This window comes from Solanum lycopersicum, chromosome 2, assembly GCF_036512215.1.
Source record: "Solanum lycopersicum chromosome 2, SLM_r2.1".
NCBI classification, from domain to species: domain Eukaryota; kingdom Viridiplantae; phylum Streptophyta; class Magnoliopsida; order Solanales; family Solanaceae; genus Solanum; species Solanum lycopersicum.
Genome location: NC_090801.1, coordinates 69,042,164 through 69,271,875, shown reverse-complemented (window position 1 = coordinate 69,271,875; position 229,712 = coordinate 69,042,164). Strand labels below are relative to the sequence as shown.

The 229,712-nt window shown below is 31.9% G+C and overlaps 24 protein-coding genes, 1 long non-coding RNA gene and 1 other non-coding gene across 72 annotated transcripts; 15 read left to right on the top strand and 11 right to left on the bottom strand.

The window, feature by feature from the left end:
* The first annotated feature begins 17,381 nt into the window (after nucleotides 1-17,381).
* On the top strand, nucleotides 17,382-18,914 carry LOC101250756 (uncharacterized protein At5g65660). The gene is made up of 2 exons (XM_004231921.5): nucleotides 17,382-18,255; nucleotides 18,478-18,914. Exons 1-2 carry the CDS (start codon nucleotides 18,028-18,030, stop codon nucleotides 18,718-18,720), a joined length of 471 nt encoding a protein of 156 aa, XP_004231969.1. The 5' UTR covers nucleotides 17,382-18,027; the 3' UTR covers nucleotides 18,721-18,914.
* Nucleotides 18,915-26,465: 7,551 nt separating this feature from the next.
* On the bottom strand, nucleotides 26,466-28,491 carry LOC101251240 (transcription factor bHLH93-like). The gene is made up of 4 exons (XM_004231923.5): nucleotides 27,441-28,491; nucleotides 27,219-27,380; nucleotides 26,759-26,929; nucleotides 26,466-26,656 (listed from the first exon to the last, which is right to left on the bottom strand). Exons 1-4 carry the CDS (start codon nucleotides 28,008-28,010, stop codon nucleotides 26,570-26,572), a joined length of 990 nt encoding a protein of 329 aa, XP_004231971.1. The 5' UTR covers nucleotides 28,011-28,491; the 3' UTR covers nucleotides 26,466-26,569.
* A 5,281-nt stretch (nucleotides 28,492-33,772) lies between these two features.
* Nucleotides 33,773-39,354, top strand: LOC101251532 (probable beta-D-xylosidase 6). Its single transcript, XM_004231924.5, has 6 exons — nucleotides 33,773-35,999; nucleotides 36,633-36,799; nucleotides 36,887-36,984; nucleotides 37,066-37,413; nucleotides 37,897-38,313; nucleotides 38,500-39,354. Exons 1-6 carry the CDS (start codon nucleotides 35,241-35,243, stop codon nucleotides 39,090-39,092), a joined length of 2,382 nt encoding a protein of 793 aa, XP_004231972.1. The 5' UTR covers nucleotides 33,773-35,240; the 3' UTR covers nucleotides 39,093-39,354.
* Nucleotides 39,355-44,407: 5,053 nt separating this feature from the next.
* Nucleotides 44,408-46,361, top strand: LOC101251835 (uncharacterized). 5 transcript variants are annotated; one of them, XR_011214996.1, is made up of 3 exons: nucleotides 44,408-45,401; nucleotides 45,895-46,002; nucleotides 46,099-46,361. XR_011214996.1 is itself a non-coding variant. In XM_004231926.5 (2 exons), exon 1 carries the CDS (start codon nucleotides 44,568-44,570, stop codon nucleotides 45,378-45,380), a length of 813 nt encoding a protein of 270 aa, XP_004231974.1. In that variant the 5' UTR covers nucleotides 44,408-44,567; the 3' UTR covers nucleotides 45,381-45,401; nucleotides 45,895-46,361. The 5 variants fall into 5 exon arrangements, 1 of the variants encoding a protein (XP_004231974.1); XR_011214995.1 differs by having other exon boundaries at nucleotides 45,895-46,008; nucleotides 46,092-46,358; XR_011214997.1 differs by having other exon boundaries at nucleotides 46,092-46,206.
* A 1,469-nt stretch (nucleotides 46,362-47,830) lies between these two features.
* Nucleotides 47,831-51,485, top strand: LOC101252343 (transcription factor GTE7). Of its 2 annotated transcripts, XM_004231927.5 has the most exons (3): nucleotides 47,831-50,661; nucleotides 50,754-50,934; nucleotides 51,011-51,485. In XM_004231927.5, exons 1-3 carry the CDS (start codon nucleotides 49,165-49,167, stop codon nucleotides 51,097-51,099), a joined length of 1,767 nt encoding a protein of 588 aa, XP_004231975.3. In that variant the 5' UTR covers nucleotides 47,831-49,164; the 3' UTR covers nucleotides 51,100-51,485. The 2 variants fall into 2 exon arrangements, with proteins under 2 accessions (XP_004231975.3, XP_010316055.3); XM_010317753.4 differs by having other exon boundaries at nucleotides 50,754-51,485.
* A 192-nt stretch (nucleotides 51,486-51,677) lies between these two features.
* On the bottom strand, nucleotides 51,678-60,719 carry LOC101252832 (glycine-rich domain-containing protein 2). The gene is made up of 10 exons (XM_004231928.5): nucleotides 60,296-60,719; nucleotides 59,780-59,897; nucleotides 59,442-59,696; nucleotides 58,758-59,213; nucleotides 57,664-58,202; nucleotides 56,979-57,180; nucleotides 56,644-56,799; nucleotides 55,465-56,545; nucleotides 52,099-52,340; nucleotides 51,678-52,017 (listed from the first exon to the last, which is right to left on the bottom strand). The coding sequence occupies exons 1-8, from the start codon at nucleotides 60,451-60,453 to the stop codon at nucleotides 56,369-56,371; spliced, it is 2,061 nt and encodes a 686-aa protein (XP_004231976.1). The 5' UTR covers nucleotides 60,454-60,719; the 3' UTR covers nucleotides 51,678-52,017; nucleotides 52,099-52,340; nucleotides 55,465-56,368.
* A 635-nt stretch (nucleotides 60,720-61,354) lies between these two features.
* Nucleotides 61,355-66,014, bottom strand: LOC101253144 (uncharacterized protein At4g37920). Its single transcript, XM_004231929.5, has 6 exons — nucleotides 65,680-66,014; nucleotides 65,313-65,590; nucleotides 65,020-65,185; nucleotides 63,431-63,675; nucleotides 61,904-62,091; nucleotides 61,355-61,827 (listed from the first exon to the last, which is right to left on the bottom strand). The coding sequence occupies exons 1-6, from the start codon at nucleotides 65,867-65,869 to the stop codon at nucleotides 61,617-61,619; spliced, it is 1,278 nt and encodes a 425-aa protein (XP_004231977.1). The 5' UTR covers nucleotides 65,870-66,014; the 3' UTR covers nucleotides 61,355-61,616.
* Nucleotides 66,015-67,366: 1,352 nt separating this feature from the next.
* On the bottom strand, nucleotides 67,367-92,686 carry LOC104645681 (uncharacterized). 29 transcript variants are annotated; one of them, XM_069294027.1, is made up of 21 exons: nucleotides 91,289-92,349; nucleotides 91,003-91,162; nucleotides 90,745-90,827; nucleotides 86,292-86,341; nucleotides 86,161-86,210; nucleotides 84,813-84,895; nucleotides 84,100-84,250; nucleotides 84,016-84,032; nucleotides 83,806-83,889; nucleotides 83,079-83,178; nucleotides 82,276-82,335; nucleotides 82,090-82,156; nucleotides 81,656-81,708; nucleotides 81,084-81,303; nucleotides 80,706-80,899; nucleotides 79,515-79,669; nucleotides 79,343-79,426; nucleotides 78,791-78,824; nucleotides 71,379-72,303; nucleotides 69,876-70,119; nucleotides 67,367-68,134 (listed from the first exon to the last, which is right to left on the bottom strand). In XM_069294027.1, exons 18-19 carry the CDS (start codon nucleotides 78,793-78,795, stop codon nucleotides 71,925-71,927), a joined length of 384 nt encoding a protein of 127 aa, XP_069150128.1. In that variant the 5' UTR covers nucleotides 78,796-78,824; nucleotides 79,343-79,426; nucleotides 79,515-79,669; nucleotides 80,706-80,899; nucleotides 81,084-81,303; nucleotides 81,656-81,708; nucleotides 82,090-82,156; nucleotides 82,276-82,335; nucleotides 83,079-83,178; nucleotides 83,806-83,889; nucleotides 84,016-84,032; nucleotides 84,100-84,250; nucleotides 84,813-84,895; nucleotides 86,161-86,210; nucleotides 86,292-86,341; nucleotides 90,745-90,827; nucleotides 91,003-91,162; nucleotides 91,289-92,349; the 3' UTR covers nucleotides 67,367-68,134; nucleotides 69,876-70,119; nucleotides 71,379-71,924. The 29 variants fall into 29 exon arrangements, with proteins under 29 accessions (XP_069150128.1, XP_069150129.1, XP_069150122.1 ...); XM_069294028.1 differs by lacking the exon at nucleotides 79,343-79,426 and having other exon boundaries at nucleotides 81,138-81,303; nucleotides 83,079-83,125; XM_069294021.1 differs by adding an exon at nucleotides 68,952-69,036 and having other exon boundaries at nucleotides 78,791-79,426; nucleotides 80,706-81,708; nucleotides 83,079-83,125.
* A 4,298-nt stretch (nucleotides 92,687-96,984) lies between these two features.
* On the top strand, nucleotides 96,985-98,222 carry LOC101253848 (uncharacterized). Its single transcript, XM_004231931.5, has one exon. It carries the CDS (start codon nucleotides 97,151-97,153, stop codon nucleotides 97,841-97,843), a length of 693 nt encoding a protein of 230 aa, XP_004231979.1. The 5' UTR covers nucleotides 96,985-97,150; the 3' UTR covers nucleotides 97,844-98,222.
* A 280-nt stretch (nucleotides 98,223-98,502) lies between these two features.
* SYMRK (symbiosis receptor-like kinase) lies at nucleotides 98,503-104,640 on the top strand. The gene is made up of 14 exons (NM_001247940.1): nucleotides 98,503-98,855; nucleotides 99,349-99,865; nucleotides 99,990-100,468; nucleotides 100,570-100,720; nucleotides 100,881-100,952; nucleotides 101,055-101,123; nucleotides 101,322-101,393; nucleotides 101,555-101,733; nucleotides 102,027-102,253; nucleotides 102,611-102,737; nucleotides 102,824-102,892; nucleotides 103,134-103,323; nucleotides 103,581-103,713; nucleotides 104,026-104,640. The coding sequence occupies exons 1-14, from the start codon at nucleotides 98,765-98,767 to the stop codon at nucleotides 104,359-104,361; spliced, it is 2,712 nt and encodes a 903-aa protein (NP_001234869.1). The 5' UTR covers nucleotides 98,503-98,764; the 3' UTR covers nucleotides 104,362-104,640.
* A 6,127-nt stretch (nucleotides 104,641-110,767) lies between these two features.
* On the top strand, nucleotides 110,768-120,518 carry LOC101254150 (probable cytosolic oligopeptidase A). Of its 2 annotated transcripts, XR_739573.4 has the most exons (17): nucleotides 110,768-111,318; nucleotides 111,390-111,557; nucleotides 112,111-112,234; nucleotides 112,702-112,778; nucleotides 113,239-113,382; nucleotides 113,482-113,712; nucleotides 113,801-113,891; nucleotides 114,265-114,386; nucleotides 115,028-115,135; nucleotides 115,234-115,479; nucleotides 116,050-116,195; nucleotides 116,791-116,908; nucleotides 117,694-117,885; nucleotides 118,568-118,633; nucleotides 118,718-118,789; nucleotides 118,885-119,106; nucleotides 119,957-120,518. XR_739573.4 is itself a non-coding variant. In XM_004231932.5 (16 exons), exons 1-16 carry the CDS (start codon nucleotides 110,881-110,883, stop codon nucleotides 118,963-118,965), a joined length of 2,424 nt encoding a protein of 807 aa, XP_004231980.1. In that variant the 5' UTR covers nucleotides 110,768-110,880; the 3' UTR covers nucleotides 118,966-119,129. The 2 variants fall into 2 exon arrangements, 1 of the variants encoding a protein (XP_004231980.1); XM_004231932.5 differs by lacking the exon at nucleotides 119,957-120,518 and having other exon boundaries at nucleotides 118,885-119,129.
* Nucleotides 120,519-120,798: 280 nt separating this feature from the next.
* On the top strand, nucleotides 120,799-124,270 carry LOC101247692 (F-box/kelch-repeat protein At3g23880-like). The gene has a single exon (XM_069294015.1). It carries the CDS (start codon nucleotides 122,134-122,136, stop codon nucleotides 123,256-123,258), a length of 1,125 nt encoding a protein of 374 aa, XP_069150116.1. The 5' UTR covers nucleotides 120,799-122,133; the 3' UTR covers nucleotides 123,259-124,270.
* Nucleotides 124,271-125,545: 1,275 nt separating this feature from the next.
* On the bottom strand, nucleotides 125,546-132,655 carry LOC101254439 (serine hydroxymethyltransferase, mitochondrial). 2 transcript variants are annotated; one of them, XM_004231933.5, is made up of 17 exons: nucleotides 132,476-132,650; nucleotides 131,950-132,234; nucleotides 131,805-131,855; nucleotides 131,628-131,714; nucleotides 130,699-130,820; nucleotides 130,503-130,579; nucleotides 130,290-130,414; nucleotides 129,528-129,620; nucleotides 128,920-129,012; nucleotides 128,604-128,801; nucleotides 128,368-128,472; nucleotides 127,716-127,781; nucleotides 127,193-127,270; nucleotides 126,837-126,948; nucleotides 126,646-126,756; nucleotides 126,117-126,268; nucleotides 125,546-125,745 (listed from the first exon to the last, which is right to left on the bottom strand). In XM_004231933.5, exons 2-16 carry the CDS (start codon nucleotides 132,037-132,039, stop codon nucleotides 126,120-126,122), a joined length of 1,557 nt encoding a protein of 518 aa, XP_004231981.1. In that variant the 5' UTR covers nucleotides 132,040-132,234; nucleotides 132,476-132,650; the 3' UTR covers nucleotides 125,546-125,745; nucleotides 126,117-126,119. The 2 variants fall into 2 exon arrangements, with proteins under 2 accessions (XP_004231981.1, XP_010316057.1); XM_010317755.4 differs by having other exon boundaries at nucleotides 126,091-126,268; nucleotides 131,950-132,655.
* Nucleotides 132,656-136,905: 4,250 nt separating this feature from the next.
* On the bottom strand, nucleotides 136,906-144,582 carry LOC101247983 (MADS-box transcription factor 23). 4 transcript variants are annotated; one of them, XM_019212101.3, is made up of 9 exons: nucleotides 144,473-144,582; nucleotides 144,182-144,382; nucleotides 139,332-139,410; nucleotides 138,850-138,911; nucleotides 138,142-138,241; nucleotides 138,022-138,063; nucleotides 137,862-137,945; nucleotides 137,616-137,770; nucleotides 136,906-137,219 (listed from the first exon to the last, which is right to left on the bottom strand). In XM_019212101.3, the coding sequence occupies exons 2-9, from the start codon at nucleotides 144,361-144,363 to the stop codon at nucleotides 137,216-137,218; spliced, it is 708 nt and encodes a 235-aa protein (XP_019067646.1). In that variant the 5' UTR covers nucleotides 144,364-144,382; nucleotides 144,473-144,582; the 3' UTR covers nucleotides 136,906-137,215. The 4 variants fall into 4 exon arrangements, with proteins under 4 accessions (XP_019067646.1, XP_069150115.1, XP_025885553.1 ...); XM_069294014.1 differs by having other exon boundaries at nucleotides 137,904-137,945; XM_026029768.2 differs by having other exon boundaries at nucleotides 137,042-137,215.
* Nucleotides 144,583-150,578: 5,996 nt separating this feature from the next.
* LOC101254749 (uncharacterized) lies at nucleotides 150,579-151,065 on the bottom strand. The gene is made up of 2 exons (XM_004231934.5): nucleotides 150,891-151,065; nucleotides 150,579-150,745 (listed from the first exon to the last, which is right to left on the bottom strand). Exons 1-2 carry the CDS (start codon nucleotides 151,063-151,065, stop codon nucleotides 150,579-150,581), a joined length of 342 nt encoding a protein of 113 aa, XP_004231982.4.
* Nucleotides 151,066-151,972: 907 nt separating this feature from the next.
* LOC101255049 (protein PTST, chloroplastic) lies at nucleotides 151,973-156,155 on the bottom strand. 8 transcript variants are annotated; one of them, XR_739574.4, is made up of 10 exons: nucleotides 156,008-156,155; nucleotides 155,860-155,919; nucleotides 155,325-155,562; nucleotides 155,055-155,144; nucleotides 154,016-154,084; nucleotides 153,617-153,722; nucleotides 153,411-153,499; nucleotides 152,722-152,834; nucleotides 152,426-152,623; nucleotides 151,973-152,299 (listed from the first exon to the last, which is right to left on the bottom strand). XR_739574.4 is itself a non-coding variant. In XM_069294012.1 (9 exons), the coding sequence occupies exons 2-9, from the start codon at nucleotides 155,904-155,906 to the stop codon at nucleotides 152,521-152,523; spliced, it is 855 nt and encodes a 284-aa protein (XP_069150113.1). In that variant the 5' UTR covers nucleotides 155,907-155,919; nucleotides 156,008-156,132; the 3' UTR covers nucleotides 152,364-152,520. The 8 variants fall into 8 exon arrangements, 2 of the variants coding, with proteins under 2 accessions (XP_069150113.1, XP_069150114.1); XR_011214992.1 differs by having other exon boundaries at nucleotides 152,422-152,623; nucleotides 152,722-152,883; nucleotides 156,008-156,132; XR_011214991.1 differs by having other exon boundaries at nucleotides 152,722-152,883; nucleotides 156,008-156,132.
* A 6,091-nt stretch (nucleotides 156,156-162,246) lies between these two features.
* On the top strand, nucleotides 162,247-163,928 carry LOC101255351 (protein C2-DOMAIN ABA-RELATED 3). Its single transcript, XM_004231936.5, has 3 exons — nucleotides 162,247-162,541; nucleotides 163,282-163,377; nucleotides 163,521-163,928. The coding sequence occupies exons 1-3, from the start codon at nucleotides 162,431-162,433 to the stop codon at nucleotides 163,809-163,811; spliced, it is 498 nt and encodes a 165-aa protein (XP_004231984.1). The 5' UTR covers nucleotides 162,247-162,430; the 3' UTR covers nucleotides 163,812-163,928.
* A 2,091-nt stretch (nucleotides 163,929-166,019) lies between these two features.
* GGP2 (GDP-L-galactose phosphorylase) lies at nucleotides 166,020-171,022 on the top strand. Its single transcript, NM_001347469.1, has 5 exons — nucleotides 166,020-166,552; nucleotides 167,277-167,701; nucleotides 167,778-167,963; nucleotides 168,051-168,317; nucleotides 170,419-171,022. The coding sequence occupies exons 1-5, from the start codon at nucleotides 166,441-166,443 to the stop codon at nucleotides 170,743-170,745; spliced, it is 1,317 nt and encodes a 438-aa protein (NP_001334398.1). The 5' UTR covers nucleotides 166,020-166,440; the 3' UTR covers nucleotides 170,746-171,022.
* On the top strand, nucleotides 168,672-169,232 carry LOC104645683 (uncharacterized). Its single transcript, XR_739578.3, has 2 exons — nucleotides 168,672-168,810; nucleotides 169,021-169,232. It is a non-coding gene; the product is annotated as an uncharacterized lncRNA (long non-coding RNA).
* Nucleotides 171,023-173,007: 1,985 nt separating the features above from the next.
* On the bottom strand, nucleotides 173,008-174,320 carry LOC101256237 (calcium-binding protein CML24). The gene has a single exon (XM_004231939.5). The coding sequence runs from the start codon at nucleotides 174,318-174,320 to the stop codon at nucleotides 173,850-173,852; it is 471 nt and encodes a 156-aa protein (XP_004231987.1). The 3' UTR covers nucleotides 173,008-173,849.
* Nucleotides 174,321-183,153: 8,833 nt separating this feature from the next.
* On the top strand, nucleotides 183,154-187,917 carry FRK3 (fructokinase 3). Its single transcript, NM_001247467.2, has 7 exons — nucleotides 183,154-183,685; nucleotides 183,809-184,020; nucleotides 184,849-185,061; nucleotides 185,590-185,787; nucleotides 185,930-186,067; nucleotides 186,791-186,907; nucleotides 187,596-187,917. The coding sequence occupies exons 1-7, from the start codon at nucleotides 183,529-183,531 to the stop codon at nucleotides 187,728-187,730; spliced, it is 1,170 nt and encodes a 389-aa protein (NP_001234396.2). The 5' UTR covers nucleotides 183,154-183,528; the 3' UTR covers nucleotides 187,731-187,917.
* Nucleotides 187,918-188,233: 316 nt separating this feature from the next.
* On the top strand, nucleotides 188,234-188,740 carry LOC101256538 (polcalcin Nic t 1). Its single transcript, XM_004231940.4, has one exon. The coding sequence runs from the start codon at nucleotides 188,333-188,335 to the stop codon at nucleotides 188,585-188,587; it is 255 nt and encodes an 84-aa protein (XP_004231988.1). The 5' UTR covers nucleotides 188,234-188,332; the 3' UTR covers nucleotides 188,588-188,740.
* A 917-nt stretch (nucleotides 188,741-189,657) lies between these two features.
* Nucleotides 189,658-192,924, bottom strand: LOC101256823 (probable serine/threonine-protein kinase PBL7). Its single transcript, XM_004231941.5, has 6 exons — nucleotides 191,918-192,924; nucleotides 191,433-191,690; nucleotides 191,166-191,341; nucleotides 190,969-191,048; nucleotides 190,710-190,857; nucleotides 189,658-190,225 (listed from the first exon to the last, which is right to left on the bottom strand). Exons 1-6 carry the CDS (start codon nucleotides 192,474-192,476, stop codon nucleotides 189,893-189,895), a joined length of 1,554 nt encoding a protein of 517 aa, XP_004231989.1. The 5' UTR covers nucleotides 192,477-192,924; the 3' UTR covers nucleotides 189,658-189,892.
* Nucleotides 192,925-200,129: 7,205 nt separating this feature from the next.
* TRNAN-GUU (transfer RNA asparagine (anticodon GUU)) lies at nucleotides 200,130-200,203 on the bottom strand. The gene has a single exon. It is a non-coding gene; the product is annotated as a tRNA-Asn (tRNA).
* Nucleotides 200,204-203,234: 3,031 nt separating this feature from the next.
* On the top strand, nucleotides 203,235-213,617 carry LOC101257125 (double-stranded RNA-binding protein 4). Of its 2 annotated transcripts, none has more exons than XM_004231942.5 (5): nucleotides 203,235-203,719; nucleotides 205,033-205,295; nucleotides 209,465-209,675; nucleotides 209,788-210,199; nucleotides 213,248-213,617. In XM_004231942.5, the coding sequence occupies exons 1-5, from the start codon at nucleotides 203,458-203,460 to the stop codon at nucleotides 213,309-213,311; spliced, it is 1,212 nt and encodes a 403-aa protein (XP_004231990.1). In that variant the 5' UTR covers nucleotides 203,235-203,457; the 3' UTR covers nucleotides 213,312-213,617. The 2 variants fall into 2 exon arrangements, with proteins under 2 accessions (XP_004231990.1, XP_019068083.1); XM_019212538.3 differs by lacking the exon at nucleotides 213,248-213,617 and adding an exon at nucleotides 210,769-211,098.
* A 4,870-nt stretch (nucleotides 213,618-218,487) lies between these two features.
* LOC101248268 (transcription factor RHD6-like) lies at nucleotides 218,488-220,711 on the top strand. Its single transcript, XM_004233572.5, has 5 exons — nucleotides 218,488-219,219; nucleotides 219,592-219,708; nucleotides 219,802-219,867; nucleotides 219,964-220,029; nucleotides 220,214-220,711. Exons 1-5 carry the CDS (start codon nucleotides 218,626-218,628, stop codon nucleotides 220,322-220,324), a joined length of 954 nt encoding a protein of 317 aa, XP_004233620.2. The 5' UTR covers nucleotides 218,488-218,625; the 3' UTR covers nucleotides 220,325-220,711.
* Nucleotides 220,712-229,712: the final 9,001 nt, after the last annotated feature.

Sequence of the window (229,712 nt, the reverse complement as noted above, 5' to 3'; positions counted from 1 at the left end):
CAAAGACACAATACGTTTTCTCTCGTTCTTGCATTCATTAGTGAAGTTTGACGTACCGCTATTTTTTTAATCGTAAATTTATTTTTCCTCTCATTTTTATTTTTGCATTCATAAGTGAATTTTGACGTACAACTACTTTTCTATTTGTAAATCTATCTTATCTTGGGTAGAAGTAATTTGCAACATCGGATACTTGAGAAGATTAAATTTCTTAATGAAACACACTCAAATTGATAGTTTTAGTTTCATCGATTTTTTATTATTGCTTTTGCTAATACAAGGAACAACAATTGTTATTTAAAATAACATTTTCAACCATAGTTAAGCTTATGCCCAGTTGAAGCTAACTTAGAGCGTGCTTGGATTGTTTTTATTTTAAATAACTTATAGGTACTATATTTGTTCTTGATTACTTGTTAATCATTATATTTATTAAGAAAACAATGATTGACATAATATGTTTATCATTTTATTCTATTAATTATGAAGAAATCGAATTAAAAACTTAAAATTTTTTAAACAATTATATGTTCAAAGTAATCAATTGAGATACTTTAACAGGTAAAATAGTCAAGTAATTAAAGATGACTAAAAAAAAGTACTAAAACAATTAAGGATTGATAGAGTATAAACTAAAAGCTAAAAGTCATAAATTTATCGTCCTTCAACTTTTAATATTTTATATATTTCTCATGCTTAAAAAAAGAAACTTAAAAAAACTATAATTATTTTTAAACACCTCTAACTATAAACATGAAAAACTTTTTTTAAAATGCGTAAAATAAGTCAATGCAAGCAAATGGTGTAATTTAAGACTTACAACAAGTAATGTGTAAGCAAAAAATTAGAGTGTAAAATCAACTAGCTACTAAATATTAAAAGGTGTCCTTTGACAAAAATTATGTATTTATTATTTTCTTCAATATTTGGGTACTCTAACTATTAAATGGAGTATATAAAATATTAGTTTTTCAAACATAATTTACAAGGATAATTAGTAGAATAAATATTTATTCAAATTTATGTGGCAATATTTGACACGAAATTTAAGAAATAATAAAGACTTTAAAATGTTTATCAAATTATCCATTAAAAAAGTTAACTCACTTTTCTTTTTCTCATAAATATATTAGAATATTATATTTAAAATTAAGTGAGACCAATAACAATTAAAAATGAATTGTACTTTTAAGTACTTATGATATAAAAATATATAACTTTCTTTTTGAGATTGACTATAAAAAAAATAGTGTCACATAAAATAGGACGGAGGAAATAATAAATAATATTATTTTAACTTTGTTATATTTGGATGTGACGTATAAAACAAACAATTAAAAGAGAATATTCATTTTTAAATAAGCAATTAAAAATGATCACAAATAGTATTTTTCTAAAAAAAAAAAGTTTATCAAGTAAATAAAAGTAAAAATTAAGGATGAGGTCAGGAAGTAATTAATGTCAAATAATTTACCCTCTGTTTTTTCTTTTTTACTACTAATTTTACTGCAAAGTTTGACTACGTGCATGGGAATATAACCATCTTCTCCCGGTTAAATTATGTCCGTCCCCGACTTCCTTCGTGAATTCAGTGCTATGTTACCGGTAACCTGGGTCACCCACCCAATTGTCTTTTTCCTTTAAAATTGTAAAAAAAAAAGAGAGAGTGATTGTCGATGTGGCACGTGATTCGCTCCTTGTGGAAAGGCTAGTTATTAGTGCATTGGGGGATGTGGTTAGGGGCGGAGATGGGACACTAAATGCGCGTCAGGCCCATCCTCGTGACTACCAATGTCATAAGGGCAAAATCGTCATTATCATAACAATTTCTTATTATATTTTTATAATATTTAAATTTTACATATGAAATATTTAAGGCGATAAAACTGAAGAATAATTTTTTATATTTTATATATTTTTTTAATTTATAATTATAAATTTTATTTAAACATTCTTGACGAAACAAATACTCTTTATCTAGTCTTCGTCTCATTGTATTTGACTCAAAGAAAATCAGAAGTAGTGATGTAAGTTACGTACATATTATTACTGTTTGTGGGAAAACGACAATATTGATCGAAAAAGGGATGATACGTTTATTTAATATAAGATAAATTGCCTACTTTATGTATATCTTTTTATGCTAAAACAAAAAAATCCCAAAATCTAATCTTTGAATTGATACGTAGAAGAAACATTAGTTATGCAAAAAGATTTCTTGGGAAATTATTTTTTGGTAGAACAAACCAATTACTGTTGTTTAGAATATTCCACTCAATAATGAAAATGCAGATATTAAAGGAATTGTTATAAACTAAAATTGTATCATATTCCTTCGGTCGATCAAAATACATTCAGCTATTTTCTTTTTGCAGTTGTTATATTTCTATTGCAAGCAAATTTATGATTTTATTCTTTCGGATATTATAGACTTACTTTATGTAATATGATTAGAAAAATATTGTCAAATATTTAATTAATTATGTTAAAAATAGAATAATATATTATAAATTAAAACATGTGAAATATTAAAGCTGCATTTCTTATAGTAGTCACACAGTATGAATCCAATATAAAATTCATAAATACATAATCATATGATATGATATAATACGCTTAGAAATGCATCAATAGTTATCTTTTGAAATTATATATTGCATGTGGAACTGTAGCCTTACCAACATATATAATTTTGTGCTTTTGGGCTTAAGCTGTTTCTTTTAGACACGGTAAACATAATCCAATTTCATTTCTTTAGCCATATTGTACCATGTGGAAGTCACTTTACTAAAATTAAATAAGCAAGCAAACTTTTATTTTCATGATATTTAGAGCTCAAATTCGTAATCTCTAATAAAAACTTTAGATTAAAAAGCCTACAAAGATGCCTGACCTTATTTTATTTTTTTTCGTTAAGAAACTAATAATAACAAAATAGACAAAAGAAGATGGGAGTGTAGAATCCTAGGAAAACAAACCATTTGTATGAATTTTTATTAGTATTAACAAATTGCAGCACTCCCTTCAACATATATTTGTTAAATTATATAAACACATGGAGCTGCCTTTGACCATACTCCATTGATGGACAAGTTGAAAAAGCATTCTTGATCTAAAAATAAACAATCCCAATTAGAATCTCTTTGTTTAGTTAATTAATGAGGCTACATATTTAATATTACTAAAATTAAATAATGGTGAGTAATGTGACCTACCCCATTTTGCTGTTGACTTAACTCCTAATTAAAAATTATAGAGTGGTTTAGAATAAGATCAAGACATCGCTATATTTTAATCACTCTAAGAATATCCAAATGCACCTGTTCTGGACACAAGGAAATAAATCTGATATGGACAATTAATTGGCCGATCTTTTTAAAAATTATTTTCTAAAACGGCTTTATTTCTTTTACCCACAATTAGATCATGAAAAAGTGCAAAGACAGATAGGATCCATCACTTTTGCAATTATCAATTATTAGTATTTTTCAAATATATAACAAGACCGATATTTTCTACTCCAAAAAGATTTTTTGCTTCATTTATATTTGAGAATATTGCTATCGATATTTTCAACTTTGAAAAGATTTTTTGCCTCATTTATATCAAGAATATCATTTACTACAATATTCTATTAGAGCATGTAGAGATCGAATCTCACCGCTACCCAAATTAAAAAAAAAATCATATGATAACTCACTTGACTTTTCAATTATATATAATTTAATCAATGAAACTTTAGCTTCTATTATCTTTTGTTCACTATTAATACTACGTAATGTCAATATCTAGCATGAAGATATTGATATAGCAAATTAAATAAGTACACATGACTGGTATTTCTTGTGAATTGGTACAAAATTTGAAGTACTATAAATGTTTGGTTGAAAGTAGTAATAGAAACAGAAGAGAAGATAATTGAAAAAAAAAAGACATTATAATGAAAGTTTTTGACATGTAAAATAATTAGGTTGTGAAAGGCAGAAACAAAATTATGTGTTACTTTTTTCCAGATAATAAAAAGAGACCAATTAATTCTCAACATTCATTTCATCCACCACCTATTTATTGGAAGAGCACAAAATTATATTGGAGGCGCCGATTATCAACACTTTAATCCACATCATTTATTGTAATTTTCCTTTGGGGACCTCTAATTTTAAGTGCGCTAATTAATTTAATTAAAATTCAGAGCACTTTTAATCATTTGTTGCAAATACAAGAATACCTTTTTGGTTCGTGTCACTTCTTTTACCTTTTTTTTCTTCTTAATATTACAAAAAGAATTGAAAAAAAAAAAAGAAGAACAAAGCATTGAAGGGAGGGTCTCTTTATTTGGTGTAAATGTGACATGACATGCCCTTAATTCTGTGGAGAATTATAAAATAAGAGATCCCACTCTCACCATTAGTATGAAATGTGCTCCCAAAAGTTCATTACATCTTGAAATGAAGATATATATTAGTACTTTTTACCCGATACTCTTATATATTTGTATAGAAATTCAACTAGATAAGTAAATTCTCACCTAACAAGACTCCTGCTGAAAATTTCTAATTAAGTATTACTTCTTTATTATATTTGTATATTTGGAGTATTAATCTTAAAAATAAATTGAATTATGAGAAGTTATCTAGCAAAATTATCAAAAAAAAATTTATATTAATAAAATTACTTAACAAGATTTTTATCCTTAAAAATCACTCAACTATGTTAATCATTCAATAAATTTGTTATAGAACATGTTTATTGAGCAATTTTTGAAAATAAAAACTGATTTTCATTTGAATTTTTTGTAATGATTTTGAATAGATAAAACCTCCTGATAATCTTTGATGATATTAGTTCTTATAATTTGTTACCTAATTATGGAGTTTGTTGGTGGGGATAGTAGAAGTTAATGAATTGATGACATGTGCCCCAATAATGACAACATTTCAAGTTTTCAACAACCACCCAACTAGGAAGACTACCATTTTCATCACATTCTATGAATATTATTGGCCTTCTCTTTAATTATTTTTCTAAAATAATTATGAGGAATATGCCATTCATCCTTGCCATTGCTTATCCATGTGACTCCTCCTCACCTTCCCCTAATGTCCTAATGGTACTACGAAACTTATACTTCATTATCATAAATTAAGCAAATTATCATCACTATATACCACCCACCATAGGTACAAATCCTAAAGAAAAATGCAACAAAAATGAGCTATATATGCCAAAAGGAACAATAATGATGAAATTATTTAGGAACTAGGAACTACTTTTATTATACATAAATTAGAAATTACTTTTGATTGCAAGGTCTACGACTATACATGATTAGGACCACAACTTATCTTAATATTACTCTTAGAGTTAATTATCTCTTATTCTTCGTACCAAACAAGTCCTTGGAAATTCTTGGAATAGAAATTTTTGCCCAATTGATTACTAGTCTTACACTGGGGGGATTAATGAGAACCAAATTCTTGTATCAACGAAAGTACATATTAAACACTTAAAAGTTTCTGTTCGGTCATAGATTTTAAAGTTGAAATTTAAAATTTTTCAGAAATGAGAGTAAATTTTCTCATTAGAACTAATGAAACTTGAAAAAGAAGTTAAGATAGATTTTCAAAACCTTACGTAAAACCATGGCAAAAGAGGTATTTAGAATTAAATTTTAAAATTTACGATCAAACACTAGCTTTTAGAAGGGATTTTGCGTATGTATGGTTGATGAGAGATATTCATGATACATTTTAGTACATTCATGATACATTTAGACGAAGTCTTTTGGTCTCTGTCAAACCTTCCTGTATTTTTTCTCAAAATGACTTCCACGTGCATCTCTAGTTGTCATGAAAAAACACACTAGCTATAGTAATCATTTTGATACACTAGTTTGAAAACTTGATGAATGAATATTTTTGAGACATGTAGGTACTCAAAAGGACCACTTTCTGATCCACATATATTACCCTACAAATATAACTAATCTCTTAATGTTTTTTTTCTTGTAGTGTTAAAATCAACAAGACAAATTGAGAATGTGTATTACACATATTTCGAACTTCCTTCAATAAACCATGTGTAGTTAAATAGGGTGGAAGAAGAAACGCGTGGTGAATATGAGTAATAATTCAGACTTTCATAAACAGATAAAATTTGTATTTTCTCAAGGATCTCAATGAACTTGTTTTGTTATTAGATATCCTATAATTAAATAGATTTGCGCCAACCGCCAACTTTAAATATTTTTTATATGGTTTATAAAATTTCCAATATAAATATAAAATTTAAATCATAGTTATTGAATTCTCGAAAACTCGCTGCCGTGGTCAGCCCATGTTCAAAGAGTTGAATGGCATTGGCTGATTAAGATGAAGTTCAACAATAGGTATTAAAGCATGAAATGTGGCAGCATAGGGTGCATATATGATGCAATCTTGGCATTAATTTCTTGTCATAGTACTGACTGTAAATGTAGTGTGGGGATTGTTCTACAGTATTAATTTTTTTTCTCCAATTATGGGGGTATACTGCTGTAATATGTACCCATAAACCCAATAATTATGAAAGGTATACTAGTACTAGATGAAGAGTCACATTAATGTCTCCAAATAAAATATCAACAATTGGAGAAAAGCTGTCACTTTTTTTCTTTCTTTCGAAGATAGCCTTTCTATACATTATGCTAGGATTTTACATTTATTTGTATTGGAATCTTTACACTAAATTAATATAAATGAATGATATCTTGCACATATACATGAGCCATGGTTCATTAGTATACACTCCTATCTCAATAAATGATTTAACTATGATAAAATTAATATAGTTTAGCATAAACATTTGTTTCATATAAGTTTTTAGTTTTACAAAGATAACGTTAACACCTATTGTAGTTTTTTCTGTATTAGATAGTTCGTTCCTACTCTATCTTCTCCAAAAATATTTACACCATGAAATCTTTTGCTAAAAGAACCAATGATAGGATATATCTTAGGTGTGATACAATTAGTATCTTGGTACGATTTATATAGCCAACTTTCATCTTAGGTGTGATATTATCAATATTTTGTACGATTATTTGAGAGGAAATGATAGTTTTGCGATAGCCAAACATCACAATCTTGTAATACTGAAAAAAAGGAACTAGGAAATGGATAATTTGAATAAGTCCTTGTACTAATTAATTTCATAGAAAGAAAGTCAGCCGACTAGACGCAGCACTAAGTTAAGATTTTCCTATTGCATTTCCAAAATAAGTGGTTCAAATGACATTTTGATTTTCAATTGTCAATGATTGAATAGAAGAAAATCAGATATTCTGTTGATTCACAAGATTTGGGATAATTTTTCTTTTAACTTAGGTATAGTTGGTAATGATTAAGCAGTGCACTAATTCCAAAATGATTAATTAGCCGCAATAACTTTAGTGTCTGCTTAATGAGAAATAAAAAAACAGACAACATATCCCATAAGAGGGGTTTTCAATTTTGTAGCCAAAATACCATTAGTAGAAGCCAACTTTGCAATATAAATAAGTCAAAAAGCAGCATTATCAAGTTTTTCTTAGCACTTCCATGAATGATATTGTGCACTTTGTTTGGTTTCTTTTGTCTACCATAGCCATCAAAACCAGCTGGCAAAAGAATTAAACAGCACTAATTTTGTAATACGACTCGACGGACATTGAATAACTCTGTCTATCAAAACTTGAATAAATAGAAAGAAATTACCAAACGTTTTACCTCTGAATTCTTGGTCATATGACCTTTGTGTCAATACCTCATTCTGGTACAAACAAGAATTCAAGAAGAAGAAAAAAGTTACAAAATTAGAAAAGAAAATAAAGTATGAGAATTATTGATCAAGATATCGAAACGGCAAGTGGTCAAGTCAAATCGCTTTCTAAAATGGGCTCCCTTTCTGTGGGTTCCAAACTTGTTTAAATTTCTTAGTGCTGCCAGAATCTTATTTTCCTTATTTAAGATTGAAAGCAGAGTGTACGGTAAGAAAGAAATTGTATAGCAGATTCAACCAAAAATGTATTTAATAATTGTGTTTATGAGATAATTTGAGGTGAGAATAAATAATTAATTAACGATTAACCAGTGTTTATGTATATATTCATTTAGATGATGCAAAACTAGAAAAAAGTTTTCAAATTTAGTCTTAAAGAGATGCACCGGGAAATCAGGAATTTGTGTAATTAATGATAATTGAACTTAAAGTTTTTTCTTAGCTGCGCCATTATGTAGTAGATAATTGATGTTTAAAAATAAACCACTAGCCATTTTTAAATTACTGGCAATCATTGACAAATATGTTCATATGGAAATTCAAAAAAAAATTTAAAAAATATTTTTTCCATACAGCTTAACATAATATAGTACGACCAAGAGTATATTTTTTTTAAAAAAAAAATTGATGTCTCTGTATAAAACAATATCTTTAAAAATAAAATGGGCAGACCTCAAACTACTCTCATCAATCATTGCAAAAAATCAAATTGAAGTACAGCGATAAGATTAAAGTATTATATATTTATATACAGTTATAATATGAAATAAAACATTATCTACGCCATTAAGCACGCCTAGAAACACCCGTAACCTTATCTAGCAAACATGTCCGATCTTTATCGTCGAATCCCTAAATGTGCATCTTCGAGTGTTTCAGCCGATCCCCAATCTCCCAGTATCAATATTTCGGCTGCTCAAGCCGGTACAGGTACAGAAGTGGCTACAACTAAAGACAAAATTTGGTAGCTCAAATACAACAAACATAAGTTAATACACCTACAATATTATCAGAAGACTTGTGTTCGATCCAGCTGATTACGAAGTCGTTTGGCTAAGAGGCAATTTACCTTTTAATGTGAGATTTTTCGATCCAAAATTGAATTTCATTAGACTACAATATAAATAGCATACATCATCGATTGAGAAACAAACAAACAATAAAGTATATGTATTATAGGGAATTAAGTACAATGCAACAGTGCTATTTAAGTACGCTTGAACGTAACATTTAATATTTTTATGGCTGGAGTTTCAATGGTTTTATACCATTCTTTGCTCGTTGAACTCATTTAAACAGTTTATATCAAAACATACTTGACATTTGTTCATATATTTCTGTAGATTAACATGATAATGAATATCAATTTCAGCTCAAAATATGTGATAGATATAATGATATACATTGTATGTATACTAACATAATGTTTCTCAAACAAATGGGCAAATTAAGCCCAAGTCAATTTCCATTTTCAAAGGCCTAAAAATGTCGAGGCCCGTATTTGGTATTAGTCCAGAAACTTCACGGGCCGGAGTCCATTTTGGCCCATCTTATCAGGCTGAGAATATGACAGACTAGTCTTGGCCCAATTTGGTTAGCATTTCGGCGGAAATATCATATCACTAAACAAACATCTGCTAGTGAATTACTTGCTATATTTATTGATTTTCTAGTCCATTTAGGTTTCAAAATCTTCTATTTATTTGTTCCATATTATTTTTACAATCATTGTTTATATAATAAAATATTATTTTTATTATATAAGTAGATGATATGTAAAATTAAGTTTGTTTACTACTTAATTCAATTTAATCTATTCATTTGATACACCAAGTTAATGGTGATTAAGGCTGGGTAACGGAACGAGATGTACCGGTATAATTCCGATTCGTTCCGGTTCGGTTGCCTACGAAATGAACAGGATATTTCGAACCGGCACACAGAAAGGAATGGAATCGAGGTTGGTACCCGAGTACCGTATCAGTTTATCTCAGTTTATTTCGATTCCGGTCCGATTCAGATTAATTAATATTTATTAATTAAATTATATTATATATTTATTAATTAATTTATATTATATATTTATAAATTATAATTATTTTTTATATTAAATAATAAATACTACCCAAGTAACCCTACTACCCCTGTTAGTATTACATTTTGTATTACATTAGAGACTTAGTTGAAACAAAACCCTTCCTAGAAGATAGTTGCAAAAACTAGGCACTCGTAGTTGTAAATTGAAATTGTAATTTATAATTCAAATTTAAATAAATTAAATTGATATTTTTTTAATTTGTATAATTGTTTTATCTTTATTTTTATTTAATTTTTTAAAATTATAAATTTAATTTATTTAAATTACAAGTTATAAATATTATTTATAAATTATAACATATTAATAAATAATAAGTAATAACTTATAAAGTTCAAAAGATTTAAATTTTGAAAACTTAATTAGACTTAACTTGCAAACTTAATAAGTAAAATTTTTATAAAAATTATCTCTAAAATAACTTAAGCAAAAAATTACGTTATAAATTTAAAAACTCTTAATTTAAATTTAGAAAAATAAAAAATATTAATATTTTCGTAATACAAAAAAGTTATTTTTTGAAATAATTAGATGTGACATCCCTTTATCCCATCCCATTCCGTTCCGTTTTGGTTCCATCCTGATATATAGTGGGACAAGATGGAACCGAGGTTTTGTTCCGATAATTTCGATTTGGTTCATCTCGATACAAATCAATAAATCGGTCAACTCATCCCGTTCCGATCTAGTGATCTCGTTCCGATCCATTGTCCAGTCTTAATGGTGGTTATCATATTTTTAAGTATGTCTTTAACAACACAAGAGAAAGTTGCTTACATGGTAAACATAAACATGATAACATTCCAATAAACACTTGTATTGGCATGTCATAGTCTTTTACTCTGTAACTACTTAACCTCTCATTCAGTGGCGGATTCATAATTTTATACATATGAGTGCTTATTAGCGGTGTATATAGGTTGGTTCGGTTCGATTTTACGTACTATCGATTCAGTTTATAGTAATTTTGGAGTTTTTAAATATGTTAAACCAATAATCAAATCAGTAAGAGATTTTTTTATCGGTTTTGGTCCTTTAACGATTCCATTTTCGATTTAACTAATAAGAAATAAATATATGATTTCTCTATAAATTTGACGCGACAACACAATAATATAATGAAAAACTATATGAGTGTAAAACAAGAAATTAAAATAAATAAAATTCTTACTTTAGATTTGAAGTTTTATATAATGTTGTAAACTAAAAGTCACTTTAAAGTGTGAATATTTTTGTATGTTTTGTATATTATTTGAATTATTAGTTTTTTTTAAAAAAGGAGAAGCAATATACTTTTACAACAAAAAAAAAGAATGTTTGAAAAAAATAAGGGAAAAAGGTCTGATATACCATCAACTTTGTCATTTGGAGTTGATATACCACTCGTTATGAAAGTGGCTCATATATTTCCTTACCGTTATACAAACAGCTCACATATACCCCTTTCGTTACAAAATGAGCTCCCATACACCCTTCATTTAATGGAAGTTAAAAAAATAGTTTTAAATTTATATTTTTTATTTTAAAAAAAATTATTTAGAGGTATATATGATTCTTCCATCAGAGTCCAAGGTATATTTTAATTTTTTCTATACATAAATTACTTTTTGACTTCTTTTATTATAATTATTTGAGTTTCTTATTTTTATTTTATTTTTTTCTTTCATTCCTTAGTTCAAAGAAATTTTTTTAAACAATTTCTTTGTCTATATTGTAATGTGAGTTTTGCATTCGAAGAAAAAAATTTAGTCATCTACAATAAGTTTTACAAGAATATTAGTGAAACATAAATAAATTTGATTATCAAAAGAATAATTCTAAATTAGTTATTGAAACAAAAAAAAACTCAAAAAAAATATGTTTGACGAGGATTAAATTTACTCATATGGGATTATATTTTTTAGAAAAAAAATAATAAAAAATTAGATTAATTTTTTTTTCATGCTATTTGTTTATTAGTAGACGTATATATATGAGTCATTTTTCATAACAAGGCTATATCAGCTCTAAATGGCAAAGTTGAGAAATATATCAGATCCTTTTGCCAAAAAACATGAGAAAGAAAAACAAGAAAAAAGAAATACTTTGATGGGGAATCGATCTCATCTGCCGCCCTAAATATATATGACATAAAACAAACTTTCAACTTATGTTCGGTGGGTGCTCACAATTATTATATACTACCATATTTATTTTCCTACTTAATATATATACAACTCGAATCAGAGTTAATGGGTGCTTCAGTAATATACTACGGGGGGTCTACCACGCTCGATATGGTATATAAGCCCAACTAGATTTTTCGACCATTCAATTCTTGAAATGACTTAGTGATATCAAAGTTTTGTAAAATTGATTACATTTCCACAAGTGATTAATATCTATCTCGATTTTTTCTTATGAAGATATTTTCTACTGTCCTCTCTTGTCTAGAAAAAATTATGTAAAATTAAATGCAAACTTTCCTTTTGTTTCTTCAGCTGGAGTCAAGACACTGACTACCTTTTTGTTGGCATGCACCATCACCAAAAGAAAATTGACACGCACCATAATATCACTAATTAAATATCTTGAGGTTCAGTTTTTGGGATTTAATTATTTTCAGTAGTGCTTACTATATAGTGTGTTCAAAATTTCAATCAGATAACGAAATATAAGTGCGCATCATAAAATTTATGTTGAATTATTTGCACAATTACTATCGACAAAGCGGCCAATCGTAATGCTCAAGGTTCAAGTCATCAGAAGACAATGAGCTTTTACGATTAGCAATAAAAATAAATTTTTATTAAAATGATTCAAAATATAAAAACAATAAATCAATAAAAGATTATCAGACAAAGTATTTTGAATGAACTCTTATAAGCGTTACTTCCTAGAAATTTCCTTAACAAGTGGATGGCTTGGAGTTCTTTGAGTTGGGAATTTAATTTTGTAGTCCGTTATATTTGTTTTGTTACGTGGTCTATTTTATAAGATCATTATTAAAGAAATTTTAGAAAGTCAAAATTTTTAATTTCGTAATTTATTACAAATATTTATTTCGTTGTATGATGATATTTTTATAGGAGATAGGTACAAAATACATAGGAAATCTATAAAAATAAGGGAAAAGGCTTATTTTTTATTAAAAATTTGATAACATGATCAAATTATAATTGACCATATGTAAAAATAATTTTATAAAATCACGATTAATATATAATAGCATGAATGAACATTTTCTTGAACATTAATAAAATAGATAAACCAACTTTTAACAAATAACATAAATAAATTTTTCTAAAAATTTAATAACGTATTTGAATTTTTTCTCGAAAAATAATAGGATAGAAATAGTATTGAAACTACAGCAATGACACTTGAGCTAGGGGACAACACCATGGCCCATCTGCACATATCTCTTTGCACTTTTTTCTTTTCAAATTGGGTAAGATGGAACAGTTTACTCTTGTCTCAGCACTGATTTGAAATTAGAGTCTACTAGTTATAATTACAATATTTAGGTATATGTCCTTAATTTTTTGGACTTTTTTGTCTTCTACTATTGGATCCGTCACATCTAATTATAATAATAATAATAGTGTAACATTAAGTACGTAATTAGAGTCATCTTGAAACAATTTCCTCCCTCAGTAGCCCAAAAGTAAAGCACTTTTTCTTTATTTTAGTTTCATGTCTATACTTTATATGGTACCATTCACTTGTATTCGTATAAATATCCCAAGTCATCCTCCCATTTGATCATGTAAAAAAACTTGAAAGAAAAATTCCATCATTAAATTTGTGGATCTCGATATTTTTCTTTGTATTTAAACTTACTTTCTGAAGTAATGATATGTACTACGTATATTTTATCCTTTAACTCTATTATTATTATTGAATATTATTTAGTGAATTCTGTTACACCATCAATAGAGGGGCTTAGAAAACGGACAAAGTACTTTTTCTTCTTATTAATATCCTAGCTATAATTATAGAATGTCACTTTTTTTACTCTCCTTTTCCTCTACTGTCAATTTAAACACTAAAAAGTTTGCTGAATAAAGTTAGCAAAACCTCTACAACTCTTGTTTTAGCTGATTTTGAGAAAGTTAAAACTGAACTATCCTAAAATAGTTCCATGAGTTCATGAGTATGATAAGGACAAGTACTTGTGGGGATTATGATGGATTTGAAATATTATTAATCAAGTAAAGGCTAATAATTTTTTTAATAAAAACGTATTACTTAAAAGATCTAAAAAAATGGACATTTGACCTAACTCATATTTCAAAAAACTAAATAAATTGAATGAGGATTACTTAAATCTTATAAGGAAATCATTATTGCATCTAACAGAAAATTTGATCTACGACGGAAAAAGAAGCATAATATACACACTCCCTTCATTTTAATTGTTGTAAAAACAGTTTGGTCCAAAATAATTATATCCTTCGTCTCCTTATAACTTAATTTATGTAATAGTATTTTTATAATTTAATTTATATAATGTTATTAAGCTAAACACGAGGTTTAAATAATGAAAAGCAAACTTTAATAAATAAAGATAATAATTAATAATTTATTGCTACTTTTATCATTAGAGCAGGCAGTAGGTAGAGACGATATACTCACGTCTCTTATTTATTTCTTTTTTCGTAATTTGGACTTGACGGTTTTGTCGTGTTATGATGTTTCAAAATTACAGTTAATTAAGGGTGGAAAATAGGAATAAAAAACTACTTGGGTGTAAATTGTCATGTACAGTTGTAAAGTTAGGATAGCTGTGACTTGTAAAATACAAAATTCCGTTTTAGCTAGTCGGTAGATACACTTTTACTAGGGTAGGCAAAATCGAAAGTTAAATTAAAATTTGACCTTATTATATCTTCGGTTTAGATTTTCGAAATACATATCGAATTGGTTTTAAAATATACTAGTAAATGAGTTACGTAAATAACAACCAAAGAATCTAGTATGGTTTTTAATCAAATATCTCAATTTAAATTTTGAGTATAGAAAACCTGTATAGTAAAGAGCGTTACAATGCTAATGGATAGTACAATATGTTTTTGTCGCCATTTGAGGAATTTATGGCAGTGGTCCTTATGGAAGCATATACCAAAAGCATCAAAAGCTTTATGTAGCTGATCTGTAATTGACTATAGATATCATCGTATGAAAGCAACCTTAATTGGTTGAACACTTGATTTGGATAAGAAGAGGAATATGACTGATCAGACAAATTTCTACCCTTTAACTCAAGTAGGCACAAGACATCTTTGTCTTGATTCAGTTGATTGTTTAATTTCATGAGTTACGGCGGCGGCGGCGTGCGTCGTTGTATGGGAGGAAAATGTTACATTTTCAATGGTACCACTAGCATGAGCCAAACCCTAGCTATAGCTAAGAGAATTGGGTAGATGATCAGTTGTGGACCTGTTATGTACGCAAGTGGCTCATGAATTTTGACTTTTCTATTACATGATAATATATATATATATATAAGTTGGAACCCAAACCACAATACTTCAAACCGACTTTTGGTTCATTCATATATATAAATAATGAGTCAGATTTTTCACTAAATGATCGATTAAAAAATTTGATCAATATAATTTTTTTTTATTAAAAGCATCTTACTTTAGTGTATACGAGTTTTTTCTATTGTCTTTGACATTGAAGAATACTAAAAGAAAAGAACTTGTGGGCCAAAAAGTTGAAAATACGTACGACTTTTGTCATAGACGTTTCAAACTTGAATTCCTTAGTCTACCATATTCAAAGTTTTTTGTTTCTCTGAATTGTCTACCATATTCAAAGTTTTTTGTTTCTCTGAATTGTGGAACTTCACTGTTTCCTCTCGTGAAATACGTTGTGTCAAGCTTGAAATGTGTTAGCTAGGCCACGCTAGTTTAAATTAACACCCCATGCTAATTACTTATACGATGACTTTGATAAGTGTTCTTAATTATACTTTGGACTTAGCAGACGAGACTTAATTGGTTAATAACAGAATTAAAATGGTCCACAACTCATTGGTTCTTTTAGGTTTTTTTCATCAATGTGATGACTATGGTATCTATTTGTAATTAAGTTTCTTACTCTATTAGTTTTGCCTTTGTCCTAACATCCTAAGTATGTTAGGTAAGAAAATCATTTTAAAACTCCTGTTTGGACAAACTTTTATATATATATAATTTTAAAATATTATTAATAACAATAATTAGATATTCATTGATGTAGTCCTTTAATTTCACATGGCACATATAATCTGAGCATGAATTTTTAAAATAAAATATTGAAGTCATGTTGCAAAACCAAAATTAAATTTTTTAAATAAAACATTGAAGTCATGTTGCAAAATCAAAATTAAAATCACAAACTCAAATTTAAAATCTCACGTTTTGAAAAATTTGGGATAGTCCTAATTTAAAGTTAAAGTAGAAATTTAGTACGAATTTCATCAAAACCAACACTACTTTCAAATTATAAACCCAAAATTCAATGACAAACGCTTACCAAAATAAGGTAAAAAATTAATGAAAAAAGATAAGTTATCAAAAACTGTATCCTTATCTCATGTAACGTTTTGAGATAAGAATAGAAGAATTGAATATATATGTAGAGAGAGAGAGGGGATGGAATGCCATGTATACTTGTGAACTTTAACAACTCGAAGGGTCAACAATCAACACAGCTCTTCTACCGGTGAGTACATAGAGAAAAACAATTTTATTAGTGATCTCTATTTTTTACTTTCGTGCTAACAAAATTGTACTAGTATTTGATATCTTCATGCCAAATCTAGTTGAATCCACCACTTCCTACTTTTTCATAATCAGCAATCACTTTATATATATATGAAATACATTTTTTTTAATCATATTGATATATTAATTAGTTTATCTTTATTTAATTTACTTTAGAAGATCAATTAAATTGATTTTTGAAGTGAAACAAGTAAGAACCGTGTACCTTTTCACGGTGATAAGACCGCAAAGACAGAATATTTCATGTCTTATGGATGTTTCCAGGAAGCTGCCCATGTGAAAAGATCTTTTGGGATATTACTGAAGAACTAGAAAGCAAATTTATAATTTACCAAAACTCTAAATAATAGCAACAAATAAAGAACTGACAGAAGTAAAAAGATCAGAAATAGATGAGTTCGATTTTCAGTTTATCTAGGGTGAACGTCTTAATAAACTTTAGTGATTTATAGATTTAATATACACTTTGATATTTCAAACCTTATTCACTATGTTTTTATTTATCAAATCTTTTTAGTGAAAATCTTAAATTATTAAGCGTTTAACTTAAGTTGGCGTCAATAGAATGATTCGGAGTCTCTTAATGCGGAATCGGCAATGCATCGAAAAGGACATTACAGAATACCATTGTCTGTTGCCAGCTCAGTGGCATTTCCGTTTTCTTGTTTCCACACTGCAAACTTATAATTTTGTCCAACCAACTTCTAAAGTTCTCTTGTTGTAATTTTTATAGTGTTTCATCTTCTTGTCACTCGTTAATAGAAAATTTTATGAAATTAAACCACATGTTTTGTAATAGACTTATAGTGAATGCAATTTTTGGTCTAACCTCAAACGTGCTTGAAGCAGAGTTTTAATACCTTCATCACAAATGCTCCACTACAAAAACGAAACAAACATATAGATTGGTGTTTGACCACGACTTTAATTGCAAAATTATAGTCATTATTCGCATGATTGAAGTTTTGGCCATCATTACTTGCAAATATTGGACTTTAGTAGTTTCAATTTTTAAAAAAATATTGATAAAATAGTAATACGCTTAATTAAAAACTATTCATTCATAGAAAAAAAAAAAAGCAATCTTTTACCAATGGGGAAAAGGATTACTTCAATAGGGTCCCAACACTTCCTCCGTACATTGACCGGGACAGTGGACGTACCTTTATTCTGTACACATTTCTCAGTTTATAAATTCATGCCCCTCTGTATGCTTTGCCTCACAACTCTTCTTTCAGTTCTCTGTATTTCCATTTCTTTCTTAAATTTACCAATACTTCTTATCATTTTTTTAAGCATATTTTTCTCTAAACATAAATTGTTTGTTGCACTGTATGTTTGAAGGAGAAAATTTGAATTATTATCAGCAGAGAAAAAACAATGGAGAATCAAAATTATGCACCGGCCCATTCAGACCCGTCGCGGCCTTCACTTGGGTTCCCTCTGGGAACTGCGCTTCTATTGCTAATAATATTCAGCTTGAGTGGTATCTTCTCTTGCTGCTACCATTGGGACAAGCTTCGATCTCTCCGTCGATCCTTCGCCAACAGCACAGATCTCGAAGCCGGCGGAGACCCTTCATATTTGAAATCTAAACGAGCATACATGGTAAGATTTAAAATTAGTTGGATCGGCTATATGAATCTATTCAATTTTAATTTAATCTCAGAATTTTACCCTAAAAAAAAAGAGTCTAATTGGGCTATTGCTGAATTTTATGGTTGCTCTGTTTTACAGAACTGTTACAATTTTAATTTATTCTCAGAATTTTACCCTAAAAAAAAGTCTAATTGGGCTATTGCTGAATTTTATGGTTGCTCTGTTTTACAGAACTGTAAGCAAAACCAAATCTCAGACATGCCAGCAGTGTTAATGCCTGGAGATCAAGTACCCAAGTTTATAGCATTGCCATGTCCATGTCAGCCTCCTCGACCGGACAAGGTACTTGCAGAGGTTCAGCAGCAGCCGTCATCTCCAATGAAGCCACCTCCTCATACACCAGTACGGGCAGTGGCAGAGGCAGAGGCAGAGGATGTAACTTTCACTCAAATTCGTAGTACTTTTTACTTGTAACTATAAATTAAATTTAAATCCGCAATTTTCTAGTACATTTTTACTCTTTTTGAGACTTGGATGTGGTATATAAAAAATCTTTTATGGTGATTGTAGTAAATAGTGAAGTGTGTGCAAACAAAATCTTACATTTGTATCTAAAAAGAAAATAAGGTGCAAGGATATTTTTAAAAGTATAAGACTTTTTGACAGAATGGTATGGATTGGATTTGATCCCAAAGTGTAATAATCACAGCATGTTAAGTTTGTGTTTGATGCAAGTTGTAGCTAGGGGTGTAGGTTCAGTATTCAGTTTGAAATTATTAAAGTTTAACGTGGTAATTGATAAATTAAATTTTGATTTTATATAGTATTTAGTATTGTCGTATTGAAGTTGTAGCTAATTATATTACAATGTTAATAGAGAGTACTATTTTTCCAATTATTTCTATTTTTATACGTGGAGAAATGATATGACAGAAGAAGAAATTGATACAACTAAATGACATCTATTTGGGTTTTTCTTTTCATTCTTTTAACTTTCTTTTGTACTAATGAGTATTGGATATGTTGATACATGATCTTTCATTAAATAAATAATTTTGTATTCGAGAAATACAAATATCAAACTGTACTAATGTCTCATACCAAAATCAAACCCGAATGCCATAATTCTGAAATTTTACTCTCAAATACTATAGCAATATCTAATTACCAGACAACAAATTATCAAAAATTTTAATTCGATTTTCGATAGTTTATTTTCAACCCTAATTGTAGCCAATAACCAAGATCAAAAGTAATAGTGATGAGATAAATACAAAGTGGCAAACTGATAGACATATAGGTTCGAATTAATGTCTTTGTCCGTTTATATGAGTCGATTTATTATCTTTACTCATAATTTTGTGGACTTGTAAGCGTAATAGATGTCAATGAGCATTTAATCATGAGAAAAAATATTAGAATGATGTAATTATGATAAAAACTAAACCTCGGACATAGATGAAATTAATCTCAAGATGAAGAGATGTTAGATTATAAAATAAAGTCCACATTTTAAAATGAAAAGGAACAAAAGAAAAATAAGAGAGAGAAGATACTCCGTATGAAGCTGTAATATAATATTAGATCGGGATTTTTGATATCAATAAATTAAGTTTTTGATTTTGATAATGCATGTATAAATTCTTTGCGTCACTAAATTAATATGATATATAATAATAGAGGAGTAACTCTTAGTCGCAAGTAAGATACTTGTTACGTGAAATATGTAGAATATCAACAATAATCTACTATGAATATCGATAACAATGAAACTATACTCACCATGTTCTTTTCTAAGACTATATATATAACTTAATTCCCTTAATTTTAAACTCCTTTTAATTGATTGCTTTAAGATAATAATCAACTTACATTACTATTTCAATACTTGCAGTTATGTTGCAAATATTTCTTTATACTATTACTATAGTTTAATTACTGACTACTTTAATATAGTCAACTTACATTACTAGTTTGATACTTTAGGATAATCTTTTTGAAAAAGGACAACTTTAATAATGCCAAAAAATTTTACATTATCAATATAAATTTGTTATGATTCTACTTTTACCACTCAAAGATTTCCTCTTCTAGCAGATTCGTGCTGTCTTTATCATTCAATTTATGCGAGGTCTACTCGATGGTCGTAGTAATAAAAAAATCATTTTTACAAAATCAAATATTTTACTTTGGACAAGTGTTCAAAGCAACTAGAATTTGATTAGTAGTCACGTAGCACATACACAACACAAATGATGGTTGATTATAAAGTGAAGCGAATCACTCAAAATTATCAACTACAAAATCAGGTAAATATTTGAATATTACTATTAGAATATAATGAATTAGCAGTAAATAATATTTTATAGCTAAAATAAAAAAAAAATTTATGCCAATCTCAAGATATTAGCTACGAATTATAAGAAAAATCAATTAGTTAAGATTAACGAGAGACTACTTACAAATTCAGTAGTTAATTCCATATTTTGTAGAAGCAAATATTTATTCTATAATTCTATTCCAACCGGTCAAACTCAAACATATCTATTTTTATAAAATTTGAAGTCCAAACCATTTTTTGGTTCTCTGATATCAAATTGATTGATGTGTCAAACAGTTTAATATATATATTCGTCAAATTAAATTTTAATTTATATATACAATATAATTTTCTAACGAAAGTCGTTTGATACCTCTGCTCTCTGAGAATAGTAACAATCAATAGCCCACTAATGGAGTGTATGATGATTAAGGCAAATATAGTAAAAATCACATAAAAGAAGAGGAGAAGTAGAAAGTTAAGGGAGATAAAAGTGACAGATGGAATGTGTATTAACCACTTTATTTTTTAACTCAGACCTAATTTTGCTGTAGAATGAAAGTGGCCCTTTTCTTGCAATTATAAGTTGCACCACTTAACCATGTGCTTCCGTCATTCCTAATGATTTTGCACTTTGTTTTTCTTGTCTTTTTTTTTTTCACTATACATATAAACTTTGGTGTTTTTTTTTTCAACCTTTCACCATCACGACCGAACTTGCTTACCTTGCCGCTCATTCTCTTATTTGACCTTTTTATTAACCAATTTTTTTTTTTTTTATAGTTTTCGCGATTAAATAATATATAATAATAATATTTTTCTTAATAATTTTAAATATAAATTCATTCATATTCTTAATTATCAAGTAGATTCACAAATAATCGTTTCTCAAACTTTGAAGTTTTTTAAAAAAAGTCATATACATTTATTGTTTGTTTTTATTTTTTTCCACTTTCAAAGTATGAAGAATGAAAACAAATTGTCAATAAATTCCACTTGCTTAGTGCTTTTTTACTCTGCTCAAATATTCAATCTTTCTCCATTGAAAGATGTAGTTGGGATTGGTTGAAAAATTCAAACACCCAAGTTAAAGTGTGTGACTATCCTTTAGCTGACAGAAGTATGATATTATTTATTTTATCATGTATAAACTTAATTCAATTTTCAATACGATAAACATGTCAAACTTCTTCCAATAACTTGATATCAGAAGATTAGCCCCATAACTAATCAATGCTAGTAAATAAAGTAACTTGCAGCTATTTATACAATTAATTTTGCGCATAAAATTTAAATTAATAAAGCATTGTAGAAGAAAATATAGAGAAAATAATATTTATGCAGTATTTAATACGCATTCAAACCAGTTAGCTAACAACCCTTTAGGATTCGAAAATGTACGGATATTAATTAGAGCAAGTTGCTCTAGGACCCGGGTTCTGCGAATCGTTCTGGAAAATGACATTTTAGGGGGCAACTACTAGTGCCAACGTTAGTGACCATATCAATAAAATAATGTAGATGATGTAACCATTAATAAGAAATTTTGGTATTCTTAAAAATTAATGTATTAAATATGTCATAATAACATTTATGTGGTTGTAAAAAAAATTAAAACGTGTACTCACTGTCTATCAAAGCTCCACCTACGGGTTCCCTGTAGTTTTAGCTTATACATTGTTTTTGTATTAAAATTGTCACTCAAATCACTTCTTAGTGTAAGTAATTATTGTTATATAAAAAAATTGTAAAGATATAGTACATGGTTTAACTCAACTCCAAACACTAATGATTTGTTCTAAGGAGATTGATCAACAATTTATTTTTAATTAATATAAAACTTTTATCCATTCTAATACTCCCTTCACATCCTATCCCAATTGACACGCATAAATTCTTCTTATTTTGTGATTATGTAGTTATATACATCATCATATTTATATTTATGTCAAACGCTATTATTGCAAGTCTTATATTTTAATCATATGATCAAAAGTCTTTTTTATTTTATTAAAGACTGTGCCAAGTTGAATTAGACTATTATTATTAAAACGGAGTAATTCTTTTTCTCTCTCCTGTAATTCTATACATTAAATGAAAGTTGCTTTGTAATAGTGGAGCAAGATTCTTATTAGTGGGCTTAAAGCCAATCATGAAATTAGGCAGATAAACATGACAGCATTCATTCATTTTTTTTAATTATTTTTGTTATAGCTATACCACTGGCTCCTTTAATTTTCAGTAGACGCCCATAGAAATATATCAGTGGGGGTTTTCGAATTCTCACGCATTACCCATTTTTCTTTCGACTCTTAATAGTATTATAATTGTTCTATGACTGTCTTTGTTATGAGTTTAGTACAATAACAACTAACAAGATCTCTTTTGATCCTCGTTGTATGCTTGACTAATTCGTTTTAACACGTTTATTTGGAGACTAGTAATTTCAAGAGAGAAGTTTTGAAGCACCATTGCTAAAGAATTAATTTGATTTGATCTCAGTTTTTTATTTTTTTAATAATTCATGGATCATCCGTCATTTAGTATTGGGATTACTCAAATAGTCACTTCAAACTTTAAATAAATCTATATTTATGAAGATCTGAAATTGGTTGAAAACGAGTCTAAGAGCTTGCATAATCTTTTAACAATGGATAAACAAAGTTCGAAGAAGCATAAAACACAAAAAGAGGCACATGCAAAGACACTCAAGAAGAGGGATAAAAAGCTTACAATCGCCATATCCAGACCTCCATTGCCACCGGCACGTATTTCGATTTTATATATTTTTTGTAATTTCTTTTGGTCACATGCAATAACTTTTCTGTATTATCAGAAAAAATATTTTTATATTTTTCAGATTATTCATTTGATACAGAAAATCTTAATTTTTTGTACATTTTGTTTATTAAGTATGACTACCTCTTGCTTCTTTATTTCTATAAACACCTTCACACCCATATCATTCCTAATTATCATCGGAGAAGAATTGTCTTCTACAATATATCGGATAATATATATATTTTTTCAATTCATCAATATTTAATTCAGTAGCAATGACTGAGATTAGATTCATATATGAAATATTTTTCTCAACCACTATTCCATCACTTTTGTATCAATTGTATGTAACCTCACTCTCCCATATTCCTGAATGCCTTAGCAATATCGTAATATTCATTACGAAAATTTACAAAATTACCTTCAAGGAAATTAAGAATCTCGTTTCAGCAAAAAAAAATTGGGACGATCACTGATGAAAACATTATAATTTAATTTAGTGTTTTATGTTGGATAAAGGTGATGTTCGAAACACATAAGTTAATGCGTTTTTTATGGGACTAATAACTGTAGTGTATTAAAAGAAGGATTTAATTTAAATTTCAGTTTTTAATCCTCCAAATCACACAACAAATCGATAAAATGACATACTATATAATGTATCAGACGGTTTTATTATGCCATTTTATCTGTTTGTTGTGTGATTTGGGGGATTAAAAACTGAAATTTAAATTAAATCCTACTTTTAATATGCTACAGTTGTTAGTCCTATAAAAAAACGCATTAACTTATGTGTTTCAAACATCAGTTTTATCCAATATAAAACTCTAAATTAAGTTATAATTTTTCATCAGTGATCGTCCCAATTTTTTTTGCAGAAACGAGATTCTTAATTTCCTTGAAGGTAATTTTGTAAATTTTCGTAATGAATATTACGATATTGCTAAGGCATTCAGGAATATGGGAGAGTGAGGTTACATACAATCGATACAAAAGTGATGGAATAGTGGTTGGGAAAAATATTTCATATATGAATCTAATCTCAGCCATTGCTACTGAATTAAATATTGACGAATTAAAAAAAATATTATTATCCGATATATTGTAGAAGGCAATTCTTTGTAGAAGGCAATTCTTCTCCGATGATAATTAGGAATGATATGGGTGTGAAGGTGTTTATAGAAATAAAGAAGCAAGAGGTAGTCATACTTAATAAACAAAATGTACAAAAATTAAGATTTTATGTATCAAACGAATAATTTGAAAAATATAAAAATATTTTTATAGATAATACAGAAAAGTCATTGCACGTGATAATAAAAATTACAAAAAATAAATAAAAGTGAATACGTACCGATGGCAGTGGAGGTCTGGATATGGCGATTGCAAGCTTTCTACCCTCTTCTTGGGTGTCTTTGCATGTGCCTCTTTCTTTTATGCTTTCTTCGAACTTTGTTTATCCATTGTTAGAAGATTATGCAAGCTCTTAGACTCGTTTTCAATCAATTTTGAATCTTCAGAAATATAGATTTATTTAGAATTTGAAGTGACTATTTGAGTAATCCCAATGCTAAATGACGGATGATCCATGAATTGTTAGAAAAATAAAAGAATGAAAAGACAGAATCGAAGAAGAACACAATACCTTTCAAGAATGTTGGACGAAAATGACGGACAGAGAGCACCAATTTTAAGTTTCAAAATTGAGAAGATGAAAGGTTGAGAAAGTGATGCCTTAATTTTGGGAGTGGAGTAAATGGGTTTGTTATTTAGGGAAAATAAAGAGTAAAATTAGGGATAAAACTTAATTGATTAGGATTCTAATTTATTTGGGGAAAATAAAGAGTAAATTTAGACTTTATATTTAATTAGTTAGGATTCTAATTTAATAATGAATCCGCCAGATTGGATTTAGAGAAAAATAGGAATTTTAGTATTTTTGAAAAATATAAGAGAAATATGAAGAATATGTAAACTTAAGTTGTATATTCAGGTAATTAATCCATCTAGATATGTCAAATGGGCCGGTCAATTCCTAATTGGGCCTACAATTGAACCATGGGCTATATAAAGTAAGACCAAGCCTGTTAATAAGTAAATAATGGGCCTGTTGAAGTTCGATGCGTAACAGAATATGTGGATCCGTGTTGGTAAACTGAACCCAAGACCCAATTGGACCGGCCCAAAGAAAGGCTAGCACATTTAATTCAGGAAAATTACTATTAAAGAAACTTATACTACTTAATTTATATAATTCGTCACATTTGTATAATTCACAACTAACAATTCTTCGTTTGATTTGTATTTTGTATGTGATGATTTGTATTTGTATATAACGAAGATTTCTTTTGATAATTCAGTTTTGTTTCCATATACATGCAATTTTTTTTCTCTTTTTGTAAAACTTTTATAAAGTTTGTATGTACGTGTAGTTTTCTAAATTTGTATAATATAATTTACATAGTGTAATTTGTATAAATATAATTTGTATAATTGTTTAAAGTTCATTTATGTTTGTATCACTTTGTTCTTTCGAGTTTTATCGTATCTATATAATTTCAGTCTTTTGTATTACTCAATTATACAAAAACGCATAAATATATAAACGTAACCGTGAATTATAAAAATTATTGCCCCCTCTCACTTCTCTTCTTCCACTCCCAATTTGGCTCGCCAGATATACAAATACATATGCGTACCAGTTAGATATATATAATTATTTTGACGGATACACATATACGATTCGCCTTTCTTCTACTCTCTGCCCTTTCTCGCTCGTCTCTCCTCTCCCTATAACATCCATCTATAAATCATAATTACCAAACTATATTTATAAAACATAACTTAAGCTATTTTTTCAGTGACCATATGCGAAATCTCCTCTTTATGTCATATAATAATAGTAGTAAAAAGAAAAAATCTCAAAGATAAGTAATTAAGTATTAGAATCAAATTAAACACAGTACTATTAATCTATGGGGTGGGTTGTCCATATCTTCTATGATTCTGCAATTGATGATATATGACTTGTCATATGTATTATCGTGACCTATTTTATTTTTTTTCCAGAGGATATAATAAAGTAGACGAAATTAAACAATAAAGGGAATTAACTCAATTTGAGAAAGATCATTAACATTAATTTAATTGCTATACTCATGGAACAAGAGAAACAAACTCTCAAACACATTCTTTGAGACCAAAATGTATCATTCTCAACAATCATACACATCTTCCTCCATAACCTGCAGTTTTGAACAGAGCTTGCTTCACGTCTTCAGAACTTAAAATTGTTCGATGATCCACTGACTATCATAAAAAATAATTAAATAAATCGGTCATTTAATTTGTATTCGGATATATTTATATATATTAAACTCTAGCAAAAAAAAATAATTAATTGTAGATTACCTCAGAGCAAGAAGCTCTCATTGAGAAGTCACTGAAACAGCTGACAACACATTGTTGAACCTCAAGCCCTAATGCTTCCATTGTGTGTACTGTTGATAACAGTAAACCTGGCTTCGTTCCACAACATATCTCTATGCTCGTTTCATCCTCATTTCTCCTTTCTACGTCAAACTATAAAAACGATATCTTACTGTTTACTTTTTTCTAATCGATATACATACATAAATAACTATACACTCATTATCATATATTTTTAATTATATTAGTTAGGTGGTATTACCCCCCACCACCACCACCACCACAAATGGACAAATATATACGACGACAAAGCTCATTACAAACAGTCTTAATTCACATTTACTTATTCTAATGTACAAATTATTTTCCGAAAGAAAACAAAAAAGCATTATATTATTTGAATTTTGACGTAGATAATAATTTAATAGAAGAAAGATTGTACCTTTGGAGGATTTCTTACAAGTGCTTCATTAGTCTTTAACCCCTTGAAATTACCCAGAAATTTAATGTCCTTGATTTCGTTTTCTTCATGCAACCTGTTGATTTTATCTAATAGCTCCTTCACATAATCAATTGTATCTCCAAGTATAGATGTTCTATCCATCTGTTAAATCAAATAATTAATAATAATTGTAATAAAGAGAAAATTAATTAATTAAATCACCTTGCTTATTTTGGGTACAATAGATCTAAGCATAGAGAGTCTGTCATTAAGTCTTTTCCTTCTTCTCCTTTCTGCCATAAGATTCTTAGAAGGCTGTCCTTCTACTTTCTTCACTTTATAATTTTTACTCTTTTTTTCTCCCACAATTCTTGAAGTTGCTTCTTCCATTTTGACCACTTTGTTAATATTGTAACAACTAAATGAGTCTTCATAATGCCCATGAAAATCAGTAGAAAAATGACCAATTTGCCCTTCCTCTATAATGGCTCTTTCTTGAATATTATTATTATTATAAGTGGTAGAATCAATAACTAGTTGAGGTGGGGTAGTAGTAGTGAAAGAATGAAGAAAAGGGTATGATGATTCTTGAAAATCAGGACATGGAAAATAATTGGATTGTGAAGGAGACATTATGAGGTCTAAAAGGGAAGAATTTGAAGGTATAAATTCAGGATTTTGTTGATAAAAAGTTGGTGATTCAATGTTCCATGCATTTGCAAAAGTGTTGTTCCAATTTTCTATCCTTGGAGAAACTATTTCTTCTAAAAAATCTTCTTGAGTGAGCTCCATTTTTTTCTCTCCCTCTCTCTCTATTATTACAACAAAAATGTTGATAAGGAGATGTCCTCAGGTGACAGCTAACGTGATGTTGCCTCTAAGCTAAAAGGAATGTATATATAGACAAATCAAACCATACTCTTGCCTTTTCAATTAAAATATGTATAAGATTTTAATGCACATTTTATAGTGTTAAAAATTAATTATAAAATTTAATTTTTTAAAATTACAAAAATACCTGAAAATTGGTGGATTCATAATGTATTTCAAAGGGTTATTTTGATTTCGAATATATCAGTCAATATCATGACATATCGTATTTCGATTTGATATACATCATTCAATGTTTTAACAGCGTAAAGTTATGTCTTTAACTCATACATCGTGTAAAAATAATGTATTTAATCGATACATCGCGTAAAGTTATGCTTATACATCACGTAAAATGATGTATCTGATCGATTTATCATATGATGTGATATATTTGATCAATATATCGTGTAAAATAATGTATCCAACAGATATATCTGTAAAGTATGAATGTCATAATTTTTTCAAATAATTATTTTTTTATAAAATATGATAAAACAATTAAGTTGTTTCTTAAATTAAATTATTACTTAAAATAAATATCATGGTAAACATTTACCTATATCGACTATCAATGGTTTATATCAAATTAAAATTAACTTATATACATATGAAAAATATAAATGTGTGTGTTTTAAGGCATATATATATATATATATATATATATATATATATATATGATGTTAATTTGTGCTATATAAAGTATAAGAACAATGACTTTTACCCAATATTAAAAATTATCATTATAATTTTTGGTCTTTAAAATATTCGATATACCATAATACTTGCTTCTTATAGATCATGTTATTAAGGTTAAAATAATAGATCATGTGATTATGGTTAAAATAAGAAATTTGGTAAGAGTTTTTAGATATAAAAAAATATTTTCTTTTTGGATTAAAAAGAGAAACAAAGTTATACAAAGTTGTACGTCTAGTTATTTATTTAAGTCAATCTAATTCGAATATAAGAGGATCATAATGAAATTTTAATTTTTCTTTTCCCACAATAAATAATAACATAATTATAAATAGGATTAAGAAAAATATATTCTGCTCTGACCTCTATTTTATACAATAAAGAAATTATTTTCGTTAAACTCCTAATTTTATCCTATTTTCTTGTGTAATGTATAGGAAAGGCAATTTTTTTTTCCTTTGGTATCTATATTACGTTGTATCTCGTTTTCTGAAATGTGTTCCCTATGGTAGAGGTTTACTTCTTTCTCTTTTATTTTAGTTGTTGATTATTTTCAATTTCACGTTCTTGAATATATTAGTTGTTTTTTATTTAATATTTTTTGAAGTTAAAAAAATATGAATTAATTAATTTGATCAATGAATACAAATTAATTATTTTATTTTCTATATTGATCAGATACATATTTTCAAGATTAATAATTTCAAAAATAAAATTGAAAAGAATACTATTATTTTATAGAATTAATTTTACGAAATTACATATATTAAAAAATATTCAACTTTTACGTATTTATTTTATATTATAAATAAAAGTGAAAGAAATATTATTTTAAAGTGATATTTATAGAAATCTGTAGTGAGACAGTATACATATTTTAATCCCAATGTCTGAAATGTTTGACCCAGCAGAGTCTGTCCGAATGGAAAAAGATAGATTCGAACCTCTCGCTAGCAATAAAATATCAAATGAGCCTCTTTTTGCTTCTCTCTTCTACGCTCATTACGTATGATTAAATAAATAATATTTTTTTTGATAAGACTATACTTTTTTTTTCCCAATTATATTCTTGAAAAGTATATGTTCACGTGGTGATGCAATCAAAAACATTTTTTTCCAGGACCAGCATAACATGCATTGGCTAAATTACTTATTCATAACTTTGAGATAGATATTCATATTCAATTAAAAAGAGGTGACCTGATTAAATTATTTACTATTTTAATAGATATTTAAGAATATTTTAATAAAAATGCTCAAACGAAAGTATTTAATGGAGATATTTTATTATGTGATTAAATGCTATTGAGCATGTAAATGAAATTTGCACACAAATTCGAAGAATTTTATGTAATACACTGATTATTTATTTATATTTTTTTTATTACAACAAATAATTTGATTTTATAATCAAAAAAATTGTTAGCCCCGTTGATTAAACTATTTATTTCAATCAAATTAAATGCCAGGCTAAGAAAAACGCTCTTATATTAATTTCTTCATTAATACACAGTATTTACTTCATTATTTTTAACTGATCATTTACATTAATGGCTATTGATATTGATCTATCGAGAGCATATAGGTTTTAAATCCTTCTGTCATTCCACTGCAAATGTGCCTAACAACTGTAAAAATCGTCGTTTAGTCATAATCTGATAGATACCTTCCGTAGTAACTAAGCAAAAAAACTGGCCTTTTGTAAGAAAAAATTAATCGCACCAATCCAAAAGTGTAACTTCAAAAAACAGTAATTCTAGACTATATATTGTTTAGAAAATATGTTGAGTTCGAAATAAAAATGCACACAGCGTAACAAATTGTCACTTGATATTAAAGTATTAAACATGTCATTACAATAAAGCGTATAATTTTATTTTATTACTAGTAGCAAGAATTTGGTTGCAAATTATATATAAACATAGATATAAAAAGAATAAATGAAGATGAGGTTACTATAGCGCCGATAGCCTCTCTTTTTTAAGGTTTAGACATGGCATGTTACTTACTCTGGTTCTGTTCTTGTTTTTATATGATTTCTCTATTTTTTTTTTATATATAGAAAAGAAGTGTTTACCCAAATAACGTTTGCCGACCAAAAAAATTTCACCCTAATTAGATTAGAATGAAAATAATAGCTTGCTTATATATAAGACAAGACATCATTAGTGGTCGGTGAAATGTGAATACGTTGGGAATTTCTACAAATGTATTTAGTGAAATTAAAACGGAAAATTTTAATAGTTTAATTGATTAATTATTTTTTTTATGAGGGTTTTATTTTGATCTCACCATCGTCTCCCATGCAATAACTTGTCAATCACACACAAAATCGATGATCCAAAGCCTCCCACATAGGAAAACAAGTAATAAACCCAACAATCATCCAGCTAATTCATCAAACGTCAATTGTTTCCGAACAATTTTTCCATATGTGATATGTTCTCTCTTTTTTATTTTTCACCTTCTTCTCGTTGTTCTTTTTCTGATTGACACAGGGTATCTAGTATCTACATTTGTTTTTGGAATACGTGACAAGTTTTCATGTATAAATTATAATAATGCAATTCATAGAGTAGGTAAAAGTACTTAGATTGGAATATTATTTGTACCATCGAGGTGAACAAATCAATTAGACTTGTAAATTATTATTGATGTGACAAGGGAGAGTTGTTAGAACATAATCATACTTTACTCATGATTTTAAGATTGTAAATTCGAATCATCAATAGAATAAGATAAAACTGCTGTATAAAGGATAAAGTATATGAGAGGATTCATGTTAATAATCAAGCATGCATGTGGCATCGACGTTATATTTTGCAGTGATGACGATGATGAGAATATTTCTATTTTCATGATAATTGAGAATAATTTACAAAACACGTTTGAGTATGCTCTTTTTTATTTTATTTTTTGCTTGTCTTATACATAATATGTCCCTGACGTTTAATTTCCTCAAAAGTGTTCAACATGAGTATCATTATTTTTTCTCTATTATTGTTTGAAAACAAACCTGAAGATTCGATGTAGTACTATTACAGGAATAAAGAACAAATTAAAATTCACTGCCCAGAAATTATTTTACCCTGCTTCTCTTGAAATGGAGAAATTATTTATTGTACCATTTACCAACAGAGTTATTTTCTACTAAAATGTTAAATTGTCTGATTGCCACGATCACTTATTGTTGTACAATATTCCCTTACTTGTTGCACGAAGTCATCAATCAACCTCTTCACTTATTGGGGTATATATTTTAAGTTACATATATAGTTTAATTTGATAGTGTTTAATAAAAGATGAAATTTTTTAAAAATTTATTGTCTAAAATATTTTTTTGACATTTATATGGTTAAAAATTATTTTCACAGAGAGTAAAAGGAAAATTTTAAAGTTATATTACTACAACAAAAATAACTTTTAGCAGCAATAAATAGACACATTGATAAAGAGTATTAAAGTTTTTACCATCATTAGTTGAGTGTTATTAGATTCAGTGTCGCTAAAGGCTTTAGGGATATATACAAAACACTAATTGTAACTAAAAACACATATTTTGCGGTAATTTAGCTATTATCATTAATTAATTGCCGTTAAAAATCATTTTTGATGTATTGATTGTTTCTAAGTATAATAAGATGACATTTTTTATGAGACAACAAAAAATAAAAAATATCATATAAAATAAGACTGAGTATATCATAATAAGCAACATATATATATATATAAGTAGGAAAAAATAAATTTAGATGATGCAGTGTTATCACAACTCACATGTATGATCCAGTGCAATGTAGTAATATAGTGTAATATTTTGATACTAAACTATTTATGTGTTAGATTAGTATATACATTATTCTCACACATTCCTCTAATTCAGGAAGCCTCGCCATTGTTAAATATGACTCGAGTAATATACATTACGTTCTCTTCTCAATAATAATTGTCACTATTTTACTTCTTAAAAGTCTAAAATAATAAATTATTTTAATTTTAGAAATATATAAAAATTACTTTAAGTTATAATTTCTTTATATTAATATGATAAAAAAATTTATCTTGAAACATTAATCGAATTTCAAATAATTTAATTTTCAAATAAAAAAACTGTAATGAGTATTTTAGGATCGAAAAAGTATGAAATTGCCATAATATATCCCAATTAAACTTGATTGATTAGGCAACTTTTTGAGAAACTAAAGTGATTATTAATTAATTTACTTTTAACTCAACATTGTGATACTGATTTTGAAAGGGGCAGTGCATATTCTTGCCTCAGGAAAGTTATAAATAATCAAGATGGGACTTTCTAATAAATATTCCAAAATAAAAAGTTAAAAAAAAAATAGAAGTATATTACAAAACAGCCCCTCTAATCGAACAAATTTCCCCCCAAAATTAGGAAGATAACATATTAGTTTTTGTGCAATTTGTATAGACTATGATTAATTAATAATCACTAATGTGAGGTCAAAGATCTATTTCATTCTTCGTAGTATTTAATTGTAGGAACAGCCTACCAGTAAATAAGGGACTATTGTGGACAATTGATGTAGTAAGTAGTATCATATATTATAATAATATATACATGTATGATTATTCTTTTTGTCATATGGTGCAAAATTCTACCACTTATGAAAGGCGCACAGTTTTTTATTGAACCATTTTTGGACACTTAATAATCCCTGATGTATTCATGAATCACCTTGAGCATATTGTAGTTGAAGTTTGAATTTAGACTTCTTTTTTTAAGGAATAGAACTGAAAAATAGATATGAATATGACATAATATGGATCGATAATGTATCAATCAACGAACATGTTACGTTCAATTTTAGGTTAACAATTTAATAGATTCATTTATCGTGGAAGTAATATGAGAGCTACCGAGTTTGGAAGTTCAGTAAAATTAATAAAACTTCCCATAAAACTATATGGTTAAATTCAATCTTTATGTAGCTCTCATTGCTTAAAACTTTATTTTCTTTTTTTCAACTTTTGATATTCCTGGTCTGTTAGTTACTGATATTCTAAAACTTTGTGCCTGTTTACAATGTACTCATAATACAAAATTTACGGTTCATGTGTAACGTATCAAATAAAAATTAAAGGAAAAAGTTGGACAAATCAACAACCTTCCACAACATTAATGTGGAAGGCGAAATCATGAATCAAAAGATCTCTTTCATCACCTGTTAAATCAAGCTCTTAAAATCTTGATAATTAAACAAAAGGAAAAATTAGGTTTTCAAAACTGATTTTGAGGTGCAACATTGAGCTTCTTACTCATAATCAAAGAGTTATGGGCTGAATGGAGTAATTAGGCCCATTTAAAATAAAAGACGGCCCAGTTGAGATTTAAACCCGTCTGCGCTTAGACTCCTATCTTCGTCCAATTCAAATGGTTAGCTTGAACATGAAAAAAGTGAGAAGAATTCATTCAAATAATAATAAAAAAAAACTAGTTAGAATGAAAGATATTATATTTATTTCGCGCATTGATTTTACTATAAATACAGATTCAGAATTTATTATTTTGGCTTAGATGGAAAAGATAGTGACATTTTCACTCCGGCAAAGAATTGTCATATACTTAGATACATGACATCAATAAAATAAATGTTCATAGCATAGTCATTATTCGCTTTCATAAATAAATAATAAATAAATTTGATGAAACATATATAAAAGATTTTTAAATTTGTTTATAAAAATAATATATTTTGTGTGTCTGTGTAAATATATATATATATATATAATTGTCAGTTCAGTTTAACTATTTATTTGATTTTTTTTCAAATAAAATTATACCCAACTTAAATACTATCGATTTTGAATGATTTAAATCCAAACCGAAACTAAATAAAATCATTAAAGGCATGAGAGAAAAGCATATTGGCTAATGATTGTGAGGCCCCAATTCTTAACTAGTTTGAATTGATTTTTATTTACAAGTAAACTGCTTGCCAACAAGATGAACAAAAGCTACTAAGACATAAATCGTAGTTATTGCGTTAGTAATTTCATTAAAGCTGTGGTCTCTCCTCTCTATTCAACGGTAGCATAAACAATCAATAATAAGAATAATATTACCATAACCCTTTTTAAATATATTGATTTCATGCTTTGAAAAACATTAAACATTACATTAGTATTCAATAACAAAAATAAAATAGAAACGTTAATTATCATTTCTGTTTCAAACTTAATAAATATTAACGGACAACTATTTTTAATCAAATAAAAATAGCAAGTAACTAAATCACAGTAAAACAAAAAATTAACTTTCTACCCGTTACTTAACGGTACTTGCCAATAAATGATTAAAAAATAAAAACCGATAACGTCCACATTACAATTCTGTTATGTATTTCTAATTTCACCTATAAATATAATTCCAGCTCACCTGAAAATCAGTCAACAAATCAATCATACAGTCTTGTTCCAACAATGACCAAAAATATCCATTTCTTGATTCTATTCATCTTACTAAACATTCTTGAATTCAATGTAAATTTAACCAAATCAAATCCACAACCACAATACCCATGTCAACCCCCTCATCACAAATACAAATTCTGCAACAAAAAATTGTCAATTTCCAATAGAGTTCACTCTCTAATCTCTTTACTCACCATTGATGAGAAAATTTTACATCTCTCTGATAATACAACTTCAATTCCAAGACTTGGTTTACCAGCATATGAATGGTGGTCAGAATCTCTTCATGGTATTGGGATTAATGGACCTGGGATCAATTTCAATGGTTCTATTAAAAGTGCCACAAGTTTTCCCCAAGTTATTCTTACTGCAGCTGCTTTCAATAGAACTCTGTGGCATTCGATTGCATCGGCTATTGCAGTGGAGGCAAGGGCTATGTACAATACGGGTCAATCTGGGCTTACGTTTTGGGCGCCTAATATTAATGTTTTTAGGGACCCTAGATGGGGAAGGGGTCAAGAAACGCCAGGGGAAGATCCAATGGTGGTTTCTTCTTATGCTATTGAGTATGTTACGGGATTTCAACAACTGAATTCGAAGGCGGACAAAGAAAGTAGTAATGGCCATGTGTTTGGGAATACGAGGAGGGTTCTTAAAGAAGATGACGATGCTGGTGATAAGCTTATGTTATCTGCTTGTTGTAAGCATTTCACTGCGTATGACTTGGAGAAATGGGGTGATGCTACCAGATACAGCTTCAATGCTGTGGTAAATTTCTTCCATCTTGCTACTGAATTGCTAATTTCTCCGTTGTTGCCTTGCATTTTGCTGTACTTGAGCCGTGCTTTTTTTTTTAGAAACAACCTCTCTACCTACGTTAGGTAGTGGTGTATATTCTACTCTCTCTGCAGACCACTATGTTGTTGTAATTGGTTGGTGGCTGGCATATAGTAGCTTATTACATTACATTGAACCTTATACCCGTTGGGCCAATCAATTTGATTCTATTTTAGCTAGGAAGACAATAATCTTTACCTTTTTCTTGTTTCTTATTGTTCAATTAACATGATTAATCGTTGGACATATTAACAGCCGGAGGCAGAGTGTTATATAGCATAAGGTTATGTTACTTGTTACCATTTCTGGTTCTGGATTCTGATATCTGAATTCTATCACCTCTCTTTATTGGAGAATAATAAAGGTTGGTTTACACGACTATACGTATCACTTAACCACCTACAACTTGAGCTGTGGCTGGTCTCAATTTTTTTGTTGTTGTTAGAACTAGATTAAGCTGTTCAAGTAATGGTGAATACAAACACCAATGAATTCCATGTACACTATGGATTTGTGAAAAAGCATTAGTTCTAGTGTTAATTTCTTTATCACTTTACATATTAGGTGACCAGGCAGGATATGGAGGACACGTTTCAGGCACCTTTTCGTAGTTGTATCCAACAAGCTAAGGCCAGTTGCTTAATGTGTAGCTACAATAGTGTGAATGGAGTACCAGCATGTGCAGATAAGGTGCTCTTAGATAAAGTCCGAACTGACTGGGGGTTCGATGGGTAATATTTCTTCTTTTTTCTATCTGTAAGGCTTTTTTCTAATGATTTACATCAAACATGTGTAATTGTTGAATTATTTAATTTCAGATACATCACCTCTGATTGTGATGCTGTGGCTACTATATATGAAAACCAAAATTACACTCAAACTCCAGAAGATGCTGTTGCTCTTGCTCTTAAAGCAGGTTTTCTAGCAGTCTCATCAAATTTGTTATTCTATGTTACTCTATCCTCTTTATCCAATTCTTATTCAACAATTTTGGCAGGAACAAATATAAACTGTGGAACATACATGCTGCGATACGTGAAATCTGCATTCCAGCAGGGGAGTGTGCTTGAAGAAGACCTAGACAGAGCACTGCAATACTTGTTTTCTGTTCAATTCCGGCTTGGTCTTTTTGATGGAAACCCTGCAAAGGGACAGTTTGCAAAATTTGGTCCTCAAGATGTCTGTACTTCTAATAACTTGGAGTTGGCGCTTGATGCTGTGAGGCAGGGCATTGTGCTTCTTAAAAATGATCAGAAGTTCTTGCCATTGGACAAGAGAAGAATTTCTACATTAGCTATTGTCGGTCCTATGGCAAATGTGAGCAGTCCTGGTGGTACTTACACAGGTTAGAAAATCTAAAATCCATTAGTATGTCATGCTTTGTTCTGTCCTACATCACTGAAATATCCAATATCATATCCAAAATATAGAATGTATTTTCTTTATGCAAATTCCAAGAGAGAGATATTGTTTTCACTGCGGACATGGTAAATGCTCAAAGTGAATGCATATAATATTGAGGTTGATGCTAGATATACATCTGGAAAAGGATTTGTGGTTACTTAGGAATTAGATTATTCCATGAACTGAAATATTAATGAATTCTGATCAGGAAGCATTCTACATCACCAAGTGAGTTTCTCCTTCTCATAGTTAGTCCGGGACAGTTTCCTTTTGACTTTGTATTTCGCTTATATCAGCAATCACCGACTATAACCTACTAATAGCAGCTCACAAGAAAAAAATGTGTTTCTTTGTTAACTGCAGAGGAAACACTTTGAACTGGTGGATTGGTTAGTGTAATTTAATATTCTTTGTTATCTTACAGGCGTGCCGTGCAAATTAAAGAGCATACGTGATGGGTTTCACCGTCATATAAATAGAACACTTTATGCAGCTGGTTGCCTGGACGTAGGATGCAATTCCACTGCTGGTTTCCCGGATGCTATTTCTATTGCTAAAGAAGCTGATTATGTAATTGTTGTGGCTGGGTTGGATTTATCCCAGGAAACTGAGGATCTTGACCGGTATAGTCTTCTCTTACCAGGTCATCAGACAAACTTAGTTAGCGCTCTTGCAGCTGTAAGTAAGAAACCAATCATTTTGGTTCTTACTGGTGGTGGACCTATTGATGTATCCTTTGCTGAGAAAGACCCAAGAATTGCTAGTATCTTATGGGTTGCTTACCCTGGAGAGACTGGTGGCAAAGCACTATCCGAGATAATTTTCGGATATCAAAATCCAGGTTAGTATAAATGTCATACTGGAAGTTGATAGTACCAATTAGTTTCATATGCTAATGAGTTTTAGTCCCCAATCATAACCTAGTTTAGCAAAGGAAAGAGTATACACAGGGGAAACTTATTGCCATTTGTCTGTTTATGCAAAATAAGAACAAGCTGTGGGTTGAGCTTTTATAAATAAAATGCAGGTGGAAAATTGCCTATGACTTGGTACCTCGAGTCATACTCCAAAGTGCCAATGACTAACATGAGTATGAGAGCTGATCCTGCGAGTGGTTATCCAGGAAGAACCTATCGGTTTTACACGGGAGATCTGCTATATGGATTTGGACATGGATTAAGCTATACAAGCTTCTCTTCGCGACTCTTATCTGCACCAAATAGATTGAGTTTATCACTTGGTAAATCTAATTGGAAAAGGAGTATACTTGCCCAAGAACACAGTAGGCTTGGTTACATTCATGTCGACGAAGTTCCAAGTTGTAGTTTGTCTAAATTCTTCATTCATATCTCTGTCACAAATGATGGGGACATGGATGGAAGCCATGTTCTGCTGTTATTCTCACGTGTCCCACAGAATATTCAAGGTTCTCCACAGAAACAACTAGTGGGATTTGATCGCGTGCATGTCCCTGCACGTAAATCTGTTGAAACAAGTCTCTCGATAAATCCTTGCGAGTTTCTCAGCTTTTCAAATGACCAAGGCAACAGAATACTGGCACTTGGTGAACACACTCTCGTTTTAGATGATATTGAACATGTTGTATCCATTGAAATGTGACAAGCAAGAGCCATCGTGGTTATGAGGAAATCAATTGCCTCTGCATCGGAGGGTTTTCTTGCCTGAAATGTTCATAGAATAAGAATATTGTTGTGACCCGATTCTCAGATTTTTCTCCATTTAGCACCAGAGCATGAAGTTGAGGAATTATAGGATTTTTGTATGCTCATTTGTATAATCACAGATTCAATAAGATATTGTGAAAGATTTGTAATTGCCTCTTTTATTCTCTGTTACTATTAAAGCGTGAAATTTGTTCCTATAGAGATCTGTTTCCAGAATTGTTTGATCATTTGACATGGATTCTACAAAAAGTTGACTAGGACCATCTTTGAGCTAAAACGTTTGTTTTCACATAATTTGGAATGAGAATGAGATGCAAAGTGCAGAAAAGAAAATCTGACTCCATGATGACATTCAGTAATTTAATGATTAGTACATGTTGGGACCCTTCAACATACAGCTATGTCTTCACATGAAGCAATAGCACCAATGTTAAACTTTTGTTTTTCTTTTCATATCTATTTTGACGGTCTTCTTTTACAGCTTTCCATTTTTTTTGCTCCTTTAGGAACTCGAGGAGCATGTTTACTACTTGAGCAACCCCTCTCGGCTCTTGTTTATGACTTGTTTGAGGGAAGTGTTCTGTGGTGTAGCTTCTCTTGATTTTCCTGGTCGTTGTGCATGTATGCGGTGGGCCAAAAAAATTATGGTTTGCATGTGAAATAGAACAAACGAAAAAAGCAACTTTTTGCTAGTTTCACATGCAATTCTTCCTTTCTTGTTTACAATCAAGTTGAACCAAAAAGAACAGTTGGTAAAAGTATAGTAAGAGTTACCAGCCTTTTGAATCCGAAGCGAAAAATATTAACAAAAATTTTAAAATAATATCTGAAATTTTTTTTAATCAAAACGGTAAAATCGCTCATGAAGTAGCGATTTTGTCCGCTTGAAAAAGTAAAATCGTTGCGATAGCAGCGATTTGTTAAATTTAATTTTTTTTTAAAAAAAAATAAACAAAATCGCTCCCAAAGGAAAAATTTATTCGTGTAAACCACTATATAAACGCTACTAAAAAAACTAAATTTAGCAACGAAATTTTTTATAGCTAAACAATAAAATTCGTTACTAATTCTATTTAGCACATTAGTTAAGTTAGTTACGAGCAAATAAGAACAGACTGTGAATCCATTTGAATGGTAATCAGCACTGTTATCATTTCTTAGATTGAATCGTATTTGTTACGAGTAATATATATTCGTCACCCTTAATAGCTACAAATTCAATAGTCTCGGAGTTTGAATTTTATTGATATTTTTAAATAATATTCATCACTTTATTTGTCAAATAGCCAAGAGGCTATACACGTACTCTCATACGTTTGAATTTTAGTAATATCGTGTCAATATTAATGACAGTTTTAGTCTATGATCAAGAAGATAAATGATTCAAGTAGCTAGTGTCGTGATTTTGAATTTTAGCCTCATTTTTTCTCTTAATTGTACCTAGGTAGTCGGGTAGGGCAAAGGAGAAATAAGGAGAGAATCACGAGATGAAAAATCGAACATCATTAGTTATCAATATAAATTCAAATATATAATCAATTCAATTGTTAGATCTATTTCTTAATTTTTGTTACATTAATGAATAACGATCAACTTTGAAGATTTTCTTGATTAGGTAAAAATAAATGAAAAAAAAGGAATCATCATCTTTTCCTTGTAGACTTGTTGAACGAATCGTAAGATTCTAATTTCTAAGTCAATTTGAGTAGAAGATCAAATCTCACAAATTTAACATATCAGACTAAAATATATTATATTAATATGAGATAGTGCAATATTTTCAAACTTTCCTGCTCCATTCAAAGTTTCATATCCACTAATTTCCCAAATTTTAGGACTAAGATTACGGGGATTTTTTTTTCTTTTTATCGAACGGAAAAATTAATTTACGTTCCTCTACTCTCTCCGGTAACATTTACACGATCAACTTACTCGATATTTATATTAAATTATATTATTATATCAATTTAAAAATTATATTAAATTTAAAAAAATTATTTTTAATATAATTAATAAGTAAAAATGTTTCTATTGTGACAGATCAAAGTACAGAACAACTCAAACAATAGTATCATATGTTTAAACTTTAATGATCTCTAGATTACTGCTTTCCAGTTGTCGTCAATAGTACCATTCACTCATTAAATATGAGATTTTCATTAACAAAAAAGGACGAACATGAATGTGACAGGATGTAAGAGTTTTCACTTTTTTTCAATTCAAGTTTAGGTAAAATCTTAATTCCTATTCATACCAAAATCATATCAAATTTAAGTAATTTAATAAAATAATATATCAAGTACCTTAATTTAAATTAAAAAAAAAAGAGTATATGTTCGAATACTTGTAATCAAACTATTGGTATAATATAAATAACTTTTTTGACAGATAATGAAAAGATAGGGAAATTTAAAAAAAAAAAAAGGGAATGTAAATGCACCTTTATTGACTAGGAATATTCTAATTTGTGTTAAAAAAGAATGGATTTATATTTTCCTTTTTGTAGTAAAGATTTTACTATAATTCACTGACGGCAGAAATTGAGGAAGTGGATTCTATTACTTTAATGTATTTAAAAGATTAGCTGGCGCTCTTTTTTTCAAATCTTTAACTAATTTAAAAAAATATGGGCGAGCTAATTCTGAAGAGTTACTTCGATTGATTTTTAAAATTGAAATGGTCATATTTTATATTTATATATTTTTAAAAAATTATTTAATTTAAATTATTTTTTAATTAAAATAAAATAATATTTTTTATACGACGAAAAAGAATAACAAAATATTTTAAATTTTATTTGATTGAAAATAGACTAGATTCAAAGATTAGTTGTAAGATGTTTGGGTGGAGCCTTGTGTTTACGTGGGGCAACGCACGCCCATTTCCCATCAACTGTCCATATCTTTTTGTCTCCTTATTTGGGTTTTTACGATTTTAAATTTCATACGTCAAAATCTACCTTTAATATTTCAAAATTAATCTTCAAAAGCACTTTAAATAATAATTTGGGAAAATTAGGACATGTATGCTATCAGCTTTACAATCAAGAAAACATTTATACATATTTTTTTGAAAAAAAGATTAACTTCCTCAATGATTATGATTAAGGAAATATTGACAATCATTTAACGAGGCTAGTATATATTAGTCGAATATTTGAATTATAATTTGCTTTATTTTAATATTAATAAAGTATTTTTATCATATTTGTAGCTCAATTTTACTCAAAAAAACATTGTGTATTTATTTTAAATAATTCATTATATAAATAAGTTAATTCACTAAAATCTGACACATTATTTAATTATACACGTTATCTTCAATAAGCTGTAAAATATATGCATGTTCAATTGAAGTTAATACTTATAAAGTTATAATTGAAGAAGGTGCTTCTTTTTTTTTCTTTTTAATGATTTTCTCTTTTTTGGTTTTGTACTAATTAATTTATATTTTTAAACCAAATCTCATGAGACAAAAGCTCTTTAATTTTTCCAAAGTCCGGAAAAAGAACTTAGGTGAACGAAACATTAGCAAGAATTTCCAAAAGAAAAATCTTTAAAAGTTTTTTTATTTTTTATTTATCTTTAATAGAATTTGAAAATAAATGTTATCTAAAATATCCCATTTGCTAGCATAAACGACAAAACTTCATGTCCAATTGTCAAATAGGTGATATAATAATAGAGTACATGAAGGAAATAATTATATTAGTGGATAAACCTTAAATTTTGAATTTGAAGATTGCAAAAAGAATAGTCATCGTCATTCTTTATTATTTTTACTTTTGAATGAATATCAATCAAAGGAAACTGTCCACATCCTTCTAAAGAGAAATAAATACTCTTCTACCTTTCTATACCCAACCACCGTTAGTTTTGCAAATTTCTAAGAAATTATAAATAAAATAACAATTTTATTATATTATTTTTAATAAAACAAATATAATATTTGTAAAAATTATAATAAAAATATAATTATAATTAATAATAAAAGTAAATAAAAAACTAAGTATAAAACCCTTCGTTAATTTAGTGACCCAATATTAGCGTACAACCATTATTGAATGAGGAAGTAGTACAAATAGTTCGTCCATTCATTTTTACTATCATTTTTAACTTATTAAGAATATACAATTATATTTTTTCATGTTTATTACCTCTAGTTTTAAATACTTTTTTAAAAAATTATTTTTCAAAATTCAAATACTATGAATAATTTGATAAAATATCTCAAATAATTATTTTCTTAATATTATACTAAGTTAATAACAAATAAATAAAAAAAAATACTGAGTATCTTCAATTAATAATTGGGCAACTTTCACATATAGCAAATAAAAAATTTATATTTGTATGCTATTGCAAAGTTTACATAATTGCGCTCCATGACAAACATAAAAACTGTATAATTCGCTATACATATACGATTGTATAATTCGCTATCCTATTTCACTGCAATTGTATAATGCACAATTGTATAATTCGCTGCCTATTTCGCTGCAATATTTTTATAAAATTTGCTTTGCATACAATTGAATCGAATTAAAATGTATGTATATTGCATAATTATAAGTGTATAACAAAAAAATATATGTTTTTCTCTCGCTTTACACAAAAACAGAAACACAATATATACACTTCTGTTGTATAAAGTTAGAGAAAATTATATTTCACTGCAATTGTATAATTCGCAATTGTATAATTCGTTGGTCTTTTTCTCTGCAATATTTGTATAAAATTTGCATTTGTCTACAATTGAATTGAAGTAAAATATTTGTAAATTATATAATTAAGTATATAACACGAAAATATATGTATTTACACGTGTATATACAATTTTTCTTTCATTTTATACAAAACAGAAATAGAATTTATACACTTTTGTGTATAAAGCGAGAGAGGCGAGCAGAGGAGATTTTTGGGAGAGAGGCGCCTGACAAACTTTGACTAACGTTTGCTATGAAGCACAATTAAATCAAATCTTAACCACTCAATTTATTTTAGATTATTAGTTTGCTATTATATATACTACTATTTTCCCTTGATATGATTCTACATTAAACTCTTAAAATTTAATTTTCCCTTGATAGGATTCTACATTAAACTCGTAAAATTTAAATGGTTAACTCCGATACCATTCTCAAATTTAGTAGAGTGGGCCATCACTCCCTGGGCCCACGACGCGCGAATTAGTTTCCGTGTGGACCCTCTTAGTAATCCTTTAAAGATCAAACTCTCTAATTCCAATAGCCCCAAACTACTCATCACTCTACTTGTATCGCCGCACTACACTCATAATAATAATCTCTCTCATATAAACATAAAAATAATAAAAAGAAAATCCCCAAAATACCAAACCCTCTGTCTTCTCCCTTATTCTCGCTTGAATTTTGGCGGCGGCAGCAGCAGCAATGGAGAATCAAAAGGTTAAGCTAATGTGTAGCTATGGTGGAAAAATCCAGCTTCGTCCTCACGATCATCAACTCTCCTATGTTGGCGGTGATACCAAAATCCTCACTGTTGATCGGAACGTCAAGTTTTCCGATGTTGCTTCAAAGGTGAATTGTCTCTGTAATTGCAACGCGGAGGTTTGTATGAAGTATCAGTTGCCTGGCGAAGATCTCGATGCACTGGTTTCTCTTATCGATGATGACGATGTTGAGCAAATGATGGTTGAATATGATCGCATGCAGAAAGTTTCGAATAAACCGGCTAGGTTAAGGCTTTTCCTCTTTTACCCGATTCGCTTACCAGAATCGCCGTTGAATCCGGATTTTTTATTCGGATTCGATAAGGATTACAACCCGAACCCGAGTCCAACGGCAACAGAGGATCTTCTCCAATTGCAATTCCCCGAAAATTCAGGATTAGATATGTCAAAAAATGAGGGAAGCGGCGTGATTGCAGTTCCGAAAATAGTTTGTGGTGACAGCAGCAGCAGCAGCTTGTTGGTGAAGAATCATTACACACAAGGGTTACGTGAAAGGCACGTGAATGGTGGGACCTATGGTAATGCGGTGCAAATGGTTTACGGGGTACCACTGATGACTGGTGGGTATCACACTGGGTTTGGGCAGTTGGGAGTAGTGGCTGCAGGTGGTGGCCAATACATGGACCAGCCTGTCTACAATTTTGTGCCTGCAGTGACTTCGGTGATGGTCCCAGATCAGCACAAGATGATTGTGTCTACAACTGATACTCTCAGCCGTGAAATCAAAAGTTGATCAGAACGTATCGTAACAGAGGTCATCATATCATCTTCATCCTTTTTCTCTTTCTTTCCAACATTGGTGAATTCTAAAATGGTACATAGAGTAAATAGCCACTGGTTTCTTTTTCCATTCTCATTTACTAAGGTGTTTACTCTTTGATATGTGTAATGAGTTTTTACCCCTTTTATGCAGCATATGTTTCCCATTATCTCAGATATTCTGTATATCATCATCATCATCATTAGTTAGAGATTACAATTTTTCCCATTAAAAAAAAGCTTCAAGTTGTTTTCTTCTTTCTTTCTTTTTGATACTTTATGGTGGTCCTATCTGTGGCGACAGCTACCATCTTCCATATCATTAATGGAGGCCACTGCAAGCTCTATAACTTTTTTTCTTGTTCCTGCTTTTCCCTTTAATTAGTAAAAGTTTGTTTATTCTTGAGCTACAAGCTGTATTATTTTTCTGAGTTTTACAGGTCACTAGAAATGGCTGAATATGACACTATTCAAATTACTTATTGTAGATGATAATTTAGCCAAGTTATAATTGGTGTTGCTGCAATCATCAGGCCCTAGCTACTTGTAGGTAGGAACCAAGAATGAAACGCAAGCCACCTACTTGCTATCGTATGGTACAAGTAAATTCTATAGCTTTATCTGTTTTAGTATTCTAGATTAGGTAACTATTATGCTTTCATTAGTATAACTGATATATGATCAGTGTACAGATTAGGTGACGGGCCCAACCCTGCCTAAGAATTGGCCTTATGCACACTTGGGATCAACTGTACTGAGTACTTCAACTATCTGAAAAGGCCATATCAATTATGTCATTCATATGCGAATATAGGCCTGATTAGGCTAATAATTTAGAACAAAGTTGAAGTTTTTCTTTTTAAATAAGTTTAGATATTGAGTTCATTGTTTAAAAAAGTTGAAGGTCACTACAACTAAAAAAAAGTAATATCGTATATATTCAATGTTTCTTTGATGATGTGGCCTTGATTTTTAAAAACAAAAAAGGAAGAAAGAAAACAACACCATTTTAATATGAGATAAACACAAGGGCGAGTCACTCTTATCATTTTGATTTGGGAAACTGATAACAGGTTTGTGTCCCCCTTGTTTTGGGGCTTCGTTGATAAATGCTGACCTAAGAGTTCCTTCTTTTTTTCTCTTCTGTTTAGCTGTCCTTGCTTTTATTTGTACAAAAAATATCTCGTCATAGCCTTTTTGTTTAGTCTTACCATCATTTATTTAGGCTACAGTTGGAAATAAATTAAAAAAAAAAAGGAGAAGAAAGAAAGACTGGATAACAGGCTGTGTAAAGTAGACCCTGACCTTTTTGCAATTTTTATTTATGCTTTGTCACAAACATATATATATTCCTTGTGTAATTCACAAGCTGGTTAGTTCATAGAGGTAGAATATAGTTGCAACTTCATCTAAATGAAACAATACAATTTTAGATGATTATGCATGATCATATATAACTTGCAGACATGGTTAAGTAATGAAATAAATTTTATTTAAAAGACGCATGTGGATGTTGCACTAGGCCTGAGCAAATAATTAACTTCCAAAAGAATTTTGAGCATTGAGTCGTGCAATTTTATAAAAATCATTCATCCAGAGAACCAACATTGCTTACTCATTTACCTTACTGCTTCTTAATAGCTCTCAGAATTCCGTATTTATGCCTAATATATTAGGCTTCCACCATGCTCAAACAGAAACGGATAAATAGGCAATAAAGGTTACTGATTTGCTGTTAACATTCTATTTACTCTCACTCTTTCAAGTTCAATCATGTTTGAACCTATAATACCAAACTGACTGGGCCTCTTCAAAAGATTTCTTCATTTTGGACCTACAGCCTACCCCCAATCACTTAAACTAAAAGATAGCCACCAAATGTATGATATATATAGTGTATAATCTTTGTATATCAACTTGAAAAAGTTAAACAGCAAAACCGAACTCTTTGTATAAAGATCCAAAAAATAATGGGCTCCTTTATCTCGCACGCTCAGTTTCATGTTCTGTCCAGGTGGATTTTTCTTTCTCAAATGCATTTTTACCGCAACTTTTTCAAAAGGGATAAATTTATATTTTTATATCATAATAGACCATAAAGTAATGCCCGCAATATCTAGGCTTCAGCTCACTAAAGAAACAAAATCTCAAAAGGCTTTCGAAAAATGTTCCTTTTGCCTATTTGCACGTCCTTTTTTATTGGAATGACAGAAGCAAGTTTTGATTATTTCTGCTTCTTGCAATTGTCTTTACACAGCACTTTCTGGTGATAAAGTAAAGTTAATGCTACCTACCCCTTGAAGATTTGGTAGGACCAACCCTTTCTAATTAAGCACATTAGGTCACAAACTCCCAATTAGTTGCTATACTTTTCTTGCATAAACTACTTGTGAAAGGTTAATAGAGATATAATGCCTGTTTGTTTATTGTTTCTTTTTTTTGCCTTCCCGATTCATTTTCAATGACTTTATATGATAATAATAGTAAGGATTGATTGAGTGACCATATGGGAAATCAATTCTTTGATTTACTTTTCCAAACACAAAAAATTGAAAAAGGAAATGGACTAATATTATAAATTTTAATGACATTAAAAAAGCAAAAAATAAAATAAAAAAACATCTCTAAGGGATTACCTCCATGATATTGAAGTCGCCGGAAAGAGTTCTAGTATGATTTCAATTTAACTATACATTCACATTGCCTGGCGGTAGTTTAACTCATTATATAATATGTATAAGGAGTCTCTTTGGTTACATATTAGATATATTCAAATTAAAGGATAATAATGTAAATGAATTATGTGCTAGGTTTACTACCAGAAAGGATTATCTACCTTAGGAACATTTTAGTTATTCGACAATTATTTCACAAAACTTCTTCTATCATATTAACTAAGCAATGCGCATATACTGAAAAATAAAAATAATATCAACAATTCAATTAATATGAAATAATAGTTATATATAAATATATATGATTTCACCCGTTCTCCTAGAAGGAAAAAAAAAACAAAAAGGAAATGTGAAGTGTGATCATGAGAATTATGGGGAATGCACATGTGGATTAAATTTTTAGCACCAATAACGGTGCTGACCTGGCAATACAATTAATCAAAAAGAGAGAAAAGATAATCCCGAATTTTAGGCGGGTAGAAAATTCCGCTAAATTCTACAAAGAAGAAGATATTTTCGACGGTCCAATGGACCCCACCTAATAATACGTCATCAACTCGCCACCTCACCTCCGAGTTGTAAGGTTCAATTTTTTTTTTGTAATCTCCGAAAACTTGAAACCAAAATTTACTTTTCCCACCAAAAGGCACAAACAGTTGCCTTTATCTATCCCCACGTGTACGTAACGTAAATCTAGGCCGTCCATGACAGGTGGGCAAGGTCATCACACCGGGCAGCGTAAATGATAAATCTCAACCCTATGATTTCCAATCGAGGGCTCATAAACTGCCCGAAACAGAAACGGGGCAGATCTTATTGCCTTTAAGAGGAGATCCGTGGCCTTGAAAAATTTCATCACTCAGGTTCAAGAGGTTCATTTGAAACCCTTACCTTCTTCTCCATTTCTCATTCGGTGAAGAAATACTAATTTCTTATACTTTCTCGCTCTTTTTTTTTTTTTTAATTTTCTCCTGGCGGCAATTCAATATTCCCGGCAATAATACAGTTATGGGCTCCCGCCATTTTCTCGCCGGAGATTAATTGGCGGAGTTTTCAAGCTATTTTTAAACCCCGTAACCTTCTATGGCATCAGCTGTTATAACCGGCAGAAATGAACCGCACTGGGATAAACAGAATGCCTATAAAAGGAAATATACAACTAATCCCACTGCTCATTCTCAGCTCCACACTCGATTCAACCCTAACCCTAATCCCAATTATAACCTTCAAAATTTTTCAACCATGTCTCATCTCCAGCAAGTCAATGAGCCACTACCAAGGGCTGCTCCCTCTCCGGCAATAATGGCTACCAGTAAAGTGCCGTTCAATTGGAAACCAAATGCTGTTGATGGAACCGACTTATTTCACAGAGAGTATGTGGTTTTCAATTTGGCTTCTTATTCGAGAAGCGAGTTGAAGGACCTTAAAAAGATGCTAAGCTCTGAGCTAGATCGGGTCCAAGGACTTCTAGATAGGATCGAAACCCAAGATTTCGTCCCCAGGACATCTTTTCATGCCAGAGAAGTCATACAGCCACCGATGGCACCATGGCCTCAATCGGCATTGGCCCCCAATGCCAGTAGGCAGCATCGCGAACCTGTTTTAATTGGTAAAAAGAGCAAGAAGCACACTGGACAAAAGAGACCAAGAACAATTGACTTAGGGAAAGATCTAGTGGTGGAAGGCGATAAGTTCTTTGTTAATATGATGAAGACGTGCCGGCAGATATTGGGTAAAATAATGAAGAAAAAATACGGGCGTGTGTTTAATGCACCAGTGGATGTTAAGGGTTTGAATCTTTATGACTATCATGATTTCATCAAGCATCCCATGGATCTCGGAACTGTGAAATCAAGACTGGACAAGAATGTGTACAGAACGCCACAAGATTTTGCAGCTGATGTGAGACTTACATTCACCAATGCCATGACATATAACCCAAAAGGTCAGCATGTGCATAATTTGGCTGAGGAGTATCTTGGTATCTTTGAAGAGATGTTCAAACCAGCGTATGAGAAGTATGAAGCTGAGCACCATAAAGTTGCGACTATTATGCAGCAGGTGCATCAACAGATGAATCTGTCTCAGCCTGCACCAAATACTAAGCTTCCACCGTTGCCAGTAGCAAAGAAATCAGGATCTGCGCGGTCACATTCCACTTTGTTGAATCAACACCAATCTCATATCCACTCTTTCAGTGAACCTGTTGCACCTCTTTTTGCAACCCCTGCTTCAAAATCTCCTCCACAGCCTGTTGTTGAGATGCCTAGGTCAGCTAGGACGTCCAAGCTGAAGGTTAAGGATCCGAACAAAAGACTTATGACCGAAGGTGAAAGGGACAAGTTAGGGAATGAGTTGCAGAATCTTCCCCCAGAGAATATGGAACATGTCCTGCAACTTGTGAAGAGGAAATTCCCTAATCTTACAGAGGAAGGGAATGAGGTTGAGCTCGACCTTGAGATCATTGACAATGAAACACTCTGGGAACTGTATCGATATGTAATTTCCGATAAGGAGTCTATGAGCAAGATTGAGAGATCAGGAGTCACAGAAAATGCCGCGGCCGTACTGCTCAACAAGGTAAAGAAATCATATGTTTTTTTCATACATTTGTTAAGTAACTCTATATTGTGCCATGTGTGCTGATCACCATGTTGCTTTTGTTAAATAAGTCGCCTGAGAAAGCACCAACACCAGAACATGCAAAGCCTGAAATCAATGAAGTGGACGTTGTGGAGGAGGATGTTGATATTGGTGAGGAAATACCAGGTGAAAACTTTCCTCCTGTGCATATCGACAAGGATCCAAGCAGCTCTAGCGGCTCAAGTTCTGGCAGTGATTCTTCTTCCGGAGGTATAACTTTTTCTTTCTGTAGTTCATTTTGGTTAACAAGTGTGATGCTATATTTACTTTTGCCATGGTTATTCAGATTCAGGAAGTTCTTCTGAGAGTGATTCTGATGAGGATAGTGTACAGTCACCTTATGTTGAAGCAGCAAAAGAAGCTCCTGCAACCTAAGCCATTAAAATGGGCTCGAATAGTGCTATGGTGTTTCTGTTAGTATTTTCTCTGCTGGTTTTTGTGCATCTGTTTTAGCAGCACAGAAGATATCACAGTTTGGCTGGGTTTTAGCTTTTAAGAAGTATGAATAGTTCAAGATTAGGAAATTGAGAGGTTTTAGCTAACTACAGAGTAGTGGTAGGTAGGATGTTACAAATGGGGGACTGACAACAGACATTTTGGGTTTATTTTTTGCTTGTATACAGAACACCTGCTGATTCTCAGTGTTTAGTAAGGATAGAAGAAGTAACTTGTACAGTGCAGACTGATGACTGAGTTTGTAGAACAAAGCTGTAGTCTCTATGAACCCCAAGAAGTAATCTCATATGGATCTTCTATTTCAACTTCTTATTTCTCTATTGCTTTTACATTGTTACTATTCCCTAGCTCTGCTGAAGTGAACACCACTTCTACCTTATTTTGGGTCAATATGAAAAGACAATCAGCACAAATTTGTAACTGCCAAAATATTGATTAAAGTAATGCAACTCAACCAAATTCAGATTTACTGAATCACCAGTTTTGAAAAAATAAAATAAAGATAAGGCAAAATGCTCTTTACTTCATGCAAATCAACTGACAATATTAGATTGTATGGTGGTTCAATGGTCCATAGCCTCAAATGACAAATTAGAACTCAAAAATCATTAAGCCACACTAGTAAAACATCAGCAAAGAAGATTCAATAACTGCCTCTGCAAGGGCAAAAGATAACATATACCTGAACTTTAGTGGAACCTCCTACAACATGGAAAAGAGAAACTAGCTCTTCCAACTTGAGAGGCTGCTACGAGACTTCTTTTCTCAGAATTTTGCTCTTTTTGATGCCAAATGCCTGGTGGCAGTACTTGCTCCATATTCCATAGTTCACTTCACCTGAGTTGTTTAACTTGTGAGAAAAAGAGAAGTGCTAATGGGATACGGTAGTTTTCAAGACTCATTTCAAAGGTTAAAAACCTGGATCAAAGTTTTGTTTGGGTCACTGTTGCTGCTTAATGACATGCCCCCTTCTGTTGAGCACTCTATTGAGCATATGCCTTTTCTTATGAATGCTAATTGTACCGTTGACTTAACCTGTATTGTTTGCACGAAGAATCCATACCTTTCACTTTTAATGCAGTTCAATTTGAAAACCTCCTTGTTGGACCCAACTTGTCATGGTAACAACGGGACTTCAGTTTCCAGGTTTCCGAATTAGTCTGAGATAACCAAGGAGGAGTAACATAAGTGGTTTAATAGAAACACGTTGGATGACATACAACGACATAGCTTCAGAAGTTCGAAATTATGACCTTGAGAAAATAATACAAGTAATGGATGGAACCTTAAGGTGGTTATCTTGATTGCTTCCCTTTTTGTGGAGAGAGCGATACACTAGGTCGTTTGATGTGAGGGATAAGAATTAATAGTCCTAGGGTAAAAAAATAGTCCAGGGATCAAACTTTGGTGTTTCGTTGTTATGTTTGAGATAACTTAACCCACCATTTATACCATAGTGATGGGATAAGTTATCTCATATACATGGTTAAGTTGTCCCAGGATAGCTTCCATCTTGGGATAACTTGTTCCCAACCAAACGATTCTAAATGAGTTCTCTAATAGTGCTCCAAAGGAAGGTGGAGATGGTAAACCGTAAATCTGCTCAATCTTTCAGTCCTAAGTACAAATGTTATTCTGTTATTGAAGAATTAGGAGCCAGTTCAATGTCTGCCATCCCAACATAAGGGATCTTACAAGCAAGTTTGTAGAGACTCAATGCATCAAGTACCTATTTTGGTGAGTGTATTTTATGAGGAGTTGCAAGTTTACAGCTGTTTATTTCTGAGTGATGCAATGAGTAAGAGTCAAAATGGATAACATTACTAGCAAAGCCCTGCAGATAAAAAACCAGAAAAGCATTTCCACTAATCAATGCAGTCAACACACATCTTTAAGCTCCATGAACTGCTCCTGTTCTCAAATCCAAAAGACTATAGGCACTATGATTACAAACTCATTTAGTATTGGTCTCACAAATCACATCAAGCAAGATGTTCATCCACTGAAAAGCCCAAAATTACATAGTTTTCATGCTTGTTTGAGTAATAGGAAGAAGATTTTTCAATATCGTGCTACAAATATCTAGGATTTTCAGGAAAACAAAATGACATTCCTTTGATCAGAAATAAAGAGACGTATCAAAATCTTGATGGCTGAAGGATAGGAGGGAAAGTGGCCAACTATCAAACATGTCCCCTACCAAAAGTTTAGGAGTTATAATACTTATATACAAGAAAGTTATCAAAGGGCATGAATACTTCTCGCGACTGGAATGTAGAAAACATAGGGCATTGTGGGAAAACCCTGTATGTCCTTACTGTTTAATGCAAATAAGGTTGCACAATTATTGCAGTTAATATTGAGGGCAGATTTACAAATTAAAACCAGAAATTTCTTCTGAAATATCTATTTGTCAATAAGTGGCAACTTAATTTAGTTGACATACAACGTGACTTATGGGCGTGCTTGTCTGATTATGCCTTCTTGTTATACATACCAGGCAATACTTTTCAGTAAACAGTTTTTTCAGAAAGCTGTTTAAACTTCGTGCAACACATTCAATGAAAGTAAATGATGCTAATGGGAAAAATAATCACTGTCTATGAGAGTTAGACACAGACCGACTACAGTTGTTGGTATGCGGAGTCAATACATATACTGTTGATGAAGAGAACCATGTAAATATGACAAGAAGGTTAGACCTGCCTGAAGGTAAAAAATGGTAAAAGGATTTGTTCAAGATGTCTAGAGGTAGAATAGATCCACAACCTATCTTTTCACAAGTATCTAACGCCAGCAAAGGTCATAGTTGAATATGTCAATCATAATGTTTTCTCTTAGGAACAGAAGCAGAAAATAGCTTAGTGAAATTTTATGAGACTATAGCTTCTAAGCTGAAGAATGAATACATCAGGAAGGGCGTTTACTACTATAAGAATAAAACCAATACTAGGCATATTAGGCTTAAAAACTTGTTAAAAATACTCGTAGTCATGTTTCCATTTCTCAACCTTCTACTCCAACATCTGAGACAAAGACACAATGCTGACCCACATAATAACATAGGTAACTGGACTAACTAGGAAGAAACCAACCTGGACAAACTTCAATTTCTCAAATACTGGAATGACTGGGCCTTTGAAGTCTATGATACCGATAAACTAATCCTGTTCTAAGAGAATTTGTTGATTGGTATCAAGCATGTTATTGAGCCACTTTAACATTTTTCACTTTACCTTCAGTTCTTTCCTGTGTGCAACAAAAATCAAATAAGATTCATAAAATTTACTCATACAAGCTCCATCTTAGTTAAGAACCCCGTTCCCTCTTAGCTTTCAGAATGACAGTGCCAAAAATATATTCACAAAAATCCCACATGTAGTCTTCCTCATTTAGTGCTAGCAAGAAACATAAATCTATTGAATCACTCAATCCCAGGAAAGCATAGGCTTAAAGAACTAACTAGGAAAAAATAGATCAAAAGTGAAAAGTGTTTGCTATTCCCTCATGTAAAACACAGCATTCAGTTTTATTTAAATGAGGTGAGACAAATCAAGGAAATATATGATGCCAAAACATCATGGAAATTTTCGACATGACCAAACTACAAAATGGTAGTGACCGTTGTTGGTAACAAGATGCTTCAGCAGCATCATAAGTACCTCTTTTGCCAACCTATGCACTTTGAAGGGAGTAAGAAGATCCTTCCCAATCCATTAGATCTTCCACTTATTTTCACGAGGCACTGAACGTAAACAACCTAAGAACTCGTTATTTCCTTTTATGAAACCTGTGACATGTCAACAATAACTAGTATGCCTCAGTCTCAAACGGAGTCAAACCCGTGTTCCAAAATCCCGAAAGGATTGATGATTTCTGTACATGTTTACATACTATCTACTGTCATTGGTAAATCAGATGGAAACACTGCTTTGGCCTTAGGAGTTGAATCAACCAGTTTTTTGTTTTTTTTAAATCAATTTCTACAACAATTTAACTATAAAAGTTGTAACTCATACTACTTTTATTTAAATTCTAATTACGCCGTAATTAACTTTCTCTGATTAAAACACCTCCAGGAGAGATTGTAATGTAAAATTAGCAGTAGTCATGGGAAACTCGTCCTGGGTGGATCACAGATCATTGATGAACACCATATCACATTAGATCCGTGACAGAAAAACCCTAAAGCTTACAAGAAGGACTAAATATTTTAAGAGCAATAGAGAAATTAGCAGATCGCATGGTAAAATCCTCAAAAGGAGTAGATGCAGGAAAACATACCTTAAATTTGACGCTGTAAGGAAAATTCCATATGAATCGCTAAATCAACCTTCAAAAAACTCAGAATTTGATCTACTCTTCATATCTGAAATTAAATGACCAAAAAGAACTCGCTAATTGTTTGATAAAAACTGTACCCAGCTCAAGGTGGGAAATTTAATAGTCATTTATTTTTTTTTGACCAATCAATTAGGAATTTCATTTTCTTTAAGCAGATTCACACAAACGGAAAACAAATCAGATTACGCAAAATCGAAACTTGATTTTCCTCATCACTAGTAAAGTCGGTATTAGGTAAGGACCATTTTTAAGATAAAGTTTTCTTGTGTGTGGTGGATTTAAACTGACTGAATTTTATTTTATTTTATTTTCTCTTGCCTCTTGTTCAGAAATAAGAGAAGCGTATGTGGATATTTTATATTTATTTATAAAAAATACTTTGGAATTGGGAAAACATTACCTTAATACTCTCCATGTTGAATAATTTATCTTGCGTTAATACAATTGTCTACCTACAATAAGTATACTTTTTACTATATTAATTATTATAACTATGTATACATAAATTCGAGTAACAATCCATCACTATGATTATGATATTATCTAAATAACACATCAAGAAAGTGAATTGCAAGTTGTATTATACATGTCAGCCACGAAACATGGTTAGCTAATGCTTACTACACATGAGTTCCCACTTAAACAAAGTGTAGGGTTATCTGTGTCAATCGACCCTTTATTTCAATTTATCTTAAGTATAGTAAAAAAAAAAAAGTATTTTTTTTCGATCGCAATTATTTTAGATACTTTCTACTACTTCACAATTTACAACAACTACTCCCATGGAAATGATTTCCGTCATACCAAATGCAAGAACTGCCACAGCCTACTGAGCAACACAAGTTCAGACTACTTCTGTTGTCCTATTCATTTGGCATGCATTAGTTTCTTCAGTTGAAGTGTTTTTATCCTTCAAATTGTTGGCAATGCACAGCAAGTTACTATACCCTTCTTTTCTCAAAATATCACCTAGTATAAAAGCTGTTATTATCCCAGGCAAGAATAGCCACTCTTCTTTGACCTGATTTTTCAAAGAAACATGTGCAGTCAGGCAGATGTAAACCCATGTTTTCGAAATTGAAACAAGTAATTTACTGTAAATGAATATTATGACTTTACATTGATAACACCAGATTTTAAGTCGAGCAACGCCAGTGCCTTTCCGTATGGGTGCTCTGAAGAGAATTCAATTGCTGTCATAAAGTCATCTTGTTTTCTTCGCTTTGCACAATGCTTGTGCTCATAATCCAATTTTTGACCAGGGAAGAACTTTACCTGTGAAATGAGCAAGGAAATTACTGTATGTTATAGAGAGCAATGACCACATGAACTACTGAAAAACATCAATATTCCCGTCCATGAGAGAAATTAAATAGTGAAACAGTGGCAATCTTAGGCATTTAATGAACTTGTTTACAAAAAAAATTTGGAAGGAGTAGTGGATGAACACTCACAATCCTGGAACTACCAACCAACTCCAAAAGGTAGCCGTCATCACCACAGCAAGTTTGAAATTTGAGGGACCAGAGGGAATCCAACAACAACCACTCTTTCCCAACTAACTCAGCAAGAGTATGTGTCTCACCAGCCTTGTTGATGCTGATCAACTCCTTCTGCAATATAGAGCCATTCATTCTCCTTGATTTCTTGGATTTCCTGCAGTCAAATCATGAATTTCAGGAGAATATATGAAGTTCAATACAGATGACTGTTTCAAACTGCAAGAAGTAGAGGTGACAACAGTTTTCAACTTTTCTTAATTCACCGAGTTCAGTAGAATGGTACAACTGCTTAGAACTCTCACTAAAGTCAAAACAATTACATTATTCCACGCACTTTCAATAAGATGAACCCCTTCCACCAAATCAAAGAGTTAGGCTTGATTAAAAACATAAGAATTAACTCCCAAGTTCATTTTAAAGGAATAATAATTTTCTCAATATTTTAATGGTGATGTTAAAGGTTCCTCATATGTAAACTATATGACCAACACAAGATGTTACAATCAATTGAACATTAATCTTGAACTATAGGTAAAAGAAAACTAAAGCTGATATATGCACAACCAACGTGCATATACATGAGAAAGTCAAGAAACTAGAACAACACTAACAACAAAGTATACCAAAGACTACATACCTCATTTGTAGGCTAATGATCTCATCACCAGCATCATCAGTGACATAAGTCCAATTCTTTGCATACTGAATCCTTCCGCGAAATGTGAAAAAACAAGAAATTTTTGAGAATGCTCGGGAGCAAACCATGTGAAACACATGTGGTGCAGCACTAGGTGTTGTAACTGATACAGCTACTCGTATACAGATTGGTTCCAATGCTTCTACTTTAGTGCTTGGCACAACTTCCAACCATTTCTCCATTGTGAGTTGTGAAGCTGGGCAAGTCAAATCTTCTAAAGAGAGGGCAGTAGAACCTATAACTTCAACAGATTTTGAAATTGGCAAACCATGAGACGACTGGGACACGAGTTCCAAGAGAAGATGTCCACAAGGTTCACATTGGAAGTAAGCAACCTGCTTTTCCCCATGCTCAGACAAAATTGTAAGTTTCTTTTTTGCATTGAAGATTCTATCAGGCTGTGACTTGCTAAAGAAAACAAAGAAGTCTCCCTTGTGGCCTTTGGGTAAGTTTCTTATGCCTATGATCTCCAACATGACCTGTAAAAATAGTTGCTAAAAGTTACAAATTTTGAACATCACATAGTTCAAAGCTAAGATCAGTTTAACAGATGATAGCTATATATAATATGGATGATAAAGAACCTAATAAATAGCAATAGTTCAATCAAAGGCATTGAAGATTGAGACAGAAGAAAAGGTGTATCCTGTACTGTTTTTGGCGATCAAGCAATCTAGGTTACACAAAAATGCATTGACCCAATGCCAAGATAGCAAAATAAGATTAGAAACAATAAGCTTAAATTTCCGAAAAAGTTAGAAGTTTTAATCAAAGAATTGATGGCCAAGTAAAGTGGCATGGAATGAATTGGTTACTGTATGATCTTCAACTCTCCTTGCAAACTGATGGATGGCAATAAATCAAATTTTGTTAGGTCATTGCATACTCCAGATCCCCTCTTTATATTGTCTTTTAAGATATGGCGATAATGAATTCATTGAATGTATACACCAAATTATATAAATAGTCCCAACAAAATAAAAACAAAAGCAAAACAGGCTTTAGAAACAACTAAAAAGGGTTCAGAAATATACTTCCAAAACTTTCATCTCTGGAAGATGAATTATCTTGTGATCCGCATGGAATGTATCTGCATTCTTGGTCACGGGATTGGAGGGGTAAGGACAAATTCTTAGAGGAGATGGTGTATTTCCTCTATACATTGCACCTGCCCTCCAATATCTTAACCCATACATCTCCTCCCAAAACCTTGTAGTTCCAGAAAACCCAGTATCCAGCTTCTTCCCTTTTGTTCTGTCTGAATCTGTATCATCATGATTTAACACCTTACCCATAATATCAACAAGGTCTTTACAATAAGAAATAGGATGTAACTGATGAGTGTGCCAGATAAGGTCGATGTCATAAGTTGGAACAGAGAAGCTATCAATTGATCTTTCTTTGTTTCTTCGAATTAAGTGTAAGAAACCCTTGTATCGAGCCACAGCTCCCTCAAGATAGACCTCGCTGGTCATGTGGGGTCTAGACACCTGGAAAAGATACATGATTTAAGATTGAAAATAATGTGTAGTATATGAGAAAGTCTGAACAATCTGGTATGAACAAAAAGATCATAAGAAGACAACATATACATCAGTACTCTATATTCAAAGAAAATTATAAGAGAAATTAAAGTTTGTGAGTTCTCACAAACTGAATTTCTTAATTGTTCAGCCCGTGCTTTACTTAAATAAAAGTGTGTGAATCCTCTTACTCACCTGGTAGAAGAAGGGGCTTTGCCTTTTAACAGCAGAGACCAGATCATAGGTACTGCCCTTTTCAGATTTTAGAATTTGTGCAGGGTTATTATCTGAAACAGCTCTTGCTGAATCCAAGTCATAGGGTTCATTTGGATACAAGTGTTTCCAAATCTCCTCTGTTTCCATTTGTGATATTACTTTCACGGAAGACACAACGTTATGGTTGTCAAGAATCCTCCCATATAATTCCTCGCAATCAGTTTTGTATCTAATCTGCAAAGACAGAAGTGTCATAAAAAGCACCAAGTCAAAAAGGTAAAAATGTAAACAAATGTTTCAATAGTTCAGAAGCCTACAGGATTGAGCCTGTGACAATGCCAAATCCATTCACAATCAAGAGGAACAACCAAAGGTCCTTCAAAGAAGGGGCAGTCCGAGTGTTTTGCCAACAACGGTAGCCAACACGAATAGTACCTGAAATGGGGATTTTCATTAGCAAGTTTCTCCAAAATAATGAAATCTGAAATACATGAATCTGGGTCAAATGCCCAAGATAACAGAAACAATCTCACGTCCTTTTCAAGGATCACCGAACATAATACAATGCTACATGGACGAGAAGCAAACAAACTTCAAATCTAAAATTTCAAGATACCATTTTTCACTTGAAAATTATAAAAAAAAAATATACTCTTATTTTTTTTTTCATCCCAAATTTCACAATTTTCACGGCCAAAGGGAGTAATATTTAAAATATTGCAACATTAACTGCTAGTATTACTCCAAGACTATAAAGAGAAAAAATGTCATAAGCGCAGTAAAAATCATTAGCTAAGATGGTGATACTGATAATATCAAAATTTGGGGATTACCTATAAATTGCAATATCCAAACCAACGCCTTCATTGAGCCAACGATTCCTATCAATGGTAGCAAGAAACGCAAGTTGCTGTTTGGCTGCAGCAACAAGGTCAACATTTATCACAATCTTCTGCGCTTCATTCCACTCCAACTGCTGCTCCATCTCCATGGTTTCTTCCTCCACAAGCTACTGAGTTGACAACACAATCGATAAATTGCAGAATTATATGTTTTAGTTGAAAAGTCAAGGCAAATCGCCACTTGTTTTATATTGTTAAAGAGTTTGGACGAATTCAACGTTCCAAATTTACATAGAATTTTGCTAGAGTAATTTCAAGGAAAACGTCGAGTTTGAACCAATATTTATATATTAGCATCTCTCCGAGCTTATGTGATCCGTGACATAAAATTTATCTAATTTCACAAAACATGAATAATCTCGTTCTAAAATTAATTCGAATTTAATAATATTTTATTTTTATTTCATCTATTTTAATAAATTAAAAAATATATTTCTTTCATTTCACAAAAATAATCTAATTTGACTTATCACAAAAATGAAAAAAAAATAAATAAGTCTTTCCAATTTTGTGGTCCTAAATTAAAGTTATATGAAATGTACAAAATTATCTTTTAATTTTGTAGTCTTGAACATGTCAGGTAAAAAGCTGAAATTAAATATTATAAAAAAAGAAGAAGAAAAATATCATTTTTTTGAAACAGAATAAAAAGAAAAGAAAGTGATTTGTTTTCGGAGGAAATATTATTTTTATTATTAAATAATTGCATTGAATACTAGTAAATTAAATTCATTTTAAAACATAATTAATAATATAAACTTTGCATTGAATACTAGTAAATTTAATTCATTTTAAAACATAATTAATAATATAAACTTCGAGCATGTTCAACATTTAAAGAAAAATAGAAATCCAAGTTAGGATTTCGAATCCTACTTTTTTCAAGAATTTGATATTTGAAATCATGATTTGGTGATGCAGTTTGACTTTGAATTTTTTTTGTTGTTGCAAATTTCATAAATAAATGTTGATTAGTAATCACGCTCCAACTCCAATGGTCAAACACTTGTTAAATATAAGAAGCTTTCTATCACAAAGAGAAAATTACAACAAGTGATCTGATCACATACATAAAAGGGAAAACGCCTCTTTGCTATTTCTACAAAAACCAACTATACATAATTGCTTCACTATTGCAACCAGCCATCCATCCTACTGCATGCTGAGAGATACACAGATCACCAAAAAAAGCTAATTTTGAGAAGAGAACAGACAGTGAGCATAACAACAGATACGCCGGTGGACTGGGTTGTCATATCACAGTTTCTTCTGGTTGTGAATCTTTTTCTGTATTAGCTTCTTTTTCCAAATATTCTGCTTCAACTGTCTCCTTCAGAATGGAAAGTCTCTGAATGACCATAGGTTGATCCAACTGCTTCGCTTCTCTAATTTCAGTCTCTTCTTTATTCATGTTGTATGCATCAAGCATGATTTTGATCCACTTGTGCAACTCTTTTGGACTTCTGCTCCACACAAGAAAGCATATAAGATTTCACTTTTGAGTCTTTTAATAAATGCACGAAAGCACTAAGCTCTTACGTGTATATAGCATTAGGATCCTTGGCATCATGTTCATGACCAGGGCTGAAAGCTGTTGCCAATGCTGAGAATCGCTCTTCAGGATCTGTGATGTTCAGCAGGTACTTGAGCAACTTTATTTCTTTTGGTGCCATGCTCCTTAGACTACTCTGTGTAGCTTTGTATAGACGATGCATTATCTCCTTTACCTACACCCATATGCCAGCATCAGCTCAATAAACTATCTGGCACTTCAACTAAATACAAGATTCCATCAGAGAGAGAAATTCGAGCACAAGATAGAACGTAATCAACAGTTGGGACAGATATGATTTAAATTTAAACTACTGAAGTCACATTGGCATATATAGTTAAAAGAAAATGAGGAAAACAGAAGAACATCTAGAATAGAGCTACTGCTAACATTTCCAGGATAATATGATAAGAGGACTCTGCAAACTATTTGTGCAAACGTGGTGAACAAAAGTTAATTACAACATAATTTCATCCGACTCTTTTTGTTTCATTTCCAGGTAAAGTCAGCATATACTCTACCCTCTCTAGACCCACTTTGTGAGGTTACATTGGGTATGTTGTTGTTGAGTTCAGTGTATTCGTTTCATTACAAATAAGAAACTTCCAGTTTTACAGTTATATTTGAGTCCTCCCTACCGCCCCCTTCAAATAAAATTGTAAGAAGAAAAAGATCAGGACATGGATTTAAGAAAATTGAGAAAAATATAATGGCCTTCAATTATGAGTAGCTTCGGGGATGAAGTTCTAAACTTTCTTGACAATATAGCAACACTCTTCGCCTCCAACGTTTATACTGCTAAATTTTTTTCTTGTATATGAGCTACAAGTGCTCATAAACCTTCCCCAACGAAGTATGCTGCGTCACTGGCATAGAATTTTGACACGCACATCATATTGGTGTCAAATGTTTGGAATATAGCACATGGAAAGTGTGTCATAAATCAAAACAGAATTGAGTATTACTATTCAACATATAAGAATATAAGCTACTGTACATCCATCGTCAGGATCCAATGTTTGCTTGGATTAAAACGGGTTTAGAAACTAGTCATAGTCCAACTTAAGTTTGGGATCATCAACAATATCATGAGTCAAACATGGGTTGGATTTTGTCAGGCTTGGATGAGTCAAAGAAGACTTTGAGTCAATAAACATAACGTGACCCAACTGACCTATAACCCAACCCACCCAACTTAAGTTTGAATATGCTATGCTTTTATAACAAAAATTAACACCCCTATAGTCCACAAGGACAAATCCACCAATTCATATGTTCCAATATCAAAGACCATGATCTGAAGCTACTTATTTAACATCACAATGACAGAAAAAGCAATTCAAGAATCTCCTAGTGTTTAAACCGAATATAATCATACCATAAAATGGTTAGGATAATAAATCAGTCAAGATCCATATATGATGAAAATCAGCATTTCTCTTCAAGAAATAGATCAACGGAAAAATCTTTGTGCTCGTGTCTTTGTGAATCAAATGGACCACAAATGTCCGTACCTCATTTCTCATTGTAGAGGATTCTTTTGCTGAAGCCCAAGCACCATTTATCAGCAGCACCAAAGAAGAGTCAAGTTCTTTACTCTTGGCAAGGCTTTTAATCTTGTCACATGCTGCATCCACTGACATAGAGTTCAAGATGTCATCGAATTTGGCCTGGGCAGTATCTAATGTTCCCACAATCTCCAGTGTGTTGTCATAAGCACTGACTGCAGACAAGCATCTAGTCCCAAGTCTGGCAAATGCTGCTCAATCAAAAAACCACAGAGAATGGCAAGATGACATCAGCACTCAATTTCTAGTTGCTTTCCGGTTTTCTTTTCAAATATTCATTTCTCCATCCATTGAGATATGCATCAAAGATCATTTAAAACATCGTGTAAATCTGATTCATGATTGAACCCAATAGTTGGATTATTTGGATAAGAAAGTAGTACACAAATCACACTTCATTATTGAAAGATGAAAAGACAAAAAGAAAGGCTCATGCCTTTTATGTTGCATAAATTAGTTAAAGGGAGCGATGGAGTTGCTATCCTAAACATTCTGATTGACTTTAGTTTACAGGGTTCAGCTTTGAGATATCTAATCTTGATTATGAATAAGGAAGCATTTAATGGATACTGGTGAAATTAAGACTATCTTAGACAAGATAATCTTTTGTAGAACAGCTATCGTCAGTCAGGGACTAGTTACTATAAGCAACAAAAAGCCCTACTGAAACATCACAATTTTTCAATCACAGAGATCGATTATGGTCAAACAAATGACATGCTCTTTATCAAATAAAAAAAATGGCATGCCCATAAAGTACTTCCTAGAACAAACACGGCTTCGGCATAAGACTAAAGAAAAAAGGACTAGTGAGAGGCTGATCAGTGTTGTCAAAGACTAAAAACCAGAAACACTGGAAGTTTCTCTTGGGACGTAAACCACAAATCACAATTAAAGTGAACGCCTTAGTGAAGAAAGGCACAAATGAGGAAAACCATTAACAGCATATGTAATGGAAAGTCCAAGAAAGTGAAGTAACTACAATTGAAAGAAATATATAAAGTAGAATGGTGTCAGTTAAGTTCAAAGACTATTTTAAACTTGTATTTCAAATGCAAAGACACAAGTTTAAGCTTCTAAACTTTAGGCTGGTCAATATCTATGCAATGGCATATTCATCCATAATGTTCCCTTAACAATTGATATATTATATATCTAGCTATATTTATCTTTAAGGTTTCCTTCTTTAGAACAAAGCCCATTGGCACTGAGGCACACACTTTAATGACTTATTGCTAGCACCAAAGCACCACATAGGCGAGACAAAATGACCAGTCGACTTGCACTGAGACTCAGGGCTTAAGCAGCCTTGCAATGGTCTTTTAATAATGCAGAAGCTTATAACAATAATCCTTTGCAACCCCAGCTAGTTTAGTTTGAACTCGTATGCCATAGTTTGTTTTATTTCCCAGAAGAAAAGTTGAAACTAAAACATGCTGCAGAACAGTTTTGGTTCTCTTCCTCTCACAACAACAACAACCCATAACTAGAACCATCAAACCTAAAAGAACAATCCATGAGCAAAGCCACTTTACCATCTCGGTCCTCCAAGCTGTTATAAGTTTCTGAAAGCAAAGACAGATGCCGAAAGAATTCACCATTGAAGTCCTTGCGCCTCTTTGTAACAATTGCATTCAAATCCCTGGGGTTATCTTGTATCTCTTTGAGAAGTTCAGTATGCCTTTCCATTTCATCATCAATCTGCAATGACCTCATTCCTGATCAAGAACAATTTGGGAATATCTAAAAGTAAAGCCTTGTCAAAGTAAAACAGACTTCTCATTTTCAACCTTAAACCAAAATATGCATTAAAAGAAATTCACTATACCTTCCTAACTTTTCTAGCCAAGCTAATTAACTTTTCCTTCATTTGAGAATCATCTTCTGTGTCAGCTCGAGTTCGACACCTACTGTAAAATCTATCCCCGTACTTCTTCCACTCTTCTCGAAAAACCAAGTATTTTCTCCAATCTTTTGACTTGGGTTTTTCATTTAGGAACAAATCAATCATTTTATCACAAAACTGAGTAATTGTATAACCCTCTGCAACTTCAACATCAGCTTCTCCATCTACTGCCGCAGTAGATACACCACTAGCCAACACCTCTAAACAAGAACCATACAAAATATTTATCAATCAAGAAAATTGAAGAAAAAGAAGAGAGCAATACTAGAAAAGACAACGAAGTAGTTACTAGTTGTGGGGTTGTTGGCACTTGTTCTAGTTGGTGTTCTTGATGCTGATTTCTTGAAATTCTCAAAAAGAAGGCTCGCAGGTTTGGTAGAAGTTATGGGTAAAACTGCAGATGGTGAAAAGGGTGTGTGAAAAAGAGAGAGATTTGCGGTGGCGAAGATCGATGTCTCCAAGCAGTGGAGACGGCTCATTATTCTTCACTATGCTTGCTCAAAGAACTCAACAATGGCTGATTCTTAAATCTTGATTTTCTTCTCTCGTCTATAGATAAGACATGCTTATGCGACGTCGTATCTATCCTACATTTGCTTAAACCCTTCTAAACCCTCTAGTTTTTTCCCTTTCTTTTTTTTCTTTAAATCCTTTTGTATTTGTATTTCGAGTAATTTCCAAATTACCTATCTACATTTTTATTTTATCGAAACATGACACAATTATTTTATTTTTTTACTTTCTTATTTTAATAATATTTATTCACTATATTATTTTGAATGTCTAACCATATTTATTGACTTTATTAAATTAATAAATAATTTAAAATTTTATTCCTAATTTATTCTTATCATTAATTATAGTCATTATATATTAAAATACTCATATAATAAAATTACCCTTTAGTTTATAATTTCTTAAAAAATTTGTAAAGCATATATTATCTACAAATACTATTAGACAAAAGAAAAGTATTGTCTAATAGCCGTAGTGATCTGGGCTAGTTCTTGACTAAATAACTATATTCGTCGAAATTAGGCCAGATACCAAACAACATAAATTAATATTTCTCTTATAAAGAAAAGAGACAAAAAAATTATAATATATCACTTTACCGGTGGTCTAAGCAAAATATTAATTCAACATGAATATCAGAATATGTGATTATTCTTTCATTTTTCAAATCATTCTTTGGCAATCAAGTAGGTAAAGAAAATGAACCTTGAAGAATCTATAATGAGATTTCTAGTTAGATTATCATATTATATATAAATTTTCAATATTACTTATTCGTTGATTTTTTTTGTTTTAATTGAAAATAAATTTCTCATGAATTCGAGATCTAATAAAAAAAAAAAAAAAGCTTGGTTCTTATGAGTAGTTTAGTACATTCACAATATGTCAAAAATTCTTGGAAGCTTTCAAGTACTACACAATGTATTCACATGCAAAATATAGAAATCAGACACTACTTGTATACAATAGTAACTTCCTGTATTTCGAATTCATAATCGAACTGTACACTATTATCTCCCTTCTCTAATGACCATAATCTCATTTTAAACTTTTGAAATATTAATATTGCTTTATTTATTTAACTTAACTAGTAAAATAGCCAACATCAGAACAAATTAAATGTTTCTTAGTATACCTGAGTCCTACAATCATTTTAAACGCAAGTATATATAGAAATTAAATACTATGCTATGTTAAGCAACATAAACGATAACATAATAAATGGATTCTGCTAGGGATAGAACATAATGATTAATGATCATGAATGCATTACAATGATTTAAATACAATGATTATGAATGCAATATAGTAATTTAAATACGGAGTAAACAGAGAAGGAACAATATTATTTTTTGAACCTCAACATGCTTCACTACAAAGCACTAATAGTTATCAATAAACTAAGGATGGTAAGAGAATCGATGCTTCTTTTTCTAGAAAGAAATTAAATCCTTTTAAGCTCCTAATGAAAAGCCTTGTAATTGCTAGATTTTGCTATAGCAAATAGCATATAAGCTTGCAAACTTCCAAAAGAGTTAAAACCACAGATACATATATCAACTTTCGACATCATCAAAAATCACCTTGTTCGTCCGTTTTTATCTAATACATACATTTTTGTTAAGTTATCCTTTTTGGTCTGAACGATTATAGGAACTTCCTATTACATTTACAAAATAGAAAAGTAATGTAAACCAATCACCTTTTCAGATTAGGCGAACAGTCCAACTCTAAGCAAATCAAAAGATTATCCATCATGTACCAGACTTCTGTGCAAAGAACAGCTCTGCATAAATGGTTTCCTTCTCTCATTCGTCACACTTGAACTGTCATCAAGTTCAAGAGATTCCGTAGAGGAGGCATCCTCTGTTGTTCTGCCCGCTACAATTGCTGCAGACTCATCCTTCAACCTAACAGGCAGTCTGATTTATCATTTATAGCTGAAGCTGAATTTGTTATCCACGAATCATCCTCTGTACGTAAAACATTAGATGAAAGGGGTTGCGCAGAGCTTCTGGATTTCCAGCTAACATCAACTGTGCAATGAGCAAGAGATTTATCAATTGGCCGACTTGAACTTTCTATCTGACTGAGGAATCTGGACTCAGGGATCATGCTTTCAGAAGCACTTCCCCACAAAATCTCACAGACCCCCACCTGATGTGCCATGCCAAGTAACAGTTTCTCAGCTCAAGAGAGGACTTGTTTGATTGCCATTTTGTCTAAAACTGGAGAGAGAAATAAAAATAAGAAAACTTATGTGTATTTCAGCAAAAAGGTGGGTTGATAAGAAAAAAAATGAACCATCCAAAGCAAAAACCAAAATTAGCACAACAGCTTTGAAATACATTGCAGCTGCAAGCATCAGTTAGCCTTATGAGACAGCAGCAACACCAAGAAATGAAAATTGTTTTCCAAAATCTCATAAGACCCACCTGATGTGCCCTGCCAATTCCCGGTTATTCAGCTCGATAGAAAACAAGTTTTACAAAACTTCCATGAGAAAAAACCTCCACATCCTCATGGTTTATAAAAAGGAGCAAAGAAAATAATAAGAATAAGAAAAGTTGGAAGGTCATGTATAGTTTCATGGAAAGGGTTGTTTGGTATGGAGGGGGAAGAAAATGAAGATTGCAAAAAGGCCAAACAAAAATCAGCTCAACAGCGTTGGAATTTTTCATTGCTGCAATCATTGATTAGCCGTATGAGATGGAAAAGATACATCATGAAATAGAACTTCCTCTTAAGTCTGATAGACCTACCTGACATGCCAAGCATAGCAACAATTTTCTAGCTCAAGTGAGGACATGTTAGATTGTTTTTTGAGTTTATACCAGAGAGAGTAGTAAGAAAAAGGAAAGTGGAAGGTCGTGTATTTTCTCCGAAAAGGTGGTTAAAATGACCACAAAAAAAAAACTTTCTGATGCCAAAACACAATTATATCAAATTTTTTGAAACGCAGCATGGCTGCAAGCAACAGATCAACTATGAGACGGAGAAGAAAGACCAAGAAAAGAACCTTCTCCTAAAATCTCATAGACCCACCTGAAGTACCATACCTAGCAACAGTTGCTTATAGCTCGAGAGATCATATGTTTTATTGAACATCGACGGATGAAAACCTCCAAATCTTCATTGTGTATTAAAACGGAGCAGAGTGAGTAATAAGAATAAGAAAAGTTCAGTCAAAACAAAACTGAGCTTTGCAAAAAGGGTGGTTCTGAGAGAGGGGGAATGCATTGCTTAGTCAAAACATGAATCAGCTCAAAAAAGCTTAGGAATTTTTCATGGCTGCAAGCATCAATTATCTTATGAGATAGTGAAGAAACACCATGAAATGAAACTTTCTCCAAAATGTCACAAACTCATTTGAGATGTCATGCCACGCCTTTCAGCTCAAGAGAGAACAGGTTTAATTGCAATTTTGAGTTACACCGGAGAGAGTAATAAAAATACGAAAGTGGAAGGTCATGTGTAGTTTCACCAAAAGGGTGGCTTGGTGAGAAAACAAAACTGAGCTTTGCGAAGCCAAAACACAATTAGCTCAATAGCATTGAAATCCGTCGTGGCTGCATGCATCACTTTAATCAGCTCAAGTAAAAACAAGTTTTATTGAACTTCCACTGGAAGACAAAACCTACTAATCCTCATGACAAATTATCTTTTGATAGTGATGAAGATATTACAAAAGTAACTAAGAAATCAACAAAATCGCCTTGAAGATGAATATAGTGTTAAATTTGAAGTAGCTGATGATGTTAGCCAGGTCTTAAATCAAATGTCTCCTAGAGGCAAGGAAATATATGCAAATTTCAAAGCAAGGCATTAAAGAGGTCAACATTTGTCAGGAGATTCAGAAAAAAATTCATTACCAAGGAAATATATCTTGAATTAAAACAAGCATCCGATATAATAAATGCTAATCAAAGATTAGTTTTCTGTTTTCTTTGTTGAGAAAAATATACTGACCTGCTAAGACAGTGGTTGTTAGAGAATCAAAGTGTAGTAAAGAAGATTACTTATCACATCTTATATCCATCAATTTTAGCCTGTATATCTTACATCAGGACGTGAGATGTTTCTTGAGAGTCGAAAATACCATCACTTGCATTCAAATTGTTAACGGAACTCAGATGACTCCCCGACCCACTGGACAATAGCAGCAAAGGAGAAGGAGAAGCATGTATGCAAAGCAGGTCATCTTCATTCTTCACTGCATGCAAATGGACAAAGTCAAAAGAAAACTAAACAGGAAATATCCTTAAGTTAGCTGCAATAACAAAGAGGGACCTTTCAATATCAACAAATTTGTAGGAGTGCACAAGGGCGATTCTTAGTAAAGACTCTTTCAGACAATGCAAGACCCTCTTTGTCTTCCAGATTATATATGCAAATCAAAAGATCAATCAGGACAGAATACAACTTTAGAAGTAAAGTATGTAAATCAATATTTTTTATTTTGTTTGAATTATGGGGATGGGTTTTTTTGGGGTTGGGTCGCGGGTGTCTGCTAGAGGCTTTGGTGGAAGGAGATTGTCAGAAAAAGAATAGGGGAGGAGGATTCTGTGATGGACCACCGGCGGGGGTTATGGGTTGGAAGTTGATTTAAACGTTACATCGGGATTCATGTCGGAGAAAAGTCAAAAGAGTTAGTAAAAAAAGGTATTTGCGTAAGCACAAATGTTGTCCCTTACCTCTAGCGCTGGCTAGTTATTGATGGTATTAGAACAAAAAATTTCCCTTAGAAGTAACAATATAATCAACCCAATTAAAACATAAAATGGAACTTAAGAGACAATATGCACAAATGACCTTAAAAGCTTTAAACCCTCAAATTTCTTCTTGCTTTCAACTAGATGGAGCAAAGAACTATTAGCTCTTAGCAAATGTTGTATAGATACCTCATATTGGAATAACTAGACTGAGAAGAAGTGCTTGTCATGCTCTGTTTTCCACACTTAGACATGCATATATCCTTCAGAGGGAGGAACAGGAATGCTAAAGAGAAAAGGCTCTAAAGTTTAGTACAAGGTTCGAGAATGTAGGTGAGCAATCTCTCCCAGCCCTAGTGTATTTACTACACAATGTAGCTCTACTCCCAATAATTCCAAAACTCAATTCTTGAGTCCTAATATTTAATGTCACTTCCTAATCCTGTATTAACAACTACAATCAATACTATATTACCTTTCCCCTATAAGACTGATTTTCAAATGGATTACATATACTTTTAACTTTTTGAATGTATCAGGTATTAGAGAATGCTACCACAAGAAACGTGACAGATGTTGGTTGCTTGTCAATCAGATCTAAGTTCCCGCTTTAACCAAAACATATAACTTCATGACAGAGTTAGGTTCAACTTCAATAAATGTTGCAAAATTTAGTGGAATGGAATTTCAGGTAAATGACGATTTTATCAAGTTGCATAAATGGATTGTGAGGAAAATCTAAATAAAGAACTTAACTAACCTGGTAAATGATATTGAAGCTTGACAATGAATGTTGAAACCTGGTCACGAGCAAAGGATCTGGTGGCAGAGGAGACAGTTCTGGACTAAAAGATAGCAGGCCAGAACCATAATTTTTGTTCTGTCTAATGAAATTCACAAGATGATCATCTTTATCCAGAATGTTCTTGGTTAATAAAGTTTTTCTGAATCTCCAGGCAAATTTTAGCCTCTGCAATGCCTTGCTCTGAGTTTCTAACCAGGAGAAATTTCTCAAAATATATTTCCTCGACTCTAGGAGACATTAGATTTAAGACAAGGTTTACATCATCAGCAACTTCAAATTCAACACTATAATCATCTTCAGGGTGATTTTGATTATTCCTTTAGTTACTTTTATCGAACTTAAGATCTTCATCACAATCAAGAGATGATCCATCACGTTTCAGGCTTCTGTGCAAATTAAGAACAGCTCCAAATAAATGTTTTCCTTCTCTCATGCATCACATTTGAACTGTCATCAAGTTCAAGTGATACCCTAAATAAGCATCCTCTCTAGAACTGCCAGCTACAATTGTTTGAAAATCATATCCTCCCATCCTGAACCTGCCTCACAGTCAGATTTATAGTTGGATCTAACTGAAGCACTGAATTTGTTATCCAGGAAATCATCCTCTCTAGGTAAAATATTAGATGAAAGGGGTTGCGCAGAGCTTTTGGATTTCCAGTTCACGCCAGCTGTGCAATGAGCAGGAGAGCCAATTGATCGACTTGAACTTTTGCTCTGACAGAGGAATCTGGACTCCGGATCATGCTTTTCAGAAGCACTTCTGCACAGAATATTCTGTGAAGATTGAATCTCTCTACTGAATGCACTCTCCAGTAAGTTTCTTTGGCTGCAGGGAAGAAAGTGAAGCTTTGCAACTCTAAGCCTGAACCTCTTTTTCCTGATCACATAACTCACAGGTAAATCAAAAAAGAGCAGCAGGGAATGGAATAGCAATAGATGAGGAAGATATTTCCAAAACTAAAATCTTATCTAGGTTTTCTTAAAGTAGCTTAAGAGAAAAGTAAGTTATACAACTACACGATGGACATAACACTGAAATACATAATTAACTGTCTCTTCCACTAACCAACCTTCTACAATTTGTTTCCTTCCCCCCACCCTCCTCTTCTAGGGAGGCAGTGGGGTGCTACATCTTACAGGGAAGGGAATGTGGAGAAAACAAAGCCAAATTTACAATGAATCCCAAGTTATGTTGCATAAAAATGTCGGGTACAATTGCTCTCACCAAGAGTTACTTCCTCACGACAGTATCCTCAATAAAGAGAAGGACGGCCCCAATCCTACAAGTAACATGAAGAACCAACCAGCCACCATAAGCTTATTCTCTTCAACATTCATATTCCTTATGGCAGGATTGGGGTCCCTTCCTTCTCTAATACTTGTCTCAGTCATATTAGGGCTCAATTTTTGTTCAAATAACATAAAATTATCTTGTGAATTAGACTGCTTTGATTGACCTACAAGTTTGAAACTTCTAAGAATTGGAGGCACCTCTCTACCCTGATCTCACTTATATATCAGGCTCATTGTCGATGATAGGTTTCAAACTTGTGACATATTCCCTTCACATCCCGTTTTGAGTCATCATCACTGACCAAAGCTCTGGGGCTAGTACAACCCAAAATTGATACTTATGAGAAAAATATACATCCCGTGACAAATATTCTTCTCGTGGTGCAGGAACAAAAATATCACAAACTTCTTAATAAGGACTACCACTGTATGCAATAAATTTTCTATTAGAAACTTCAAGAAATCAGAGAGAAACAACAAAGAACCATATCCTTTTAAAATACTTGGTCAGAAATCAAAAATCAATATGCAGCTGGATATCACGATCTCTTTAAGATAACAAGACTCCAAGAAGATTGATGTAGCATCTAGATCTATGAAAAATTGACAAAATTTTTGAAAATTATTGCAAAATCCATTTAAAGGAAAGCAAAAGAAGATTCGGTAAGCAAAAATAAGGAGACTACGTTCAAACTGCAAGAATTGTCCTCCTTAGAAGCAACAAACACATTATAATAAGAAATACTACACTCCAATCAAGAAACAAATATGTATGACATTTACTAGTTAGCATTGGCCTATATGGTTTTGCAACCAAAAGAAGCTAGAAACGTGGTTTTGCATTGTTCTCCCATAACAAAGGGAGCTCATTTTGTTCTACGCGAACATCTGTGACGCAAGGCCTTGCCTGTCAGAGGCTCCTTTTTAATAGTTCGGAGTCCAACACGATTAGGAATAACAAATAGTGTTTAGCCAGTTTTAACCTATTTATTTAACCCACGTTAGAGTTTCAAAAAGTGATTGGGTGTTTTCAAATATTTTTTAACAGAAAACAATCCAAACCAAAATCACAAACAAGCCCTAGCACAAACTCAAATCTACAAAATAAATCCTAATGCTCACACTCGTTTCCCAACCCCAAAAAAATTACTCCCTTTGTTTAAAAAAGAATGGTCTACTTTGACTTGGAACGGAGTTTAAGAAAAGTAAGAAGACTTTTTAATTTTGTGGTTCTTAATTAAAATTATGTAAAATGTACCAAAAATGTCCTTTAATCTTGTGGCCTTAAACATGCCATGTGGAAAGTTGAAGTTAAAGTGTTGCTAAAAAAGGAAAGGTGTCATTCTCTTTTAAACAAACTAAAAAAGAAATTGGGTCATTCTTGTTAGAATTGAAATAGGTTTATACAATCCTATTGGAATAGGAATAGGTTTATACAATCCTATTAGAATGGGAATAGGTTTATACAATTCTATAAAATAGGAATATGATTACTAAATAGTATCCTTCTTGGTAAAGGATTGGATCTATAAATAGGGTCTCAATGTTGTTAGAATAGGAATAGGTTTATACGATCCTATTGGAATAGAAATAGATTAATACAATCCTATTAGAATAGGAATAGGAATACTAAGTAGGATAATAGTATCCCACTTGATAAAGGATTGTATTCTATGGTCTATAAATAGGGTCTTTATGTTATTATGTAGACACAACAACAATTCAATAATATTTTTCCCTATATTTCTAACATGGTTTCAGAGCCCCTACAATCTTGGTGGAAAATCAAAGAGCTTCCGCTGCCGGCGGGCGGCTATTACTCATATGCCGCTCCTCCGGCCAATGATTATGTTAGCAAAAAAAATAAAAATTGAGTCACTGTGTATCTTTCTGGTGACTATTTTTTCACATCTAATTTGTGTAACACCGCACTATCATTCCAGTGACTACTTTTTTCATATTTAATTTGTGTAGCACCATGCCATCATTTCGGTGACTACTTTTGTCATATTTAATTTGTGTAGCACCGTGCCATCATTCCGGTGACTACTTTTTCATATTTAATTTGTGTAGCACCGTGCTATCATTTCGGTGACTACTTTTCATATTTAGTTTGTGTACCACTGTGTCATCATTCAAGTACTACTTTTTCATATATAATTTGTGTAGCACCGTGCCATCTTTTGGATGACTATGTTTTTTTTTGCATATCTGATTTGCGTAGCACCGTGCATCTCCTGAACTACTTTTCATATTTAATTTGTGCAGTACCGTGAATTTTTTCGAACTATTTTCTCATATCTGAGTTGCATAACATCATGTGTCTTTTCAGTGACTCGGATTTGATTTGCATAGTTCCATTCGTCTTTCCGGTGACTCCTTAGATCTGATTTGCGTAGGGTTATGCCATCATTCCAACCCTACCCATATTATTTTTCTTTTTCAATGGGATCATTCCATCAATTCGAACTATCCTATTTAATTTCTATTTTCTAGTTCGGTTGTGACATCATTCTGACTCTGCCTATATAATTTTATTTCTTAGATTGTGGCCACTTTTAGCAATCAAATCTAATACTATGATATATGAGCATGTTCAAGCCAATTTATCGGTAACTTGTTTTAATATCAACTCATCAATTGATTCCAACATGATCTATATACTTTATACAAGGTTTTGAGCACTTTGTTACTCGGAGGGAATTTAGTAGACTTGTATAAGTGAGTCATTCTATGGTCTAAAGCAGTCTTTGCAGGTTCGGTTTGGGAAGTTCAATACTAGAATTTTATCTCTATTTTTACTGATATTATGCATCAAATCCAGTATTTAATGAGAAGACAAGCACATTAGGATTGATCGTCAATTTTTTGTGAAGTCCATTGATCAACTTGCAGATATCTCACCAAGCCCCTCAGCAGTTCTCGTGATAATTACATTTGTAACAAGTTCAGGTGCATGAATTGTATGCACTAGCTTGAGGGGGAGTGTTGGAAAAGGAATAGGTTTATACAATCCTATTGGAATAGGAATAGGTTATTACAATCCTATTAGAATAGGAATACTAAATAGTATCTTACTTGATAAAGGATTGTATTCTATGGTCTATAAATAGGGTCTCAATGTTATTATGTAGACATAACAATTCAATAATATCTTTTTCCTATATTTCTCACAAATGTAATAATGTAAAAGAACAACAATAATTCAATATATTTCTCACATGGTATCAGAGCTTCTACGATCTTGGTAGAAAATCAAAGAGTTTCCACTGCCGGTGGCCCACCCCTCTGGCTAATGATTATATTAGCAAAAGTTGGGTCACCGTGTATCTTTGTGGTGATTATTTTCTCATATCTAATTTGTGTAGCACCGTGTCATCATTCCAATGACTACTTTTTTGTATCTAATTTGTGTAGCACCGTGCCATCATTTTAGTGACTAGTTTTTCATATTTAATTTTTGTAGCACCGTGCCATCATTATGATGAGCATTTTTTCATATTTAATTTGTGTAGCACTGTGCCATCATTATAGTGGCTGCTTATTCATATATAATTTGTGTAGCACAGTACCATCCTCTCGGTGACTACCTTTTTATCGCATATCTGATTTGCGTAGCACCGTGCATCTCTTCAGACTACTTTTCATATTTAATTTGTATAGTACCGTGATTTTTACCGACTATTTTCTCATATCTGAGTTGCATAGCATCATGTGTCTTTTCAATGACTCATATTCGATTTGCATAGTTCCATTCGTCTTTCCAGTGACTCCTCAAATTTGATTTGCGTAGGTTATGCGATCATTTCAATCCAACCTATATAATTTTTCTTTTTCATTAAGGTTGTGCCATGTTACTTCTCTTTTTCAACGGGGTTGCTCCATCAATTCAAACTATCATATTTAATTTCTATTTTCTAGTTGGGTCGTGACATCATTCCGACCCTACCTATATAATTTTATTCCTAAGATTGTGACCACTTTTAGCCATCAAATTTAATACTCTGACATATGATCATATGTTCCAACCAGTTTTTCTGTGACTTGTTTAATATCGACTCATCTATTGATTCCGACAAGATCCATATACATATACTAGGTTTTGAGCACTTTGTTGCTCAGGGGAGTTCAGTAGACTTGCATGTCGATTGTGCAAATCACTCCATGGTCTAGAACAATATTTCTCAAGCTTGGTTTGGAAAGTTCAACACCAACATTATGCATCAAATATTCATCAAATTCAGTATTTCATGCGAAGATTAAGCACACTGAGATTGACTGACATTATGCATCAAATCCAATATTTAATGAGAAGACATGCACATTGAGAATGACCGTCAATTTTGTGAAGTTCGCAAATATCTCATCAAGCCCCTCATCGGTCACCATGTTAATTACATTTGTAACAAGCTAGGTACACATGAATTGCACGCACTAACTTTAGGAGGAGTGTTAGAATAGGAATATGTTTATACAATCCTATTGGAATAGGAATATGTTTAGGTTTATACAATCCTATTAGAATAGGAATAGAAATACTAAATGGTATCCTACTTGGTAAAGGATTGTATTTTAAGGTCTATAAATAGGTTCTCAACGTGATAATGTAAAAAACAACAATTCAATATTATTTTTTCCCCATATTTCTCACAATTCTTTTTTAAATAGGAGTAAATAATAAGTGCCAACTGAAAATCTCGCCTTACATTCCACAGAGGTCATTTGAAGGCTCTAGAATTCAAATCATATAAAGATCTTGGGAAGTTCAGGATAAACAAAAACAATGAATTCATCTGAGATCTACTTCGTTGCTCCATGTTAGAAGCATCTTTAAAACACATATTTATGTTATTATAAGTAAGATATGTATTAGTCCTTTGGAAACAAATTTTGAATTGATATTTGCATTACGAAGGTCAAGGAAAACAAAAACACTGCACAAAAGGCGAAACGGTCCTCTCGTACTTGTATGCATTTGTATTTTGAACCTTTGAACTTAGAACTTTGTCAATTGAACTCTCTAACTCAATGAAATTTAACATTTTAAATCCCTTCAACCGTTGACCGTGCTTATGTGGTAACTTGATTAATGAGTTAGAATAAATACAAGATTCCACGCCAAAAAGAGCGTAGACACTAGAATTTAGACTAAAAATAGTTTAAAGAACAAATAGAATAAACAGAAGACAATTATTAAAATAAATATATCATTCTTTCTCCTATCCCCCACCCATCCCCGTTTCTTTTCCTCTTCTACCATTACTTCAGTTTCCCTATCCTATACCCATACCCCCATTCGCTCTTTCTCCCTTTCTCCGCTCCTTTCCAATTTCTTTTTCTCTTTCCCCTAAATTAAAACGAAATTGTGCAAAAACATTGAACATAATAAACAAAGGAAAATTCAAAAAATTGTTGCGATACACAGTTGTCGGAAGAAACATAAGTATCTTGACCTCTTTTGTTATCAAAATTGTTCTTTATTTATCTTTCTTTTCATTTTTATAGGGTAATGGTGAAAGTAATTGTTGAATATCTTTGGGAAATTAGATAAAGTATATTGTGAAATTATGTGCAAATACTAAGATATATTAAGGTATTGTAATGGTGATTCATTGATATCAATGGAAGAAAGAATTCTAGAAGTTGCTCAAGTAACTATGGAGTAATGGAGTGAAAAAGAAGAAAAAATTAACTTTTTTAAAAAATTAAATAATAAATAATGTGTCAGGTAAAATCTGATGTGGATGAGGATATGTCATTTTCATTGGGCGTTTGAAGTTCACACAAAGCCAATGGGATTTAAAATGTTGAGATTTATTGAGTTAAAAGATTCAGTTGACAAAGAGCAAAGTTAAAAGGTCAGAATATAAACTCATACAAGTATATGGGTCCATCAGACCATTTCGCCCTGTACAAAACAAGCATCAAATATAATAAATGTTAACCAATGATTAGTTTTCCATTTTCTCAGGTCAGGAAAATGTACTGAACTAATTGGATACAGAAATATTGAAGGACCTGCAAGTTGAAATGGTTTTTAGGGGAAACAAAGTGTAGAAAAAATAACTTACCACATCTTTTATCCATCAATTTGGGCCGTTATACCTACATTGTGTAAACATCATGAGCTGAGATGTATCCAGAGAGCTAGAATAAACCATCGCTTGCATTCAATTTATTAAGGGAACTAAGATGAAACCCAAACCCACTAGACAATAGCGGCAATGGGGAAGGAGAAGCATGTGTGCAAAGCAGGTCATCCTCATGACATGCAAATGAACAACAAAATGTAAGAAACCAGATAGGTAAAAACCTAAAGTTAGTGGTACAACAAACACACCTTTCAATATCAACAATTTTAAAGGAGATACTGGAATGCACAAGGGAGATTCTTAGCAGAGACACTTTTAGAGAAAGCAAGACCTTCTTTGGGCTTCAAGATTATATATGAAAACTAAAAGATCAATATAGCTTTAGAAGTAAAGTAAGTAAATCAATATTTTTATTTGTTTGAATTGTGAGCATACTAGAAGTACTGCATTTGGTTCCTTCGAACTAGTTGGTTGTAAAACTACATCATGAACAACAACCGCAAAGAGAAAAATCTCAACAAATTTCCTTACTAGCAAACAAAAATCAACTCCTGTGTGAGATAGGCTTATACATTAATTCCCTGTTGCACCAACATCTTGTCTACAAAATCTGCCCTGTAACAATGGCAAGAACAAAGACCAAGATAGTAGTTTTATACCTATCCTAATGGATATGACCAACTAACACTCAAAACAACTTTACCTTCAAAAAATTACGATATCCATCTGGCCTCCCGTGACTTTTAGTAACAATTTCCAACAAAGAAATGTCAGAAGTGGAGCCCAGAGCCTCTCCTTTAAGGCCAAAGCTTGCAGGGAAAGCATGCATATCATCTGAAAGGCAATAGTTTGATGTCGCTGGTGTAAAGCAAGCATATGAAACTATAGTTAAAATGGTCAGACGAAAATGAAGCATAACAGAAGATGAAAGAAACAAAGAAACAGACACATATACAGTCTACATAAGCTGGGCTATAAAAACCTAAGCACCAATATAAATAACTCTACATACCTAATAAAGCATAAAAAAATATTGAAACTTTGAAAGGGTAAATTAGTACACCTTGGTGGTATCTGCATCGAGGCTGTTGAAAACCAACTCCTCAACAACCCTTGTGAAATCATACAAAGTTCTATTGAGCTTCCACATAAGACAAACCCTCCACATCCTCATGGTTTATAACATGGATCAGAGATAGTAATAAGAATAAGAAAAGAGAAAGGTCATGTGTAATTTTTAAAAAAGGGTGGTTTGGTGTGGGTGGGGGGGTGGGGGGGGGGGGTGAGGGAACTTAACTTTGCCAAGCCAAAACACGAATCAGGACAAAAGCTTTGTTATCTGTCATGGCTGCAGGAAGCATTTAGCCTTATGGGACAGAGAAGATGCACTATGAAATGGAACTTTCTACTAAATCACATACAACCACCCAACTGTCACGCCAAGCAACATTTTCAGCTCTTCAGTCTCTAGAATAATGCCAAAGATCAATAGCAATAACATACTTCATAGGTCAAAGCTGTGTTTCCAACCTTCACAGCTGAAGAATGAAAATCGACCTAAATGTTTTGGTAGGGCTCTATTTTTTCTGAAAAGCAGAATTTTTTCTTGTGAATTAGATTGGCCTAGATTAACCTAATAGTTTAAAACTCCTGAGAATATATGCCAACCCTCTACCCTGATCCCACTCAAAAATTAATATACAACTGGATGTCACAATCTCCAAAAGATAGCAAGGCTCCAAGAAGATTGATGTAGCAAATATCTAAATTTACAAAAATTATTGTAAAATTGTCAAAAGAAAAAAAAGACTGCAAAATTATTTAAAGGGAAGCAGAAATGATTGCGTAAGCAAAAAACAGGAATCTAAGTCATAAATGCCAACAAAAAGCACACCTAGGTTCCACGGACATCTTTGAAGGCTCCAAAGTCGGATCAAAAAAAATTTATCTTGGGTAGTTTAGATTCAACAAAAACAGTTAATATATCTACTTCGCTGCTCAATGTCAGAAGCACTTTCCAAACTCATAGCTATGTTATTAAGTGATTCTTGTACTGGTCCTTTTTGGTAACAAATCTTGAATTGATACCTGCATAACGAAGTTCAAGGAAAACAAAAACACCGTCAAAAAACAAGCATATAATTTAGTAAATGTTAACCAAAGATTAGTTTTCCGTTTTTCTTTGTCAGGACAATATACTGAAATAAGTGGATACAGAAATACTGAATGACCTACAGTGGTTGTTAAAGAAACAAAGTGTAGAAAAGATAACTTATAACAGCTCTTTATCCATGCATGTATACTTCCACTGTGTAAACATCAGGACCTGAGATGTATCCTGAAAGCTTGAATGCCCCTATGCTTGCATTCAATTTGTTAAGGGAACTTGGAGAAATCCCCACTGGACAACAGCGGCAATGAGAAGAAGAAGCACGTGTGCAAATCAGGTCATCCTCACCATAAGAAAATGAACAAAATGGAAGAAACCAGACCTGAATTGTCCTCAAGTTAGCTGGTGAATCAAAGACGGACCACTTTCAGTATCAAAAATATTGAAGGAGCAACAGGGATGCGCAAGGGAAATTCTTAGCGGAGACTCTTTCGGAGAATACAAGAACCTATTTGGACTTCAAGATATATAACCAAACCAAATGATTGATCAATCAAATCAAAATACAGCTTTCGAAGTAAACCAGACAGGAAGTATCCTCAGAGGAACTCCTACTCCACGAACCTAACTTTGAAATTTTCTCATGTTGACAAGAGGGATAGTAGTCGGTCAGCCATGAGCTTCTAACAAATGAAAAGATATCATTAATAATTGCAATTTTCTCTTAAACATACCATTAAATGGAGTTCCAACTCAGATATTTCCTACAATGCAATTTTCCTTTCACCTGAAAAGACAATGAAGTCTGCTTCAACTCCTCAACAATGAGAGAACATTCTGAAGGCAACAATGCATCTCCAAACATATGCCTCTACGAAAATATATAAATAAATAGAATGACAATATCAGGAATCAATCCATCAGTTATGCTTCACCCCAAAAATTAGTTGCCCTGGTATATTGATCTTCATTCCTCTATATCTGTTCCACTCTATCCATATTGAAGTTATTGTTCAAACACAGGAAAACATAGACAGCAGGAATAAGGAAAAATATCTTAAATCACTTTTGGTTTTAATTCACTGTTCTCTTTTTTCTTATGTGGGGGTGTGGGTGGAGGTGAGAGCATCAAGATAGCTCCAGATTCATAAATTAAAAATCAACTTACTCCTGCAAGCCATTCAGGACCTGATTCACTGATAGGGTACAGTTGATGATCCAGCTGTCTCAGCAAGCTGTGGGTTGCAAATACATTATTCCGAGAACGTGACACGGCATTTAAGCAAGATTCCATAAGGAAGATTAGAGTTAATGAAGGAGTAAAATATAAGCCAGTTAGTGTCAATGGACTAACCTGTCAAATAAATTCTACCAGATCCTCATCAGTTAGTTTAACGCATAAAATACACGAAAACTGTATTATCAAGACAACAATTATTAAAGCATGAATGATTTCATGAATAGTTTTCCAAATTAAGTTGGAAACTATTCAAGCTTCTAGGCCTTATAATTCAAAAGGAGAGAACATTGTCTTAATACAGATGGTATTAGAACAAAAAAAACTGTTCCCTTATAAGTTATAATTCATAATTCACTTCCTATAATCAACCCAATTAAAACATAAAATGGACCATTAAGAGAGAATGCGAACAAATGACACTTAAAAGGCTTAAACCCTCACAAATCCTTCTTGCTTTCAACAAGATAGAGCATAGAACAGATATAAACTAAGCTATTGACGAAGTGCATGTCGTTCTTAGTTTTCCACATCTAGAAAGGTATATATCCTTCAGAGGGAAGAATACAAATGTTGAAGAGAATAAGTAATAAGTGTCGTAAGAGGTTCTCGACTGTAATCTCTGGATGGAGCAAATTTTGTCCCAGAATCTAAGAACTTTAGGTTTTTATTGCAGCAAATTCTGAAAATTTGAGTAAAAACGATTCTATTACAAGATCAGAACAAAAGCAAGATGGAATTTGAAAGAGATTGTGACCTAGGAGACCTAAAATAGACATTGTAATCTCTAATGTTTTCATGATTAATAACAATGCAATCTATGATACTCTTGAAAATTGCGTGAAAGAAATGAAACTAAATAACTAAAACATGCACAAGAAAAATTCAGCTCTAATTGAGGTCGGGAATAGTTGGCTTACCTTCTTTTGACTCTCCGTCGTGTGTACTCCTTTTGACTCCCCATGCTCTTATTCAGGTCAGGAATGATCGGCAAGCAAAAATCAGGAGAGTTAATTCAAACTGGAAGAATTGTCAGTCTTAAAAGCAGCAAACACATTGTAATAAAGAAATACAACACTCTAATCAGTAAAATAAATATGTATGAAATGTCCTTGTTAACATTGGCCTGTTGTGTTTTGCAACCAAAAGAATCTAGAGACGTGGTTTTGTACTGTTCTCCCAAAGCAAGTGAGAGATAATTTTGTTCTACGGGAACATTGCAACGCAAAGGCCTTGGCTGTCAGGGGCTCTTATTAAACAGGGGCTCCTTTTTAATACATTGAAATCCTATACAATTAGTAATAAATAGTGATGTTTAGCCAGTTTTAACCTATTTATCACCCACATTAGAGTTTCAAAAATGATTAGGTGTTTTAAAATATTTTTTTCAGAAAACAACCCAAACTAATTCTCACAAAACAAGCCTTAACACAAACTCAATTATACAAAAAAAAAAATCCAAAGACTTACACTTGTTTCCCAACCCCAAAACAATTATTTAATAAATAATATATGTCATCAAAAGATCTCGCGCCTTAAATTCCACAGAGGTCTTTGAACGCTCCAAAATCGAATCATATAAAGATCTAGGGCAGTTTAGGTTCAACAAAAACAATGGATATATCTGAGATTTACTTCACTGCTCACTTTCAGAAGCACTGTCAAAACTCGTCGTTATGTTATTGAGTAATTTATGTATTGGTCCTTTGGAAACAAATCTTGAATTGATATCTGCATTACGGAGGTCAAGGAAAACAAAAACACCGTAAAAAGCAAGCATCCAATATAGTAAATGCTAACCAAAGGTTAGTTTTCAGGTTTCTTTGTCCAGGAAAGTATACTGAAACAATTGGATACACAAAAAATTGAAGGACCTGCAAATTAAATAGTGGTTGTTAGGAAAACAGAGAATAGAAAAGATAAACTTATCACATCTTATACCTTCACTGTATAAACATCAGGTAACCTTAGAGCTTGAATGAACCATCGCCTGCATTCAATTTGATTAAGGGAACTCAGAGGAATCCCAAACCCACTGGAAAATACTCGCAATGGAGAAGGATATGCACGTGTTCAAAGTAGGTCCTCCTCACTGCATGCAAATGAAGAAAATCTATAAAACCGGAAAGTGTCCTATCAGTTGAGCACTTTCACGATAAGGGTGGTTTGGTGTGGAGAATAATAAGAACAAGAGAAGTGGTAGTCCGTGTGTAATTTCATGAAAAAGGGTGGTTTGGTGTGAAGGGGGAAAGAAAATGAACATTGCATAAATCCCAAACAAGAATCAGATCAAAAGCATTGGAATTTGCCGTGGCTGCAAGCATAGTTAGCTTTATGAGGTGGAGAATACCATGAAATGGAACTTCCTCTTATGTCTGATATACCCACCTGAGTTGCCATGCCAAGCCACAGTTTTCTAGCTCAAGAGAGAACATGTTTGATTGCAGTTTGAGTTATACCAGAGAGAGTTAAAAGAACAAAAAAGTGGAAGGTCGCGTACTTTCCCCAAAAAGGTAGTTATAGTGACAAAAACAATTTTTCCGACGCCAAAACACGATTAGCTCAAAAACTTTGAAACGCAGCATGGCTGCAAACAACAGATTGATTATGAGACAGAGAAGAAATGGAATTTTCCTAAAGTCTTATAAACCCACCTGAAGTGCCATGCCAAGCAACAGTTGTTTAGCTCGAGAGATAACATGTTTGATTGAACATCAACAGATGAAACCCTCCAAATCTTCATTGTGTATAAATCGGAACAGAGTGAGTAATAAAAACAAGAAACGAGCTCCGCATGGATAATATCACGAAAAGGGTGGTTCTGAGGGGGGGGGGGGGGAATCAGGTCAAAAGCCATGCCAAGAAACAGTTTTTCAGCCCAGGAGAGAACATGTTTGATTGCCATTTCGAGTTAAACCAGATAGAAAAATAAAAACAAGAAAAATTATGTGTAATTTCAGAAAAAGGGTGGGTCGGTGAGGAAAAAACAGAACTTTGTGAGGCCAAAACACAATTAGCTCAAAAGCTTTGAAATTATTTTCTTAAATCTCATATACCCACGTGATGTGTCGTGCCAACACCAAGTTTTTCAGCTAGAGGGAACAAGTTTTACAAAACTAACACCAAAAAAAAAAAAAGATCCATATTCTTGTGGTTTTATAGAATGGAGCAAAAAGAAAAAAAAACAATAAGAGAAGTGGAAATTTTATTGCCAAAAGCCCAAACAACAATCAGCTCAAAAGCATTGGAATTTGTTGTGGCTGCAAGCATCAGTTAGCCTTCTGAGACGGAGAAGATACACCATCAGATGGAACTTCCTCTTAAGTCTGACAGACCCACCTGAGTTGCATGCCAAGCAACAGTTCTCTAACTAAAAAGAAAACACCTTTGATTGCTTTTTGAGTTATACCAGAGGGAATAATAAAAATAGCAATGTGGAAGGTCGTGTACTTTCACTAAAAAGGTGGTCATTGAAGTCACAAAAAGAAATCTTACCAACGCAAAACACGATTAATACAAAAGCTTTGAACGCAGCATGGCTGCAATAAACAGATTAAGTGTCGTGCTAGCAACAGCTAATTAGCTCGAGAGAAAACATATTTCAACATCGACAGATGAGAACTTCCACATTCTCATTGTATATAAAACGGAGCGGAGTGACTAATAAGAAAAAGAAAAGAGGGAGTGACAGGGTAATATCACGAAAAGGGTGGTTCTGAGAGGGGAAAAGCATGGCTAAGTTATAACACGATTCAGCTCAAAAGCTTAGAATTCTGTCATGGCTGCAAGCCTCAGTTAGCCTTATGAGATAGTGAAGAAACACCATGAAATGGAACTTTATCCAAAATCTCACAGACCACCACCACCTGAGGTGCCATGCCAAGCAACAATTTTTCAGCTCACGAATGAACATGTTTGACTGCCATTTTGAGTAAAACCAGAGAGAAAAATAAAAACAAGAAAACTTGCGAAAGGGAAGGTTTGATGAGGAAAAAACTGAACTTTGCGAAGCCAAAACACAAACAGCTCAACAGCTTTGAAATCCTCCATGGCTGCAAAAATCAGTTAGCCTTTTGAGACAGACGAGAATTACTTAGAAATGAAAATTGTTTTCCAAAATCTCAAAGACACACCTGATGTTCTGTGCCAAGTCCCGATTATTCAGCTCAAGAGAAAACAAGTACTACAAAAAAAACCTCCAAATCCTCATGGTTTATAAATGGAGCAAAGAAAACAATAAGAATAAGAAAAGTAGAAGGTCATGTGTAATTTCACGAAAAGGGTGGTGTGGAGGGGTAAAGAAAATGAATATTACCAATAGCCCAAACAAGTATCAGCTCAAAAGCATTGGAATTTGTCGTGGTGGCAAGCAACAGTTAGCCTTATGAGACGGAGAAGATACACCATAAAATGGCACTTTCTCTTACGTCTGATAGACACACCTGAGTTGCCGTGCCAAGCAGCTCAAAGGAGGACATATTTGATTGTTTTTTGAGTTATACCAGAGAGAGTAATAAGAACAAGAAAAGAGCTCCGCATGGGTAATATCACAAAAGGGTGGTTCTGGGGGGGGGGGGGGGGGGAGGGGGGCAATGGCTAGGTCAAAACACGTATCAGGTCAAAAGATTAGCAATATGTCATGACTACAAGCATCAGTTAGCCTTGTGAGATAGTAAAGAAACATCATGAAATGGAACTTTCTCCAAAATCTCAGAGACCCAAACTGAAGTGCCATGCCAAGAAACAGTTTTTCAGCTCAGGAGAGAACATGTTTGATTGCCATTTCGAGTAAAACCAGAGAGAAATAAAAACAAGAAAAATTATGCGTAATTTCAGAAAAGGGTGGGTTTGTGAGAAAAAAACAGAACTTTGTAAGCCAAAACACAATTAGCTCAAAAGCTTTGAAATCCATCGTGGCTGCGAGCATCAGTTAGCCTTATCACACAGAGAAGAAACACCAATAGACTCACGTATTGCCGTGCCAAGACCCAGTTTTTCAGCTAGAGACAAAACAAGTTTTACAAAACTTACACCAAAAAAAACCTCCATATTCTTGTGGTTTATAGAATGGAGCAAAAAGAATCAAAAACAATAAGAGAAGTGGACAAAAAGGGTGGTTTGGTGTGGAGGGGGGAAGAAAATGAACATTGCCAAAAGCCCAAACAACAATCAGCTCAAAAGCATTGGAATTTGTCGTGGCTGCAAGCATCAGTTAACCTTTTGAGACGGAGAAGATACACCATCAAATGGAATTTCCTCTTAAGTCTGATAGACCCACCTGAGTTGCCATGCCAATCAACAGTTCTCTAGCTAAAGAGAGAACATGTTTGATTGCTTTTTGAGATATACCGGAGGGAGTAATAAGAAAAGGAATGTGGAAGGTCGTGTACTTTCACTAAAAAGGTGGTTAAAGTGAAAAAAAAAATCTTACCGACGCCAAAACACGATCAATACAAAAGCTTAAAACGCAGCATGGCTGCAAGAAACAGATTATGTGTCGTGCTAGCAACAGCTAATTAGCTCGAGAGAAAACATGTTTCAACATCGACAGATGAAAACCTCCACATCTTCATTGTATATAAAACGGAGTAGAGTGAGTAATAAGAATAAGAAAAGAGGAGTGCAAGAGTAATATCACGAAAAAGTTGATTCCTGAGAGGGGCGAAAAGAATGGCTAAGTTAAAACACGAACCAGCTCAAAAGCTTAGAAGTCTCTCATGGTTGCAAGCCTCAGTTAGCCTTATGAGATAGTGAAGAAACTCCATGAAATGGAACTTTATCCAAAATCTCCCAGATCCCCACCTTAGGTGCCATGCCAAGCAACAATTTTCAGCTCAAGAAAGAACATGTTTGATGGCCATTATCAGTAAAACCAGAGAGAAATAAAAACAAGGGAACTTGCGAAAGGGTAGGTTGATGAGGAAAAAACTGAACTTTGTGAAGCCAAAACCCAAATAGCTCAACAGCTTTGAAATCCATCGTGACTGCAAAAATCAGTTAGCCTATTGAGAAAGAGGAGAAACACTAAGAAATGAAAATTGTTTCCCAAAATCTCATAGACGCACCTGATTTGCTGTGCCATGTCCTGGTTATTCAGCTAGAGAGAAAACAAGTTTTACAAAACTTCCACAAAAAAGAACCTCCACATCCTCACGGTTTATAAATGGATCAAAAAGAACAATAAAAATAAGAAAGTGGAAGGTCATGTGTAATTTCACGAAAAGGGTGGTGTGGAGGGGTAAAGAAAACGAATATTGCCAAAAGCCCAAACAAGTATCAGCTCAAAAGCATTGGAATTTATCGTGGCGGCAAGCAACAGTTAGCCTTATGAGATGGAGAAGATACACCATAAAATGGAACTTTCTCTTAAGTCTGATAGACACACTTGAGTTGCCGTGCCAAGCAGCTCAAAGGAGGACATATTTGATTGTTTTTTGAGTTATACAAGAGAGTAATAAGAACAAGAAAGGAGCTCCGCATTGGAAATATCACGAAAAGGGTGGTTCTGAGGGGAGGGGGGGGGGGGGCAATGGCTCAAAAGCTTAGGAATCTGTCATGGCTGCAAGCATCAGTTAGCCTTGTGAGATAGTGAAGAAACATCATGAAATGAAACTTTCTCCAAAATCTCAGAGAACCAAACTGAGGTGTCATGCCAAGAAACAGTTTTTCAGCTCGGGAGAGAACATGTTTGATTGCCATTTCGAGTAAAACCAGAGAGAAATAAAAGCAAGAAAAATTATGCGTAATTTCAGAAAAAGGGTGGGTTGGTGAGAAAAAAACAGAACTTTGTGAAGCCAAAACACAATTAGCTAAAAAGCTTTGAAATCCATCGTGACTGCGAGCATCAGTTAGCCTTATGACACAGAGAAGAAACACCAATAGACCCACGTGATGTGCCGTGCCAAGACCCAGTTTCTCAGCTAGAGAGATTACAAGTTTTACAAAACTTACACCAAAAAAAAAAAAACTCCATATTCTTGTGGTTTATAGAATGGAGCAAAAAGAATCAAAAACAATAAGAGAAGTGGACAAAAAGGGTGGTTTGGTGTGGAGGGGGGAAGAAAATGAACATTGCCAAAAGCCCAAACAACAATCAGCTCAAAAGCATTGGAATTTGTCGTGGCTGCAAGCATCAGTTAGCCTTTTGAGACGGAGAAGATACACCATCAAATGGAATTTCCTCTTAAGTCTGATAGACCCACCTGAGTTGCCATGCCAATCAACAGTTCTCTAGCTAAAGAGAGAACATGTTTGATTGCTTTTTGAGATATACCGGAGGGAGTAATAAGAAAAGGAATGTGGAAGGTCGTGTACTTTCACAAAAAAGGTGGTTAAAGTGAAAAAAAAATCTTACCGACGCCAAAACACGATCAATACAAAAGCTTTGAACGCAGCATGGCTGCAAGAAACAGATTATGTGTCGTGCTAGCAACAGCTAATTAGCTCGAGAGAAAACATGTTTCAACATCGACAGATGAAAACCTCCACATCTTCATTGTATATAAAACGGAGCAGAGTGAGTAATAAGAATAAGAAAAGAGGGAGTGCAAGAGTAATATCACGAAAAAAAGGTGGTTCTGAGAGGGGCGAAAGCATGGCTAAGTTAAAACATGAATCAGCTCAAAAGCTTAGAAATCTGTCATGGCTGCAAGCCTCAATTAGCCTTATGAGATAGTGAAGAAACTCCATAAAATGGAACTTTATCCAAAATCTCCCAGATCCCCACCTGAGGTGCCATGCCAAGCAACAATTTTCAGCTCAAGAAATAACATGTTTGATGGCCATTTTCAGTAAAACCAGAGAGAAAAATAAAAAAACTAGGGAACTTGCGAAAGGGTAGGTTGATGAGGAAAAAACTGAACTTTCTGAAGCCAAAACACAAATAGCTCAACAACTTGGAAATCCGTTGTGGCTGCAAATATCAGTTAGCCTATTGAGAAAGAGGAGAAACACTAAGAAATTAAAATTGTTTCCCAAAATCTCATAGATGCGCACCTGATTTGCTGTGCCATGTCCCAGTTACTCAGCTAGAGAGAAAACAAGTTTTACAAAACTTCCACGAAACAAAAACTCCATATCCTCATGGTTTATAAATGGAGCAAAGAGAACAATAAGAATAAGAAAGTGGAAGGTCATGTGTAATTTCACGAAAAGGGTGGTGTGGAGGGGTAAAGAAAATGAATATTGCCAAAAGCCCAAACAAGTATCAGCTCAAAAGCAGTGGTATTTATCGTGGCGGCAAGCATCAGTTAGTCTTACGACACGGAGAATATACACCATAAAATGGAACTATCTATTAAGTTTGATAGACCCACCTGAGTTGCCGTGCCAAGCAGCTCAAAGGAGGACATATTTGATTGCTTTTTGAGTTACACCAGAGAGAGTAATAAGTCAAGAATAGTGAAAGGTCGTTTATCTTCTTCAAAAGGTGGTTAAAGTAACAACCAAAAAAAAACACTTTCCAACACAGAAACACAATTAACTCAAAAAGCTTTGAAACGCAGCATAGCTGCAAGAAACAGATTGACTATGAAACAGAGAAGAAAGACAAAGAGAAGGACTTATCCTAAAATCTCATAGACCCACCTGAAGTGCAGTGCCTAGCAACAGTTGTTTAACTCAGGAGATAACATGCTTTATTGAACATCGACGGATGAAAACCTCGAAATCTTCATTGTGTATAAAACGGAGCAGAGTGAGAAGTGAGAATAAGAAAAAAGGGAGTGCATGGGTAATATCACGAAAAGGGTGGTTCTGTGTGTGGGTGGCGCATGGCTAATTCAAAACACAAATAATGCCGTGGCTGCAAGCATCAGTAATACTTATGAGATAGTGAAGAATTACCATGAAATTGAACTTTCTCCAAAATCTCACAAGTTCTTGCGGTCAATAACATGATCTTTGTCCTTGAATTGCACAATATAAAACAGTTACTAATAAAAATTGACAAACGTTCTCCTTCTTTAATTTTCAAGAATTGAAGTGAGTGTTGGCATCTTGAACCCTAGCAACATATTAAGAGTGAAATTGATTTGAAGATGAATATTACAAGTTCCCATAGTCTAATACCATGGTCTTTGTCCTGTACAATATAGAAACAGAGAAGTAACTGGAAATCCTCATTACTTACCTTTCTTCTAATATTGTGCGAGAGATTGACTTAGGGCTTTGATCGGACAGTTCCGGCGGCGTACCCCGCCGGCGGAGTATGCAGTAAGTTCTTATTCTTCCGTTGGTAGCGTGTGAATTATGTTCTTATACTTCTTATTTATAGCTTTCGAAAAAAAGAAAAAAAAGTTGGACGCGTAAAAAAAAATTAAATTAATCAACGCGTCAAAGAAAAATAGTTAATGGAGTAATTTTTTAAAAAAAAATCCAAGTTCTTTTTTTTTTTTTAATTTTAAATTAGAAGAGTCTATCTCTATTTTGCATTTATTTATTTGTTAAATGTAAAATTTGTTATATCATCTATAACGTTAAATTAATTAACTCATATAATCTCATACGAAATTATGTTTCAAAATTTTAATTCTAAGTTACTAGATTATATATTATATTTTATATTATTCAATAAATTTCTTAAAATTATATATAAAAATTTAGTTAAAAGTACCTATATTTTGAGTTCATATTCAAATTTCATGCGGACAAAGGAAATGCATTACTGATACTGGTGAAGTATTGAACAAACTATAAGGGAAAAATATCTTTCTTATCTCTATGCATTTGTACCATAATCTCATATCAAACTTTCAAAATATTAATATTGTTTTATTTGTTTGACTTAAAATAAAAGGCTCACTTCACGTGACAACAAATGAAATATATTTTTGCAAGCTTTAATACTATAATTATTTTAAATATAAGTATGTATTTGAGACAATTAGTCACTTTTAACCGCGATTGTTGATATTTTAAAACATACGAAGAGTACACTTCCTTCCAATTTATTCTACTTGGACAGAAACATATACATCATATTTCGAAAGAATACATAAAAAGTTATCGTCAATGAGGAATAATAAAAAAGAGACTATAGTTTCTAATCATCCCAAATACAACTAGATCGAATAGTTGTAGAATAAATTTTCACAAACATAATTACCAAATGCACAAAATTGTCTTGATACATAAAATAAAAATAATTTACTCACATCTTAGAATTTAAAGTTCTCAAGATTACACATAAGAAAAAATCATAGAAATAAAATGATTAGCCCTAAAAAAATGAGACTGGAAAGTGATACCTCCATAACTTTGATTGCTTCGTACAATTCCAAATCTTAAATTATCCGTGCAATTAATTATCGTTAAGATTGAAAGCTCTACTCTCATGAATTTTAAGACACGTTCTTAATTGAATATAATAAAAGATTTTAGAGTAGAAATGTTGACCTCCATAAATATATATAAGTAAGAATATGTGTAATAAAATCAAATGAATGCCAAACATTAGAAAGTAAAAAGTAAACATAGATATTCAAGGATTGTGTAAACTCGACTCTTATCATCCAAAAATATCTGCAAGTTTTTTCAAAATATTTTACTCTCAACTATTAATATAACACAAAACTTCAATTGTGATCTAACGACAAATACACTCTTTTGATCTCATCATTAAATAAAAATAAAAAAATTCTATAATTTTTACGAGTATTTTCGTCCCTTATACTGACATGTTTTGTAGTATGTGATTATGTCTACCTTATATGAAATTCAGATTACTCCAATAAAGTGTCATTTACTTAACCCATAAATAATGTACTTTTTGAAGACAAAATCAAACATATAATGACAACTTGTGAAGATTTTAATCTTTACAACTGGGAGGTTGGTTATTAACATTACCAAATAGAAGTGCTTGTTTATTTTCGAGAAAAGACATACTCCTACTTTAATTTATTTACACAACTTGCTTTAGGACTTTACCTCTATTTTAATTTAAATTTAATTTAATTACTCTTAAAGGATCACATGTCAAAAAATTGTATAACCAAATATTAGTGCACCCGGAAGAAAAAGACAAAAAAATTGATATGTCATTATTGACAAAATATATGTATATAACTCATCTGTTTGGTTCAACTATTTTTTTTAATTTTTTCGAATAAAATCATAATCAAATTAAATATTATCGATTGTAAAAAAACTTAAATCAAATCAAATCCAAAATAAAATTGGTCTTATTTTGTTGATTTGGTTTGATTTTTCAATTTGGATCGATTTTTATCTCAACACTCTTAGATGACATAATTAATAACCTACTTTACTAATTCTTAAATACTTTATTTTGAATTATGAGCCGTTTGGTAAAATGTATTAGCAAAAATAACGTATGTATAATTATATCGATTAGTAATTCCTTGTTTGGTGCATTTTTTTTCATGCAATGTATAATTAACGACTGTGTTAGTTATACACTCTATTGAGTATTGAGGAGTGTGTTACTAATATTATGAATTTCTAGGTATTAGTAATGCAAAGGATTTAATACATACATCAATATGGTTAAAGACCAATTACCCCTCAAAAAGTACTTTTACATCTTTCCACCATAATTGTGAAGGGTACTTTTATACCATGCGTACTATTTTTAATACATTAAACCAAACAATGTATAAGATATAATCTATGCATAATTAATACAAATATAATTAATTTATACATTACTAATAGGGGTAATTATACAGAATAACAAACTAATAATCTAAAATAAATGGAGTAACTATTGTTTGATTTGATTGTGCTTCATAGCAAACGTTTGTCAGTCGCTTCTCTCCATAAACTCTCGTTCGCCACTCTCCATTTTCTCGCCTTTTTCGCTTTATACAACAGAAGTGTATAAATTGTGTTTCTGTTTAGTATAAAGCGAGAGAAAATTGTGTATACACGTACAAAAACATATATCTTTTTGCTTTACACTTAATTATATGATATACAAACATTTTACTTTGATTCGATTGCATACAAATGCAAATTTTATACAAATATTGCAGCGAATTATACAATTATAGCGAAATATGTCAGCGAATTATACAATTAATGCGAAATACAATTTTATCTCGCTTTATACAACAAAAATGTATAAATTGTGTTTCTGTTTTGTGTAAAGCGAGAGAAAATTGTATATACACATGCAAAAACATATATCTTCTTTCTATACACGTATAATTATACAATATACAAATATTTTACTTCGATTCAATTGTATATGAATGTAAATTTCATACATATATTGTAGTTAAATAGGCTAATGAATTATACAATTGCAGCGAAATAGACCAGCGAATCATACAATTGTATATGTATACTATACATTTATATGTTTGCTATGGAGCACAATTATGCAAACTTTGTTATAACATACAAATATAATTTTTATATTTGCTATATGTGAAACTTGCCCTTACTAATACACCCTATTAGATATTATTTTTGTACACCCTATCAAATGACTAACATCTTCTTCATTATTTATTTTGTTCTTTTCCTGTATTTTTTTTTTCTTTTCTCTTTTGTATTCTTTTCATTCTGTTCAAGGCAAACATTCTTTTTCCACATTTTTTCTTCTTTTCTTTTCTGTTTTAATTCATTTCTTACTTTCTTCAACTAAATCTTTGATATTTGATTCATCAACACCATTTTTTACATCAAAAAGATTTATTAGATCTATCATTTAGAAAGGATTATTAGATCTATGAGATTTTAAATTTCCCTTGTCACACATATTTTTATTCGTTCCTAATTAATTACTTATATCTCATAAAAGAATTCCTTTTTCAAAATTAACAAAGAGAAGGACCTTCTCCAAAAATCTCATAGACCCACTTGAAATGCAGTGCCAAGCAACAGTTATTTAGCTCAAGAGATAATATATTTTATTGAATATCGATAGATGAAAACCTTCAAATCTTCATTGTGTATAAAATGGAGCAGAGTAAGTAACAAGAATATGAAAAAGGGAGTGCATGAAAAGGGTGTTTGTGGGGGGGGGGGGGGGGGGGGAGCATGAACAAGTCAAAACACGAATTAACTCAAAAGCTTAGTAATTTGCCATGACTGCAAGCATCAGTTATCCTTATGAGATGTGAAGAAACACCATGAAATAAAATTTTCTTTAAAATCTCACAAATCCCCACCTGGGATGCCACGTCAAGCAACAGGTTTTCAGCTCAAAAGAGGACATGTTTGATTGCCATTATGATTAATATCGGAGAGAGAAATTTATAAATAAAAAAAGTTTATGTATAGTTTTACAACAAAATGGTGGTTTGGTGAGAATAAAACTGAAATTTGCGAAGCTAAAACACAATTAACTCATAGCCTGCCTATCAATTGAGTAATGCATGCAATCCTAGATACTACAACAACCATTCCAAGTTATGAACATAATAGTTGGCAGTCCAATATTTTGTAAACAAGATTACGATATCTTTCTCCCATCGACACCAGTTCATCTCGTGAAACACTAGATCCTCAAAAATAAAATACAACTTCAGGTGATGAAGTGAAGTAATAAAATTGAGCAGAATTTTCTGCATATCAAAATGCATTACATAAATATTAAAGAAATGAATACTTTTCATTTATGATTTATAATTTTAATTTTAAGTCATAAGATTACAATTTTATATTTTTCGCATATTAAATAAATTTCTTAAATATTTAAAATATAATATATATGCCTAAAATTGGTGATGCAATTCAATTGTTTCCAATTGACGAGTAAAAGAGACTATAAATTTACAGATACTATATTATTATTCAACCATATAATACCCTTCACCAGATAAGGTTATAATAAGGATAATAAAATGATTAAAATAAGTTTATAAGAACTTACATATACTTATGCACTACCAGTTTATTGGATATATATATAAATCAGTATTTAATACGTAATAATTGTTTTATTGCCTAAACTCACTTTGATAAATAATAAAAACTGTTTAGTTGCTAACAAAAAATCATTGCCTAAGCGCATCTATTCCGCAACTACAAAGCATATACCAAAAAATTGTCTCTCAATCTTTGTTTCTCCAACAAAGAATGATTTTTAGATTTTTTCTTTTTTCATTTTCTTTATCATACATTATCTAAATATTAAAACATAATCAAAACTTTAAATTTGTGTCGGAAGATCCACCAATAAAAACACGCTCTAATAAAACTAATTTCTTACTTAAAAATAAACTTAAAAATTTTAATTAAAAATAAAAAAATATTTATTACTTTACCACGATCTTAAATAAATTATTGTTTGCAAAAGGATAGGCTTCGGTTTTATTAAATAAACAGTTGACAAAAGGTAAAATAGTGATGAAATGCATATATTAATTTTAAAAAGGTCAAGAATGTTTATTATTTATTCAGCATACATCCTTAAACCGACCAATAGTTATGCTTGGAATATACGATTATTATGCTGTACAGACAAATATTATGATATGAATATCTTAATTTGCCAGAATTAAGAAAACACAAAAGAAATTGGACATTTGTCCAGATTCCAATTTCCACAATAAGAAATTTATGTATTTAACGGATGTCATTATGCCATACTTAAAATAGTCTGTAACTGCTTTGGCTATTTGATCTTTCTAAAATCTTAATTAAAAAGATGGTATTTGCCTTTGAAAGTATAATATGCTATCCCCTCAAGTACTAGCAATTTGATCATTCTCTTAATTAAAAATAATAGATGTTCTTATGCATAAATAAATTATGTTTTCATCGAAAATTATATGACTTGATAAAATTAATGGGGCTATCGATGAGTTTACCTAAATAAATCAATTCATCTAAAGAATTTATCTTTTAAGAGTTTTTAAATTATTAATAATTGTGATTTAAATTATTAATTATTGAAAATGTGGCACCTAAATAAGAAACTCTGTTAGTATAGTATTTTTCATCTTTGTAAAACGGCAACGTTTGATTAGTCTCCTTCATGAACGCCCATTGAGATCCAAATGTATGCAGAAGAAGAAGAATGGATAGATATGTTCAACAATTCCTCAACAGGCTCTCTTTAGCCTCCATCATTGCAGCCACATTTATCCTTCTCTTGCTTTTCATCCGAACACCTGAAACCTGCGTTAATCCCAATATCACCAAACCTAAGCCCCATCACCGTTTCCCCAAATCAACCTGCGATTTCGCTCACCGGAGTTACACCTCAATTAAGAAACACAACCGTCGTGTATGGTCCACAACCGCCTGGATCCAAACAGTTCTTTCTTTCAAATCCCAATTCCAGGCTCTTCAGGACAAGAAGCTGTTTACTAAACATTCACGGGCTCTCGTGGTATCTGCTGGGGCGGGTCAGGCTGTAATGGCCCTAAAAGAAATGGGCCTTCACGACATTACTGGTGTGGAGGTTGTGGATTCGCCGCCGCTTGTCAGACGTGCGGATCCGCATAGTCTGCCCTTTTTTGATAATGCGTTTGATCTCGGGTTTAGTGCGTATTTGGATCGGGCATTGTTTCCTGATAGATACGTGGCGGAAATGGAGAGAACGGTGAGACTTGGTGGCGCGTGTGTAGTGGCTGTGGAAGAGTGCGGCGGCAGAGAGGTGGAGGAAGTGGTGAAATTGTTTCGGAAGTCTAAGGTGTTGGGGATAAGGAATGTGACTATGGGTGATGAAACGAGGACTAGAATCGTATTGAGAGTTATGAGTGACTGAAAATTTCATTTGATCTGCCAGTAAAAAACTTTTGGAAACTCGAGGATACCTGTTACCTTTCACGACAATGCCTAAATAATAACTGGAGAGTGAAAATTCATATATAGTTGCTAATTCGACTTTCTAATAGACTAGTTAATTTTTGTAGTTTGAAGAGGAAATTCTATTATTCAATTTGGTTGTCTTTTGAGTGAGTTCACGATAATGTAAATATCATTTACACTTCCATCGATTCCTTTCTTTCAAGGTGGATGGGAGTGTGTGTGGTTAATTGGCAGTAATTGATTAGTTGTATTTACAATGTATTATATCCTCTTCACCTTAGAATAAAATAAGCTGTAAATTACATGATTGAGAGCACCAAAAGGTAACTTTCTTGACTTGTATAGTATGAATAAAGAAAGAGAGTTAAATAAGTGAAGGCTCATTTCCTTGAGGTTTCGCAGTAGATAACAGACAAAAGGAGAGACGAATTAGAGAAGATGATTGACGAATGGTTGTTTTGTTCCGCCCTATCATTATTATTATAATTGCAATTTGAGTTGTATCATTAAACTAATTATTGTCCCACCATTACCATGACAAAGACGATTACTATTAGTTTAATCATGTAATCTCATAAACAATGTAAAATAAGTGACGTTTCTTTTGTACTAATTTTTAGTTTAGTTTTTACCTAGTAATGCTTCAAAAATTGAAACCATTGGAAGTCATAAGTCCCAGTTTGCTGGTATCTGCAAAACCTATCTTGTTCCCTCCTACCTATTTTCGCTTTTTAATCAGTTTTTCATTTTAAAATTACAGAAAATCATGAGTTGGAAATTGGATTTTGTAGATAACCAAAGTTTAATGAGATAGGCATAGTCAGGTTTTGAGTTGGGATGACCTGATAGGGCAATTTTCTTCCATGAGAATAGGCTGATGGAAGTAGATAATTGCTGGAACATAAGGTTGGTCAACTGTGTTATCATCTGCCTGGTGATATATATACAATCTGCCTTTGCACAAGAAGGTGAGTCTACATATATCATGTTTGAAGTTTTTTTTAGTTTGACAATGATATAAGAGTTACCAATTGGTTTGATATCAATAAGATAGTTGCTCTTTCCTCTATTGTGAATGATATTGATCATCGTCATCCTGTTGATCTCTATAACGTTTGTTGAATTCACTCAAGAACCCTAAGAATTCCCAAATAATCACCACATGAAGACTGATATCATTTGTCAAAAAGAAAAAAATTGCCTCAAACTATCATATAAATCTGTGTTTGATTACTCCACAAAGTGCTGCAAAACTCAACACCTCTAAACCTACTTCCACTGCATAAGTAGATCGTATTGACTACAAATCGAAAAAGAGCATAAGCAGATCAGGTAAAATAAACTTACCTGTCTTACAAAACACAGTAACCAGCTATTCGTAGCATATATATGTAATTGCAGATATGTCACATAATTAGGTTACTTAATCTAACTGATAAATTCCCATGTGGTTTCGAGCAGGATTTCTAAGTATTCAGTGCTGTGCTACTGCAAACTTTACGGAACCACGTACCAACTTAAGTTGGATTTCAGATGGAATTTGGTTCCCTGAAAATCAGAGTTGCATATCAAGGCCAGTGTACAAGAGTGAACACTATGAACGAGCTCGATCTTTTAGCTCAGACATTAGTCATAAGTGGTGTTACAGCTTGCCAACCAGGAAAGAGCATGACTATCTAGTAAGAGGTACATTTCTTTCTGTCAAACAAGAGAAGACTCTCCCACATAGTTCTTTTGTTGTTTTGATTGGTGTCACACCAATAGCCACAGTGAAGTCATCTGATGAACTTAAGGTTGAGGGAATTTTTAGAGCTACTAGAAGCTATACAAACTTCTGCCTATTGAAAAAGAAGGGGAATCCTTACATTTCTAAGGTTGAACTCAGACCGATAAATTCAGATTATCTCAAAAAGGAGCCTTCAGAAATACTCAAACTTGTACATAGAGTAGATGCTGGAAATAAGGCTGCGGAAATCAGGTATTCTTTCATCCTATCACACAATTATATTTTGGATTCGAAACAGAGTATATTCTTTCATAGTAACAAACATGTTATCATATCAAGTATCATGAAGTGATAATGTGAAGACTTGTCAACTCAGGTACCCATATGACCAGTACGATAGAATTTGGAGACCAGCCTCAAATCTAGAATCACAAGTTACTCAAACGCCGCCATCCATTATTAAGCATGTCTTTGCAAGAAAACATAGTTTATTACCTCCTGCATTCGTATTACGAACAGCCCTCACCCATCCAGAGAGATTGGACTTCTTGCATGAAGACCTTGACACAGGATATTATACTTACTCTCTCTTCCTGTACTTTCTAGAGCCCAATGACTCAGTTCAAGCTGGAGAAAGGGTGTTCTATATATACATTAACAACGAAAAGAGACTTAAGGTTGATATACTGGCTAGTGGTTCCAGATACCTGGATGTAGTTCTGAATTTCAGAGCAAATAGGTCTGTCAACCTGACAATGATCAAGGCCTCAAATCTATCTCAATTGGGACCCATTTGTAATGGTTATGAGATTTTAAAGGCTCTTCCTCGTGTTAAAGAAACAGCCACTGAAGAAGGTAATTTTACTCGAAAAATATGCATAGTAGCAGAATTTAAGATAGCAGTAGTAGAAAAGCATTACAGAAAAGTGCATTTATTATCTCTTTATATGTTTCAGTTGACATAATGGCGAATGTCAAGAAGGAATTATTGCAACAAAACAAAAACAATGAAATATGGAAGAGTTGGTCAGGAGACCCTTGTCTTCCCCTTCCCTGGCCGGGCCTAACTTGTGATCGAGTTAATGGTACTTCAGTCATCACTCAGATGTAAGTTATTCCCTCTATATCAAATACTCAAAGCAGTTTGTTTTTCTGAACATTATCAAATAATATGTCTTACCATTTTTTCCACCTCATTTATCCGTAGCATAGTAAGCACATTTGAGATAGATAGATTTAATCATTTTTCTCTTATTCCCTACCACAGAGATCTCTCCTCAGGTGGCCTTAGTGGACCTAGCCCTCCTAGCATCCAAAAACTGATGCACCTGAGAAAACTGTACGTCCAAGCCTTTGTCATCAACACTAATTCATTTTCTTTTAAAATAAATTTACAATCTGGTATAGTTTTACTAAGCAATCAAGTTATTTGCCAAGACAGGAATATCAGCATTAATGGCTCTAGTGGCACAAATTCACTCTTTACATCATACTTCACATACTCTACAAGGTAAATCTTCTATGTTGGTTTCCACATAAAATAATTGCAGAACGTGAAGAAGTTAAATAATATCACACAGAGGATTAACCTCTGAAAAAAATAACAAAGCTGTACAAAATGTTTAGTAGCAAGCTGTCTTCATGCTTCATATGTTATGATAAAAAAGTATGATGTGAAACTAATATCTTTGTCTATTTGTCCCTCCAGATACTTAAGCAGCAGGATTCATATTAGCAACAAGCTTTCTAGAAGCATAAAAGAATCTAATATTACAACAGAGTATGAAACCACTGCCCTGTCTTCAGAAAAAGAAAACAATTTCTATCATTTTACATTGTCCACTTTTTCTCTGAGGGTGGGGGAAAGCAATGCGATATCAAGAGCAGGGAACTGACAAAGAAGAGAAATAAACTAATTTCTTTTTTTTTTTTGCATTTCAGCAAAGGGATGGCTAATGTTAAACAAAACTCAAGTTCAACACATAAACTTGTGATTGGAGCAGCTGTAGGTACAGCCCTCCTGGTGATCCTTGCAATTGTTATCTCTGTGGTCTGCCTCTTCAAAAGACGAGTAATGGCAGGACCAAAATTTCTTATGAGAAATTACTCGATCACAAGGAGTAAGTACACTCTCAGCACACTAGAAATAATCCTGCACGCATAATGCATGATAATATATCAAGATAATTTAAGAATCTTTTCTTGTTGCTTGCAATAGCTTAAGACTGGAGTCAACAAGCATAAATCATAAAAGTTTTCATGACTAAGAAAAGCAGAAACTGTTACTATATCATCTGTCGCAAAGAAGCTTTTTTGACAGGAACTCCAGAAATTTGAAACTGAGTTTATATCTTTAACATTTGGTACTTAAACTCAACGAAGCAATATGCTCAAAAAAAAATTTCAAATGCAGATGCAGTATACTCAGTACCAAGCATGGATACTACCATGATGAAGTCAATATCCTCCAGGAACTTCAAATTGGAATATATAGAAGCTATTACTCAGAACTACAAAACTTTGATAGGTGAAGGTGGCTTTGGATCCGTTTACCGTGGTACCTTACCTGATGGTGTAGAAGTGGCTGTAAAGGTCAGGTCAGCCACTTCGACTCAGGGAATTCGAGAATTCAATAACGAGGTAACAATCTAGAGTATTTGTAGACCAATTTCCTCCCAACTTCCTTATTTGCATCAAAGCAACAAAAACATGTTACCTAAAATGTGAGAAAAGCATCAGCACATGGTGTGAGCAATGAATCTTCTATTTTATATTGCTGTTTCACATAGGGAATAAACTAACGATATGCTCCACAAGATTCCTCACAGATCCGTGATGTTCTCTTCATAATTACTTCCGACAAGCAGTGTTGCCTCTGAAATGTCTTAGCTCTTCAGGAGCCATCTATATAATAATGCATCTTATCCATGATAGTTAACCCATGCATCACAAATAACACAGCTTGCAAGTTAACCACTGCTGTAATTTGTATTACAGCTTAACCTTCTGTCAGCTATCACACATGAGAACCTGGTCCCTCTTATTGGCTACTGCTGCGAGAATGAACAGCAGATTCTGGTTTATCCATTTATGTCAAACAGCTCCCTACAGGATAGGTTATATGGTACTGCATACATAAGCAAATTCCTGTCTATCACTTTATCATAAGAACCAGCACTAATTTCTTGTTTGTTCCTTCATCTTGTTTAGGAGGAGCAGCAAAAAGGAAGATTCTAGACTGGCCGGCCAGACTTTCCATTGCGTTAGGAGCAGCGAGAGGCAAGTAACACAAGACTCTGCAATTCATGCAGCTCTTCAATGAAATAAGCCAATATCTATGGACTTAAGCATGCGTAAAAAAAAGAGAACGTATTTCCTAAGAGACAAAGATTGAAGGCAGAATTTAATTGAGTTAAACAATCAATCATTCCCTAGCACTTGCTATGAAAACACATTTGTAAACAGAAAATACCTAAGTATGCCGTTTTCATTTATGTCATTTTCTCTTAACCTTCTTCAGGTTTGCTGTACCTTCACACATTCTCGGAGCGTTGTCTGATCCATAGGGACGTCAAGTCAAGCAACATACTCTTGGATCAGAGCATGTGTGCCAAGGTTGCTGATTTTGGATTTTCAAAATATGCATCTCAAGAAGGGGATAGTGGTACTTCTTTAGAAGTAAGGGGGACAGCTGGGTACTTGGATCCAGAGTAAGTATTTTCTCTTCTAGATTGTGTCGTCATTGGGAAATTAGAACCAGAGATAAGTTTCTAAAGCATAGCCTAATAGACAGCTCTGCTACCTTAATATGGGTTACACGAAGTGATTATTATTTGAATCATCCGCAAGAGATTCTATTAGTATATTTATTGACTTTATTTTCATTATAATTCACCATAGCACAAATGATTCAAAAATCTTTGGGGAAATCCAGCTCATGTCTTTTTCATGAATTCTTTCTGCATAGGTACTACTCGACCCAACGTCTGTCAGCAAAAAGTGATGTCTTCAGCTTTGGAGTTGTCCTACTGGAAATCCTCACAGGTCGAGAGCCTCTCAATATTAACAAGCCAAGAAATGAGTGGAGCTTGGTTGAATGGGTATGGCCCAACTTGGCAAGTTATTTCTTTTAACTGAAATTATCCAGATACAAATTGCTACTATTCCTGAATCCTCAGAACCAAACAGTCTCTTCCCATAATTTATCTGCAGCAAACTACAGTGCCATAAAAAACTGAAAGAGCATCTTTACAGAAAGAACTTCTGTTGTTATTACGACTTACGCGATAATTCACAGCTACTTAGATGATAAACTGATGTTGATTGCTTAACTACTTTGCAACTATATGTAATACTCTTTTGATTTGCATGTTTACATCTGATCACATGCAAGTATTCACTTTGAAATACAGGCGAAACCTCTAATAAGAAGCTCAAGAGTTGAAGAAATTGTGGATCCCACTATCAAGGGAGGGTATCATGGTGAGGCGCTGTGGAGAGTGGTAGAGGTGGCTTTGGCATGCACAGAGACATACTCGACTTACAGACCATGCATGGCGGACATTGTAAGAGAGCTCGAGGATGCATTGATAATAGAAAATAATGCATCAGAATACTTGAAGTCCCTAGACAGCTTTGGAGGATCAAACCGTTTCTCCGTAGAAAGGTCCATTGTCCTTCCACCTATTAAATCTCAAACAGAACCATCCAGTCTCCTCTCAAAACCAGCCCCTCCACAACCAAGGTAAATGCTGTAGAGGAATGGATTTAAACTGATTGCAATAGATAACAGAATTCTTAGAAAAGTGTTTGGAATTTTTGCAAATTACTCCTCAAATTCCTTTTAAGTTAAATCTCGTTAAACTGTTCATTCAGTAGAGCAGATTTTGTTATACATACCAGAGAACAGGAAACAGTGTTGTCAAAGGTGTGCTTAAGCCCCAAAGTGAGGCATACTTTCCTTGCGATTGAGATCTTGAAGACTGATATTTCACTTTATCGTAAAAAAAATTCAATTTCTTTGTCCATAAATTTGTTTATTCCCGCTTAAAATTATTAATCTTGAACTTCCACATATATATATTTATGTTTGTTTCTCCACTTTGACCTTCATTAAAGCACACGCTTTATTTGTACTTGTTAGTGAAAAAACTTACAAGATAATAAAATTGCAAGATTACAATTGAAAATAAAATGAAGAAAGTAATCTCTTCAGGCTGAGGCGCGGATATCTCGCTCTCTTTAAGGAGATTCAAGCCCACTGCAGTAAATGTTTTCACCGGTCCAGCAGTAGTCCTCTTTGACTTGTCCCCTCCAGGATACAACAACCTTCACAAAGTATAACTCAACAACTCTGGACAAGAGTTATGAGTCCAAAGCTCCACAAAAAAGAACACCTCCCTTCAACTAATAAGAACTCTCTTTTAGACTAACTCTTTCACTCTTTGTTTTCTCTTCTGAATTGTGTGTCTCTAAAACCAAATGAAGACTATCACTATTTATACTACAAGAAGTCTTCCTAGCAATGAATAGGAAGATAATGGAGATAGTAAATAGTGAAGATAATGGTCTTAGGAGTTTCATAGGTTACAATGGGAGTTACATAGGTTACAATAGGAGTTACATAGGTTACATAGGTTACAAAAAGTAATGAAGGAATTAAGAATGAAATACATTGATGGATAACCAATGCTAATGGATAATGTAGAAGTCATCCTTTCCAATTAATAACAGATAGTATTAAATAAATAGTATTAAATAATATTAGTATTTACTGTGTACTAATCCTAGTCCTATTAGGATTAGTACTCCTTAATCCTAGTCCTATTAGGATTAGTATTCCTTCATGGTATCAAGAGCCAGAAAACCTAGATATTCTTTTCTCTAGTTTTTTTTCTTTCTCTCTTTAGGGCACCGATCGTTCCATCTCTTCTCTTGGGCGGCGGCAGCCATGACAACCGAGGTGGATCCTCTCGATTCACTTCTTTTTGGCGTTATACTCCTTCTCAGGCATCTTTATGCCCTGATTCCCGAAAAATTATCAGACATAAATTACCCTACATGGAAAATCACCATTCTTACAGCCCTTAAGGCCAATTACCTTCTCAAATACGTCAATGGAAGCACAGAACCGCCGCCGGCAGTCATCACCGCCACGGACAAATCAGAAAAAACCAATCCGGCCCATGCCGCCTGGAAAGCCGTGGATGGCCAGATCCGATCATGTTTGATTGCGGTCATCTCTCCCACGGTTCAGAAACACGTCCGATCCTACACAACTGCTTCAGCCCTGTGGACGGCCCTCGCAACACGCTATGCATCAATTTCTCACTCTCATATTTTTCAATTGCGTGATCGTCTCCACACAATTACCAAAGGCACGAAAACTATGGCGGAGTATTTAGACGGGGTCTCCCCCATCATCACAACCCTCGACACCGTGAACGAAATCATTCCCGAAAAAGATCTCGTCATGTGCGTCGTTCGGGGGCTCCCATCAGCTTACTCCTCCATTAAATAGGCGGTTTGCATCAGTCCAACGCCCGTTGACCTGGCTACTCTCTCCTCGTGGCTAAAAAGTGAAGAAATCAACGTGGATCTGGAAAGCAAACTTCTTCTCCGAGAAGCCACTGTTGTGGAGCCGGCCACCGCCCTCACCGCAAGCCAGAACTATCGCGGGGGGCGTGGTGGCGGCCGGCAGGGGAGTCGCGGCTACGGTATAAACAGCGGAGGCCGCGGGCGCGGCGGTCGGCAGGGCAATCGTCCGCCGTACGACGGTCAGCAGCACGACAGCAACAACAGCCTACACTCCTTCGGCAATGGCGGGCAGTCATCTTCCAGCGGCGGGCAGGGCACTTACGAGCGGGATCGTCCAACTTGTCAAATCTGTCAGAAAACAGGACACACCGCTGTTCGTTGCTGGTTTTGGTATGAGGAGAGCCGAAATAGTGATAACCGTGCCAATTATGCATCTCAAGCCGGCCCCTCCTCTGAATGGTTGTTGGATACTGGGGCCAACATGCATGTTACTTCTGATCTATCCAAGCTTAACGCTCCAAATCCATATCATGGCTCCAATGGTATTACTGTTGGCAACGGTGAGTCCCTTAATATTTCTCACACTGGTACGGGTACCATTAAAACCCCCACCGCTATCTTTCACCTAGGTAACCTTACCTACGTCCCTTCTATTAAAACCAATCTCCTTTCAGTTCACCAATTCACAAAAGACAATAATTGCTCACTCTTGTTCACCTCTAATGATTTTCAGATCCTAGACAATACTACCAAGAGGGTGATTTTTCAGGGCCCCTGTGAGCATGGTCTGTACGTTCTTCCTGGCACAAGTTCGTCTGCCCACCCAGTTTCAGAAAGCGTTCCTGTGGTTCCGGTGGCTCTTTCGGCTGATGGCCACAGTCTGTTGTGGCACAGTCGTCTGGGTCACCTTCTACTCAAATAATAAATTCTTTAATGTCTCAATTAGGTTTTTCTTCCATTCATGTAAACAATTGTGACTCCTGTTCAATTGCTAAATCTCATAAATTACCTTTTACTTTATCTGAGAAGCGTACAACTACACCTTTTCAACTTATTCATTCTGACCTATGGGGTCCTACTGTTGTTCCTTCATTTGCTGGTTTTCGCTATTATATTTGTTTTGTGGATGATTTTACAAAATACACTTGGTTGTATCCACTAAAACACAAATCACAGGCATACACCACCTTTGTCACTTTTGAAAAAATAGTCAAAACACAATTCAATTCTCATGTTAAACTTTTTCGAAGTGACAATGGAAAGGAATATGTAAATAACATCTTTGGTCAGTTTCTGCAATCCCTGGGAATTATACATCAAACCTCCTGTCCATACACTCCCGAACAGAATGGGGTGGCTGAGCGTAAGCATCACCATCTCATTGAAACGGTGGTTACTCTTCTACATCAATCTCATCTTCCTGTCTCCTTTTGGATAGAAGCTCTAGCCACCGCAAACTACCTCATTAACAGAATGCCCAGTCACACCCTCTCCAACAAATCACCCTATCAACTCCTTTACCAAGAACTTCCCAATTATACCAACCTCCGCGTCTTTGGGTGTCTTGCCTACCCTTGGCTACGCCCTCATATTACTCACAAATTACAATCCTGATCCCGTCCTTGTATTTTTTTGGGCTATCATCCTACCTCCAAGGGTTATCGCTGTCTTGACCCACAAACTCATAAAGTCTACATATCTCGTCATGTCAAATTTGTCGAAAATGAGTTTCCCTACGAGTCTATTTCCTCCTCCACAAATACATCATTCATTGGCGTCCTTCCCCTTTTTCCAACATACTCACAGGGTCCCTCACCACCTTCCCCCACATCTCCACCCACTACCCAACCACCCCTCATCACCCCTTCGACCGTCACCCACAATACACCCGCAATCACCACCCACACTCACAACCAACCCGAACCACCCCATACCCACAACATCTCCAGCCCGATCCGTTTTGGGTCCTTCCCGGCCACCCCCGAATCACCACCGCTTGTGCCACCCCCCAATACTCATCCCATGTTAACCCGTGGCAAAGCCGGTATCTTTAAACCCAAAACCTTTCAGGCTACCATACTACCAAATACACCCCTTCCCGATAGTGAACCAACAACCTACTCTGTTGCCTCAAAAAATGCTTATTGGCGTTATGCTATGGATGACGAGTTTAAGGCTTTGACTGATCAGAAAACGTGTGTTCTTCTACCTAAGCCCATGGGCGGCACCCAGTGGGCTGTAAATGGGTGTACAATATTAAACACACGTCTGAAAACGTTCCTCCAGGAACTCGGCTTCACGTGTTGCGTACACGACACGAGTCTGTTTACTCGACATTCAGCACACGGTACAGTCATTCTTCTTGTCTATGTAGATATCGAGATCTGTTGCAGAAAGCTAGACTGGAAAAATGCACCAGTTAACCAATACCGATGGTGGTCTCTTCGTCTACGAATGGAGCCGACACCCCCTTTGCCGATATCACCCACTTCCGCAGTCTCATTGGGGCTCTACAGTATCTGGTCATTACCCGTCCTGACATCCAGTTTGCTGTCAACTGAGTTGCTCAGCGCATGCATCAACCAAGTGAACATAATTACCATTGTCTAAAACGCATTCTCAGGTACATTTTTTGCACTCTTGGTCGTGGTTTACTCATTTGACCCGGGGACTTGGAGCTTCGGGGGTTCTCAGATTCAGATTGGGAGAATGATAAAAATGACAGAAAATCTATATCGGGGTTTCTTGTTTTTTTGGGGCCGAACCTGATCTCCTGGTGTACAAAAAAACAACCCAATGTCTCTCGGTCCTCAACTGAAGCTGAATACCGCGCCCTTGCTCTTCTCGCTGCTGAGATCATGTGGGTCACATATATTCTTCGCAAACTCCGCGCCACTCACACTGTTCCTGCTCTCTATTGTGACAACAAATCAACCATCTGTGTGGCCAAGAATTTCGTCCTACACACCAGAATGAAGCATGTTGATACTGATTGTCTCTTTGTTCGCGATGAAGTTCAGGCCGACACCATGACTGTGCAGTATGTACCCACTGAAGAACAACCGGCTGATATTCTCACCAAGCCTCTCCCGAGCCGACATCACGATTACCTCAGTTCCAAGCTTCCGTTCGCTTCCGCTCAGCTCAGTTGGAGGGGATAATAACAGATAGTATTAAATAAATAGTATTAAATAATATTAGTATTTACTGTGTACTAATCCTAGTACTCCTTAATCCTAGTCCTATTAGGATTAGTATTTCTTCACCAATGTTCATTTTTATAACTTCAAAATAAAGCAATTTAATATGTTAAATATTAATACCAAAATGCTAATAACCTAACAGTACTTAAAGTTTCAACAAAGCTTTTTTGTACTTTTCGCCTTTGATAAAACCTAATCAAAGATGGATTGCTTCATCTTTTTCTGGAACAAGAATGAATACAAATTTGATAAAGTATGCCAATGAAACAAACTATATTGGTACCACTCCGATCCGGTTTGGTGTTGTCAATACGACTATAGTAACCCCTACTGCAGTTTGCACAGTGGACTACTTTTTATTTCTAATTTAAGGGGTTTTCAGTGGCACAGTAAACATCCAGAGAACTTGACTAAATCAATAGCCTGCAAAACAAGCATGTATTGTACTTTTCGATAAAAATAAATCATAATTTTTTTTTACCATTATAGGGAGGAAAAAAATGTTTACCAGGATATCGCAAAGAGGATTGATGAGATAATGCATAAACCTTGTTCTAAAGTAAATACTATATAATACCTTGAAAACAATTACAGTTACATCTTTGACGTCAGTCTCCTAAAAAATCTGAAAAAGCATCAAATGTCACTGATGGCCTTTAAATGGGCATCAAGTTTGCAGAAGGTTCAACAATGATCTCGGTGTAACAGTTAAGTAAATGATTTTTTAAAATATTTGAGATAACATATAAAAAGGAAAAAAAATATAAATATGTTATTTTTAAAAGATAAATGGAAGACATAATTATTATTCTTTGAGATTTAACATATTTATCCTCAAAATAATTTATAATAAATACAAAATGAGATTAGTTTTACAATATGTTCTAAAGATAGAAGAAAGGATGATCACAAAAAACAATAATCAATTATGAAGTTATATTTAAAAACTCAAAATGATGGAGATATGAAAAATAAAAATTCACTTACAATTTCATATATATTGTAGTATATTCATGTTGTAACTATCATAATTTACATATTTCTCGATAAAAAAAAGATGAATATACATGAAATTTTAAAAAATACAAATAAATAAAATAGTAAGAATTTTTATAATTACAAAATGGTAATAAAAGTTTTACAACTGATCTATTTTTACTCTAGAATGCAAGATGAGAAGGAATATAAATAATATGGTGTGAGTGTGTTTGTTAGACTCTTCATTGCCCCCACTTATCTTACAAATTAAAATTGAAAAGTTATCAGATTCTTGTTTACATACATTTAATTAGTACATGCACTAAAATCTTGTTTGATGCATGAATTTAAATATACTATAACTATTACTTAATGTTCAATTAATTAAATAAATATTAATGTTAATTTATTTTTTTAAAAAGTAATAATAAAAAAAATTCAACTTTGAAATTACGAGCTCCACGGTTAATACATCACATCATATACACACGAATTAACTTTTAACTTTATTCAAAACTTGTAACAAAAAGAAGAAAAAAAAGGGTCAAGATGAAATATAGGAGGATAGGGTCACCGCTAAGCCGAATCCTGTACGGCTCCTCTACCACTCCGTCACTTATATTAAGCCTCTTCCTCATTTTAATGGCGACTCGTTTTTCGCTATCTCGTTCAGCTCGCCTTTGCTTAAGACCCACTTCTACTTTTTCACGTTTATCTACCAAAAACCTACTTCAGTGTCCGTCTTGTCCCCTCTGGTCATCCTCTTTCTCTCTCTGTCTTCACACTTTCCGCAAGTCAACTTCTCCCGGTAAATCCATCACCGTCCGATCATTTTCTCCATCGTCGGCATCCATTTCCGACCATCCTTCTAAAATGTCGATGGCTTCTGATGACAATCCTTTGTTGAAGGACTTTGATTTCCCACCATTCGATGTAATCGAAGCCAAGCACGTCCGTCCTGGAATTCGTGCCTTGCTTAACAAAATAGTATGTTTCGATTTCTCTTATATACTTAGGGTTTAATAGTGTGGCGCGTTAATTTTGTGATTTGAACGTAGGAGGAGGAATTGAGCGCTTTGGAGAAGAGTGTGGAGCCTACCTGGCCCAAGCTGGCGGAGCCATTGGAGAAGATCATTGATAGATTGACGGTTGTTTGGGGTGCGGTGAATCATCTCAAGTCCGTCAAAGATAATCCTGAACTTCGTTCCGCTCTTGAAGAAGTTCAGGTTTGTAATCTTGGGGCTTTTGGCATCACAATTATAATTTTCTACTAAAATAATATCATCTTGAACCCTTTTTTGAAGATTCTTTGCTTGAAGCCATACCAATTTATTTTTTCCGTGTCTGTGATTTCTTAATCTCCCAGAGTGTAAAGATCTCGTCTCTTTCGTTCAATCAATACAACGTGGTTCTTTTCCTTTCCCATGTTCTTGATTTTCTCCCGACAATTTGTTTTGAGTTCTTTTTTACATTGACTCATGGCCACAACAATTACGAGGGAGTAATTTAGTAGTCTCCTCTCTATAGATTCAAATTTTAATTTGTATTATAGCTTTTGCGTTGTTAAAAAGGATATTAATCAGAGTTGTTTGCTGGATAGATAATGATATCTTCTGTTTGACTACAAACCTTTTTCAATCTGATATACATCCTTTTATACACTTTCTAATTTGAGGCTTGATATGTGTCTTACTACAAGATTCCCATGCTCTTTTCTCTTTATCCTCGGATACGCTACTACTTTCATTGCATCATTGATACTATTTACTTCTCGTGCAGCCAGAAAAAGTTGCTTTTCAGCTTAAATTGGGTCAGAGTAAGCCAATCTATAATGCATTCAAAGCCATCCGAGAGTCACCTGAGTGGGACTCTTTGAGTGATGCTCGTAAACGAATAGTTGAATGTAAGTTCATGAAACTTATTTTTCCTTTTATCTTTTCGAATTCGGGAGGCACGGTGTCTTTAAGCATGAAAATCTATTTAATTCCTGTTGCGGTCTGTCCAGGACTGTAGTTTGAGATTTACTTTTCCTAATGCATCAACTTCTCTCTGCCAATTTGTTTTTGGTATTTTTTTTTGTGCAGAATCGTTATCGTTTATCCAATAAAGCTAAGAACTGTATATTATAAAATTGTATGTACAGTAATTTCTTTGCAACTTGCATGAAGTGCTTGATGGTCACATGATTCCGTTAAAAATTCAACTGTTGTTTCCCAACCCACCCTCACGATAAAAATAGAAACAGAAAGAAAGAACAAGAGAAATCAAAGAAGACCACATATTTTTAATGGTTAACTTTCATTTGAGGTCTTTCCAGCGCATTGCCTGCAAATAAATGGTCATCTCACACTCTGCTTCTTGCTCGTGCAGCGCAAATAAAGGAGGCTGTACTTAGTGGTATCGCTCTTGAGGATGATCAAAGAGAGCAATTTAACAAGATTGAACAGGTGTGCTCTGGTTTCTTGTTGAACACATAGTCTTCTCATTGTTCTATACCCCCCAAATGTTTCTTCTTAAATGCACTCTTAACAAGTGAAAAATTTAACGGACTGGTATTATAGCAATATATCTATAATACCAGTTATTTTATATGTATGTTTGAAGTTATTTTACTTGTACACCTATCTGATTTATGTTGTGGCTGTTTTTCCATTTTCTCTGAAAATATTTTGACGGATTTTTACTTTGTTTTGGGTGGTTGGTGTCTTTTTATGAGTGTTTTTTTATTCGAATTGCGAGATGATTATGTTGGAACTAAAAGTAACTGAGAATATTCCTGTTCAATATTTATGGATTTTAACCTCAGAGTAATATTTTAACTTATTGCAAACAGTCAGACAATTACTGCACGGTTGAAATTGTATTTTAAGTCACTATGTTGCATTTGACCTTATCTTCATTTTGCAGGATTTAGCAAAGCTATCTCAGAAATTTGATGAAAATGTTTTAGATTCCACCAAGAAGTTTGAAAAATTAATAATAGATAAGAAGGATATTGACGGATTACCTGCCACATCTCTTGGTTTGGCTGCACAGACAGCAGTGTCTAAGGTAACGCGGAAGCTCGCTTTGTGGATGTTTGAAAACTGAATTGATTTTGGTGACCTTGTCTCTTATGGATTCTCCTTTGTTGCCTGTGTCAAAAAACAGGGGCACGAAAATGCTACTGCAGAAGACGGGCCATGGATCATCACATTGGATGCGCCAAGTTATATGTCTGTGATTCAACATGCAAAGAATAGAACTCTTAGAGAAGAGGTGTACCGTGCTTGTATAAATCGTGCTTCTAGTGGAGACCTTGATAACACTGAGATAATTAACCAAATTCTAAAGCTTAGATTGGAAAAGGCTAAGCTCCTTGGATACAATAACTATGCTGAGGTATACATTTTTTAAAAAACTCACAATACCATCTATGTTGGTTAAATGTATTTTTTCTTTTTGAAAATTAAATGGTTTACTGATATAGGTAAGCATGGCGATGAAAATGGCCACTGTTGAAAAAGCCGAAGAGCTTTTAGAAAAGCTTCGTAGTGCTTCTTGGGATCCTGCAGTTAAAGGTAGGGCGTAAAAAAGCATCTCAATGGTATTTGAGATGTAAACTATACAGAGTCTTTGTTATGAGCTTTTATGTTTTTGATTTACTTTTTGCTTCATCAATTCCGAGTTCCCTTTTTAGTTTTTATTTACCAGATATGAGGTAAAATAGGCAAATTCTGATAGATGGATCAATCTTTAAAAAAGGTTGTCTTTTCTTTTTGTTTATTTATTTTGAAAATAAGATGATACTACTAACCACCTTAATTTTTGTGCTTTTCATATGGATTGCTTCTCTTTTTTTCTCTTCTCCCCTTGATGCAACCAAAATAACTGGTTGACCTCTCTTAGCTGACAATGTTTTGTGTTTACAAGCTTTTCCCTTGATCTATGTAGATTTGGAAGACTTGAAAGATTTCTGTAAAAGTCAAGGTTCTCCAGAAGCTGATGATCTGAACCATTGGGATATTACGTTCTGGAGTGAGAGGCTTCGTGAATCTAAGTATGAGCTAAACGAGGTGGGCCGTTATTCCTCTCCCCTTTATTTTTGTGTTCAAAGAAAAAATGGACCTTGGGTCTAACTTAAACCAAAAGTTAGCTTGAGGATCCTCCCAAGACCATAAAAGCAGACAACAACTCTTTTTCGTCAACCAATGTGAGATACTTGAAGTGTTGATTGGAAACAGTAAACAATGTGCATGCGGATGTGCCGATGTGAATTTTTCTTGTACATTCTTGGAAATGCCTTCTTCTGATGTCTGTTTGTCTTCTGATAGTTCACGAGTATTATAGAAGCTTTATGCTTCCTGATCATCCTTTCTTAAACCAAACTTAATAACAAATTGAGTTGAAAAAATGACAAGCAATGTACCCTTCCTTATAGTTTGAGACCATTATTATCTTGCTAAGTAGAATATATTTTAGCTTAACTATGGTGTCAAACACACGTGTATCATTGTTCATTTTAGGTACAATTATTTTAGTACTTGCTTTAGTAATATCAACACAAGTCTCTTCTCTTTCTCATTTGACCATTTAGTAACAAGTCCCTTCTTTGGTTTTGTTAATAGACCTCTACCTCTAGCGTTCAATAAATGCTTGTAAAACTTCCTTTTGATGCTTGTGTACAGCTCTGAGTTCACATGCTGCTTATTTGCAGGAAGAACTGCGCCCATACTTTTCGTTGCCTAGAGTTATGGATGGTCTTTTTAACCTTGTAAAGATGCTGTTTGATATCAATGTTGAGCCAGCTGATGGATTAGCTCCAGTAAGACTTTGTTCACTTGCCTTTCCTTTTATCTTTGTTCCTCCTGATCCTGTATGCAGAGGCAGATAATGTTGTGCACCGATGTGTGTGATTTCTAGGTTTGGAACAATGATGTCCGGTTTTACCGTGTGAATGATTCCTCTGGAAGTCCTATTGCCTACTTCTATTTTGATCCATACTCTCGTCCATCTGAGAAACGTGGCGGTGCTTGGATGGATGAAGTTGTTAGCCGAAGCCGTGTATTATCACGAGATGGTTCGAATGCTAGATTGCCTGTTGCACACATGGTTTGTAATCAGATGCCACCAGTTGGGGATAAACCCAGCCTAATGACATTCCGTGAGGTAAGCATGTGGTTTGACTCTAAGTGCCTTTGATAAGCTATTGTGCTGCATGGTATATCATCAGCTTTGGCTAATCTACTACTTGTTAGGCTTTGCATCAGAGTGGGTTGTAAAATAATTTTCTTTTGGGTGGATATGGGTGGTGTGGGAGGGACATGAGCAAATGTTTAAGCCGATATTTTTACTAATTTTAGGTTTAGGAATATTTCTAAGGTAATGTAAATGATTATGTCAATGTTGGGTATTACTGTATAAACACAGTATCTTCTATTCCTCCCTTTCCTTGTTATCTGTGGGGAAATATCTGATGGCTGGGCTTTCTATTTTTTTCTTTTATACAAAAACCCTGGGTCACAGCGCTTCTTCTCTCGAATCCTTTTGTTCAAGGTCTCGACAAAATTTTTATGTACTCTTTTCTTCATTAGCTTGTTTCTGAGATATATGATGCTTCCAATCATCTGCGGGGTTGTATCTATAGTTCATGAAAAGTTAACATTTACTTCTACACAAGTAAAATTACCATCACTCCGTCAGGCATGTTTTTGGTATTGAATACGTTATGCTTTTTAGGTTGAGACTGTCTTCCATGAATTTGGACATGCCCTTCAGCATATGCTAACTAAGCAGGATGAGGGTTTGGTTGCTGGCATAAGGGGTGTAGAGTGGGATGCTGTGGAATTGCCATCACAATTCATGGAGAATTGGTGCTATCACAGGTATGGTGATGTCCTTGTAATATTACTTGATCCGTTTAGTTCTGGTTGAAAAAACAAGTAACTCCACTTATGTTTCTAAAACAAAAAAGGTGGACAAAATGCACTTTGAAATAGCTATTTTCAGAGGCCCCTGCCTGTAGGCGTGCCTAGGTCATTTTCAAGCTTAAGAAAAGAAAGGAACAAATTGATGAACTCTTAAAACATTATCAGAAGGATTCTTCTTAAACCAAACCAAAAAAAAACACCACCATTTAATCAACTCTTGTTTCATATGCTTTTTATGCTGCCTGGTCGCTTCTATGATGTCTCCATGCCAACATTCTCTCTGAATAAGTTACTTTCAATGCAATTAATTTTTATTGTAGTGAGTTTTTATATGTTTGATTTTGTTTAGTTTCTCATAAATTGTATGCTCCACTTCAAAGGAGCCTGTGTTTCACTTTTCGCTTCAAGTCACGCAGACGTTGTCGGTTTTTGCGCTTTTCACTTTCAAAAATACTGCAGTAGAAGAGATATGGTTGAAGAAATCCATGTTTCGTTTCTTTTGAATCAGTTAGCTGTTGATTAGTCATTTTATTGATGAGCTGCTCTGCAGGGATACTCTGATGGGTATTGCTAAGCATCATGAAACTGGAGAGACACTCCCAGAAGACATATACAAGAAGCTTCTTGCTGCTAAAACTTTCCGTGCTGGTACCTTAAGTCTTCGGCAGGTGAGAACTTCCCCATTTTTCTCTTTTCTGGTCCTCTCTTAATAACCGTTTGACTGATTTTCCTTTCAACCAGTATTCTATTAGCCAACAATATATATTCCAAAATTTTCATGCCCTATTTCTTTATATAAAATAATTCATGTCTATGATCGAAGTCCGTAATTTTCCTTCAAACTCTTGGTGGGAGACATCAAGTCTCTTCATAACATTCAGGTTTGAGACCTTCATGGGCCACCAAAAAAAAAGTCTCTCCATAACATGCATTTAACATATACTATTTTCCTGGTTCATTTCTAATATTCTTTTAATGTAACTGAAGTTGATATACACGTGTTTCCCTTTCTTTATTGACTTTTAAATTGGAAGGGGGAGAGAAATAAGTTTTGAATGCACACTTTCTAAATCAGGTCTTCAGGAATAGCGACATTTTGCTGGATGTAGGGTTTTCAAGTCTAGTTAGTTAATCAAGTGGTGTCAATATTAAGTGCTCCACAAGTATGTAAAACGGTAGTAGGAACTAAAGGGATGTTCTCTGTTGTTTCGATTCATGCACCAGTGCCTGCATCTACCTGAATTGTCTTTGTTGGTTAGTTTCCTTAGCGTTCTTTGATTATGTTTCTAGAACTCTAAATTGTTCCCAGTGAGTGATGTATTCTGTAGATCTTTTCTTCTCTTTATTATGGTGTAGGTATTTTATTTAAAATTGTCATCATAAATGATGTTCGATGTCATGACTTCGTGATTCTGTTGAAATGCTTACCAGTGGCCATAAACTTTCTTTGTAGTTGAGATTTGCTACAGTTGATCTTGAGTTACATGCAAAATATGTTCCGGGTGGTTCGGAATCAATCTATTGTGTTGACCGACGGGTCTCTAAGAAAACCCAAGTGCTTCCTCCACTCCCAGACGATAAGTTCCTTGCCAGTTTCAGTCACATTTTTGCTGGTGGATATGCTGCTGGATACTACAGTTACAAGGTGCTTCTGCCCCCTTTTTGTGGTTCTTAGCTCCTTATATATTTCTAGTTAGTTGTATTTCCTGTGAGAGAGTTGTGTATAAATATTGTGGGGTTAAAGTGGAGAAGTTATATCTTTTTAGATCCATCGTGCCTCTGAAATTTAGTTTTCTCTTCCTCAATATAAGAATGTACGATTCTTTACTGCTTAATCTTAAAATTCTTCTGGCGTATTGATAGCACGTGCTTATATTGACCAAACTGTTAGGCTAGTACTGGAACTGTTGCTTGTATCCTAAGTTGATTGGACTCTCCAAAAATGTTCGGATCCTCCAAAATTGCACTACTTTTGAAGGATCCACCGCGCACCTGATGGCATTTTTGAAGAGTCCGAGCAACGTAACTTATATCTGCCTTTTGCTCAGCAACATAATATTTTTCTTATATTGACATGGTAATGGTAATAGGTTTTTGACGGATGTTCTATTATGATCTATTCCTGTTAATTACATTCTTTATATAGTATTTCTGTCTTTAAGAAATAACTTATTGGATTTAGATGTTCTACTATTTAGACTGTTGAAATATCTCCTTTCTTTCAAGTGGTTTTTATATCTTCTTCTATATAAAAATAAATAAATTGGGGTAGCCTTGTTCTAGATCAAGACATGCTTTAACCAACAAAGTATTTCCAATTTGTGCAGTGGGCAGAGGTTTTGTCTGCAGATGCTTTCTCTGCTTTTGAAGATGTTGGACTAGAGAATGAGAAGGTATAGTTTAGAACTTTTGCTTCCATAATCTTTAGTCATATTTTTCACCATTCAACTTATAGTAGTGGCTTTAAATTTGAGTAGGCTGTAAAAGAAACAGGCCAGAGATTCAGGGAGACTGTTCTTGCTCTTGGCGGTGGAAAGGCTCCACTGGAGGTAGGGGGATTATAACAATGCTAGTGTCTTGTTATGTTTTGCTCATTTTTTAATTCTGCTTAGTCTTCTGATGCATTCATTATCTTCATATTCAGGTTTTCGTGCAATTTAGAGGACGGGAACCTTCTCCAGAACCGCTGCTTAGGCATAATGGCCTACTTACCTCTTCTGCATGAAGATTGTTGTAGAACCATTAGAGACAATTGCAACTGTATTTGTTTTCAAGTTATTATAAAGAATTCACTTTAGAACAAAGCATTGCTACTGATTTCTCGTCTCCCTTTATGCCATTTTGAGATCATCATATGCCATATATAGTAAGTGCACCGTTCTTTTTGGATGTTCTCTTCCAGGAAAATTTTGCTATATTGTTTCATTGTGGTTTCCCGCATTATTGTTTTAGTTTATATATTTGTAAATGATATGTCCTCAATCACAAATGGCTCACATATCACATATATCCTGTCATTTTTTTTATTTATTTTTTTAGTTTATGGATATTTTTAATACATAATTCTTTTTTTTTTCTTTTTTGAGTCACGGACTAATTTGAGTTTTAAATGTCTTTATGATTCAATTGTTTATCGTAATTATTTATAAGAAATATGAAGATATGTGATTTATCAATGATACATTAAGGTATTGTAATATGGGTAGGAACAGAATTTTTGATAATTTCATAAGTTGGATTCGATGTACGGTCCTAGAATCCGTGCAATGCTTAAGCAAATCGTATGTTTGGTTTTCTCTTATGAATTGGAGGCATTGATAGATTGGAGTCTCCGTCAAATATAATTTCTTTTATTCCGCTATTCAGAAGTTGAGGTTCCAAATCGCTCTTGTGTATTGTCTCTCTGGCTCCAGCAGAGGAAGAGTTTTAACCCCCTGATAAAAAGAAGAAGTGTTTGCTTGGATAGCTGATGATCTCTAACTTAACCTGCCATCTGATATATGTTGTGGCCGTTTTTCCATTGTCTCTGGTTACATTTTGACGGATTTTTGCTTTGTTTTGGGTGGCTGTTTTTATTCATTCGAATAGCTAGATGGTTATTTTGGAACTGAAAGTAAATGACAACTTTCCTGTTCAGTTCTTACAGCTTTTATCCTCATAGACCACTACTGTGCAGCTGAAACTGTATTGAGTTTGACCTTATCTTCATTTTGCAGGATTTAGCAAGGAAACAAGTTCATTTGAAAAATCAGTAACAGATACGAAGGAAATTGAGGGATTGCCTGCCACCTCTCTTGGTTTGACTTCACATTGAAGCTCTCTTTGTGGGTGTTCGACAACTAAATTAACATTGATTTCTCTTTTGTGTTCTCTTTGCTGCCTGTAACTGATAACAGGGGCACAAAAATGCTACTGCAGAAGTCGGGCCATGGATGATTACATTTTGGATTTATACAGATTCACAAATACCGACTTCTGTTGGCTTTACTATTTCTGCAAAAACCACGGTAAAAAACTATGAATCCTACCACTTATGTCTCAGAGCAGGAGTTTATCTTGTTTTGAGAGCGGCCGGCGTCAAATCAGAAGGAAAATTTAGTAACATGTCAACTTTCATTGTTCCCCAAAGTCTGGGAACTTGAATCTGTGTATCATTTTAGGATTTATCTTAATGGTTTTTGATTTTATCAGAAGAATTGTATGTTTGATCACAAATTTCACTTGCATGTAAACATTGTCAGTCTTGTGATTTGGTGTAGTTAACTATTTGAACGTCAAGCCTAGTGATTTAGTCTTCTTGTTAAACCTTAACACCAAGAATTCTCAATTCACATTTTTCTCATACTTGGTATAAATAATGCCAGTAATTCCATCAACTCAAAAATTAAACTGGATCACGGGACCATCTTTCTGTTTCTCTCTTGTTTCCATTCCCAGCATATAATCAAAATCTCATTACAGTATTTGATTCTTTATTCTCCAATGCTCTCTTTCTCTTTTATATATACTGAAAGTAAGTAACTTTTTCCTTCCCCACAAGCAAAGTTGTTCACTTTTTTTGATTTTTGAGTTTGTGGGTTTCTGTGTTGCGTTTCCAAGTAGTTTTACTAACTCTGTGGAGCCTCTTCACAGTTCATGAATACCATTGTGGAAATGAAAGATTTGGGTTTTTGGGTTGGCCAAACTGCTAACACCTTTATCCTTCTCACTTGAGAGGCCGTATTTCTCCTGTGGCTCATTCTTTAATTAGGTTTACCTATCCTGAGATTGCTAATTTTTCTAAAGGTATTCAATTGTTTATTTCAATTTCTTTAACTTTTTTCACTTTCTCCTATTTGAAAGAGATTCGTTTCAGAGGGTCAACCTCTCTACCTTCCAAGGTAGGGGTAAGGTTTGCATTTTACTCTACCCTTCTCGGACCCTACTTGTGGAATTACAGGTAGCCGGCATAACCTTTGCCAAAGTTGCTGCAGAATTATTTTGACATGGCTAGTGTTGTGTGAGTGCATTTCCTTCCTTCTATTCGGTTTTAAATGGTGGCCTTCACCCTTGCTTATTATCTTTACATCTTAGGTTCTAAATGGTCACTGCTCTGCATCAATATTTGGCAACATTTGCTATCCTTTGACAAATTAGTAATAACTGTTGCCATATTTCTCAACGTTAAATTAATGTGAGCCACCAAATTAATAGTAAATTCTGTTTTGTTTAAAGTATGATGACTTTCTTGTTGAATGCAACTCCTTTTGGATTTCTAATTTTTATATATCATGATAGCGTATAGACTATAGTAAAAAAAATTTAAGCATAAAAAGGGGAGAAGGATCATGGTGATTTTTCTTATCGTAATTTATCGGTTTCATTTTTAATAAATTAATGAAATAATTATACGTAATTAGTGTTATGTATGGAGTCGAATAAAACATAAAAAAACTTTAGAGAATTTTGTTGATGAAAGGCAATAGGGGACTCATTGAAGAAAAGTAGGTATTAGCACAACTCTAATGTCATAAGGTGACCCAACACTTCATCAAAGACTACTAAACCAATTATATATAGTATTTGATATTGGGTATTACACGAATTCTTTTCATAAACAAATTCTAATCTTTAAAATTTGGAAAAAAACTAATGACAAAATATCATACAAATTTCAACACTAATAATAAAGAAAAATTAAGAATTCTAATCCTTAAAATAGGAAAGAAAATTACTGTAATTAGAATTCTAATCCTTAAAATATGGAAGAAAATTACTGCAATTAGTACCATGGTATATCAAAATTCAAATTAGTAGGTTTATATCAACACTAACCCTAAACCACATAACAACAATATTAATATAGCAGCAAATATTAAATCATTGAAAACCTCTTATTCTCTTCATCCCCAATATGGATACGGTAATGGGAACTAAGATTCAAGAGCAGGAAATACTTATAGAGATTCTCACAAAACTTTCTGTTAAGTCTCTTTTTCGTTTCAAATGTGTATCGAAATCTTGGAATTCATTATTAACCGAGCCTTACTTTAAGAAGAAGCATCACAATCATGCCAAAAATCAGCCTGATTCCCAAAAATTGTTTACTGGTACTTGCAAAAATTTCTATTGCTCTTCGTTATCCCCAAATGTTAATGATATACATACAGTTCCAAATATTTGTGAACCATTCAGTGGTTTTAAAATATATTGTTGTTGTGATGCCTTGTTTCTCATCGAGATGTGGACAATGTTTTTTCTATGGAACCCCACCACGTCAGAATCAGTGGTACTTCCCGCTATAGAATCGCCAGAACAGGATTCAACTTATGGATTGGGATATGACTCGACTAGTGATGATTATAAAGTCCTTAGGATTGACAAGGCGGGCATTGCACTAGATGAAATTGTAGCACTAAAAAATGGTTCCTGGAGAAAAATTTATTCGCCCTTAGTTAGTCCTGTCGGCGATGGCTCCATTTTGTGTTCTAAGGAATATTTGCCCTTTGTAAATGGAGCCTTTCACTGGCTTGGTATTCATCCTTCTCATATGATGTCGTTAAGTATTTCAGATGAGACATATAAGACAATACCCTTACCAAAAAATACGCGTTTATATCCTCGAAAAGTGGTGGCTATCGAAGTGGGCATATCTGTGTTGCAGAGTATGGTTTGTCTTTTTAACCATGACGAGATCACTTTTAATTTATGGATAATGAAAGAGTATGGTGTTCAGGAATTTTGGATAAAGTTACTCACGTTACCAAGTAATGGGGCTATTTCCATTATACCTATATATAGGTTTCCTGATGATAAAGTGCTATTTCGATACGAATATCTAGATGAATTACGAGGAATAAACATGATTTATAGAACATGTGACAATCAAATATGGTCCGTTGATATTGATCCACTTTCTTTTGTCATTGATGGTTTTGTTTACCTGGAAAGTTTAATCAATCCGAGAGAGATTGATGCATATTCGATTTCAAAAACAGACTCTCTTGGAAAAAGAAAAAGGGAGGGTTTGCTCGAATAGGTTGATCATATATTTCTTTGCTTATTTAGTTTGTTACTACTAGAACTTTAGTTATATCATTTATCTAAGAACTCTTGTGTTGCTTGCACGCCAATATGTGATACATTGGATTGCTTTTTAAATTATAGTCTATCATGTCTAAATTATTCAAAAATATATATATAAAAAAAAAAGTAGTATCAAAACTCGTTCAATTGGTATATTAATGAATCTGCAAATACAAGATAATTTTGTCAATTAAGTTTGATGTCAAGTTGGCTACTTATTTACAAGAGTAGCCTCTAATAACTACATAGTATATTCTTAAGAATATTTAATTGCAATTTAAAATTAGAAATCCAAAAAATATAAATGCCACGACATCAATTTGTCATGAAATGGCACGACTAAGAGCATGTTTGGCTCAGCTTAAAAGCTGGTCAAACTGACTTAAAAGTTGGTTTTTGACTTATTTAGCTGTTTGACAATACTCAAAACAGCTTATTCTAAGTTTAAAAAAAACTTATTTTAAGGCAAAAGTTAAAAGCTGGGGTAGGGGTGCTTTTTCTTTTTTTAGCTTATAAGCTGTTTTAAGTTGACCACATTTTTATCTTTTTGTGCTTAATATTTTTGTACAATCTCCAAATTACCCATATAACCCTAACATTTCTTTCTTCCATTTTTACCTTTTCACGTTTGACATAACAATTTCAGCACTTTTATCCAAACGCATAACTACTTATTTTAAAAATAAGTTTCAACACTTTTAAAAATAATTTTTTAAAGCTGCTTTTATTAAGCCCATCCAAACGGGCCCTAACAAAATGACGGTATTTTCGTAATTGGTATGAAAAGTTGAGGGTGATTGGATAATTTCAATAATTTCGTGCCCAAAATACCCTCAAAAGTAATACCCTTTCTCTACTTTTTAAAAAATCACTTCTGTAAAAGTAAAAAAGTTTAATAATTTATCATTATTTTATTTTACATTGCCCAAAAATATTTATATTTAATTTCATATTCTTTTACATGTTTTTTTTTTTTTATATATATATATGTTAATAAATTTGTATCTCGTTCTTCAGTTTGAAATTCGATTTTTTGTTTCCTCTTCGTCGGTAATTACCATTTCAAATAATAAATGAACAACAGTTGAATTAATAAAATTATATTTGTTTCGATAGTTTTCGTTGGTATGAAATAATTCTTCTATTTTTAATAATCGTAGTGTATGCCTGAAATTTAAATATCTCAATCTTCTATATAATATAATCGGTATGAATGTGCAAATTTGACCATTTGACTTGGCGGTAGTTATATCGATTATACAATAATGGTTGAAGATTCAAATAAAAGAATGAAATTTATTTACGAAAGTAATGTGGAAATAACTTACGATTAATTGCATCTTGTAAAGAAATATTTATTTACACCTGAATATATATTTATGCTAGCAATATTTTTTGAACAATAACGACACATTAAATTGTTATGATGTTTTTATTATATTATCTACATTTACCATTGTATTGATTATTTGAGATTGTGGTTTTTTTGTGTTGTTGCTCGATTTGGACTTATATTTACTATCTTCTCTATATTGTGGATTGGGCATATAAAGTTAAATATTTTTATTTACTAATGTAAAAGCTCGGTTTGAGCCTATATACTCTACCTTTTTTATATTGTGGATTGGGCTTGTAAAATTAAATACTTTTATCTACTAATGTTAAAAAATAGACTCTTTGAAACTAAGTTATTAATGCTATTGATGCGTGAAACTGGTTTGAAACTGATTTCACATTTTATGATTGATTGACCATATTTATTGATAATGTCTTATTTTATAATTTTCCAAACTTATTAACATTAAACAACTGACGCGGAATATACTAAATACATTTTGGTTCGTAAGTATGAACGAATGCTATTGCAGCGCAAATGATTTATTGTTAATCGTTTAGTCCATGTGGCCATTAGTTCGAATCTAGGATAGGTCACATTTTTAATTTATTTTAAAAAAAATATACCATTTCAATATTTTTTTTATTTCATATTATTTTCTTCAAATTTTTTAATTACTTTAAATGGAATAATTATGAAGAAATATGCTTAAAGAAAATAGTAAAATATATGCATAAAAAGTAGTGTAAATAAAGTGATTCTAAAATCTTTAATGAATCACGCTCAAGAAAACTATTTGATTACCTGATCAGTAATAGTGCAATATTTCATTCACTATAAGGTGCCTCATGCCAGTAACATGATAATCTCAAGGGAATAAAGCAACAGAATCAATGAAACAAAATTCAGCAAAGGTAACAAAAGTTTATTGCTTTAAAAAGGACCTCAGTTGGACTGTAAGTGATTAATATACAAACTGCATACATGGGAACCAACATGTGCTGGATTTCTTTACAATATATAAGCATGAGAACATGTACTTGAAAGCAATTCATGGTTGGATTTTCTTCCCCTTTCACCTTTCTGAAGCTTGATATTAGGTGCCTGTTACACGAACAAACCACAAACGGGAAAAGAGAACAAATGAGTCTCAAATGAAAATGAAGAGCAAGGAAAATAACCACATTTGAATAGGGTATAAAGGAGTAAATCTGATCTGAAGTATGAACTACTACACAAGCAAACCAAACATGTCCAAGTTTCTTTCAGATCCATATTATTATGCTGAATATTTGCTGATAATATTCCAATCTCATTGCATATAAAATGATCCTTGTGCTTTCACATCACAGGTTATCTGATTTGAAGTACCATAATGTTTTCATAAATTTTGATTGCTTTGTGGCTCATCATAGTCAAAGGGATACAGTTAATGACGAAACAAAGTACCTCAATGACGTTCCTTGTGTATGTACCTCTTAGTTTTTGTACTTCATGGTTTCCTTCTCAAACCCAATTGTAGGGAACTGCTTAGCATACTCCTCCACATCCTGACGGAGTTTTGCAATTTCAGACTTGATTGGAGCACTGGATTCTAGTGTTGATACAAAGTCTTTCAACTTTGTCCCTGATACAAGAAGATGGTATTATGGTAACAGTGGAAGTTGTTCGCAGTTTTGAAAAACCACACAAATTCAAATGATCAAGCATTTGAGGTAACAAAATCCAAGCCCTTAGACTAAAGAACTAAAAGGGTGATAATAAAAAGAACAACACATACTTATGCATAACTAATAAGTCGGACATCTATAGACAAGGTATTGTTTTATGAGATTTAATTCATATGCATTGACAGTGTTAAGAATATTTACACTATTGGTAAAGCTCAATTGATCATTGCACATTATTACTTTGTTTTCCAGGTTACTGTATCATACTTCAATATGGAGAGTTCCATCTTGTAATAGGTCAACCTAACTACACAAACGTGTAAATCTTACACACCTTGAGTTTCAGCCTTTACTTTCACTGCTATCTTCACAGCAGCATCAAAGAAATCAGCAACTTTAACAAAATCTTCCTCAAGAAATCCCCGAGAAGTGAGTGCAGGAGTTCCTGATTAAAAATAGTTTTAGCGGAGTTTGCTTACAAGGAAGAATAACTAATGAAGAAGATATCAAAGAGAGAGGTCTTACCCATTCTGATGCCACCAGGGACCATGGCAGAAACATCTCCAGGAACGGTGTTCTTGTTGGCTGCAATATGTACAGCTTCCAAGACTTTTTCAACCCTGGAACCATCAATACCCTGTAAAAGGACCAGGTTCAGTACTTGCATTGTATTATTTCTTTCGTGATAGAGCATAACAGATGCCAATATATAACATGCAGCAACCTCATGCACTAATATCTCAGCTGATCTTCAAAAGAGCTCACTGTAATAACTGTATTGCTCAAATTTTAATTCATCAAAAGCAATTGTTAAACTTAGTAGTCCTCACAGACAACTCACGAGGAAGATTTCTCCCTTTTCCTAGGAGTTCGTACTTTACCTTGTTTTTCATGTTCACCAAAACCAAGTGATTATCAGTTCCTCCAGAGACAAGTTCATAGCCCTTCTCCTCTAAAGCCTGCAGGATTGAAAAATATGCAGCAGGAATGAAGAAAGCAATATTATGGAGATAATAAGTCAACCATAATTTATAGTTCTTTTAAAAATGAATGGAATAAATACCCCAATCTATGCTCGAAATCTCAGAGACACTCATACTATATTAAAGTCTTATTACCCCCATGAACTCATTTTATAAATAACTTTTTACCCCTTTTCGGCCTACGTGGAACTATCTTTTGGACACAGCGCGTGCTGACTATATTTCAAAGATAGTGCCACGTCGAAAAAGGGTAGAAAATTATTTATAAAAATAAGTTCGGGGGTAAAAGGTAGGACTTTAGTTTAGCATAAGTGTTTATCTGGAATTTCAGGCATAGGTTGTGGGGTACTTGTGCATTTTCCCAAAAATAAACTATGGATTTCACTATGCTTCTGGGAACTGCATATTTCATTGACTTTACCTGGGCAAATTTCGCGGAGTTGCTGAGAACTTGCTCTTGGTAAGCTCTGTATTCTGGAGTAGTGGCCTGCATTTAGTAAATTAGAAGCATAGTGAGAACAAGCACCATCACAATAATTTTCATAATTACCTAAAAAATACTCAAGAGCATAATGGAATGTTTTTCGAGTTAAGTGAAGCTATTTCAGAAAGTACTGAAGCCAACAAGGAGTAAGAAGAAATTCCCATGGTTAGAGAGATCGGTTCTTCCAAAACCTCAAAACTCTTTGAATATTAGTACATAAATGACATTTATCTTTGTTTTTAGACCTATTCCATCTTTAAGTTGCATTCCTTGACAAGCTGCTTAGTATAATCATGTTTTTCACACTTTAAGCAAAAAAGGAACAATTTAGTAAGACATCAGAAGTGCTATCTGCGGGTGTTAGTGAAATTCCGGGACAATAAGTGCTCTGTATTCTGCTTGTTACACAAAATCATTTGCTGAACTAAGGTCAAAAGCCTTCAGCTTTTAAATCTCAAAAGGCTTAGTTCTTCGGCTAGCACACAGAGATCTCTCACATCCCTAAATAATAAGTAAGAAGATCCTTTACTTAGCCAGTAGCTATACAATTAACTGAACTATCAAAAATGTAGTTGTAAAGATATGAAACCTGTTTCAAGGCAACTGCCAATCCAGTGATGGTGTGATTGTGGGGACCACCTTGAAGTCCAGGAAAGACTGCCTGGTTAATTTTGTCTTCATAGTCGTAGAAAACCTTCAAAATTAGCATAAAATAATTATGATATTAGTTTTGACACTAGTTAGTCGGCCACATGAAACTGGTTAAATATTAGGAGATGTGATGCTGAGGTGACAGTTTAAGTGGAACTGTGCTCTTTAACTAACCTCCTTGCCTTGCTTGTTAACCTCTTTAACACCCTTCCTATAAAAAATCATAGCACCACGAGGGCCACGAAGGGACTTGTGGGTTGTGGTAGTGACAACATCAGCATAGTCAAATGGTGATGGGATAACTCCAGCTGCAACCAATCCACTAATGTGTGCCATATCTGCTAACAAAATAGCTTTCTGTTTGTTGCAAACCTGCCAGATATGCAAAAAGGCACAAGTTCAAATGCCTTCTCTAAAATTTATCGAGTTATCACCTTAACTTAATATAGACAATTAAGTATATATTGCACTATGGTAAAGTAAAGTTAACCTTCCGGATTCTGTCATAGTCATAAAGACGTGCGTAGGCACTAGCACCAGCAACAATCAATTTTGGCCTAAAGAGTGTGGCACTTTTCTCGAGCTGCAGAAAAAGATAAGTCATGAAATGTTAAAAGAGAATAGGTATCCGTTAATAAAAATCTAACATTACAAGCACACAGTGAAGTGGATTAGCCTTCAATAGTACTGATTATCTGAATAAACATTTATGACTGACAAGTTTCTATTACACTAGCTAACATAACCAGATGAAAAATCAGTTGTAAGAAGTAAAAGAAACATCAAAATAATCTGAAAAATAAAATAATGGAGGCAATGCTAGCTCCAACTTATTGTCTCATACTAATGACAAGTTATCTGGACATCATATTATGCTGAATCAAGATGGACTTTCTGATATCGCATTAAATTACTTCTAGTTTTCATCATGCTATATTATACTTAGTGACTCTACATAACTTTTGACGAATGAAAACGAACTCTTAAAAAGAAATTTGATTTACAATGCTGAATATGATTATAGGGGTACGCCATTCAAAAGGAGAGGGTGAAGGGTAGAGATCAAATGAATAGAACTATAAGAAAGCAGAAAACTACCTGGTCATAGTCAATATATCCAGTGCTCTCATCGAGTCTGTATGGCATTGTCTCAAAGAATATAGAGACTGCAGATATCTTCTTTGTATCAGTCTGTGATTAATAAACATAAGACATGCTGTATTAATGTAACTAAAATTAAATCAAACAATAATTGCACTAGAAAGAAGAAATCAAGGTTTTCCAAAAATAAGCTGACTCTAACTCCAGATCTGTATGGAATGTATGAACATAATTGGGACATGGACTCATATATGCATCAACTCACATGTGTTTTAACTTCATTTTTCTCAAATTTTACCAGCAATAACTTCCATTTTTAAGATCATGCGTGATTTTAAAGCAGAAAAGTTTGCTCTTCTAAAGCGGAAAAGCATACAGAACATTTTAACTATCAAAGATCAATGCAATATATAAAACAACCTGACAGAAATTGCATACAGCCATATTTAACAGCATTTCAGTTTAAATTGTCCTTTACTCACATATCAGATAAAATTTATGGGATGTTGGCCTTTGTCCGAGTGAAATTCCTCATCCACGAGAATGGTAAGGCAGAGGAACATAAGTAGTAAATGCACCTCATAGAAGCCCAGAAAACATTAATTGCCTATTACAAAGGACCCTAGAAGGATTACAGTATTTACACCACAAATACTAGTGCAAGCTTCTTAAGTGCCCACACTTTTTTAAGTAATGGTATTAGTTTGCAACAACAGAAACCAGTCATATACGACGAGAAACAACAAAATATAGAAGCACCTGATATCCATGAGAAAGATGTCCACCATGAGGAAGATCAAGAGCCATGATTCTCTCATGAGGTTTTAATAATGCAGTGTAAACATGAAAATTAGCGGGTGATCCTGATAGAGGCTGCACATTCACTGCAATAAGAAAAGGTTAATTGAGATGAGTACTTTTAGTTTCTAGCACTATTTAGACGATGAAACATAATAGAACAAAATTTATTACCTCCCCATTTTGCAGGATCCAACCTGAATGCTTCCAAAGCACGTTTCTGGCATAAGGTTTCTGCCATGTCTATGTACCTGGACAGCCACCCATTCTTCATAATGTTAAAATAAAATCTGAAGTTGATATATGACATGAAAATACAGGTTAATGACAAAAGTCTTAAGAGTTAAAAAATAGCAAATATTGTGCGTACTCATTTCCTCCATAGTATCTGGCACCAGGATATCCTTCACTGTACTTGTTAGTCATGACTGATCCAACTGCTTGCATCACCGAAACGGAAGTGAAATTTTCTGATGGAATGAGTTCGAGCCCCTAAAGAAAGCATTTTGAACTTAGGTAAGACATTTAACTTCCATAGCTAACTGCTTCTTCGCATCTTAAACAAAAGAAAGATAACTAGCAGAATGGATGCTATACGTGATAAGAAGAGTAAAAGAAATGAGACATACTATATAATTCTTAGCATTCAATGCTCTTAACAGGAGATTGATAAGTTAAATTAATTTCAGCAGTTGGAAGTTGGAACTCCCCATGAAGTAATCTGAAAGGCAGTTTTACTCAAAGGTGTAGTCTGGAGGACAATAAAGGGAGTCAAAACAATGGCATACCCGGAGCCAAATCCCAGCCGACACAAACAACACCAGGTAATTTTTCCCCATCTATCTAAGCCTTTGGGGGCAGAATATCCCCTGTTAGCTGTACCGACCCTAGGTAGCCAATATTTGGTGGAATAATTGAGGTGTGGGCAAACTCACATGGACATCACCGATACTAAATATATCTAAAAGATATTTCATATAGGCTTCTTTATTTTTTTTATGACAAGGGAACCCACAACCACTACACTTTGGATGCACATAGGGTAAACCATGCTCCAGTGTAATAGCCCGTAAATCACAGCAGAAAGTAAACCACACTAGATAAGCCTCGTGCGCCGAGAAAGCATGCAAGGTTTCATATAGACTTGTTTATTGAAACTGAAACATCAATGTTTGGCACAGGTTCCCAAGTATTACTAGTTAAATGTTCTAATTTGCTACAGTCTGAGCCTTAATTCCTTTGCGGTAAGCTTCAGTGAGTGAGAGATGGAAAGAAAAAGAAAAGAGAAGGCGATAGAACCTTCCATTGGCGTGCTTTCTCATGCTCAATAATGTCAGCAATCTCAGGATCAACAACCTCTAGTGGAGCATTCAGTTGCTTTGGCCACTGAAAGTATTCAGGATTTCAACTCAGAAATGAAAAGAACACAAGCAAAAGTTCAGATAACACATCTATTCCAATTCATCATGAACTTACAGCTACTCCGGATTTTTCCTTGTCGTATACAGCTTCATTAGGCAGTGATGACTGCAACAAACAACGCAAAGTAAATATAACTTAAAAGGAAAAGTAATACATAGTACTACTATAAATAATAAATAAACAAGTTATAAATACAAACCATGTAATAGATAGAGCCTCCATTGTAAAGACTCTTAACTGGCTTGTCAATTGTAGCAGAAAGCCTCCGAAGAGCTATTGCCATAGCCATTGCAGCTGTCCGCCTTTTGCACCAGCTAACACACAATTTCAAAGAGTTGTAGTGAATTTTTTTTTTTGTCTGGATTGGAGGATGATGTTTGGGTGGTGGTAGAAATTTGGATAAATTTTATGGTCGTTATGGCGCCACCTTACTCACATTCCATATCCATTTCTTTTTTACTCATGTTAAAAGTTACTCCATTAACTGCAAACCACATTATTTAAAATCTTAATCTAGCACATTATTGTTACTCATTACACAATCAATTCAAACTTAGCGATACTAGCATACTATAATATTCTTAAAAATAATATCATTTTTGTTCACTGAAGTGTAAAATTGGACCAGTAATTCGATTGTTTGTGGGGCATATCTCCCGTGGAAAATATTGTTACTTAGCGATCGTATTCTGCAATAGGAGCCATAAAAGCCCTATCCAACTTACAAGTTTCTTGACCACAAAAAGCGGCTCTCCAAGATTTAGGGTTACGGAATTTGGGGAAACCTTCATTATCGAAAATTTAATCTTTTCTTGGGTCACTGTACTCCCGCCGGTGACAATCCGTGGGTCCGATCGTCGCACGACGACGGAGGTTTTGAAAGGGAGACTGATAAGACCCTCTTTTTCATCTGGAATTATTTGGGCTTTTTTGTACTTACTTGTCCCGCCCCGTTATAAACTTACATGGGCTTACTGGTCTAAGAGGCAAACTTGGGCCTGACTTTTTATTTCTTTTCCATGTATGGACTAGCCACTTTTCGGACCAAATCCCACCTTTTAGTTTACTTATTATCATTATTTTCTATAAGTTTTATAAATTATCGAAATCTCTTAAATTTCTCTTTAAGTCAAAAATTTCATTAATGTATCTAACCCTCTTTTTAATGTATCAACGCATGTATCCGACCCTCTTTTTAATGTATCTGCGCTCTGATTTTTTTTCATTAATGTACATGGCGTATCTGACTCTCCATTAGTGTATCAGACCCTCCCTTTTATATATTCTATCCTCTTTTTAATGTATAAGCATTCAACGCTTATATTATTATATCTGTTTGAGGGATTTCTGTAATTATAAGCTTTTAAGTGATAGATTGTAATTTTGTCTTCAAAATATGTGATTTCTGTAATTTATTCATTTTTTACGAAAAAAACAACCTAATTATTTAAACATTTCTGTCATATTTATTAATTCTACCTATAATTTAAAATAGTTACATATAGTCTCACTAATTAATAAATGCATACCAGATTTCAAGTCAGATAACTGAAATACTTGTATTTTTGCTATCAAATGCACTCTGAAATATTGATACTTAGAGAACAGAGCGAGAGAAGAAAGAGGCAAGCGAGATAGGAAAAGGCGAACGAGAAAATAGGTGTATTCCGAATACATATGAATCACATTAAATACATGTATTTGATATTTACTATACATTTCAAAATACAAATATATAAAAAATAGGCGAGCAATAAAGTAATTATATCTTTGATACTTGTAAATCTACTTGGATACAGTGTGTATATATATATATATATATAAACCTAAATTTTGCACGAAAAGTAAGTTCCTATTATATTTCAGTTATAAGACTTTTTCCTAGAGTCCGCATATGGTAATCGTACAAAGGCCAATCCCATGACTAACTAAATTCGGCAGAGCATATAATATAGAGAAAATATACGGCATCTTTTTTATATCCCGCTTAATTAATGGGAGGACAAAAAGACAACTGGATAGTGTAATTTGTTAAATAAATCCAAAAGAAAAAAAATCATCTAAATTATAAATAATCCCTTTCGTCCGCAACAAATTAGCATTTAATTAATATTTAATCACAAATTGAATCTATATAGTATCACTTAAGCGGCTTCCTAATGTTAACCACCTTAATGATTAACATAGGCGGATTACGAATTGAATATATGTTTATCTTTTCAGGATTAGGAAATAAATATTTATAAAGTAAGTGATGGTAGTAGGTTAAATAGCTGATTAGTTGGAGGTAGTTTATTGTGTCCTCTCAATGTAAGGCTTGGTTTATTTATATCTAAAGACGGGTTCAATTTTAAAATAAATTTTGAATTTTTTAAATTATTGAGCTAAAATCTTATTTTATATTCTTAAAATTTAAAGTCTATACTTTAAAAAATTTATTGACAAGGGGTTTGATGAACGCCCTCCTAGCCTTGTTAAATAACCCACTATAATGTACGATGACGAAAAAAGCTCAAAATCTGTTACACATTGAAAATAATTTAAATAGCCACACCCAATTACTTCAAAGTTTAAAAATGGATAAAATTAAAGAATAACTAGCTCAAATCCAACTTGTTTGTCCATTTGAGTTTATATTCAATGGTTTTGTCTAATTTAATTTATTTTGTGCGTAAAATTATAAGTGTTAGGATGGAATGGTTATGTCATGTCAAAAGTTATACTAGTTAACTGCAGAAATAAAACTAAAGTTCTGATTTTAAGATTCTAAATTCCAGAAAAGAAAATTATAACACTAAACTGTTGATTTTAATGGAATCATACGGGGATGGTTCGACAGTAAAAAAAAAGACATGTCTTAGGCCTCCAAATTTAAGGGGCTCATTTTAATAATAATAGGTTAAAAGTTATTATTTTTAAACAAATATAAATACTATTTGTAGAAAAAAATAATTTTTTCATAAAAAATAAAGAAATTATTAGAAGAAATTCGACATATTTAGAGTACTATATCTCATGAAAAATAATATTATCAATCGAAAATTAGAAAAAATCAATTATATAAAAGTTATTATCAATTCAAATTTAAGGTCCCGTTTAATTTTTATTTTAGGCCACTAATATGTTTGATCTGCTCCTGAAATCATCCAATATTTTTATTTGGATGTTAGTCTCGGATTGATCCAAGTAGAAAGGAGAAAAAATCATGGATTATTATTGGTTTTGGTTGATTAATTAGGAATAAGAACTTTGAGCACTTTTTTTTTCGCAATTTAATTTAATTACAAAATATTTTACACCTTCAATCTAATATTATTCAAAAAAAAAACTTATCGTAAAATAAACTTCGATAGCGAATCAAATAACCTCACAAATGAGGCCAACACAAAGTTTTATCTTATTCTGACAGATTGCGATCTTAAAACATAATGACTAAATCAACCCTACACGAGTCATGAGTCATGACAGCAACTACGATAAGCTTAATAATACGAAGAAAATATAATATCTTGTGGGCGCTTAATATATGAAAATTAAAGTGGCCTACACAAAATTAAATTAAATTAAAGTAGTACAAATATAGTATTTGTACCTACTATTATATTCCAATATACCCGTTACACACTTGATACAAATCAAAATCATTGGAGAAACTGAACTCACCAAAAAAACTTACCAAAATCTAAATTCGAAAAAAGAAAAACATCTCTTCGCAATTTCTACGTCTACGTTAATTTTGCGATTTTCAATGGAGGCCGATTCGAATTACAGGCGATCGGTACTGCCTCAGAGGTTGTACGGTTGTCTGTCACCGTCTTGTATTCCGGTGGACGAAGAGTATTCGCGAATAAACACGTTGACAAGTGGAGGTAGCAGGAATCCGGTGAAATTATGGAGAAAATTGTTGAAGAAATTGGTGAATGAAGGGAAGAAGAATATTATGTATGGGAAGCAGAAGTCGATTAAGTTTCAATATGATGTTGTTAGTTATTCATTAAATTTCGATGAAGGGGGACTTAGGGATGAGTATCCTCCACCACAAATATAATTAAGACTTCAACAATCAGTGTACATAATTTTGATATTTCTTTCTTCATTTGAGTTTATTTGCTCGAGAGTGAAAGTCACTAAACTTTGAATTCAATGTGTATTCGTTGAAGAATCTTACTAGCTCAATAAAAGAAGTGTTTTCCTAGCTTTTTATTGATTTTTAGTTAAGAAATAATTTTTTGGTTGAGATTGAAAATTTTCATTGCATTAGTTTACTCCAAGAAAGTTCAACATCAAGGGGTCAAAACTTTGGAGAAAGAAGGTCCTTAATTTTCGTACTAATTGATATCAAATTCTTTATATCTTAATTAAGTTTACAAAAATTGTCTTTAATTTGGAAACATAATCTTCAATACTAAGAGAAAGGTAAAAATATAGAATTTTTTTGACGGATTAAAAATACTTATTTTTTATTTTTTATTGGTGAGCAATATTTGTTTAGGTTCGATCATCAATCTCAATGGATAGTAGCTAATCTTTCTTGTCTTTTTTTTCTCAGATACAAATCCAAAAAAAATTAATCAAAGTGTGGAAAAATCATATTATCTCAACCATTTGGCTGTAATCACAAAGCCAGTTCAGTGTTCAATATAATTTAATTATATAAAATTTTTAAAGAACTAAGAAAATTTATTAGACATTGACATACTAGCTAAACATAACCAGTGTGAAATTTATAAAATGTGGCGATGTAATGAAAAATGACTAGTCTAAAAGCAAGAAACGCGTGATACAAAATGAAAAATATTCTCAACTATATTAAAGTTTAGAGGACTTTTCATTCATTTATTATCTATTTGACAATTGCTTCAAATGATATTTTATTCATTTTTTTATATATAAATTTCAACAAGCGATGACCTACATTAATTACACGTTAATATAATCTCTATGGTTTTTCAAGATATGTTTGACTACTTCATATTTATTTATTTATTGTCTAAACTAATTCATACTATTTCAAGAAACTAAAAATTAATACAGAAAAGAGAGTACATAAAATCTAAATTAAAAATTATCATATATGTCAGCATGTACATAGTCACACCACTTGTTTAGGTCAACTGATTTCATTAGTTGTGATCATATACTCCGCCACGTGCAATTTTGTTATTCTCATTATGCAAATATAGACTTTATTTTTTTATAGAAAATTGTAATTTCTAACCCATAAATTAAAAATTATGTTTTCGCCTCTGGTCTCGTTATGTGCAATATCAGTTGTTTGAATTACATTGGCAGCAGAGATAATGTATGCTAGCATTACGAATAAGATGTAGTACATCATTTTATGAGATGCCTTTGTATTTTCATCACACTAATACATATATATATCATAGAAACACTGCAATCCTCTTCTGCTGCCCTGTAGTTTAGGTTGTTAAGTCATTGATCTTTACTGCCACCATTGACATCTACCTATAAAAAGGTTAATATATCAACAATTGTCTTGTATGAAATGAATAGTTTGTTACCAAAGGTCCATAGTTTTGGATCGAGTCACTAGACGATTTAACTGGAAAGTCTGGCCCAACTAAACTGGCTTTTGATCTATGAAAAAAAATTCAATCAGCGTTGGGCCCACAAGATAGTGCCACGTAGGCCAAAAAGAGGTAGAAAATTATTAATAAAATCAGTTCAGGGGTAATAGGACTTTAGTATAGTATAAGTGTGTCTCTGAATTTCGGGCACAGGTTGAGGTGGTACTTGTGCTTTATCCCTATTAATAATGTCAAACTCTGGTTTATAGTATCAAAAAACTGTATTACAGTATTAATGCACAAAACTTAAAACTATAATTGACGTCTTACGTACCTTGAATCAGATGTTCCTGCTTGCATCTCAAAATATTGTGGCTCAGGCTGGCTTAGCTGCAGATGGATGGGTGCCTGAACTTCTCTACTCACAGTGAAGCGATACGGATAGTTGATGTTTCCATTCACTGCATTAGCATCTCTTGCACCATAAGCCTGATAGAGTAAAGTTATCTTCTTGCAGTATTAGCTTTTAACTTTGTAATTATGCAAGGTAACTCTCTTACTTAAAATCAAGTACAGCTACCTTTTTATACAATTCTGCATTTTCTTGTCGAATGAGATTTACCTTCTTGTAGAGTTCCATATTTTCTTGATGTATAATGCTCCCCTGCATACATTGAATAGAAATATGATCACAAGTTCTCTGATCTAATCGTATCACATGATGAATGCTGCTACAGTACCTTTCGAGTTAGCTCTTGAATTTCGTCCTTTAATATTTGCTCCTACAAATGAAGTGAGAAAATGTTTAGTTCCAAAGACTAATTAGTTGATAGTATCATCAGAATTAATTGATTGCTGACCTTTTTCATACGGATGCCCTTTAAGCTCATTTCCAGTTGATTTTCCAGATTAGTTAGTTCTTTTACGCCCAAACCACTGAGCTCCTCTCCCAATAATTGCCTGTTCTATCAGATGGTGAGAAAATTGCCTATTGAATAATAATAGTCAGTATATATATTTGCACATAGGTATAATGCAATTTGTGAAACTCATGTGCAAACATACAATTCCATGAGTCCATAAATTGGGATAATGTTCAAGTACCCCTCAACCTATGCCCAAAATCTCAGAGACACACTTATACTATACTAAGGTCCTATTACCTCCATGAACTTATTTTATTAATAATATTTTATCCTTTTTAGCTTACGTGGCACTATCTTGTGGGCCCAATGATGGTTGATTTTTTTTCGAACTAGTGCCACGTAGACTAAAAAGGGGTAGAAAATTACATATAAAATAAGTTGAGGGGTAATAGGACCTTAGTATAGTATAAGTGTGTCTCTGAAATTTCGGGCATAGATTGAGGGGTACTTGGATATTTTCCCCCATAAATTCATGAAAAAAATTGCGTTTAATTTTTTTTGTTATAGACTTTTATCTGGTAAGTATTTTTGTTCAATAGACCAAAAACAAGATGCAGCTGCCTTGGAAATCCTGATGTTCGTAAGCTATTTTGATGTTGTAAGGTAAAAACATGTATTATATGTTTAACGAGTAAACATTACCGATGATTATCTTGCAGGTCCTGTAGTTGTTGCCGCAAAATCTCTGCCTCCCTCTGCCACAACTATAGCAAGTACAGTGCACAATATACAGTCAGGCTATGTGGATGTAAAATTTCAATTACATTTATACACAGATTCTGTGATTAAAGCTCATTGACATTGAATAATAAATACGCGTACTTCCTCTTCAAGATTTTAGTTTGCAGGTTTATACACTGCACAATTGTATAAAAAGGCCTGAATTTGGCCAATGTTCCAGTTAATTCAAATTGTACCTATCCTATTAACGTATCTGGAACGTCTGAACTCACAACGAAATAGTACAACATGTTATACAGTTGTTTATTACAAAGTAAACTTGGGCAGGTTACAATGACATTTATTTATGCATTTTCCGGGTAAAAATAAATGTGAACAGTCAATTCAGACTACTATTTGCAGAAGAAAAAGGTAGTTTTGTTGATTGAATATAATTACATTACCTTGAGTTCTGAAACTGGATTGTGCAACTGCTGACAATCGTCCTTCGTTTTGTTGTATCGTTCAATAACTGATTTCATGCTGTTATAATTGTATCATGAAGATTGTATCAAAGATAATGCAAAAGCGAAGTGAATAAAATTATTATTTTGTTATATCATTATAGAATAGGATCATCCTATAATTTACTACTTCATGCTTATTAATACATTATTTCTGAATAATAAAAAATATTTGAGTTATATGTATTGTATGAAGGCATGATTTTTCGTTATTAGTAATTAGGGTTTGAAGAAATTATAACAGGATTCCCCCTTTATTTTAGGAGCAAATATGTGTGTTATTTCTATGTCAATGCCATGATTTCACAATTTCAACCATAAACTCAAGAGGTCCTCAAACTAATCACTTAAAATAGGCAGATGAAATAATAATTTTTATTGATGGGAACAATTATGCATCAAAATAGTAAGAATAATGAGAAATTTTTTGTATAAAATGTTAGAAGTGAGGTTTATCATTACTAATCCAAATGTTTTCTCCATCTAACTAGGATCAACAGAATGAGAAGATTCACTAGTTTCATAAGAAATTTTTTAAAATTTTAATTTGTTTACATGGCTGACAAGATAAGATCATGACAAAGCAAAATTTCTCTCAATATGAGGAAGAATGATCCTCATCAAACATGTCCTACTATCAATGAAAAAAATATTCAAAGCAAATTAAAATAGGGAAGTTTCTAGTATCTCTTAAAATATGGAGGTCATATGTTACAAATTAAGAACAAGACAAAAAGTAATTACATGATTTGAAAATTTTAAATGATGGATCAAATAAATTATATATTTAATTTCTTACATTTGATATGATAGAAAACTTTGACTTCTCTCCAAATATTTTTTGCTACAAGTTGTACAACAGAATTGGCCCCTCTCCAGTAAATCCCTCTTATTCTTCCATTATTCCATTAATAATTTGACAGTTATCAAATAAGGTTTTAACCAAACTAAATCATTATATAAAGTTATTCACCAAAATAATATGTTTTTCTAAAATTTTACAAAACTAGTATAAACGTATGTCACAGTAACGTTTTAGGATATATTTTATTTTTCAAAAGTTGATGGCGTCAGATTGATATACGTTACTCAAAGTAACATTTTACTTCTAAAACGTTACTCACAGTAACGTTTAGGAGTAAAACGCTACTAAAAATAACGTTTAAAAAGTAAAACGTTACTTACAATAACGTATATCAACCTAATGCTGTTAGTTTTTTTAAAATAAAATATACCCTAAAACGTTATCGTGAAATACGTTTATACTAGTTTTGTAAAATTTTAGAAAAATATATTACTTTGGTAAATTATTTTATATAATGACTTAGTTTGGTTAAAAATTCTCATACAAATAATCTAATGACTCAAATATATTTAGTTAATTAAAGAATTTTATCAACATTAATATTTCTCACTTTTTTTTTATACTTGAAATTTTTCTTCTCTGCCATAGTTTATTATTAATTTGGCTTCTTAACATTTTTTCCTCACATTACTTAACAAGAAAAACTTTTCTCTCAATTTCAAAAATCTTTTTTTAGAAGAATCATTAACTTCCTGGAAAATGATATGTATAATTTTCTTATAAGAAAAATGTATCATTCATTCAATTTCATTGCATTACTTTTGGCGACTCTTTTCTTTCTTCATGTGTTGAAGAATGTTTTTCGATATTTTCTTCTTCATGATTATATTTAATTTCTTCTTCCATCATTTCAATATATTCTTTCTTTTTGACTAAGTCTGATATTGAAAAATTTGATATACATATACTAAATAATCCAACAAAATAAATGAATTTAAGTTACGTAAAAAGGGTTTCAAAGAAGTCAAATTTGAAAAATACCTAGGACTTATTGTCCAAATCGTTCCGTAAAAGTGACAGATAAAAAACTTCTTTAAAAAAATAGCATATGAAAATTGAAACGAAGCTTTTTTAGACGAAAAGGTAAAAAAAAGTGGTGGGGTTTAACTCGGGAAATTTCAATTAAATTTTGTGAGAGGGGCATCAATTGAAAAATTATATTAAAAATGAAATGAATTTAAAGTCTCAAATATCAATACTATAAATAAAATTCAAGAAATCTATTATTAATTTGCTGCAAAAAAAAAGTTTGAAAAGAATTAATTATGGCAGAGAAGAAAGGATTATAAAAACAGAAAAAAAAAGTGAGAAAAATATTAATTATGATAAAACTCTTTAGTTAATCAAATAATTTTAAGTTATTAAATTATTTGTATGACACATGTCAAAATATTAAAAGGATAATGAAGGAACCGGAAGAATCCGGAGAGGAGTCAAATCCTTGTACAACACTTCTTTCTTTTCTTTCTTTGTTGATCTCTTTAACTACACTGTATAGGTAGTTTATGCACCAAACATTTTATATTTATATAGAGTCTGGAGGAGGATCGCACTTTGGGTGTGATGTAGAAAATTTATTAGTATACAAGTATTAATGGTTGCTTCTATGACTTATACGTGGGGACAGAGCTATCATATATGAAGGGGTTTATCCGAATCTCATTCGGTAGAAAATTATATTATTTATATATAATTAAAATAATTTTATATGTATGTATAGTAGATGTCGATCCCCCTTTATTTACTTTACGTCTAATTCTATAGATTTTTGAATATCTTTATTGAAAATTATGACTCCACCTCTGCCTATACGCCACACAAAAAAAACATTATCACTACTCCGAAAGCCTTTCAAGCCTTTCACTAACTATACTATAAACTTCCACTTAATTAGAACTTTCATATAGTTATCCAAGGCATAATCAAATAGTTGCAAGGTACATCTTCAAGTTAATGAAAATCACTAGTTGTATATGTATATATATGTATAAACTTTTCGAGACATTATCAAAATGGATGTTTTATTTCAAAATTCTTGTCAGTAGAGAGTCCTTTAGTCAAAGAGTCAGCATCTAGTCTAGGATTGTTCAAAATTGAACCGAAATCGATAAGCCAAATTGATAAAAAAGTTATTGGTTTATATTATTGGGTTATTGGTTTAGTGGTTTTAATGACGGTTTTGATTTTTTTTGTTATCGAGTTATCGGTTCTTAACGATTTAAAGTTTTTCTTAACGGGTTAACCTATAACTCGATAGTAAATTAAATAATAATATTTATACCATTTTGTATATAAAATCCTCGACTTAGAGTTCAATTTTCTACTTTTATTTTTGTTTGTCTCAAATACTTGATTATTCTACAATGTAAAAGTGTTTGCTTTTGAGTAAGATGTAACTTGTGAACTCAAGTGCATAGTTTATTTGGTTAGTCACCTTGTTTCTAAGTGATTTTCGATGTTTTTTCTTTTGTGTCAAATCTTAACGGTTAAACCGATAGTCGAACCGATATCAATCAAAATCGATAAACCAATAATCGATAAATCAATATCTTAATGATTCTATAACGGTTTAGCATCCCTACAAACCGATAACCAATAAGCCAATCCGATAAACTTTAAAACCGAACCGAACCGGCCGATACACGACCAAATCTAGTCCCTACTAAACAATTGTTCTAATAACTTCATTAATAATCAATTGTCTTTAAGAATTAATGTCATAGTTTGGCAACTTTATATTAAGTTGTACTACATTTCTTTGCATTTAGCCTCTCTACTCTACCTGCAACATGCTAAAGCAATAAACTCAAATTCCATTATATATATACAAAACTTATTCAACTTGTTAGCTTCATGATATTAAGCAAGTCTATTGCTTGTTTTATAATTGTTATAAAATAAGGTTAAGGGATTGTGTCTTATAACATTATGACTACTTCTTTTCAGTGATATATCACTATTGTGATTATGAGAATATCTTGATAATTTTCACACAATGATACATAATACTATAGCAATTTACGCTTAACAAACTTCATATTGTGCTTGGTACAGTAATATGATATGCATTCATTTTGGTGCCACAACATTACTATTTTAGTTTGGATAATATCATCATGACCCACAAAACCAGCTGTGTATGTCCAACCTACTATATATCTGCCTTTCTAAAGAGACCATTCTTGGTCTAGCAAAATAGTAAAATTTAGAGGCGGATTTAAAATTTAAAATTTATCAATATTACTGAATTTCTCAGCATAACTACACAGATTTGGATCAAAATCGTTGAATTCAACCAAACTCTTATGTACTTTTCATGCTAGATTTATTTTTACTTTTAACAATTAGCATAAAGATAAAATATAATTAAGGAAGAAGAGGGAAGGGTTAATTACGCTGTATTAGTATCCTAGAAACAATTGAAAGGACAAAAAAATCATCATCATTCAAATACATATATATTAATCAGTATATAACTAGTGTTAATTCTGCTTATTAACGACTTAATTAATTAATCACATAAGATCATGTGACTCAAAGAGTTCCAATATTTGTATAGTTTATTTCATGGGATGATTATATAATAAGCTCTAATATTCTTTCTGTAGAACTCAACTATTAGCTCATGGTCAATTAAAACAAAATAAAGGTGAAATCTTCATATTATAATTCTTAAATGCTCGATGCGATGAAACAGTCAAAGAGTCTATCGATACTGTATATACTAAATATTCTCACGCAATGGTTACTTTTCTTTTCTTTTCTTCTTTTGTATAGTGATGTATCAATAAAACAAAAAATGCTGAGCAAATATCTGATTATTAGCAATGTTCATCATTTCAAGTAAAGTCTAAATTAAAATAAACTCACATTACTAGTATTAAAAAAAAAAAGACATTTATTATCAAAGTTAATAAATAAATACCTTGTGTTAGAAAACTCATAGAGCTTCCCAGTACTAGAGAAAATAATCAATCCAACTTCAGCATCACAAAGAATCGCAAGCTCCTTAGCTTTCTTCAACAATCCATTCCTTCTCTTTGAGAACGTAACTTGTCTACTCGTCGAGTTATCGATCCTTCGGATCACTATCTTTCCCCTTCCCATCTAGGGTTTTTACTTGGATCTATAATGAATGAAAGAAATCAATTACAATATCTATTAGATCTTTAAAAAACTAAAGAAGAAGGGGAAAAAAAGAAAGAAAAAAACTTACTTGGACTAATTGTTGAGAGCTTTAAAAATGAATGAAATGAAATCAAAGTCTTTTAAAGAGCGTGAGAGTAACATCATAAGAAGGAGCCTTTTATAAGCTTTTGGTTTTTGTGTACAACTTGAAATGTTTTTTTAAAAAAAAAAAATTGCTTTGCTAAATATATATTTTAATTTGTCAAGTGGTACTATTTTTTAATAGCGCCGTCGCCGTATGATTTACTGACGCGTGGGGAATCCAAGAGTTGTCTAAATAATTCTAAATAGGGAAAAATATTTTTCCCATTTTAGTAACCTTAAACTATATCCATAAAAGAAAAACCCTTTTTAAGGTAAAATAAAATGAGTCAGAGACTCTCTTTTGGACATTTGATAAACAGCTTACACTTTTTACTTACTTTCATGAATTTTCACGTGCCCTTGCTTTTTTTACCTCCCTGTCAAAAAAGGTACATTATTTTTTTACTTAATCTCCCTTTTCTTTTATTTTTATTTATATATCTATCTAGTAGTAATTTTTTTCCTAAATTCATGGCATGCACAAGGAGCTAGTTACATTAGAAATTGAGTTGAAGAGATCATATCACATGTCCAATATTGATTATCATGATTAGGCAAATATATTTCAATAACTTTCTTTGTTTTCTATGGCAAGATTCAAGAACATTTAATCAATATTCATATGCTACAAGTTCTTTTTTCATCCGGTACGCACATGATATTTATTGTAGGATTCGATCAATTAAATGCAGATAGGAGAGGAACCATCTTGTACGAAGGGGATTCAGATTCTATTATTTATAGATGGTTAAAATAACTGAATATGTATATATATATATATAGTAGATGTCGAACTCTCTTCAGCTACTTCATATGTCTATTTCTACTTATTTTGAACCTTCTTATTAAAAATTCTGCCATGAGATTTTATGTCCACAGAAACAAACACAGGATGGAGGGTTCGGTTTGGTGTTTAATTCTCATGATGACGATATAGATTTAGGTTAGTGTGAAAGAGAAAGACACAAGGTTTTGGATTTGCTTTTTAATTAAAGGGATTATTACACTAAAATTAAACCCTTTATATTTGAAGTTTAATGGAAGAGACATAAAAACAGAATGGGGTCGACAAACACGTGAAGGATCGATGGATACGCCAATCAAGAAGAAATACAAGTACATTTGAGTGCACGCCTATATATTTCATTTATTTATATCTCCACCTTATTAATAACCAAATCGTACTAATTACTTTATGGATTTTATCTTATTATACTCTCTTAATTCTCTGCCTTTCCAAATTTCTCCTGTCAAACCCTAGTAAAAATCTTAACCTCACTATTTTCGAGCGTACGAATAAAATTCAATATTAATAGTTAAAAAGAACTTATAAAATATCGAACACTCTAAGACTTGTTGAGGTGCATTGAGTATAAATTTACAATATTTACCCATACACATTAACCTTGGGGATTATTACCATCGTAATTAATTAATTAATTAACCCTTTTATTAGTTTAGAGAAATTTGGAGGTATGTATCGTAAAATGGTGAGGGTGATTTGTCAAATTGCTATTGGCTAAGACCATGTGATATTGTGATTAAACCAATGAGATTCGCCATACTGGAACAATAATAATTAATTAAAGGGGAATTAGAGTGTTTTAGGTTTGAAATTAAATCCATTTTATGCTAATAAGACAGGTGTCAATCATCAGCAAATGATAGATCTTCAAAGACCAAGAACAAAGCTTAGTATTATGAGATCTTCAACTTACTGTTACTTTTCATTAAAAAGATGTCCACTACTTGTGTTCTGACTCAACAAACCCTGCAGGGTGTACTTGTGTATGAGGGTTGCCAAATAAACTGAGTGAATAGTAATATTTAATATTAAGAGTAAAATAAACATAAAAATAATAAATTACTTTTAATTTTTTAAATTAAATAAATATTGATGAACGATTATTTTTAATATACAAATAAAAATAAACGAAAGTACTAAAGTTTGTGACGTGAAGAGTGATGTATAGTGGAACAAGGCACATGGAATTCAAAGTCTATCAAGTGTAAGAATAAATAATTTTTTTTGGAAGTCACATATGATATATTAAAATTTATTTATTTTAAATTAGCTAGTTCCATCTTCTGTTTGATGATGTCAGGTAGGAGACAGTTTTGGATTTACAAAAGAACCTTCAGGTGGTTTTATCACATATGAGAAGTACATATGTATGCTCAGTAATATACTAATCTCATGATCTTAACCAATTTATCAATTTTTGTTTTTTTTTAAAACAAAGATATTTTATATGCTATTTAATGAAAGAATTATTTCTTTTAATAGTGTTTAATTCTGAACAAACATTTATTTATAAATAAGTAAGGGTAACTTTATAAATTATATTTATTGCTAAGGCCACACTCGTATTGAGACCAAGGAAGCAGTACAAATTGAAGAAAGATCTGGATCGCGTATAAATAGTTGTTAGATTTTAAAATTTTCAAAGGTTGGATCTATCTTAAAAATATATATAGTAAGGGTCCAGTCAAATCCCCCGACATCAAAGTAGGATTCATATAAGGTAAAATTGTACAAAATCATATATTTTTAAGGTAAAATTATAATCTATCACTTAAAAGTTTATAATTATAAAAATTCCTCAAAACGGATACAATAATATAAGCGTTAATACATTAATCTAATGCGCAAGATACATTAATTTGATGTGCGATATACACTAATCTGATGCGCGAGGTACATTTTATACATGATATACTAATCTGATGCGCGAGATACACTAATTTGATGTGATGCACGAGGTACATTTTATACGTAGTACACTAATCTGATGCGCGAGGTACATTAATGTGATGCGCGAGATATATTAACGTGATGCGCGAAAATGAGAGATTTTAAGAATTTGTAAAACTTATAGAGAATAATGATAATAAGTAAACCAAAAGTTGGGATTTTCGTAATCAATCTTTGGGCAAACGCTTATACCTTATTCCATCTCATATTTTTTGGACCTGGACCCAGTCATTTATGTACTCATTTGGGCTTTGCCCAAATCTAAAAAGGGAAAATACTTGAGACAACTTTTTATTATTTATCAAATGAAAGATCCAAAGACTATTTGCATAGCCTAAAGTCAGAGAAGAAATGAGAAGCACAGATTATAAAAGTATATTATATAGCCTAACATTTTTTTTATATTTAAAATGTATACACTCAGGATAAAGTAGTAATATTGGCTTATTAAAGATTCTATTCAAATGCTAAATAAACCAGTAATTAATCAAATGATGTTAATTGTTAATTAACGTCTAATCATAATAGATTTGGAATAAATCATCACTTCCAAAATCACGCTTGTCCTTTTGGAGCCTCTGCTTTTTACAAAGGTTTAATTAAACCTTTATTCGACTATAAGCAAAAACGTTGGAATATGTTTTGATTTTCCACCATATACCCACACGTTACTCTTTTTGATAATAAAAATATTCTTTGATCGATTTTTTGGCATATCTCTTAAGCATTAGGTTTTTGTTCCCACAATTTACGAGTTCAATTGAACACAATATTTCATGTTTTAGCTAACTTTCTCTATATATAAAATAAAATATAAAAATGTACATAAATACAATATTCCAGCATAACCAAATTCAAATTTCTCCAAGTTTTGGATTCATCTTTGTTGTCTCACACATACCCAAGAAAAACAAAAGCAAAATTTAGAAAAAAATTCAGAAAGAGTAAGTTAAGTATGCAATTACTGTTTCACGGATCTAGACTTCCACAAAAGAATGCAACAAGTATAATATTAGCTCGGAAAAAAAAAAGAGTGTACTTAGTAAGGTACCAAACCCCAACAAGATATCACCAAGAAGGCAAACAAGGATATTATTGATTCTCATAACCGTTTGAGATATATACACGTCATCAATTATCAAATATAATCATCGTGTATATTCATTACGGTGTAACTTGGTTGAGAGCGCCAGAATTATTTTACTTTTATTTTTGTTTTCTATTCGATGTTTGATGTCCATATTCAAATTTTCATTAAATTTAGATCAATTGCACATTACAGGGCTCATTCCTGAGCAAAGAATAAAATTATTATAGAATTGATGAGACCCAAATTCTGATTCTCCTCTCCTTCTTCCACATCGTCTTCTCCCAACTACTATATGATTTGATCGATTATTAATTTTTAATGATCTGAACCAGACAATTAAGGTTCAAAAAGGGGATAACTTTCTAAGTACTGGAATTGATTTCAAGCTAGGTGTGAAATTGGGGAAAAGTTAAATGTGACTTTTGGTACAACTCAAAACAAAAGGTTGAAATGTGACTAGATATTCTTGTTCTGTTTTTTTATTCTGTTCTCATTATATACGGTACGCATAAGCCGTTTGATATGAGATATCAGGTATGTTATTGTTGTTTTTGTAGTATCACTATATCTATCTAGTAGATCTCGTTAGATATGTTGTTATTATTGTTATAGTATTACAATACCTGCAAATATCTTATAAACGATTTGATTATGTAGATAATTTATAAACTCACCAGATAGGCAGCATCATATGACAAGTTCATGTATGTATTCTGACCAATTGATGTTTACAACACTTCCTAATGGTACTATGATGCAATTATTCCTTTTACTTGGGTCCTGTACTGTAATACCGTTCTTACTTCTTTTCTATCAATAACAAAAAACAATAAAAATATAGAAGAATAAGAACTATAAAATGTTTCTTAAAGTAACCTAACATGAATCCCTAGATGTTACTTAATTTTTATTATATACAAACATAAATCAATTTTACCAAGTTGACAAATATTCCAGACATTAAAGAATTATATAAATTTTATTAACTAACAAGGCATGAAGTAAGTTATAATACTCTATCAAAGGTTGAGCCAGTATTTTAACTTTATGATTTACGAATTTCAAAATGACTATTTTAAGTGTTAATAATTGAATTCTGAACTTAATATTTATACATATTTAATGAATTTCTTAACATTATTTAAGTAAAAAATACTATAATCGGCTGAATTTGTATGATCAATGAGTAAATGCTCTTTCGATTGATGTTTAGGACGAGTCATACCTTCCCCTTTGATATAATAGTAAAGTCGATTAGAATAATTATATTTTTCAATTATAGATTTCTCTTTAAAATTGAAAAGAATCCTTACAACGATCATGAGTACTGTTCAAGTCAATGATAACTTAAATAATGGGAATAATTGTAGGTTTATTTTACTTTGTGACCTTAACATTATAATTTATGATATTGATAGCACCTTAAAATAAGTGGTTAGCAATATAGAAAATAAAAGAAGATTTCTCATTATATGGAACGTGTCAACACTAAAATATTTCAAATATTCTTTTTAAAATCTGTAATGTTTGATGGCATGCAACCCAAGGTCACGGGCTCAAATCGTGAAAATTGTCTCTTACAGAAATACAAAATGATATTATGTATAATAGAGAAAAATAAATTTATTAGGTACTAAAATATTTTAAAAGAACAAATAAAATAATTAAATTTAATAAACCTTGAATTGAGTTGAATTAGATCTTAACTCATTTTATGATTCATTACCAGACCATTTTGATCAAACAAATTTGAATTAATTTGAATCTTAGCCTATTTGTTATCTTTATCCATTATAACCCGTTCAAATTTGATCCAACCCTCAATTGTCACCCCTACATGAAGCCCCAAACAGAGTGATATGGTAGAATGAGTAGTAAAGGCTTATTGAAGTATCTTGTTTGAGTAACTTAGGAATTGAATGTGTACATCATTATTCTTATAATAATTATGATATATCTATTACAAGTGTAAATGCTTTATGAAGTTACCACATTACCTGACTATTTTGATCGGAACAAATTTGAATTAAATTAGATCTTGACATGTTTATTATCTTAACCCATTATGACCTGTCCAAATTTAACACAGTCACCCCTACATAAAGCCCCAAAGAGAGTGAGTTCATTTGAGTAACTTAGAAATTGATGTGTACATCATTTATTCTTGTATATAATCTATTACACAAGTGCAAATGCTTGATGAAATTAATGGGAATGAATTTTGAAGCTAAAGGACTTAGTGAGCCAAGCTTTCCATCCCCTTTTCCCATTTCCATGTACCCTTCCTTCTGTCATCATTGCCTGTTTTTGCTTCTTACAAAGAATGAAATTCCTCACTCCTAGTGACCCTATCAAGTCTGATGCTCCCAGAGCTGAAAAATATAGTAGTAAATGAGTTATGACTTAGACCTAATAGATTGAACTCGAACATAATCCATCAAAGTACTCTATATGTCATTGCACCCGTGTCAGATCTTTGAGCAACAGTAACCTAATGGATCAAAATAAGATACTTACCATCCATTCCAGCAGTGGCTGAGTACAACAGGAAATCATTGACGTTAGAACTGAGAAGAGGAAGTCTTCCCTCGCGACTATATTGTTTCAGAGCGGTATCAACAACCTTAGCAACCATATCATTCTCATTCACAACAAACCTCAACGGTCCAGCACTTCCTAGGACATTAACCATGATCAACAACCTAGTACCCTTCACCTTCTTTATTGACATAATAACTATATGATATGATTTTTATTATTGATACACAAGGGATATCTCAAGGGTCAAGACCGATGCAACAATAGTACCAAGCAGAGCCAAAGGAGTGAAAAAGAAGAGAGGGCATCCAATATTTGATGACAAGAACCATTCAACCCTTCTACAAATGAAATGAAAGAAAGAAAGTTTAGCTTCTTTTGAAATGGACACTGGGATTCCTTCTTGGCAAATGCTAAGCCTCTCTTCTTCTATTATATATATCTACGTACGTAACTAGACAGCATATGACAACTTCTACGTATTCCAAACCAAATTAATGTTTACAATTAAAGAATAAAGTTATTACAAGCATATTATATATACACATGGAATAGATGCATGTGGACTCGTGATGGGCAGGGACAGAACCATGATGTTCACCGCACGATTCAACAGATGAACATTGGACCTAACTCAATCCGATAATTGTCAAAATCATATAAAAAGACTATTATAACCACCAGTGTGGAACTTTTTGTCATACGTCAGATATTTTTTTGCATCTTTTTTTAAAAGAATTAAGGATACATTCTATATAGAAAAATATATACATACATAACAAGTTGGCAAACGTCCTAAAAAGAAATAGTATATAAACTTTATTTAACAAGTAGCAGGCATGAAGTAAACTTATAATTGTTGATGAGAAATGGCCTTTCGTTTGTTAATTAGGACAAAGCCACCAACCAATCATAACTATAATATAATATTAGGGTTGTTGTATATACTAAATAATAAAGTCGCGGCTCTGATTTTTTTGAATCATCAAAGTTTAATGTACGGACTACTAACTATTAACAATGGAGGTGGGTTAGATGTAAATCATACAAAATTGGAGACATTTATTATCAGATTCATCTGATAAATCGAACAGAATCATTTCACTTAAATTTGTGGTGATAGTACAACTTATTTTAAAAAATAAAAGCTCAGCCAAATAAATACCTCACTTTTTTAAAAATAAACCTTTTTACCAAAAGCTTCCAAACATTTTCGAAAGAGTCTGAACATTCAACTCAAGACTTTATAAGAGAAAAACGGAAGTCTTGGATCGCCCTTTATACCACCACTTTAGGAGGTCTGGTCTATTATATATACCTTCAACACTTTGAGTTAATAGTAGGTCGAGCGAATTAGATGTCTTGAGCAATCCCACCTCATGAGCTACCTGTTGAATCAAATCCTCCCTTTTTTAAAATTCAAGAAAAAACGAATATATATATATATATATATGGCTGAAGCTTATACAATTGTATGACTTGAAAGCTAGCTGATAGTTAAGTATCATACATACGCTGCTTAAGAGTCCTGAGATCAACTGTACGACGATTAACAAGTTGTTTTTCCACCTATAGTACAAACTTTCAGCACCTGTCCTAGCTAAATGAGCTATTCCACGACCAATAAATTGTTCTTAGTTAACCCCTCTCCGGTAGTTGGTAATTCTGGGGATAGTTTCCACTCATCATCTACCAAGAACTTAATTTCGTACCTAAAAATACAAATATATTATTATTTTTTAAAATTTCACTTGAGAGTTCAGAGAGAGTGCAATGACAGATTTAACTCAGTGGCAGAAGAGAAACGCACCTTCCAGGTCTTAGGAACAATGTAGCTGAAAAGTTCATATAAGAGCCGGTGTACTCTGGAGATAAGTGCTCTCCTTGACTCCAACCATCAAAGGAGCCCATTACTTGCACACTCTAAAGACGATCAAAATTCAAGGTCATATTTAACGCCTTCTGTAATCGACTGCCAAAGTGTGTATCCAATGAAAAACATTTTAAGTGATAGAGAAAGCTCGGTGTCAATTTCTGGAGCGTGTATCCAATGAAAAACATATTAAGTGGTAGCAGAAAACTCGGTGCCAACTTCTGGATCAGAAGTCCTTGTACATATAAGGAATTTGGCAGGAAATATGAACAAAATAGAACTTTAATACTACTCCAGCTATATGATTTAGGAATCCAGCCTAAAATACCAAATGGGGGGGGGGGGGGGGGGGGGCGCACAATGGACAGGTATGAAAGATCATGCAGTAATGAAGAACCAGGGGAAATGATATAATACTGCTTCCACTTCAATCTCAATGGGCCGAAAAGAAGAGATAGTAACACCAGACTAACTGAAACAGCTTCGAAGTTTTCAATTTTCACAATGCACACAAGAATTTTAACCAGGGGATGCATGTCATTTCGATTGTACAGCTTTCAATTGTCAGGAATTCCACAGTTCCAACATGGTTAGCAGATAAAGAAGAAACTTATTCAATAACTCACCTCTGCTACCCCAACCCAGGATAAAGGAACCTCTTTGGCTTGTACAGCTTCCACGCCCTTTATTTGCTCCTTCAATTTTTCACTTATGGCTTAAGAACGGAAGTATCAAGACATCAATCATAGAAATGTCAGGTTAAATTCTTTCATAAGCATTTATCTACAATCTAACAAGGTTGGCACTGTATGCCATTGAAAGGTAATAATACCTTCCAAACGTGAAAATAGGTGTGATTGGATATATCTGCCTTTAATTTTTCTTGAACCAGCAGGGATAGCAGATTTTGCAATTTCTTCAGCCAATCTAGCCAAAGCCTGCAGGTCAAATAAAATAAAAAGCTATCTTTATACTGCATAAGCTGCTAATGCCAGTAATTAGAGTTGAAGTCCCACACAAATGTTGGATTATCAACTGTTTAACTTTTCTCTTCTAGTTCCCAGTAAGTTTCATTGTCAAAGTGTAGACAATTTCATTTAGTATAAATCTCATTCCAGTTAATACGGCACAAATCCATAGGTTTTTATAACCTTTATGCAAACGCACCAAATACTTAGAACTACATCTGAAGCAATAAAATTACAATAACACCAAGATAGAAGAAGCATACCTGAATCTCAAGTTCGGTGACTGAAAGTTCACTTTTGAAATTAACCATCGCATCCTCCTTAGCTTGCAACTGCAGTGATATGGCATACTAATTGTCATCGTCAGACAAAGAATAACATAGAGTTTCCATATAGCACATTTTCCATTATTTTTCTGTAGTCATAAACCTTTAACTTAACCCAACTATCTATGAGTTTAGTTCACCTATCGCATCCAGAAATCTCAGAAACAGATCTTACTATATAAAACTGATCACCGGAATTCAAGGAAGTCGTTCTAACCACCACTCTATAAAACAACACCTTTAAGTTTCAGTGGTACTTTTTTATCACACAAGACTCCGGATGCAAGTCTCCACTTCATCTATGCTGCACCAATACGATGTGTCATATCATCGTCGATCCCCACTTCCCTGGATTATAGACTCAAGATACTTCACACAAAGCTCCACCTTATCTAAATCAGCCAATAGGAGAGCCATTTAGGTATCTCCCAATCAAAACAAATCCTTCTAAAAGTAATGCACCAGCATCCCCCATTCCAACAATCTGAGGCCAGACTACCTGTCTTAGTAGTGAAACAAATAAAGGTCCTGGTATTTGATCTTCGAAGGTCTGTGACCTATCCAAGCATCTCTCCAAAACCATGTATATCTAGGATTCCCCACCTTAATCTTTATGTTAGCTTAAAAGTCTGACATAAGCTGTGAATATGCTTCCAAAGGCCTAACCATGCGAGTTATTAACAGGACCTGAGTACCAGAGACTATGTTTCCACACTTATCAAATATTAGTGAGGGCCAGAAGGGATGGACTTGGAGGTCTAAGGGAATGCAAAAATATTCTCTCATGGTTGGCTTTCCAAATACTCACAAGGGGAAAGATTGGAACTTCACTATCCTCTCCTGACTATGCAGGTAACTTTTCTCTCACATAGCACTAACTTTATGCGTTACAGACACTCAAATGGAGAATCATCCACGTAATCAGTCTCATAAGAAGAATTTACGAGATTGAATAGGAGACCAATAAAATATATACCTCTCGCTTAAGCAACCGATTATATCGGTTGGCTTCACTCAATTTCTTGAGAAGCTTCGATCTTTCAGCATCAGCAAGCAATAACTTCAACTATAAAGATAGAAGAGAGTCAGTATAGCTCAATATACTTGCAGCAACAATAAAGATTATTCTCGATTAAGAAATGAAGCATTCCCCCAAACGGAGGAACAAGAAAAAAATCATTTGGCTTTTGTATGAGGTTTCGTTTTCTAGTATAAAGGTCTGCAACAGGGTAATAGAAAACCTTACCTCTTCGGTTCTCAAAGGTTGCTCAGGAACTTGTTCAGGATCAGACAGACCAGCGTCTTCTATTTTCTCGGATACTACCAGTGAATTTTCAGGGGCACAAAATATTTTCCAAGAAGTACATGGGATGCTGAGTTTCCAATTAGGGACTGAAAATAATGTATGCATCCTACAGAAACCTATTCTTGATTTATATGAAGTCATATTTCCTCTAACTCCATCGATATTTTCCACCTTGAACCTTATCATTGCCATTAAAAAGACAAATTCAGAATATGTCAGCATTTTCTTGATCAAGATTGTATGATCAGAATAATGCATAAGGAGATTAAAGAATAAAAGGAAACACAAATTGGTAATAAAAAATCATAAACATAAAAAGATGGATTCAACATTCAAAATCAGTGTAGTTGAACCTATACAGTTCAAGATTGAGAGAGAATGCATATCAAGATTCCACATTGCAGTATAATTGGAGTCCCCAAACCAAGAAAAAGAAAACCCTAAAATAAAAATTTTCCAGGGTTGAAGAAATCACCTAGGAAAACAGGTTTGCCCAAGTGAATTAAGCAGGTTACAGTCCATAATTAAAGAATTCCTGTAGTACAATTTAGAAGATTCCAAGTAAAAAAGCAAAAGGATGCAGTTATACTACTCTAATTAGATACAAAATTTCAACCACTTACCTTCCTAGCTGATGAAACTCGAAACAGCAATTGCAGGGGAGGGCAACTCCTATGTGGGAGAGACCAGCATACCAAGTTTGTAATCTTTAGTTAAAGGTGAGCTTTTCATATAAGGTGTTAAAAATGCAAAAATAAAAAATAAAAGAAAGTTTAACATATGTAATATATACATATAAAAAAAGATTCATCATGTATAAGCATTGTAATTTTGATTTGATATTGTTTCACACCTAAAAAAATAATTATATCTGAGTTTAAATTAACGATTTGCTTTTAGAGTGTGATTTTTATTGAATTATATCAGCGGTATCGCATTAAAGTTATTAATCACCCTGATATCCACTCGTGTCATGAATAGTGGTGTTGATGTTGCAACTTTCATTTGGGGGATAGCAGTGTTTAACGCATTGATAAATGTGAGTTTTTGACACCTATCTTGAACATGATTACGTGGAAAAAGGCTTTCAACTTGTGAGATGATACAGTAAAAAAGCTACCCAATACGTATTTATCGAGAACGACACATGCGATGTGATTATTATATAATCTTGAATTGTATCGCCTAAATAAGTTATATTTGGGCAAAATTTTCCATGAATTGTATCGATATCTGAAAATTGTTTGTGAAATTTCAAATTCAACTATTAAAGCTCCAGAATAATTCATAAATTTTTAAAAGGGAAACCAAGCAAATACACTATAAAAACAAGATACTTACAAACATATACTCCTTTGCATTCATATCTACTAAAAAATTGTAAATTCTTGTAGTTTTCTCAAATTTTAAAACCTTCAACAACATATCTAATCTCGATATCTTTTTTCGATTCATCAATACCCAGCTCAGCCGCAATTGCTGAAATAAGATTCATGAACAAAATATTTTTTTCAATCACTATCCTATCACTTTTGTATCGCTCATATATAACAACACTTTTCCATATTTCAGATTGTCGCAACAAGATCGAAATGTTCATTTTTGAATCTTCACAAATTGCGTTCTTGATTTTTTTAAACAAGCTCGACTTTTTTTTCCGATTCACAATCAGAAGTTTTCAATATTAGAAATTCAATAATGAAATAAATTAGTACGTGATGTTTATGCATATTAGACGCTTAATTTGTTACGTCAACGTGAATTATGGGATAATTCTTATTCCTTTTATTGCGCCGTAACTGTTAAAAACAAACAAATAATTAAAGTATTCGTCCACTATAGTTTAAGTACCGTTATGTTATTTTAAGTATCCAGATTACTCTAAAAAATGAATTTTTGATAAATATGAATACAATAGGAATAGGGATAGAAAGTAATTTATGTGATTTGCCTAATTTTTACAAATTAGATCACTCTAATTGAGCTAATTCAGGCGGCTCATAACTTGTATGCATTTTCCAAGTTCAGCCCAAAGCAGGTATTGGAATTGAAAACGATTCAGATTTTAGGTTATATTTTCAAACACTGCATAATTTGTTTTAAAATATGGAAAATTGTATATAATGGTAAATTAATAAATTAATTAAATGCTAATTATACTTTGATTTAATTGTATTCTGTAGCAAACTGTTTTTCAGTCGCCTCTCTCCTTCAAACTCTCGCTTGTCGCTCTCCATCTCTCGTTGGCTCCCTTATACAAATACAAATGTATAAATATGTTTTTGTCTTGCTCTCTTTCTCTTTTTATACATACACAAATTATATAATTGATTTGTATACAATTATTTTCTTTTGTATATGTATAACGAATTATAAAATTGATTTCTTTGTATATGTATAGTAAATTATACAATTGGTTTTTGTTATATGTATAAAGAAATATATATATTTTGTTTGCTATTGAGCGCAATCAAACAAACTTTACTATAAATACAAATATAAACTTTTGTATTTACTCTATATAAAAATTGTTCTTAAAATACAATTAAACCAGCACTACAAAATGTTAACAAACCAGCCAATTCCTCTGTGTTTTGTAACAAAAAAAAAAGGAGCGAACTCCGAAAATGATCCACAGTATATGAAGTTACATATAGAATTTATGTAAAAGCTATTGCGTCCAAGTTAACATACGTGTGTTAGCGTGTTGATTAAGTACATAAATTATTATTTAGACAACTACCTATTCTACTAATGTAGTGTTAATAGATGCTATTAAATTAACTTAATATTAGTCAGCAAAAGTTGCTAGAGTCTAAACTCATGACATTTGAACGCATAGATTTTGCGTTTATTACGCTAATCTTTTGTGGGGGAGTATGTCCCGTGTGAAAAAGACTTTATTTTTAGATTTTTTTCGTCATTTTATATTGATTGATTAGTTTTTTATGTCCCTGGAGAAATCATAAATAAGCATAGTTTTATTAATTCACAACTTAAGAAACTTTTTGAAAAACTTTACAATTCTGTTTACACCTTTTTTTAAATAAAAATAAAATTGAAAGAATATATATAATTTAACAAACAATTTAAGATAACCATATATATTTGATATCATAAGCAACTAATATAAGTCGTGGAGATTAAATGACAATGGAGCCCAAAACATTTATTTTGCCCGTGTCTAGTTGCTATCTTATGGTCCCTAATCCCTTTAGACTTTAGTATGGTCGAAAAAATAATAGTTCAAAACTGAATTTTCATTTTTGTGTACCTAATAATAATTAAAGGAAAAAAAAATAGGTCATATTTATTTTTAAAAAAATAAGAATTGCTTAACCGGGGTATAATATATTCGTCCTCTCTATTTAAATAAGAGTAATTAGTAATACATTCATATGCCATAAATCTCATTTTCATAATTAATTAACTATCTTGGTGTGCTTTAGGTAATATAATATACTAATTTTGAGCTTTAAAGGATTTGGACATTTTATATTAAGAAAATAAACAAGAAATGAAATAAAGGTAAATATAGAAGACCAAACTAAAATTCGATCTTTTCATAAATAATAATTAAATATCCTGCATGTTGGTTTTTTATTTATTAAAATATTTTATGAGCACCCAATAATATTTGACATATTATTCCCACACTAAAAGTAACATTGAAGACTTCTATTTTGTTTTCTGGTCCCATTATAACGACATAGATTACATTTTTTTCCACTCCAAATTATGAAATGTTTATTACTCCTTGTAAAAGTTTAACTAGATACACCATTGAAGAAAATAATTATTAATTGGAGGAAAAATTATGCGGATAAGCAAATTTATATTATTTAATTACTCATCATAGCTATAGTTTGTTATAATTATCACTGACGATTAGCATTATACATTAATTACGTGGGTTGACTTCGAGTTTGTATAATGAATCATGTTTATATATGTATAATTTATCGGAATATACAAATAAATATGTATAATAATATATAATTTTTTAACATATATACATATACAATTTATCAAAAGGACAATTAAAAGAAAGTGACAAGTAAAAATAAATAAAAGAACACTAGTACTAGTGTTATAATTTGCAAATTGCAAACTTTGACAAGAAGAAATTCTAATGAAGTTAAAAAAGAAGATAACTATGGCATTAAAAATCACTCTGTTTATCTCTCGACATACTTTTTATTTTTCTTAAGTTTGTCTGACAAATAATTAAATTGTCTTCTTCCTTTGGTAGTTTATTATAGATGTTACAAGTTAATCACTTTTAAAACGTAGTTTGGATTCACTTTAAAAAAATAATTTTTTGATAAATTTAAAAAATAAAAAATAGGAAGAATCATACTTTTGACTTTTAATTTATTTTAATTCATTTAAACTTATTTTAAATTTGTCAAATATTTTCTAAAATTAAAAGTAACTTAGAAATGAATTTTACCAACTTTTAAGTTAATCTACACCAACTCTAATTCCTGATTTTAACGCTCATAAACATATTTTGATTTAACCAAATTCTTTACTATTTTATTTCTAGTTTTCAAAATATTCCTCTTAAAATATAGTCTTTAATTATCTTTATTCTATTTTCATTATTTGTCCTATTTTATATAAAAACTTTTATATATATATATTTTTAATAATATAAAACTTCAAGAACATTTTCATCATTTAAACCAAAAAATTTATACTCATTACCGTACAACAAAAATAATTTTTGACGGCATTAAATATTAATATCAATGAAGAGTATTAAATTATTTATCGACATTAGTTAATTTTTTCATTAAAATCAATGTCGCTAAAAGTTTTAGGGACATATACAAAGAGTAATAATTTTCACTAAAAATACATATTTAATGTCAATTAATTCTTAATTGCCGCTAATGCTCATTTTTAATATAGTGTCAGTATATTTTACCAAACACATAAACAACTTATGATTAATTTAACTAAATATTTATAAATTCAACTTCATTTTTTTTATTGCTAAGTCACACCAACTCTAGAAGTCATTTTAAATTTTCAATCAATTAATTTTAGGTATTCCTCGATTATTATTTTTCATATGACATATGAGTTAATTAGTCAATTAACAAACATACCAATCGAGCAATACTTGTGATCATTGACTTTGCTGTGTGAAAAAAAAAATATATCATCGATTTTAATTTAATTTACTTCTTCCAACTCTCCCACTAGTGTCTGTTGAATGACTTTAACAATGACTTGACTATAAATTATCTAAGGGTGGCTGTTAGTTTATATTCCCACAACTCAAATTCCAAAAATCAATATATGCATCTTGTTGAATTAATTAGTTACTTCTCATGATCAAAACCTTAAAAATTACTATAAATACCTAAATATTAGCTTCGATTTTGCAAAATAATAACAACAATAATAAAATGTATCTAAATTTTCATAAAATATTTCAATTTTCGAGACACGTATCAGGGAATGACGAGGAACAAGCTAATGTCTTTTATTCAATATTGCTTCTATTTGTTTTAACCAAATTAAATCATCATATCTCGTTTGTTTTATAATAAAATGAAGTCATTATTATTAACATAAAAGGAAATCGTTATTAGTCTACCCAAATATTTTCAAATTTTGAAGTCTAACCATGATGTAGGATCATGTATATCTCCATGTATCCAAATCCAAAAAGCAGGTCGATAATTTGCTTTATAGAACAAGACAAGTTGGCACGTAGTTTTACCAAACTTTTATTTTATAAACCAAAACTGTCTCATAATTATTAGTTAGCCGGACGATTACTGCAGTCGTGGTTCTAACAAATCCAATTATTCTAGATTATTCCGCTAAAAAGCAACATTAAGTGTTGATTTCTCCGTCAAAACTCAATTAAGCAATAAAATTAAAAAAATTTGAAAAAATTACGCGGCTAAGCAAACTTATACTATTTAATTACTCATCATAGTTATAGTTTGATATAATTATCACTCGCGACTAACATTATACATTAATTGTGTGGGTTGACTTCGAATTTGTATAATTAGTCATGTTTGTATATATATAATTCGCCAGGAAATACAAATACATATGTATAGTATACAATTTTTTAACCTATATACATATACAATTCACCTCTCTCCCACCCTCTGTCCTCTCTCGCTCACCTCTCGCCTCTCTCCTACTTTCAATTTCTCTTGCCATATATATGAATACATATGTATAATATACAATTATCAAACCAATATACATATATATTTCATCTTTCTCACACTCTTTTCCCCTCTCTCTCAGTCTCGCTCTCTCTTTCCTCCATATAACATGTAGCTACAAATTGTAATTATCAAACTATACCTATGAAGAATAATTAATTATTTTTAAATGGCTATATTTAAAAGTTTCCCAAAAAATTATCACTACGTAATTGATATAAGTCAGTCAAACTAGTTCTCTCTGCTCAACTCATCAAATCAGATCTAAATATTAGCACTCCATTTAATTTAAATTTATTTGATTTTAATTTTGCCTTGATATAAATATTATTTGTCTTGAATTTGATGTGAAATTTTAAAAATTAATTTCAAACGTATCAAAATGGTGTATATATTATTATTATTATTATTAATTTTCCGGGAACAAAAGAGAAATAAATAGAGAAAGTGACTTTTACCTGCATTATTCTCAATTATATTGTCAGCCTTCACTTTCGTATAAAATAGTAAGACGTTACCCAATTAAATACTCTTAATTGTCATGTTATTTTTATAAAAGAAATTATTTAATTGATTTAATATTTTAAATAAAAAATTTAAATATTTAAAAATTATATAAAAAGTAGAATAAATTTTAATATTTTATATATTTAAATGATGAGAAAATATGTGTTAAAATGTCAATTGAAGTTATTATTGTTTGACAAAATAAATAAATATTACAATTAAAATTAAAAGTGGACTCATAGTAATATTATTCCATAATCTCTCTCTTTCTTTGCCTTAATTCTTTATATTTACACCCACCCCCACTATTTTGTGAGCTTCATTTCAAAGTTTTGAATGGAGAATTTGTTGGGTCTTATGAGAGTTCGTATTCACAGAGGTATTAATTTGGCTATTAGAGATGTTACTACCAGCGATCCTTACGTTGTTGTTAGGATGGGCAAACAGGTAACGCCAATTTCATTTTTTTCTTCTCTTTTCTGCTGAACGAACAGCTATTACTTTTTTTTTTGTTGTTGTTCTTGATTTTCAGAAAATTGAAATTCTAGTAATAATGGGTTTTATAAATTTTGTAGTTTAGATAAAAACAGTGTTCGTCAATCTGCAGTTTTCTTGTAAAAAAATTTCTGAGTTATTATAAATTTGATAGTTTCCTCAAAAGGAATCGCCACCAATTTAGAGTGTACCAGACCCAGGGGCATCACCGGAATCCACCGAACACAAGACTATATTTTTATTTTGCGGACATCTTTTATGAAGATCTTGGACTTATTATTACAGACTTTAATTATTTTCGATAGATCATTAGTTAAAAATAATAATAATATAGAAACCATACCCTGTTTTTGTGTTAATCTCTGTTTTTTTTTTCTTTTTTTGCAAGGGTGATTATTTGGTCAACTTGCACGCTCCTCTATTGTTCGACCTATTGAATAATTGGGGCAGATGGAATAAATCGAATTTGAATCTTGATCATTTCTTTGTTGCTTGTGTTACCTTGACTAGTTCATATCTTAATTGGGTTCATTAAAAGAGAAGATAAAAAGACGACTACTTTTGAGTAATGAATTGCAGTAATAGATTTAAAACTAGTTTGGGCTTAGTTTTTGCCATGTTGATGACTGGCTTCTAACAAAATAAATACAAATATACTTCCTTGTTATGTTAATTATTAATATTTGGAGCAGAAATTGAAGACTCGAGTGGTGAAGAAGAATCTCAACCCAGAATGGAATGAAGAATTAACACTATCTATTACCGAGCCAATTCTCCCAATCAAACTGGTAATTTCTTTCACTTTATTTCATCAAGGAATTAAACAGCACATAACCTTATTATCCGGCTTGTGTTAGCTTTGGTCCAAATCATGTATTTGTCTTTGGAAACTAATTGAATATGCACAACTCGCATCGATTCCTGATTGCAGCATGTTTATGACAAGGATATATTTTCTCTTGACGATAAGATGGGTGATGCAGAAGTTGACATACAGCCATTTATAGATGCGGCGAGAAAGCGGTACAAGAACATCCCTAGTGGAACCATAATCACAAAAATAAAGCCAAGCAGGCAAAATTGTTTCTCTGAAGAGAGCTCCATTGTGTGGGAAAATGATCAGGTTGTACAAAATGTGTTTATTAGATTGCGAAATGTTGAGCGTGGTGAAATAGAACTACAATTGCAGTGGATTGACATTCCTGGTTCCAAGGGTGTGTAGCTAACTACTACTATCCATCAAATCATGTACAGTCACTATCCTTTATTCATGTTGTATTCTGGTCTGTTTTTTGATTAAAAATTTCTGTTACCAAATGAACTACTCAGTTTTGATTCACATTGTGATACTATTGTCTAACATAGTTTTGACGATTCAGGGTTGGGGTTGGGTGTACGCCTGCTTAGATCCGCCCCTGAAAAATTGAATTAGATTTATAAAACACATAACCTATAATCTAAATTTTGAAATATATTGAACCAATGAACTATAGGCAGCACAAATACTAATTTTGTTAGGGTAAAAGATGGGGAGAAGTATTCCTAATTTATATTTGTTTTGTTAATTTCATTTTTAAGCTATAGAGGGTTCACTATCTCCACTTTGCATAGAAGGAGAAAATACTTCCTAAATTGAGTGGGCTAACAAGGCCCATGGCCCAAAACGTAATTTGCATACATACATCTTTTATTTATAAAAAAATGATATTACTATTCATATATTTTTATATTTATTTAAATTCATTTTGGTCTAAGTAAGTAATTTGAAGTGAAATAATATTAAGAATTTTTCTCTAATATTAAATAAAAACTCATATGCTCAAAATGCTAGAGAGATATTACTAATAATTAGTATATATTATTATGTAATCTGTGATCATTTCCTATTTACTAAGTTTGGAAGATACATATAAGATAATGTAGGTAGAAATTAATTTAATTTCAAACCGCATTATAAAGTAGGCTAAACATAGTAAAATATAAAGTAGGCTAAACATAGTAAAACATAATAACTAAAATATTTTGTTTTCTTTCTTAGATCTATGGGATTAAAATTTAAATATATATCAACTTTCTATTTGTAGTTTTACTTATGTTTTTACTAATTATACATTTATTATAGTTAGTTATAGATACGGTCTATATTTTTACAAATTAAACAATCAACACATGAAATATTATTCAGTTTGATACATGTGTGTGATACAGAGTGATAGAGGGTGTAAAGCACATGGTATATCCATAGATAAATTAATTATTCATGATTCATTCACTTTGCCCAATTATATAAGCATCGAGAGCACTCACTGCAGGTCCAGATACATTAATATCAATCAACAAATGAAAAATAATAATCTAATGCTATTAATTTAAAGATCACTCAAATTCTAATTTTGTATAGGAAAACCCAAAACAAGATCATGAAGCATCTAATAGAGTTCAACTTGTTTGACATGCAAACATAAAGAAAAAAGTCATGCTATAAAATAGATAGAATTATTCGTGTTAAATTTGTGCACTCATATTTTGTTATTGATATAATTTTAAAATTTTGATTCGTTTTCGCATGTCATGTAGAAAGTGAGCTATATATAAGCAATTTCTAAGGTAGAAAATGTATTTGTACTTGCTCCCTTTTTATAGTTTATTTTGCTATATATAGCTAGCGTTTGACTATAGATTTTCAAATATTTTTGGCATATATTATTGGGTGAAAATTGATCATGTCTTTGGTCATAAATATTTGAAAAATGTATTTCACTTTTTAATAAATATAATTTATATCCATAAGTTTTAAAATTTATCATAGATTTGTATTAGATTGCAAGATAGAAACGTCGACGTAAAAAGATTCATGACTTCCGCAACAAGTCAACTGGATCTTCATTGCATCAAATAGCAAGTAATGTTCATGACATTGGAGCAATGTGATAGTTTAAAGTGAGTGCAACAAGTATCATTCTATACACCGTGAAGTAGACAAAACACATGACTTTATTACCCTAAATCAATTGTTTTCATTTTCATCAACAACCATATCAACACTTTCATATTTATTCAGTATTTCCTTTGATGTTCACCTAAAAAATTGTACAATACAACACAAACAAATACTATAATAAGTGTTTTATAAAAGATAAAAATTTACTATAAATTTTTAAAAAAATTTAAATATTGAAATTTAACCCAAAGTATTAATTTTTTAATATTAAATTATATGGACAAACATTACTAACCAAATTTTCCTCAAAACTTTATTTGGAAAATTGATGGCCAAATGGATCCATAATAACTAGAGTTTATATAATAATAAATATAATAAATTATAATATATTCCTTGACCCAACAAAAAAAATAAAAAAAGTAATCCAAACAAGGTGTAAGGGGGTTCTTATATAAAGTTGGGGAGTCTACCAATGAGACGAACTCATTGACCAAAATACGTGTGCAAGAGAGAGACCACCGGAGCACCAAACGCCACCCAACAACCACCCATTCAATTCTTCTAGAAAAGAACATCTTCCTCAAAATTATCGATGAAGGATCGCTCCTCAGTAATTGTTCGTTGATCCTACAAATTCAATCACGGCTCTTCTTGAATCTTTCGTTTGTATTCTCACAATTCATCATCACCGCAAAGTGTTGACCCTTAATCCAACTCTTCTGGTGGACGATAAGCACCGGACCCCTTCCCCTCACGGAGGTAGGGGTGCCTCACCCGCTGAAGGCGGTTGCCCCTCCGATCTCCTCTTCCTCGCCGGCGGCGGTCCAATTCTTCCTTTCTCTTTTTCCTTCTCCTAATTTTTCGTATAAGAGTTGTATTTTTGATTATCCATCCAAGAACAGGACCGATGTTGACTGTAAAGAGGGTGCCTACACTGGTTTCCAACTATCAAGAGGATGTTCTCGAAGGTAACGTCATGGGTTGTGGCCGCAAGTGCCTCGGAAAATGCTGCATGCCTGGTTTGTGTTCGATTCTTTAAATCTTTATCTTTCGGAATGTATAATTTTCTGAATGCTTTTTGCCCCTGTTTCTATATGTCTGGTGATTGATTATTAGGAGTAACAATTGTTCACAGATTATTTTAGAGTTGAGCAAACAATGCAAGGAAAGAATTACAGTTGTAATTATTATGTAGATTCAGCTTTTGCCAGTGCTATTGCCTCTTAAAGATCATGGGTTCCATTTTAAGATTTTTAGGGTTAATCTTTGGTATTTTAATGTGTATGGGTTCATATCTGCTATTTTAGTAAATTTCTGACAATAAATTATGTTCCACATCGAAAGTTATGGGTTCAATTGAACCCGTATGTGCAATGCTAGATACACCTATAATAGCATGAACATCTATATAACTATAGATGAATTTACACTCACTGAAAATGGTAAACCTGTAGTTTACTATTTGTAGTGTTAATGTTGCTTAGAGTTGATATAATCTAGTGGAGTATCTTAGGTTCGTTGATAATATGCGGCAAAATATCCACTTTGCATGCACCTTAATGCAGAAATAAGCAAACTGCATGTATTTTCCGGTGAAGCCAAAAGTGGGTCGCGTGCCTTTAATGATTTTGTTTATTATAGATCTATGTGGCTTCTGTTTCGTAGTGGATACATCTTGGTAAGTCAGATGTGTTAAGAATGAGGTTTGGGTTGTAGATTCATTATTTTGTTGCTTGATTTCAGTTTCAGTACTTCCTCTATATGCATTCAAGAATGATGATAATGAGCCAATTGAAAATGATGTTCAAACCTTGCCTGAGGAGGAGTGTCAGATGTCATTCTTGAACGATTTGTTGTTGGGCTTATGGGAGGAGCGGATGAGCCAGGGACTATTTCGATATGATGTGACAACCTGTGAGACGAAGGTCATTCCTGGGAGATGTGGTTTTATTGCGCAACTGAATGAGGGGCGCCACCTAAAGAAGCGCCCAACAGAGTTTTGCATTGATAAGGTTCTTCAGCCTTTTGACGAGAACAAATTCAACTTTACCAAAGTGGGCCAGGAAGAAGTGCTTTTCAGGTTTGAACCAAGTACCGACTACAAGGCCCATTACTTTTCCGGCATGCGAGTAAACAGTGGTATTTCACCTAGTATTGTTGCTATCAATGTAAGGAAATTGTACTCTGGTGCTCTTCTTATAGTTATTATCAGATGCATCATGGCTTATGGATCTTGTTTTTTAGGTGAGCCCAATTGAGTATGGGCACGTTCTTTTGATACCTCGAGTTCTTGATTGCTTACCTCAGAGAATTGATCGTGATAGTTTTGCAATTGCTCTCCATTTTGCCAGAGAAGTGGCAGATCCTTTCTTTAGGGTAGGTTATAACAGTTTGGGCGCTTTTGCTACCATTAACCACCTCCACTTCCAGGTAATGGATCAAGCGAATAATTTCTGATTATTTGATTAGCATGACTTAACTATATATATGATGTTCTCTTGTTGACATTCACGACAGGCGTATTACTTGTCAGTGCCATTTCCAGTTGAGAAAGCACCAATACAGAAAATACTGGCAAGGAAGGGGCTGGGTGGTGCTGGAGTGATTGTATCTAAGTTATTAAATTACCCCGTACGAGGTTTTGCTTTTGAGGGAGGAAATGGAAGTACTGCCCGTGATTTGTCTGATGCTGTTGTGAATTCCTGCATTTCCCTTCAGAATAAAAACATCCCTTTCAACATTCTCATTGCTCAGTGTGGAAAGAAGATTTTTCTGCTTCCCCAGGTAAATAGCTTGTCCAACTTTGTGTACTGTTGCTACAACACTAGCAAAAGTTTCTCTTAGGTTTATCAGTACAGTCATGGAATTTGTCATATCCTGCTGTTTAGAAGCTTTAACGAATACTTGTTAGATTTTTCGAGAAATGCATAAATATATTTTAAGACACAACTGGAGAATCTCTAGTTAATCAGCTAGTACCTGCTGATTGCAAAGCTGTGCACATTTGTAAGAAGTGAATTTTACTTGATGGATTTCTATGGGCCAGGGATTGGAAATAGGATATTGTTGGGAAAAAGTTGGAGATGAAATTATAATGAATGCTGGAAGGGGTTATACTCTGGAGATTGTTAATGATACTTGACAGGTTTGTCGTAGGATTGATGTAACTTTATTGCCCGTTGGTTCCTCAATTGGTTGGGCATTTTTAGTTGGTGGGGATAGTGATGGAAAACGGGCAGATTGGATTTGGACGTGAGCAGATTGAAAGATTGATTAGGTAAAATATTCTTAGCCCACTTTAATCTCCTAAAGCTAGAAAACTTTAAAAACCTTTTATGACTACATTTTTTATCCAAATGGTTGTAAATGAAGTTATATATACCCTAGAGACATTGAGTAGTGAATTACTAATAATGTTATTAGTATATAAATACAATTATCTTTTCTACCAAAAAATTGTAGATTGAATTATTTGTCAAAACAACAGGAGAAGACTACAAATTAATCCAAAGGCAAAAGGAGAAAAGGAAAACAAGTCATACAGGATGTCCACACGTGATGCAATATCAATATGTGGAAGAAACCCTAAATGTAAGAACAAGAAATGAAGATAGAAGAAAGGTAGAAGTGAGGAATTAATTAAAAGTTAAAGCTATAGAAAGCTAAAACCTTCCATTAATAAACAAAACAAGCACCAAATCTATGAAGATACATCGAAGGAACGATTCTTCAAACACGAAATCTATCTTTAAGATGACCGTCAAGAGGAAAGATTCCACAAGCAAGAAACCTCATCAACATTATTTAGCTACAAAGGTCATAGACTACTCTGATTAGAGTTTCACTCGTCAAACCAATATCCAAAATGATCCAAGTCTAAATGGGTTGTTCTCAACTTTTTATAGTCTAAGATAGATATTACGAAAATACCCTTAATGAAGAGAATAGCTTCTTTGAATAACATAGCTTGTTGTGGATGCGAGAAAGTCAATTAATTTAGTATTTGACGAATTTTTCTTTTGTAGATTTATTTATTATTTATTTATAATATAAGTGACTTTATTTATTATTCTAGAATAGGGTTTATGTTTCATAGCTTCATAAGGATTAGGTTAATCCATAGTTATTAGTTTGAAATAGGATTTATATTTCCTTCTTTCATAAGAATTAAAGTGTGTTGTAATAAGACTCTTATTTAAAGGAGTTTATGAGGAATAAATCAATAAGTCATATATCAGAGTTCTCTCTTTCATTAGACTCTAAGGTTTGAGTCTCCTTTTGTTGAAGAGATCGGAGTGATCTTTTTTTATTGTACTCTAATGTTTCAGCCTCTCTTTTAACTAGCTAAGTTTAAATATTGCCATGTGAATCAATTCTTCCGTATATGTATTCAATTGTTAGGAAACAAAATAAATGATTTTAAATCGGGAAAAGGAGGAACATGAAAAATAACAACATATTAAAAGGGGAAACATCGCAGTAAAAAGCAGAGAATAAATAGATAACACATCTGAGCAGCAGCTGTTGGTGTTGCCAATGCAGCAGCTACAGTTGAAAGAGATTTAAGAGGGAGGGGAAACAGATAAAGTCTGGGAACAACAACATACCAGTGTAGTTCCGCAAGTGAGGTCTAGGGAGGGCGGTGTATACTAATTAGTTCACGTTTTGATCTTTAAGCATCAGTTGTCAATTTTGTAGTGGGGGGAGGTCGAAACATTCAACTTTACACTTGTTTCAACTGAGTTTCTGTTATAGTAGAATAGCATGGGGTGCTCACCAGCACATGATTTTCATCTTGAATATAGAATATTTTGTGACTTGCGCATACAATTCTTTATGATGGTGAAGAAGCTTACATCATCCTTTTTCTGGGATGATTGTTTAGTGTTATGCAGAGAAGCAAGCACTAGGAGTTGTAGACCAAGAGCTCCTGGACACTCAGGTGAACCCTGCTGTATGGGAAATTAGTGGACATATAGTGCTTAAGCGAACAAAGGATTACAATGATGCATCAGAGGAATATGCATGGAAACTTCTTTCTGAGGTTTCCATATCAGAGGAGAGATTTGAAGAAGTAAAGGGCTATATTTCTGAAGCAGCTGATCTACAAGCAGATGAGGATGAAAACATCAATCCAGAGAAGGAAATTCCAGATTCTCCTGGTCCGCAGGTGGCCTCACATATTCCTCCAGATTGTTTGGTGTTGCAGTGAAGAATTTGTGGCTTGCTCTTGCAAGATCTAATAAAAGTTTGAAGTATTATCTAGTGTATGGTTGAAATTTTGTGTGTTTGTTTTTCCAGCATCTTGTTTGATGCATACTGTTGTCTTGGTTGGAGGTTGTAATCCCCAAATAGTGTTAAACGTCATGGCTGCAAGCTGTGGTCTTTGGCAGGATTGTTTACAGTACCTTTTTTGTTGGTGTTTTGACTGTGCTAGCAAATGTTCCTAATAATAACACCAGTGTAGGACTAGCAAGTTTTGTGCAGGTGAGACTCCTCCTTGCTTTTGACATGGTAATCCTTCAGCCTCCCGGGGATGTATTCTCTTCCATGAACGTCTTTGGCTTGTCGTTAACTCGATATAATTTCCCCCCTTATAGAAGTTCCATAAACGTTATGCTCTATTGGTTCATATGGGATTGGAACAAGAAATTCAACACTTTACGTATACTTAAATCGTTTTATTTAAATATGGCTGATTCATATCACAGACCAAGTCATTCTTACATATGTCTGAAAATATTGCTTGAAAGTTAATCTTCTTTCAACCGAAGATGTCAATTTACGAAACAATGCTTGACAGGCTGAAGTAACTTGAAAGTTTAAAGGAGAATAACTATGGGTGTGTTCAGTACAAGAGAATAAAACTTTTTTAGAAATGTTCTCAGTTTTTTCATGTCTAGTTGGTCAAAAGATTTTGGAAAACATTTTTCCTTGAAATTGAATTCCATAAAAATTAAGGGGGAAATGTGTTTCCCAATTGTATGTAGTAAAATAAGTTATATAAATTGATATTCAAACTTCATTATCTCCTTCCCACCTACACAACACTCCCAACCCCCACCTCTTAACTATCCTACACCGACCTACCCCATAGCCATAGTATTTATTAGATTACGTATAAGTGTTTTAAGATTTTATTTTTTTTTGCCTAGTTATCAAACATTAGATCAAGGGTGTGCATCAGACTACCCTCCACCTAAGGTGGGCCCGCTCCCACAAATTGTGTGCAATCACTACTAGTCCCTTTACAGGGTTAATTTTTCTTGGTTTCCCTTTAGTAAGTTAATAACTTTTTGAGAAGAAACAAAAATCTAACGGAACATGTCAACAAGCTCACAAAATAAATAAATATAACAAGGCAACATTAGTAACAAAGCACCTAACAGTTTCCCATTATTTTTTCATTATTCCAGCTCCATTTTTTGTTGTAGGCATATGGGATTCGAAACTCACTAACACGACTAATCCAGATTCATGTTCAGGTAGCCTTACGGATGGAGTAAAGAGCTTCCTACCAAGAAGTTAGCAATTTGAACACAAACCTGGTTGATTAAGGGTGAAAGGATCCCAACCATCTCTAAACTCTCATCACACTTCTTGGAGACTTAGTGGTATGCCAACTCCATTAATCATGCCAAGTACTAATTCCCATGCATCTATTGTCATCATTCCCATCTAAGATGATCAGGCCTTTTACTAAAAAGATCATTCGGTCTCTAAATATTCCCTCCCACTTCAGGTACAAAATCAAACAACCAAATAAAAATAAGCTTCAAAATGTAAATTAGAGACAGTAAGCATGACATGAAATATCTGAAAATTCAACCCAACAAAATTAAGCTATTTTTCATGTTTTCTTATGCTTTCCCCTCACTTAAGATTTTGTATATTTAAATAAGGACGACAACAATCGACTTATACTAATTCATGATCTTTTTAAGAGAAAGACAAGTTTGGTTTATTGCTACCTTCCCAAAGATTACATCAGAGGTCAAGCCGCTGAGAAACTTGCTAATGTTTAACTTCCAACTTTATGCGGCTACACCAAGAGCTTACTTTGTTAATGGATTCCTAAGTACTAACCAAAAGATTTTATAAATCTAAAGGATTTCTCAATATTGGGTTCTAGAAAAACTAGCATCCCGTACCCATCTGCCCTGCTAATTCAAATTCATAATGTAACGACTTCACCACTTAATGCAGTTTGGCCCCAAAACGGAAAAGGACAATAGAGAAAAAAGAAAACCACCCTCTACCTTTTATGCTTCAATTTATGTGGTGCAAACTTAATTGAATCGGATTCTAATAAAAAAAGAACATTTTCACACAAACTAAATATACGAAAATAATTAAAGTACTCTAGTAGACTAACCACAAATATAGAAGTAGATTAAGTTGTTAGGATCAAATTCACACACATAAACTTTCAAAACAAAAGAGATGAGAGAGAAACCAATATTTGTGGTAACAATTTGTGAGTAAACTTCCACGGCGATGAAATATATATATTGATAAATCAGAATACTTTTGATTACATATATATTGATAAATCAGAATACTTTTGGTTACAGAGAAAAAATACTACAGCCTAAAATTTAGGTCGGGGCAGCGCCCCAAACCCTCCTTCGGATGGGGGCTCCCACACTCCATAACCCCTGGCAATTTCACCTGTTAAACTTCTTAAATAACTATATATATTAATCAGACTCCACAACCTAATAATTAAGTACTATCTTAGTATTTTCGTGGAAATGGATTAAGATATTGACGGAAAAGTGGAAAAACAGGTGGAAGTAGTATTAAATGCAAAACGCCTTTAATAAATGAAAAACGGCGTTTCGGAGGAAAAAATAAAAACTGACATAGGCGGAGTACATATTTACCACTAGCAATATGAAAGCTACAAGCGCGTTGCCCAATTAACACGATTACAATTCCGTGTGGTCTTGGCACTATCAGCACCTTTGAAAATGCATTTCTTCAAAAGCACTCAAAAGTACCAAAAAAGCAAATAAAAGTAGTAGATAAAATGAGCAGTAACAGAGATGGATTGCGCGTGACTCAATAGTAGATGTCTTAAGACTAATTTTTATTTTTGCAAAGTATTATTCTTACCTTTTTTGAATTATCATAATCCCAAATCAAATAGGATAATAATAAAGTTTTTTGCTGATTCGGAATTTCTTCATACCTAACTACAGTTAGAGTGGATTGACAGCAAAAACGATGGCAGAAACAGAAGCGTATCTACAGAGTTCCGAAATCGGTTGCAAATAAACCTACCGTTGATTCCATAAGTTATGATCCGAAAAGTCACGTCCTACTCATCATCTTCTTAAACTCCTCAAAGTTAACGCATCCATCGCCGTCAACATCCACCTTGCTGATCATACGACGGCAATCCTTGAGCGAGCACTTCTCTCCGAGGCTCTTCATAACAGAATGCAATTCAGCCGCTGTGATTTTGCCGTTTTTGTCCTTATCATACAAGTCGAAAGCCTCCCGAAGCTCCTTATTATCACCGTCCGCTCCTCGCGGACAGTAAAAAGCAGCAAACTCTTTCAAGTCAATAAAACCATCCCCATCAGTATCAACTTCCAACATTATTCTATTTACCTCATCCGGCGACGTCTTACTGCCAAGTGCATTCAGAATCGCGCCAAGCTCCGATAGAGAGATTTTTCCGTCGCCATTGGCGTCAAACTTCCTGAATACCTTCTCGACTCCGTCCATCTCCGCCGATGAAACTGCCGGCTGTTTGGAGTCGCTGGGAGTTTTGGCCATTTGCGGAGACAGTATGGAAGGGAAAAGATGCGGAAGGGGAAGGGGAAGAGTTTTCTTTTTTTTTTGTTCTTTTCAGTTGTGGATTGGTTGCTGGGTATTTATATGGCAGGATCACGCGGTTTGACGCGCAAGAGTGGGATATAATTGTCTGTTACGCGTGATTTCGCGTGAAGTCTACAGTTTTATTTGATGAGGCAGGATAATAAATGTGGACTTACAAATTATGGTAAAAATAATATTTATGCGTTTTGTTTAAAAACGTCCCTATTTAAAGCAATATCTAGAAAATAATAATTAAAATTTCTAATTTTTTTATTTATTACTGACATCAATTAGAAATTTTTTTGAGTAACTTTCACATATTGCAAATAAAAAATTCATTTTTGTTTGTTATGGCAAAGTTTGCATAATTGTGTTCCATAACAAACATAAAACTATATAATTCCATATACATTTATAATTGTATAATTCGCTATCCTATTTCACTGCAATTGTATAATGCATAATTGTTTCGCTGCAATATTTTTATAAAATTTGTTTTGCATACAGTTGAATCGAATTAAAATGTATATATATTGCATAATTATAAGTGTATAGCAAAAAGATATATGTTTTTCTCTCACTTTATACAAAAACATAAACACAATATATACACTTTTGTTGTATAAAGCTAGAGAAAATTGTATTTCACTGCAATTGTATAATTCGCAATTATATAATTTGCTGGCCTTTTTCTCTGCAATATTTGAAGTAAAATGTTTATAAATTATATAATTAAGTGTATAACACGAAGATATATATTTTTGCATGCGTATATACAATTTTCTCGCGCATTATACAAAACAGAAACAGAATTTATACACTTCTGTGTATAAAGCGAGAGAGGCGAGCGAGAATAGAGAGTGGCGAGCGAAATTTTTGGCAAATAGACGCCTGACAAACTTTAGCTAACGTTTACTATGAAGCACAATTAAATCAAACCCTAGCTACTCCATTTATTTTAGGATATTAGTTTACTATTATATACAACTTTCCCAATTTTTTTATCCACGTAGGATACTTATATTAAAAGGAGGTTAATCTTTGAGAAGTTTATCTATAACTATTTTTAGAAAATTATATAATAATTAATATCTACGTACTAGCCCCTAGATGGTTTATTATAAATAGGAGACCATCTAACAAACAATTTAAGTTACCCGTGAATATAGAGCCTTATTTGACTTTTTTTGTGTTTTCTTGTTTTATCATTTTTTTTTAGTAATTTAAGTATTTTAGGCTGATTTAGCATAACAAAATCACAAGTAATTTGTGCAAAAGATATGAGATAATTGTCAAAATGATTGATGTGATGTATATATGGCTAAAAATTATGCTTAATTAGAAACTTAAATATGAATCTTTTGTAATCAATCTATTCTAATAATGTCACATCCTGCCAAATAAAAATAGACTACTGAGCATTCAATTAGTCGAAGAGAAATCGTAAATTAGATGTTAAATAAGTTATTTTTTTCTTTATTAATTATCTAAAAATTAAAAGCCAAATTCATCTATAAATCACTTTAACTAGATGATATTCTTTTTAGACACCTTATATAGGATACTGTTGTATATATAAATCGATCATGCCATTTGTGTCGAGGCTGTTTTACGTTTTTTTTAGGCTGTCTTATGCATATTTAATAAACAAGTGTAAAAGTTTATTATTAACAAAATTCCTTCCGCTTAGCCAATAAGCAATTGACACGATTAGGGTGTAGGAAAAGGTACCCAAGTTGTATAATAGGCTAACATTCCCATTTGTTTAGTAAGAGAGTCAAGGGTCTTCTTAAAATAGAAGTCTTTAAAGCAAAGGAAAAGTGTAAATTTTGTGATTTCTTGAGTATTATTTTATTAAGATCAGTAATCAAAGATTATATGTTTTTAAAACACTTTATTTCCTTTAATAAATTATGTTGGTATAGGGTTTGAATTAAACGAGCCACTAAATTTTTAAATATGAATAATTAACTTAAAAAAGGGAGTATATTTCGATCACTAGCTAATAAGCATAAGATGGGAATTATGATATTATCATTATAAAATATAAGGTGAGGAAAAGTCAATATTATCTAACATACTTAAAAATATGATTAAGTTATCAATGAAAAATGAGAATCATGATATTTAAGATTATTTTTTAAAAAAAAAATTAGAGGTGATAGTCACGCATGATTAACGATTTAGAGTCTTTAGAGTCCATTTGAACGAATGATTAATGATTTAGAGTCAGTTTGAATAGACTAAAAAAAGTAAGGTTTAAGTTAAAAAATAAAAATTGAATTACTTTTAAGTCTAAAAAACAAAAGATAAAGAGAGTTTTACTCTTGATTCTCAACTTTTTAAAAAATTATTTAAAATTATTTTTACTTTGTTTCACACTCTCAAAAAAAAAATTAAAATTTAAAAATAAATTTGATCAACTTTTAAATCAATTCAAATACTCTTAAAGTTGTTACAAAAAACATCAAATAGTAAATGCTTGAAAGAGGACAAGTATCTGTTATGGCGTTGATTAAGTAAATTACGAGCGCTGAGCCTAATTTGAAAACAAAGAAAAAAAAGAAGAAAAAGAGCAGTGACTTAGGGGGTAGGGCGGGTATATTTTGAAAAATATTCTTTTGGAGGGGTTTCATTCGGTATTCAGAGTCCATTGAAACTTTGACTAAATTTAAATCGCGTAATGCAGTGCTCATTCGAATGTGTCACTTTCAACAAGATTTTCTCCATACCCAGGATCTATGAGTGAAGTGTCTCCCCTAGTGCACCACAATTCATGTTGATATTTTAGAAAATATTTGATTTAAGACGATAAATTTATTTAAAATAAGAAAAATGTCTTTTTTTTAATAAATATAAAATAACAAAGTTTTATTGGTGATATTTTACATTTAATATTTTCTTCCTAATTTCCAACCTACCTCATTTTACATTTATTATTTTCTCCATGGTGGATTGGTGGTGTTAATAGAGATGGGAGTTGGGACTAAATTGTAGAGGAGTGAGAGTGAAGATGTTGGGTGAACACCATTATTAGCGTGTAATATCAGATTAAAATTTATTTTTTCTCTCTTTTTTGAAGATTTTTTTTTAAAAAAAAACTTGTTTTCTTAAAAATATTTTTTAAAAACTTTGCTCAATCAAATATTAAAAAAAATCAAAATATTTTTTAACCATAGGAAACTCATCTGGTGTCATCTCAATAATGGGGCATCACATGCTGACGATCTTTGACAACGAAGGATTCTTATCTTTCACTTAACGTTAGCAAATTCGGTATTCAGTTTCAATATATATCCGATTATTATATTATACAAGTCAACTTGGAATAATTATAATTTCTCATAATTGTATTATGTATTTATGGGGATATTTCTTCCTATTTCTGTTTAGTCTTATTATCAAAGTCAAGTTTGAATTTATAAATTCCACTTAAGTATATATTTTGTCGAATAATTTACACCATCAAAACGCGTTTGTATTATGTAATTCAGTTTCTTGTTCCAGTTCGGTATCTAACTTCTTTATTCTATTAAACTTAAGTACTTATTATATTTATTGAAGTAATGGGACATATTACAAATTGACATGACATGGCATTTTACAAATTTTTTCATTGGTAAAAACTGAACTCATTTGGCCATAGATTTTTCAAGTAATATTTGAGCAAAAATTGGCAAATTGTGTTTGTTCGTATAATTTATTATTATTTGACAAATATTTTTGTTAAATATTTCAAATTTCCAAAATGCTTTAGGGCTTGTTTGGCCATAGACTTTTCCCAAATAATATTTGGAAAAAAATTTGGCAAAATAGTGTCATTGTCATACGATTTGTCATTATTTGGCAAATACTTTTGGCAATTTTTTCAAATTCCCAAATACTAATTTTTTCTAGTATTTAGGCCAAATCTCATTATTTGGGAATTTTTTGAAAATTAAAAAATTACCCCTAACTTTTATCTTTTACAAAAACATCCTCTATAGTATTTATTTGCGTTGTATTGCATAATTTTTTATGTGAACATCAAAGTAATGGTGAAATATTCAAGGAATATTAAATGAATCAATATGGTTGTTGATGAAAATGATGAACAATAGGCTCAAGGTAACAAAGTCATGTGTTTTGTCTGTTTCACGATGTATGGAATGATGTTTGTTGCACTCACTACAAACTATCACATTACTCTAGTGTCATGTACACTATTTGTTACTGTTGCAACGAACATCCAATTGACTTGTAATACAAATTTATAATTAGTTTTGATAGTTTTTAGAACTTATGGGTATAAGTGATATTTTTCTAAAAAGTGAAATATATTTCTCAAATAAACACATGGTGAGATTTCACCCAAATTTTCACTCAAATAATATTTAGAAATTTATGGCCAAACCCTAGCTAATTTTTTTTAGTATTTGGGTCAAATCTCATTATTTGGGTCTTTTAGAAATTAAAATATTACACCAAACTTTTATCTTTTACAAAACCTCCTCTATAGTAATTGTTTGCGTTGTTTACATAAACCAAAATAATGATGAAATATTCGATGAATCTGAAAGTGATGATATGATTATTAATGAAAATGATGAACAATTGGCTCAGGGTAACAAAGTCATGTGTTATGTCTACTTCAGAATGTATGGAATGATGCTTGTTTCACTCAATTCAAACTACCACATTCCTCGAGTGTCATGGACACTGTTTGTTATTTGTTGTAACGAAGATCCAATTGACTTATAATACAAATCTATGATTAGTTTTGATAATTTTTAAAATTTATAAATATAAATTATATTTTTCTACAAAAATGAAATATATTTCTCAAATAATATTTATCAAAAATATTTAAAAATCTATGACCAAACACTAGCTAAATCAAAAATATTTTTCCTCCTGCTCAAGCCCAACTATTCCAGCTCTCTATATTAGGTATCCATTTCTTTCTATTAGATCTAGGTCACTCTATACCATTTAATATATGTGATGCTAAAGAGTACCACGTACGTATTGTGTTTGCATTTCCACGTTACTTCATTTATTTTCATAGAGGTTTTTGAGATTAAGTTTGATCGCATTTTTTATTTTTTTATAACACATTATTGATTTGATATAGGTGTGGGTGTGAGATTCGTATCTAATTTGATCAATTAATTTTGACTACTTTGATGAAAATTGACGGAATAAGCATGGTATTCATTACAAAGCAAAATAAATGTGAAATTGAAGAAAAAGGAAATACCTTTTATAAAGAAATTCATATATCATTCATTTTCCTTTAATCTCTTTTTCTGATTCTCCTCATGTTTTTCACATAATATCTCATAATTTATGTTTTATAATACTATTTTTAAATATTTTAATCACGTTTAGGTGAATCCTGGCATTCTTATCCATACATGGATTGATTTTTTGCCAAATCTTAAATATTAGATCATGAAGATTTCGATTCCTAAATCAATACTAATATCAAACCTGAGTCCAAGCAACTTGGTCTAGGTATGCTAATCCACTCTTAATACATTTTCATTTTTTATATATATATATATATATATGTAATATAAAATATTTGTGAAAAGGAAATGATGAACTTTCGGCCTAATAAATTGCAAAAAAATAGGTTATAAGGCCATTATTGATTAAATTCCTATTATTTGAATTATAACCAACTACCAATGACAAAAATCTGAAGTGTCAACAAGGACAATCAAAGGGCCACAATTGTATTAACCAAGAACAAGAATTATGATAAATGTTACTTACTAAATAATTTAATAGAGTGAAATGCACTAGGATAAATATGATTTTGACGTAAATTAGTGGAGTATTAATATTATTCGTTTAATCCAGTTGAATACACAACTGATTAATTTGACTGAAAACTGTGTCGGCGGTGGATTCCTTCAAAATTATGAATGAAGCTAAGTAAGAATCGATTTGGTTTAGTGTAAATATAATTGTTTAGTTTTTTTGAAATTCTATCATGTCCGGTAGTTGGCATCTACTTTTGGCGGTGCTTAACCTGTTGTGGTCGTTGGTCCAGATGTCCCATAAAAGGGTATCAACTTAATTCAAACTTTATACTGTGTCTTATGCTCCATTCAAATAATTCATTACTTTACTAGCTGTGGTGCATTGGGTGGAGTTTCGTCTCGGTTTTAATTCGGAACATGAAGAAAATTCTATTAAAAGTGTCACTCTCAAATGGTCCTACATTGTGCTATTTAAATTTAGTCAGAGCTTCAATATAAACTTTGAACATTGAATGAAAATTCAAAAATAAAATGTGTGGTGGAAAAAGACTACTTTTTTTTTTTTTGGCATCTTGTGCCATAAACCCTCGTTGGGCTGTTAATTTTGCAATGAGTTCCATAAATTAAAAAAATCTCAAGCTATCGTGATAGTCAAAAAGAGAAATTAAGGTGGGTGAGTTCGTACTAATTATGTTTTATGTGGTCTTTTATTATGGTTAGAACTTTAATTTTGATCAATTTAATCATGATAAAAATTATCATAAAAATAATTAAATTAAATTAAAATAATAAATTTTATTTTAATCATTGAAAGCTAAGAATACCATACGTGGTATTCTTTAATAAGAAATTTTATTATTAAGGTTAGAACAATCGCTGCAATACTAATATCATTATCCGTGGTTCGACCAAAATTGATCAATTTTTTCTTAAGAACAGATAAAAGTTTATATACATAACGTGTAATGTTACATTAGTTGATTTTATGTATCTAAATAAATTACCTATATACACATCTTTATTTTTCATAATTTCCTATCATTTAAAAATATTTCTACAATCCTTCTTTTTCCTTTTAAATCTATTGTTCCAGATAGATAAAGTTCTACACGTTTTTCTTTTTATTTTTACTCCTTATTTCACTTTCTCAATCTCTTTCTATTTTTACTCACTCTATCTCTTCCTATTTTCACTCCCTCAATCTTTACTTCTTTCATTTTTAAATTTTTAGATTTAATTCTCTCTATTTTCAGTAATATCTCTCCACATTTTTTAAAAAACAACTTAAGTTTTCGCTTTATAATTTTTTCCAAAAAATTATCGGATTTTCCTCCATTTTCACCTTCACAATATGCATAAGGGAAAGGTAAAAGATATGATGTATTCATATTGCTTTCTGCAAAAAAATCAGTTTTAGGAGATCATCTTTTGCTGGTGAAACTACATTATGAAATGAAAAGAAGTAGTCCCTACCAAATGTATCATTTGTTCATGTATCAAGTGTTGCTATGTATCTTCTACGGTTATTCAAATTTAGAAAAATATGTTTCCGTAAACAATATCAAATTATATTCGTGATACATTTGTGAGCGAAGAAATCGAGGAAGGATACATGCTCGAGCTTTAAATCTATTGTTTTACAAATTTTCAAAATTCCTCATTTTTTCGCATTAAATTAATGTATCAGCGCATCAGATTAATGTATCTCACGCATCAGATTAATGTATCATGTATAAAATGTAATGTATCTTACTTAACGATTAATGTATCGACGCTTATTTTAGTTATGATACGTAAATTCAAATTTATACTAAATGTATTTGATACATAACAATTAACAAAAAGTAATGTATCGATCTCAAACAATTATTATAATGTATTTTTAAAAAAATTTAAAGTGTTGTATTTCTCAAATAAAATAACAGACATAAATAATAATGTGTCAAACACTGTTTTTTAAATTATGATACGTAAATTTAAATTTATACTAGATGTATCTTATACATAACAATTACCAAACAATAATCTATCGATCTTAAACTTAAAATCTTATGGACAACACTTTCTTATTTAATGTATTTAGTAAAAATATAATATTTATCAGTTCAATCGAAAGGATCTTCATGATCTCAAACAAAAGAACATACATAAATAATAATATATCATGCACTAATTTTTTAGTTATGATACGTAAATTTCAATTTATACTAAATGTATTTGTAATATAACAATTGCCAAATAATAATGTATTGATCTCAAACCTAAAATTTTATGGGCAACACTTTCTTATTTAGTGTACCTAGTAGAAATACAACACTTATCAATTTAAATTGAAAAGATCTGATATATTTTCTCAAAAATTTTGATAATTTTTAATCAAAATTGAAAGAATCTTCAATGAATTAGGAGAATAATTTTGAAATTCAAAATTTTCGTCTATTTTTAATCAAAATGGAAAGGATCTTCAATGACTGGAGAAGTTCTTGAATCAAAATCGAAAATATATTTGATGAACTTGAAGATTTACAAAAGAAATCGTTTGTCCAACAACATTTCCATACAATCCTTCATAACTCATCCCCCTTTTCAAAATTTCGATATATTTTTTTTATGAAACAAATAGAATGATGAACAAGAAGAAGAAATTTAATTTTTTGATTTTTTTTGGGTTGTTACAATATAGAATTTTGAATTCTTGATAATAATTTTGAATGGAATATTTATTTAATTTTCAATTTTTTCCCTTAATTAGTGGAACAAATGGATACTATGAGATTTTAAATTGATTTTTTACTATTTTTTTTCTTTAATAAGTACAACAGATTGATACATAATGTATCAATAATAATGCATCCGACTCGTTAATTATGTATCTAAATTGTTTAAAAAATATAAAATTTATGTTATTATAAAAATAATAAATTTATGTAATTATAAAAATAATAGGAATAGAAGATACACTATATTATTTACGTAAGTTATACAATAAATTTCCGTTGCGTGGTTATTGATTTTAAGCAAAGCATGATTAAATGGAAAACAATTGGTATGAACCATAGCACTAATAAGCAAGTGGGTAAATCATGATTTTTGTCTGACAAGTGACAGGGATAACTAGAGGTCGTCGTCGGCTAGTCTTTGGGCCATCCAACAAAACAAAACTTGTATGTTAGCCAATTTCGATTCATTGATTTCTCCGCTGCTACTATTTTCCCCAACAGAAAGAATTGCTTCAAAATTAGGGTTTATTGCCTGAAAATTACTAGTTTTACAACGATTGCTCCAATACCTTCTCCTAATTTCCATTTTAGTTGCTGAAATTTTGACGCCTGATGTAACTGTATTTTAGGTTTTAATTGTGAAATACGAGTTTCTCAGATCAGATCAGTTCCTCTGGTTTTTTTACTTTCTAATAAATGGCTCTTCATGCTACTGCTTTCTCCTTCACTGGAGTTTCTACTTCAAGTAAATCTTCCAGAAGCGCTTTGCTTTCAGTCTTTCCTCTTCCTAGAAGATGCACTGTCAAAGCAACTTCCCAGTATCCGCACAGCTTTCCTCGATGTAAAATCCAAGGTGTTCATCTTTTTAAATTTAGTCTACTTTCAGAAGACTGGATTTATCATTTATATGTGTTTGTTGAAAATTAGTTAATTTTGTATTTTGTACTTTCTTCTTCAACTATATTTTTACTTTAAGGAAGAGCATTGCCAAGTGACAATGGGCTAGTGGAGAAGGATGAATCTTCTCTTGTTGTGTGCTTTGGAGAAATGCTCATTGATTTTGTTCCGACTACAAGTGGGCTTTCATTGGCTGAAGCTCCTGCATTTAAAAAGGCTCCTGGTGGTGCACCAGCTAATGTTGCTGTTGGTATTTCCCGTCTTGGTGGTTCATCAGCTTTCATTGGCAAGGTATAATTTTGCAAAACTACTTTTTTTTTACCTTCTATATGAATTCGATGTGCTAAACGTAGGTTTGAATGAATCTATAACAGTAGATAAGTTCATTGAAGTTCAACAAGTGTTTAGACAGTTAGTTTTTCGGTCAAGTACATGTATGATCTTGAAGTTAGGCTACTTATCTTGACTATTAGGACCAATTCCAGGCTGTAGGAGGAGGAAACTCTTTGTTGTTGTTTAGTTTCCTCTATTCAAAACATATGACAGTGTCTGGTTACGGAAATAACATTAGAAGCTGCAAGACAATTCACTTAGTTGGAACAATCAATCTTTAATGCATGGTTGAAATTTTGTTATATCTGAATAGAAATCTGAAACTTGCTGTGGAAACATCAGTTGCTCCAACGTATCCCGTGTACCATGGTGATCCGACATCTAATGTTATGTGCTTGTCAAATACCTATTTCTTTGGCATACTAATTACAATAATGATATCATATATCTTAGTCTATATCATTAATGAAGAACAGCTTTGCTCTCATCCTTGACTCACTACTCTGAACTACTGCACTCAAATCAGGAAACTCATCTTAATATGCAGCAGGGTCATCTTTGTTCTGCTCAGGAGGTTTTTGATAATTTGATTGGCTGTTGAAGAATCATATTCCACAAAATTTGATTGACTTGAGATTATGTGAATGAAAATAATCTATCAAAAAGAGTACGTGAAGATGGGTCGTCAAAACGAATATGTGAAGATGTTATAAATTACAAAAGCATAGGCCTTTTCAAATATTTAAGCATTTTATGATATGTACTTATAATTTGTAATCCAATCAGGTTGGTGAAGACGAATTTGGTTACATGCTTGCTGAGATTTTGAAGGAGAACAATGTCAACAGTGATGGTATGCGATTTGATCCAGGTGCTCGCACTGCTTTAGCATTTGTAACACTGAGAAAGGATGGAGAACGTGAATTTATGTTCTATCGTAACCCAAGTGCTGATATGTTGCTTCAAGAGGATGAACTTGATTTAGAGTTGATCAGGAAGGTAATGAGGTTCTTTTATCCTTGAGATATAAGTAGTAGTTCATAGTTTCATTATAGCAAAAGAATAAAGAGGGACGAGAAGAGCAAAATATAGGATCATAATTTGAAACTGAAATTGGTTATGGTTTTTCATGAGATACCTCCAGTCATAAGACCTTCTGTGTTCATCCTCTTTGTTACTTCTGCTAAGAGTAAGTTACTTATTTATATGACTATTGAATATATTAAAAACCTTATGCAGTTCATGATTTGGTTCAAGAGTACCTTCCAATCCAAATCTTCAGATTTTTAAAGACCATCTGATTTGAGAATGTATGAGCATTTTGTATGCTTTCTGGAAAGCATGTTATTCTAGTAGTCCGCCAAACCTTAACAATACTTCTATACAATGTTGTTTTCCTTATTGCAACAGTTTGATCATGATACTTAACATTTCTTCTGCTGTTTTTGGTGTGGACTCTTACTAGTAAATTATACTTAGATGGTCAATTTGATAGTGATACCCAATGATTCCTATTCCGTATGACAGGCAAAAGTTTTTCATTATGGTTCCATAAGTCTGATTACGGAGCCATGCAAATCAGCCCATATTGCAGCTGCAAAAGCTGCAAAGGATGCTGGTGTGATCTTATCCTATGATCCCAATTTGAGGCTTCCATTGTGGCCATCTGCAGAAAGTGCTAGAGAAGGAATCCTTAGCATATGGAATACTGCTGATATAATTAAGGTACTTTGTTGCAAATGTCCAATGTAAAATTTTACTACTTGTTAATGGAAATATATTTTATCTTGCAAGAGAGTCGGTCTGGAGAGTCTGAATTTTCATATGCAATGTTACCTATGATGTTTCAGCTGCTTGTTATCAACAGATAAGTGAAGAAGAGATTTCGTTTTTGACACAAGGAGAAGATCCTTATGATGATAATGTTGTCCGTAAGTTGTACCATCCAAACCTCAAGTTACTCCTCGTCACAGAAGGTCCAGAAGGTTGCCGATATTACACCAAGGTGAGCTTCTAAGATGTGGTAAAACTCAGCGTTATAAATATTATTCAACTCTGCTGCATGCCTGTTTGTTCTTCTAGACAAACTGTAATTGTTACTGCATCCCACTCTACACAATTGATGTGCTTAAGCAAATGATGTGGTAATTCTTTATCATGTAGTTGAGAAATCTCTGTATTTGTTCCTTTATGTCTTCAGATGTAAAATTCATCTTTCATAACTTCTTAGACTATTTCAACATTTATTAAATATACAATCTGCTGTTGGGTTACCAAGATTTGTGCGCATGGATGCTTTGCCTTTTTAACCAGTCGATCCCTAGCTGAACAAGTATATGATTATCTATGTTAGAGTTGATTGGCTTGTTGCTTTATTAATCTAGAATCAATATAGATTCATCACAGAAGGACTTAATCAATTGCTCTGTTATACCTGTAAAAATATTACTGATAATAATCCCTTGCTCTCTCTTCATCAAAAAAAAGTCCCTTGCTCTCTGAAGTTTATTTTAGAAGATTCTTTATTCGGTTTTCTTTTGTGATACATGATCAGGAAACAGAATGACTACTGTTTCTTCTATTTTCTTGAAAAGCTAATTAGAGGTTGTCTGATTAGGAATACTAGAATTTAAGCTGATGTTGCATACCCAGATTTGCCAGATACCACTATATATGAAAGGTAAAAAGAAAAGAGTTCTCTGATGTTGCTTTGAATCATGAAAAATAGGATTTCAGTGGACGAGTTAAGGGTATAAAGGTGGACGCTGTGGACACCACAGGTGCTGGAGATGCTTTTGTAGCCGGAATATTGTCACAGCTAGCATCTGATGTCTCTCTGCTTCAGGTATTGCCTTAATGCCTTTTGTATTAAAGCGAATTATGTTCTGTAGTTTTAATGTTCCATTATCCTGCATTCTGTTGGCTACCACTTTACATTTCTCATTGTGTAGATGGTTTCTCATGTCATGTTATCTAATGAGCAAAGAAAAATTGACACTGTCTATAGTTTGTTCACTAGGTGTGTATCTTCAGTATAAGTACATTAAAGGACCTATGTGATTTACTTGTAGTGACTATATTTTACTGTGTCATTGAAACCTCTTATAGTTAATACCCTAGATAATGTCACTCACATATGCAATCCAGTGATATAAGGCAGCTGAAAGATCACAAGTTTAACAACTGTCATCTTTGATGAAGCTAAGACCACTACTAAGACAATGTCGCATCCTTGTTCTCTTGCTGTAGCTACTTCTGAAACAAAAACTGAAGGTGCTGAACCAATTAATTTGAATTCTCAATGTAAGATTGAAAAGTCTCATATCGGTGGTTAATGATATGAGTGGTATACTGATATGGACTTAGGCAATCCTCCTCTCATGAGCTAGCTTTTGGGGTTGAGTTAAAGCCCAAGACCCATTTCCTTACTCTCAAACATCAACCTGTCTTTCCATTTGGTGTTGAACTTTCTTTATACTTTAAAGTCAAAGCACAGATCCCTTAAATGCTAATTCTGAATCTGATTTCTTTAGGATGAGGGCAAGCTTCGAGATGCCCTTAGTTTTGCTAATGCCTGTGGTGCATTGACCGTGATGGAGAGAGGAGCAATTCCAGCTTTGCCTACAAAAGAAGTAGTGTTGAACGCCTTGCTCAAGTCAGTTGCATAATATCCATCCGACCTATTAATCGGTTGCCATTTAAATGCACTTGCAAAAAGATCTCCATGTGCTCCTTGCATAGTTCTTGTAGGGTAAAAGAATATTGTATAACCACATTAGCCAATAATCGAGAATAATTTCTGATAAATATGTGGTAGTTCATAACCCACATTATTAAGCACATGTATTTATTCAAGATCAATGTTCAATTCTTTTGGGTAATGCATTGGTTTGATTCAGTCATTCACTCATTCTCAATTTGAAGTGTTTATGTCTGTCAACGGCGTTTTCCCAACTGCGCACAATTTTGAAAGGTGTCAAAATGTTGTCAGTGTTTGTTTTGGGAGTCAACATTTATTTCCTTCCACAAAGTGTAAACAGATTGGTTGTTGCAAATATTTTGTTAAGACCATGAAACCTCAAGAAGTTTTTTCACAAAGCCCGAGTCCTAAGGCTAAGGATGGCCAAACAAACTAGTAATAATACCTCTTTATAAACCAAATGGTAACTCATTTTGCGGATCTAATTAAGTTGCCAAAAACAAAAACTCAGACCAACTTTGCCTACATTATAACCATCGCAAAAGAAAAAGGCAAAGAAGAAATCAAAGAATGGCTGAAGATCCACAAGACGTAGCCGATCGCGAACTAGTCTTCAAGCGTTTTGATTTAAATGGTGATGGGCAAATTTCTTCAGCAGAACTTGGAGAGGCCTTGAAGATGCTAGGCTCTGTAACCTCTGAAGAAGTCCAGTATATGATGGCTGAACTTGATACTGATGGGGATGGCTTCATTTCTTTTAAAGAATTCGAAGAATTTGCTCGAGCCAATAGAGGTTTGATCAAGGATGTTGCTAAAGTATTCTAGCTTTCTTGATGCACAAACTTAACCATTAGAAACCGATTTTAGGTGGTTTTTGCAGGTTCAAACTGAATCCATTGCTTTCAGCTCGAACTATGTATACGAATGCAACATATGTTTAAAATGTATACATATAATAAAATCATACTCATTTTGAAATCATCGACTCTAACATATAATTTTGATATATGTGTCACTTTCAAACATGTGTTGGTTTTTCCTTCTTTCTTCTTTTTTTCGTTAAAAAAAAATTAATTAAAATTTAGTTAAACTGCAACGTCTTATTCCTTACATTATTGTTGACGTGGATTGTAGGTATAATATCTCTTCTTTTGGTTTATTAATTATTTGGTTGGTTCTAAGTTGTTTGGTTTAAATAAAATTTATACATTTAGGCAACTAGGCTCAACAACATTGAACTACAAATTTGTCTGCCTTGCATTATAAATAGATAATTTTCATTATTTGGGGTCCTATGTGAGAGAGTTTTAGCTGTCATTATATCATAATCAGCAATCTCAAATAATTTCAAGGTTTATTGGTGTACTAATCTTCCTATCTTTTCTTAAATACCTAACCTGAAACAGATTGATTAACTTCAGTTTTGTTAATAAAGAAAGAGATTAAACGTACCATCAATAGAGAGAAAAAAATAGAGAATATGTTGTCAATTTCCTAAAAGTTTTTAGAAATCCAAAAAGAGTTGTATTCAACAAGAAAGTTTATGAAGGTCATCATACCTTTTAAACAAACAGAATTTACTATTAATTTGGTGGCCTACTGTAGATTGTCATCAACTGCTCACACTTAATTTAACGTTGAGAAATATGGCAACAGTTATTAGTTACCCCAGACTTTTCGGAACAAATTCAGATTTAGCCAAGCTGCAATGAGATATTAGACCCAAGGTGAAAAAAACGAAAAAAAAGTCTTTACACCAGTGGGAGATACAAACTACCAGGTAGAGGCGATCACCGCGGTTATCCAATTAAAAAGGGAAGAAAAAGAACGAAACACAATGCATTTAGATAACCAGAGGGAGTCTGAACTTACAATCAAGGAAAGAAGTAAGATCATGCCAGAAAACAATTCACAAAGTTCTTTATGTTATCTCACAAAAGAGAAACTATTCATATTTCCCCACCAAAATCAGGGACAAAATATATATACAAACAGCCTATTCTTCAATCAGATCACCACTTTTCTATCTACATGTTAAAGAGCTTATCAGTTGTCACCCTAGAATCTTAGAATGGAGGTGGGGGAAAAAGAACAAGGAGAAAAAAATAATCAAATTAATCGTCTTCATATTTAACGACAATAAAAATCATCATCTTCAAAGTCAGGTACTCCTAACATTGCCAATGCTAAGTGACTATTCATTTCACTCTTTGTCCGCTGCAATTGGGGATCAATCACACAATTATTACTGGAAATAGACTTCTTCCTCGTCAAGGAACGAACTTCTGTGCCTCTCAATATGGCAGTGATCTCATCCATGTTGGACCTTCGAGACTCTTCAGTGTGTATACATGCAGCTGCTGCTTGAGTCATCCGAGCTATTTGTTGTAGGTTCTTTTGAGGGAATTTGAGTCTTGGATCAAGAAACTTTTCAAGAGATCCTTGCTGCAGCAGTGGCTTTGCCTGAAAAAAGCAGAGAAGACGAATATAATTTCCAATTCTTGTCAAAAAGAACAATATATGATCTAACTGGTTAAGCAGTCAAATCATGGTAATAGCACCAAGGATAGCAAATGGTCCCAATGCTGCCAAATTTTGATGCAGAGAGGCCTTAAACAGTCGATCGACAAGGAATAAAGATCCTATGTGGCAGTGACCATTTAGAATATAAAGGTTTAAACATAAGCAAGGGTGAAGGCGACCATTTAAAACCAAATAGAAGGAAGGAAACTCACTGGCCTGAATAATTTACTCACACATCACTAGCTATGTCAAAAAAGTTCTGATTGGTGAAATTTATAACTATGTAGCAACTTTGGCATAGGTTATGCCAGGTAATACGTAGGCTTGCATTAACAATTACCAATCACTATAGCAAAACTGATATAATTATCACAAATAAAGGAGATATGATCACAGCTAGGCATAAATTAAAGCAAGAACCTACCCACAACACTAAGTTCTCTTCTCCTGGTCCTCTTTTTGCTTCAATTGGCTTCCTTCCAGTTAGCAGCTCCAGGAGGACAACTCCAAAGGCATAAACATCGGTTTTATCGGACACTTTACCATGCTGAAAATATTCAGGAGCTAAATAGCTGCATATGCAATTCAAAGATTGAAATATTAGGATGTTCTTTATCGTCAAGCAAAGTAAGGTTTTAATTCATAGCCAAGCCTATTCAAGAGTGTCAAGATAGAAAATATACCCAAAGGTTCCTTTAACTGTTTTACAAAGGAAAGGTACAGAAGGTGCAGGAGTCCATGTAGCTAAACCAAAGTCACACAACTGCATATATTAAGGAAAGGATTAAAACACAGAATCTATCAAACAACAACCTGTTCACTAGCAGATATGCGTGAATAACCAATTTGAGCTGTTAAATATGAATGTTCCTTTCATTACCTTGGGCGTCTTTTTGGATGAGAGAAGAATGTTGGAGGGTTTGATGTCCCTGTGAACAACACACCTCTCAGTGCCATAATGCAAGTACCCGATTGAATCAGCAATGCCTACAGCCACCTTATACCGCGTAGACCATGGAAGTACTGGACCACCCTTCACTCCCCTCTTCTTCTTATCTGTGAATGAAATTCTATCTAAATTAGTACCAAAGAAAAACTGAAATAATAATGACCTTATTAAGAACAAAAGGGAACCAAGTATTCTCACCATGTAAATACCGCTCTAAACTTCCACCAGATACATACTTGTATACCAAAAAGAAACCCTCCTCTGGATCAATACAAAAACCCACCAGAGGAACAATGTATGGGTTGTGAAGAGAACTAGCAATCATTAACTCCCTACAAAATGCCTTTGGAGACTCCTTGTCTTCCCTATCTAACCGCTTAATCGCAACAGTAGTCCTCATAAATCCAACTCTTCCTCTGAAAACATAGCTCAATGCTCCTCTTCCCAAAACTCTACCTAATCAATTCAAGAAAAGCAATCAACATCACATGAATATCTCTTTCAACAACAACACACCCAATATAATTCCACAAGTGGGGTCCAATAAGGGTAGAGTAAACACAAACCTTACCCCTGCCTTGGGAGGTAGAGAGGTTGTTTTCAATTGATCCTCGGACACAAATTTCTCTTTCAAACAGGAGAAAGTGAAAAAACTTAAGAAATTGAAATAAACAATTGAATACCTTTTGAAAAATTCCTAGTAGCAGAAGCAATCTCAGGATAGGTAAACCTAATTAAAGAATGAGTCACAGGAGAAATACTCCTCTCAAGTGATTGAATTTTCCTCCATTTTAGCTCTCTAGACAGGGGATCAGTTAACCCGTTATCCAAATTCACCATCAAAACAGTGGCAGAAGAACATTTATTAACATTCATAGACTCAAGCTCAACCTGAGAGCAAAAACTAAACCTAAAAGAGGAATGAACCGAATGTGGCTCCGCATTAATCAACTCAGTACCACATGCTCCTGACTCAGCAAGCAACCAAGCCTTATTATGCTCCAAACTGCTAACACCTTCATCCTTCTCACCGTTATCCTCGCCGGAAGCTCGCCGGCGACGGGTCGGAACAAAACAAGCCAACCCAAAATCCCAAATCATTCTGTATATTAAAGACTTGATTTTTAACTCTTCATTTCCACAATGGTTATCTGTATCAGTGGCTAAAGCTTGAGTCTTTAAAGGGTATGAACTGTGAAGAGGCTCCACAGAGTTAGTAAAACTATTTGGAATAAACCCCATTTAGAGAACGGATCTCGAAAACAACACAGAAACCCACAAACCCAAAAATCAAGAAAATGAAGGAATCAAGAAAAGTGAACAACTTTGCTTGTAGGGAAGGAAAAAGTTACTTACTTTCAGTATATATAAAAAAGAAAGAGAGCATTGGAGAATAAAGAATCAAATACTGTAATGAAAAAGTGTGAAGAGATTTTGATTATATGCTGGAAATGGAGACAGAGAGAAAGAGAAAGATGGCTAAAAAAAGAGTGATCCAGTTTAATTTTTGAGTTGATGGAATTACTGGCATTATTTATACCAAGAATGAGAAAAATGTGAATTGAGATAATAAATGCAAGATTCTTGGTGTTAAGGTTTAACAAGTCAAGCAGAAACCACAAGAATGATGCTTGGAAGGGCCTTATTATTTATTGGGGATTTTTGGATAAGTTTTAAGACAAATTTAGGAACAGATTTATTTGGTAGTTTAAGGGTAAGTTAAGGGTTAATCTGGTGTTGGAAATTGGAATATTAATTAATAGTGCAACAATTAAGTTGGAAAATAGATAAGATGATACTCCTTCTCTCTAATTATTTGCTATTTTTTCTTTTTTAATTTGTTCTTAATTACCTGTTTATTTTGATAAATTAAAAAAAAATTACTTATTATATCCTCAATTAATTATTTAATAAAAGATTGATTTTTTTTAAAATCTGAAGTTTTTAATTCATCCACTTTATAATTAATATGGGTTAAATAGTTAACTCACTATGTCAATAATTATTTTCTTAATAGATGTATCAATTCAAAAGTGGACAAAAAATTAGGGACAAAGGGATTAGGATGTATAAGTTATGGTGCAATAATGAGATTTGTTTCACCCTTAATTAAAGATCTTGAATTCGAGTTTTAGGTTTAAAAAAATTATATTAGGAGTGTCACTCTTAAATGAATTCTATAATGCATGATCTAAATTTAATTAAAACTCTAATATAATTTATGATCTAAATTTAATTAAAGCTCTTGTATAAATTTCGAACATGAAGAAATTAGAAACCCAAAAAAATAAAATAAAAAATGATGGATGTATTTAGTAGTTTGGTGACCTTCTCATCCCCCAACTACATTTCTTGACAGGAGAGCTGCCTCTCTTTTGTCATTCTACTTAACATACTTTTTATGACACTTTAGTATGGCTTAGCTTTGATTAGTGGTTGACTTATAATTTTGTTTAGGAAATTTGAAAAATAATAGTATAAACGTGTAAATAAATTTTTAGAAATGAAAATTTTTAATTTTTTTAGATTTGAAATCATACTTTTAGCATATTTTTTAAAGTAAAAAAAAATATAACTAAGACAAAAAAAAGATAAAAATACTTTCACAAGGATTCAAACATTGATGTACAACTTAATATTAAGGGACTTGTTACTGTGCTATTTATTTCTCTTTTCATTTGAGAGAGTTATCTACGGAAATACAGAAAAATTATCTAATATATACACACTTAATTTTTCACCGAAGATACGTACAACTTTGACTAGTTTTCTTATCCTTCTAGGGGCATGTTTGGTACTACTTTTTTTTATCACGACTATAATAACATCGTTAATATAAGTATATCAACTATTGTTAGCTTCTACGACTTAAATACACGTCGATTCTCGAGCTCCATATCATCCATTATGTTTAAACGATCTGAAATTGAATCATATTTATAATTCGCTCTCTAAAGTAAAGAACAAAAAAATAAAAAATAACCATTAAATCGTACGAGAAATCAACTCCCAAAATATGTCTACTTGCGTTACCGCTCTTTAACTAGTGTTACCTTTGGGTTCAAAGATGGGATTGGAAAAGAGTGTTAGATCAATCTTAGTTATTGTCAATATTCTTTAAGAATCCAAGTAAATTTAAAAATATGTATAATCCGTTTAAACCTAAGTTACATCTATGAATTCTTGGACAAAATTAAAGGATTATGATAAATAAAGGAATGAGAGCAGGATTAATTAATAAATTAAACATCATGTTCTTGAACATGCTAATAATTTATTCCTATATTTCGAATAATATCATTACATATAATGCCATAATCACAATTACTTTAGGTTAGCCCCTCAATGTTAAATAAATTATTATGTAATGAATTATGGAATCATGCAATAGTGGTCACTTGAGATGTTAGTAATAGTCAATCAACTTTTATTATTTATAACGGTGATGTTTAGATCAACCAACTAAAAGTGATAATTATTATTATGTATTTGTTATTTCTTACTAGTATAGATATCGAATAAATATAGCACATTAAAACTTAAGCAATTGAAGAAGAAAAATCAACTACATTTTACATTTTTATTTTTTACTGAAATTTGAATATTAATCTTGCAAAAGAATAAAGTTAAAGAAAACATATATCTACTTTTTTTTTAAAAAAAAAAAGAGAGAGAGAGAAAATGAACAAACCGTCCAAAGAAGAGTAAGCTATCTAATTAATGTGGATCAACGTCATTAAAGTTACATACATATATCTTGCACCAATTAAACTGTATTAGTTCACAATTAATATATATATAAAATTAGGGAAAAATTTTATGTGTTAATTTATAATATAACTTATATAATGATATATGTTATTTATATATGCATTAATTAGTATAACTAACCTTCGGATATATTTTACTCATATATTATGTGCATATAAAATATTGATCGTAAAATTCATGTATAAGTTTATGCAAACTAACTAGTAAATGTGAGAAAATATACTAATTTTATGATAGAAGAATATATAATATTAACTCTAATTAATTCTTAAAATATTTATTAAGTGGTCCTTGTACACCTCACATTGGACATTATGTCCACTTGTTTAATTTAATTTAAATTAAAATCATTTCATAGGTTGGAGGGAGTGTATGTGAATAATTGATGAAATTGGGTCATTGCACGTGTAACAAATTCGTTTATCAAATTAGGTACCGGCAGAATATCACATCAAATCTTCTATTTAATAATTTATTTTATTTATTTTTTGCAAAAATAATGGAACATATAGTGTATATATAATTGTATTTTTCTTCTGTATGGGACGAATTAATTAGGTATGAACTCTCAACTTATGCTATTATTAGTTTCGTTATAATTTAAATATTACTAATTTAGGACCAGTTGTTAAGTTGTCCTCTCACTAGCAATGAGGTGTTTATTTGTTTTTAAAAAAACAACTATAAAGTTTTGTTTTAGATTCATACTATATTTACCTCAACGAAAATAAGTTTTATAAATCTCATCCTTATAGAGTTTGTTTAAATTAGGGAACTCAATCTATGCCAAAAATTTCAGAGACACACTTATAATATACTAAGGTTTTATTACCCTGAACTTATTTTATAATTAATTTTCTACCTTTTTGGGCGGTCACAAGATAGTGTGACGAAAAGGTGTAGAAAATTATTAACAAAATAAGTTCAGTGGGTAATAAGATCTTAGTATAGTATAAATGTGTCTCTGAAATTTCGAGCATAGATTGAGGAGTACTTGTGCATTATCCCTTAAAATTATATGTAAATATATTTTAATTCACTTATCAATTATAGTTAATTATCTTATAACAAATATATTTATTTACGTCGAACAATACTCTCTCTTGTGTATATAAGTTTAATTATTTTAAATTAATACATTATTGATTTATCTATCGCAAATGGAAAAAGGGAAGATTAACGGCGAGCTATATATGTCATTAGATATGGTGAGCCTGATACACTTATAAACTATAGGGTATGTGAAAGAAATAGCCTTCATGCAACAATTGGTTAATTATGATTAGTGGTTAAGATTTGCAAGAGTTGCCAAAATCGAAGTATTACTATGCTAATTTGTTTCATAATTTAGATAGATTAGGAGTATATAATAATACTATATATTATTGGTTTAGTAGTCTTTTATTTGATGAAGTGTTGGGTCACCTAATGACATTACAGTTGTGCTAATATCTACTTTTCTTCAATGAGTCCCCTATTGCCTTTCATCTCCAAAATTCTTTAAAGTTGACATTCTTTTTTATGATTTATTCGATTCCACACATAATACTAATTACGTACAATTATTTCATTAATTTATTAAAATTGAAAACGGATAAATTACATTAAGAAAAATCACCTTGATTCTTCTCCCCTTTTTCTGCTTAAAATTTTATACTATAGTCTATACGTATTGCTTTTTACAAATATTTAATTGCGGCTTTTTATAAATGGGATTGCATAAATAGTTGCGATAGATGTGAATTTATTTTCGTATATATACAGCTTGACCTCTGGAATTAGGTAATTTTGATTCAATAATTTAATTTTTTCAGTTCCACTAGCTAGACCATGATATCATAATCAAGCTCTCTTACAATATATAAATATATTTATATATCTCACCACCAAAAAATGTATAAATGGAGGACGTCTACCATATGCAACAAGAAAAATAAATTACTAGAGGGTAAGTTACGTTGCTCACATGACCTCAAGTTTGAACTTTCTTTCGGTGGTTCTCATGCTATAATCTTTTAATTAAATAGTGATAGACATAACGTGTAGTAGAGCTTAATTAGCTTAAATCAGTGACGTGCAAAAAAAAAGCGTGATTTCTCAATAAAACTAGATATTTTATGTATATATTTTTTGTATTATATGTTGATATTCATGTTATAAAAAGGCTAAATGGGGCACTTGGGTTTGATGTGGGTTTTTTTTACCTATAGCATAATAAAAGGGATAATTGTATATAATAGCAAACTAATAACCTAAAATAAATGAAATAGTTAGGGTTTGATTTAATTGTACTTCATAGCAAACGTTTGTCAAAATTTGTCAGTCGCCTCTCTCTCAAAAATCTCGGTCGCCACTTTCTCATTCTCGCTCCAATCTATCGCTCGCTTTCTAACTTTTTATACAAACACAAGTGTATAAAAATTGTTTCTATTTATATAAAGCAGAGAAAATTGTATAAATAGATATATTTTTGTTCCTCTTTCTCCCCTCTTCCAGATCTCGCTCGCAACCCTCGTCTTTCTCACTTATACAAACAAAAACGAAATGTATAAATTGCGTTTCTGATTGTATAAAGCGTGAGAAAATTGTATATACACATGCAAGTACATATATTTTCGTCCTATACACTTATAATTATACAATAAAAATACTCCCCTGCCTAGTTTCTTTTGCCTTTCTCTTTTTCTCGTTTTATACAAATTCAAACTGTATCTAATTTTTCTCTTTCTCGTTTTATACAAACTCAAATTGTATCTAATTTCTCTCTTTCTCGTTTTATACAATTCGATTCAATTGTGTATTTCCTGTCCAAGTCTCTTTTATCTTTATCTTTCTCATTTTATACAAATTCAAATTGTATATAATCGTTCTATACACTTATAATCATACAATTCGTTTTATACACTTCGTTTATATAATTCTCTGCTTAAGTGTTTTTCTCTTTCTCGTTTTATACAATTTGTTTCAACTGTATATGTATAGCGAATTATACAGTTCTTATATTTGCTATGGAACGCAATTATGTAAACTTTGTTATAGCATACAAATATGAATTTTTTATTTGCTATATTTGAAAGTTGCCCATAATAAAACTCATGTTTTAGAAATATTAGATTCAACTCTATTTTGAATTAGTAATTAAATGTTGACATGGCTATATAGTCCAATATTATCTCAACCTAATTAGAGAAGACTTGAATATATAAAGAAGTCATTGCCTCATTACGATAAGGTAAGAACATAAACATAAAAAGTTATATTAAAGAGTTGCAATTATACACTAAAAACTATTTTGTAATCTTGTTCAATTAATATATTATATAGGAACTAGATGGACCTGAATACAATAAAATAGATAAATATGATTTATATATTTCAATAAATTTGTCATTGATAATTATAAGACAAATTGTAACTTGTAAGTAGTCAATTATATTTGAATGAAAAATGAAATGCATAGATGGATGCAATTAGATTTGACTTAATGGTGCTTCCATCAAACCAATGATTAATTAAGAGGATAATAATATATATATTATGCAAATATAAACATATTAATTAACAAATGGAGAGAGAAAACAATTGGTAAATATTCGTTTTGCTCCCAGTCCCACAACAAGAGGTACAAGTAACTATGTGGACCATGTGCCCCCTTAAGTATTGACTTTAGGAGTCATTTGACGTACATAGTTATTCAATACAAAAATCAAAGAGATAATTTATTTTATAAATATATATATATATATATATATTTTATTTTGTCTAATAAATATTATTTATTAACTTATATATTTTTCAAAATATTAGATTAAATAATATTTTTTAATGAGTGTGTCAAATTAATAGTGAATTGTTGGACCGAGGGAAAATTGATTTTAGTAAAGGATCACACAAGTTATCCCAATCATTTGATTGTCTCAATTTACGAGGTACTCTCATTTTTTGAGAGTCAAATAATTTATGTTTGATCATAATTTTGCGTGTGAAATCTTCAATTATTTTGAAATAAAATTTGTATATTTATAAACTACGTAAAAAATATCATAAATCACAATAATTGATAATTTAAGATAATTTAAAGACGTGTGAAAAATTCATGATTATAAAATAAAATTATTTAAATCACAAAATTCAAAAAATATCGCAATAAATTGAGACAAATAGAATACTAAAATACTTTTATCGGAACTCGAAAGTAATTCAGTATATTGATTTGGTCTGCTGTTGAAAAATGTATAAATAATTCTTTTTTATGCCATTATTGGTGAAGGACCGACGGGAGGTAACTCTCTTCAAATATTCCAAGAACAGAAGGGAAAAAATAGGTCTTACTTTATATTTGTTGATTTTTTTGTTTGTTTACATCATAAAACAACTAAAAAGGAATTCTTGTTAATCGAATTGATAATTTTGAATAGAAATATTATATGGTTAAGCAAATTAAATTTACTTAATTACTCATCATGGTTATAATTTGTAATAATTATCACTCACAATTAATAATATGCATTAATTATGTAGGCTGACTGTGAGTTTGTATAATTAACACGTTTGTATATGTATAATTCGTTAGAATATATAAATATAATATACAATTAGCTAACCGATATACATATACATATACACCTCTCTTCTCTCACCAATCTCGTTTGTCATATATACAATTGCATGTGTTATACACAATTATCTAACCTATATACATATACAATTCACTTCTCTCCCACTCTCTAGCTTGCCTCTCTCTTCCCTCTTCGAATATCGCTTGCCTCTCCTCCCTCTCCTCCCTCTCTCAATCTCTCTTGTCATATATACAAACACATCACCTCTCTCCCATTCTCTCGCTTGCCTCTCTCTTCCCTCTTCCAATATCGTTTGTCTGTCTCCTCCCTCTCTCTTGTCATATATATATACATATACCTCTCTCATCAAACTATAATTATGAAAAATAATTAATTAATTTTTGAGTGACTATATATGAAAGTTTTGGTTTTGATTTTGAATGAGCTCTGGTTTTGAATGAGCTCCCGAATCTGTCTTGTTGCACCTGGTATCAAAATCAGATGATGCGGCCCACATGGTTCATGTATAATCCAGCCCAATTTCCTAAAAAATATTAATTTTAATCGCTAGAAGGAGGGCTTGAACCTCCGACCTTGTGGTTAACAGCCACACGCTCTAACCAACTGAGCTATTCCAGCTACATGTCAGTTAAATATTTTTTTCTTTTTATATTCTTTTAATCCAAATTCACAACTTAGCTCATTTTGTCATTTTTTGAGAAAAATATTTGACTATTTCAAAAAAGTATGATATATAGTTATAAGTTCAAAAGTTATTAAAAATGCTTTTAAGTTTGTATTGTCATTTTGTAATGAATATACTTTGAAAAAATAATCTTATAACAATTAACAAAAACAAAATAATAATATGACAAAAACGATACATTAATCATATATTTAAACTTGTTACATATTGAATTAAAAAAAACATAATTTTGAACAAAAATTCAATCAAAATGATGACATGACGGAATAATAATTGTCCACGTCATCATTTTTTAAATTAAAAAATCAAAATTCTGAATAAAAATTGAATAATATTTTTAATTAAAAAAATTGATAATGTGGCTGAATCACAATTGCCACGTGTCAAAAATAGTTTTGCAAAACCACTGTTAAAAAATAATGGAATGAATGAGTTTTTTGTTGACGGTAATAGTATAAATGAGTCAAACTTTTAATTGATGACATAAATGAGCATTTTCTGAAAGTTTATATTTGAGCCTTTTCCCTATACAAAAATTGCTCCCTCCATCTCAATTTATGTGGCATCATTTCCGTTTAGGTCAATCCCAAAAAAAAGTGTCATATTCCTTATATGGTAAGTATTTAAATGTATAATTTATCTTTTATTCTTATTGATCCTATTTAATTTTAAAGATAGTATTCTAATATATTTATGTGAAGACAAAAAAGTGAATTTATTTTTTTGAATGACAATTTGATAAACATTTTATAGTCTTCATTACTTTTTATACTTCGTACCTGATCAAATGTTACTATATAAAATGAAATAGCTGAAGTATTTTTTTCTCTCCAAATTTTGTATAAATAGCAGAGAAGAGTGATCATTAATTACTAATGGAGTAATACGATTGATAAATATTGGTAAGAATTAATAAATGATGGGTTATTTGAAAATATAAAATATAAAAATTTGGATAATTTATTGATTTTAAAAATATCTAAATATAAAAATTTGGCCCAAATACTTTGAATACAATTTTTTGAAAATTTAGAGGTCTTTGGCAAGTATATTTTTCAAGAAATATATAATAAGAAATTATTTTTTAATTTGTCGCAATTTTTTCCCGCAGTAATTTTTTTATGGCCAAATAAATTCTTAATTTCATGACCTTCATGATTATGTCTAATTACTTAATTTTATGTCCTTTTGAAACGCTCGGTGACAATAAAAACAAAGGAAAAGGAGAAAATCATCTACAAATTGCACATAGAAAAAATATATTAATTTGTTTTCATAAATTGATCGACATAAATAAGTAAATTGAAAATACTTATATATGAAAATCGACTTTGTACTTTTTAATTTTACGTGCTAATAATAAAGATTATTTCTAATATTTACGTTTTTTGTCCTCATCTATTTAAATAAACTATTAACTTTTCTTTCTAAGTTATCATAGAATAAAGACTTTTAACTATTAACATATAAACTTATTTAACTTTTAACTATAGTTATCCCCATTTGTCAAAATATAAAATAAATTGAATTTTGTGTCTGCGTTTAAAATTTACATTTGACAAATATCATTAATTATTAATTGAAAAATTGAACATACAAGTTTCATGGGACTAGTGTCTTATAAGTTCAAATGATATAGTAATTATTATTCGTCAAATATAACTTAAAGATTTTATTAATTGATTGCAACTAGAAGTCACATTTTTCAAAAATTACTAAAACTAATTCAAAAAGTCAATCTACAAATCGCATGGGACAAGCGTCTGATGAATTAAACGACTTAGTTTATTATAATTCGTCAAATATAACTTAAAAGTTGCATTAAGTAATTGCGATTAAAAATCACATTGGTCAAATATCATAATCACTAATTCAAAAACTCATCTTACGAATCGCATGAGACAGATGTTTAAACATGTATGTATCACAATTCGTCAAATATATTTATAAATTGCATTAACTAGTTGCGACGAAAAATATATTGATTAATACCGTTAATTACTAATTCAAAAAATTGAACTTACAATTCGCATTGGACAAAGTCTTATGAATTTAACGATGTAGTTTATTATATTTCGTCATATATAACTTAAAAGTTGCCTTAACTAATTGCGACTAAGAATCACATTGATCAAATATCATTATTCACTAATTCAAAAACTCAGCTTATAAATCGTACGATAATGTAGTTATCACAATTCGTCAAATTTACTTATAAATTACATTAACTGATTGCGACTAAAAATCATATTGGTTAATACCATTAGTTACTAATTCAAAAAATTCAACTTACAAATCGCATGAGACAGAGTCTTATGCAATTTAACAATGTTGTTTATTATAATTTGTCATGTGTAACTTAAAAGCTGTATTAACTAATTGTGACTAAGAATCACATTGGTCAAACATCATTATTTCACTAATTCAAAAACTCAACTTACAAATCGCACGAGAATATAGTTAATCACAATTCGTCAAATATATTTGTAAATTGCATTAACTGATTACTACTTAAAATCAGAACTGACAAATATAATTAATTACTAATAAAAAAAGCTTAGCTTACAATATGTAACAAATACATTATGAATCATAAATAAAATTTCACCAATAACTTATTTCGATCGTTTTATATCATATTATATTTTAAAATATGTTATTTTGATGAATACGAAATTATATATATATTTTTTTATTATTATACAAATCAACAATGTAAAGATAATTTTAAAAAAGAAATTATTATTTTATAAGATAAAGTTAAAAAAAAATTAATTACACAAAGAAATAAAATAAATAATTAATTAAACAAAGAAATAAAATAGTAAGTAATTAATTATTAAAATTTAACGATACAATGTAATAAATCTCAAGAGAAATACTCCATAATCAAATTGTACTAAGTTAATAATTACGTCTATTAAAATTTAACTATATAATATAATAAATTCAAGAAAAATACTCGACAACTCAATATTATATTCTACAGTATTACAAATATATGTAAAAAAATGATTGATTAATAACATTATATGAGTTCAAATCCCAATTTCTTTTGACTGAGAAATTAACCTAGCCTATTGCAAAATGTTGTGTGTTTAGTGTAGTGTGTACCAAGAGATACAAATTGCCTTCTCTTTCAGTGAACTCTAGAACAACAGCTTGAGAAATATCATCTTCTTCAACCATGGAGGAAGTGAATACCGTGACTCAAAGTTCTGAACAGCCCATCGAAATGGCCGAAGTGAATACTGTGACTAAATGTTCTGAACAGCCCATCGAAATGACCGAAGTGAATACCGTGACTCAAAGTTCTGAACAGCCCATCAAAATGGCCGAAGTGAATTCTGTGACTCAAAGTTCTGAACAGTCCATCAAAATGGCCGAACATGTGATTATTCAAAATCCTCAACCAAACATTTCTGAAACTGAAAAAGGACGGCGTCGATGTAAGTTTTTTCTTTCTCTGTTTTGCTGTCAAGTGCTGGTAGAGATAGTATTCTTTTGATATTATTTTAGGTGTTTGGTTTCTGGATCTGTGAAACCCATCAACGTAGAAACTGTTAATTGTATTATTTGACTTGAGAGGTGATAGAAAATGGGCTTTTGTGGTTATTCTTCATTTTTGCTATTATACGGGATGTTTGTGTTCTTGAACAGGGGTTTCTAGGAGAATAAGTGGTTTCTTACTTATTTTCTTTGTGTTCGGTAGGTAAGAAAAATATATTATCCTAAAAGCATTTTTGATATAATCCAGTAAAATATTATGGGAGTTGGGAAGGTAGAGGTGTGAGGTGGTGTGGATGAGGGTTATGGGGGGTGGCGGTGAAGATAAAGTTGAGGCTGGAGAGGGCACAATCAATGTGGAATGGCACTTGCGGAACTTGTTTTCCCTACTTTCATTAGGTAGTCATTTTCCTCATTTTCAAGGAGCTTGTTTTCCTCATTTTCAAGGAGCTTGTTTTCGTAGAGAAAATGTTTTCGAAAATATTTGACCAACCGAACATGAGAAAATTGGTTCACAATTAAAACACCCTTAATCTAGGGGAGCATCAGTTTTGTGTCTATAATTTGTGAACTAGGGAGGTTCTTCAAGAGTAGCATCAGAACAATGAGATTTCTTTGTTTTTACTTCTTTCCTTAAAGGAAAAGAAACACTTCTGATAAGGAGTAGAGAAGAAATCATGCTAGTACTGGGATTTCTCCCCTGGCTTATGGGCATCTCGTGTTAAGAACTCAGTGGTGCGTCCAAGTTCCTGTGGGGTAAGCCCAGTTAGGGGTTAGAGCTCTTCCTATCGGGAGTTATGTTCTCTCTTCCCATCACACCTACCCCTTGCTGGTACTGCAAGGTTTTTCTTGAATGGTTTACAAAAGTAATGAACTGAGTAGAAGCCTAGGGTGCTGAATTAGCAGGATGATGCATCCTACACCCTACACCCTGGAAGGTTTTTTCTTGGATAAAGATTTATCTGAAGAATCAGTGCATGATTTATTTGGTTTGTACGCACATATATAGGTGTGTGCTAGTGTATATAACATGAAGAATGCAGTAGGTTTTCAAATTAGTTTTCAGAAATATGATTGTATATATGTTTTGAATAGAAACAGTTATTCAAATCTTGCTCTTTAGCCCCCCCCCTTTTTTTTATAGAAGACGACGAACAACAGATATTTTTGGTTTAACATGTTTGAAACTCTTGCAACCTAATGTGTTTATGATACTAGCTCCACTCTGACTTGATATTGTCATTTCTCGTTGTAGATATTCATGTGGAATTCATTCACAAGAATCGCCTACAAGAGTTGACCCAGCGGTCGTCCCTAGGTCGTCCTGTTTATCACACTGTCAATGCAGGCCCTCCGCATGCACCCCTCTTTAGATCCAGTGTTTTGGTGGATGGGGTTTGGTATACCTCTCCTAACACATTTTCACATGTAAAGGCTGCAGAGCACGATGCCGCCAAAGTTGCTTTGATTGGCGTGAAAGAAAAGCTTAAACATGAGGGATGCCCTCTTATTCGTGAGGTTTGTTGTGTTCTTGCTAAATAATATATTTTGGCTATTCAGTTTTTTAAGAGTCTAAATACATATTTAGTTGCTAGGTGATTTTCTCAAAGGAACATCTTATTTAAGGCATGCATGATTTTAAAGTGACGCTCACTTTCATAAATGGGCCTTGAATTTTATTATATCTTTGGGCGATGCATTAGGGTTAGAGTACTGGATATCTTGTGGTTAACAAGGTTGATTCATGATTATCCTGAATTATGACGCTGATAATGTTGTAATATGTGATGAAACTCTCTTCTTTCTCCAACTGAATGGGTCAGTAGATGAAAAGCATGGAAGCTGTAAAATGAAAAAAAAGTGTACTCATGCCCTTCATATAAGTTGGTGTATACTGAGGCATTACAGTATCATATTCATTTCTTCTGTCCCAAATGTTGTTTCAGAGTATAATCAGTTTCCAAAGTACAGCCTAGTAATTACCAAGTACCAGTTCTTCTGAAGAATTTTTTTTCACCTTCTATATAAGTCAACTTAATTTCGGAGGAAGTACTCTTGTTTTTGCTCTCTATTACCCATTGTCATGTTTTAATTGGCACTGCACCAACGAATTTAACTTGAGCGGTGGAATTAAGTAACTATAAGTATTTTGATCTTGATGAATAGGTTCCTATAGCTTTGTACTTTAGCCCCTGGGAAGAAGATGTGATGGTGGCATGTCACAAGTTTTTTCTGAGAAATAGCTGTAATTTTGATGGGCAGGTTTAGTTAATATCTTTCATATCCACATAATGGTTAGACCAAGCTGGTTACGGGTTGAAAAATTCATAGTTTTGGTAGATTATTTACCAATTTCATTGAGTGAAACAGGATGATTCTCTTTGTTTGAAGTGTAAAACACAAATTTGTTTGTCAATAAACTGAGAGAACCCGTAGGACTAGAAGATACTTCCGACAAAATTATGTGTAAAGTGTAAAAAATTACCTCTGTGCTTTAACTTTTAAAGGTCATTTGGTAATTGGTTAGAGTTATGCAAGTATTATTAATGTATGTATTAGTTATGAGCGAATCTATGTATTATGCAAGGATTAGTTATGCATGTATTAGCAGTGTTTTGGACGGCGAGATGCGACAAACGGCGACAAGGGCCTGCCTCGCCACGCAGCGAGGCGCTCGCCTTTTTGAATCGAGGCGCCAATTAATACCAAAAATTAAAAACATGTAATTGCGCATATAATATTCAAAATTTCAATAACAATTACATATATTACAAATACTATAATGATTACTATAGAAGAATTAATTTTTTTTCAAAAAAATAATGGACAGCAGTCACAACACAGTGAAAGCAGAAAGCATTTTACTGTAATCCGAGACAAAACAGAGAGCGAAGAAAACAGAGGAAAAAAAAGAGTAGTGAAGGCAGGGAGCAGTGAAGAGTGAAAGAGAAAGAGACGAATGGAGCAGCAACTCGAGGGAAAGAGACGAAGAAGAGAGCAGCGACTGAGGAAGAGAAGAAGAGGAATACACGAAAGTCTGATGAAAGTTTGAAAATAGAAAAAAAAACTAATATTATTAAGTTAAAACTTTTTTTAAAAAAAAATCAAAATGGCGACGCCATTTACGTCGCCATTGGGTCACCTCGGGTTGCCTCGGCTCGCCTATTTGAGGTCGCCTCGCCTCAGTGGATAATGGCGACACAGCCTCGCCATTCGCCAAAGGCGCTATGGCGAGCGCCTTTCACAACACTATATTAGCTATTACACCTTCTTCTATCCTGCATAAAATGATAAATAGATTCCCTCACAACTTATACAGGTATGAGTTATGCGGGTTTCTGAATTATCAGCCAAAGTTCATATAAGTAAGACGAAAATCAATACATAGATAACTTGTTTCTTATCCAACTACCAAAGGGCACCTTAATGCTATGTAATATATATGAGCTCACTGGAGACCTTTCCCTTTTTAACTTACCATAGTTGATATATTATCAACTTCAATCACATATATTGTTCAGTTGTAAGTGATAAAAAGCATTTTTTTTGCTAACGGTCATATGAAAATTAGTCAATTTTAAAGTACTATTCGGATATTCCCTTTTCTTCCGGAAAACGTGGTAGGTGAGTCAACTTACTCTTGACTAATTCCAATGTCTACCTGCTACCTTCCACCACAGTTTTTGTCTGAACAACTCTGATAATCATTGATAAGAAAGAAGTCAAAGAACCTGGTTCTTGGAGTAATTGTACCGGAGACAACTGTTAAAAGAACAAGGTCCATGTGCAGAGTTATAATTGAACCTGATACGGGTACAAGAAACATATGGATTTGTTCAGGTTCACATAACCTGGTTACTTACTAGGTTGCGGTGAGTGAAGGTTGGTCTCATGAAAGACTTGAGTAAGAGTTCACATCTTACTAAGTCATGATGATCAACATGAAGCTGGTTCTAGGGGGGAGCTTGCATTTGAGTACGCATGCGACTACAGTGATTGAGTTATATTCTGTTATGGGTTTGCCAATATCAAAATGGGGAAAATTGTTGAGCGAAGAGCCATGAGTTAGGAAGCTATGTGCTAAGCTAACAATGTGAAGTTTTGATGATTAATAGATGATTAGGAAAACATAACAAACATATACAAGAACCAGATGTTATACATGTCTCAAATAAGGACTAGTAGTGATTATCTGAGAACAACCAAAGAACGAATTCCTTAATATGTCTACTACAAGAGATTCCATCAAGAGTACACTGCAAGGCTTGAAGAAACCAGGTCCTTCACATTAGTCTTGATTCTTGAAGTTGACAGTTGATCGAGAGCAAAACAGATTCCAAGTGCACTGAAGGATTCCTTGAGAAATTACGATTACGTAATCTGGTGCAGTAAGGAACAAGAAGCAATATATTTGCACATGGAAGAAGCTTTAATAATAAGAGAAGGTCGACGTTAAAGAACGATGGAAATAAGGTGAAACTTGGATTAGGTTCTTGAATTCTTGAACTAATCCATGTTGAGTTGGGAGAACAAAAAATGACCATCTACTACTATATAAAGCGTCATGTTGATGTTGTTGAGGAATCCACTCAGTGAGAAAAGAGATCATACAAAGAGAATAAGAACAAGGTCTTATCACAAAGTTTTTTTTGGTTTGAGGTGAGTCACCTGGCAACGACAAAAGAACCTCTTCCTATCCAGATTTATTATTACAGTTCTTGTTGTCTAGTTTGTTTCGTTGAGCATAACTTGTAACCTTTACATTCCTAGCTATTTGTCATAGCTGTTGTTTGGACTTTGGAACTGTCTGGGCTTCCTTCACTAAGTAGAGTCTTGAAAGAAGTGAGATACAATTAGGACAAATCGTAAAGGGGAAAAGGTACTATAGTTGTAAACCCTGTGGTTATAGAGTTGTAACATAAATCAGTGACTCAAATTTAGTGGTAGTTTGGGAGGGAAATACTACAAGGCAGGTCGCGGTTTTTTGTTCTTGGGGAAGGGGTTTTTCCAGTAAAATCTTGTGTTAAATATTTTATTTCTGCATTTACCTATTCCATAGTTGCTGGTTCTTCAGTATATAGGTGGAGTCAGAAAATAACACTTGATTTTTCACAAGAAACTCAGAGAGAGAGAGAGAGAGAGAGAGAGTGGGTGGGAATAGACTATTTATCTCTAGCACTGTGATGTTGAACATTTATGTTCACTTTTATTTTGCATATATGGATGTATAGGGTACATTTTGAGTTAAAAAAGTTCATTTATTTATGCGTGAATTGTTGAAGAGCCAGAGAATGTGACTTAATGGAAAAGCTTTCAGTTATAGCTGTTGTACTAGTATGGCGTTTGGATATTAGATGGGCACATTCTGTTTCAAAAAAGTAGGTTGATTTATTTATCATGTGTTAAAGAGCCAGAGAATGAGGCTAATTGGAGGGCTTCAGTACTAGTGTGGTGTCCGATCTTAGGTCTAGCAGACAGGTTCTTTGTTTCTATAGTTTCTGAAATTTTAAACTTATGCTCCAAAGATCAATTGATCCCAATCTGTTTCAACTCTTGGTCAAATCAACCCTATAAAAGTTCTCTATATCCATTTACACCAAAGCTGGAACTGGAAGGTGTTCTCTGACAGTCTGCATTATATATCCTTTTTCATATTTCTAATACTATTTTACCTTTATGTACTCTAGGATACAGTGTTTTGCAAGTCTATCCTAAATGAGTATGCTGTTAAAATGAACCTGGAGAAACCTACTTATCAGACAAGTCAATCTGTGGCAGTGCTTCCTGTTTTTAAGTCTACCTCGTTCTTCAATGGTATTCATTATACGGGAGAAATCGGGAAAAACAAGAAAGAAGCTGAACAGCTGGCAGCTCGAGCTGCAGTTATTTCCATCTTAGGTTAACCACCTTCTCCCAAAACCTCTTCCGGAAAAGGAAGGGGATCTCAATATTTAATCTTTCAAGTGCTTCCTTGTAATGAAGTGTTAACTTTTCATCACTTATTTTGCAGAAAATGGTGCTGGAACTGTGATGTTTGAGATCATTAGGTCTAAAGGCAAGCTTTATGCTGCACTAGATAAAGTTCAGGATACAGGTGATGTTAATGCTGGCTTCTTGCCAATGGAATTTGGTCGTCCACTTCATGTGGAAAAAAGAAAAGAAGCTGAAATTAGTGAAGGTGCTGGGGAAAAGGCTAATAGTGGACTTTTAGCATATAGTTTGGGACAACCTAGTGACGTTCAGGCACCAGGTCAGCTTCATTTATTTAAAAGACCAAAGTCAGGATCTTCAACAGTGGAAGTGGCGCCTCCCATAGTATTTGTGCCCCCTGTCCTGGATCCATCTTTGCTTTGCTCAACTTCTGGAAAGAAACGGCGAAACAAGAGGAAAGCAAAGAAAAAAAATGTGCAAGTTGACCCTCAGTAAGTTTTCTAACTTGTTAGAAAGTTTCTATATTTGTTATACATGTCTAGATAATTGTATGGTAAGTAGACATAGAATGCTATTAAAGGTTTTGTGATAATTAGGTTTGCTATTGATTAGGCATCTCCAACCCTACACTCTATTTTACTCTTCAAATATAGAGTTATCTATTTTTTCAGACAACCAACTCCTACCCAGTTCTCTATTTTACTCTCTAAAAAGGAATCTTTTTCTCTCTCTTCAATATTTTATTTATTATTTCTATTTCGTTCTTATTTTCTTATTTCATAATATAAATCCCTTATTTTTTCCCCCAATAATTACGATATATTCGAAATTTCATTTTATATAAAATGATATTTTATTTGAAATTTTTAAGGAAAAAAAACATAAATTTCAAGAAAATATGCTTATAATATACAAATTAATGGACAAATTCTAATAAGATTGCAATACAATTACATAAGCACTCAATTTTTGAAATTATTACGTTGCTTCTATAAATGCTCTATTAATTCATATGAAATTCAAAATGAGCATTATCGTCCTTATTTTTTTTTATGTATAGCTAAAAATTATTCAAATCGGCGATGTTCATCTACCACCATTTCCGTCGTTGGAGTTGGAACCTCTACGACATCTTGAATTGTTGCATTAAGATCATGTTCACCCTCAATTACGATGTTGTGCAGTATAATACATGTAGTTATTATTCATGTAGCAATTCATTTTCTCAAAAATGTGAGAATCTTATAATAATTGCAAAACATGATTGTATAACTCCGAATGCACGTTCAACATCTTTTCGGTATGATTTTTGCTTCATTCCGAATTAATTTATTATGTTATGTATTGTATTTTATCTTGTATTTAAATTATAATATTATGTATTGTATAATTATGTGGTATTTAAATTATCATATTATATATTTTATTTTTAAATTAAAATTTCCATCTTATCATTTTAATTGTGTTTATTCTTTATAGTGAAAATTAATAATAAAATCAAATTATCTCATTGATGAAAATTAGAAAAAATTAAAATACTATTAATTCGGGATGAAAGTACTATATATTAAATAATTATTTTTTTCAATAATATTATATTACATTTAAAAAGAAGTATGAATATTAGATATTTAATTAATGACATTATATGTAAAAGTATATGTCAATTAGAAAGTAATAGAAATAATAATAATAAAATAGTCAAAAAGTAAAATAGAGAGTGAATTTGGAGAACTACTATTCACATCTCTATATTTGAAGAATAGAGAGTGATATAAAGATGGGTTGGAGTGTCCATTCTCTATTTTACTCTCCAAATATAGAGAATGAAGAGTAAAATAGAGGTGGGTTAGAGATGGTCTAAGAAGTCTGTTCTATGTTCACAAACAATCAAACAAATGTTCTGTTCATTTTTTCCTTTTGCCGTCTATATCCCTCCTTTTCCCCTTCATGAGTGACTAAATCTATCTGTTTGCCACTCAGGATTACATTCTTCCACACCCTTTAGTTGTTACAGCCCGACTCTAGCAAATTGGTTTCTGGTCATAGATACCGTATCAAGTCATAAGTTTATTAGTAGACCGTATTATAAATATCTTATAGAGAGGAACACAATTGTAAAACTATTGTCCTCAAAAGTTTTGCAAAAACACAGTAGTGCATTTGTTACTTGCTTCTCCTGCACCATCAATCATTTATGGTTAATATAATGAGTTAATATCAACTAATTTATCGAGTTAGCCATATATGTCACCTAACCTTCCTAATTAGTTGTCCATGTAAGCTGTGACACATCAAAACTGTGTTGTTCATGTAGCAGTATGCACTACACATTTCCAGCACTTAGTGCGCAAGCATGTAATTGTGTCTCTATCAACAATATAGTTTTTTTTAAAAGGAAGTTTCTCTTCTGCAGTTTTTAGTACTTCTAATTTATTTATTTTATGAGAAAGCAGCAGAATAATTAAATTCCCTATACAAGAACTACCACAAGGCCCTCTTTTATGTTTAAATATTCAAAATTCTCAAAAGATAAATATCTATTTTAGACCACTTATACTTGAATACAACAACATACTTAATGTAGTCCCACATGCCACTTATACTTGTATGCAATAAAAAATTTAACTTCGTTCTTGAAATTGTACCCAAGTCGAGGAGGGAACAAGAAGTTGGAAAAAGATAAATGTTGGTTGTTAGTACAGATGCTAATTTGCTTAAAGCTCGGATCACATTAGCCTTCTAACTAAATACCAGTTACTTCCTTTGCAATGTATTGGGATAAAAATATAGCATTTGTTAGTTTAAGGTTACTTACTTGTCAAAGGGCTACCTTGAAAAGCTACTGCGACTCTTGTCTAATTATGAAGTGAAGATAGGGAAGAAAATCCCTGACAAGGGAAGAAGTTGGTCACATTCTAAGTTGAATGAGTAACAAACATGTAAGTGGTTCTCAATTACAAACTTATTATGAAGCTAAGATAAAGAAAAACTTGGAGAAGAAAAAGAGTTTATTTTGTGAAACAACCTAGTTGAACGAGAACCATTCAATTAAAGATGGATGAAAAATACAAGAGAAAATGCAGGAAATGTTGTTTACTTGTGGGTGCCTGGCCATTCTCATTTGAGAGTTTTTGCTTTCATGAGGTTTTCCGCTTTGACTTCTTCAGAGGAATTTATTCAGTGTTTTGCTTTTTTGTCTTCAAGAGAACCTAGTGTGATTAGTGACAGTATAAATTGTATCAGGAACTATAATATTTAGAACTCATAGAGATCTAACAAATGTTCTATTTCTGTGACTAATTCGCGCTCTCCATCTCTCACTACTCACTGATTACACTAACTAATCATATAAATCTTACTCCTAGATAGCAACCATACTATGAGTTTTTCTCTTAATGATAGTCCTGCTACCTCATTTATTTTAACGACCCAAGTACTCTTCAAGTTGTTCTCATATTCACAATCACCAATTTTAATATTTTTTGGTAACTCTTTGTTTTAAGTTTCTTAATCAACAGATCCTCTTATATATGCAGGGTGCCTGCTGCTACATTGCCATTGGCTCAAGCTCAAGCTCCCCCCTGCTCGGTGGCACAGTGAGTTTCTTAAGCGGTTATTGTTGGCAGAGGTGAAGCAACTTAATGAAAACCATGGAACGCCAATTGTGTTTGCTGGGGTTAGTTCATCAGTTGGAATATGTTGCATTTGCTAGAACTGAGTCCAATATCTGTTTCCACTCACCTTAACTACGCATAAATGTATGTTAGTCTCATGTAAGTTTTTGCTCCTTGTAGTAACTTGGTACAGACAGTGTCCGCCTTGTCAAAGACATGCAAGTTTTGCTGTAGTCGTGGATAGTTTCTTTATGGTTTGATAAAAATACTTATGTCTTTCCAGTTTTTGGCACACCTTTTGCTTCTTATAGCCCTTTGTTGCATTGTTGGCTCTAATGTTAATTGCTAATAAGTGAAATGGGTTTCACAAATGCAAGAACCTTAAGGTGAGAAATGCAGATTACCCAAGACCATATTATGAGTGTTTTTTATAGGTATCTGATCATAATTATTGCATTAATTAATTCATAATAAGTATAATTAGTTATCTGAAAACTAAAGCAGGTCACAATGCAACTTATATTCGTGAAATTTTGTGTAAATAATCTTCTTTTTATTTTTATTGTATTTTTTTGTCCTTTTAAAACTACAAACTAGAGATCCTTGGAACAAGCTGGAATTTTTAAGAACTGTTGGATCACAGTATAGAATTCTGTATATTATTGCTTGTCCAGCAATATATCACATATACTCATACATTCAAATTTAACATTGTAGATAAGAGTATGGGACATTAATATCATTTGGTATTGAGTCTTTTTCTAATATCAAATTATTTACTTAATGAAAGGTCATGTAACAAACAAATTGAATTTTGATTATTTGGTAATCTGGTGTTTGATATGGTATTGGTGAGTAAAACTTTAGAATTATGGTATTTGGGTTTGCGTTTGGTATGCGATATTAGTATCATTTGGTATTGAGTCTTTTCCTAGTATCAAGTTATTTACTTAATAAAGGTCATATAACAACATATTCATTACTCATTAGTACAAGTCCAAAAAGAAAGTTAAAGAATAAGCATGAAGAATCTAAATATATATCTTTTAGTTGTATCAATTTGCTTTTCTTGATGTCTCTTACTTTTTAATTTTCTATTATATCTTGTGTCCACATAAAAAAAAGTAAAAATGAAATTTAATTTACCCTTTCCCAAATTATCAATTGAAATTTAAAATTTTAATATTTGATATCTACTTTTAACTACTCCCTTCGTTTTAAAAAAATGACCTCCTTTCATTTTCGTCTGTTTAAAAAAGAATAACCTCTTCTTTTTTTTTTGGTTATATTCTAATTTCAGTTTTTTACGTAGCATGTTTAAGCCCACAAGATCAAAGGATAATTTTATACATTTAACATAACTTTAATTTAGGACCACAAGATATAAAAATTTTCTTTATACTCTTAAATTCCATGTCAAATCAAAGCAGATCATCCTTTTGTAACACGAAATCATAAATTTGAGACACCTAAAATTGAACACTGGATGCCCACCCCTAACCCTATTGGCTTGTTCAAGTGTTTAATTATTTTTTCTCATAATCCATTTAATCAAAATTCCAACTCCATGTTTGTTAAAATGCAAAAGTTGCAGCACATATTCCAATTAGACCAATTTTCTTCCCAAATTGGTACAACTATAATGACCATTTATCTACACCATGTGTGAATTGATATGACACAAAATTAAAATAAGTTGGAGTAAATTAAATTAATTGTCTTCATTCATAACACTATTTGTTAAACGAATTAACAAATTTCCTACTGTATTTCTGAATATGTATATATCTTGAAGTTTATTTTACTAATAATTAAACAACAATATAAATTCTAATGATGTCTCTGTCCATGTGCTATCACAGTGACACGTAGCAGTAGCCCATGTTAAAAGAGCAGGATTAAAGGGATCCAGACTTAATTAAATTCAATAAATCTCAGTTGTGTAATTTATTGAGGCTTAATTAGTTGTCTATTAAAGATGTTTTTACATACATATTATCTGCCTCAGATAAGATGGGTTTTTGTAATAACTATTATAAAGGGTGGTACTACGGTCTACATGGGGTAAATAGTACAATATATACTATATAAGTACATGTAGTATTACTCCTTTGGATCTATTTTTAGTTATCATATATAATTAATACTTATTAAAAATTAACGTCAAAAATAATTATCAGTATTTTAAAATATTAGACAAAATTAGTTACTTATTTCTACTTTATTCTTACTCAATTGCCGCTAAAAATACATATTTAGTGACAATTAAAAATTAATTATCGCTAATGATTATTTTTGTTATAGTAATATGTTCCTAAAGCCTTTAGCAATATTATTTCTATGGTACTTAGCTGATACCAAATCAATATTTAACATCGTCAAAGTTATTTTTATTACAGTATAAAGAGATTAATATAGTAAAAAATAGAATAATAATTTAAAATAAAATTATAACATAAGAAAGATAAAGTAATCAAATCACTTTTTTAAAAATATGACAAATAAAATACATTGGAAATATCGCCTTAAATAAAATGTACTATGAAATTTTCTTTTTTTTTTTTTTTTAAAAAAAGAACATAATGTCCTTGAGACATGGAATTTTGTTCATTTCTCAATTCCAGCTTTGATTTTCACATTCCCCATTTCGTCTTGTCTGTCACAAAACACACAAACATGTGGATGACTATCTTCATTGGGTTTCACAAATTTCATTTTTAAAAATTGCTTCATTTATTACTAGTAATTTTATATTACTATTAACTTCTTAAAGAATTACTAACGGTTATAAAAATATTTGTGATCTACTCATAATCTCAAAATTTTTATTGCATCTTTCATTTATCTTTGGTGCAATTACATTTGATATGTTATTTATAATTTCTATTTACATGCTCCTTAATAATAATATAAATTAAAAGTGATGTTTGATTATTATATTTTTATTTATATTTTAAGGTATAATCTGTATTTCATTGAATAGTTTACTTTGTTCATGTGGTAGAATATATTTAAGTGTTTATAATCTTCACGAACAATTAACTATTAAGGTTAGAATAACAATAAAAGAATTAATTTTATTTAAACTTCAAAATAATAAGCATATACTAGACATGTGTTTTTATATATATTTCTTTTGTCTACTTTAATTTATTACTTATTTTTAAATAGATTTTTATATATTTATTTGTCATTTTTAGCATATAAAAAATTATATTTTTTTATGTTTTACTCTTAATATTATATACTTATTTTCCATGAGATCATTTAATAAAGAATACTTTGATAAACTATCTATATCATAAAAAAAAAGTAAATTAAATGGATATGTTAAATTAAATGATAGATAAGTAAAAATAAACGAATAAACTGTGTTAATACTTTTATGAGAGAGGTTATTTATTAGAAGTAGAAGCAACAGTGCCACTATTAGTCAACAAAATGGAAGTTGTGTCCCAATATTAATTAAGGCCAATAATTGGAAAGAAATTAATTCCATGCAAACCACTTGATTATTTGAATATTTAACCTGATTGGGGTGCTGCATGCTATTCAAAATAATACAACTTGACTCATCCCAAATTGTACAGATATTAATTATAAATTTTAATGTAAAACCCTATCGATTATTCGTTGCTTGAGCAATTTAATATGAGAGTCCAAAATTCAATAATTGTGATGAACTTAACATATTAGTGTTAAACTTAACTTGACTATAAAAAATAACTAGAAAATCAGAACTAAGAAATCATGCATCTATTTTTTTTTATGAGATTTAATTTATTATTTCGAACTCAAAGTGAATGAATAATGACCAATATATAGCTCATATTACGAATATATAATCTGAAATCACGAAAATTAAGTTAAAAAGAAAGAATAATGCACAAGTATCCCCTCAATTTATGTCCGAAATCTCAGAGACACACTTATACTATACTAAGGTTCTATGACCTTCCTGAACTTATTTTATAAGTAATTTTCTATCCCTTTTCGGCATTACATAGCACTAGCTTGGAAAAAAAATCAACCAGCATTGGGCCCACAACATAGTGTCATGTAGGTCGAAAAGGGGTAGAAAATTATTAATAGAATAAGTTCAGATGGGTAATAGGACCTTAGTATAGTTTAAGTGTGTGTTTGAGATTTCGAACATAGATTAAGAAGGTGTACTTGTGCAATATCTCTAAAAAGAAATGACTGATCAGACAATAATTTTAAAAAATAAAATAAAATTCCAAGTGAATCTGTCAGCATGTTAAGTATATCTCAATTAAACACAAAAAAAAAAGAATTTTTGAAACAAATTTAGGCTGGAAAAAAGCATGTAATTAGCTAAATGGAATGTGAAATATAATTATAAAATATCCACGTGCTATCTACCAAAGAAAGTTGGTAGGAAATAACACTTCAACAAAACAAAGTCCATATTTTTGGAATTTGAAAAAAAAAACTTATTAAAAATGTATTAATTTTGGAATCTGAGACGTGGGTTTTGCGTAAGAAACGCCGAAGCTTTTGCTGATTTTTATTTTATTTTAACTATACTATTAATCACTTATCTCTTTCTATTCTGACAGCTAATTAATTACTATCAATCTCTATATATATATTAAATCATTATTCCTACTCATATTTGACTTGATATATCCGGTAAATTTGTTTTTACTTAATTCCTATTGTTTTAGATTTGACTTCCCTTAAAAGATGAGGTAAGTTCATCATTTTACTTTAATTTAGTGTTTTTAAAAAAAAATCAAATTAAATAAATTAATTAATTTAACCAATACGTATAAATAAATAAATTGCTTAGTTTTCTCAATTTGATCAATTTCATATTTTTCAAGGGTAAAATAGAAAGAATACTGTTATTTATGTATTGATTTTGTGAAATGATAAATATTAATGAATATTTATTTTTAATAAAGACGATATTAAATAAAATGGAATGTCAATTTTATTATATTACAAAATTAACCATAAGGGTAAAATATGTATGAAATGATAAATGATCTATCGATTATTCAAACTGAATAAGTAAATTAAAATGTGAACATCTATTTTTAATATAATAAACGAATGAAATAGATATTTATTGTAAAATTGGAATTACATTGCAATATCTATATATACTCTAGTATCTTAGTTCCACACTTGTTCCAATAAGACAATTGGACCTTTTTTCACTAGAAACAAACAAAACAAAACAAAATTTAGAGCTATCTAGCTTCTTATTATATTCTTCTAAGATCTTTTCTTTGTTCTTTCTATATACACCACAATTCTCTAAAATCATAAATATGTCTATGGCACTAGCAAAAGAACATGTTATTATGAGTGATACAAAAATGGGCATGGTTGATAATTATGATCAATATTATGAAGGTGAATTTGGGATCAATGATCATTCATCCCCAGAGTTATATGGGATCCATGAAGAACCTCCAAAGTCTATTTTTGAAGAATGTGAAAATTCAGAAAAAACAAGTCCAAAAATAGCCAAGAATTTTGCTTTAAGCAGCTCTAATTCTTCCCTTTCTAGCCCTAGTAGTTCCAATTCCAATGCTCAATCTGTTATTAACTTCAAAGGGGTTTATGGTAATTTTATGCATTCAGCAAATGGATCTTTGTTGAGTTTTGAACAAAGTGAAAGATTTTGCCCAAATCCAAGAATGATTAGTAATATTAATCAAGTTGAAGGATCTGTTTGGGAAGATAATAATTTGCATTATCAGAATTGTGTTACTCCTAAGGGAAGTAGTAATACTAGTCCTAGAGTGATTAATGACAATTCCAATAATAATGGAATACCATTTGGATGGTTAAATTCTGAAGCTAATGCAAGCACCACTACTCATATTGATGAATCACGTTTCAATAAGCGCCCATCCACGGTATGTCAGATTATTTTTTATAGGTCAAATACATAAAAAAATATATTATATTTTTATAGGTGACGATCATGAAACTTGAAATTTAGCCCTTACAGAAATCACAATTCTAATTAATAATCCAATTATATTATGTCTCAATACCTTAATCATATTCTTCTTGGTATTTAAGTTTTCCAAATTTTTTATGACATTTCTTTGTAATGAGATTGTAACGTATCCCGTGGCGGATCCAATCAGTAGTTTGAAGCTAGAACCTATTTATATGTACGAAAAATACGTATAAAAATACATTTTGATATTCACTTGAAAAGTAATCTGTCTCAATTCAAAACTCACAACGTCTAAATTCTAATTTAATTTAATTTAATGCAGGAAGAGAGCATGCAAACAAATAAGAAGCAATGTAGTGCGGGTTCAAAAAAGGGGAAACCAAATAATAATAATAATAATTCAATTGGTACAAAGGATCCACAGAGTATTGCAGCCAAGGTTTGCATTTGCTTATTTTTGAAGTAATTAATTTGTAAAATGTTTGAATTATTGCGTGTTTATTAAGATTAAAAAAAGAATGTTTGTTTGTAGAATCGTCGAGAACGGATTAGTGAGCGTCTTAAGATACTACAAGAACTTGTTCCAAATGGTTCCAAGGTATGTACAAGGTTAATTAATTAATAATTTCAATGCTTTTTTTGCTAATTAAATCTTATAGAAATTGATCATAAATATTCATGGTTCATAATACAGGTTGATTTGGTCACCATGTTAGAGAAAGCAATCGGTTACGTCAAATTTCTTCAATTGCAAGTGAAGGTAAATATTTACAAATTATATTAAACTTTTTCTCTTGAATTAAGTTAGTTATTTCATTATTTTGATTTACTAACTTCATTACATAATATAAGAGTAATTATCGATGTAATAATAATAATATTTAACTATTCTATACTTGTTTAATGTATAAAAGTTAAACTCGTGACGTGGTTATTAAATATAGGTGTTGGCAACAGATGAATTTTGGCCTACACAAGGTGGAAAAGCACCAGACATTTCACAAGTAAAAGAGGCAATTGATGCTATTCTTGCTACTCAACGAGACAGAAACTGAACCTCCAAGTGATCATAGTATCGAGCTAGATTATATTTTATTGATAAAAAAGGACGTTTCACAAATAATTGAAGTATCGCAGTGATGGCTTCAAAAGGAAATAAATTTTCCCTTTGAGGATTAATTAATATGGTGGTGAAAATCAGAGCCATAAGTATTATTTATCGGAGTTTTCCTTTGATTATAAGTAAGATAAAAAGGTCATGATTGTGTGACCATTTTATCTAAAATTGAAAAAAAAAATCTTCTTTGTTTAGGTTCGTCTTTTTTGGTCATGCTTTCTCAGTTCAGTGTAATATAGGGATTTTCTTTTTTTTTTCTTTTTTTTTTTGTAATATAGGAATGAAATTTAGTTTTATGGAAGAAGCTGCCTCAATTATTGTTCAATTTTTTACGATTCCTGATAATGGGAGTGAAGAAACTCCTAATTAGGAAATAATTACAGTAATTGACAAAAATAAAACAAATCCAACGTACACTTGAATGCATGTCAACGAAGAAGCTAACAACCAAAGTGTGGACATTTAATTAGACAAATTATATGGTCCAATATAAGTTTAAAAAAAATTCATTTAGCTTTTTTTTTAAAGGAAAAAAAATAAACAGAGGTGGACTCAAGACGTGAGGTAATTACTATCTTTAACAGTAAAATTTTGGCGTGCCAAGAATCTATTACTAAAGGAAGAGCGAAATAGATCAAAAAAAAATTATAATATGATAATACTCAAAAAAATGACAAATAAATTACAGATCGAGGAAACGAAACATCAAAAAATTAAACTCCAAAAAATATGATTGGAAGATTTTGTCTGGTACAATTCTTTTAACAATCAGAAATGGTGAAAATATTAATTGATCAATAATAATCTAAACTACCAAAAAATTGTCTCTAGTCGTCTAATCAAATTAATAATAAACCGGTCCTATACAAAACAGACAAAAGACTGCATGGAGTAATTATATTTATGTATTTGGATAAAATGTATATAAAATAATAATTTTGGCCGTTAATTTTTTAAAATTAATTAAATAAAACGATATATTATATTAATAATTTTAAGAAAAATTCACAGGCAAAATAGTAATTAACGAGTCTAGTTATATTCACAAACATGGAGGATCTAGATATAGCTAGGGGATGAATCATGAATCCACTCGATCGATGATAAATTATATGGTAAGCATAAAATATTTTTCAAAATTTTATATATACAGAGAGATTGAGTACTGATCCTAGACCATAAGATTAGAAATTATCTCAAATATAATCTAAGGACTTCAAAATTCACAGTGAAATTTCAAATTCACATTTTAAAGATAGTTATACGATTATAACAAACCATTCATATGTAGTTATCAAAAAATAAAACAAAACATAGATGATAGATCTGCATTACTATTAGTTACTAGAGTCCAACATATTGTACTCTTACATGGAAACACTAGAGCGAAAATAATCATTAACGATAATTAATTTATTAATCTCCATTAAATATATATTTTTAGCAGCAATTGACACTCTTTGTGTATGTCCCTAAAGTTTTTAGCGATATTGATTCTAATGACACTTAACTAATGTCAGTAAAAACTTTAACACTCTTTATTAATGTTAATATTTAATACTGCTAGAAGTTGTTTTTATTGTAGTGAAAGTGGTATCCATTTTTAGTTGTTATAGTTTTCTTCTACAATTAAATGACAATAACTTTGATTAATATTTTATGAAGTAATCTTTCTATCATATTAATATCTAAAATTTTAAATTTATAGTATTTTGCGTATAATTTTTTGTTTAAAATATTGAATCAATATAATCTAATAAAATCTAACATAATAATTAAAAATAGACGGAGCGAATATGACGAGGAAACAAAGTGGGATAAGAAGTGGTATGTGTGGCTTTAAGTAAGGCTCACATGGCCGGTTGATCATCACATGTCAATCCCACAAAAAGTGGTAAATGCATTCCCAACGATATATTATCGATCTCCAAATTATATGGTCTGAAATCGACTTTTTTTTTTTAAATTAATCGATTTAGTAATCTCATGAAATCAAGATTTATCAAATTAAAAAAGAAAAAAAAAACTGGATCAGCTCAGCCTGTAATATTGTTTTTTTTTACATAAAAACATCAAAATGATCTATATAACACATGCCTCGACAGCCACCAATTACCTTGATATTTATATCCATTACGTACCCTTCAGTTAGTGTTGTCATGTTTCATGCTGCTTCATCATTTAACAAACTAATGGTGATGAGAATTAATAATAATTAAAGGATTTACATGCACTATCATTTTATTATTATGTAGTTGAATTATATTATATGTACATTAGTGCAAGTTTGTTGAATTTATCAAAAATGTTTTTTCAATGCTGTTAAGCATGTTAAAGCACATGAGTGAGATTGTACTTTCGTTGTCCCTCTCCCTCATCATTAGAGAATGCCAGATCAGGATTAATTTTTTTTTCTTCTTAATTTAATATTTTGTTTTTATTAATATATACTTCATTCCATTCGTTTCATATTAGCTGGTTGTCACGTTTCACTTTTATACGCTTTTAAAAATTGGTAACTTTCACATATAACAAATAAAAAATTTATATTTATATGCTATAGGAAAGTTTGCATAATTGCATCCCATATAAATGTATAATTCGCTATACATATACAATTTGAAGCGAATTGTATAAAAGGAGAAAGAGAAAGAGACTTGGGCAGAGAATTGTATAAAAATGAAGTGTATAAAACGAATTGTATAATTATAAGTGTATAGAACGATTATATACAATTTGAATTTGTATAAAATGAGAAAGAGAGAAAGGCAAAAGAGACTTGGGCAGGGAATATACAATTGAATCGGATGTATAAAACGAGAAAGAGAAATTATATATAATTTGAATTTGCATAAAACAACAAAGAGAGAAAGACAAAAGAAATTGGGTATGGGGATATTTTTATTGTATAATTATAAGTGTATAGAACGAAAATATATGTATTTACTTGTGTATATACAATTTTTCTCGTTTTATACAAACAGAAACGCAATTTATACACTTCGATTCTGTTTGTACAAGTGAGAGAGCCGAGGGTGGCGAGCGAGATCTGAGAGAGGGGAACAAAACTATATTTATTTATACAATTTCCTCTGCTTTATAGAAAAAGAAACAGATTTTATACACTTGTGTTTGTATAAAAGTGAGAGGAAGCGAGCGAGAGATGGAGTGAGAGAGGAGAGTGGCGAGCGAGAGTTTGAGGGAGAGAGGTGACTGACAAACAGTTTGCTACAGGACAAATTAAATCAAAGGATGGTTATAGCAATTAAGTTATTTTATTAGTTTGCCATTAAATACAATTTTCCATTTAAAAAATCATAAATGCATGTTTATTGATTATTGATAGTATTGATATTTTAATCAATATTTGTTGTATTAATCAATTGATCAATAATGATGTTATTGATAAATAATAATGTTAATAACATATTTCTTATATATGAGGAGAATTGTGAAGTCCTAAGTTAACTATACTTAGAGTCCTACTACAATATCTATTAATACTATAATAATAATAATGCAACTATAAATAATCTAATCCTAGTTGTACTATAATTCTAATCATTAAATCTAGACGAAATATAATCCTAATTAACATAGTAGTCTAATCCTAGTGTAACTCGGCAGTTTGCTTAGTCGAACATGTTCCTTTGGCATGTTCCAATTCTTAGCTTCTTTCTTCATCAATACTTGAAGTAGACAAGTCAGTCAATAGCATTGTACATGTTTACTTTGACATGGTTCAATCGCCAGTTCCTTCTTCAATATTATATACTTTCAAAAATAACTAATTAAAGAATAAATAAAAAAAAACATTAATTAATTATGTCTTAATCTTATAAATCAACAAGTAATTTGAAACGAATATTTTTAGAACATTGATAACTAATTAAAATAAGATGGAAAGAGTATATCAGTATTTCTTCTAATTAATTAATATAATTGTTGTGTATAGGAGGACTCAATCAAAATAATATATTAGTGTCTACACGTGCAAGATCGGTTGAATTTAAACTAAATATGTAACTATATTGGAGAAATTAATTGTGGATGAAATATAATAATACCATCAAAAAGAGAGAGGAGGCAAGACAACATTATTTAATTGAAATTATTTTGGACATATTAGGGATCTATTAATTGCATAGGTTCAAGTTGGGAACATATTAGTATGGGCAACTAATTAAACGACTGAATTTAGTACGTAATGTAAGTTTTGTTCATCGTAACTAAATAAAATTTTATAGTATGACCATTGCAATTATTTAACCTATTCACAAATGTTAATCTGACTTAATTAATTATCTTATTTCAAAACGCAAATAATTTTAGCTAATTAAATAGTATATTAATAAAACGAAGCACGAGAGATAATTGAAGAGCTAAAGGCAAAAATAAGTTGCATGCATGATCTTTAGTGCATATCCCGTAATTGAAGGAAGTTGGAATAAATTCATGTCGAATACACATCACGAAAAGCAGCGGGGCGAAGGCGAAAAATTATATTTTATATATAAGTTTAAAATTACAATTTTCTTTTTTTACTTTTTCGTATTTTAAAATCGCTTAGATATTTTAAAATATATGTAGTAAATGAAGTTGGAAAAGGCATATACTTCACCATACCCTGTTAGCTCTAAGTTGTCTTTCAAGTGAGTCATGATGGGCATGCATAATGCATTTGCGTTGACATCCACTTATACATGTTATAATTTAATTTATATATCACTTGCTAGCTTGTTGAATATATGAATCTCTTAATAATATATATTATATTCTATTCAACTATTCCTACACTTTGACTCACCTTTATTCTACTAAAAGAAATACTAAATAGCTATATATATGGGAATCTTTCTCAATAAATCCCTCTTTTTCTTCTTTTTTGCCATCAATATTAATCAGTCTAAAATTTATCTTTTGTACCAATTGCAGTATATGTAACACAAAAATAATGTAAAAAGTTTCACACTAATAATTAATGATCATATTAACGATCTCTTTATAAAGTTTTAACAATTCTTTTTATTTGAATTAACTGTGACGTAAGGATAAAATTTATGTCTAAATTACAAATTCCGCGACCTGATTTATTAATCGAACTTAGCTATGATGAGCTTTTTTTTTAATCTCTATTACATCATATTCTTATGCCACAACGATATCGAGAAAATAAATTTTGAATTCCCCCACCCCTACTGCTGTGGTGTTTAGAGATGCTGCTGGTGATTTTCTGTGTTCTGCTACCCCTTCAAACTAATATGTATTCAAAGATAATGGCTATTTAGTTAGCGTTCAAAAAAAACAAAAAGGAAAATGATTAAGAGCATGTTTGAATGTGCTTAAAAAACTGGTCAAACTGACTTAAAAGTTAATTTTTGACTTATTAGAGTATTTGACAATTATCAAAGTGGCTTATTTTAAATCAAAATGGCTTATTTTAAGTTAAGAGCTAAAAGCTAGGTCAAAGGTGCTTTTTTTTCAACTTAAAAGTCATTTTATGTTGACCAAATATATTACTTTTTTGCCCTTAATTATTTTATTATTATTATTATTATTATTATTATGATTATGATTATTATTATTATTATTATTATTTATTTATTTAATTATTATTATTATTATGATTATTACGATTATTACTATTTTTTTTATTTTTACTATTATTATATTATTATTTTTATTATTATTATTATTTATTTATTATTATTATTGTATTATTGTTTTTATTATTTATTATTATTATTATTATTATTTATTATTATTATTATTATCATTATTTTTTATTTATTATTTATTATTATTATCACTATCATTATTTATTGTTTTATTATTATTATTATTATCATTATTTTTTATTTTATTATTATTATTATCATAAAAAATTTGTGATGATAAAGAAACATGTGAATGATAGGAAATATTATTACTTATGGATGTAAATAAATTAATTTTGTTTTAATTTTTTTAAGTATAGAAATCTTAAATTAATCAACTTTTTATCATGTTAACAACTTTAAGGGTATTTCAGACATTTTGATAAAAAAATGTTTATAAGCATTTATTTGTCAAACACATCAACAACTTTTTTTCAACTAAACCACTTTTATCCAAATATATAGCTATTTATTTTAAAAATAAGTTTCAACACTTTTAAAAGTACTTTCTAAAAGTTATTTTTTTAAGCTCATCCAAACGGGCTCTAAATGTATTGTTTTTTGGAAAATTGTATATAATAGCAAACTAATAACCTAAATTAAATGGAATAGCTAGGGTTTGATTTAATTGTGCTACATAGCAAACATTAGCTAAAATTTGCCAGCGTCTCTCTCCCAAAAATATCGCTCGCCACTCTCCATTCTCGCTCGCCTCTCTCACTTTAACACAGAAGTGTATAATTCTGTTTCTGTTTTGTATAAAGCGAGAGAAAATTGTATATACACATGCAAAAATGTATATCTTCGTGTTATACACTTAATTATACAATTTACAAATATTTTACTTCAAATATTGCAGAGAAAAAGGCCAACGAATTATACAATTGCGAATTATACAATTGCAGTGAAATACAATTTTCTCTAGCTTTATACAACATAAGTGTATATATTGTGTTTCTGTTTTTGTATAAAGCGAGAAAAACATATATCTTCTTGCTATACACTTATAATTATGCAATATACATACATTTTAATTCGATTCAACTGTATGCAAAACAAATTATACAATTGCAGCGATATAGGCCAGCGAATTATACAATTTAGGCCAGCGAATTATACAATTGTATATGTATAGCAAATTTTACAGTTTTATGTTTGCTATGGAGCGCAATTATGCAAAGTTTGCTATAGCATACAAATATAAATTTTTTTATTTGCTATATGTGAAAGTTGCCCTTGTTTTTTGTTCAAATCAATACTATTTCCTAATTTTCATTTTCTCCTTAGAACCAAATGGGCCACACAGCTATTGGGCCTTAGGATATTTCTTAGCTTGTAGGAGTATCACAGTCCATGTTATTTATTTTGCCCAAATAATTTTCAAGTAGCACCATAGACCATTAAGCATCAAAGAATATACGGTACCCCCTTCGTTTCACAAAGAATGATTTAGTTTTACTTGACACGAAATTTAAGAAAATAAAGAAGACTTTTGATCATGTAGTTCTAAATTAAAATTATATTAAATATACAAAGTTGTCCTTTAATTTGTGACCTTAAACATATCATGTGAAAAATTGTTACCAAAAAAAGAAAAATGTTATTTTTTTTAAAACAAATTAAAAAGAAAAGAAAGTTATTTTTTTTAAACGGAGAAAATACTACCATATTCCATTTAGTATCGAACGACTTTCTTTCATTTAGCAATTCCATTTAATTGGACTATAAACATAATATTTAACAATTGATATGTATAATAAACATATTATTTAACTCATGTGTCTAAGGTTTTTTTCCTCTAAATATCATGTCAAGTTAAAAATCGTCATATACAATAATCGTGATAATAATAAACAATTATTTTGGAAGTAATAAACTGACAAGCTTCATGTAATTTTGAAAAAAATTAGAGAGACAATTAATATTATTATTTATGTTCAAATTTGATTGATAACCTTACAAATTACAACATGAAAAGTAGGGCAGTTGGTCTCCATAATGGAATATGTCTAGTCTTAATCTCACGATAACGATCATTAATCAACGCTTTGATTTAATTGCTCAAATAAACATCATGTCGAAGATTAGGATCCCACATTTGAAAAATGAACGTACTATCAACCATTTTTAATTGATATTGATTTATATCCACCAATCATTTAAGTTGTACGTCCTGTAGCAAACTTTTTTTTATAGACTTTATATAGAAAACTAAATTGATCGAATATATAATATTTGATTTTGTGAATATTTGAATTCTCTCAGGATTTTGTTCAAATCGAAATTATATAGTTATCATACATGTGTAGTTTCAGGAATATATTCCGATCTCTATGTTCTCCTTATTTTGATTTTGTTTTATGATAATTATTAGAATTAAAATAATATATATATTTTTAGAATACAAGTGAAAAAAGTTTAGAAAATTATTACTCATATTTGGTGTTTACGTCAATCAAACACAACTTATTAATCCTAGAAGTTAGCAAATTAAATTAAAAGTAAAAAACACTCGGTAACAATATAAAATTTAACCACCCAAATTATTTAATTAAACTAGCTACATGCAAGAATATATGTACTGATTAGCGTCTGTATAATTAATCTTTTTCAATTTTAAACGATAATTACCACATAATCGTTCCTTTGCTTCAGAAACATTTTAATTTAGTCTTAATTTTTTTTAGGACGAGTGTTGGAGGGTTGGTGGGTGAATTTTCATTTATTTGGTTCAAGATTTGGAAAATTATATTTGAAATAAAAATCAATACATAAAACTTTTAGATGAATCCTGATGATGGCAACTTAATTAGAAAAATAAAACTCATAATGAAAGGGGTCACTATACTCTTAAAACTTTATCTTTCCGTCCAAAATATAAATTAATTAATAATTAAGATCACTTTAATTAAGATAAGAAAGAACATGAAAGACATCATATATAGAGTAATAAAAAAGCATTTGGGAGTATTAATATTAATATTCATATTATAATATATTTATCATGCTTTACACACTTTTTATATAGCATGTAGAAACTTAGCTTAATGAAAAATCACTTGAAACAAAAGAAAGGAATATAATAATACTAACAATTTTTAAATTTTTTTCACTTTTTAACTTTTACATAATTACATGGGGTGCATAAATTTTTAGGTTTTAGATTCCTTATACGAAACGTGTACTCTACGAATACGCCACAAACACGTGGCAAATTATGATTTTTATTTATCGACTTGTCTACTTCACAAATCCCACCAATAACCATATAAGTTTATTAATTACTTACATCCCATCTACTTTTTAAAAAGTTTAAATCACATTTATCTCGAATTTTTCTTAAATGAAAGTATAATTATTTTTAGAAGTCATAATTTGACACGGAGTAGGGGTGGTATGTATGAAATATTGATACGAAAAGAAATTGTGAATTTGATTTAATAATATTAAATTTGTAAAATAATTTAATACGGACAATAAAGGTATAATCTATAATACTTTATTATTTTTAGTGGGTTCAAATTTGATATTTTTAAATTTAATTTAATATTCAATTTTGACTAATATACACTTATTTTTAAAAAAAATTATGATATTAAAATTTTGAAAAATATTTTAGTTATATCATATTAATAATACCTTATACATCTATAAAAAAAAAAAAAACAC

What these genes read in the sequence shown, in the direction of transcription:
- FRK3 (NM_001247467.2), top strand. Translation starts at nt 183,529, where the DNA reads ATGGCTCTTCATGCTACTGCTTTCTCCTTCACTGGAGTTTCTACTTCA. An exon ending in ATACTGCTGATATAATTAAG is followed by an intron (nt 185,788 to 185,929) that starts GTACTTTGTTGC and finishes TGTTATCAACAG; the next exon opens with ATAAGTGAAGAAGAGATTTC. An exon ending in GTTGCCGATATTACACCAAG is followed by an intron (nt 186,068 to 186,790) that starts GTGAGCTTCTAA and finishes CATGAAAAATAG; the next exon opens with GATTTCAGTGGACGAGTTAA.
- LOC101251240 (XM_004231923.5), bottom strand. Translation starts at nt 28,010, where the DNA reads ATGGAGCTCACTCAAGAAGATTTTTTAGAAGAAATAGTTTCTCCAAGG. An exon ending in TTGTACCCAAAATAAGCAAG is followed by an intron (nt 27,381 to 27,440) that starts GTGATTTAATTA and finishes TTGATTTAACAG; the next exon opens with ATGGATAGAACATCTATACT. An exon ending in TGAGAGCTTCTTGCTCTGAG is followed by an intron (nt 26,657 to 26,758) that starts GTAATCTACAAT and finishes TTTTTATGATAG; the next exon opens with TCAGTGGATCATCGAACAAT.
- LOC101251532 (XM_004231924.5), top strand. Translation starts at nt 35,241, where the DNA reads ATGACCAAAAATATCCATTTCTTGATTCTATTCATCTTACTAAACATT. An exon ending in ACTGACTGGGGGTTCGATGG is followed by an intron (nt 36,800 to 36,886) that starts GTAATATTTCTT and finishes ATTTAATTTCAG; the next exon opens with ATACATCACCTCTGATTGTG. An exon ending in TGCTCTTGCTCTTAAAGCAG is followed by an intron (nt 36,985 to 37,065) that starts GTTTTCTAGCAG and finishes CAATTTTGGCAG; the next exon opens with GAACAAATATAAACTGTGGA.
- LOC101255049 (XM_069294012.1), bottom strand. Translation starts at nt 155,906, where the DNA reads ATGGACTGTAACCTGCTTAATTCACTTGGGCAAACCTGTTTTCCTAG. An exon ending in AACCTTTGAGAACCGAAGAG is followed by an intron (nt 155,145 to 155,324) that starts GTAAGGTTTTCT and finishes CTATCTTTATAG; the next exon opens with TTGAAGTTATTGCTTGCTGA. An exon ending in TCACCGAACTTGAGATTCAG is followed by an intron (nt 153,723 to 154,015) that starts GTATGCTTCTTC and finishes TTTGACCTGCAG; the next exon opens with GCTTTGGCTAGATTGGCTGA.
- LOC101251835 (XM_004231926.5), top strand. Translation starts at nt 44,568, where the DNA reads ATGGAGAATCAAAAGGTTAAGCTAATGTGTAGCTATGGTGGAAAAATC.
- LOC101250756 (XM_004231921.5), top strand. Translation starts at nt 18,028, where the DNA reads ATGGAGAATCAAAATTATGCACCGGCCCATTCAGACCCGTCGCGGCCT. An exon ending in AATCTAAACGAGCATACATG is followed by an intron (nt 18,256 to 18,477) that starts GTAAGATTTAAA and finishes TCTGTTTTACAG; the next exon opens with AACTGTAAGCAAAACCAAAT.
- LOC101254439 (XM_010317755.4), bottom strand. Translation starts at nt 132,039, where the DNA reads ATGGCTATGGCAATAGCTCTTCGGAGGCTTTCTGCTACAATTGACAAG. An exon ending in AGATACTATGGAGGAAATGA is followed by an intron (nt 130,580 to 130,698) that starts GTACGCACAATA and finishes GTGGCTGTCCAG; the next exon opens with GTACATAGACATGGCAGAAA. An exon ending in ACTCCGCGAAATTTGCCCAG is followed by an intron (nt 127,271 to 127,715) that starts GTAAAGTCAATG and finishes TCAATCCTGCAG; the next exon opens with GCTTTAGAGGAGAAGGGCTA.
- LOC101247692 (XM_069294015.1), top strand. Translation starts at nt 122,134, where the DNA reads ATGGATACGGTAATGGGAACTAAGATTCAAGAGCAGGAAATACTTATA.
- LOC101247983 (XM_026029768.2), bottom strand. Translation starts at nt 144,363, where the DNA reads ATGGGAAGGGGAAAGATAGTGATCCGAAGGATCGATAACTCGACGAGT. An exon ending in TATGAGTTTTCTAACACAAG is followed by an intron (nt 139,411 to 144,181) that starts GTATTTATTTAT and finishes CAATTATAACAG; the next exon opens with CATGAAATCAGTTATTGAAC. An exon ending in TTCAAGAGCTAACTCGAAAG is followed by an intron (nt 137,946 to 138,021) that starts GTACTGTAGCAG and finishes CAATGTATGCAG; the next exon opens with GGGAGCATTATACATCAAGA.
- LOC101254150 (XM_004231932.5), top strand. Translation starts at nt 110,881, where the DNA reads ATGAAATATAGGAGGATAGGGTCACCGCTAAGCCGAATCCTGTACGGC. An exon ending in GATACAATAACTATGCTGAG is followed by an intron (nt 113,713 to 113,800) that starts GTATACATTTTT and finishes TTACTGATATAG; the next exon opens with GTAAGCATGGCGATGAAAAT. An exon ending in GTGGAAAGGCTCCACTGGAG is followed by an intron (nt 118,790 to 118,884) that starts GTAGGGGGATTA and finishes CTTCATATTCAG; the next exon opens with GTTTTCGTGCAATTTAGAGG.
- LOC101252832 (XM_004231928.5), bottom strand. Translation starts at nt 60,453, where the DNA reads ATGGAGATGGAGCAGCAGTTGGAGTGGAATGAAGCGCAGAAGATTGTG. An exon ending in TTGGATATTGCAATTTATAG is followed by an intron (nt 59,898 to 60,295) that starts GTAATCCCCAAA and finishes TCCCCATTTCAG; the next exon opens with GTACTATTCGTGTTGGCTAC. An exon ending in AAAGCCCCTTCTTCTACCAG is followed by an intron (nt 59,214 to 59,441) that starts GTGAGTAAGAGG and finishes TATCTTTTCCAG; the next exon opens with GTGTCTAGACCCCACATGAC.
- LOC101252343 (XM_010317753.4), top strand. Translation starts at nt 49,165, where the DNA reads ATGGCATCAGCTGTTATAACCGGCAGAAATGAACCGCACTGGGATAAA. An exon ending in CGGCCGTACTGCTCAACAAG is followed by an intron (nt 50,662 to 50,753) that starts GTAAAGAAATCA and finishes TTGTTAAATAAG; the next exon opens with TCGCCTGAGAAAGCACCAAC.
- LOC101254749 (XM_004231934.5), bottom strand. Translation starts at nt 151,065, where the DNA reads ATGGTTAATGTCCTAGGAAGTGCTGGACCGTTGAGGTTTGTTGTGAAT. An exon ending in AGCCACTGCTGGAATGGATG is followed by an intron (nt 150,746 to 150,890) that starts GTAAGTATCTTA and finishes TATATTTTTCAG; the next exon opens with CTCTGGGAGCATCAGACTTG.
- GGP2 (NM_001347469.1), top strand. Translation starts at nt 166,441, where the DNA reads ATGTTGACTGTAAAGAGGGTGCCTACACTGGTTTCCAACTATCAAGAG. An exon ending in CGGAAAATGCTGCATGCCTG is followed by an intron (nt 166,553 to 167,276) that starts GTTTGTGTTCGA and finishes GCTTGATTTCAG; the next exon opens with TTTCAGTACTTCCTCTATAT. An exon ending in TTAACCACCTCCACTTCCAG is followed by an intron (nt 167,964 to 168,050) that starts GTAATGGATCAA and finishes CATTCACGACAG; the next exon opens with GCGTATTACTTGTCAGTGCC.
- LOC101255351 (XM_004231936.5), top strand. Translation starts at nt 162,431, where the DNA reads ATGGAGAATTTGTTGGGTCTTATGAGAGTTCGTATTCACAGAGGTATT. An exon ending in TTGTTAGGATGGGCAAACAG is followed by an intron (nt 162,542 to 163,281) that starts GTAACGCCAATT and finishes TATTTGGAGCAG; the next exon opens with AAATTGAAGACTCGAGTGGT. An exon ending in CAATTCTCCCAATCAAACTG is followed by an intron (nt 163,378 to 163,520) that starts GTAATTTCTTTC and finishes TCCTGATTGCAG; the next exon opens with CATGTTTATGACAAGGATAT.
- LOC101253848 (XM_004231931.5), top strand. Translation starts at nt 97,151, where the DNA reads ATGGATAGATATGTTCAACAATTCCTCAACAGGCTCTCTTTAGCCTCC.
- LOC101257125 (XM_004231942.5), top strand. Translation starts at nt 203,458, where the DNA reads ATGGAGGAAGTGAATACCGTGACTCAAAGTTCTGAACAGCCCATCGAA. An exon ending in TGAAAAAGGACGGCGTCGAT is followed by an intron (nt 203,720 to 205,032) that starts GTAAGTTTTTTC and finishes TTCTCGTTGTAG; the next exon opens with ATATTCATGTGGAATTCATT. An exon ending in AATGTGCAAGTTGACCCTCA is followed by an intron (nt 210,200 to 213,247) that starts GTAAGTTTTCTA and finishes TTATATATGCAG; the next exon opens with GGTGCCTGCTGCTACATTGC.
- LOC101256237 (XM_004231939.5), bottom strand. Translation starts at nt 174,320, where the DNA reads ATGGCCAAAACTCCCAGCGACTCCAAACAGCCGGCAGTTTCATCGGCG.
- LOC101253144 (XM_004231929.5), bottom strand. Translation starts at nt 65,869, where the DNA reads ATGAGCCGTCTCCACTGCTTGGAGACATCGATCTTCGCCACCGCAAAT. An exon ending in CAGCTTGGAGGACCGAGATG is followed by an intron (nt 63,676 to 65,019) that starts GTAAAGTGGCTT and finishes TTGATTGAGCAG; the next exon opens with CATTTGCCAGACTTGGGACT. An exon ending in CCTCTACAATGAGAAATGAG is followed by an intron (nt 62,092 to 63,430) that starts GTACGGACATTT and finishes ATATGGGTGTAG; the next exon opens with GTAAAGGAGATAATGCATCG.
- LOC101256538 (XM_004231940.4), top strand. Translation starts at nt 188,333, where the DNA reads ATGGCTGAAGATCCACAAGACGTAGCCGATCGCGAACTAGTCTTCAAG.
- LOC101256823 (XM_004231941.5), bottom strand. Translation starts at nt 192,476, where the DNA reads ATGGGGTTTATTCCAAATAGTTTTACTAACTCTGTGGAGCCTCTTCAC. An exon ending in TTTAGAGCGGTATTTACATG is followed by an intron (nt 191,342 to 191,432) that starts GTGAGAATACTT and finishes TTTCATTCACAG; the next exon opens with ATAAGAAGAAGAGGGGAGTG. An exon ending in ACAGTTAAAGGAACCTTTGG is followed by an intron (nt 190,858 to 190,968) that starts GTATATTTTCTA and finishes TTGCATATGCAG; the next exon opens with CTATTTAGCTCCTGAATATT.
- LOC101248268 (XM_004233572.5), top strand. Translation starts at nt 218,626, where the DNA reads ATGTCTATGGCACTAGCAAAAGAACATGTTATTATGAGTGATACAAAA. An exon ending in TTGTTCCAAATGGTTCCAAG is followed by an intron (nt 219,868 to 219,963) that starts GTATGTACAAGG and finishes TTCATAATACAG; the next exon opens with GTTGATTTGGTCACCATGTT. An exon ending in TTCTTCAATTGCAAGTGAAG is followed by an intron (nt 220,030 to 220,213) that starts GTAAATATTTAC and finishes TATTAAATATAG; the next exon opens with GTGTTGGCAACAGATGAATT.
- SYMRK (NM_001247940.1), top strand. Translation starts at nt 98,765, where the DNA reads ATGGAAGTAGATAATTGCTGGAACATAAGGTTGGTCAACTGTGTTATC. An exon ending in ACTTCAGTCATCACTCAGAT is followed by an intron (nt 100,721 to 100,880) that starts GTAAGTTATTCC and finishes TCCCTACCACAG; the next exon opens with AGATCTCTCCTCAGGTGGCC. An exon ending in TTCGAGAATTCAATAACGAG is followed by an intron (nt 102,254 to 102,610) that starts GTAACAATCTAG and finishes TTTGTATTACAG; the next exon opens with CTTAACCTTCTGTCAGCTAT.